At 45.2% G+C, this 242394-nt stretch overlaps 11 protein-coding genes, 1 non-coding gene and 1 pseudogene across 38 annotated transcripts; 8 read left to right on the top strand and 5 right to left on the bottom strand.

Moving 5' to 3' along the window:
* The first annotated feature begins 9661 nt into the window (after window positions 1–9661).
* Window positions 9662–15987, top strand: LOC128101213 (40S ribosomal protein S4-like; annotated as a pseudogene).
* Window positions 15988–16081: 94 nt separating this feature from the next.
* Window positions 16082–35809, top strand: Lkaaear1 (LKAAEAR motif containing 1). Its single transcript, XM_052724131.1, is given in 3 exon segments — window positions 16082–27095; window positions 33247–33312; window positions 33314–35809. Coding segments are annotated over 3 exon segments (780 nt in total). The 5' UTR covers window positions 16082–26897; the 3' UTR covers window positions 33830–35809.
* A 5073-nt stretch (window positions 35810–40882) lies between these two features.
* Window positions 40883–46554, top strand: Rgs19 (regulator of G protein signaling 19). 8 transcript variants are annotated; one of them, XM_052724130.1, is made up of 6 exons: window positions 40883–41014; window positions 43478–43583; window positions 43724–43845; window positions 45195–45269; window positions 45360–45594; window positions 45675–46554. In XM_052724130.1, exons 2-6 carry the CDS (start codon window positions 43554–43556, stop codon window positions 45864–45866), a joined length of 654 nt encoding a protein of 217 aa, XP_052580090.1. In that variant the 5' UTR covers window positions 40883–41014; window positions 43478–43553; the 3' UTR covers window positions 45867–46554. The 8 variants fall into 8 exon arrangements, with proteins under 8 accessions (XP_052580090.1, XP_052580084.1, XP_052580086.1 ...); XM_052724123.1 differs by lacking the exon at window positions 40883–41014 and adding an exon at window positions 41303–41531; XM_052724124.1 differs by lacking the exon at window positions 45195–45269 and having other exon boundaries at window positions 40914–41014; window positions 45329–45594.
* A 431-nt stretch (window positions 46555–46985) lies between these two features.
* On the bottom strand, window positions 46986–62443 carry Tcea2 (transcription elongation factor A2). 5 transcript variants are annotated; one of them, XM_052724113.1, is made up of 13 exons: window positions 61794–62443; window positions 55215–55371; window positions 54389–54698; window positions 54011–54168; window positions 52017–52079; window positions 51601–51706; window positions 50687–50777; window positions 49239–49369; window positions 48788–48844; window positions 48301–48455; window positions 48081–48227; window positions 47349–47420; window positions 46986–47222 (listed from the first exon to the last, which is right to left on the bottom strand). In XM_052724113.1, exons 1-13 carry the CDS (start codon window positions 61844–61846, stop codon window positions 47145–47147), a joined length of 1578 nt encoding a protein of 525 aa, XP_052580073.1. In that variant the 5' UTR covers window positions 61847–62443; the 3' UTR covers window positions 46986–47144. The 5 variants fall into 5 exon arrangements, 4 of the variants coding, with proteins under 4 accessions (XP_052580073.1, XP_052580074.1, XP_052580072.1 ...); XM_052724114.1 differs by having other exon boundaries at window positions 46986–47176; XM_052724112.1 differs by having other exon boundaries at window positions 46986–47420.
* A 129-nt stretch (window positions 62444–62572) lies between these two features.
* Sox18 (SRY-box transcription factor 18) lies at window positions 62573–66681 on the top strand. The gene is made up of 2 exons (XM_052724121.1): window positions 62573–63156; window positions 63345–66681. The coding sequence occupies exons 1-2, from the start codon at window positions 62817–62819 to the stop codon at window positions 64127–64129; spliced, it is 1125 nt and encodes a 374-aa protein (XP_052580081.1). The 5' UTR covers window positions 62573–62816; the 3' UTR covers window positions 64130–66681.
* Window positions 66682–71578: 4897 nt separating this feature from the next.
* Window positions 71579–71685, bottom strand: LOC128102806 (U6 spliceosomal RNA). The gene has a single exon (XR_008215553.1). It is a non-coding gene; the product is annotated as a U6 spliceosomal RNA (small nuclear RNA).
* Window positions 71686–74332: 2647 nt separating this feature from the next.
* Window positions 74333–78539, bottom strand: CUNH20orf204 (chromosome unknown C20orf204 homolog). Of its 3 annotated transcripts, none has more exons than XM_052725414.1 (3): window positions 75054–78531; window positions 74808–74960; window positions 74333–74629 (listed from the first exon to the last, which is right to left on the bottom strand). In XM_052725414.1, the coding sequence occupies exons 1-3, from the start codon at window positions 75327–75329 to the stop codon at window positions 74501–74503; spliced, it is 558 nt and encodes a 185-aa protein (XP_052581374.1). In that variant the 5' UTR covers window positions 75330–78531; the 3' UTR covers window positions 74333–74500. The 3 variants fall into 3 exon arrangements, 2 of the variants coding, with proteins under 2 accessions (XP_052581374.1, XP_052581375.1); XM_052725415.1 differs by having other exon boundaries at window positions 74333–74626; window positions 75054–78529; XR_008215255.1 differs by having other exon boundaries at window positions 74518–74960; window positions 76809–78539.
* Window positions 78540–79009: 470 nt separating this feature from the next.
* Prpf6 (pre-mRNA processing factor 6) lies at window positions 79010–168930 on the bottom strand. Its single transcript, XM_052726662.1, has 21 exons — window positions 168743–168930; window positions 166108–166276; window positions 154602–154720; window positions 143336–143414; window positions 142176–142352; window positions 141813–141968; window positions 132298–132392; window positions 131727–131883; window positions 130655–130817; window positions 119000–119118; window positions 118029–118247; window positions 96039–96161; window positions 89781–89902; window positions 88085–88223; window positions 86111–86230; window positions 85560–85736; window positions 84745–84878; window positions 83756–83847; window positions 81986–82100; window positions 79705–79831; window positions 79010–79263 (listed from the first exon to the last, which is right to left on the bottom strand). The coding sequence occupies exons 1-21, from the start codon at window positions 168811–168813 to the stop codon at window positions 79111–79113; spliced, it is 2826 nt and encodes a 941-aa protein (XP_052582622.1). The 5' UTR covers window positions 168814–168930; the 3' UTR covers window positions 79010–79110.
* A 1800-nt stretch (window positions 168931–170730) lies between these two features.
* Samd10 (sterile alpha motif domain containing 10) lies at window positions 170731–174926 on the top strand. Its single transcript, XM_052726683.1, has 5 exons — window positions 170731–170938; window positions 172420–172601; window positions 172686–172857; window positions 173211–173351; window positions 173509–174926. Exons 1-5 carry the CDS (start codon window positions 170848–170850, stop codon window positions 173529–173531), a joined length of 609 nt encoding a protein of 202 aa, XP_052582643.1. The 5' UTR covers window positions 170731–170847; the 3' UTR covers window positions 173532–174926.
* Window positions 174927–177533: 2607 nt separating this feature from the next.
* Window positions 177534–188128, top strand: Znf512b (zinc finger protein 512B). 8 transcript variants are annotated; one of them, XM_052726657.1, is made up of 17 exons: window positions 177653–177873; window positions 179326–179451; window positions 179704–179846; window positions 180132–180260; window positions 180354–180940; window positions 181039–181265; window positions 181365–181436; window positions 181524–181670; window positions 181805–181929; window positions 182024–182116; window positions 182257–182355; window positions 182434–182604; window positions 182936–183130; window positions 183384–183485; window positions 183826–183888; window positions 184437–184535; window positions 185109–188128. In XM_052726657.1, exons 2-17 carry the CDS (start codon window positions 179328–179330, stop codon window positions 185358–185360), a joined length of 2628 nt encoding a protein of 875 aa, XP_052582617.1. In that variant the 5' UTR covers window positions 177653–177873; window positions 179326–179327; the 3' UTR covers window positions 185361–188128. The 8 variants fall into 8 exon arrangements, with proteins under 8 accessions (XP_052582614.1, XP_052582613.1, XP_052582621.1 ...); XM_052726656.1 differs by having other exon boundaries at window positions 181524–181700; XM_052726654.1 differs by lacking the exon at window positions 177653–177873 and adding an exon at window positions 177534–177629 and having other exon boundaries at window positions 180132–180940; window positions 181524–181700.
* A 74-nt stretch (window positions 188129–188202) lies between these two features.
* On the top strand, window positions 188203–204190 carry Uckl1 (uridine-cytidine kinase 1 like 1). Of its 6 annotated transcripts, none has more exons than XM_052726664.1 (15): window positions 188206–188376; window positions 198249–198436; window positions 198525–198631; window positions 198719–198889; window positions 198969–199040; window positions 199812–200001; window positions 200085–200146; window positions 200752–200768; window positions 202775–202873; window positions 202974–203067; window positions 203168–203230; window positions 203315–203437; window positions 203546–203653; window positions 203726–203882; window positions 203962–204190. In XM_052726664.1, exons 1-15 carry the CDS (start codon window positions 188264–188266, stop codon window positions 204039–204041), a joined length of 1644 nt encoding a protein of 547 aa, XP_052582624.1. In that variant the 5' UTR covers window positions 188206–188263; the 3' UTR covers window positions 204042–204190. The 6 variants fall into 6 exon arrangements, with proteins under 6 accessions (XP_052582625.1, XP_052582624.1, XP_052582623.1 ...); XM_052726663.1 differs by having other exon boundaries at window positions 198246–198436; XM_052726666.1 differs by lacking the exon at window positions 188206–188376 and adding an exon at window positions 188389–188825 and having other exon boundaries at window positions 198246–198436.
* A 2011-nt stretch (window positions 204191–206201) lies between these two features.
* On the bottom strand, window positions 206202–239830 carry Dnajc5 (DnaJ heat shock protein family (Hsp40) member C5). 2 transcript variants are annotated; one of them, XR_008215481.1, is made up of 6 exons: window positions 239647–239830; window positions 212485–212602; window positions 211345–211558; window positions 210201–210372; window positions 210042–210116; window positions 209655–209767 (listed from the first exon to the last, which is right to left on the bottom strand). XR_008215481.1 is itself a non-coding variant. In XM_052726684.1 (5 exons), exons 2-5 carry the CDS (start codon window positions 212589–212591, stop codon window positions 209664–209666), a joined length of 597 nt encoding a protein of 198 aa, XP_052582644.1. In that variant the 5' UTR covers window positions 212592–212602; window positions 239647–239827; the 3' UTR covers window positions 206202–209663. The 2 variants fall into 2 exon arrangements, 1 of the variants encoding a protein (XP_052582644.1); XM_052726684.1 differs by lacking the exon at window positions 210042–210116 and having other exon boundaries at window positions 206202–209767; window positions 239647–239827.
* Window positions 224963–226575, top strand: LOC128102682 (40S ribosomal protein S15a-like). The gene has a single exon (XM_052726686.1). It carries the CDS (start codon window positions 225999–226001, stop codon window positions 226461–226463), a length of 465 nt encoding a protein of 154 aa, XP_052582646.1. The 5' UTR covers window positions 224963–225998; the 3' UTR covers window positions 226464–226575.
* Window positions 239831–242394: the final 2564 nt, after the last annotated feature.

Genomic DNA, 242394 nt, shown 5'->3' with positions numbered 1-242394 from the left:
CATAAGTCAAGGTCATGTAGGCTAGGGACCCTATGCTGGGTCTCTAGCCATCATCAAATCAAAGGGTTGTTTTTCCTGTCTGGGCTGAATGAGAGCCAGACCTCCCACATACAGCCAGACCCTGCTCCTTCTCCAAGGATGGGGACCTGGTTGCTAGGCAACTCACAGAAGTGTTGCTAGGATACCTGTCCAACCAGAAAAGGCCAAAGCAGACAGACGCCCCAGGACTCAGCATCCCAAGCTGTCTCCAAGGACTTGTCTCTGCAGCTGAGACTCAGAAACACATGGACACTCAAAGAAACACACAAGGACACATTCCTGCAAATTAACAGAACACATACAGAGATACACAGCCAGGCACAGTATAAACACAGAGACACAAGTGATATGTGCTCAGAGATGCACACAAAGGATCACATATTCAAACCTACAAGGTACATGCAGGCACAAAGAGAAAAATATAAAGAGAATATGAACAGGTAGGTACAGATTAAGGCACTTAGATATGCAGCACACAGGTATGCACTCTCTGTCTCTGTCCCTCTCTCTCTCTCTCTCTCTCTCTCTCTCTCTCTCTCTCTCTCTCTCTCTCTCTCTCTCTCTCTGTTTCTCTCTCTCTTCCTTCCTCCCTCCTTCTTTCCTCCCTCCTTCCTCCCATCCCAGACAAAGCTGGCACCCTGATCTCAAAAGTCTGAAGAGGTAGGAACTCAGACAGGCTGAAACTCCTGAAGCATCTTCTCCAAACAATCCCGGAGTTCTCAACCAAACTGTCTCTGTACCTCTACAGAGGCTCTTTTCCTAACAGCCTCCACCTGCCTTCTAGTCCAGGCTCCAGATTTGGAAAGAGGATGCTATAAGCATTGTAAGTGTAGGCAGAACAGAGCCACAGAATGTCCCTTCCTCTCATGGTCTTGGGTTGGCTCCTGTGTGCTTTGCCTTACCCCACTGCATGGATCTCACACCCAAACTAGCTTCAATCCTGCCTATTCTAAGGAGCCTTCCCTGCCACTGTCCTCAGTCCCAAGAGTCCTTGGCTCAGCTTCATGGCCTCAACTATGACTCAGCTACAATGCTGTCAGGTAAAACTGAGCTCTGGTCTCAGCATATATCTATAAGTGTGTACCAATAGAATGTAGCTCAGAGTCCACATGATCACATGTTGTCTCAGGTGGAAGAATAATTTGGTCATATGACAGATGAGGTAGCCAAAATGGGCACTGGTAGTACAGAGGAAATAGCTCTAGCATCTTGAGGCCAAACAGAAACTCATCAAGAATAAGTGGACTTTCTAGAAAGGAAGAAACAGGACAATACAGAACATAAGTGAGACAACAGGGTCAGCAAGAGATGTTGTTCAGCTTTCTATGGCCCCACACTGGAACACCAAAATGTCGTTGGTTGTTTTTCACTCTTACTCTTTTTGCTCTTTTTGGGGGGGTCTGCCCCCAGCTCCCAAATAAATCATACACAGAGGCTTATTCTTAATTTTAAATGCCCTGCCTTAGCTTGGCTTGATTCTAGCCAGTTTTTCTTAACTTAAATTGTCCCCATTTAGCTTTTGCCTCTGGGTGTAACACGAATTGCTAAACGGTCTTATTAATAAAAAAAAAACTGGAGCCAGATATTGGGGTGAATGCTGAAAGATCAGAGAAGCAGAACAAGCCACAGCCAACCTCACCTCGCCAACTCCTCAGCTGACCCTATTTCCTCAGACTGAAAGCCTCTGAGTCCTCACTCAGAAGGGAATATCAGCTGAACTGCTTAAAAGGATCTAGTTCCTGGTCCTCACGCCTTAAGAGCATGAGTTCCTGTTTCCTCACACCTTATATACCTTTCTGTGTCCTGCCATATTACTTCCTAGGATTAAAGGCGTGTGTCCTTCCCAAGCAAAGACATGAGATCTCAAGTGCTGGGATTAAAGGTGTGTGCTACCATTGCCTGACTTCTTTGTTTAGTATAGTGGCTGGCTTTTTCCTCTGATCCTCAGATAAGCTTTATTAGGGTGTACCGTATATTGGAAAACACAATATATCACCACATTTGGGTTTTTTCTTTTTCTTACTTCTGTATCTTACTTTCACTCTTATTCCATGGCTGCCTGGATGGCTAGATGGCTGGCCCCTAGCATCCTCCTAGATCCCTCTTGCTCTTCTTCTTCTCCTCCCAGATTTCTCCTTCTATTTCTTCTCTCTGCCTGCCAGCCCTGACTATCCTTTCTCCTGCCTCGATATTGGCTGTTCAGCTCTTTATTAGACTATCAGGTGTTTTAGACAGGCACAGTAACACAGCTTCACAGAGTTAAACAAATGCAACATAAAAGAATGCAACATTTGCATTATTAAACAAATGTTCCACAGAATAAACAAATGTAACACATCTTAAAATAATATTCTACAACAAGGGGATATATAACATAGAGTACTACTGACAACACAAACAACAGCATGACTCAAGTACACAGATCACTGTTGAAGCCACCAAGGGCTGTACATGGGTGTCAGAAGCACCAAGGCAAGGTCCAGAACATGACTGTGTAGTCCTGACTATTCTGAAATTCACTATATAGATATGGCAGGACATGGCAGCATGCAGGCAGACATGATGTTGGCTACATTTTGATGAGAAGGCAACAGGAAGTGGTCTCAGTGTCACACTGAGGGAAGCTTGAACAAAAGAGACCTCAAAGCCCACCCCCACAGTGACACACTTCCTCCAAGAATGTCATACATACTTCAACAAGGCCATACCTCCTAATAGTGCCACTCCTTTGGGGGACATTTTCTTTCAAACCACCACACTATCTTCACAGTGCCAAGCGTCAGCTGCTGTCCATGACCCATTCATGCCTTCAAAACCAGTTCTACCTTAGAGACTTAGACATTACCAAGTTCAGCATTTATTAGATGCAACCTTGGCTGCCTCTGGAACACAGCTTATGTGTGCTGACTCTGAAGAAAGACTTCCCAGAAGATTTTGCCTCAATAATAATGTTCTCTTCTTAAGCACAGCTGATTTTTCAACTCCAGCTGACCAGCATCAATTGTTCTAGTAAAGCAAAGGATTCATTTTAGTGATTCTTTGTTTATTTTCCCAAGACAGGATTTCTCTGTCTTAATTCAAAATACAGAACAGCCACAGTAGTCTTTAATGAACTCTCAAACTTCCTTCTGAAACTTCACAAGGCAGGCCCCTAATGTCTGCATTGCTCTCAACATTGGAACATCTTCCAAGCTTCCTACAAAACAGCCTGCACATTTCTGAGCGCTCAATGGCTTTTCTAGCCAAAATTCCAAAGTATTTACACAAACCTCCCAAAACAACATGGTCAGGTCTGTCACATCGATACTCCATTTCTGGTACTAATTATTGTCTTAGGGTTTCTATTGCTGTGATAAAGATCATGACCCAAAAAAGCAGCTTAGGAAGGAAAGTGTTTATTTCAGCTTACAGTTCCACATCACATCCCATCAATGAGGGAAGTCAGAACAGGAACTCCAACAGGGCAGGAACCTGGAGGCAGAAGCCATGGAAGACTGTTGGTTACTGGCTTGATCCTTACAGCTTGCTCAACTGCCTTCTTAGAGAACCCAGGACCAGCAGCCCACAGGTGGCCCTGCCCATATTGATCTGGGCCCTCCCACATCAGTCATCAAGCAAGAAAATGTACCAGACTTGCCCACAGGCTAATCGAGTAAGGACATTTTCTGAATTGAGGTTCCCTCCTCTCAGATGAGTCTAGCTTAAGTCAAGAGGACATAAAATTAGCCAAACAGAACAGATACCAAGTATTTACTTTATAAGGAGATAATGTTCTCTGAATAGGGTAGATGTTCCATGAAGGCCAAAGCATTAGTTAACTCTGAGAATGTTTTAGTATTCCTTATTTATTTAATAGGCCAAAGTTCATATATAGATTTAACTATTTGTCCACTAAAATGAGTTCAATAATCACAACTATAGGAATGCCCTCTCTGAATTACTATTCTATTGCTATTTCAAAATACTATGACTAAGACAACTACCAAAGAAAATGTTTAATTGGGCTTATGGTTTCAGAGGGTTAGAGTCCATGACGGCAGAGTAGAAGCATGGCAAGAGGAACAGCTGAGAATTCACTTTTTTGTTTGTTTTGCATTTTTTTTTCAAGACAAGGTTTCTCTGTGTAACAGCCCTGGCTGTCCTGGAATTCATTCTGTAGACCAGGCTGACCTTGAACTCACAGAGATCCACCTGCCTGTGCCTCCTGAGTGCTGGGATTAAAGGTGTGTGCCACCATGTCCGGCTGGAAATTCACTCTTGATTTTCAAGTAGGAGGAAGAAAGGGTACGTTGAGAATGGCATGAGTCTTTTGAAACTTTCCAGTGACACACTCCTCCAACAAGGACCAAGTATTCAAACATAGAAGCCTACGGAGGTCATTTTCATTCAAACCATCAATCCCTATGGGAATAATTCTTTTTTAAAAGATTTATTTTGCCAGATGGTGGTGGCAGTTATTTTTATTTATTTTTAATTTTGTGTACATGTTGGGGGTGGGTATGTACACATGAGTGCATGCACCCACAGAAGCCAGAAGCATCAGATCCTCCTGGAGCTGGACTTACAGGCAGTTGTCAGCCATTCAGTGTGGGTTCTGGGATCTGAACTCTGATCTTCTACAAGAGCATTACACATTCTTAACCACCGAGCCATCTCTCTAGCCTCCTAAGCCAGTGTTTGTTGTTGTCATTTGTTTTGGTAAAATTTACAAAGAATAGATTAATAGTATTAAAAACTTTTATTGTTGTAAACAGAGAATCCAGCATTAATTTTATCTCAGGGAATTGAAATTTTGCCTTGAAAATTTTTAATAACTTCATTCTTAACGAAGTTGTAGCCATGTCCAAATTCTTTAAGTTTAGTTCTCACAGTTATTCTACAACATACTTTAATCTTCTTTGTTCTTGTCTACTTTCATTTTAGAACAGTCTTTACCTTACCATTCAAAATCCTTTCGTATCCAAAGGCAGTGCTTCTCTTTAGTCTTCTTTTACTAAAAATACATTTCATACCTATAACCTTTATATCTCTTTTTCTTCACTTGATGATTCTTTAATGTCTTATTATAACTATTGTTATAATTATAAATTTAGAAACACCTTCTTTTCAATAAGATAATTATATTTCAAATTAAAACTAGAAGCTTTATCTAAAACACATCTTAACTATCTAACAGTTACAGATACAGATAAAACATATTAATAGTCTTGAGTTGGGGGAGTTACTTGACTGCTTGCTTTTTTTTTTTTTTTTTTTTTTTTTTTTTGGTTTTTTCGAGACAGGGTTTCTCTGTGTAGCTTTGCGCCTTTTCCTGGAACTCACTTGGTAGCCCAGGCTGGCCTCGAACTCACAGAGATCCGCCTGGCTCTGCCTCCCGAGTGCTGGGATTAAAGGCGTGCGCCACCACCGCCCGGCTGACTGCTTGCTTTAATACAGGATCTCACTATGTATCCATGGCTGACCAGGAATTGGCTATGTAGACTCAGTGATCTGTCTCTGCCTCTTGAATGCCGGGATTAAAGATGTGCACTATCACACCCAGCGTGTGTGTGTGTGTGTGTGTGTGTGTGTGTGTGTGTGTGTGTAATCCTCTGATGTGGGGAGGTGTGGGGACACAGAGGCCAGAGATGTCAGATCCCCTGGAACTGAAGTTACAGTTGAGTCCTCTGGAAGAGCAGTAAGTGCTCTGAATTGCTGAGCCATCTCTCCAGCCTCAATAGCCTTTAAGGTTTTAATTCTATTTTTTTTTATGTGTATGGGTGTTTTGCCTGTATGTCTGTACACTTCATGTGTACAGTGCCCTTGAATCCCATCAGATTCCACAGGACTGGAGTTACAACAAGTTATGAGCGGTCATGTGGGTGCAGAAAATTGAACCTAGGTTCTCTGGAAGCAGCCAGTGATTTTTAAGGGCAAAGACATCTCTCCAGAACTGCCTTGTGTTTTCTTAATATATTTTAATTAATTATTTATTAAAGATTTAAATCATAATAGCAGGCAATTTAAAATGGCTTTTATTAAAGAAAAAAATTTATTTCTCACTAGGGTTTATGAAGCATCAAAAAAGCAGAATAAAGTTTTGTCATTCTGACTTTACTCCTTTTGAATCAACTATTTATCTAGTAACTGTGTTAATCATTTAATAAGTATTTTACTGAAACTATCCTATCTTCCTTTTTTTTTTTTTTTTTAAGACAGAGTCTCTCTGTGTAGCCCTGACTATCCTGGAACTTACTATGTAGACCAGGCTAGCCTCAAACTCACAGAGATCTGCCTGCCTCTGCCTCCCAAGTGCTGGGATTAAAGGTGTGTATCCAACACATCCTGCCCAAAGTAGGTGTTTTTTTTCCATTCTATTTTTTTTTTCAAGAGGATGGTTTTTCTGTCCTTCTGAAGCTAACTCTTTGTCTGTTTGGTTCGTTGGTTGGTATTTTTGTTTTGTTTTGTTTTTTGAGACAGGGTGTGGTAGTTTGAATGTAATTGGTCCCCATAATATCATAGGGAGGGGCTATTAGGAGGTGTGGCTTTGTTGGAGTGAGTATGGCCTTAGTGGAGGAAATGTGTCACTGTGGGAGTGGGCTTTGAGGTTTCCTATGCTCAGGATACTGCTCCATATCTCAGGTGACTTCTTGTTAGCTGCAAGATGTAGGGCTCTCAGCTACTCCTCCAGCACCATATCTGCCTGCATGCCGCCATGCACCCTGCTATTATGATAATGGACTGAACCTCTGAAACTGTAAGAGAGCATCCCAATTAAATGTTCTCCTTATAAGAGTTGCCATGGTCATGGTGTCTCTTCACAACAACAAAAACCCTAACTAAGACAGAAGTTTGTACCAGGGAGTAGGGTATTTCTGTGATAGGCCTGACCACGTGTTTAGAAGAATTTGACTTTGGTACTTTGGGTTATGAGAGCAGTGGAATGCTTTAAGCAGTACTTAATGGACCACACTAGTAGAAGCATAGGAACAGAGGTGCGAAGAGTTATTTGAACTGTTAGGGGATCACTCAAGATGTTTCAGAGAAGAATTTTAGTATGTTGACTAGCGATTGTTCTTAGGATATTTTGGTGAAGAATGTGGCTTCTTTTTGCCCTTGTCCAAAGAGTCTGCCTGAGGCTAAAGTGAAGAGTTTTGGATTAATTCTGTTGTCAGAGGAAATCTCAAAACAGTCTAGTATAGATTTTGTCATGTGGTTATTAGTGGTCTCTCTAATGAAGATTTACAACAAAAAGGAGCAAGCTGAGCAGGGTAAATTAAAAAATGTAATTTTTGAGGAGAAAAAGAGCACGAGGAAGTGGAATTGAGCTAAGTCCGGTGTTCAAGAAGATAAGTGGATTAAGAAATTGAGTAAAAGGAGTGGTGACCTCAAGGCAAGATCCCACCCAGCTAAGTTTCCAACTTGTGAAAAGGAACTAAAGAAAAGATTAGAGCCAGGTGTGGTGGTGCATGCCTTTGATCCCAGTACTGGGAAGGTAGAGGCTGGCAGATCTCTGAGTTTGAGGGTAGCCTGGTCTAGAGATCCAGCTTCAGGACAGCCAAGCTTAGGCAGTGAAGGACAGAAAGCTGGTGAAGATGTAATTGAAGGCCATGTTCCAGCACCAGTGAACAGTAGAATTTGGCTGCTTCAGCCATGCATTTCTGGCAATAGAGTTAAGAGTAGAAGAAATGGGTTACATAATTTGCCTCTGTGCCTAAAGAAAGGTGCTGAGGCCAGGCATGTGTCAGGGGTGTCCCTGAATGGAAGCCTAGAGAGGCCATTTCATGAAGCTGTGAAGTTGAAACCTGGATTACCTTGGAGAACTGAAGATGTTAGAGATGCCAGAGTCATGGGATAGCTGCTGAGGAAAGTTGCTAATAGGAAGTGGAACCAACCCAAGAGAAAAAAGTATATTGCAATCAACAAAGCTAAACAGAATTGGAGATCTGAAGAGTGTTTTGACATCAGACATGAAGAGGCAGAGTCTGGAGTTTGCCCAGATGGTTTTCAGTTTTGCTTTGGTCCAGTATTTCCTCTCTATACTCCCTTTTCTGCATTTTGGAATGGTAATGTATATGCTGTGCCATTATATGTTGGAAGTATGTGATCTTTTTTATTTTGATTTTTACAGGTGATTACAATTAAGAGATTGCATGAATCTCAGAAGAGACTTTGAACTTTGGACTTTAAAACATTGTTGAGACTGTGATAGACTATGGAGACTTTTGAAATTGGACTAAATGCATTTTGCATTATGATATGGTTACAAGCTTATGGGGGCCAGGGAGTGGAATGTGGTAGTTTGAATATAATCGGGGGAATAATCTCATAGGGAGTGGCTATTAAGAGGTGTGACTTTGTTGGAGTGAGTATGGCCTTGTTGGAGGAAGTGCATCACTGTAGGAGCAGGCTTTGAGGTTTCCTATGCTCAGGATACTGCCCAGTGTCTCAGTTGACTTGCTGTTGCCTTCAAGATGTAGGACTCTCAGCTATACCTCCAGCACCACACCTGCCTGCCTGCCACCATGCTCCCCGGTATTATGATAGTGGACTGAACCTCTGAAACTGTAACTGAGCCCCCTCTAATTAAATGTTTTCCTTATAAGAGTTGCCATGGTCATGGTGTATCTTCACAGCAATGAAAGCCCTAAGACACAGGGTTTCTCTGTGTAGCCTTAGCTGTCCTGGAACTTGCTCTGTAGACTAGGCTGGCCTCAAACTCTCAAATATCCACCTGCCTCTGCCTCCCAAGGGCTGGGATTAAAGGCCTGCACAACCACCTGATTAATGAAGCCAACTCTTTACATGGGCTTTGATGGAGGTCATTGACCAGCAGTGTAAATCATGGTGGGGTATCCCAGCTTCAAGAGATCAATTCATGATCACCTTGCTGTGAAAGGCACAGCTCATGAAATCTCACACATTAATGCAACAATGAAGTTTGTTATAGAGCTTTGGAAGCAAAGCACATATATGTCAAAGAAAAATGATATTTGCTTTGGAAATGTCCCTGAAGGCAGCAGCTTCTAATATGTCCTGAATGTTGAACTTTTTAATATTTATTTATTTTTATTTTGTGTATATGAGTGTTTTGCCTGAATGTATGTAACATGCAAACTATACTTAGAAGGATAGACAGATGTGTACCTGGTGCCTAGGGAGACCAGGAAAAAATATCAGATCCCCTTGAACTGGAGTTACAGGTAGTTGTGAGTTGCCATTTTTGGTGCTGGAAACAAACCTGGGCCATCTACAAAAACAATAAGTGCCCTTAAACACTGGAGCCATCTATCTATCCCTCAGTGATGAACTTCTTAATGACTTTGTCCTTGGCACATACCAGGCACAGTTGATATGATGACTAGTTCCCCTGGCTGCAGCCCTTTTGGGCAACACTATTGTTGTTTCCTCCTCCTCCTCCTCCTCCTCCTCCTCCTCCTCCTCCTCCTCCTCCTTCCCTTTTCTCCTTCTCTGTCTTCTCCTCCTCCTCTCCTCTTCCTTCTTCTTTAGCAAACTTGCTTCTTCTTCTCCTCCTCCACCACCACCACCACCTCCTCCTCCTTCTCCTCCTCCACCCCCACCACCTCCTCCTCCTCCTCTCCTCCTTCTCCTTTCCCTCCTCCTCTTCCTCCTCCTCCTTCTCTTCTCCTCCTTTTTCTTCTTCTTTGTCATCTTGGAGCCAGAACCCAAAAAGCCATAAAGGTAAATTTTAATACCCAAGATTTTGTAGTTCTGATTTAGATTTATTATTCATCAGTTGAACTTAGACAGGCAACTTAATTATTTTTTCCAAAAGCATGAAAAAATTACTAATCCCAAATCTGCATTTTTTTGTATTTTTAATGTTATGACTCTTCTTAGAATAAGGTAGAAAATTAACATCTTAAAGACAGCATAACTTAATTCTTACATGTTAAAGACAGAGAGGCTAATATGATTGTTGATAAGGCTTAAGACTCAAATAGACACCCAGTAAAAGCATGAAGTAAAAATGCAAAGCTAGTCATACATACTTAGGCAATATCTGATTCCTATTTGAAGCTAGATAGCAGAGTAGGGAGCTGCCTTTACTGATGACAAGATGGAAATATCTTCCTCAATGTGACTTTAGGCCAAAGCTTTTTACTCTTTTAGTTTATAGTAAAGCTAAATTATATTTCCTATGCTTGCTGTGTATCTAAAGGAAAGAAAAAGGGAAGGAAATAAAAGACTGTAGATTCCTGAGTAACACATCATCTACCCACCTAATGTAATCCTATCTAGTGCAAGGTTTAAAAACACAGACACATACAGCAGTTGGGTTTTTAACCTCTCATGAAATGAAATGCATTGAGTCTAAATTCATCTATTTTGACCTTAAAAGTCATAGAAGTCAGCCTGGCAGTGGTGGTATATGCCTTTAATCCCAGCACTGGGGAGGCAGAGACAGGCAGATCTCTGAGTTCAAGGCCAGACTGGTCTACAGAGCCAGTTCCAGGACAGCCAAGGCTACACAGAGAGACCCTGTCTTGGAAAGAAAAAGTTATAGAAGTCATAGAAAAAAAGTTATAGAATTTTTCTCAGAGCATTGTAGAGGAAGAAACCAGCAGAGTTCCCCTTTTTTCTATGCTATTAGCTTTACTAAATGCAAAGAAGTAGGATGTGATTGCATACAATGTTGTGGAATATTCCTTTATGTGTGAAGATATGTCACTGTGATTGGTTTAATGAAAAGCTGAACAGCCAATAGCTAGGCAAGATATTAGGGACAGAGAGGATGCTGGGAAGAAAAAAGGAGATACCATGAGATGCAGAGCTAGCAGTATGGGCACTATGGAGATGAGGTATTAGAGCCACGAGGGAGAAAGTAAATTAATAATGGGTTAATTTAAGTTATAAGAGCTAGTTAGAAATAAGCCAAAGCTATCAGCTGAGCTTTCATAATTAATAAGTCTCTGTGTGGTTATTTGGGAGTTGGCTAGTGGGACAGAAAAATCTGCTTACAAGACCCTGTCTCAAAAACAAAACAAAATAATAATAATAAGAAAAATATGATATGATATGATGAAAGCAGAGAAGACAGGCAGGAAAGAAAGGGAACAAGCGCAGGCATGGTTCATGCTCCCAAGAGACATCACAGTTCCAAAACATTGGATACTGAATAAACAGACCTTCGTGTTTACTCCTCGTCCATCCACTGGTTCCCACAAGCTGAAAGAATCTCTACCTTTTATCATTTTCCTAAGGAACAGACTTATGTCCCTTGACAGGAGAGGAAGTAAAAAAATTTTGCCTAGTTTTCATTAAGATTGTTGGCAAAGTCAGGATTGATATAACGTACCATACTGGGTTCTTAGATGTCATGAGCATTGACAAGACTGGAGAGAACTTCTGTCTGATCTATGACACCAAGGGGCACTTTGCTGTTCATCATATTATACTTGAGGAGGCAAAGTGCAAGTTTTTCAAAGTAAGAAAGATCTTCGTGGGCACAAAAATAATTCCATATCTGGTGACCCATGATGTTCAAACCATTTGCTACCTTGACCCCCTCATCAAGTTGAATGATACCATTCAGTCTGATTTGGAGACAAGCAAGATAACTGACTTCATCAAATTTGACACTACTAGCCTGTGTGTGGTGACTGGGAATGCTAACTTGGGAAGAATTGGTGTTATCATCAACAGAGAGGAAGATCCAGGCCCTTTTGATGTGGTTCACATTGAGAGATGACAATGGTAACAACTTCGTCATTAGACTCTCCAGCATTTTTGTTACTGGTAAAGGTAACAAACTGTAGTGTTTTTGTTTGTTTGTTTTGTTTTTGTTTGGTTTTGTTTTTGGGGGGTTTTTTGTTTGTTTGTTTTGTTTCTCTGTGTAGCTTTGGAGCCTGTCCTGGAACTCACTTTGTAGACCAGGCTGGCCTCGAACTCACAGAGATCGACCTGCCTCTGCCTCCCGGAGTGCTGGGATTAAAGGCATGAACCACCACCGCCGGCTTGTAGTTGTTTTTTTAATAACTCTTTTGGCGCTTTACTCTTTGTGGGGCCCACCACCCAGGTCCTAAATAAATCACATGGAGGATTATTCTTTTTTATGAATATCCGGCCTTAGCTTGGCTGTTTCTAGCCAGCTTTTCTTAACTTAAATTATCCCATCTATCTTTTGCCTCTGGGTTTTTATCTTTCTCTATTTCTGTATACCTTTCTTTACTTCTTACTCTGTGGCTTGCTGTGTAGCTGGGTGGCTGGCCTCCGATGTCCTTCTCTCCTTTTTTTTCTTGCGCCTTGATCTCTCCTCCCAGATTTCTTCTCCTATTTATCCTCTCTGCCTGCCAGTCCCACTTTTCCTTTCTCATGCCTTGCTATTGGTCATTCAGCTTTTTATTAGACCAATCAGGTGTTTTAGACAGGCAAAGTAACACAGCTTCACAGAGTTAAACAAATGCAACTGTGGTGATATATTGTGTACCCTAATAAACTTGCCTGAAAAATCAGAGAACAGAGCCAGTCACTAGATTAGACATAGAGGTCAGGCAGTGGTGGCATACACCCTTATTCCTATCACTTGGGAGGCAGAGATCCATTTGGATCTCTGTGAGTTTAAGGCCACACTGGAAACAGAGCCAGGCAGTGGTGGCACACACCTTTAATCCCAGTACTGGGAAGCACACATGCCTTTAATCCCAGGAAGTAATATAGCAGGGCAGAGAACGGTATAAGGTGTGAGGAAACAGGAACTCACTCTTTTTAGACCAAGGATTTCATAGAGGTAAGAACAAGTGGCTGGCTGCTCTGCTTCTCTGATCTTTCAGCCTTCACCCTGATATCCGGCTCTGGTTTTTTATTCAAAGACCATCTAAAATTCAAACAACATCTGGCATCCAATGTGTGGGGTACTAATTCACAAAAAAGTCATTTGTCTGTGGCCTTGTAGGTCCCGGACCTACAGCTGGAGTCTCCACCCACATGGGCCAGAGTCCCTAACCCGCTGGCTAAGTTTTTGTTGTAGCCTCTCTGCAACAAACTCCATTAGTTTTTTTTGGGCCCCAAAAGCCATAGGAGTTAGCTGCTTTCTCAATTTCTTTGTGCAGACGACTGGCTCTTTGGCTTCTCTCCTGGTGGGTTGTGGGTTCTGCCTGGATTCCCCTCTTGGGCTGCTACCATACTAGATAGCTGCCTTGAAACCCACTCAGGCTTCTACTGTTCTATGCAGAAGCAGTCAGCCTAACATCTGAATTGTCATTATCAGCAGATTTGGTGAAACAGTTGGGAATTCTTAAAAGGAGAAATTAGTTAAAAAAAGAGTCCCCGTGCCACATGGCCCCCCCATTAAAAAATGGGAAACATTTTACAATGGAGGGAATTTGGTCTTTGATAATACAATTGACAGTCTGGAAATGGAACAACTAAATGAGAGGATAATTAACGTAGATGGAATTTATGTAATGTTAATTATAAATATTGTTTTGATTGTTTCTGTTTTATCATTTTAAAAAGTTGGTTAACATGAGTGCCAAGATAAAAATTTTAGAAAAACTTGTTAAAACAGATCATAGAGAAATTCAGACCCACACAGAGGAATTTAAAGGTGAGCCAATCTCAGCATCGCATTAGATAGTTACAGAAAAACAGCCTAAGGTTTTCAAACAGTCAACCTTAATCTATCCAGTAACCTTATAGGAACTGCCAAATGCTCAAGGCTGTGTAAGAGCTGACTGGACTCCTGTGAAAATGTTAGGTTTGAGGAGATTCAAAGAAGCTATAGTATTATATGGTATTCATTCCCTGTTTGTGAAGCAGATGCTAAACTCATGGTCAACTTATAATAGAATTATCCCTCAAGACTGGAGAGATTTGGTTACAGCTATCTTAGAAGCTGGTCCCCAGTTACAATGGATGATCTGGTGGAAGGATGAGGCTAAGACCATTGAACAACAATGAAGTAGGGCTAGAGGTATGGAAATCTCCCAAGATCAACTTCTTGGAGAGGGAGATTATGCTAATGTAGAAAGGCAATCTCTATATGATGACCACACCATGGCTTTATGCTGAATGTCAGCCTTGAATGCTTGGAACAGAATTGAAGAAGTAGGAAGGAAAATCGAGTCATTTACAAATGTTATACAGGGCCCAAAAGAAACCTTCACTGATTTCTTACAAAGGCTGTTTTCAGCATTAAATAGAATGATACCAAATTCAGAAGCCAGACAGATAATAATTGAATCTCGGGCTTTTGAAAATGCTAATGCACAATGCAAAGGGGTAATTATGGCTTGCAGCAATATACAAACCACAACTTATCAGGACAGATCAGTCACTGATAGTCTGGCACATTCACTAACAATACTTTAAGTTGAATCTCAGCATGAGCTTCCAAAATGATAGTGGTGAGGAGACAAGTGACATAACTCTATATTGTCTATATTGCCTCAGCTTTAGCAGCCTGAGGAGTTTCCCTAGACTTAGGGATCTTAACTAAGATCAAACCAGAAGCACTGGCTTTGACACTGAAAAGACTTTTAGGACTAATCAATATAATAAAGATATTTAAACATAAGCATAAGCAGGAGGGTTAAGAGAAAAAAAAGCTGCTCAAAGAGAAAACAGAGGGGCTGAGGAGATGGTTCAGGACTTAAGAGCATTTGCTGCTTTTGCAGAGGACCAGGTCCCAGCACACATGGCAAGCAGCTTATATCTGACTGCACCTTCAGCTCCAGGGATTCCAACACCCTCTTCTGGCATCCAGGGTTACCCAAATACATGTGGCATACAGAGAAAGACAGAGACAGAGAGAGCAACAGACAGACACAAAGAGATACAGAGACAGAGCAGGTAAGGAAGCATAATTTTTTAAAACTAAATAGAATATACTTCAGAGCAAGTTCCAGGACAGCCAAGGCTACACAGAGAAACCCTATCTTGAAACCCCCCCCCCAAAAAAAGAATATATTTTAAAATTTAAGAAGAGGGACAGAGAAAGAAAATATTTCTAAGAGTCAGTATGAGCTTTCAAAAGGAAAGTAGCTTTTACAAATGTGACTTTTTTAAGTTTGAGTGTTTTGCCTACATGTATGTCTGTGTACCCTGTGTGCCTGGTGCCCACAGAGGCCAAATGAGGGCATTGGATTCCCTAGAACTGGAATTGCAGACACTTTGAGCTGCCATGTGGATGCTGGGAACCAAACTTGAGTCTTCTAGAAAAGCAACCAGTGCTCTTAACCACTGAACCATCTCTCCAACCCCACAAATGGGATATTTTTTAAAGATTTATTTGTTGGTTTGTTTGTTTATTATGTACACAGTGTTCTGCCTGTATATATGTCTGAATGCCAGAAGAGGGCATCAGATCTCATTATAGATGGTTGTGAGCCACCATGTGGTTGCTGGGAATTGAACTCAGAACCTCTGAAAGAGCAGCCAGTGCTCTTAACCTCTGAGCCATCTCTCCAGCCCCCAAGTGGGATATTTTTAAGGTTTATTTTTAATTATGTGTATGTTTATATTTGTGTTTAGGTATGTATATGTGAGTACAGGTACTCTCAAAGTCAGAGGCATCAGATTTCACTAGAATTGGAGTTACAGGCAGTTGTAAATCACTCAACCTAGATGCTGGCAACCAAACTCAGTTCCTCATAAGAGAAGTTTATGATCTTAAACTCTCAGCCATCTCTCCAGTCCCCAGAATTTTTTTTATATTTTTATTTTTTTAGACAGGGTCTTACTATGTAGCAGTCCTGGAACTCACTATGTAGACCAGGCTGGCCTCAAACTCTGAGATCCACCTGCCTCTGCCTCCCAAGAGCTGGGATTAAAGGTGTGTGCCGCCACCTCCCAGCTGGGAATTTTTAATATAACATGAGATTCTTTTCTCTCTACCCATAATAATTTTTATGTAAATTTTGCCCTATTAGAAAACCAAGGAGGAAGAGGCAGGGTCAGAGAAGGGTAGATGACAGAAAGGAATTGTCCTCAGAACTTATCTTTAGTTTTGACATCACAACTAAAATTATTTTAAAAGTAATTCTTTTTTTTTTTTTTTTTTAAAGTTTTTCCGAGACAGGGTTTCTCTGCGTAGCTTTGCGCCTTTCCTGGATCTCTCTCAGTAGACCAGGTTGGCCTTGAACTCACAGAGATTCGCCTGACTCTGCCTCCTGAGTGCTGGGATTAAAGGCGTGCACCACCACTGCCCGGCTCTTTTTGTTTTTTTGAGACAAGGTCTCACTATGTAGCCTTGACTGGCCTAGAATTCCTATGTGGACCAGGAAGGCCTCAAACTCATACAGATCAGCCTGCCTTTGCCTTATAACATTTCCATTTAACTTAGATTAGTTTTTAGAGGTCCTATTAATTTTTGTATATTGCCAATTTTGTAATTTATTTTTATTTAATGATTTTTAAATTCCAATTAAGCACACTGTGTAGTGGATAGCTGTTCTGTCCATGACCTTGTAACACCACCCCTAGACATGTAGCAGGTAACTGTCCTACCTACCTATGACCTTGAAGTACCTGCTCTGTAGGCTGCACTCTCCTCTCACTTGTGGGCTGGATGGTGCGGACCATCTCAGTGGCAGAACAGTGTTGGACTGTACTTCGGCTTTCCAGGATCCAAAGTAAATCTCCCATGCTGTAGTAAGTTTCTCCCCACCCCCATAAATTCCTTCACCCTTTAAGCAGACTCCATGGATTTCTCGCATTATGTGGTGCCCAACGTGGGGCACAAACCCAGGACCCTGAGATTAAGAGTCTCATGCACTGACTGTCTAGGCTGCCAGCTGTCTCTGTCTATTCCTGCAGTTTTTCAGAAACTGCTTGTTTGCACTTCCTGTTTTCTCAGGAATATTATTTTCCTTCTCAGGTCTTTGATGGGGTTGAAGACTAGATAGTTACACTTACAATCCTCTCATGTATCTTAGCTAAGAACATTTCAGATAATAAAGTTAGATTCTTTAAGATAGAAGAGCTATTAGAGCAATCTCTGTGACATGTCATTTACCTATGTTCAGGACATTTCTGGATTTTAGCATGTGTCTCTTGTTTGATGTTGTTCTTGCTGGTTGTATTTCTATTTTTGTTTATGTTTATTACCTTTCCCCTCTCCTGGACAATACTTGAAAATCGTTCCTATTATATATAGTTTTGTATTTGGTTAGAACTTTCTTATTTAGACAAGAAGGAGAGATGTAGTGGATAGCTGTTCTGTCTATGACCTTGTAACACTGCCCCTAGAGATGTAGTAGGTAACTGTCCTACCTACCTATGACCTTGAAGTACCTGCCCCTGGGGCATAGCTTGAGGCTACCCTTAAGACCTGAGACACACGTAGGCTGCACTCTTCTCTCTCGTGGGCTGGATGGTGTGGACCATCTCAGCAGCAGAACAGCATTGGACTGTACCTCAGCTTTCCAGGACCCTATGATTTAAATTTCCAGCACTATAGTGAGTTTTCCCCCCAATATATTCCTTCACCCTTTAAGCAGACTCTGTGGATTTCTCGAATTAACACTGTCCATTTATGTTTTGTTTTGTTGTTAGGACTTCTAGTTAAGTGCACAAAATAAATTAAAGTTAGTTAGTATAAAGTCAGGTTGCCTTCTCTGTTGTTGTTAAGACAGAGTTTTAATATGTATGTAGCCTTGGCTGGGCTGGAACTTGCTATATAGATTAGGCTGGTCTCAAACTCACAGATATCTGCCTGCTTCTTTCTCTCCAGTGCTGAGATTAAAGGCATGTGCCACCACACTCAGATCACCCCCCTTCTTATTAATACTTGCACGTTCAATTAACATAATTATCAAACATAAAACCAGTAGGAGTACCAAACATGTTTTTCTTCAAACACTTCCTCCCTTCTTTAAATTGATATAGAAAGAGTGTCCAAGGAAAAGCAGACTGAATGCTAGCAAATTAACAGAGTTCTGAAAGCAAACCAGAAACTGAGCGGTTGAAAATCAAAATGCTTTCAAAGCAAACAAACACAATGGATAATGTAGACAGCGGTTCTCAACCTTCCTAATACTATGACTTTTGAATACATTTTCTTATGTTGTGGTGACCCCCAACCATAAAATTATTTCATTGCTACTTCATAACGGTAATTTTGGTAGTTATGAATCATACTGTAAAGATCTGGTATGCAACCCCAAGAAAGGGCTGTTCAACTGCTGACCTAGAGTGACTGGCAATTGCTAGCGGGGGGAGAGTCATTTTCTTCAGGGATGCAGCCCCTGATAGTAGCCAGTAGACAATGCTATACCCACACCCACATACTGGCAGCACTGAATGGACTCAGTGGGTTTAAAAAGAACTCAGGAGTTGTAGTGGCAGCGTGCACCTCTAATTCCAGCACTCAGGACCAAAATCTACCTAAAGAAATAATGTCAAATGGTTTGGACACAAAAATTTCCATGCTAGTTCCTGGCTCTAAGGCAGGTGACTTCTCCTATGAAAAGTGATTCACTCTTGGGATCCCACACTTGGGTACTATAACTGTATATGCAAAAACACAGCTCCCACCCCAAATGGGATAAGAGAGAGTTTATCCTGGAGCCAAATATGAGTGACCATGGCTCAGGAATACAGATTTGGGCTACCCCAAATTCCATGTTCCAACCAATAACAGTTTTGTGAAATTTTATAGTAACAGAACAAAAAAACCCATAAATCAAGGGACTTTTCAAATGAACTGGTAGAAACATCAGGTAGGCAGTTACAGCAAAGTAGGGAAAGTAGACCTCAGATGCTATCTGATGGCAGGCTTAGCCTTTGGGTCAGTGGAATCTAGTAGTCTGTTAATATTCTCCAAAAGGTTTCACCTGTTAGTCACAATGATGTTAGGCTAGACACAGGTGATCAGTAATGACTATTAAGAAGGCTAAAGATAGCCCATGAGAAATTGTAATTATGCTCTGTACCTGTAACACTCCAACCTCTCCACAATCATTGAAGTTCTCATCACTTAATACACCTAGCAGAAGGTTCACTGGAAGGTGTTATTCAAGAACTTTGGTTCACAGAGTTTTCCAACCCCGTAAACGCAGAGGAAACGTTATAGTGCCTTCTTATAGAACAGTATTTTCTCCTGCTCCCTGTGCGACCCGACCCCACCCCACCATGGGAACTGGCCAACCCCTCATCCTTATGTCTTCCTAGCATAGGTCCTGAGAGGCTGAGAAGGTCCAGGATTCAGTCTTAAAGAATGGATCCACAGTAACAGTGTATTTCCAATTGAGTATTGTGTTTCCAGGAAGTCTGCTTGGAAGAGGTGGCCCACTGGTGAGCCTCTCCCTAAGACCAGAATCTTCCTCCTCAAAAGCTCCATGTTGGTGTCAGAGTCCAGCACTAACCCCAAAGACCTGCACAGGAAAGAAGGGATCAGGAAGAGCCTAGGAGCATTGGAATGCAAATGCTTGAGGACTGGAAAAGGGTTCTGTTGGGAGCTATTTGATAATAAAGTCTTTAAAAAGAGAGTAAAGAAAGGGCTGGGAAGATAACTCAGTGGTTAGGAGCACTGACTGCTCTTCCAGAGGACCCAGGTTTAATTCCCACATGGCAGTTCGCAGCTGTCTGTAACTCCAGTTCCAGGTGGACCCAATACCCTCACCCAGACATAAATGCAGGCAAAACACCAGTGTATATTTTTTTAAAAAGAGAGAAAGTAAAGTAATACCAAAAAAAAAAAAAAAAAGCCACATAAGGATGGAAAATAGAACACAGGGAGTTTGAACCTTATTTGGTGCTTTGTTAATTTTGAATTTTTTGAATGCTAATGAACAGAAAATGACAGCTGCTGAGAAACACTGAATTGGGCAAGAACCTGCTGAATTAAACCAGCCCAGATACTTTAGGAATGCCTTAACTTTAAAATGGAAGTCAGGAAATGTATTGCTTTGGGAAAGAAGTTATGCTTTTGTTTCCACAGAAAACAAAAGGCTGTGGATTTGTTCTAGGTTAAAGACGAACAGATTTGATAGGGGGAGACTCCCTGAAAATACAAACTACAGACATAAAGAAATAAATCTAGAAAAACTAATAGACAGGTAACATATATTTTACCTGCTCAAACATAAACAAAAATCATCTTTGGCTGGCTTGTATACAACACACAGTCCATACTTGTATTAATGATATGTATGTTACCTTTGAAAGTTTGTGTGTGTGTGTGTGTGTGTTTTCAGAACAAGGGGACCAGACACCAATGAAAGGGGTAGTCCAGGTAATCTAGCCTCTCAGAATGCCTTTGCTGTAGTTTCCTCAGAGTTCTGCATACAAAACAGCTTCAAAGCTGCTGGCTGAGATGATCCAGCCTCACAGACTATTCTAGCCAGGACTGCAGATAAGCCCTGCACTTTCCCATTGCACAGATACTGGACAACAAATGCTATGGCTAGTCTTCCCAGGACTTGACCATTATCTCAGTTTCCTCTGAGTCCTCCAAAAGAGTTCATCACCCACAGACAATAGGAAGCAGTCTAGAGAACACAATGCCCACATTCCCAAGAGGTGGGGTGGGTAGTTTTTGGTCATTTGGTGGATTATGGATGTTTGTCATCATTTGGGGGGTTGGTTACAAGTTGTTATTGGTTATGGTCAGGAAAAAAGCTGAACAAAGATTAGATTCAGGGATCTATTTCTGAAGGGCAAAAGGGGGGATATAGTATAGAAATGATGGGATAAAAGGGTGGATTGTTGGGGGCTGGTGAGATAGCTCAGCAATTAAGAGCACTGACTGCTCTTCCAGAGGTCCTGAGTCAATTCCCAGCAACCACATAGTGGTGCATAACCATCTATAATGGGATCTGATGCCCTCTTCTGGAATAAAGGGGTACATGCAGATAGAGTACTCATATATATAAAATAAATAAATAAACCTTTTTTTTAAAAAAGGGTGGATTGTTGAGTCTACTTTTAAACAACCACTAGTCTCAAATATTTTACATTGGTATGGATTTTTGTATATTTATGTTTCTATTCTTGTTTAACATATTGTACCTATGCAAATCATTTAAAAATGTAATGTAAAGTTTTAGTACTTAAAAGCTATTTAGGAGCTGGGCGGTGGTGGCACACACCTTTAATCCCAACACTCAGGAGGCAGAAGCAGGCAGATCTCTGTGAGTTCAAGTCCAGCCTGGTCTATAGAACTAGTTACAGGGCACCTAAGGCTGTTACACAGAGAAATGCTGTCTCAAAAACAAAACAAAACAAAAAGCTATTTAGGACAAAAAGAAATACAGGTTAATAGTCATCTATAACAATCAAACTTATAGTCATGTTAAGTAAATTTTCAAGGTCAAACAGATATAAAATATCTATATTTTAGATAGATAGGTGATCTTCAAATACTTCAAAGACCTACAGAATATGGCATTTAAAATGTTTTAGTTGAAAGGCCCAGAGAAAATCTGAACATTAGCCCACCTATCCAGCTTCTTCTATCACTTGACCCTTGCCCTATATTCTCAGTCACAGGAAGAACAGTTGGTTAAAAATTAAGACAAGACCCAAGCTATGTTGAGTTGTGTTAAGATAACCACAGTCTTGCTTCTACAAACAACAAACCCCCTGTTTGTAGAAGGTTGTTTAGATGTTAAGCTTGTAGAAGGTTGTTTAGATGTTAAGATGTTATCACAAATTATACTACTAGCTGTAAAATGTTATCACAAGTTGTAAATTTCCAGAATATACAGTCAAATTGTAAACATTCTTTTTCTTATGTCAACCCTGGCCCCCTGACTTGTGGCTTTTGCTTTAAAAAGGACCCTGTGTTTGAGGTCACAGTCAGAGCCTGACCTGCCTCTGACCCTAACTAGTTAGAAGTTCTGGTACCTCATGGTGATGAAATAATTTGCTTCTGATTATCTGACTTCGGTGGTCTGATCCTCATTATTTGTGATACCCCAAGACTCAACATAATAACATAAGGCTTTTTATAACAATGAGACACATCTGCTCCTGGCAGCACCAATCTACTTCAGAGAAGAGGATCGACATCAAAGAACCTTCATATGGAGTTTGCTTTCTTTGGGGCAAAAGTTAGCCACTGGGTAAGAAACTGCCCTTGCCACGACTGCTGACAGATGCTGTCCAAAGTGGACAAGCAGGACACAAAAGAAGACAACTGCCAAACATTGCCAAGACAAGGTAGGACAGTCTTTCAAAATTCCTGCTTCACAGAAAAGTCTGTCAGATATTTTAGGCCCATAGGCCGAAGATGGATGCCCCAGTGTTACAGAAGAACCTTGGGTGACTATCCAGGCAGCCAGATGTCTCTGTCCTCTCTTAGTTTTGGACATTGCTTGCTCTGCACTTCTTGTTTACTCAGGTAATATTATATCCTTCTGGAATCTTTGATAGAATTGAAGACTAGATAGTTATAGTTTTCCTTAGTTGTGATAGAAGGTAACTTAGGCACAAAACTTTGGACTCACCAAGATAGGATTAATAATGGACTGTTTCTCTGAATTTGCCAAATGAAAATGGACTGAACATTGTAAATGTAATTCTTACTTAATAATTGTTCTTATTGTATATAGTTTTACTATGTTAGAATTAAAACCCTTTCCTTTTTATTTAAACATAAGAGGGAAATGTTGCAAGATATTTGATTATACTGTGTAAAGATGTCATTGTGATTGGTTTAATAAAAAGCTAAACAACCAATAGCTAGGCAGGAGATAGAACAGGGACTTCTGGACAGAGAGAGCTCTGGGAAGAAGAAAGGCAGAGTCATCAGCCAAGCTCAGAAGAAGCAAGATAGTCAGTACAGAGTAAAGGTTACCAAGTCATGTAAAAGAACATAGATATAGAAATGTGAGCCAGGCAGTGGTGGCGCACGCCTTTAATCCCAGCACTCGGGAGGCAGAGCCAGGCGGATCTCTGTGAGTTCGAGGCCAGCCTGGGCTACCAAGTGAGTTCCAGGAAAAGGCGCAAAGCTACACAGAGAAACCCTGTCTCGAAAAAACAAAAAAAAAAATGTGAGTTAAGTTATGAGAACTAGTTAGGAACAAGCATAATCTAAGGCCAAGCTTTCATAATAAATCTCCATGTCATTTGTGAGCTGGTGGCCCAAAGAAAAATCCATCTACAGGGATATTCATTCCACTCAGCTGTGGGGATGAGGAGGCAAGCTTGGGGACTGAATGATAAAGAGTCATAAGTGGACCTTCAACCAAGAGGCCAGGGCAAGCTTCCAAAAGCAGTGGGAACAGTTAATAACTTCCTGAAGAAAGTCCAGAAACTTAGCTGAGACTCACATTTCAGCCATAAAAGGCCCATATGCAAGTAACAGGGACCCACCTGTCAGCCAGGATGGACTACCTACAAATGAAAGATGGTCCACCAGAGGTACTCAGATTCCAAACTCCAAAAGCCATCACCTCTCCATGTAGAAATGAAAGTGAGACTTAAGCACAGGCACTGGCAATATCACACTCATTAACAGATTATGGACTTAATTTATGTGGAATGATCGCATGAACAAAGTGATTAATATGAGTAAATTATAGAATTAAGAAAAGAATTACACCAGGTGTGATGGTGCACACCTTTAATTTCAGCATTCAGGAGGCAGAGGCAGGCAGATCTCTGTAAGTTCAAGGCCAGGCTGGTCTACAGAGTGAGTTCCAGGACAGCTAGGGCTGTTACATGAGGCTTGAATTACATGAGGCTTTTCTTTCTGAGACTGGGGGACCTCACTTAATTTTACATTCAAGTCCATCGATTTTTCCCACAAATTCTGTGGGAATATTTGTGTACAGCTGTTTTTGTCTGCATATGTGGGAATTACATTTCTTTAAGATGAAGAGTATTCCATTTTATATATGTATATCAATTTTTCAATATCCATTCATCTGTTGATGCACAATTAGTTTGATTCCAATTCTTTGTTTGTTTGTTTGTGACAGGATTTCCCCATGTAATGGTCCTGGCTGTCCTTGAACTCACTTTGTAGACAAGGCTGGCCTCCATCTCACTGAGATCTGCCTGCCTCTGCCTCCCATGTGCTGGGATTAAAGATGTGAGCCACCACCACCACCCAATTCTTTAACATAGTCAATAAAGCAGCAATAAACATGGAAGTGCCAGTATCTCTATGGTAGGGATGGAGTTTTCTGCCCAGAGGGGAAATAGCCAAGTCATACAGCAGTTCTAATTTCAGTTTTTTAAGAAATCTCCAAACTGATTTCCACAATGTCTGCATTAACTTGCCTCTCACCAACACTGAATAAGAGTCCCTTTCTCTCCACATCCCCTCCGATATTTGTTGTCAGATAGCCATTCTGACTGGGGTGAAGTGGTATCTCAGAGCAGCTTTAATTTGCATTTCAATGATTACTAAGAATATTAAACACTTTCTAAGTAGTTATTAAACATTTGTGTTTCTTTAAAAAAAAAACTGTCTATTCAGTTCATTTGCCCATTTGTTGATTGATAGTTTTGTTTCTTTAGTGTTTAATTTCTGACCTTTGTTTGTTTTTGTTTTTGTTTTTGTTTTTTGACAGGGTTTTGTGTAGCTCTGGCTGTCCTAGAACTCTCTCTGTAGACCAGACTGGCCTTGGACTCAGAGACCAGCCTGACTCTGGTGGGATTAAAGACATGAGCCACCACAGCCCAGCTGTAATTGTTTATAAATTCTGGATATCAACCACTTGATTTTCTTCCACTCTGTGGGCTATTTGCTCTGCTGTTTTGATTTGTTTTTCCTCTTCTGTACAGAAACTTTGTGGGGCGGGGGGCGGGGGGCTGTTCAATACAGGGTTTTCTCTGTGTAATAGCTCTGGCTGTCCTAAAACTTGTTTTGTAGACCAGGCTGTCCTCAAACTCAGAGATCCACTTGCCTCTGCTTCCCGAATGCTGGGATTACAAAAGTGTACCACCACCACCTGACTAGTTTCATGTAGTCCCATCTGTTGATACTTAAGGTCAGTTCTTATGCGGTTGGTGTTCTATTTAAAAAGTTCTTGCCTACCCCAATATCTTGAAGGGTATTACCTATGTTTTCTTCTGAAAGTTTCCAGTTTTAGATTAAGGTCTCTAATCCATTTTAAATGGGCTTTTGTACAAGGTGCAAAACAACATATATTCACAGCATACAGAAAGATATCCCCCAGCACTTCCCCTTTTCTATCTAATCAAAAAGGAAGGTTTTAACTTTAATATAGTAAAATTGTATACAACAAACAGTTATCAAACAAGAACTATGAATATATGTTGTTCCCATTGGTTAATAAATAAACTGCTTTGGCCTATGGCAAGGCAGCTTAGAGGCAGGCAGGAAATCCAAGGAGAGAGACAGGAAAGGGAATGGTGGAGTCTGGGGAGACACCAGCTGCTACCAAAGGAGAAGTAACATGCCGGCAGACCGGTAAAGTCACAAGATACATGGCAAAACATACAGATTAATAGAAATCGGTTAATTTAAGATATAAGAGCTAGCTAGCAAAAGGCCTTCTGCTGTGGGATGGTCTGTATGTCAAATATGTTGCTGATTGGTCAATAAATAAATCACTGATTGGCCCGTGGCCAGGCAGGAAGTATAGGAGGGACAAGGAGGAGAATAGAGCTGGGAAGTGGAAGGCTGAGTCAGAGACACACTGCCAGCCGCCATGATGAGAAACAGCAATGTAAAGATGCCGGTAAGCCATGAGCCATGTGGCAAGGTATAGATTAATGGAAATGGATTAATTTAAGCTGTAAGAACAGTTAGCAAGAAGCCTGCCACGGCCATACAGTTTGTAACCAATATAAGTCTCTGTGTTTACTTGGTCGGGTCTGAGTGGCTATGGGACTGACGGGTGACAGAGATTTGTCCTGACTGTGGGCCAGTCAGGAAAACTCAAGCTACAGCCTTCCATAGGCCAGACAGTTTGTAAATAATATTAAGCCTCTGAATGATTATTTTATAAGTGGCTGCAGGACCTCGAGGCCATCGGACAGGAGAAAAACTTTCAGTTACACTCAAAGGGTCCATGGGAGAGGACCTAGGACAGGACACAAGACACACACGGCCCTAATCCCTGTACCTTAATACTTATGTAGTAGTGCACTATACTGCGGATTGGGAGGGTGGGGCTCCAGGTTGCTAAGCAACATAATCAACAAGCCCAGAGATTCAAAACTGAAGCGTGTTTTCCCACAGAAAAGGCAGAAAGTATGAGGGTGTGAGGACTTTGGGTGGGGAGGCCTGGATGCTGAGCTGGTAGGTGGGCAAGGGGTTAGACAAATTTAGAGGAGGACACTCAACCATGTCTATACCTCTCACCCACAGGAATTCAGGAGCTGCGGCTAGGTTGGGAATGGTTGCTAGGGTTGGCTTCCTTTCTCACTCTGAGCCGTTATTCCTTTGTCCGGCTTCCCTGGGTTCTGCTCCCCACATCTCTACCCTGGAGATAGGCCAGAACAGAGGCTGAGCTTCCCAGTGTACATATGTGCATCCTTACACAGATCCAAACACACATATACCTGCAATACCACACATTCACATACACATACAGATACATGTAGACACACTAACAGGGTGGGGTCCTCTGCCCTTTATAAAGGGGTCATGCCCTTAACCTTACCCCAACCAAAGACTAGGGATCGAGGCACAGGACCAGACCAATCTATGGAGCTCCAGAGTCAGGGGACGCCGAATGACCCATGACCATAGTGATGTGGGCTGTGGAGCACCAGCGGCATGCAGGACAGTCCATCTGGTGTTATACCCCTAAATTGGGTATACTCCTAAAACTGGAGAGGATTAGAAAGTCATACCCTACTGCAGATATGCACAGGGTCAGCTACCAGTTAGGGATCTGAGTTAAGTGGCTACAAGAAGTTTCACAGAAACACAGCTAGAGCCATAGCGTTCCCCCTAAGTAGCTGGATGTCCCCTTTCTTCCACAGACTGGAGCATGCCATCCCCGGGAGTAAAAGGTGCACGGGAGCGGGCCAAAAAGAGTGAACCAGGAGCTGGAGCTGGCAAGAAAGGCATGAAGGGCCCGTGGACTACAGAGCCTCCGAAGCCAGGCTGGGCTTTGACTCAGGAGAGGCTGGCGGCCATGCTCCCCAAACAACGCCACCGCCACCTGCTCTTTGGAGATCTGCTCGATATGGTGATATTTTATTTGTATTAAAATGTTATTTGTATGTTAATAAATAAAGTTGCCCGGGGGTCAGAGCTATTAGCAAGCCATAGGAAAGCAGGGCAGTGGTAGCGTACGCTTGTAATTCCAGCACTTAGTAGGCAGAGCTGGGTAAGTCTCTGTGTGTTCAGGGATACAGCCATTATTGGATACACATGCCTTTAATCTTAATACCAATCATGGAAAACCTGGAGGCCTATACAGACAGGCTGTGAGGAGGCGGTCATGTGGTTGGGTTTACAACCAATGAGAAGGCAGGACAGGAACTCTATATAAAGACTTTAACACAGGGGTAGCTCTGGTTCGGAGAGGTAGGACCACTGCAGGAGGAAGGGTAAGGTTTTGGCTCTTGGCTCTGACCTCTTGGCTTTCTTCTTTCCCATAGCAGAAGATGGCTCTTTTCCTCTGGCATGATACAGGGAGTTTGCATTTTCCTTTTAACAACATGCTTGAGTTTAAAGAAGGAGAGAGCCATTCTCCAACTCCAAAGTCAGCTTTAAATTTTAATTGAACTGGGACTATTAGAAGTTAAATAGTGTTAAATCTTTAAAGAAAAGCAGAAACAAACATTTAGGAAGACATAAAATTTTTTTAGATAACATACCCATACGCCATTTCATTCTGTTTCTTAGGATAGATGATTTGTTCCTTTTCTTCAGTTGTCTCATTTGTCCAGTGTTCTTCAAATTCCTTAACCTTCATTCTCCTAAAAGACAAAAACAAAAACCTTTCCCCAAGGTTTTTTGGGGATGTTCCTTTTTGACAAGTTATCTGATTAAATGAAAAGGCATGTGTTACTGGTGTAAGTTAGTTTAAATTGGATGTTTACGATAGTTGATGAACTATCACCTCCTCTAATTAAGAGGTCTCTCTTGTTCAAATCGAACCTTTATCAATTTTGATGGTACCCACAGCTTATCTTCTCCTGTAGAAATAAAAGCAAAACCTCGTCCCCAACGTAACACATACCCTGGTTTCCATTCTGAGGTCAGCACATCCTTAAAGTATATAGGTTGATTTAATTCTGTAGTTTTTTCTATTATCCAATGTCTCTCTGCAGCTGTTGTTCCTTTCTCATTGGCATTGAGAAAATTCAAAGTTAATAGAGCATTATGTAGTCTATTTCTGGGGGTTTTTGTTACTCCTTTTTGTTTATTTAGCATATCCTTTAGAGTTCTGTTTGATCTTTCTATAACTGCTTGACCTGTAGGATTATGTGGTATACCTGTAACATGGTTTATATTATAATAAGCAAAAAACTGTTTCATTTTAACAGAGACATATGATGGAGCATTATCAGTTTTGATTTGTGCAGGTATACCCATAATGGCCATAACTTCTAGCAAATGAGTGATTACAGAATCAGCTTTTTCAGAACTCAAAGCAGTTGCCCATTGAAATCCTGAATAAGTATCGATAGTGTGGTGTACATATTTCAGTTTTCCAAATTCTGCAAAGTGAAACACGTCCATCTGCCAGAATTCATTCCTCTGAGTACCCTTTGGGTTACATCCTGCTGGTAATGGTGTTTGATTGTAGAAGGAACAAGTAGGACATTTCTTTACTATTTCTTTGGCTTGTTGCCAGGTTATGGAAAAATCCTTTTTTAAACCTTTACTATTTACATGATGTTTTTTATGAAATTCTGAGGCCTCCAGCACATTTCCTATCAATAATTTATCAATCTCATCATTGCCTTGTGCTAGAGGGCCTGGCAGACCAGTATGGGATCGGATGTGAGTTATATATAAAGGATGACTCCGTTTTCTGATTGTATCTTGTAATTGAATAAATAATGAAGTTAATTCTGAAGCATCGTGGATAAATTCTGCAGTCTCAATATGTAATACTACTCTTTCAGCATACTGAGAGTCAGTTACTATATTGAGAGGTTCTGAAAAAGCCATTAATACCAACAGAATAGCATACAATTCTGATTTTTGAACTGAATTATAAGGACTTTGAACCACTTTACTTAAATTTTCTGATTTGTAACCTGCCTTTCCTTGTTTGTTGGCATCTGTATAAAATGTACGAACTCCAGATATGGGTTTTTTCCTCACAATTTGAGGCAAGATCCAATCAGCTCTCTTTATAAGATCAATTCTATTGCTTTTGGGATATTTGCTGTTAATTTCTCCCAAAAAATTACTACAAGCTTTTTGCCAAGCTTCATTTTCTATCCATAATTTTTCAATGTCCTCCTTAGTTAAAGGTACGACAATTTCTGCTGGGTCTATTCCTGCTAATTGACGAAGTCTCAATTTTCCTTTCCAAATCAAGTCAGAGATTTTTTCCACATAAGTTTTTAATTTTTTATTTGGTTTATTTGGTAAAAATATCCATTCCAATATAATATCTTCCCTTTGCATTAATATTCCTGTTGGGGAATGCCTAGAAGGTAAAATAACCAAAATGCAATCCAGCTTTGGATCAATACGATCTACGTGCCCTTCATGTACTTTCTTTTCTACCAAGGCCAATTCTTTCTCAGCTTCAGGTGATAATTCTCTTGGACTATTTAAGTCCTTATCACCTTCTAAGGTTTTAAACAAATTATTCAGTTCATCATTTTTTACCCCAACAATAGTTCTTAGATGAGAAATGTCTCCAAATAATCTTTGAAAGTCATTAAGAGTCTGTAGTCGATCTCTCCTAATTTGCACTTTTTGAGGTCTAATTTTTTGAAGTTCTATTTTATATCCTAAATAATTAATAGAATCTCCTCTTTGTACCTTTTCTAAAGCAATTTGTAATCCCCAGCAAGGCAAAATTTTCTTTACTTTTTCAAACATTCTTTCTAAAGTATCTGCATTTGAATCAGCTAATAAAATGTCATCCATATAATGATAAATTATAGATTTAGGAAATTTTTTACGTACCACTTCTAATGGCTGTTTTACAAAATATTGGCACAAAGTTGGGCTATTCAACATTCCCTGTGGGAGAACCCTCCATTGAAATCTTTTAACCGGTTGAGAATTATTATAAGTAGGCACTGTGAAAGCAAATCTTTCTCTGTCTTTTTCTTGTAAGGGTATTGAAAAGAAACAGTCTTTTAAATCAATAACTATGAGAGGCCAGCCTTTTGGTAACAGAGTAGGTAAAGGAATTCCAGATTGTAAAGAGCCCATTGGCTGAATTACTTTGTTAATTGCTCTAAGGTCTGTTACCATTCTCCATTTACCAGATTTTTTTTTTATAACAAATACAGGAGAATTCCAAGGGCTGGTTGATTCTTCAATATGATGAGCATTTAACTGTTCTTCCACCAGCTCTTGTAAAGCCTGGAGTTTCTCTGTTGTTAAAGGCCATTGCTGAACCCATACAGGCTTGTCTGTTGACCATTTTAAAGGTAGAGCTGTTAATGTTTTTGGAAGATTATCAGTTGTTGTGCCCTGTTCTTGTATGACATGGATGGCTGGTGAGCACTCATTAGAATAATATCTTTTAATATTTCTCTCAGAAACATGTACTAATTTATGATTTGTTTCTGAGATTGGAGGGATATTAATCTGAGTATTCCACTGTTGTAACAAGTCTCGACCCCACAGGTTCATAGCTATGTTAGCCATATATGGTTTTAATTTTCCTTTCTGTCCTTCTGGACCTATACATTCAAGCCATTTTACACTTTGTTTCACTCTAGATAATGTCCCAATTCCTAAGAGTTGAATGTTTACCTCCTGAAGAGGCCAAGTTGGATGCCAAAATTCTGGTGCAATTATGGTAATGTCAGCACCTGTGTCTACCAGACCAGACAACAAAACACCATTTATTTTTATTGTTAGTTTTGGTCTTTGTTCATTAATAGAAGTTTGCCAAAAAATTTTCTTTATGTTTTTTCCTGTATTTCCTATTTTCTCTGTTTCACCATCTCGACTAACATGATTTATTCCAATAGACATTTGGTTATTTAGTTGCTTTGAGTAGGGGTTTCCTCTACAACTGCAGGAAAGGTTTGAACTGGATTTACTGTGGGGGCCTGCCTGAGGCCCCTCTGGGAGTTTCCCGAAGCTCGAGGCAGAGGGTTACCCTGTCTGTCCCTTGTTGATCTACATTCGTTGGTCCAGTGTTTTCCCTTACCACACCTTCTGCATACTCCAGAAGGAAGGGGGCATTCTGTTGCCAGTGTTCCTTGAATAAACATTATTTCTAGGAATGATCTGTTTACAATCCCTTTTTCAAATGTCCTTGCTTTCCACATCCAAAACATCTAACATTGCTCAAACCTTTTGAAATTGCTTTTCCTACCCACATATCATCATGGTCATAAGCCTCTACATTAACTGTATCTCTAATCCAATCTTCCAAAGGTGCAGATCTTGCCTTTAACGGCCTAATTATTCTTTTGCACGCTGCATTTGCATTCTCAAAGGCTAAAGATTCAATTATTATCTGACTAGCCTCTGAATTCGGGACCATTTTTTTGTACTGCTGAAGTCAATCTTTGTAAGAAATCTGTGAAAGATTCTTTGGGGCCCTGTATAACCTTTGTAAATGACTCAGTTTTTTTTCCTGGTTCTTCAACTCTGTCCCATGCATTCAAAGCTGCCGTTTTACATAGAAGTAGGGTTTGGATATCATATGAACATTATGTTTGTACTGAAGCATATTGGCCTTCGCCAATAAGCTGATCCTGGCAGACTTGTATTCCGCTATCCCTCCATTGTCTTTCTATATTTTTAGCCTCATTACTGAACCACATTTTCCACTGGAGATTTTGTCCGGGTTCAAGAACAGCCTGTGCCAATTCCCGCCAGTCCTTTGGTATAATCCTATTACAAGTTGACCAGGTGTTTAACATTTGCTTTACATATGGGGAGTGCATGCCATAAGATGCTATTGCCTCCTTAAATCTTCGTAAGTCTAACATTTCAACTGGAACCCAAGTATTTTGTTCATTCTCTTCATCAGGTAGCTGCTGTACGGCTACTGGATAAATTAAGGGTGATTGTGTGAAAACTGGCTTTCTTTCTGTAACCTTACGATCCAATTTTGAAACAACTTCACTATTTATTTCTTCTGTCTGAATTTGAATTTCTCTATAATTCATTTTTACCGGTTTAAACAAGTTTTTCTAAGACTGTTATCCTGGCACTTAAGTTGACGATCTTTTTAAATAGTAAAATGAGGATAAGAAAAGTAATAAACTGAATAATTCGATCAATATTAATCTTTTCATATAGTTGTTCCATTGTCAGAGTGCCTAAAATTTCAAACAAAGCCCAATTTTCTTCCAATGTACACATAAAGCCCATTTTTTTTTTTAATGTAGAAAAAAATTCTCTTTTAAATAGATATGTTAATTGACTTACCAAGTCTGGGTAGAACAGTAGAATCCCAGGGAATTTCACAGCCACCTGGTGTTCGAGGTGTGAATCCAGCGAGAGAGAGAGAGAGAGAGAGAGAGAGAGAGAGAGAGAGAGAGAGAAAGTGTAGCCGCTTGAGCCAAGTCAAGCCTTGGCTTTACAGGCAGGGGCCCTGTTCAGCGGGGCAGGTCTGAATTGTTTGTAGCAGTTCCAGCTGCGGGTCAGTCAGGCCTGGGCCCAAGCTAGACAGCCGGGCCGCCCAGGCTGGAAACCGGACCTGCCGCCAAGCCAAGCCAATCGGTTTTTTAATGAATTCTTGTCACGTTGGGCGCCAAATGTAGATGTATCCAACCTTCCCATCAAACAATAAACACAGAACCAATGCAAAGAAGAAAGCCAAGAGGTCAGAGCCAAGAGCCAAAACCTTACCCTTCCTCCTGCAGTGGTCCTACCTCTCCGAACCAGAGCTACCCCTGTGTTAAAATCTTTATATAGAGTTCCTGTCCTGCCTTCTCATTGGTTGTAAACCCAACCACATGACCCGCCTCCTCACAGCCTGTCTGTATAGGCCTCCAGGTTTTCCATGATTGGTATTAAGATTAAAGGCATGTGTATCCAATAATGGCTGTATCCCTGAACACACAGAGACTTACCCAGCTCTGCCTACTAAGTGCTGGAATTACAAGCGTACGCTACCACTGCCCTGCTTTCCTATGGCTTGCTAATAGCTCTGACCCCCCGGGCAACTTTATTTATTAACATACAAATAACATTTTAATACAAATAAAATATCACCATAGCTCGACGACGCAGGCGCAGCCGCCTCCATCTTTCCACGCGAGTCAGTGGAGATACCCTACTGCATGCCCGACCCCACGTATCTGGACGCAGGCATTTGAACCACCAGCTGAGCGTCAGAATAGGCTTCTGGGCGTTCTCAAGGCCGCAGAAGCCCGCGGCCGAGTCCGGGCGCTGAGGTTGCGCTACACCCGAATGCGGGTATGCAAAGGGCCTACTGGGAGCGCCCCAGAGAAAGAGGGCCCACCCTGCTTGTGGGAGGAGGCAGACGGAGGGTTGCCTCTGGACAGCTCGCCAGGGTTGCTCAGTAAACTCGGTTCCCAGGCAGAGGAAATCGCTCTCCTGATCCAGAAGCAGGGCTCCGCACGCGCCGCCATCAGGCTAGAACTGTTCCTACCACCCCAACTGAAGCCCACGAAGATCCCCGATCCTCTGGGCCGTCAAGAGGTGCAAGCAAAACAGAAGACGGGTGGGAGTGGGTAATGGGCCCCGTGCCTCATCACACACTGACCCTAACCCCTTTCTCCCCAGCGGAGACGTGTTGAGACAATCCTGGAAGAGGCTGTGGATGGCAGCATCTTCCCACGATGACCCGCGACCTTGGCCTACAGAGACCCTGGATTAGAGCGGCTCCCCACCCCTCTCACATAAAGTTCTCTTCAGAGGGTGTTCGGGTCTTTTCCCTCTTTTGCTCCTGGGTTCCCAATGGGAAGGGCAAGCATGGATGCTGCCTCTCCCACAGTCACAGTCACAGACTTCAGGGTACAAGAGATGGGCTCTCCAAAGTAAGATGTCGGTGGGTGGATGTTAAAGGAACAGCTATGCCCCCAACCATCAACTCCCATCAGGCAATGGGTGCTGTTCAGGGCCATAGAGGTGAGTGTGTGTGTTGGGGCGGGGCAGGGGGGTTACTAATGTGGAAAAGGATAGGGATGAGCCTGCCTGTACACTCCCAGAAAGGGATGTCTCCAAAGTTAGGGTCATTCCATCTGAGGACTGGGGTGGCATCCTAGGAGAGAGAATGACTGCAAAGCCAAAGCTGGCCTTTGGAGAGTCCAGTCATGCCCAGAGGACCAACAGGTTGTGAATGGGGTCCTCCTCTCCAAGGTCCCTGGATGGTGGGACAAGACTCACCCACAGTCTCCCTTTCATCAGAAACAGCCTCCTGTGCCCACTCATCCACCAAACACGAGCACAAGAAGGAAGCCACCTATCCCGTTCTGACCACTAGACTCTGAAAACTCCTTGTTTCTGGGCAGCTCATCTTCCTCTTCTCCACAGCATGGGCTCTTTGCAGAACCTGTGGTCTTTTTGGCCCCTTGGTCCCTTGGCCTTGTCCTCCTTCCCAGCCTCCCTACCCAGCAGGCTGCCGAGGTGGAAACTATAGGGAGGTAGACAGCTCCCCGGCTCTGCATGGGAGCTCCGACTGGTTCTGCATGGAACAGAGAACAGAAAGGAGGGAGAAGAAATCGAAACTGTGGTCCAGAAGTGCCACGCCCACGACGGTGTCGCCCGCGTGACAAATGCCTTGGATGAGGTGGTTACGTGGGAAAGGGGGGCTCGTGGCCCTCGGGTCTATGCCCCCGGCGACCCCTTATCAATCTGCCCGAATCATGGTGCCAGGCTACACGGAACCACACAAAATCTGCTTGCAGAGGCTGGCTGGCACTCTGCCTTTTTCTCTTTGCAGCTGTGACTATTGCTGTTTCCTTGTGTATTAATTTCAGGGAGTTAGCTCTCAATGTTCCTGATGTGCCCCATAAAGAGTATAATGATTCCTCAAAAGTGGCCTCAATACCCCCACCTATAATTCAAGCTTTTAGGCAAACAGTTAAAGAGGGTCCTAGAAGTTTGGGGGAATTTATGAATGACTTAGAACAAAAAGAACTTATGACTCAGAGGGACAAAGAGTCTAGCGAGGAGAGATGAAAGTAAAAGTCCAGGAACTCATAAACAATCCACACGCGCAGCCAACAGCAGCTACAAGAAAGCAGTTACAGGAACTAGCCAGTCCTACAAGAATTATCAAGGGACAAATAGAGTTTCTCATCAAGGGTCGGTGGTGGCAACCCCCTAACTTTGATCCTAGATATAATAATTATTTGGAGCCATTGCCCTTTACGGGAGCTTATGATAAACATGGGAACCAATGGGTGAATCATAATAGTATGAAAACAGAATGGCATAAGTTACAGTTCATGGAAAGAATAGCTAGGTCCCAACCCCCCTGGTGCCTTCTCACCTGCAAGCAAAGGTTAAATATTTTCACACAAATGAAACCATGATTAGAACGATGGTGGGAAGGGTTTAATTGTGATACAAAACAAAGGTCTAATAACTACGTAGAAGGAAAAACTTCAGCTAGGGCCGTAATGTTCTCTGTCTGGATGAGGGACCACAAAAGAAAAAATAACACCTGTACTCATGAGATCTATTAATCATTCTGAAAAAATTATGTGACCACATTGTTAATTCTATGTCTATCGCCCCACTGGCCGATTGCCATGTTTCTTCAAATGATTGTATAAAAAACACTGCTTGATCTGAGTAAAATTACAACAGTTCACAGCATACTCTGATGTCTGTGTCTGTCTGTCATTCGCCAAATCCCACTTATCCTGAGTACCTTCAACCCGTTCTCCCTCGGTCTGATGTTCCTACTGAGACCCAGTCCGCGGCACAGAAGGATCTTACTGACTGATGGCCAGTTCCCAGGGCTTTGTTTCCTTAGCTGGTTTTCTCCCCCTGAACATGACCCTTCTCACTTTCTGGCCTATTGGTGCCCTGGGCCTTGATCCAAACCCAAATGGCAGCAATCACAAATCATCAGCAGCTCTCAGGAGGTGAGGAGGGGGGTTCAGGCAATGGGAAGGATGGCAGAGCAGGGAAATGGTAGGTTTGTGTGGGATGACTCATCCCTAACAGGCTTAAGGGCCAGCCAGCCCAAACCAGTAAAAAAAGATACTTTCTGAGAGCCAACCTGGGTCTGCCTAAGGGCCTTAGCAACAGCAGCTGAGACATAATCTGGAGATGACCTGTACCAATGATAGGCAGCCGTGTCACACCAGCAGATGCATATTCATCAGACCTTCCCCCAGGGTGGGGTGGGGGGTATATAATACTTGTCTCATCCTGAAAAAACTGAGCGGCTTGTTTCAACATTCTCCCAGAGTCTGTGTCATTGACTCTGCGCCTACTTGCCCCCCTTCCCCAAAGGGAACAGCAGCACAGGACCCTGTCACATCTGGTGCTGAAACCCGGGTCATCTGATGCTTGGCAACAGGGACTGTTTGTCTCCTTTTACTCATGTGCAGCACTGGTTGAGTACCACCTTGAGCGGTGTATTTCGGTGAGTAGGCCCCTGTACATTGCGTGCTTTCGGTCCCTTCAGCAGGTAAATGCTGGGACCCCCCACTTTCTTCTTTTGTCTTGTGAGTCTGTCTGCATGGTAGGGTGGCACATGCTTTTGTTCAGGCTTGCCTGGTGTTCCATATAAGGGCTGGACCCTCAGGAAACAGAGCCACAGTCACTGTTGTTTATCACACCTTCTAACACTATGGGAAATTTCCTCCCTCACCATAAAGAGGCCCCTACTGGAGCCCTCAAGTTCCTCCTAACCAGCCAGGGGCTCTGGGCTACAACATCAGAACTAGTAAGGTTTTGGATGGAGGCTGTGGAGCTTGCTCCATGGATCTCTTCAGAGAACATGTGGAAACCTGATCTTTGGATGAGAGTTCTGTTCCTGGCCAGAAAAAAAGGAAGTGGCCTCAGGAGTAACCCTCCAGTTGGTTTTTATGCCCATTTTGTTGGCTATGATCACTGGCCTAAAGTCCTCCTCTACTGAAGACGTCATTAAGGCCCACAATAAGCACTGCCAGGAGCAATGTAACACCAACTTATCTATCACCTTCATTCCATCCATGACTGATATTTCCTCTGCCTCTGCTGACAAGGAGATGGATGGAAATAGGCGTAAAGTAAAGGAAAGGGATGGAAAGAGAGAGGAAATGATTGCGGCAGTGCCCAAGCCTATACTGGCAGCCCCTATCTCTGCTCCCCTCATGTCTCAAGTGGCTACCCCCCACTGCAGTATCCACAGAGTGACTTTCCTGGATGTCTGCCTGCCGAGACAGCTGCTCTGTATACCTCACAGCCTATTCCACCTATGGTGCCGCATATGCCCACTATGGTGTTTTCAGTTAATGTGGACCCCAATGCTTCCAACCAGCCATGGATACCTACCCCTCTTGCAGACCTGTCTTTGGTCCCTAACGCTGCTAATGAGTCAGGTCCTGACTTGCCATATTTTGAGCAAGTCCTACAGAAATGAGCAATGCATTTACAGACTTATTATGACTGGTACCATTTGATGAAGGCTGTGTTGGAGCCTTTGGTCTTCCTTAACTGGTGAGCTGCCTATGATGATCAGGCCAAGGCTCAGGCTCATTTTAATATACAATATAACATCGATGTTTCTCGAGATGCTCATGGACCAAGAACCATAGGTTAACCCTGTCACACAAGCCCAAATTAGACAACACACCTATTTACTTGCCTCAGGAGACACCATTGCCCTTGGTGCGATGGAGGGATCCCATCACTCTTCAGTGGCACTACCTGCTCACCTATTAACCTGGGGGCGAAGGTATGCTTGCATTTTTTCCCCAGAATACCACCATGCCAATATGGATACCCTCAAGAGATGTGCATTGGGCAACAGACCAAGAGACATTGCTCAAAGAAGTTTCAGAGGGGTAATGTATGATTTGCCCCGCTATTGTGGCATTAGTAAAGGTCATGTCATCACTGGCATGTGACCCTAGATATCAAGCAATTGCCTCACCCCCTACAAGGTCACTAATGCATCACCAGAAAGACTTCGATTAGCACAATAAATATGACTAGGGTCCCATCCATGGTCCTTAAGACTGAATTTTTGACTAATCCTTCTCTTGTTCAAATATCTTCTGCAATAGGTTCACCAACAGAAGGCAGCCACAAAGGCGACCCTACAGGTTTTATTGGCTCTCAGACACCTAGAACAAAGTCCTCTGAGAGATAAGGCATGCATGGCTCACTGAGATACAGAAGGCTACTGCCTAAAGCCCACCACCTAGACAGCTCTCCAGGATTGATGCTCTTCGAGGGCTGGTAGTCAATGACAGGTACAAGCTTGTTTGGTAAGCAAAGCAAAGGCAGGCAGAGTCTATTATGCTGAGCTCTCCTGAGGTGGGGTCAACAAGATTAGGGCAATGCACCCTAGCTCCCACTGAGCATGTCCTATAAAATAATAAAGAGGGATGGATATGTGGGATGACTCATCCCTAACAGGCTTGAGGGCCAGCCAGCCCAAACCAGTAAAAAAAGATACTTTCTGAGAGCCAACCTGAGTCTGCCTAAGGGCCTTAGCAACAGCAGCTGAGACATGATCTAGAGATGACTTGTACCAATGATAGGCAGCCGTGTCACACCAGCAGATGCATATTCATCAGACCTTCTCCCAGGGTGGGGTGGGGGGTATATAATACTTGCCTCTTCCTGAATAAACTGAGCTGCTTCTTTTGACATTCTCCCAGAGTCTGTGTCATTGACTCTGCACCTACTTGGCCCCCTTCCCCAAAGGGAACAACAGTACAGGACCCTGCTACAGGTTTGGACATGGGTATGGATAGGGAAAAGGAGACAGTCTCTTCATCCAGGAATGATGGTCATACATACCCAGGTGTAGTCCTCTAATGACAGTCAATTATACCAGATGATAGTCAATGCTGGGTTCCTCTGGACAAGTTCCTTGTTGTCTAGACCCCAGGATTTGTTTCTTGGAGATTTGTTAAGTGCCTAGAAAAACTTCATCTATTTAGTAAAGTCATACCATTATTCCATCATTTTTCTGACCTTGCATTTCTTCATGGTGGTTACAGAGATACCTAAGATTGCTGCAGTGTCCCACACAGTGAGTAATTCATATAAGTACTTCAGAGCAGAGGGCTGAGAACAAAGACCAACATCCTGAGAAGGCCAGCTCAACGATGGCACAAGAGCTCTACACCAAGTATCAGACCAGCTTAAGCGTGCCACTTGATCTCCACATCAGTGAGGGATTAGGTTTACAGAGAGGGCTAAGGAAGGTGGCATAGGATCCCTTTGTCTGAAGAAAATCCTACAGGGATATAAAGCCTGTAGCACATGCACAATTAAGTGGGGCTTGTGTGCAGCTGGGGGTTCCTGCTCTGGAAAAGAGTATTTGGGGTTAAAGTTCCATCCCCACTGGCATCACTTGCTCAGTGCTCCTGATCTTCTTCCTGGATTTAGAGGCATTTTTTTGTGTGTGTGCTTAAGGAAAGATGCTAATTGAGTGGAGGGCAGATGTAAGGTGGTAGAGAACAAGTGAGTAGGCATGTAAAATGAACTGAAGGGAAGCATACTGACTTCTACCCACAGAGAGTTGCCCATATCAAATACTGCAGAACCAGCTTTGTTTTGTGGTCTTTACCTGGTATTGACCCATTTCTACTGGGCTCCCTGTTCTGAACAGTGTCCATCTCTCAGGATTATTATCTAAAGCAATTACTACTGTTCAGATGGGCTTCTTAGCCACTATCTTGCTTTGGAATCCATCATTTTGGCAGCCAAAGGGTTCTGTGGTCAATTCATCAAGCCCCACATGGCATTACAGGAAGCCTGGTAGTCTCAGGCTCTCAACTACTGTTCTCTCTTCACCCAGGCTCTCTGAGCATCATGGCAGCATCCTGCCCTCCTCACATCTCACCCCATCCCTTTTCTGTCTGTCTCCCCATCTAGTCCACTGCATTCAGCTCCAGGTTAGTCTGTCTGCCTCTGTCCCACTGCATGAAGAGCTCATGTGAAGTGTTTGCTTTGCATCTCTGACTTGGGTGGTAAGCTTATACAACCTGTGCAATTGAAAAGCATTTTTGTTAGCAAGACCTCAACACCTGAACTGGTCAGGCTGTGTTCCAGTGCTAAGAAGATCAGGAGCCACGCCGCCCAAGCAACCACATACACCCTACAGACCAAGTCTAAAGTAGGGTTGGGGTCCCTGGACACTGGGATGTGGAATAATGAGCTAATTCAAATCTACACCCAAACATAAGGAATCTGACGAGGTGGCCAAAGAGCAAGGCCATTTGTGGAAAAGGCTATCTTGGAGCAGTTGGAGGGGTCAACAGGGACTCAACCAGGCCCTAGAAACTTTCAGGGTAATTTGATATAAGAACCTGTATTCACAGTGCCCACCAAGCTGCAGTTCCTGAACCTCCCTTTCTCTGAGAAAGTTCCACAGCAGAGTAACAGACTTTTAACCTCGCATTACAGACCAGACTCAGAAATGCGAAGGGGTCAGCCAGACGGGGCAGTACCACAGGCCAGTCCTTCCCAAAGGCCTCTTCTTATCCAGACAAGCCAAGGAGCACACAGGGCTCAGCTCTGGTGCCCCTCAGCGCACTACCACCTAAAGGAAAGGCCGGGGAAAACCTAGCTAACCAGACGGAGCGCCGGCTCATTCCACTGTGTCTGTACGAGTCACCCCTCAGGGTCACCATGCCACGCTACCACGGGACGACACGCCAGCGCGGGTGGGGCGCGGGAGCGGGCGCGGGGCGGGGCACTGCGGGCGAGCAGGCGCTGGGGCTCGAGGAAGTCCCGGCCCCTCTCTTTGGGGAAGTACCGCGGAGGCGCCTGCGCACTGCGCCTGCGCCCCCTCCCCGGCGACCAGCAGGACTTCGGAGCGCGCGGGCGGTGTGACTCGGGGACTCGGCGGTGAGTGCGGTGCTGGACCGCGGACGGGCACCGGCGATGTAGATGCCGGCTCTGTTCCCGGACTTCAGTGACCGGTCCACGTGGACCTCGGTCGCGGTGGGACGGGAGCCCACTCCCTGCGCGTGGGGGAGGGAAAGCCGCAACAAGGTTCCCCTTTTTCTTTAGTGCAGAGCTTTGAGAAGTAATTGCTAAAGGTGGGGGCCGGAAGAACCCAGGTTTCCGTGTCTCCCGCCCGCTAGCCTAGTGGGGAGGGGCCAGACAAGACACCAGATCCACCACCTTACCCACCCTTCGAGTTGGGTCCTCTTGCCACTCGGGCCCGGAGAGCCTTAGGGGTGAATGTTGCGCCCCCCGGCCCCACCCGAGCGGGATTCTGTGCGCCTTCCGACCTCGCGAATACCCAGGAGTACATCGTCGGACTTAAGTCCCTGCTGCTTTAGAGCACGCCCCTTCGGCAGCCAGGGTGGGGCCCAGACCGAACCTGGCCCTCCCGCCCCCATCCGCCTTTAGGTCGCTGGTGAGTGGGGCGCCATGGCGAATTCCCTAAGAAAGGGGTGGGGGCGTCAGATACTGCGAGAGGGACCTCGAAGAAGAGACCAGCCCTCTAGATGACCCCACCGGCAGAAAGCAGGAACTGGGTGGGGGCCTACCGTCCCACAGGTGGGCTTGGGCAGCAGGGTTCGCCGTGGTGAGAGAGGTCTGGCCTGCCATGAAGGTACACGTAGGACAATGACAGTGTGGGATAGAAGGGGGAATGGAACCCCTGTTAGCCCCCTCCCAAAGGTTATGACTTTTTTTCTGGAATTGTCCCATTTTCTTTTCTTTTTTTTCTCTTTCTTTCTTTTTCTTTTTTTTTTGGACTGGGCGGGCTTGGAGGTTCTTTTTTCTTCTATGGAGCAACACGGCAGCCGTTCCCCAGGGAGCTTCTGTCCCCAGAGACCAGATTAACTGTATCTGGTCTCTCAGTATAGACTTGGGAGGCTACCGCCTGGGAGGCTTGGGGAGGGAATGGGCCCTCCAATATCCGGATGTGGGGCAGGAAAACCCTAATTCAGACTCTGGGCTCCCCTTCCCCAGAAAGAAGGGAGGCAATAGTCAAGAGCACCCTGGACGACATGGGTGGTCCCAACTGACCTTTGATGGTTGCAAGGAGGCAGGACCAGAGCCTGCAGCTGGGGAAAAGGGCAGGCACCTGTCTCTGCACCCACTGGACCCCAGCATCCACATCCCACACCCCAGGCTGTTCCCTGTCCAGTCAGCCGATTGGAGATGGAGCATCTGAGGGATGGTCTGCAGGGTGACGGTATGAAGGAGGACAACTCTGGAGAGCCTAGAGACCTCTAGTTACCACGCCCCTTCCTTTCTCTAGAAGCTCAACTCCAGGGAAGTACAGCTCAAGCTACTTCTGTGTCCTGGTTTGCATGCTGGGAGACTTGGGAACCCACCATCTCAGAAATCAAGTCCGGTGGTGAGGCTGCCCTCAGTGTACAGAGCTCAGGCAGAACAGGATTAGAGGGCCTCTGCTGGATGAGGGGCTACAGGAGGGTGAATTTCATGGAGAAAGTAATGTGAGCCCCAGGCTGATGAGAGGAAGGTGGAGAGAGCAGAAGTCTTAAAGTCTGGATGGCCTCTGCCAGGACAGAAATGAGCATAGGCTGGGGGCATTCAAAACTGCTGCCAAGGTGCTGATTGGATGTTTTCCTTCTGTGTCTCCTGGGGACACTGGAATTTGAAGTCAGCTTTCAGTGGCCTGAGAGGTTCCTAGAACCCCCTGTGAAAGTGTGGTCCAAACATCAAGAGTAATGACATGAAAACCCATTGAAGAGCCCAAGGCTCCAGCTAAGCAGCTGATCCTCCCACATTGCCACACCAAGCTTCCATAGCTAGCACTCCCTGTTTCTGCATCCTAGGGAGATAAAGGGAAACCAGGGTGGAAGCGGGAGTGTCTGAGGCAGCTGAGAACCAAAGAATCTTGTTACCTGAGTATACACCTCTTATCAATGCATAACCCGCCTCCCATTCCTCACTTTCAGGAAGTCTTGATCTGAGTCCCACTCAAGTACTCAATGCTTCAGACCTACCCTCTGCAGTCATCTGGGTAGCATCTCTACCCACCTCCCCAGAGGGAGGGAGTGGTCAGAATATCTGACCCCCTCCATACCAGCTTGTAGCTCCAGTCCCCTTGGGAGGGGCCAGGAGCCGGAAGCCAAGAAAGAGGAACCCAGGCTTCCGGCTTCTCAGGGACCGAGCAGATGGGGGTGTCTTGGAGCCCTTTGTGGGAGGCCCAACTGCAGTAGCCCCATCATTGAGTCGGGCACCTCTATATGGAGTAAGCACTCAGGCTTGGGGTAGAAGGCTGAGGCAGAGCTCTAACCAAGCTCCCTCTGAGGGACCTCTCCCTGAGGTTAGTGCAGAGGTTACAAGGTGGGCTCCGGTCAGTCAGAACTCCAACACTCTTCTCAGATCCACCAGGCTCCCAGGCTGCAGTGACGGTCCAGAGCTGGCACCACAGAACCTGGGCGACCCCCTCCACCCACCCATGCCCACCCCACATGAGGCTGAGAAACAGGTAGGCACTTCCCACTTCTAATTGGGTTCCTGAGGCCCGAGATAGCATAACCTTGGGGGCACAGCCAGTTGGGCAGGTGGGCAGAGACACAGGGTCCAGTGAATCTGGAGGGGGGATTGAGGCAACTCCCTCTTCCTCAGCACACAGGACCAGAGGAGGCGGACAGGCCCCCCTCGATGTCCAGCCATGATGCAGCTCCCTCAGGACCCCCCAGTCGCAATCCCTGCTGCTTATGCTGGTGCTGCTGCTGCAGCTGTTCCTGGTATGTGGACCTTGAGGGTGCAGCTTGCACTGGGAAGACCCCACGGCATTTGGGCAGGGGTACATGGTCAATGAGGCACCAAACAGGTATGTGGGCCTGGGGAGCAGCTCATAGGAGAGGTACAGAAACATACAGGGCTGGAATGGGGTGGCTTTTAGGGCTCAGACCCAGCCCTCCTTAGACCCTCCAGAGTCTTCCAAGAAACTACTTGTAGGCAGGTGCCCCTGCCACAGCATTGCCCTGTCCAGAGACTGCTGGGCCTTATTGGCTGGTAGTAGTGCCTAGATCCTCTAAGGGGCTTTATATGGCTCTTAAATTTTATGTGTTTGAGTGCCACATGCATATCTGGTACCTGAAGAGGCCAGAAGGTGTTGGAACTGGAGTTACAAATGGTTGAGAGCCAATGTGATGTAGGTCCTGAGAACCAAACCAAGGTCCTATGGAAGATCAGCAAATGCTCTTAAACACTGAGCAATCTCTCCAGCCCCTTTGTGTGGCTCTTAAAACCTGGTGTGCTGGGGGTATATTATATGCAAGAGCCAAGCAAGTGCCATGCATATGGTGTCTATGCACTCACCATATACCTGTTTATACCACTGAGAGCTGCCCAGACCCCTGATGTTGTGAAGTAGGGGACACATTTGAGAAGAGACTTGGATAAGGGAACAGCCTGCCCTGGGCAGAAAGGTATTTAAGGTTTGTGGGTGTTTGATGGTAGAAGTTTTCTCTACCTTAACAGCAATCTGGCCCTACATGGACTGAGGGATCTATTGAACAGGAAACCATCAAGGCCTGTATACAGGCAAGATTCAAGGAATGAAATGTGAATAGGTAGGGCTTGTTGGAAGCTTGAGCTGTATTGTTGCTGAGAAGTCAGGCCTGGTGGGAACTGAATTGTCTCCACACTTGTGGCAATGAGACATTCATTGTGCCAGCTGAGCATAGACTGACAGGGAGAAGTTTCCCTTGGAGCAGGGTTCACGATCTAGGTACAGACACATTGGAGGGGCTCTAACCCTACATTAGCTGATGAGTCATATTGCTGATATTAAGCCTGAAGTGTGGTTTTACAGTGGCCTGAGGAATGAGCTGGAACTAGGCTGAAGAGTATGGTTCTACCCAGCAGTCCAAAGAGAGGGAGGGATACCAGGAATCAGAGGAGTCTAAGTGCTGACTAGGAAAGAGGCCTCAATGGGGGAACAAGAGGATGTGAGGAAGGCTCACACTAGGAGCTTCCTTGCAACAGACTTACTGGTGCTAGGCACCCACATGCCAAAGCATACATGTAGCCACAGTGATGTGTAAAGAACCCAAGTACGTAAGGTAGTGCCACTTTCCTTTGCCTCTAGGAACCAAGAACGGCAGCGAGCTTGGCAGGCTTCTCGGGAAAGCAAGCTGCAACCCCTCCCCAGTTGTGAAGTTTGGTGAGTACAGCCACCATTGTGTATGCATGAATGTATGTGTACTTGTGTGCATGTCTCAGGTCTGACATGGTCCGGCCCTAATGCCTGCAGCACTCCACCAAGCCCTGAGGAAGTACAAAGCTGGGCACAGTCCTTTGACAAGTTGATGCATAGCCCCACGGGCCGCAGTGTGTTCCGGGCATTCCTGCGCACAGAATACAGTGAAGAGAACATGCTCTTCTGGCTGGCCTGTGAGGAATTGAAAGCAGAGGCCAACCAACATGTGGTGGATGAGAAGGCACGACTTATCTATGAGGACTACGTGTCCATCCTGTCCCCCAAGGAGGTGCGCCAGATGCAGGGATAAGTGGGGGTGGCCTGGGAAGGGCACCGCCCCACTCCCTGACCTTGGTGCCTGCCACACAGGTGAGCCTGGACTCCCGTGTGCGAGAAGGCATCAATAGGAAGATGCAGGAGCCATCGCCACACACATTTGATGATGCACAGCTGCAGATCTACACCCTCATGCACCGGGACTCCTATCCTCGCTTCCTCACCTCCCCCACCTACCGTTCTCTGCTACTCCAGGGGGCCCCACAGTCCTCCTCTGAGGCCTAGGTGCTTGCCACACACATATTCTACTCTATGGGCAGACTAGGGGCTAACCCTGCCCCATTTGGCTGGAAATAGACTCAGTCTCAGTGTCAACTGCAGTGTTCTGCTCTGCCCTAGCCTGCTCCAACTGGGGGTCTCCTAGATGGTGCCTCAGAGCCCCTAGTCATGTGCCCAGGAGATGTTCTCATAGAGAACAGCCTCTACGCCAACAGGTTTGTAGCAGAACTGTTTATTCCTCAGAACCAGATGTGGGACCTCAGAGTCAGGCTCAAATGAAGAGCCCATTTATATTTTATATGTTAATGAACTTTAAAATTGGAAATATGTCCTTATTGTACAAAAGAAAAAAGAAAGCTTTCACATTCATCTGTATTCTACCACATGCCAAAAACATGATATCGTATTCTTGACCTTTTTAAAACAAGTTTCTGTTTATCCCACAATTAGAGTAGGAGGTTAGAAAAGAGGGTCATCCATCTCTACCCTGTGCCCTGCCCAAGGTATGGCTCTCAGAACTGGCCTCAACTCTTGGGCTTGAGATGCAACTGGAGATGATCCCAAACCCTTGTATACTTGGTGAAATGTCTTCCCAGAGCCTGGTGGGGACAAAGCTGATGGCTTGGCCTCCTCAAAGTAGCTAGACACAATGTCGTCTTTGTCTTACGGGTCCAATAAAGCAAAGCACCCACTACTTTGATCCTCCAAGTTGCTGGGAGTTTGAGCAATTTGAAGCTAGAATTGACCTCAGCCCAGAGACCATCCTCTCCCATGTGGTGAGCAGAGTGAAAGACAAAGCAAAACATCCTGAAAGGGCACCAGGTCCTTGGGCTGCCATGTCTGGTGAGGATGGGTGAACACTGGGCAAAGTCCTGTTCTAACAAGTCCCATATGTCACCTGCCCACACAGCCAGCATGATGGCACACATATAAGCAGTACCACCAATGTCCTAGAATCACATGTACAAGTAATCTCTCTAAAAAACAGACATGCTCTTGCCTATATTACCCTATCACAGCTTAGCTCAAGTGTTGTCTGAGCCCAGGAAGGAGAGATGTCTAGGGTGATGGGAGGACAGGACCCAGCTGAAGCCTATGTAACTCCCACCAAGAGCAAGGCCAGAGGAAGGCAAAAGAAAACATTTAATAATGAGGGACAAAGGGCAGAAAGGTGCACACCAGGCAGGCAGGTTGGGACAGGGCATGCCACCTTCTGAGGATCTCCAGAGAAGCTGTGTCCACCAAGAACATTGCAGGAGGGGGCAATGCTGGCCATGGCCAGGACTACAACACATCAGTACAAGGGTTCAGCAGAACTGCAGGAAGGCAGGGAAATGTCTGACCAAGGCCCCACATGACCCCCTAGGGCAAAAATAAGACAGAGACTCCCAGGAAACTAGCTGGGTATAATGGGCCCTGGTTCCTACTTTGGGTCTGATATATGCTGAGACAGGACTGGAGGTGAGCATTCTGGGCCCACCCACCTACCTTCCAGCGGTTCCCACACTCGTTGCAGACAACATAAGTGGTCATGGGCTCATCGGAGCTGCGGGTCTGCACCTGTAGGGTGGGTGGCTGAATTCCTGATTTTGCTGCCCTAATCTGGACAGTACTGGTTTCATACCCCTTGATCTCTACTGATGACTTGATTTGAAATTTCCCAGTGACCTCAACCTTTTAGAACTAGGCCTATGGGCCTGAACAACTGGGCTCAGTAGAGTCCAGAATGTCAGATAAGTACAGAATTCCCAACAGGAGGGTCTATATAGTGAAAGGATCAGCAGAGATGCCAGTGGCCCTGGCCATCTGGGAGACCCAAGAGAAAACCTTATCTCACAGGGCCAGTTCTTATAAGTAGTGAGGACTGAGCTATCCTGCCCTCATGCATGCCCTATTACAGATGATGGCAGCTTCCACAAGCCCTGGAACAATCTACCAAAGAGACCATCTTAATTCACTCACCTCTTCCCAAGTACCCAATATCTCTTGGAGTACACATGGTCTCCCCGGAATACTTCAGCCTCCCCCTCCATAGCAAGGTCTGAAGGTCCCACAGCCAAACAGAATACTGCACTCCTGTCTCTCCATGCTGGGCAGGGCCAAGCCACCTAGCCCTGCCACAGAACCCCAGACCAGCAAAAATAGGGACATGGGTGGTATCCAAGAAGAGGATGGGTGTGCCCTGAGGTCCCAGCCAAGGAAGATAGAGTGGACCCCAACCTGCGTGTAGGTGCAGTTCTTCTTCCTGCACTTGCTGCAGGTGAACAGGTCGGTCTGTGTGCCACCTGTACGGGCCATCTGATGTTCACGGATGGCCTCCTTGGTCATGGCCTTGCGGATCTCCTTCAGCTCATCACTGGCCATCTCCTGATAAAGGGGCCAAGTGTTCAGTCTGCAGCTCTGCAGAAACATCCTGCCCAGCCCTTGCAGTGGGGCTCACCTCTGATGTCATCACAGCTATCTGCTGGGGTGTAATGGCACCACACAGCACATTCCGCCGCAGGCCAGGGTTCTTGGCATCTTTCAGGTTGGAGATTCGGCTCCGCACACGGTTCTTGTACTTCATGTCTGTATTTCCCACATCCAGGAAGATGCGTAAGGGTATTTAAGGACCCATCTGAGGTTTCTGAGCTCCATCCTCTCCTTGGAGTTATAGGAATGAGTCTACCCACTCAAGCCCTGTGGGGGAACTGAGGGGCTATAGTGTTGTACCTTCTCTAAACCCATTCCTGTTTGAAGCCCAGATCTACCTATGAAGTAGTCACAGCCCTTTACCTATCCATGGCCCAGGAAAGGTCAGGGGACCACCCCAAGAGAGCACTGGATAACCTACCAGTGGTGTCTAACAGCTACTGGAGAAGCACAACTCAGTGACCTACAGACTCTACCAGAAGCCTCTGACCCTGTATACACTGTACAAAGGATATACTCCTCGATCTGAGCTGACAGATGCTCACAGTCTACACCGACGGCCATGTGGTCATCTGCAAGAGGGAGCCCTCATTAGTTTCCCCCACTGGCTTTTTCCATCTGCCACGCCTCTGCTTGCACAGAGCCCTAGAAGCTAAATATGACACTTGCATTCCTGGGAGACAGTTCCCAAGATACGGGTATTCTGGTGACCCCAAAAAACCCAGCCTCCTCCCTAGGTCACAGTGGGCTAAAGAGAAGAGCTATGTGGCATTGATGGCACATGCCTTTTATCCCAGCACTTGGAAGGCAGAGACAGGTGGATCTCTGTGAGTCTGAGGCCTAGTCTACAAAGCAAGTTCCAGGACAGCCAGAGCTGTTGCACAGAGAAACCTCTAAAGCAGGCAGAGGCCCAGGCCACTCTGTGAATTTGGACAAGTGTCAAAATCCAGAGGTTGTAATACTCACGGTCCGTTTTCAGGGCCAAAGTCAGCATTTCACGGCATTTGTTTCGTACAGCATCACAGGTGATGGGCACTGGGGGAAATGTGGTGATCCTCGGAGTGGATGAAGTTCTAGGTGGGTCTGGCTTCTTGCAGCTAGAGAGACAAAGCCTGCTGGGCTCAGACTGAGCCTGTTAAGCTAAGTTGTGCTTCTCCAGTAGCTGTTGGACATCATTGGTGGGCTACCCAGTACCCTCTCTGGGTGGTTCCCGGACCTTTCCTGAGCCACAGGTGGTCCCCAGAAAAGCAAATGTGGATACTCTGCTGACCTCCAAAGCCCATTTGGTCTATCCTGACAGACACCCAGCTAGGCCCAGTGACTACATCCATCCTTAGTTCAGCCTAGAATGCTTATGTGCTCTGCCCTCCTTGTCAGAGAAGGGCATTGGCTAGAAGGTCCACGGTGAAGCACAGATCACTCCCCAAGTGGATGTCAGATCCTTCTTCAACAATCAGTGTCTAAGCAATGCTCCCTGGTCAAAAAGAACTGAGATATTCTTGCTAGCTCCAGAGTGTCTGCTTCCCAAGAAGCCTAGGACATGGGCCATGCTGTGAATGCCTCTCTGCTAATGGCAGAACCAAGCCGATACTTCTGGTTGCCTGGAGTAAAGATGAGGTGGGGGGTCACCCAAAGTCAAGTCTTAATGTCACAGGTTACCCCACACAACAGAAATGAAATTGGGCAAGGATCTCAGGTCTGGGTCCAGTAAAAGACTTGCCCAACAGTCATGCTATACCCACCAGGCCCTTTCCTCTGGAAATCGGCAGTCAGGTGGCTTTCTGGAGCAAAATCAACTGTACAAGCGTGCTAATGACCTCAGGACATAACACCATATCAGGACTGCTAGTCTGGAGTCCAGAGCATAGGCTGTTGTGGCCTGGGCCCAGCCTCTAGCCACTGCTACCATCTGATCAAAGCAGCTTCTCATCCATAGCCTGTAACTAGCAGTGCCCCTAGTCTCCATGGTAACAGGTCTGCCCTGACCATCTTTAAGGCAGAGGTGTGACAACACTTGAATGTGGAGATATGAGCTGTGCCCACCTATAGCTCCGGATAGCATTTGCATGAGGGATGCATTCACCAATCCTGCTGAGCAGCAAAAACATAGGGTCTAAGGAAGCAGGCAAGGGGGCCTAGGGCCAGGCCTGCTCCTGATGGGTAGCGACTCCTTACTGAAGGTCTCAGTGATGACATTGACAGCCAGGCAGACACAGGCAGACATCTTAGATGGGCAAGAAAGGAACTGAGCAGTGGGGCAGTATTCAGCACGAGGCTATAACTTATAAATGGTGCCCTGGAGAGGGCCTCTCCCTCAGGGCAATGCCCAGGCAAATAGACATCAGCCTTCTTTTCCCACTGAGGAAACTGAGGCAAGAGGCAGCAATGTATATACCTGCCTTCAGATATGCTACCTGAGATCCGTAGTCCCTGAGGCATCCTTTGAGGACGATGTGGGCAGAGGTGTGCCCCTCCCTTGATCCCTGGTCTTGCCATCAGAAACATCTGCCATTATCAGAAAATAGATGGTGTAGACTGGTCAGGAGCAGGCAGACAGGTGCCAGCCTGGCCTCAACCTGGCCATTATAACTACAGCTTAAAGTCATTAGACAAGCAAGGTGCCAGGAGGCCACCAGACCTTCCTCCCAGTACCCAGAAAGCATACCAGCCGCTTCGGGACCCACCCTCCTCAAGCCCCACTCAAGCAAGCTGCTGTGGGACTCTTTAGGTCGAACATGGCCAGAAAGCAAGCATATGCCTCATAAAAGGCTCCTTCTGAAAACACGGGCAGGGCCTTGCCCAAAACCTGAACTAGGGACCAGGAAAAACTTACACTGCTAGCCTCTTGATGGCCATGTGACTGTAAGGAGGGACCGATCCTGGGTTGTCTCACAGAGGTACAGACAGAGCCCAGGAATGGTTGCCTTCCTAATCAGTAGGAGCATCTCTGCAGCCTACTTGTCCACTGTCCCCACAAACAGCTGCTGTCTGCCTAGCTCACCTTTTGCATAGGTAGCGACCCCACCTCCTCCTTCTTCAGCTGGAGCATCCTGACCTGGACCTCCTTTTCTGTTGACCTCTCAAAGCTTGAAAACCTCCTTCCCAACATAACCCTTGTATCAATAGTCATGCCTCCCAGGCTATCCCCCTCCCTACCACAACAGATGACATCCATCTTCAATTATCCTCATCCACTTCCAGCCCAGGGATGGGTACTCTCTGGCCTGTTTTTTGTATCCCATAACCAGATAGCCTGAGTAAGAGCATCAGAGCCAGCACTCTATGCTGTGCTGAGCAACAAGAGTCACCCTTTACATTCTGATCGCACCCAAGAGCTTCTTCCAGGATTTGATGAGGGACTTGGCCAGCGCAATGAGCTCCTCGTCCGAGCTCTGCTTCCGTAGGGCATTGACAGACATTCCAACACGGGTGGACTGCAAGGCAAGTGTCCTGGGTCAGAGGTGGTAGGGGCCTGCTCCAGAGGCAGATCCTCACTAAGGACTCTTGGCTCCCAAAGAAAAGGGTTGGGAAATGGGCAGGGACAGAAAGACACCTCTCCCAATGGCTATGATCTCATTTGGAACCCAGAGCACCCCCCTCCCACCTCACTGATCACCAGAGAGAATCAGAAACCCTCTCCTTAGAGCAGTTGTTTATGCCAGCTAAACCTTGTGGGAATATATAAGGAGCCCTGCTAGATTGCTGTCTCTGGAACCATTTTAGACCAGGACCAGAAGAGCTTACCTGGAGCAGGTGTAATGTAACAGGCATGGCCTTCAGCTCCCGCAGCAAATCCATGGCTCCCTCCTGGAAGGAAAAAGTACTTTCATAAAGGACCTTAATGGACAAACACACATCTTCCTGATCATTTAGGGGACAATTTACATGTCAGAAAGGAAGCCACTCCTCTACCTTGAGAAGACCAGAGCACTGCACACATGGTCCTACATCACAACAGGGGCTTTTTACTGCCCCTGCACTAGGGCAGGAATAGAAGCAAACAGCTTAACAGTGCTCTCCTCAAAGATCAGGTGGTTTTTCACCCTGTATCTGTGGTGACCTCCAGACCTCATGGTAACCACACCAGGTCACTGAGCAAACTACTAGAGAAAAAAATGCCCCAGTTCCTGCTCAACATGGAAGAACACTCAGAGATATAACTCAAGTTCCTTAGTCTTAGTCCATCTATGCCGTGATGGTAGAGCAGCCTCTCCTCAAAGTGCCCATCCATCAGTGTAGCACTTCTGGATTTTTTTAACACACAATCCTGATTTTCTTCCTCTGCCCAAGCTCTATTCTTCGGTATCTACAGAAAGGCTGCACCTTGAAGGCAGGTTCCTCCTCTTCCTATCTTAAAAACCGCACTCTGCTTAAGACCGCTCTTCTCCCTAGCAATTCAAAGCTTTATTCAAGCACCTCTTCCTACAGTGAGACAGATTCTTACAACACCCAACACTGTTGTGCTTGCCGTCCTCCACGTTGCTACTATTAGCTCGTGTGTTTTTGCATGCCACAAAGAGGCAGAGAGAACCCACCCAACCATTCAAACCTTCCATACTAGAGGCAGTGGGAGGGTCTGGGGCTGACCTCCATTCTGGGTTACTTATCTGCTCAGACTGCAGCCCTGTTTCATGGCCCTAAAGCAGATCCTGCTCTTGGGACTGTACACCAATCAGCCCTGAGGTGACTTCCTGAGAAGACCTGATCCTTAGAGCCGGAGGCACTCATTCCCAACAGCTCTGTACTCCCACCCTGAAGGTCCAAACAAACCACCAGCTGCTCCAAGGAGCCTCTCAGGTTGCTGCAACATCCTGGAACCTCTGCCGTTTCCCTTCTCCTACTGTACAGTCCTGTCTGTGTCTCTACCAGTTCCCAAGTCCCTATAGAGTCCCACCCCATCTCCAAGTTCCAAGTTTGTCATTTGGATTTAATACCCTTAGAGGAAAAAAGCACCAGCAGGCCTCTGCAGCCTAGGTGATTGCGCAGTGGGGCTGTTTCAGGTGAAAAGGGGAACCTAACCCTCTTCCTGGCTTAGATCCCATCCCTCTACCCCTGACCAACAGGAACCCAGGGCAATCCTGCTTATCTCCAAAAGCTGTCCTGCAGCCCTCCACTTCAAGCACAGTCCTGGGGAGGCTGTACAGACTCATAACTCAGCCACCATCTGGGCTGCCCTGGGATTGGTGCCGCGGATGGGCGGGTCATACTTAGCCTTAAGGCCACCTCCTGGTCCCTTCCCACCCACGGAAGACAAGATGCAGGTGCCATCATCCCCTAAGGATGCTCCCGAGTGACCAGGGTCGGAAGGCAGGCTAGACTGCCAAGCCCACAGTGCCTCGGGGCAAGGCTAGGGACAGAGTCAGTCTACTAGGGTCTCAAGGACACAGGTTCATTTCGGAATCTCTACTGTCTACCTACACCGACTTGCTGCTGCCTGAGGCCTGAGGCCTAAGCGGGGGTGGGGGGGTTATTAGAGAAACCTGGTTCTGGAGGGTGGGGGTAGACATGGGAGACAACGGCTGGGCTAAGAACGCCCGCGACCACCGCTGGGCGATGGGGCAGTGGGCAGATCTCAAGTCAGCTTGGCGTCCAGTGCGAAGCGGCAGTCTCAGGACAAGGTAGAGGGCGGGCCTGGGGCAGGGGTCTCGACTGGTCTGAGTGTCATTCTCCCCGCGGGTGGGTTCAGCGGGTCTACGCGGAGCGGGGGCCCCAGGATCCTGGCGGCCCGCGCCCCTCACCGCGCTCTTCCTGGTCACCATCTTGTCCAGCCTCCGGGCGATCCGCGCAATCTCCTCCTCCTTGCCCATCACCACCTCGGTGGCAGCGGGTTGCGCCGGTTGCGCCGCCCGGCCCGACCTCGGCTGCCGCCGCCTAGATGCGCGGAACAAACCTCCGCCTGGCCGCCGCGTGCAACACAATTAAAAAAAAAAAAAAAAAAAAAAAAAAAGTCTCCGCCCCCGGGACCACAACTCCCAGACGACTGCGCGGCATGTGGCGCGCGGCCCGCTGGAAAAGGTAGTTCCTCCGTACGCCCGCGGAACGACCGCCTCACACGCACCCTACCCACCCCCACCCCCGAATGGCAGGGAGAGGGTGGAACTTGACGGGAGGAGTACCATCTGAGCCGCTTGTCCTGGCGGTGCATTTCTCCTTCGCTGGTCGAGTCCGGTCGCCTCCACTTCCTAGAAGGGGCGAGGCGTCGGGACCTCTCAGCTCAGCCCTACACCCTGCTGGACTTGACACCCTTGCATCGTTACCAAGCCAGGTTTGGGTCGTTCTTGCCTCTGCGCAGATGCGGCGCACACTGGGAGGTATAGCCCCTGGACTCTGAAAAGGCCTCTTGGGCAAGAAATCAGGCTCTGAAGTCAACCTAACAAGGTGAAAATCCCAGGTTCTGCTCGTTGCTCTACGTCTCAGTCTCCCAGCCTGTGAAGTGAGGATGACAGAGTGATCAGGATCATCCGATTCACATTAAACACTGAAAACAAGGCAAGGCAATCAGGTACCGCGGCAGTGCCTCAGAAACATCATAGCCATGCCCAGGGAAGGAAAAGAGGTACTTGGCTCCTCTTCTGTGCAGCAGATGGTAGCAGGTGTGCTGGTGCCAGAAGACAGTTATCTGAATTGTTGTACCCACAGTTTGCACCACGAGGCCAGGGTGCAAATGGAATTTACACATGGCCTGGGCTGCCCATTTAATCATTTATGACATCTTCACCATAAGAAAAAAGTACGGAATTTCTTGTAGGTAACAAAGCTTTTCCAGGGGTGCAGTGATGGATGAACACAGCTCTCCAGCTTCCACACCAACTCTGATTCTGCCTTTTACTGGCGTCTGGGCCCTTGCTCTAAGCCAAACCCAACCAAACAAGTTCTGGGAGAGGGAACCCTGTGTTTGAGCATTGAATTGGTACAGAGCTTGCAGTAAAGGAGCCACCTGACCTTCAACCATGTTGTGTTTGGTTGAAGGGGCTGTCCACGGTGGAGTCGTGGTCCCAGTGATGAGCAACAGCAGCCTGTAGGTGGCAGGAGCAACCCACAAACCTGCTCAGGCAATGCTCCTTCCAGAGGAAAGTCCAGTAGATCACCATCAGGGGAGCTATGATAACAAAAAAAGCCAGATAAAAGATGTGTTCATTCCTGAGGGGTCCTCACTTGTGGGGTTGGCACTGACCAGCCAGATATTTCCACATCCCAGCCTTAGAAAACTTCATTCACTGAGCTGGGGCTTAGCTCAGTTGGTAGTGTTTGCTTAGCATAGAAGCAGCCCTGGGTTCAATCAGAAGTACTACATAAAACCAGGCATCACAGGTACCAGCCTGGGAGGCAGAGGCAGGAAGATCAGAAATTCAAAGTCATCTTCAGATACATCTCCAGTTTGAGGGCAGCCTGGGCTACATGACTAAAACAAACAAACCAAAGCCCTAATCCCAGACCCTGCAGGAGCTCCAAATCCAACCTCTGGCCCTTGCTCAGAGAAGTCACTCCCACATCAGAACCTTCACCCCCACCCCCACCCCCACCCCCAGCCACACACCTTGCTGACTTTGGGAGTTTTCTCTTCAGTGAACCTCTCCACCAAACACTATCTGGACATCACCAGGTGTTCATTCCAACATGGTGTTGTCCTCTACTCTAGCCCTCTGAAGGTGATGGAGAGGGACACACTTGCCTACTTCTAGGAGATAGCCTTGCCTACCTTTCCATCCTATCTATCACTGGGGTCTTTCCCACGCCCCCAGAACACCCAGATGAGGCTCCTTCACAGGTCACCGTTTGGCTTTTGCACCCAGCCTTCCTGGGGTACACCCAATTTTCCTTAATAGCCTGTCCCTTCCTTAGTGGATCTCCAACCTCAGGAGCTCTCAATGAGCAACACAGCCCTATCTTAGGGCCCCTGGGATGGAGATATCCCAGCCTGAAGGTCTGAAAAGGGCAGACAATACCCTAATGAGGTGGGATCATGGGACATCCCCAGGGTCTGCCCCACCGGGCCAACTGCACCTTTGGCCCAAAGCCTGCCCTTCCCCCTTCCTCAGTTCAGGAAACAGCGGAAACTCAAGCCATTTATTTTTCTATTTGTGATCCCTACCCCACATCCCAGTCTGCCCAGAGCTGGCCCTGACCCCAGTGGTGGCCTGAATGCTTCCCCTCTGGCCAAGGCAGGGCGGTGGTGGGTGGGAAGACTCACACGGCCAAGCTCACACGGAGCCCCTTCTTTTCCCATCCTCACAGACCAGGAGGCATCCTAAGCCCCAGGAGGTCCTGCTCCGGCCTCCATATGGTCGTCCCTCCTCTGCACCAAGTTCTCAGTTCCTCCAGCCCATTTTGGGCTTGCAGGTCTCCACCATAGGGTTCCGTGGCTCTGTATCCATAGCCAGTCCCACCTCAGGCCTTCCATGGACACTGGCTTCTGTGATCAGACAGGGCAGTGACCAGTGACAGATAAGAGTCTCTGGTCATTTGGGGGTAGAAAGTGGAGCCTGGACATAGGGATATTGGCTTTGTGTAGATGCCAGCTCTCTGAGCCTCAGTATCCTAGTCTACAGAATGGGAAGAGCCATGGGCTCATGGAAATGTCTGTTTGGAAAGTCCCCCGACAGCCCACAGCCTGGCCAGGGTCCAGCTTTGCCCCCCCCACCACCACCACCAGAGGCAGGGCTAGGGAGGCAGGAGGCATCCCCCAGAGGCCAGTGAGGCCCTAGCTGCAGGCTTGCTCTAACAATGTGAATGTGCTTCCCCCACACAATTCCCAGAAATGCCGCCCCCCTGCCCTGCCAGCCCGCCAGCCTGGCGGCCACTCCGCCCTCCTACTCTAAGGAACCCCAGGCAGCCACAGGGTCAGAGGCAATGGATGAAGCATGGAGGTCTGACTCAGAGGCAGCAAACCTGTGGAATTCTAAGGCAGCCTGCCTGCTTGCCTGCCATCCTGCAGAGATCAGCCTGAACAAAGTCAGCCATAGCTAAGCCCCTGCAGGAACAAAGCTGTGCTGAGCCTGTGGGATGCCAAGTCACTGAAAACTCTTCTCCAGTCTCATTCAGAGGAAAAAGCAAGATCCTTCCAGGCTCCACTGGGCCTCTTGATCTTCAGTCCTTATGCTTCATCCCGGCCCTTCCATACACCTGCTCTTCCCCCCCCCCCCCCGCCCCCCGCCCCAGTGACTTTAAAACAGCTCCCCATCTGTGGAGCATGCTTTTTGTATGGTTTCTTCACATGTTTCTTTCAGTGTGGGCTCAAAACCCACTCATGAAAAAACAGGATGTAGATACTGACATAGCCCCTTCTCATACCTAGTACTTCCAATATGGGCTTATTTGTGGATTTATTGATTTTTAGCCTTTCCACACCAGAATGGAAACATCTCACAGCAAGGATTGGGGCTGTTTGTTCTTTTCCAGTTTCCCACCTCAGAAGACAGTCTAGTGCCAGCAGGGGCTTCAGTAAATTTAAAAAAAAATGAATTCTGTCTCTGAGCAAATGAGAGTGGAAGTCCCTAAACAGCCAGCTGGTTCTCCACCAAAGACATTTGTCACCAGCCAGGAAAAGAAGGAAGAGAGAGAGAGAGAGAGAGAGAGAGAGAGAGAGAGAGAGAGAGAAGAGAGAAGAGAGAAGAGAAGAAGGAAGGAAGGAAGGAAGGAAGGAAGGAAGGAAGGAAGGAAGGAAGGAAGGAAGGGAGAAAGCATGCAAAGCTGGGTGTGATGACTACACGTACAATTTCAAAACTCAGAAAACAGAAGCCAGCCTGAACTACATAGAGTTCCAGGGACACCTTAGTTAGCAACATTTTTCTTTGTTTGTCTGTTTGTTTTTCAAACAGGGTCTCTCTACACAGTCCTGGCTGTCCTGGAACTCATTGCAGGCCTTAAACTCACAGAGATCCACCTGCCTCTGCCTCTCAAGTGCTGGGATTTAAGGTGTGCGCCACCGTGCCTGGCCCAGTTAGCAACATTTTAAAATAGAAGAAAAATTACTAGAAGAGAGAGAGAAGAATGGGGAGGGAGGAAGAGGAAGAGGAGATGGATGTATTCTTTCTCTGCCCTAGTCTCCCTTTATCTCCAGCCCAACATGGCAGGGCATTCAGAATGGGTACTACCTCCCAGAAGCCTAAGAGACTCGAGTATGCCTGCAATTAGCCCACCTTAAAGGCAAAGGCCCACTCATGAAAACAGAGGCAGCAACATCCACAGACCCAGGTCATGCACCGAGCTGAGAATAAAAGCAACTATTTATGTAAAGACCCGCAGTTCTGAGGTGTGGGGGCGGGGCGAGGGTGAGGCCAACGGAATGGGCGAGAGCACCGGCCAGCAGGGGTTGGGGAAACTGGACAGAATGTCTGGCGCCTCCTCAGCCCAGTGGGTTCTTTCTGGCCTGAAGGCCAGCCTTCCTTCCTGAGCGGCTGTTTCCTGGCTCCGCCCTGTTGTCGCCACGGAAACCCATGAGTAGCCGGGCTCCCCAGCCAGGTTCCCATGGAGCCCCTGCAGAGCAGGAGCAGCAGTGCTGCTCAGAGGCTCATACATAGTAGGCGGCTGCATTGGAGGACCCAAGTTGGCCATGCAGCCCCCCTGAACCAGAACACTCCAAAATGTTGCACAGCAGCCCCAGCCTTCTCTCATACAACTCACCTGACAGCCCACCTAGCTCTCATCTAGTGACCCTAAAAAGTGGACAATGCCTGTGATAACACCCTGAGCACCCACATGCCCACCACAGTATAGTAACTGAAAACTCTGGAACATCCTTCAAAGGATGTCTGATCCCTGGCCCACCCACAGAACCCACTCTGTTGCATGTGGCTTACTCTCATATGTCCATAGCACTCTGGTCTGCCATTATCCATGGTGACCTTGCAGTAATAAGTTGCATTTGCTTCTCCCATCCCTACTGTTCCCACCCAGTCCTGCTGGCCAGAGGGCACAGAGTGGATGAGAGCCAAGCCATCTCTACACAACACCCTGACCATCATTCTTTTTGTTTGTTTGTTTGTTTACTTGTTGGCTTGCTTGCTTGTTTTTTGAGACAAGGTTTCTCTATGTAGCCTTGGCTGTCCTGGAACACTCTGTGGACCAGACTGTCCTCAAACAAACAGAGATCTGCCTGCCTCTGCCTCCCGAGTGCTAGAGTTAAAGGCGTGTGCCAACACCACCTGTTGAGCATCATTCTTTACCTAAAACAGCTAACACTGGTGCCCCTCCACTAGCCCAACACCCACTCATTCCAACACTCCCACTCCCACCATGCTATGATTGGGAACTGAACCTGTGAACTTTACCAAGAATCCAACATTTGAAAGTACTTCTACCCACTCATACACATAAGCTGAAGGATTTTTAGGCTAGGGCCTAGCTCATCTAAACCAGAACTATCCCTCTCTGTTCTAAGGCATCAGACTGCCAAAGGCTCTGACTCCAGGAGAGAAGTAAAGGTTGGTCCTAGCTTCATATTCCCCCAGCTCCAGCCACCAGAGACTGGGATGCCAGCAAGGTTTGGAGCCAAGAGTGGTATGTCAGAAGAAAGGTCTGAACTGGAAGGCTAGCTGCAAAAAAGACTCATCCACCTGGAGCTCTGTTGCCCTCAGACAGGGACCCCACCTCACCCTTTGGGAGTGGGAGGGCCCAAGCCCTAAAGGACTATGTAATTGGTCCCAGCCTCACTGCTGTACAGCAGCCAGAGCTGTCTGGTGGGAGCCTGGGAGGTCTGTGCCCAGGCAGTGCTTGGGAGGTCTCACCACCCCCAGGCAGAGCAGAGCCAAGCCAATCCCCCACTATAGGCACCAAGGGGAACTACCCAGCATCCTTTTCAGGCCTCACGGAAGCCTGGGGTCCAGAGAAGCTGAGGAAGGAGAGTAGGTGTAAGCAAGAAGGAAAGGGGAATAGGGTCCACTTGACACCCAGGCCAGCCCCATACTGGCAGAAAAGATTTGCCCTACCATTCCAACTTTCTAGGGGCTGGGGCTATAGACAATGGCCTTGCCATAGGTAAGTGCCCATCTAAGCCAAGCTAGACTGAAGTGGAGTTCCAATGCAGATTTTCCCTTCTCTCTTCTGCCAGATCTTCATCTAACAAAGAAGCCTTGGGGGGTCCCTTCTTAGGGTGCTGAGTACATGTTTTCCTGAGTAGAACTTCCAGTCCTCAACATCTGAGTTCCTATTCCCTTATAAGAGAGTCCATCATGTCTGACTCCCAAGGACTTGGGCAGTCTCTAGCACTAGGGTCTACCTCTCCCCATACCCTGGGAACTTGACAGAGGCACACATGTAGACCACACACAGACACACAGACATTCACATGGAATGTCCCTCTCCTAGCATAGCTGGCCACACCCACAGCAGCCCTGTACAGCCTTGGGGAGTCCCTCCAGCCCTGGGGCTCCAGGGTCAGGGCCACCCTGCTGGCAGACTGAAGCTACCTCCCCCATTGCCCCATCTGGAGGGAGGGTGGGAGCTGCCAGCACCACCACTGCCAAGAGTGGGCAGGGAGGGTAGCCTGACCCTACAGAGAAAAGAGGCACCCCACAGGCTCCTGCCCAGCCCAGCTCACAGGATATGACAGGCTGACATTTGAGCCACAACTTGCCTATGAGGAGGGTCATTGGCTGGTGCCAGGAGAGGTGGGTGCTAGAGGGCTAGGGAACAATGAGGTTATGCTGGGTACCCTGTTCAACATGAGGCTGATTCTGAGTTATCACAGAACTCCAAGTCCTCCTCAACATATGAGGCTGCAGCAAAAGAATCCGGGGATCCTTTCCCAGAGCCCTAGTGAACATCATCTCAAAATAGCTGTTGTCCTGGCTGAGTCAGGCTCTGGGGACTCTAACCTGTATCCACAGCTATGGAGTAAGGGTAATTTCTGACAAAAACTGATGGAAGTGAGGGAATATTAGGGTAGCTCTTGTCCTTTGCTTTGTTTGTTTGTGGTACTGGAGATGGAACTAGGACCTTTTGCATGCTGGGCAAGCACTCTACCACTGACCCATGCTCCCCCTCCCCCTCTAGTTCTTTGTGCCCATTCTCAAAACGAAAATCTTCACACAGCTCTTCATGTCCTCACTCACCATCCTCCTGTACCACCTGTTCAGTCTACCCACCCACCTAGACCTGCCAAAAGGGAGCTGATCATTGGCAAGGTCCTGTAAACATTTTCACCTTGGTGTCCACACCACTGCCTGCCTTCTGAGAAAGTACTGAGTTGCCCCAGTAGTCCCACCCTACTCAAAGTTCATGCCCCTGCAGCAGGTGCCGGACCTATAATGGACCCTTTATTACCATATCTACATGACAAAATATCAGGTCATAATATTCATCATCATTAGTCTGAGGGATTATAGGGAACTCTGGCATCTCCCCACGGCGAGAGTGCTCAGAAAGAAAGGGACTACTCAGGAACAGCACAGGGTGCTGTAGGACTCATAAGAACAGCCCCAGAAGCCACACAGACTCTCTCTCAATGCTCAAGGTGGGATATCCTGACATGATAGAGAAGGCTGCCGAGTGTCCAGGGTACATGTAAGTGGAGTTAGTCACCTGTCACAGACAGCTGTCAAGAACGTTGGCTTTTCCTCTATGAAGTTATACATGGCAATGGACAAGGGGCAACTCTCAGAAGAAAGCCGTTTCTAGAGGCCAGATCTCTTCCTGGTGGAGTGTTCGGAAAGATAGAAAAAGAAAATGAGTGAGGGCTCTTTTGGAAAACACCCAGTTTTCCTGTCTCACCTGCCCAGGCCCCTGTCTCTTCCTGAGACAGCTGTTTGGCCTGGGTAAGGAAACCAGCTTACAGTAGCCCACACACAGAAGCAGGGACTGGCTGTGTCCTGTGCCTACCAGTCTACCTTTTCCTTGTGGACCAGGTCCATGTTTTGCCTTGTCCCAGAATTTGGGTATGAGAGAGGGATAAAAAGGTCCACTTTTCCCCAGCCTCAGGGGCAGAACTTGGGAGAGGCATTCAAACTACCCAACTGAGCTCAGCATCTGGGAGGGTCAACCGACAGGAAGAGGCAAGAACACCTCCAAAATCCCATCCCCTTTCCCGAGGTGCACGATGAAAATGACCTCCCAAGAACTTGGTTCTAAAATAAATCTTCCTTCATCCAATCTAATGCCGCTGCCCTCTCCCCTCAATACTGCCCGGGGGTCTGTCTCTGTGGGTGGGGTGACAGCTCCACTCTGAAAACTGACAACTCTGGGGAACCCCTCCTTTTGAGCCTCAGCCCACACCAGCAGCCTCTGCTACTCGGGGGTCTCTTCTTCAGAGACAGTGCGCGCGGGGGGGGAGGGGGAGCGGTGCTTTGCGCTGGGGGGGCCTCGGCTGGATCCTGCCAGGAAGAAAAAAGGGAGCCACCGCAGAGGGGGCAGCCCCGCCCCGGCCCGCCCGCTCCGCTGCGGATTGGCCCGGTGTCTCTATATCTGGGATGCCTTCCTGGCACCAAGCTACCACATCCCCACTGTCTCCACCCGACGTCCGTCAGCCCTCCGAACTTGGCTTCGCAGTGCCCGCCACTGTCTTCTGCGCTCCCGCGCTGCGTTCCGCCCAGGCCTTGCCCAGCTGGAATGCAGAGATCGCCGCCCGGCTACGGCGCACAGGACGACCCGCCCTCCCGCCGCGACTGTGCATGGGCCCCGGGACTCGGGGCCGCTGCTGAGCCGCGCGGCCTCCCTGTCACCAACGTCTCGCCCGCCGAGCCCACCTCGCCGTCCAGCCTTCCGCGGAGCCCACCGCGCAGCCCCGAGTCAGGGCGCTATGGCTTCGGCCGCGGAGAGCGCCAAACCGCCGACGAGTTGCGCATCCGGCGGCCCATGAACGCTTTCATGGTGTGGGCGAAGGACGAGCGTAAGCGACTGGCGCAGCAAAACCCGGATCTGCACAACGCAGTACTGAGCAAGATGCTAGGTGAGAGTCGAGGGCACAGAGAAGGGCGGTGAGGGAGGGAACTTGGCGGGAGGGGGTGTCGGGATCTGGGGCTCCAGGGTCGGGCTCAGGATTCTATTCCATATTCGCGCCGAGCGCCCAGGGCGCATGCAGGGTTGGCAGGTCGTGCGCCCGACGGCGGTCCACTAACAGGCTCCCGCTGTCCACAGGCAAAGCATGGAAAGAGCTGAACACAGCGGAGAAGCGGCCCTTCGTGGAAGAGGCCGAACGGCTGCGTGTACAGCACTTGCGCGACCATCCCAACTACAAGTACCGTCCTCGCCGCAAAAAACAGGCGCGCAAGGCCCGGAGGCTGGAGCCCGGCCTCTTGCTCCCGGGCCTCGTGCAGCCGTCTGCGCCGCCCGAGCCCTTCCCTGCAGCTTCAGGCGCGGCCCGCACCTTCCGGGAGCTGCCCACGCTGGGCGCCGAGTTCGATGGCTTGGGGCTACCCACGCCCGAGCGCTCGCCTCTGGACGGCCTGGAGCCTGGCGAGGCCTCCTTTTTCCCACCGCCTTTGGCGCCCGAGGACTGCGCTGTGCGGGCTTTCCGGGCGCCCTATGCCCCCGAGCTGGCACGGGACCCGAGCTTCTGCTACGGGGCGCCCCTGGCTGAGGCGCTCAGGACCGCGCCGCCTGCCGCGCCGCTCGCGGGCCTCTACTACGGCACGCCAGGCCCATACCCCAGTCCTCTGTCACCACCACCTGAGGCCGCGCCTCTTGAGGGAACAGAGCAACTGGAGCCTACCGCCGACCTTTGGGCTGATGTGGACCTCACCGAATTCGACCAGTATCTCAACTGCGGCCGGACTCGACCGGATGCCACTACACTTCCCTACCACGTGGCGCTGGCCAAACTGGGTCCGCGTGCCATGTCCTGTCCAGAGGAGAGTAGCCTCATTTCTGCGCTGTCTGACGCCAGCAGCGCAGTCTATTACAGCGCCTGTATCTCAGGCTAGGCACTCTCCCTGCCCTTCAGCGCTTCAGCATGTGGCCAAGTGTCAGGACCCTGTCGCTCCCTTCCTTTCGCAGATGTATGTTAGACTATGCAGCAGCCTTTAGAGCTGGTGGCCTAAGGGTGCCACCTCTGTCATTCACATACCTCCTTTTGGGGGCTCCTGTGTGCTGGCCTTCCCTAGGGAGCCCAGGCCTGGATGTGCTAGCTGCCTCTGTCAGGGTTAAGTTTTTGAACCATCTAATTCTTTTCTGCTATGTATTTTCTAGAATGAGACTGTATTTTTTACTTTGCTTTTATATATATATATATATAACACACTATATTTAATTTTTAATTAAACTTTTTTCTTTCAAAGGGTTTCAGTGAGCACTAGCATCCATGCATAAGGAACAACAGTGTTTCCCATAAACATTGACCACAGAGATTACTTGACTTTTCCGATTAGCCACACAGCTGCCCTCTATCCTTCCAGTTGGGCTCTCAGATATCATCAGCTCCTAGCCTGGATTGCATTTTCCTTCTACAAGCCTAAGCACTGCCAAGGATAGCATTCTTCACTTGGGCAGAATTGCAGGTTTGTGCAGATACATTACTAGATCTCAAAAATATTTCCTAAGAGGGGCAGCACCATGCTATACTTGCTCTGCTCCCCCAGGGGGCCTGGCTCAGACATAAGTTTAGTGACCAAGGCAGTGCTCAAACCGTGTACCTTAAGCCTCCCAGCTCACTAGCCATGCTTGGGCTTCTTTCAGGAGGACTAGGGGCCTCTTTTCAGACCATCTCCTTTTCAAAGTCCCTTACTGGACAAACACATTCGTCCAGAGAGGAATGGAACAATCACCCTGGAGGTGGTCCCTGCACACGTACATAAATACTTCAAATCTAGTAAGTCTTCTTAGTCAGACGCTCCCACTCTTGGAGGAGAGGCCTGCCCTACCCTGCATTCCCATATATCCTGCAATATCGGCTGATTCCAAGATTCACCCACATGGAGTGTGAAATGCCTAGCATGACTATGAAGCTGTAACCATACGGCTTTCAATGAGGGTGGCCATTTGTGACTTACCAGCAACAAGCCTGGGGCTAGATGTTCATGTGGGTTCATGCACAGGTCCCAGCTTCCCAGAATGTTTGGGAAGGAGTACACAAGATGTGAGGATTTCTTAGGAGTATTTTGCATCTGAAGCAAGATGGTATCATCTCTACATTGACCAGTATGAATTACATTACCTCAAATAATGGTGTAAGGGGAGCTGCACTTGGGGTCTTATCCTCTATAATTAGCATACAGTGACAGAGGACAGAGATACATAAAAGGGACAAAGTCAGACAAGCTCCAAGCAGAGATAGAAGAGATAGGCCTGAGCAGTCCTGCTGCCTGAATCCATGGGAGCAGTCCCCAAGCGTTTATCTACTTGGAATGGGGCATTTTCCCATCAACCTATGGACATACCAAGAAGTACAGGACAGACAGCAGGCAGACCAAAGCAACATTCCTAGGTCCAGGGCACTTCCCTAGTTCTAGGCTCTATATTTTTATTCCTGCAGAGGACCCTCTTCCCTTGGTTAGTAGGGTGGAGGTCCAAAGGGTGCTGGTGTGGTCCCACTGTCTCTACAGAGAGAAGATAGAGCAGGATGTTCCCTAAACACCCTTTTTCCATCTGTCGGGAAGAAGGCTAGTAAGGGTCCAGTTTGGAGCAAGTTCAAATTTACAAGTTCCAAAGGGCAGAAAAATACCCCAGAGCAAGATCAGAAAGGGACATGAGTAGGATCATACCACCAAAGACAGCAGTGGATCAGTGCTGGGCTGGGCGGGGGAGGTTCCTATCATCCTACTTGAGGAGACCTTTCTCACTCCTCCAAGGATGAACCCCACCCTCCAAGGATGAACCCCACCCTCCAAGGATGAACCCCACCCTCCCAGGTAGAACCACAGACTAAGGCCATACTCCTAACTCCTCATCCTATCTCTCTCTTGCCCAAAAGGTCTAAGCTTCAATCATCTACCCTTTTCAGCCCTTAAACAGTCTGTCCCTAGAATAGCCTGGGTGACATGTGAAGTAATCCCCAGAGAAGAGGGTCTGAGAACAGGTAGGGGTCTCCTCAGGATATATAATCATCACTTCGAATATTCTTGAGGAAACCAGTGGTCGCACACCACACAAAGACTCCTGCCCCACAAGGTCAAGATGCGGCAGGCAGAGGGGTGAGCATGCCCACTTGAGGTCTCAACCTCCCCGCTCCCAACTCAGCTGCACTCTAGAAAACCTAATACTAGCTTCTGCTCTGCCCAGAATATGCCCCAACTTGAACTTGTTCCAAACAGGGTCTCACTTGCTTTCTGCTCTCACACTAAGAGGAAATGACTAGTTGCCACTAGGAAGCACTCTGCTTTATCCTACATGAAACCTTCAGTACACAGTTCAGTGGTTTGAGAATACTCACTCGAGTTGGGAAACATTACTACCATGTAACTTCAGAGCTTTTTCATCATCTCCATAAAAACCCATTACTTCCTTGCCCCTAAGAAACAATAAACTCTTTTCTATCTTATGAATTTGTCCATTATTATTATTACTATTATTACTATTGTTTGTTTTTTTGAGACAAGGTTTCTCTGTGTAACTCACTTTGTAGACCAGGCTGGCCTCGAACTCACAGAGATCCACCTGCCTCTGCCTTCTGGGTGCTGGGATTAAAGGTGTGTGCCACCACCCGCTAAACAAATCTTTTTAAGTAATTTAAAAATAGGCAAATTCAGCTGGGCACATGCCTTTAATCCCAGCACTCAGGAGGCAGAGGCAGGCAGCTCTCTGTGAGTTTGAGACTAGCCTGGTCTACAGAGAAATTTCTAGTACAGCTAAGGCTACACAGAGAAATCCCATCTCAAAAAAAAATCAAATCTTTTTTTAGTGTTTTGTCTGCATATATGTTTGTGTGCCACGTGCATGCAGTGCTGGTGAAGGCCAAAGAGGGCATCGGACCCGATGAAACTGTACTTAAAGACAGTACCACCATGTGGTCACTGGGAACTGTACCTGAGTCCTCTGCAGGAAGAGTGCTTGCCTGGTGGTGGTGGCTGATGGTGGAGGCCTTTAATCCCAACACTCAGGAGGCACAGGCAGGAGGATCTCTGTGAGTTCCAGGTCAGCCTGGTCTACAAAGAGCTACACAAAGAAAGAGCTTTATGGGGGGGGGGGGGGGAGAAAGAGGGAGAGAGAGGACAGACAGAAGGAGAAAGCGGAAAGAGAAGGGGGCGAAATTTTTTTTAATTTATTTTTTATGTGTATGGGTGTTTTGCTTACATGTTTGTCTGTATACTATATGCATGCTTGGTACCCTTGGAGACCAGAAGAGGGTGTTGGATCCCCTGGAACTAGTTACAGATGGTTGTAAGCTGCTATGTGGATGTTGGGAATAATTCTTCCATTAAAGAGTTATTTGTGTATGCTGTGTATGAGTGCATGCACACATATGTGCATATGTATGTGTGGGCTGGTATCCATGGAAACCAGAGGCATCAGATCCCCTTGGAGCTAAAGTTACAGGCAGTTGTAAGCTATTCAAAACGCATGGGTGCTGGGAACTGAACTCAGGTCCTCCGCAAGTGAAATATGCTCTCTTAATCATTGAGCCATTTCTCCAGCACAGAAATTTTTTTCCCCCGGAGCTGAGGACCGAACCCAGGGCCCTGTGCTTGCTAGGCAAGTGCTCTACCATCGAGTTAAATCCCCAACCCAAGGAATAATTTGTTTTGTTTTTGTTTCTCGAGACAGGGTTTCTCTGGTGTAGTTTTGGTGCCTGTCCTGGATCTCGCTCTGTAGACCAGGCTGGCCTCGAACTAACAGAGATCCACCTGCCTCTGCCTTCTGAGTGCTGGGATTAAAGGCACGAGTTACCACTGCCCGGCAGGAATAATTATTTTAAACAGAATTTTCCCTACTGTTAAGGCAGTGGATATCTAGCAAGTGAAGACCAGATCCAATGGGAAAAATGTATAAAACATATAAAAATAAAATCTAATCACAGGTTTTTAATGTTTTGTTTAAAAATAATAAAGCAAAGTCCTTGCTTTTCTAAACCAGTTACTTTTATTTATTTTTAATTTTGTGTACATGTTGGGGGTGGGTATGTACACATGAGTGCATGCACCCACAGAAGCCAGAAGCATCAGATCCTCCTGGAGCTGGACTTACAGGCAGTTGTCAGCCATTCAGTGTGGGTTCTGGGATCTGAACTCTGATCTTCTACAAGAGCATTACACATTCTTAACCACCGAGCCATCTCTCTAGCCTCCTAAGCCAGTGTTTGTTGTTGTCATTTGTTTTGGTAAAATTTACAAAGAATAGATTAATAGTATTAAAAACTTTTATTGTTGTAAACAGAGAATCCAGCATTAATTTTATCTCAGGGAATTGAAATTTTGCCTTGAAAATTTTTAATAACTTCATTCTTAACAAAGTTGTAGCCATGTCCAAATTCTTTAAGTTTAGTTCTCACAGTCATTCTACAACATACTTTAATCTTCTTTGTTCTTGTCTATTTTCATTTTAGAACAGTCTTTACCTTACCATTCAAAATCCTTTCGTATCCAAAGGCAGTGCTTCTCTTTAGTCTTCTTTTACTAAAAATACATTTCATACCTATAACCTTTATATCTCTTTTTCTTCACTTGATTCTTTTTTTTTTTTTTTTGGTTTTTCGAGACAGGGTTTCTCCATGTAGCTTTGCGCCTTTCCTGGAACTTACTCTGTAGCTTAGGCTGGCCTCGAACTCAGAGATCCGCCTACCTCTGCCTCCCGAGTGCTGGGATTAAAGGCGTGCGCCACCACCGCCCGGCCTTTTTTTTTTTTTTTTAAAAGATTTATTTATTTATTATGTATACAGTGTTCTGTTTGCATGTGTCCCTGCAGGCCAGAAGAGGGAGCCAGATCTCATTACAGATGGTTTTGAGCCACTATGTGGTTGCTGGGAATTGAACTCAGGACCTCTGAAGAACAGCCAGTGTTCTTAGCCTCTGAGCCATCTCTCTAGCCCCCACTTGATGATTCTTTAATGTCTTATTATAACTATTGTTATAATTACAAATTTAGAAAACACTTTCTTTTCAATAATTTCTTTTCAATAATTATATTTCAAATTAAAACTAGAAACTTTATCTAAAACACATCTTAACTATCTAACAGTTATAGATACAGGTCAAAGATAGTCTTTGGGGTGGGAGTGTTTGCTTGCTTGCTTTGAAACTATCCCTGACTGGCCTGAAACTGGCTATATAGACTAGGCAGTCTCAATCTCAGTGATCTATCTCTCCCTCCTGAGCACTGTGATTAAAGGTGTGCATCACCATGCCCAGCGTGTGTGTGTGTGTGTGTGTGTGTGTGTGTGTGTGTGTGTGTGTGTGTGTGTGTGTATGAATATATACCACATGTATGTGGGTGTCCACAGAGGCCAGACATGTCAGATCCCCTGGAACTGGAGTAACAGGCAGTTATGAGCCACCTAAAATGAGTATTTGGAATCAAACTTGAGTCCTTTGGAAGAGCAGTAAGTGCTCTTAACCACTGAACCAGCTCTCCAGCCCTCAGATTCACTTTTTGAGGTTTCAGTTATTTACAGGCCAACAAGACAAGTGAACACAATATAAAATTTCTTAAATTTATATTTCTAACGACAATGTCTGAACAACAGGTTAAGAACCACACACCCATGTGCTATAGCAGCTGCACCTGATTCTTTTTTTTCTTTTCAAATTTGTTTGTTTGTTTGTTTTCAGACAGTATCTCCCTGTCACCCTGGCTGTTTTGGAACATCCTGTATAGACCAAGTTGACCTCAAACTCACAAAGATCTGCCAGTGTCTGTCTCCCAAGTGATGGGATTAAGAGCATGTACCACCATGCCTGGCTCCAAACTAAGATTATGCAGGGTTTTGTCAACTACTACCAAGCCTACAAAACTTCTGCTCCAAGATTGGAAGGGAATTAACCAAGGAGAGAAGAGTGTTCATAGAGGGTAGTTGTCTCTGAGGATCTGGGAAAGGAAGGGCCTAAGTGCATACTAGGTCCATTTGGAAGAGCAGTAAGTGCTCTTCTGGTCTCTTGGCTCCTGCTCCCAGGGATCTTTCCCCAAGAACTCACAGGTTTCCCAGAACCCCAACTCATGGCTTCACTCCTTTTGGTTTTGGCTACCCACAGCTCCACTTTGTGCCCAACTCAGGCTCCCACTGTTGCCATAACCCTGGCCTCTATAACTTTACCCAATCTCCCAAGAATCTGCTCCCACTCTTCTACCTCACCCTGTATCTATGCCCTGCCCTCCATGACTTCATCCCCTCTCCTATAGCCCCCTTCCCTGTAACCCCACCCTCTGTCTCATGACCCCAGCCCCCACCACCTTGCCCAATCTCCCACACCCCTGTCTGCCCTCCAAAAAACAGGAAGTGTTGGGAGTCACAGCTCTGGGACTAAGTGCAGGAAACTGGGCTTATCTTGCTCTGCAGCCCTGACCCCTGGCCTTGTGCCGGGTAGGGGGCGCCAGGGGCAGTCCAAGGACAGAGCCTGCTCACCTGGTGAGCCCTGGCTGCCTCTCTCTTGAGCCACAAACTGTCACAACTGGACTGGTATGCAACAAGGCCTAGCTAGTGCTTCCCAGGGTACATCAGCCTGATGTCTCCTCCACAGACAGCAGCAGAAATATCAACTCAGCAAGGGACCCATGAGCTAGTACCCCAGGATGTCTCGCTTCCCCCACAACAGGCACTGCACTGCTGCCAAGGGCCTGACCTTCTCATTTCCACTCAAACAAGGACTCACTTCCCATAGCAGGTGTTACCTCTTTGCTGGTTATTCCAGATTCTAGTGGAGCAGGGTATGCTGTGTGTGTGTGCACGTGTTTTCTGTGTTTACAAAGCTAAGTCTTCCCAAGGAGGGGGCAGGATGGGGACTGTCCCTTTCCCCCACCCCCAGGGTCCTGAAGGCCTCTGGCAGGGACAATAGGCCTCAACACCTGCCTCACTCTTCTCCCCACCCCCACCCACTTCCCAGTAATATGTGCTTCCTGGAGTAGAGGGCCTTGTTTATTTCCAGTTAGCCACAGCTGAAGCAAGCAGCCTTCTTGCACACCTGCAGGTCTTGCAAGGGCCTAGTGCCCACAAGTCCACAAGGCCAGGTACTCTGCAGGTCTGGGAACAGATATTTCCTTCTCCTCCACAGCTGTGTCCATAGTGCTGCCCAAACCTTTTTAGGAACCCAGTTGTTTATTTGTTTTTATTTAATTTTTAGTTTAGTTTTGTTTAGCTGAACCTCCCTTTACATCTACTACAGGATTTCACAGTGCTGGTGTGATATCCACCAATGGACTGGCCTAAGAAAGATGAACTTGATCCAAGCCTGGGCCTACTCACTGTCTCCCATTCAAGGTTTGTGTGTGATACAGAGCTGTTAACTAGAGAAAATATGGAACGCTTCACGAATATGTGTGCCATCCTTGCACAGTGGTCATGCTAATCTTCTCTGTATCATTCCACTTTTAGCATATGTGCTGCCGAAGTGAGCCCAACTTCAGGAATGTAGCTGAGTTCAGAGCTCTGCATGCTTAGCTGTGGCTCTGTGCTCACAGGGCACAAAAAAAGACATGCCTATTCCTATTGCTCCCTTTACTCAGCTCTCCCACACTCCTAGGCTAGTGTGGTAGGTGGCAGGATAGGGAAGCACTGTCATAACACAGAAGAGGCTACAGCCCTCACTCTCTGCTGCATCATGGGAGGTGGAGCAGGGTTGTTAACACATAAGTAGCAAAGTCAAGATTAACTTTGGGATTTGCAAACCAAAGGACTAGCTTGTCATCCATAGCTGTTGCCCAAGTTCCAGATGTTCTTTCAAAGGCTCCTAGTCGTGGGAGGCCGTGGTACCCAGCCTCCCTTCAAAGCCTGACAGTCTGTCTTCCAGGATTACATATGGAGGCCTGGTTCCTGGGCTGCAGGAAATTGCACAGGCCTGGCCAGTGCCTTGGGGCGGGTGGGGGGTGGGGGGGTCCCATCTGTGATCCTCACAGTCCTTTCTTCTGTGCCAGAGCCCCACCTCCCTGCAAAGTCAAGCCCTGAAAAGGCTTGTGTGGGATAAGACAATACCAGTAGTCTCCAGCTCCATGTCTCAGCATCTCCAAGGTCTGTACTAGCTGCTCAGCAGAAAAGCAACTGTGGGACAGTATCTGTGCTGAGCTATGTTAGGTGTGTGCATGAGGAGGATATGCCCTGTCCTCAACTACAAAGAAGCCCTGGGAACCTCCATTTAGGTCCCTGGGCTAAGTGTAAAAGACCTAGGATCCTTCCACTCTGATCCTGAGGGCTCTGTACCTGTCCTTGTCCTGCAAGAGGACAGTCATTCTAGTGGGTTGATAACCACAGGCTGAGTTCCCAGGGCTCCTGCAGAGAGCCATGGGTGCAGAATTCGGGTGGTCTTTAAAAGTATAATCTGATACAGGGCTTAAGCATCAACATATATTCCCTGAAACTCTTGAGGCTTCTACTTCACCTCCAGTCCCAGGAGGCTGTGGTTTGTTTGATCTTTCCTCAGTTGAAGAGAAGAAATTGAGAATCAGGACACTCTGTTGCCTACCTCCCCAGCCTGATTGCTCTAAACAGTAGGACAGGACAGCAAAATGGGCAGTATTTGTGGGATGCTCACTGGGTCGCAAGTGATTTCCCAGTAGGATCTAAAGTTGGGACAAGTGTAAGTACAGAATGCTTTGCAAAATGGGTCCATGGGTATCTCCAAGGTGGGCTGTCCATACTGCCCTCTTTCAGCTCAGTGCCCAGACTGTTACTTTCTCCAGATCTCACTTGATCACTCTTTAATCAAGTACTGCTGCCCTATGGCTTATATTTCAACAAAATTGGACCTTTTTCTCTGCACTGGGACATTGGCTATACCCTAGCATGCCCAATAGAGCTCACCAATATAAGTCATCAGTTCAGGTCCATAGCCATCCACCTCTCTCCTCCATCGGTATTTCCTGGTACAAGATGACTACCCATTCAGGCCCTAGGGCCAGGATCTTGCAATGACCCAGGCTTCCCCTCATCCTCTCACACTAGCTGTCACACATACATACATACATACATACATACATACATACATACAGAGAGAATGAGAATCATTTTAGGCCTGGCTTTGCTGAAGGTCTGTGTACTTAGGCCCTCTCTGGCACACCCCCACCTTGTACTTTTCCATACTGCCTCCTACCCCATGGAGAACCAAAATGTCCTGTTTGTGCTCCAAGGTGGCTTGTAAGACCATTAGAAATCTGAATCATAGATTATTTAAATGCATACTGATATCTAGAAAGTTCCATTTCCCTTCTACACATCATACTCTGGGTCCAAATCTGATTCCAGTTCTTCTAGTACTTGACTGTGTAATTAAGGAAGGTCCTATATCCTCTCCATGTCTCAGCTTCCTCAACTGTGAGAAGAAACAAAAGGTCCCATTGGGCAGACCGCATGTGCACCAAGGAATAGAGGCACGAAGAACTTCTGGGCTATTTCTTGCTCTTGTACCTACCACTACCTTTTTGTTCTCTTGTTTGCCTGTCTGACAGACACAGAGCAAGGTATTCTTGAGGCTCTTAGGCTCCACATTCTATTATGAGGCAAGGAGCCTGGGGGGACATTGCTTCTTTTCTGTTCAGGGCTAGAATCATTGAAGAGCAGACACCTAGGCTTATGTAGGTACTGGGGCCAGTCTAGTTAGTTCAACAGACAAGTCTGGGGCAGTCTGTGAAGTTGTCCCCCACCCTACCCTGCCCATCCCCCAGGGGCAGCAGGAAATGGCCTGGTCTAGTTTGTGGCCAGGGCAGCAAGGTTGGCTTCCTCTAAGTCCTGTTTCCTTTATCCGGTTGTTTTGCTCTGAATCCACCAAGCTCAGCCTTCCCCTCCTCTCCATTTCCACCCTCTCCTCCGGTCCAGAGTTGGGCAGGACGGATGCATGACGTTTTAAAATCCCTAACCAGGTTGTGGGGTGGGGGCAGGGGGCTTCTCTGCCTTGGACACTACTTGAGGACAGGTCCAATGTCCCACCCACGCCCCCTGCTGTATGAGGCTGGGAACTACAACTACTGCCGTTGCTCAGGTGTGAGGTCCCAAGGAGGAAATCCCTGGGTGGTCCAGGGCCCATAACCAGTCAGGCAAAGGTAGAAGAATCAGGCCATATCACTAGCTCCATTTATTGGGGCCTCACTGGGTGTCATGAAGGAAGGTGCTCTCTTCTCCACATCCTGGGCCTTTGAGTGCAGGTAGTCTGAGCTGAGAGAGGGGGCACTGTCAAAACATGAACCAGTTTGCTTCCAGTCTTCTGTGAGAGGTAGGGGCAGTGCTAGAATTCTCTGGTGGTCATGGCACTCAGCGCAAAGAGCTTCTCCCAGCAGGTGGCGACAGTGTATAAGGCACGTAGCAGGAGCCGCCTCCGCTGCTGCACTGGACGCTTCTTGGGCTGCAGGATCTGCTAGTAGGGACCAGCTGTGAGTGAGTGCATACAGATCCTCACCCTTGCCCTTGTCTCAAAGCTCATGCTTAGCCCTGTAGGAAGCAGGTGGCAGCCAGGCCAACTGGCCCTACTTGAGCCCAAAGCCACAGGCCACTGGTGCTGAAGTCCTTTGGGAAGGGTGACTGAGGACACATACCCTGGTGGATGTCCGGCAGTGTCTGCGCATCACGGCCTTGGTGCGCACCGCCACTGTCCATGCCGCTTTCTCTAATGCATTGTGGGGAACTCCGGCCATGCTCCCAAGAAGGGTCTGACCCAGGGACTCGATAGACAGTAGGATGCTACGCTCCTGAGATGAAAAGGGAGGAAAGCCAGGACAGGGGGTGGGGGGGGGGACCTGAGGAGGGAACAGATAGGTCTAAGTGGGGGTACCTCCCCATACCTTCTGGGCATCACAGGAGGCCCCTGGTTGTCCCTGACCTCCACCAGCTCCAGTCAGGTTTTTCTGAACGAAGTGGTGGTGTCGGGACCCAGGCTCTGTATGCTGGGCTCCCAGCCCAGCCCACTGCATGGCAGCCTGCAAGTCCTGGAAGATGACAGCTTGGTAATGGCGGAGTACCTCCTGGACACTGCAGGACTGGGACCCGGCCCAGCCCAGAGCAGACACAAGAAATGCCAGCAGCAGTGGTAATACGTAGAGAGTGGGCTTGAGGGGCATCTGGAGAGGACATCAGGTTGGGGTTGAGAACCTAAGCCTACCAGCAGCACAAGGAGTGGCCCCACAGACACTTGGAGTCACCACAAAGGGTGCCCCATCATCTGTGAGATGATAGGATCGAAAATTTCATCAGACTCTGGGTATGGCTTATGATAAGCCCTGGCAGTCCTAGAGAAGGGAAAAGAGACTTAAATACCAAACAGTACCATGTTCTGTGAACATTTGTGGGGTATGTAGTGGGGCATGGTGAAGTACTTTCACTGAGCCCCTGAAGGACTAGGAAGGAGACAGAGAACAGGTACCACAGACAAGGGGTGGCACTATGGTCTACACTGGAAAGGCAGAAAAGTTAGCACCTAGAGTACAATGGATGTACAAGGGCTCACTGGCCTTGCACAGGGAGTGGATAGGGAGGGGTACAGCAAGAAGTGAGTACAGCCTCAGTACAGCCTCACCCCTGACCATGCTCAGACCCATACCTACCATTCATAGCCCATCCCCATCCCCTGACATTGGATGTTCTCTCTCACACATACATCTCATGCTCTTTGCGTGAGCAAGATGGGATCTGGGGGTAGAACCACTGTGCTCTCATGCAGTATGGGAACTCCAATCTCTCCCTCAAATAGTTCTGCTACAACCAGCCACAGGAACCAACCCCTACCCCCCAAGAAAACCAAAACAAACAACAACAACAAACCCAACTATGGCAGAAACACTGGCTCAGAGCTCCAAAACCCCCAATGGAAGGGGAAGGCTGGAGGGAAGGCCTAGAGACAGCAGAAGCAAAGCCTCAAGCAAAGCCTGCCAACAAACTTCCTCCCACCCCAAGTGGAAAGGACTGGTGCTGGGGGAAAAGCTCACACATTAGGAAGACAGCTAAGGTCCTCAGACCCCAGCTCCTCCAAATAGAGCAGTTTCCAAACCTGCCTCTAGGTCCCCAGCTTACTTGGGCTCAAAAATTAATCTTGTGAACCTAGCGAAACGACAGGACTCAGCTTCCCAGCCCTGGCACGAGAGCTGAACTGAGCATACCACAAACTCCCACACAGAAGTGGGTGGGGGGTAGGGGCTCCAGCCTGGGATACCAGCACCAATAACTGAAGAACAAATGTAGTAGCACTCTTGAAAAGTCTTGAAGGTCATTTGGAACAACATTTGGAAAGGGTGCCAAGAATTAACCCATCAAACCACATTAAGAATAAGAGCTAATTCAGCCAATGAGACTGCTAGAGGGGCATCCAGCACCAATATGGAACAGGTTGGCTGCCAGGGAGTCCCTAACAACTCAGGCTTAACCCAGCACGAGAGGAAAGGGTTCTGGGAAGTCCAGCAGCACCAACAATGGTCATTTTACTGGGTACCGTCACAAACATCTGGGGTTTCTATGAGGCATAGGGAAAGTGTCTCCCCTGGGTTGTGGCCATGCACAGATTCTTGGCCCAGGCCAGCCCCCTCCCCCAGGCCCCAACTGCTTACCATAGGCCTCTCAAGGTCTGGCCTTCCCTTATTCCCCTCTAGCAGGCCACACACATGATCCTGGGTCCTCTGGGTCTTTGGGTTGCCAATGAAGTAATCAATTGGCAGTCACACCAGGTCCTCTATCGGCTGATGGGGCCTCCCTGGTGAGAGCTGGGGGGGCAGGTGGAGAGGCGTTTGAAGTTGGCTCCTCCAGCTATGAAGGGAGGGAGCCACACGGGAGGGAAGGAAAGTCCAGTAAGTCAGCCCTGCCCCTAACCCCTCCCCACCCTCTCCTCCAGTCACTTCAATTAACTTGATCCTGGAGCACAGCAGCTGCCTGTTTGCAGCAGATCCAGGGCTGCTCTGGGTCTTGGATTGAGTCTCCAGCCCCATGGAGACCCCGCGCTCTGCCTCAATGGGCAGAGAGCATAGTCTCTCCTGATAGGTGGGCCAGCCACCAGTCCCCAATCCATATCCAGACAGACCCTGTCTCAGCAGGTCTGGAACTTGGGACTTCCCAGACTTCTACTGCTGGCCCCACTTCATCCCTCCAGACCTTGGGTTATCCAGGAATAGGAGGCCCAGTCCCAGGGTTGATGTTTTGCTCTAGCACAAGTTAATCTCCTGCTAAGCAAAGCTCAACTTCCAGCTGAAGAAAAGCAATAATGGTGTGGGCTGGTGAGATGGCCCAGCAGGTTAAGGTACTTGTTGCCAAGTCTTGACAACCTGAGTTTGGTCCCAGGGGCCAATATAATATAAGTTGTCCTCTGACCTCCACAAGTATGCTGTGGCATATGTTCACCCAATAAATAATGTGATACATAAGGAGTTGCTGAGGTGGTCAACAACAACAAAAAAAAACACCTCCATTTCCACAGAGAGGAAAAATAACTAGGATATTACAGGCTCACCAAACTTTTCCACAGCCTTACAGGAAACCTTATCCAGGTATACTCTTCTGTAACTGGCCCACTGCACTCAGTTTAAGAGACAGGAACAGTCAAAAGGAGCAGAAACTACCAACAGCCTGGTGCTGTAGTCAAGTCCTTTCCCTTTCCATCTGTAATGGAACCACTGGGTATGGTCCCTCATCATAGGGGAACCCCACGGATTTTCTCTATGGAAATATCCAAAGGAGTTCTAGATATTCCTCAGGACAGGAGCAGGAAGTACTTCTCCAAGCCAGCACCTAAGTGACCTGTCAAGTATCAACCAATCAGCAAGTCTTCCTCCTGTCCTCTTGACTATTAAGGTTCCTAGAGCCACAGGAAAAGTGAGCTAATACCTTCCAAGGCAAGCAAAGATGCCTGCTGAGCTTTTTTGTTTGTTTTTACTTCAGATGCCTACAGAACAATGGGGGCTTTCTATAAGCCTTTCAATCTTTTACAGCTCGGTTCCCATGTGACCTTCAGCCTCTTGTATCATAGACCTGTGACAGAACCCCCATTCTATATATATAGCCTGTACTCCCAAGACCTTCTTCATAAAATCTTCGCAAGCCCTTGGTACCCCGACTATGCTTCTTTCTGGAGCATACAAGCACTTGCAGGAGGCTACATTCAAACCAGACTGGTCTTGACCACCACTCAAGGGAATAGGAGCCAAAGACAAAACAGGAAGGAAAGAAGGAAAGAAAGGAAAGAAAGGAAAGAAAGGAAGAAAGAAAGAAAGAAAGGAAGGAAGGAAGGAAGGAAGGAAGGAAGGAAGGAAGGAAGGAAGGAAGGAAGAAAGAAAGGAAGAAAGGAAGAAAGAAAGAAAGAAAAGAAAGAAAGAAAGGAAGGAAGGAAGGAAGGAAGGAAGGAAGGAAGGAAGGAAGGAAGGAAGGAAGGAAGGAAGAAGAAGAAAGAAAGAAAGAAAGAAAGAAAGAAAGAAAGAAAGAAAGAAAGAAAGAAAGAAAGAAAGGAAGGAAGGAAGAAAGAAAGGAAGAAAGGAAGAAAGGAAGGAAGGAAGGAAGAAAGGAAGAAAGGAAGAAAGGAAGAAAGGAAGAAAGAAAGAAAGGAAGAAAGAAAGAAAGAAGAAAGAAGAAAGGAAGGAAGAAAGGAAGGAAGGAAGGAAGGAAGAAAGAGAAAGAGAGGAAGAGAGGAAGGGAGGAAGGGAGGAAGGGAGGAAGGGAGGAAGGGAGGAAGGAAGGAAGGAAGGAAGGAAGGAAGGAAGGAAGGAAGGAAGGAAGGAAGGAAGGAAAGAGAGAGAGAGAGAAAAAAGACACCCTAACCCCAACGTAACTCTATAAAAATCTTTAATGAATGAAAAATACACAGTGTAGGCTTTGTGTTCATTGTCCATGTGCTGCCCCAAAGTGCCCTGTCCTCCACCGCAGCGATCAGAAGGTGTTTTTAATACGGGCAGCTACCAGCACTAGTATTTCCCCAATCTTTCTCTGCCAGTTGGTGATATCCTTGGACACAGCACACCACAGCTCTCCATGCCGGGGCTCTGCATTCTCACAGCGCTTCCTCACCTCTTCCTGTTGCTCCTGGGGAGACCAAAGGGTACTGTAGGTAGGGTTTCTTGTTAGGTACACCCCTGAACCTTGCCTGTCCCCTTGCAGATCTGGCCCCGGCAGATTTCAAGCCATCCCCTCCTCTTGGGAACATGGCATCCAAGTCAGTGAGTGCATCTATGTGTTGACCTGTGTCAGACTCCCTACCTCTGGATCCCACAAGTTGCCAGGTGCACCATCTCTGAACTAGGAACTTCCTGGATTCAACATGGTCTGGCTACTACTTCCAGGACACCCTGGACACCCTTGCCTTATGAGCATGGCTCTAACAAACCTCAACTGGGAATGGGCTGCTGGTCCTGGCCACTTCCTAATTCCCTTCCCCATGGGCTGGATGGAGCTTTCTATTGTCTCAGAAGTAGCTAGAGAACAGGCAGAATATTACTGCTCACTGGTATTCTAGTGTAGCCTCACCTCAGTGCCATGCTGAAGTTCAAATTTGTAGAAGAAGGCCCAGGCATCTCCCAGATCTGAGTCAATCATCACAGTGCGATGGAACCACTCCCGTGCCTTGGTGATCTTTCGTTCACTCCAGAACAGCCTGTTATGGGACAAGTACTTAGAGCAAGGGGCATAAGATAGTGCCCTGCTGGGCTTGGGAGTCATCAGCTCTATCTTGCTCCTGGTGAGACCAGCAAGCCTAGGCATGTGTTACATACAGGTCTGAGTCATGGTGCAAGGATACCTGGAGGTCGTTTCCAGATCCTTCACTGACCCCCACTGCTTTTTATAACATTTACACCACACACATAAAGCAAGATTTTTAACTACTTCTACTTCTTCTACTTCTTCTTCTTCTTCTTCTTCTTCTTCTTCTTCTTCTTCTTCTTCTTCTTCTTCTTTTTTTTCTGGTTTTTCAAGACAGGGTTTCTCTGCGTAACAGTCCTGGCTGTCCTGGAACTCACTTTGTAGAGCAAGCTGGCCTAGAACTCACTGAGATCCACCTGCCTCTGCCTCCCAAGTGTTGGGATTAAAGGCATGTGCTACCACCTCCTGGCTAAGATCTTAACTTCTTAAAACTATCACACCCCCCCCCCCGCCCCCCGATCAAATACAGTATGAAACTAACTCTGACAAACATTAAAGCTGATTATAAAAACCAGAAATTTCAGACTGCTCCTCAATAACATACCAACCCTGGACTATGCCGCTTTGTCTAGCCCCTTGTAGAAACAGAAGCAAACACAAAGATAGGTTTCCAAAGGTCAGCTCTGGGGACCTGAGCCCACTGGAGTTGCAGCTCCATGGCACTCAGACCACAGCACATATGACTGTTGTACCTGATACTCACACATGAAAAGCAGGCTGAAGAGAAGCCATGCAGGAAGCCAAGAAACTGGACTGTTAGAAACCAACTTAGAAGTGGGTGCTGTGGTAGCACATGCCTTTAATCTCAGCACTTGGAAGGCAGAGGCAGGCAGATCCTGAATTCAAGGGTAGCCTAGTCTACACACAGAGAGAGAGAGTTCTAGGACAACCAGGGCTAAAAAGAAAAACCCTATCTCGAGAAACCAAAATTAAGAAAGGAAGGAAAGGAAATGAAGGACAGGAACCAACTTAGGGTCTCCATGGGCACTCTCCCCAACTGGTAGTTAGTGTAGGATAGCAGGATGAACAATGGGAAAGATGGTATCGCATGCTGTGGGAACACTTTGGCAGGCCCAGGACTTGGGCTGTATTCACCCTCCCTCCCTTAGTGTGGCAGCTGGTGCATAGCTAACCCTTTCCACTGCAGGCAGCTGTTTGGATCGTTCTCAGGTACCAAATGGAGTAATTTCATGCTGATAACTTGATTGTTTTTTAAGCCATGTAGTGCTCTTAATTGCTTGGTGTTAGATAAACTGTGATTTAAAGAGCATAAACTCAAGATAGTGGGCACATGGATCATCGGCTTTGGAACAGCAAGGAGTGACTTATTGACTTTAACCAAAGCCTTTTGTGAGGTTTATGGCTGCTCTGTCTGAGGGCATACAGAATTTACTCTGGGAAAAGGAAGCCCAGGGTAGGAAGCCTGGGCCTAATGCCTCCCTCATCTCTAGGGCCACAGGTGCCCAGGTAGCAATGTGAAGGCAGGCTGCACCAGACCCTGAGCACTCAATGCCACTCAAACAGAACCAAACTGGTTCTAAGGCTCTGCCTCCATCACCACCAACAGTGGCACAATCCTGTGCTGGGAGGTGATAAGAGATCACTTGATGACATTGTAGATGACCCATGGCTAATAACTCCTACACTCCAAGACAATGGATTACAGTCAGGGTTACTCCCAGGACCAGCTGAAAGGGTCTGAGTTCTGCAACACAATCAAAGTAAAAACTTGGTTGAAGCCCCTTCAAAGGGGCTTTGCTTAATACTTAAATTCTGGGTGGATCAATATCAACAAATCTGTCCAGCATGTATGCCAGGACCCATTTGGTACTGAAACAAAGAGAACAGCCCCATCAGAAGCCTGGGGCTGAGAAAAAGCCAAAAAACCCAGGAGGCCTGAGAAAAGGGGGGTAACCAGACAGATGTCTAGACAGTACCTCAAGGCCTCTACCAACAGAATGCTGCCCAGAAGACTAAAGCAGGAGTTCTGGCAGCTGAGGCCCAAGCCTCTCATCCTGCAGACAAAGTCAGCATAGCCAGGCAAAGATACGGGCAAAAGGACACCAGGACACCAAGGATAAGCAACCACAAAAGAACTACTACTCACTTAGCCACAGCTAAAAGCACATGGGGATCATGTTCACATTTCTTCAGGGCATCCACACTCTTGGTCTTTCTCTGGGGCCTTGCCTCAAGGAAGACAGCTTCAGACCACAGGATACCTGAAATTCAGAAGCAAAAATCTGCCCTCACTTTTGGCTTCAGAAATGCACCCTCTCCCTCAGGCTGCCCCAGAAGAGTGTACTGAAGGCAACCACAAGGGCCTCAAGTATCTACCTACAAAGTAACCTCCTGAATTACAGCAGCCTTGCCAGAACAGACTAGACAGTGTTCTGGATGATAGCTGCAACTTTTCATTCTTACCAAGTCAGCAAGCAGGCAACGGACAATGGTAATCTGAAAGCGCTATCACATACTGCTGTTAAAAATAGACAATAGCAGCTGGGCGGCGGTGGCGCACGCCTTTAATCCCAGCACTCAGGAGGCAGAGCCAGGTGGATCTCTGTGAGTTCCGAGGCCAGCCTGGTCTACAGAGCGAGATCCAGGACAGGCACCAAAACTACACAGAGAAACTCTGTCTTGAAAAACCAAAAAAAAGCCGGGGGCGGTGGTGGCGCACGCCTTTAATCCCAGCACTCGGGAGGCAGAGGCAGGAGGATCTCTGTGAGTTCGAGGCCAGCCTGGTCTACAAAGTGAGTTCCAGGAAAGGCACAAAACTACAGAGAAACCCTGTCTCGAAAAACAAAAAAAAAAACAAAACAAACAAAAACCAAAAAAAAAAAAAAAAAGATAATAGCCTCCAGGACAGTAGGGTTACACAGAGAATTCCTGCCTCAAAATAAATAAATAAATAAAAATAAACAAACAAACAAAAGGACAATAACCAGGCATGTAACACATGCCTGTAATCCCAGAATTTGAGAAGCCAAGAGCTGAGGCAGAATGATCATGATTTAGAAGCCAACTTTAAGCTACAAAGAGTCTAGCAAAAACAAACAAAAAAACTACCACTACTAGCATCACAACAAAAAACCTCAGCCAGGCATGATAACACAGGCTTGTAATCTTAACACCTGGAAGGTGGAATCAGAAGAGAAAAGGAACTCATCAAGGCCAGCCTTACTGCACAGTGAGTCTGAGACTATAATGGGCTACATAAAACCCTGCCCCCTGCAAAAAAAAAAAAAGCATCAAATACCTAGTGTAACTTTAATTCAGTTCTGTATAATAACATAAAATACTACAAACGCTAAGAGAAGAGATTCCTGAGTAGTAGGTTAGAGGGACTCTCTATTTCCTCCTCTTAAACTTCAAATTTTTTCAAGTGACATATACATTTCTTTATTATTATTATTATTATTTATTTGGGTTTTTTTTTGCTTTTTTTTTTTTTTAAAAAGAGACAGGGTTTCTCTCTGTATTCCTGGCTGTCCTGAAACTCGCTTTGTAGATGGGGCTGGCCTCAAACAGAGATACACCTGCCTTTGCCTCCTGAGTGCTGGGATTAAAGGCATGCACCACTACCACCCAGCTATGTTTCTTATATATGGCACGTAAGTAAATAATAAAAGTTCAAACTTGGCCAAAAAAAAAAAAAAAAAGAAAGAAAGAAAAAAGAAATGATAGTGCTTTATAACATGAAATCAAACTCTCCCATCCTGAGACTGAGGATTTAGTCTGAAGTCCTTTGTAACCAAATCAGTGAAGCTAGACTAAAATGGGACACACAGATTGTGTCTTAAAGGAGTCTTTAGGAGTCAGTCAATCTCATCCCACAGACTGCCTCTAGCTATATCAGACAACCAGAAGCCCTTACCAGAATTGGGGCACTCCTGCAGTGCCTTGGCCATGAGTGTGTTGGCAATGTTCTTCAGCCCTGCACGGTACTCCAGCCGCACTGACTCCAACCTAGGAAGACAGACCCAGGGATGTCCCAGCCCCACCTATCATAGCACAACCAACTACTCCAGTTGGCCTTCTGCCAGAGACCCTTTTAAAAGTCTTTTAAAATTTTTACTTTATTATTGTTGTCATGCATGTGTACATGTGCCACCACACACATGTGGAAGACAGAGGACCACTTTTGGAAACTGCTCCCACCACTGCTCCCAGTGGGTTCCATAGATTGCCAGGCTTGCTCAGCAAGCACTCTTTCCACTGAACCTCTTGCCAGCAAAGGAAGGCTCTTGTCTCTTGGAAAGTGGTTGGAAATCCATACTGTTCAGATATAAGAGCATTGGTATCCACAGCCTGGTACTAAGGCAGCAGCCCCATCTGAGATTCCAGACCCCATAGGCTCCAAATATAAGTGAAGACATCAAAATAAACCCAGACCATACTGGATCATCACATGAGAGGCACCTAAGAACTACCTCCTCAGCAGTGTCCTCTCATTCCAGCCTAACCCCTAGCTAGACTCTGCATCCATTACCTGTAATGCAACGTGGTCCAAGCTAGCATAACTCACTACCCTCTTGTTTCAACCTCCCAGGTAACTAGGATTGCAGGTGCACACCACCAAACTCTGCTGCCTCTGGCAAGTTTCTTCATGTTCCTCAAGGTCTTGCCTATGGTACCTCTTCTATAGTCCACTTTTTCAGTTTCATTCCCTGACATCTTAAGAGCCCTTCACCAGAAGCCCACTCACCATCTAGATAGACCCAGCTCTCCCAAGGAAGGGACTGTGACGCCTCATAGAAGCTGTCACTTACTGTTGTGCCCCCAGCAGCCTGGGCTAAAATGAAGAAGGAGCTGAGAGAGGACAGGCTCTAAAGGGGGGAGCTGAGCCAATTACCAAGGACTCACCATAGCCCAGGATTCTTTGGGTTTTTTAGACGAGACTTCTCTAAAATGGCCCGAGCACGAGTTAGCTGCCCAATCTTTTCCTCTAGCCGGGAGAGTAAGAGCCACAGTGGTGTGGAGTGAGGACATTTCTTCAGCTGTGACCAAAAAAATAGAGCAAAATAAGAGCTCAGAAAGCATCCACAAAATTGTGAGAATTGTAGTCAGCTTCCAAGAACACTTCAAGGCTGTTAGGCATGTACTTCAAACTCTCCATGTGGGTTTACAGACATGGCTCTGTAGTGTGCACATGCAAACAGGTGTGTAGCAGTTTACTCTAGTTGTATTGTGCACATGTACACAAAGGATGTCTGTAGGACTTTGTGTGTGTCATGCACATGTGTATACAGGATGTGCACTTGTGCATACACAAGCATACATTGAGTGTACATTATACTACTTTTGATGTACCAAACCCCATATATTCCAAACATATGGTATGCAGCTTTGTACAAAGAAAAAGATAGTACCCGTAGCAAAAGGAAGGACAAAGGTTCAGTCCAAAGCACAAAGTCCTATCACAGACCACTGGCCCTACACTTCTTTCAGAGGTGTGGGAAATTGACCAATGTCATGCTGCTGAGTTCCCTGAGACATCTTTTCCTTTCCCCCCAGACAGAGTTTCTCTGTGCAGCCCCGGCTCTCCTGGAACAACTCACTCTGTAGACCAGGCTGGACTAGAACTCACAGAGATCCGCCTGCCTCTGCCTCCTGAGTAATGGGATTAAAGGTGTGTGCCACCATCTCCTGGCCCCTGAGACATCTTGACAGAGGCTCACCCCCTGATTATAGGCCTCCCGTGCCTTCTCCATCAGTTCCCCCTGCTCTTCAATTTGCCCCTTCATCATCCACAGCTTGGGGAAGTCTTCATAGTGCCTCAGAGCCTCCTCACACAGTTCCTGGGCAGCAGTGATGTTCCCCAACACCCACTCCAGCTTCACAGACTTCATAAACACCTGCAAAGTAGACAAGCACCGTCACACAGAATACTTCCACCATTTATTTGGATGCCAACTACCTTCATACCATACACATCTGTCCTGTGCCTCATAAGCTGTTGTATGTAGCTCTTTTGTGTATACGAAAGGAATGCTTTTGTCTGTACACCAGGCTGGCCTTGAACTTACAGAGATCCACCTGCCCCTGCCTCCCAAATGCTGGGACTAAAGGTATATGCCACCACCGCCCAGCTAAAGAAATGTATTTTAAAGCCCAATAACAGGACTGGACTGTCGCATGGGCTGTCCTACTCATCTCACTCCTTCCCAAAGCCATGTATGAGCCAAGAGGCACCCTGCCAACCCCGCCCCACCCACCAGTCACCACTCACACGGGCAGTGGGTGCGCTGCTCCGTGCCTTGGCCAGCAGCCTCCGGGCTCGCTCATATTCATTGTTCTCTGACTCCAGCTTCACAGCCGCCAGCCAGATCTCTTCGCTGTTGGGATTGGCCTGAAGAACAAGCACAGCTGCATCAAAAAGGCTCAGCACAGAAGTGACCAGGGCTAGATCACACTTAATCAAGAACAGGCAGTCTGAGAACTGAGCTGGGCCTCATACTGATGCAGGACTAGTACGTTCCTGCACAAGCAAGGGGATGTGCACCCCATCCAGGACCCGAGCTTACCTGGGAGGAAAAAAAGAAAAAAGAAAACCACATCTGTTTTACTCTTGTACAGATGAAGCCTCCACGGCACTGAAGTGACGATGCTGGTGTTGCAGAGCTGCCCTCTCTAGGGTCCGTCCAAATTCTGCATGGCCTCTCAGACTGAGTGGATCACTCCTGTCTTTGTGTCAGGACCTGCTATATCTAACTTCATCCCTTCCCCTCAGCTAGTCATACCAGTATGCCCATGTGGTCAGGGTAGATCAACGTGCAGATAATGAAGTATTAAGGGCTCCCACAGGCATGGACCAATCTACACAAACTCAGAGCCCAGGGGACTAAAAGTAGTGCCCTCAAAACTTGTACCCACCCTCCTTAGAGACTTCTGCAACATGGCCATGGTGTCTATAGTTATGGGAAAAGAACCACCTTAGAATTCTGACACACAACTAGAGGAGAAAACTGTATGTGGAAAAGACATCAAACATCCTGCACAGCACTATCACCTATTCCTGCAGTCTCTCCAGGTAACAGCTAGAGCAAAATACTGACCCAAGTTAGCTCTTCTGGTGTTTACTCACAACAGACAAACTTTTTTTTTTTTAAGGATTTATTTATTTATTATGTATACAGTGTTCTGTCTGCATGTATGCCTGTAGGCCAGAAGAGGGCACCATATCTCATTACAGGAGGTTGTGAGCCACCATGTGGTTGCTGGGAATTGAACTCAGGATGTCTGGAAGAACAGCCAGTGCTCTTAACCACCGAGCCATCTCTCCAGCCCACAACAAACAAACTTTACTGCTACCCTAGGTTATGATACCAGACTGATATATATAACACTACAACTTATCAAAAAAAATTTAACATGTTATCATAAACTATAAGGATTATTTTTTTGTGGTGAAAATATGTTTTAGATGTTACATGGGGGTTAGGGAGATGGCTCAGCGGGTAAAATGCTTGCTGGGCACCGACATAAAAGTCAGGCAATTCATGTCCGTAACTCCGGTACTAGAGGGTGTAGACAGATGAATTCTCAAGACTAACTGGTATCCAGTTGAATCAAAATGGTGAGCTCTAAGCTCCAGTTCATTGAAAGATCCTGTCCTTAAAAAAAAAAAAAAAAAAAAAAAAAAAAAAATAGGGTGAGGCACCACTCAGGAGGCAGAGGCAAGGGGATCTCTGTGAGTTCGAGATCAGCCAGTCTATAGAGTGAGATACAGGATGGCCAGGATACAGAGAAACCCTGTCTGGGGGGGTAGGGGGAAAGTGGGAAGTGATATAGGAAGACACCCTAGGTTGACCTCAGGCTTACACACATGCACTTCTGACCATCACTACCACACATACATACTATATGTATTATAACAGCTAGGCCTAGTTAGGCCAGGTAAGTGTAGCTGTTTTAATAGGGCTCCACTCTCACAAAGGTACTAAAGCACCCAGGCAGCTTACATCATGGTCTTGTACTCTGGAATACCTGCCCCATAGTCATACGAAGGAGAAGGGACTAAGAGGTCAATGTTGCTGGTTAGGATGTTCCTCATGCTTTGGCCCCATAGACGAGGCCACCTACAGAATCCAGTGTCTCTAGACTAGACCATGGCAGTATGCACAGGATAATTTCTAAGGCCACAGTAGCACCATAGCTGAGTTTGTGTTCATGTTCCCTCCCAGCACAGGCATCCTTCACCTACCTGGAAGGCCAGGGCCAAGATGCTCCTTGCTGCAGGCACATCCCCTGCCAGCCACTTGGATTTGGCACCCATGAGCCACAGCACCTCTGCCTTGGGGCAGTGGGCCACAGCCCTTTGCAGGAGTGCTTCCAGAGACTCCCTGCAAGATAAAGGCCGCAGTCACTAGGTCAGGGCCATAAACAGGGCACACAGCCATCGGGATGCTGAAAAGACAGTTACCACTCCAAAGTTCGGCACTATTAATGATTTACAAGATTTTACGATGGGGAGAGTGTGGGGAAATCTTTCTTTCCCATAAAGAATCTAAAATCAACTACTGAAGAGGGCTCTATAAAGCAAAGCATTGTTTAAACAGCAGAGCCTTTTATAGCCATGTATCCTGGGGGCAGTGATAACATGGCAGTCTGGTGACAGTGAAGGCCCTTTTATCTTGAAGCACAGAGGACCCTGGATTCGTTGATAAAGATTAAGGTCCCTGGCACCCAACCCTGCCCCACTCAAAAAAAGGTCTTACTGAGAGTGATTTTAGGACACTACTGAGTAAGAATACTTGTCAGCCTTGGATACTGTGTATGAAATCTCTGGATTATCTATGGTCCACCATCTCTTGGTCACACCACCTTCACTGATGAACCCTATGGGCCTCATGTGTTCAGTAGCAAGTCAAAGAACACACAAAACCATATCACACAGAAAGTGCCTACAGAAGCAACACCATGTTCCCATGTTCCCCAGAGACCTGGGCCCAAGTATTGATGACTTTCTTCATCAGCCTGGAAGCTAGCAGCAAAGAAAAATATAGGTTAGTAGGAGGAAACTAACCATTGAAATACTTGAGTGGATAGCAGTTTACATCTAAGCTATGAGTTATGAGGTTTCAACCCATACTGACATGATAGAATCCCATGCAAGTCAGCACTTAAGACTGTACCAAGTGACATTCTACAAGCTGGGCCATCAGGATTGTTTTAGAAAGTCCTCAAGTTCCCTAAGGAGTTAACTCTGAAATACCAAGCCAGCTGGCAGGGTAAGAAGAGGCCCTGTAGAAACTAACATTAACTAACACCAGAAAAGAAACAAGAGCTCAAAGTCCCAGCTGCAACGCTGGTGAAACCGGCAAGGTCTGTGCCCACCCAACCTTGGCAAGAGCTGAGGACCCAGAAGAGAATGACACAGGGTGCTCAGGGACATGAGCCCAATACCCTAGGGAGCTACACATTTAAAACAAGAAACTACAATGCCTAATTTAATCAGCATTTACAGCCAATAAGGCAGACTCAAAGGTTTTTCCAATTAAAGAGTACAATTAAAGAAAATTGTCAGGGACCTCCTTCTGTGTACAAAACCCAGCCAAACCCCAGAAAGTCAGTGCAGCTTAAATGAAAAACAGACTGCATGGGCCCTGACATTGTACCGCCCACTGCTGAAGACGGTGCCCAAGCACTAACAGCCTGCATTAGACACTCCTAGACCCATGGGGCACTAGTAACAGACAGACTTCCTTGATGCCTTGGTTTCTCAACTATAAAATAGTGACAATCTATCATAGAAGGGCTATAAAGAATGAGGTAGTTTCAGAGTCTCAAGGGCCACAAAAGTGTCTACTTTCATTGCAACCTGCTCATGATCACAGAGGGACAGACCCCTATCTTCAGTCCAGCACCACGCAGATAGGAAGTAGAAGCTGACCACATACCTGGTACCATGGTTCTTCTCAAAGTACGCAGCTCGTAACCACACACTCTTCTTGCTGGGGAAGACTTGCAGGGCGTAGGCATAGATGGCCCGTGCACACTCCAGGGCACTGTGAGCCACACACTAGAGCAGGAAGACACTGTGAGGAAGGCAGTTTAGGACTGCACAGGGCAGATAATACTTTTTCAAGCCTCTTGCAATCTAAGTAATGACATCTGGTAATAAATGTGCTGTGGCACTGATATAATTAAACTATAATCTAAGACAAGGACACCTGAGAATGGGGATACAAATGCTAAAAAAAAAAGTCCAGAAGGCACCCATCTGGCCCCCTGGCTTGCAAGAAGAGCTGGTAAGAGGAGTACCAGTTTTTACTTGCAACATAACAAATGCACACAAATATGCACATATGTAGGGCTAGAGCTAAGGCAATTGTGTGTGTGTGTGTGTGTGTGTGTGTGTGTGTGTGTGTGTGTGTGTGTGTGTGTGTGATCACAAGCTGCTTTTTAATTAGGAGTGCTATGTATTTTCCATTAAAAGGATTAAGCCATTCAAAACCTATGCCAGACAAATCAACCCAAAGAGGATGAGAAGCCTACCCATCTAGTAGAACACAGCAGACACCATTAGGCTCTGCTTCCTTTAAGTTTCCGTACCCCCATCTCATCCTCCAATACCAGGGACTGAATCCAAGGCCAGGGTCTTGTAATGACAAACAAGCATTCTACCATTGAGCTACATTCTTCACCCTTTTCTATTTGTTATTTTGCAACAGTCTCACTCAGTTCCCAGACTGGCCTTGAATCCACAGTCTTGTCTTAGCTTTCTGAACAGCTGTGGTTACAGCCTGTACCATCAGCCTGGGTCCTCTAGGGTTTTGTTTGTTTGCCTGTTTGTTTGTTGTTTTTATATTCAAGTGATTTTAGGGGTTGGAAAGATGACTCAGTGGTTAAGAGCACTTGCTATTCTTACAGAGGATCCAAGTTTGGTTCCCAGCACAACAAATCAGGTTGTTCACCCATAACTCCAGCTCCAGGGGATATGACACCCTCTTCTGGCCTCTATAGATATCTTCAGACACATGGCACATGTACACATACACATATACACATGCACAAAAATAAAAATAAGTCTTTAAAAAAACAAACAAACAAACATTCATTTACATAAAGTGATAGGCAGGGGCTGGAGAAATGGCTCAGCAGTTAAAAGCACTGGTTGCTCCTCCAGAAGACCCAACAGTTTGACTGTCAGCACCCACATGGTGACTTACAACAGTCATCTGTAACTCCAGTCCCATGGGATCTAGCACTCACTTCTGGCCTCCTTGAGCACTGAACACACACAATGTACAGACATACATGCAAGCAAAATATCCATACGCATAAAATAAAACAAAAAAGAAAGAAAAAGTGACAGGTAATGGACCAGCAAGATGGCTCAGTGGGTTAAAGCACTTAGCACCAAGTCTGACAAGTTGAGTACAATTTCCAGGACTCACACAGTAGAAAGAATGAATCAGGTCTCATGCAAGTTTGTCTTCTGACTTTTGCATATATGCTGCAGCATGTGTACATGTGTGCGCACATGTGCATGCACACACACACGTTCAAAAAATTTTTTAGTGATAGATAATATCAAGTAACAAAGCCAGTCACCAAATGCAATGACAACTCCAATGAGAGATAGTTTAACTGATCTTCATGGTGACCATGAGACCCAACAACAAACTGGACAGGTTCAGACACTTGTTTTTAGGTTCATAGACAACTAAGGTCTCCCCCTCTGGAAGAAATCACTTTTTTCTATGTTCTGCAGACAGCACTCAGGAGGCAGAGGCAGGTAGATCTCTGAATTTGAGGCCAGCCTGATCTACAGAGCAAATTCCAGGACAGCCAGGGCTATACAGAGAACCCTATCTTAAAAAAACAAACAAACAAACAAACAACAAAAAAGGGGTATGAATCTGGGAACAAGTTAATGTAATATCCACTAGGGACAAACTATTACAACTATAAATGACAAAACTGCCCAAGTGGAGCTGGATGTGGTGGCATACACCTTTAATCCCAGTACTTAGGAGGCTGAGGCAGGAGAAGCTCTGTGAGTTTGAGGCCAGCCTGGTCTACACAGTGAGCTCCAAGTGAGAAAGACCTACACAGTAAAATTCTCTTAAAAAAAAAAAAAAGCCCAGGTGGAGCTGTCCTCACAGCTATATATACACCATAGGGAAGTTATCTGGTCATCCAAAACCCCTCCAATGGTCAGATATCTTCATAGACAGAGATGCCAATGGGCCTGTGAGTGTCCAAGACCCACAATATATGTTGAAACAGGTGTAGAAGGTACAGAGGTATGCCAAGATTTTGATCAGACCCAATCCTTGGCATGACTCTGGCTCAACCACCAGAGAAATCAAGAAGGGCCTTTTCTTAGGTGTTATATCCTGACTAGGAGTATCTAGAGGGGTCAGACTCTAGACAGGACAAACCTGGTCTATACTCTTCTGTGTGGCTGCTGGCCAAAGCAATGAGTTCAGTTGCAACGATTTTTAGAACCTCTATTGCTTTAACTGCCTATAGTATCAAGTAATAGTGCCCAGGGCCCGCAGTAGGAAGGAACACTAGGAGAGCACCCCATGTTTTAAGCACAATAGAAACATTGCTTCTCATTCCTGCATGAAAAAGAAAAACAGCTATGGTTACTGAGCAAATGCGGTTAAGTGACAATAAACAATGAGAAAAGCTGGGCATGACAGTACATGCCTGGAATCCCAGCACTCCAGAAGCAGAGAGAGGTAAGAGGATTCTGAGTTCAGGTCAACCTAGGCTATATCAAAAAGCAAACAAAGAAAAGAAAGGAAGAATGAAAAAACTAAAATCATTCTTGGACTTCTCACATTTTTGTTATCTTCAGAGTGGTGTCTAATAAAGGATCCAAATTTATTAAAAGCAATAAAGGAGAGAGATGCAAAGCATGTCATTCTGTGTTCAGAATAAAGAAGTTGTCACAACCAAGTGTTAGGTTCTTTTAGATACAAGGGAATTTTCACTCAATACAGAGAACATGTGTTTACTGTTCTCTCTATATGTATATATTTTATATACATATTTTAGTATTGCAAGTTGAATGTGATATTTTGTGTGTGCTAGGCATATGCTCTACCACTGAGTGATACTTCCAGCCCCAACATAATGAAACCCTTTTGACCTACCTCTAGACTCAAAGAGTAAAGCTTGCATTAGCATACATAAGGCCATCCATAGGCTGCAAAGCCAGTACCTGAGTTTTTTGTCATAATGCATATACTAGTCTCAAGAGATTCACACAGAGACAGCACAACTAAAAGATGAATCATTGTTCTACCCAGAGGAAAAGGAACAGGAATGTTCTTCATTACTAGGCAGTATCAACTCACAAAATGTTTTTTAAAGGGCTGGGGATATAGGTCCATAGTACAGCATTCACCTAACATGTACTAGGCTCTGGGTCTAATTCTTGGTACCAAAAATAATATGTAAACTAAAAACATCTGAGCTGAACAGAAGGCTGAGGCAAGAGGATCACAAGTTTGAGACCAGCCTAGGCTACACAGCAAGATCTTTTCTTAGAAAACCAAAAGCAAAGACTGGGGATATATATAGCTTGGGTAGAATGCTTCCTGGTCTGCCATTTATAAGGTCTTGAGTTCAATCTCTAGCACCACATAAACCAGGCATATTGGTCCACACCTAAACTTCTCGTACTTGGAAGGTGAAGGTAATAGGATCACCCTCAGGTACCCAAGAAGTGTAAGGCTTGTCCACAAGAGGTGTTATCTCAAAAAAAAATAAAAGCAGGGCCCAAAGAAATGGCTCAGCAGCTAGAAGCACTGGCTGCCTTTCCAGAGGACTCAGCACAACCTTCTGTAACTCCAGTTCCGGGGATCTGATGCCCTCTTCTGGCCTCTGTAAGTACCAGATACACATGTGGTGCACATGAAGCCAAACCACTCATACACATAAATAAATAATAATGTTTTAAAAAGCCAAAAACCAAATCAAAACAGAAAACCACCACTTGGCATATACCATAGAAACAACCATTTCAGTGAAAAACATTGTTCATTACTTTGGCTCAGAGGATCTTATCTGTAAACTGCACTTGGGAGACTAAGGAAGGATTGTTGTTCGTTTGAGGTCAGCCTATGCTGTATAGTAAGACTGCCTTTAAATAAATAAATAAATAACCAAAGAAATAAAAAAATTATGAGCAAACAACAAGAACAACAAAACCAACCATTATTAACAGACCCTCGAACTAGTAAGTTGATTTTTGGGAGAATACCAGCATAATTTCAAAATGCTTTCTCAAAAATGCTTGCTAATCACAAAGGAAACAACAGTAAGAATACAATAAAGTCCTAACAGCTGCTACCTGGGACAGCTAGTCAGAGTGAACAAGTGTTGGGGAATATTATTTCAAGGTGTGTTACTTTTGTTTTTGTTGCATTTGTTTAACTCTGTGAAGCTGTGTTACTGTGCCTGTCTAAGACACCTGATGGTCTAATAAAGAACTGGCCAATAGGAAGGCAGGAGAAAGGATAGGCAGGGCTGGCAGGCAGAGAGAATATATAGAGGGAGAAATCTGAGCGAAGGGAAAGGAGGAGCCAGAGAAGGAGGAGGACTCCAGGGTTCAGCCATCCAGCGACACAACCAGCAACCGAGTAAGAGTAAGATTTACAGAGTAAGAGAATGGAAAAAGCCCAGAGGCAAAAGGTACACAGGGCTAATTTAAAATTTAAAGTTAAGTAAATAAGCCAAGCTAAGGCTGGTCATTCATAAATAAGAATAAGCCTCCACGTGTGATTTATTTGGGAGCTGGGCAATGCCCCCCCCAACACATAAGAGTAAAATACCAATAACAACAAACAAAAACAAAAACAAAAAAAATCTGTACCTCTGTAGAACATATCACGATCAGAACTCAACAGGTATATATATTTGTGTATGAAGGAAGATCTGACACCTTACACTGCCAAAGACAAACCTCAACCAAGCCACAAGCAAATATAACAGACAGCCAGGTCAAAATGTAGTCTGTAAAACCGCTGGCCTCTAGTACTCAAAAATTCAGACTTAGGTAGGAGATAATGGCTTAATGGTAGAGCACTTGCCCATCATGCCCAGGCCCCTGGTTCCACCCTAGCACCACATAACCAACCAACCAACCAAATAAATAATAATAAGATTCATGAAACAAAGACAGACTTAAGCCCTGTTAAGGCACCTCTCAAGTTGACCTGAGGCTATGATCCTGCAAGCATCTAAAGAGAATATGGTTTTGTTCTTGTTGTTACTGTTTAATTTTACTACTACAACACCCAGGGCCAACTCAGAGGGTAAATAAGAGTGTCTACTGCCAGGGCCTAATGACCTGAATTTGATCCCCAGGGTCTGCAATGATGGAAGGAGAGAACTGACTTCTACAGCTGGTTCTGTGGCTTCTACTTTTCATGCAATAGGATGCATATACCCACACACATACACAAACACAAAATAGATTTTAAAAAAATCTTTTTTTGGAGACAGAGTTTCTCTATGTAGCCCTGGCTGTCCTGAACTCACTCTGTAGAACAGTCTGGCCTTGAATTCAAGACCCACCTGCCTCTACCTTCTGAGTGCTGAGATTAAAGGTGTGCACCCCGTTTTAATATCTTAAACATGTTTATCAACCTAGCCCCTATGGTTTTACCTTTGGAAAACTATTCTGAGGAAATAATCTCAAAGAGGGAGCAACTCTATGCAAAATGTTCCTGAAATGAAGTATGTAGTGGGAACTAGGAAGTGGGAGAAAACCTGATGCCCTGAAGGTTCTCTGCCACCTAGCTAAGAAAGTTGTAACACAGCTACACACAGCTGCCAGCAGGCACACCTCTGTGATAGCTACTTTCTCCATCTAGTAAGCACTCAAACTTAAACTCAGGTTTGTAGAAGTCTGCTACCCTTATGACTGCAACTCCATCTAAAATAAGTGTATTAGAGCTAGATGTAATGCATGCTCCTGTAATCCCAGAAACGAGGAGGCTAAGGCAGGAAGATCTCCAGTCTAAAGTCAGTGAGGCCCTGTCTCAGAAACAGACAAAAATGAAAATAAAATCAAGCACATCAGAAAGATTTTCAAGGAGACAGAAGAGAAGGGGAAGATACGGAAAGCAGCCGACTCATGTAGGCACCACTCCTGGCAAGGCCACAGACTGGGAGCAGGCAGGTAAGCTTACACTGTCGGCATCTTCCATCCAGGTATGCTTGCGGTCCTCCTCCTCAATCCCGATACCAATTACTGCACGCATGACTGCCTGGCAAGTGGCCACACTCCCTGCCCTGTCACACTCTTCAGCATCCTAAAAGAGAAAACACAGACATTTTGTTTGGATTTTTTAGTTAGAGCTGTAAAGTGACTGCTCTTCCTGAACGGTGATTAATAAAGAACCTACTGTCTCGGGCATATAGCCTGGCAACCCTAAACAGGATATCTGCCACGTTGTTCTGTTCATTGATGCTTCTGTCCTAACTACCCTGCATTTACACCCTCAATTAAAACTGTGACTGAATGAAACCACATTTATTCATACAATATATTTTAAGCAAGATCCTGCTGCATATAGAGGTTATATTAAGCTGTTACACTAATGAACATCTAAAAATTCTAGTTTTGCAACATTCCTGGGTATCTGAAATTATTTTATTTCAAAATAAAAAGGCAAGTGTGGTGGTACACACTTGTAATACCAGCTACTTGTAAGGCAGAAGCAGAAAGACCATGGTTCAAAGGTAGCCTGAAACACTGAGTAAGACTTTGTCTCAAAATTAATGAAAAGGGGACTGGAGATAATATAATAGTCCAGTGATACAGCACTTGCCTAGAGTACTCAAGGCTCTGGGTTCAATCCCTGAAACTGTGGGAAGAATTAAGTGGGTAGAGGGGCTGGTGAGACAGTAAAGAGCAAAGGCATTTGCTATGAAAGCTTGATAACCTGAATTTAATCCCTAGGAGGAGAGAGCCAACTCCAAAAAGTTGTCTTCTGATTTATACACTCACACTGTAGCATGTGCACCTACACACACTAAAAATAAGACTGTAGCAAGGCACAGTGGCACATGCCTTACACTAAAGAAACTCTGAAAGGAGTGGAAATAAAAAACAGGTTCAAAAGTATTTGTACTCTTAGGACTAGAACTCAATTTAAATTAGCAAAAAGAGGAATACTCTGACCTAGACAAGAAGAAGGACTGGTGGGACCCCTAGCTGCAAAGGAGATTGGATAAAAACTTGGGGGGCAGGTCACAGCAGATGACCAATCACAGGAGCAATCCACTGGGCAGGCCAACATGTAGGAAGGTACTTCCAATTTTAGGAAAGCAGATTTGAGACACATAGAGAAAAGCCATATCCATATCCAAATCCTGTCCCCCCCTCCCCATGCCAAAAAAAAGAAAGTTCTACATTATGAGACACAAGAATGTGTTACTAAAAGCTGGGGATAGGTCGGGCAGTAGTGGTGCACACCTTTAGTCCTAGAACTTGGGAGGCAGAGGCAGGCAAATCTCTGAGTTTGAGGCCAGTCTGGACTACAGAGAGAATTCCAGGACAGCCAGAGCTACATAAAAATCCCTGTCTCTAAAAACAAAAACAAAAATCCTGTACATCAATTAGGAAACAAACAACTGATCCAACAGACAAATGTTGCAAAGAGCATTTGCAGTATATCTACTACAAATTTAAACATCTGATAAGAAACTCTGGGGGGGGAGACATCCCACCCCCACTTTTCCCCAGAGTACTCTTGAGCAGGAGCTCGAAATATTAGATAGAAAGATAGCTAGAAAGAGACAGAAAACACAGGATAGCTTCGGGACGGCCTGGATCCGAATCCATCAGGCCCTGGCTGTTTCTGCCAAAGGGCTTTTAAAGGAATGCCAAGGGGTGGAGCAAAAGACCTCCACCAGCACAGCCAAGTGCAGACCATCCCAGACACCTGGTGACCATGCACGTGGTCAAGTCATCCCCTAATGCAGCCCTGCTATGTAAAGAAAGCTCAGATCTCACTAGGAAACCTCTGTGGACCCCAACAAAACTCTAAGCTATTCTTGTCTGTAAGATTCTAAACTGTTTTCTGTGCCATTTTTAGATGAGCAGCAGCAAGTGGGCTGATTCACATGCTTTTTAAAGGAGGGCATGGATTATACAAAGCTGAGGACTACACACTGACCTCTACAGAAGGCAACTTTACTTCCTTCATCAAAACAATGTATGCACCAGAAATCCACTTTCCGGAACTCATCTTACAATAATATTCCCATGTATGCAAAACTATGTATGTACCAGGATACTTTTGAAGCAAATGGAAAAGCTACTAATAAGCCATCCACAGCAACATGTGCAGGGCACACATACCAATGAGATGGTCAAGGCACACTGCAGGCTCTGACCTAGGGGAACAAGATAAGAAATGAGCAAGCAAGGAAGGATAAAAACTTTATCCCTTTCTGAAGCACTTAGGACCCTTCAGGCATCAGAAAAGCATCTGAGATCAGAGCCAAGGTCAGAGATCTTAAATGAAGACACACTGGTATGTATGTTGGAAAGGACAGCAGTTAGTAATGTAACAATGGGGTGATCACCCCAAACCCAGGGTCTGTAATCCATAGTGAGGGTACAGGTATCTAGCCTACAAAGCAAGAAGGCTCTGGGAATTCTAAGTGGGCATGCTGAGACTAAAGGTGATACTACGTGCTGGGGAAGGACAGATAATCTATCCAAGACAGTAATATAGTCGCTCAGTTTTCATAGAGGTGGACCTAGACTATGTGCAAAGATAAACGCAATCCCTTTGTGCATGGGTATGAAAGGAGTCAGCAACAACTCCTGAGGAATGAACTGGGTGTTGCCCAAAAGTTGAAATGAGGAATATGTCAGTTTTGTAGGTGTTTTGAAACCACTAGGTAGTAGTGCCATCACATGTGCCAGGGATAGAGCAGCACATATGCTCTCAGGGTTGTGGAAAGAGCCCATGGCTCCTGGCACCTAAACAACATTCCAATCAATGGGTAATCACAGAGAAGTCTAGGAAAAGGGCTAAGAACAAAAACTGTCAGCAATTATTTAGAAAAGAAAACCACGGGCAAAAAGGATGGTTTAGTGGTTAAGAGCACTGGCTACTCTCTTCCAGAGGATCCAGGTTCAACTCCCAGTACCCACGTGGTGGCTCTTTTTTGTTTGTTTTTTGTTTTTCGAGACAGGGTTCTTTGTAGACCAGGCTGGCCTCAAACTCACAGAGATCCACCTGCCTCTGCCTCCCAAGTGCTGGGATTAAAGACATGTGCCACCACATGGTGGCTCTTAACTGTGTAACTCCAGTCCCAAAGATTCAGATGCCCTCTTCTGGCTCCATGTCAGCACTTGTTACACATACATGCAGGTAAAACATTCATACACATAAATAAAATAAGTAGAAAAAGAAAACCAGCAAATGGGGTAGAGGAAAGGGAATCAAAACAAGGAAAATGAAAGAGTATATGGTTGTTAGGAAATTGAGACCCCTAGACTTGATGAGGCAAAGGTCTTAAGAAACATTTCTAAGGATTCTGGTAGAGTGCTGGGATCAAAGCTTCAGCTGAGTGGATTCTAAAAAATAACAGTGAGAAAATGGAAAAGATAAGAGTTGAACGCTATAACATATACAAGTCCTTAGAGATCATTTGTAACACTGTAGGATCTAAACAAATGGTGACTGTTAAAGATTCAGCATATCTGAATGTAAAAACAACACAAAAATGATGTATATTCAGTCTCTTAATCACATTCCAGTAAAAGCAAGTAGAAGACAGGCTGAGAAAAGCATAAAACAACATAATCTGAGCTCATGCCAAATTTCTCTACACTTCAGCAACAGCCTCAACCTGCCTCCCTGATGGAGTCTGTAAGAAGGTAGACTGAGCCAGGCATGGTGGCACACGCTTTTAATTCCAGTACTCTACAGGCAGAGACAGTAGGATCTCTGTGAGTTTGAAGCTTAGTCTACATACCAAGTTCCAGAACAGCCAGAGCTATGTAGAGAAACTTTGCCTCAAAAAACCAAAAAGGTGGGGCTGGAGAGATGGCTCAGAGGTTAAGAGCGCTGCTTGCTCTTCCGAAGGTCCTGGGTTCAATTCCCAGCAACCATGTGATGGCTCACAACCATCTGTAATGAGATCTGGTGCCCTCTTCTGGCCTGCAGGGGTACATGCAGACAGAACACTGTATACATAATAAATAAATAAATCTTAAAAAAAAAAAACAAAACCAAAAAGGTGCCAGGCGGTGATGGTGCACCTGGCACTCAGGAGGCAGAGATCTCTATGAGTTCAAAGCCAGCCTGGACTACAGAGCAAGTTCCAGGACAGCCAGGGCTACACAGAGAAACTCGGTCTTGAAAAGGACCCCTTCCCCCTCAAAAAGGTAGACTCAGTACCAGGGTGCAGGTATCTCTTACAGCATTTGTCTTGAACAAATGGAAAACAGGCTACCAGAGCAAGTAGGACTCACCACAGGCCAAAGAACTGTACCCAGATAGGAACACTGTAGATATATATATCTCTCTCCTGGCTGACACCAGGGCTTTCTGTGAGGACATCAGGCTCTTAAAAGCTAGAAAACACTGGCACTGCTAACCAGAACTTTTCTTCAAATATCCAGGTACCTTTTACACAAAATAAATATAAAAACTTGGCACTGTAACAACATGAAGACTACACAGGAAAATCAAGAGGTGCCACTTAGTATTCTAGATCATTGTGGGAAGCAAGGGGTCTATGGGTGTAGAGATAGTAGAGATGCCAAGGAGACTGAACAGACAAGGACATTAAAATAATATTATAACTATAGTCAAAGACTGGGAAGTAGGTCAGTAGTAGAGTTGCCTAGATGCACACACAGGACTAAGTAGAATAGAAGATGCAACACAGAAACAGAACCCCAGATGCACCTTGTGTGGAGTTCCTAGGAGTCTTAACTGAACCTGGTAAGGGTGAAGCCAATGAAAACAATCAGCTGGAATAACCCTGTAAGTAACTAGATAAGAAATAAAACACCAGACAACCCGGAAACCCCTAATAGTTATAAACACAGGGCAAAAGGCACAGAGGAATTCTGCCCAGCAGAACACTGCTTGGGGCCTAGGTGAGGTGATGCATGCATTTAGGAAGGCAGAGGCAGGTGACTCTGTGAATTTGAGGTCAGCCTGGTCTATACAGCAAGTTCCAGGACAGCCAGATCCACACAGTAAAAAGACCCTGCCTCAAAACAAAACCAAAGAATATTGCTTGGGTCTTTCGGGCCTTTTGATGCAGAAAAGCAAAATCCAAAGGATCAGGTGTATCCATATGACTTGGCTGCATTCCAACAGTAAGTTCTAGAATACTTACAGTTAGCACCCAAAAAGGTAAAATTCACAGTGTATGGTGATAAGCCAGGCATGCAAATAGGGAAAAAAAAATCTATAAAAAGTGACACAGATGAGAGAACCAGCAGACAAAGACATTAAAACAATTATTCTATCTACAGTCAAAGACTGGGAAGTAGATCAGTAGCAGAGAGTTACCTAGATGCCAAATCTGGGATTTGATCCTAGCACTGTGAATAAATGAACAAATAATAATATTCCATATGTTTAAAAGTTGGAGACATGAGGGAGCTGGAGAGATGGCTAGAGGTTAAGAGGACAGAGTTCAGTTCCCAGAACCACCTGTAACTCCAACTCCAGGAGATCCGATGCCCTCTTCTGTAGGCACTCATGTAGGTACGCACACACACACAAAAATAAAATATAAAGTAAGACACATAAGGGAAAGGACCAAAACTAAATTTCTAGAAATGAATACTAAAAAATCTGAGGTGAAAAATGTACTAGGCGAAATAAATAGCAAGTTAGTTCAAAATAAGATAAAGCAAAAGTAACTACCCAAAATGAAACATGGAAAAAAGAAAACTTAACAAATGAAAAGTGTAAGTGGGCTAGCTATCTGAGAAAAAGATGAGACACTTCCCTAAGATCAGGAACCCAAAATTAGAAGTTAGTTCTCATACCACTACCACTCGACTAGTGCTAGAGTTTCTACTCGGGGCAATTAAACAAGAAATAATAAATACCTTGGAAGAAAGACAAAACTATATTTGCAAATGACATGATTTTGTATGGAGAAAACTCCAAGGAATCAATTAAAAACTATTAGAATATAAGGAGGTCAACAAAAACACAAAATCAATTTTTCAACAATGTTAAAGTAACAAAATTAAATCCACTTGTAACAGCATCAAAAATGATAATAAAATAAAATAAGCTGGATTCTAGTGGTACAGGTTTGTCATCCTAGCTCCCTAGGAGTCTGAGACAGGAGGACTGCCAACCTCAAGGTCAGCTTGAGCCACTTAATAAGACTCTATCTCAATATCATAAATACAGAAAGGCTGAGGGGAAAGATCAGCCCTGGGCTCAATCCCTAATGCTATGAGGAAGGAAAAAGAAAAGTTGGGTGTGATGGCACATGCCTTTAATTCTAGCATTTGGAGGCAGAAACAGATGCCATATAGTGAGTTCCAGGCCATCCAGGGTGTCACACTGTGAGATAAGACACATACCATAAGACAAGATGTTGTTTCCAAAAAAAAAAAAAAAAATGTAAAGAACCAAATGTGTGGTGGTGTATACTGACAATTGTACCAGCAGGGAGGTAGAGACAGGGAATCCAGAGTGCAAGGTCAGCTAGGAGCCATGACAAGTTCTTTAGAATATAAAGCGGGGTGGGGGGTGGGGGGGGTGGGGGGGTGGTCAGGAAATAGTTCAGCAGGTAAAATGCTTGTCTTTTTTTTTTTTTTAAAGATTTTATTTACGTACTGTGTACACAGTATTCTGCCTGTATGTGTCCCTGCAGGCCAGAAGAGGGCACCAGATCTCATTACAGGTGATTGTGAACCACCATGTGGGTGCTGGGAATTGAACTCAGGACCTCTGGAAGAGCAGTTGGTGCTCTTAACCACTGAGCCATCTCTCCAGCCCTAAAATGCTTGTTGAACAAGCAGGAGAACCTGAGTTTGGATCCCCAGCATCGACATAAAAGGCTGGGTTTGAGAGCATACACCTGTAACCCCAGGACTTTGAGAAGAAACAGGTAGCTCCTAGGGGCTCACTGGCCAGCCAGTCTAGCCAAAACTACAAGCTCCTATTGCAGGATATTTGTTTGCACTGACACTCTGAGACTATCAATAAAGTTTAACCTTGAATCAGGGAGCAGAGTTAGTGGCTAGTAGACTAGAATTAGCCATAGAGGTTTTGGAGGACTCAGGATACATATAGGGAGACACAGTAAGTAGTAGGAGGGGCTTATAAAGATTTGTGGGCCCTTTTGGATTGAGGAAGGAGAGAGAGGAGGTCACAGGTTGCTTCACCACCACTTCTCTGATCAATCAGGTTCTTATCCCAATATTTGACTCCCAGGTTTTTATTAATAATAGAAAAATTTAGATAAACTCATCATCTGGTGCCCAGTGTGAGGCATGAGAATACAAGGCAGTCGCTAGCCACCAGCGTTGCAGCTACCTGAGTCACAGTGCCATAACCTCCCACCCGGAGGGTTTCTCATGCCCTTGCTTCCACTTTTCAGGCGGCTCGCTCCCTCTCCCCACGGGTTTCGGGCTAAAGCCCTTCCATGGGCCTCAACACTCATTTGCACTGCTCAGGCTTCTGCTGCTGCTGCTGCCACCGCTACCACTGCACACCCTCAGCCCCCAACTACATGCGAGCAGCTATAGGTATCCTCAGCACGGCCCATGCACCACAGTGGCAGCCCAGTGTGACCCCGACGCCCACCATGGGCTGCCTAGACACTCCGACCCCCCCCCCCCCCCCCCCGTCCCCGTGGGAGGCCATAAAAGCTTCCTAGTGAGATTAGGGGATGGCTTGACCATGGGCATGGTCACCAGGTGTCTGGGATGGCCTGCACTTGGCTGTGCTCAGGGGAGGTCTTTTGCTCCACCCCTTGGCATTCCTTAAAAGCCACAGAGACAGAAGGGGCTAATGGGTTTTGACCCAGGCCCTCCAGAGCTATCCTGTGTTTCTGTCTCTCTCCTCTATATTTCTACCTAAATCTCTTATCCCTCACTCCTCAAGAGTCCCTGGGGTAAATAAATGTGGAAGCTGGTCTCCCACACCCCCGCCCCACAGCTGAGTGCCCCCACAGCAGCTGGCTACCCCTCATCTATGCTGTCACCTTATTGCTGCTATGGACAAACTAAAAAGTCATCAGATCTGGTGAGACACCTAGAAATTCTTAAGGAGGGAATTAGGTTACACAGTTACACACACATACCCCTTTCCCACATTAAAAATGGGGAATATTATGACGCAGGGAGTTAGGACACTGTATAGTTCCACAATAGATGGTTTAAAAATGAGAAAAATTAAAGGGATAACAAACTTAGCTAGAATTGACATAATGTCGATTATAATTATTATCAATTTGGTAATAATTTATCCTTAAAAGTGGTTTGATATCTGTGCCAAATATAAAAAATTGGTAAGATACAAACTTTAAAAAGACCTACTAATAAAACTAAAAAAAAATATTCACACACAGAGGAATCTAGAACAAAACCTACCACACCATTACTTGATGAAACTGAAGAAAAGCAGCCCAAAGTTATCAAAAACCCAAACTTAATTTCTCCAGTTACCATACAAAACGACCACCAGATGACAGACACTCCCAAAGCTATACAAAAGTTAACTAAAATCCCGTAAAAATGTTAGATTTAAGCAGACTGAAGGAAACAGTTGTTTCATATTCACCCTACCTAAAACAGATGTTAAATTCATGGGCAACTCAGAATCATCCCCCTAGAACTAGAAAGATTTAGCTACAACAATATTAGAAGTCGGTCCTCATTTACCATGAAACACACAGTAAAAAGTGAAAGCTAGAGTCATAGAACAGATAGAGGTATTGATATGTTCCCAGACTAGCTTCTCGGTAAAGGCCAATATGGAAATTTACAAAGACAGTTTGAATTTGATGATCACACCTTGGCCGTATGTCAAATAACAACAGCTTTGAATGCTTGGGGACAAGGTTAAAGAATCAGGAAAGACGACTGAGTTATTTACTAAAATTATACAAGGCGGAAAAAAAAAAAAAAAAGCCTTCAGACTTTTTGCAAAGATTAACTTCAGCTGTAAATAAAATATCAGATCCAAAAGTTAGACAAAGATTAAATCTTTGGCTTTTAAAATGCTAATTCAGAATTCAAAAGGGTGAATAGCTTTGTTTGTTTGTTTGTGGTTTTTTGGTTTTTCAAGACAGGGTTTCTCTGTGTAGCTTTAGCACCTTTCCTGGAACTCACTCTGTAGCCCAGGCTGGCCTCAAACTCACAGAGATCTGCCTGGCTCTGCCTCCCGAGTGCTGTGATTAAAGGCGTGCGCCACCACTGCCTGGCTGGTGAATAAACCTTTAAAGGCAGGATCAGCACCAGTAGATGAATGGATTAGAAATACAGCTGATATTGGATCTCACTCCTATGACATTACTTTGATAGGGAAAGAGATTTCTAAAAATTTTAAGAAAAATCAAAAGATAACCAGACTGCAACCCACAGCTCTAGGGAAACTAGCAAGCAAGGAGAACCCTAGAAGGGACACTTGGATCACCCAGCAAAGGAGAAATAGATGAGATCTACATGAGCAAACTGGGGGTGGGTTGGGGTAATGGAGGGCAAGAGATGGGGGATGAGAACATAGGGGAATGGGAGTTTCGAGCTGGAACAGGGACAGAATGGAAGAGCAAGGAAAGAGATACCATGATAAATGAAGACATCATGGGAATAGAGAGAAACAGAGTGCTAGGGAGGTTCTCAGGAATCCACAAGGATGACCCCACCATAGAGTACTGCCAATAGTTGAGAGGGTACCTAAACTGGTCTACTCTGATAATCAGATGGGTGAGTACCCTAACTGTCATCATAGAGCCTTCACCCAGTGACTGATGGAAGCAGATGCAGAGATCCATGGCTGGGTGCCAGGCTGAGCTCCAGGAGTCCAATTGATGAGGGAGAGGAGGAATTCTATGAGCAAAGGACATGGGGATCATGATGGGAAAACGTACAGAGATGGCCAGCCAAACTAGTGGAAATGCATGAACTGTGGACTAATAGCTGTAAAGCCCCCATGGGAATGGACTAGGCCCTCTGGATAGGCGAGACAGTTATTTAGCTTGAACTGTTTAGGGGGCCCCCAGGCAGTGGGATCAGGATCCATCCCTGGTGCATGAGCCAGCTTTTTGGAGCCCAATGCCCATGATGGGACACCTTTCACAGTCTTGGTGCAGGGAGGAGGGGCTTGGACCTGCCTCAACTGAATGGACCAGGCTCTGACGACTACCCATGGGAGACCTTGCCTTGGAGGAGGTGGGTTGGGCAGAAAGGCTGGGGGGGGGGGGGGGCGGGAGGAGGGAGGAGAGGGGGAATCTGTGGTTGGTATGTAAAATGAATAGAAAATTTAATAAGATAAATTAAGAAAAGAAAAACCAAAAGGTCAAATGTTTTAACTGTGATAAATAAGGTCATCTAAAAAGAAACTGTAGGTAACATGTTCCTAAAAACAATGTTTTTTTCTAGAGATAATCCAAACTGAAGGCCCTAGCCTTCTGGAGTATACAAAAGGGGTAACAAAGGCCTACATTTGGACTACTAAAAGCAGATCAACAAGAAACAGGCAAGGTAACCCTTTGCCAAAGGGAAATGCCTTAGGGGGCCTCTCACAGGCCCCAATATCAAATTTGGTTCAATCATTTCCTATAGGCATTGAAAAAACTCATCCACAGAGCAATTAAAAGACTTAATGACTGTTGTTAAAAACCACATGCTCTGGATGACAAAACAGTTCAACAGATAAAGAAAATTTTCAGGAGAGTATATAAAAATTCTTCCACAAGGAATGTTAAACAGCCCCACCTTGTGTCAGTATTTTGTAAAACAGCCATTAGAAAAAATTCATAAACAGTTTCCTCAATCTATAATTTACCATTATATGGATGATATCTTAGTAGCTGATTCAGACACAGATACCTTAGAAAAAATATTTGAAGAAGTAAAAAAAAAAAAATTGTCTTGTTGGCAATTACAAATTGCTCCTGAAAAAAATACAAAGAGGAAATTCTATTAATTACCTAGGATATAAGATAGGTTTACAGAAAATTCAAACATAGAAAGTACAAATCAGGAGAGATCAATTACGACCTCAATGATTTTCAAAAACTGCTGGCAGATACTAACTGGCTATAGCCCACAATAGGATTAACAACTCAAGAACTAAGTAATTTATTTCAAGCCTTACAAGGTGATAAGGACTTACAAACTCCAAAAAAATTATCAGTTGAGGCTGATAGAGAATTGGCTTTGGTAGAAAAGAAATTACAGGATGCACATGTGGATTAGTTGGATCCAGAGCTTGATTGTGTTCTGGTTATTTTATGTTCTACTCATTCTCCTACGGGCATTCTTTTTTTTTTGGGGGGGGGGCGGTTTCGAGACAGGGTTTCTCTGTGTAGTTTTGGTGCCTGTCCTGGATCTCGCTCTGTAGACCAGGCTGGCCTCAGACTCACAGAGATCTGCCTGCCTCTGCCTCCAGAGTGCCGCCACCACCGCCTGACCCTCCTACAGGAATTCTTTTTTTTTTTTTTTTTTTTTTTTTTAAGATTTATTTATTATATATACAGTATTCTGCCTGCAGGCCAGAAGAGGGCACCAGATCTCATTATAGGTGGTTGTGAGCTACCATGTGGTTGCTGGGGATTGAATTCATGACCTCTGGAAGAGCAGATGGTGCTCTTAACCTCTGAGCCATCTCTCCAGCCCTCCTACAGGAATTCTTATGCAGAGAGAAATTAAGCAAAGGAGATTAGATTCAGGGATCTTGTTCTGAAAACAAAAAGGGGGAGGATATAGGAATGACAGGATAAAAGGATAGATTATTGAATCTACTTTTAAACTAAAAAACAAAAAACTACTAGTCTCAAATATTGTACATTGGTATGGATTTTTTAATATTAATGTAAATTTAAGATTATTTGTGGCCATGTTAGGTATGTTTTCGAGGTCAAACAGATATATTTTAGATAGGTAGATGGTTTTCAAACACTTCAGAGACCGACGGATTATGGCATTTAAGATATTTTAATAACATAAGGCTTTTCATGGCAGTGAGACATGTCTGCTTCTGGCAGTACCAATCTACTTCAGAGAAGATGATGGGCATCAAAGAACCTCCATATGGAGTCTGCTTTCATTGTGGCAAAATTAGCCACTGGGCAAGAATCTGCCCTTACATCAACTACTGACAGTAATGCTGTCCAAATTAGACAAGCAGGACACAAAAGGCAGCAACTGCCGAACTCTGCCAAGACAAGGTAGGACAATCCTTCAAAATTCCTGCTTCACAGAAATGTCTGTCAGATATTCTAGGCCTATAGGCCAAAGAAGGAAACCCTAACATTGCAGAGGAACCTTGGGTGACTGTCCATGCAGTAAGCTGTTTCTGTTGTTTCTACAGTTTTGGAAATTGTTTGTTCTGTACTTCCTGTTTACTCAGGTAATATATCCTTCTCAGGTCTCTGATGGGGTTAAAGACTAGATAGATAGTTATAGTTACAGTTTTCCTAGTTACCAAACTCAGAAAAAAACTTCACAAAAGAGATGTAAAGTGTGTAAGGTTGAGAGATATAAAAGCTTAAGTTGTTTATCTTTAAAAAAAATGTATTAAGGTCTAAAAAGGTATTTCTAGGTTGGAAATACAAGTTATGATAGAAAGTGAATTAATTAGGTACAAAACTTTGAACTCACCAAGATAGGATAAATAATAGGAGTATTTTCTCCAAATCTGCCAAATACAAATGGACTGGACATTATGAATGTAATTCTTACTTGGTAATTGTTCTTACTGTATATAGTTTTACTTTTTAATTTTTTAAAAAATTAATTAATGACTTAAATTACACTCATGATCTTCATTAATTATACTCATGACATTAATTACATTTGTGGTATTCATTGATTACATTCACAGTATTCATTCAATGATTATTTTTATGATATTCATTAATTACATTAATTGTACTGATTTATTACATTCATGATATTATGTCCTGATACTACTGTTCATTTATGGGACTTTTCCATCACTCAAAACAGAGGTTTTGTACTTAGGAAATCATTGTTCTATATTTTCTTCTTCATCTTGAGATAACAACTAATCTTTCTTTCTCTATAAATTTGTATATTCTATATATTTCATGTAATACAATTCTATAGCATTTGTCCTTTTTTTAATGTAAAAACATTTTATGTACAACTGCAGGAGAAATAATACACAGATAGCTTGAACATAGAAACAGGTTATCAGCACTCGGGAGGCAGAGGCAGGAGGATCTCTGTGAGTTCGAGGCCAGCCTGGTCTACAGAGCTAGTCCGGGACAGCTACAGAGAAAACCCTGTCTCAAAAAAAAAAAAAAACAAAAAAACAAAAAAAAAAAAAAGAAAAAGAAAAAGAAAAAGAAAAGAAACAGGCTATAATTCAAAAGTCCAGGGTTATTTTAAACAGTAAAATACTTTCTCTGTAGAAAATAGTAAAAATAATAACATTTCCCAATAAGCCCTTTTAAGCCAAATGATAGCTGAATTATACATATAAATATTGATTAGATTCTGGGATACAGAAGAAACCAATCTTCATCTGTTCAGAGCTATGTTTTACTTAAGTTGTGTAAGTGAAATTCCTATTCATCTTCCCCTTCACTGTTTGATTTACGGAAGACATTTTTCTATAGGCTAATTCATAATCTAAAAAAATTTTAGCCTCCCCTCCAGAAAGTATGGCCAGCATTTTCTTTCATCAGCTTGATACAGTACAAATTCTTATCCTGATAGTGAAATGTTTCACTAAAGCTTGCCCAGTGATTGGGCAAAACCAAAACTTATTATAAGCCACAGTCATCCTAGGGTCACCCCTGCTAGGTAGTCTCCCTGGATCTGTGAGAGTTTTACTTTTTTAAAGTTAAAATCTTTCCTTTTTATCTAAGCAATACTTGGTAATTGTTCTTACTGTATATAGTTTTATGTGTTAGAGTTAAAACCTTTCCTTTTTATTTAGACAAAAAGGGGCAAACGTTGTGGGATATGTTTGCACTAACACTTTGAGACTGTTAATAAAGTTTAACCTTGAATCATGAAGTGGAGTTAGAGACTAGCTGACCAGAATTAGCCACAGAGGTTTTGGAGGACCCAGAATACATATAGAGAGACACAGGAAGTAGTAAGGAGGGGCTTAGAAAGATTTGCAGGCCCTTTTGGATTAAGGATTGAGAAAGGAGGTCAATGGTCACTTTTCCACCACTTCTCTGATCAGCCAGGTTCTTATCCCAATATTTGACTCCCAAGTTTTTACTCATAATAGAAAAATTTAGATAAACTCATCAAGCTCCAGATCAGTGACTGTGGTGGTCTGAATGAGGATGGCCCCCCACAGGCTCATATTTGAATGCTTGGTTTCCAGTTGGTACAACTATGTGGAAAGGATTAGGAGGTGTGGTTTTGTTGGAGGAGGTGTGTCACTGGGGGCAGGCTTTGAGATTTCAAAAGCCCATATCATTCCCAGTTAGCTTGCTCTCTGCCTCATGTTTATGGATCAGATATAAGCTTTTAGCTACTGTTCCAGTGTCATGGCTGCCTGCCTGTGGCCATGCTCCCCACCATGATGGTCATAGATGCACTCTCTGAAACTGTAAGTCCCCACTACTTTCTTCTATAAGTTGCCTTGGTCGTGGTGCTTTGTCACAGCAGTAAAAAAGTAAGACAGTGAGAGACTGTCTGGTAAAAATTCAATGTGAAGAGCAATAGAGGAAAACATTCTAATGTTATTCTCTGGTTTCCACAAGTGCCCACACAGGTTTATACATCCACACACATGTATACATCAGATGCTACTGTTGTGGAACAATCTTTTTGTACATTGTGAAGATGTGTTGCTCTCATTAGTTTAATAAAGAGCTAAATGACCAATTGCTACACAGGAAGAGGTTAGGTGGTGTTGTAGAATATTAAAGATGTATTACAGTTGTTTATGCTGTGGAATATTTGTTTAATGATGCAATGATGTGCTGCATTCTTTTATGTTGCATTTGTAAAGCTGTGTTGCTTTGTCTGTCTAATAAAGATTAGATTGGTCTAATAAAGAGCTGAACAGCCAATAGCAAGGCAGGAGAAAGGATAGGTGGGGCTGGCAGGCAGAGAGAATAAATAGGAGAAGAAATCTGGAGAGAAAGGATCAAGGAGCAAGAAAAGAAAGGGCCAGCCACCCAGCTACACAGCGAGTAAGCAGTAAAGAAAGATATATAGGATAAAGATAAAAGCTCAGAGGCAAAAGGTAAACCAAATAATTTAAGAAAAGCTGGCTAGAAACTAAGGCCAGGCATTCATATTCCAGTGCATTTATTTGGGAGCTGGGTGGTGGCCCCCAAAGAACAAAGAGTCAAAAGAGCCAAAAGAGTAAAAACAACCAACAACAAGGTGAGACTTGCAAACAGGGAGAGAGCTCGCTGGGATGAAGCAGAGTGGAGTCACCAGCCGAACACAGAGGAAGCAATATATGTACAAGATGAGGTAACAATCCATGAGCCATGTGGCAGCAAGTAAATTAATAGAAATGGGTTAATTTAAGTTAGAAGAGCTAGTTAGAAACAAGCCTAAGCTAACGGCCAAGCATTTATAATTAATAATACGTCTCAGTGTGGTTACTAGGAGCTGGATGGGGGTCAGAAAAGTCCACCTACATACTACACCAAATGAAAAAAGATTACAGTAGGAAATAGGGTTGTAGTTTGTGGGATGGCTAACCACCAACCCCACAGTTCCCCAGAGTTTTCTTGAGTGAGAGCAACAAGAAATATTATATAGAAGGATGTAAACAGATAGAAAATACAGGATAGCCTCAAGAGGGCCTGGAACCTATTCAAATGAGCCCTGACTGTCTCTGCCCTAGGGTATTTATAGAAATGCCAAGGGGTGGAGCAAAAGACACCCCTCCCCCCCAGCACAGCCAAGTGTAGACCATCTCAGACACCTGCACTTGGGCCCACGGTCCAATCATCCCCTCTATGCAGACCTGCTGGGTAAAGCCACTAGGAACCTGAAAATGGGCTCCCACGGTAGTTCAATGTAGAATGTTTGCCTAGTATACAAAGGAAGTGAATCTAGGCCTCACACTTCCTAAAGATGCATATAGACCAATGGAATAGAACTGAGTTCACGAATACATCTTCAACATTTATCATCAATTGATTCTCCATAAGGGTGCCAAGACCACTCAATGGAGCAAGAATAATCACTAACTATCAGGATTTGGATCAGTGGTTATGAGCATGTATTGCTCTTCCAGGGTCATGTTCAATTCCCAGCAACATTAGGTAGCTCACAGCCACCTATAACTCCAGGTACAGGAGACCCAATGTTTGGCCTCTGTGAGCACCTACACTCATATCACATACCCACTGTAGGGTTTAAAATGAAAATGGCCCCCATAGGTTCATATACTTGAATACTTGGTCTCCAGTTGGTGGATGATTGGGAAAAATTAGGATGTATGGCCTTTTTGGAAAAGGTGTGTCACTGGAAGCAAAGTTGAGGTTTCAAAAGCCTCCTGTCATCCTCAGTATACTCTCAATGTTTCCTGCTTATAGACTGGGATGTGACCTCTCAGCTGTCCCCTCCTCCATCATTCCTCCTGCCATGCTCCCCACCATGATAGTGATAGACTTCTATTTCCCTGGAACTTAAGCCCCAATTAAACACTTCCTTCTCTAAGTTGTCTTGGTATATTTTATACATGACAAAAATAAAATGATCATTAAAAATACTTCCCCTAGGGCTGGAGAGATAGCTCAGCGGTTAAGAGTTCAATTCCCAGCAACCACATGGTGGCTTACAACCATCCGTAATGAGATCTGGTGCCCTCTTCTGGCCTGTATACATAATAAATAAATCTTTAAAAAAAAAAAAATATATATATATATATACTTCCCCTAACCTCTAAGTAATCATTTTTTTCTCTACAAATTTCCTTTTCTATTTTACCTCTAATTTTTTGAGAAAAAAAATTCTTTGGGCTTTTCAAGGTAGGGTTTCTTTGTGTAACTCTGGCTGTCCTGAAACTCACTCTGAAGACCAGGCTGGCCTTGAACAGAGAGATACATCTGCTTGTCTCCCAAGTGCTGTGATTAAAGGCACTCACCACCACTGAAAATGTATACCAATGGCTGGAAAATTTATACCAATAGAATCATATAATATATGGTCTTGTAGCTGGGCATGGCGGTACATAGTTTTAATGCTAGACTCAGGAAGCAGAGACAAACAGATCTCTAAATTCAAGAACTGGCTGGTCTACATAGCAAATTCCAGGCTAGACAGGGTTACAGAGTGAGATCCTATCTAAATAAACAAACAACTGCTTTTTGCTTAGACTGTTTCAAGGTTCATCCATCACAATGCCAATAGTCCTAGCACTCAGGAGGCTGAGGCAGAAGAATCTTGAGTTCCAGGACAGCCTGGGCTATATAGCAAGTTCTATACTGGCCTGGGCCATATAGACCCTATCTTTAAAAACAAGAATCTAAGTCCTATGATCTCTAGAGTTTCTGACTTTAATATTTAGTTCTATGGTTCCTTTTGAGTCCTTGTATATAGTTTCAAATAGGGCTCACCTATATTCTACAGGGCACATAGCTCAGTGGTAGAGTACTTTCCTAACATATATGAGGCCTGGATTCAATCTCCAACATCACACACAGATAAAGATGAATTTTATAGTATTTCCTGTGTATATGTAATACTGGAGATTCAACTCTGGGGCTCACACACTAGATAAATGTAAAATAGGCTTTATCCCCAGTCCTATAACATTATTTATAATTTAATAAACTATCAAAATTAAATTCTAGGACTGGTGAAATGGCTGAGTGGGTAAAGATACATGCCACCACCAAGCCTGACAACCTGAGTTCAATCCCCAAGACTCACATGGTAGAATCAGAGAGCCAACTCTCACAGCTATCCTCTGACATCCACATGTACACTTCGGGCACACCCATAATAAATACAATTAAAAAAGAAACTCTAATTTTAAAATTAATAGTACATCAAGGTTCTGTGAACAATGCCTCCCTTCAACAGGGGAAGTGATATCCGAAGACACAGTGAACAAAAATTTTCCAAAGAAGCCTACTGAGGAGCTGCGGAGATGGCAAGGGGGTAAGAATGTTGGGTAAGTATGAGGACCTGAGTTCAAATTCCTTCCAAGCACCCACATAAAAAGCTGGGCATGACCAGGTGTGAAAGTGCACGCCTTTAATCTCAACACTCCAGAGGCAGAGGCAGGCAGTTCTCTGAGTTCAAGGCCAGTCTAGTCTACAGAGTGAGTTCCAGGACAGTCAGAACTACACAGAGAAACCCTGTCTAAAAAAGCACACTCCCCACCCCCCACCCCCGCATGCTAGAGCAGGGAAACTCAATGTCTTCTTCCAGCATCTAAGTGTGTCAAACATATAAATCTGTAACACACACACACACACACACACACACACACACACACACACACACACAACAACAACAAAAACAAAAGAAGTAAACTCCAAACATAGGAAACATTATACCAAGGCTTATCACTAAAATCAATGATGACAATGGACACATGCATTTAATCCCAGTACTAGGGAGGCAGAGGCAGGCAGATCTGTGAATGAATCTACACAGTGAGCTACAGGCCAAGCAGGGCTGCATAATGAGACCTTATCTCAAAACAAATAAGGCAAAGAAATAACACTAATGTTAACAACAATAATAATAAAAGGCTGGAAAGATGGCTCCGTAATTAAGAGCATTGACTGTTCTTCCAGAGGACCCAGATTCAATTCCCAGCAACCACATGGCAGCCCACAACTGTCTATAACTCTAGGTCCAGGGTATCTGATGTCTTCTTCTGGATCTGATGCATTAGGCATGTATATGATGCACAGACATACATGAAAGCATACTTATACACATAAAGCAATAAAATATTTAAAAATTTTAAAAAAAGCAAAACAAAGGAAAAAAAATGATGAAAAACAAAACAACTGCCAGAGGTTCCGTGGCACATGTCTGCAATCCCAGCACTGTTGCAGGATATTTGATCACACTGTGAGCCCCGAGATTGCGTTATTTACTGGAAAAAACTGTTTTTAGTTGTTGTGTGGCTCAGCCCTAATCCAAGAACTTTCTGCTTATTTGTAAAGAAGATTAAATTAAGTCAACAACAGGTAAAGGGCAAGCAGCCAGTTGACAAGAAGTGAAGAAGAAAAAAAAACGAGAGAGTAAGAGGGAGGCAGGAACACGGAGAGAAAGATGCACAGGAAGTAGAAGGGAAGGACACTGAGTTGGAGGAGCTTTGTTTGAGACAGCATAGGAGAGGTCTTTTCTGTGACATCAGTGGAGAAGGAAGATCAGCTAGGTGCTTTCTCTAACTCTTTGAGCTAACAGGCTTTCACCCCAGCATCTGGCTCCAGAATCTTTATTGGTAAAATCAAACAACTGAGATTTTGATAAAAACAAAACAGTACTTAAGAAGCTGAGGCAGGAAGATTGAGTGTTGAAGGCCAGCTAGGGGTGTACAGTAAACTCTTTGCCAGATTTTTTTTTTTTTAAAGACAACAGTATTGACAGAGTAATGCAGATGTGAGAAGGCAGTGGTATGTGTATATTGGAAGTACTAGAAGAAAACAGCATCAACCTAGGATTTTATATCCAGCAAACATATATCTGTAATCTCATCACTACTATACCCAAAGAGGAGGCAAAGAGGAGACAATCTTCAAAAAGTTCAAAGGCTAGCTGCCCTAGAGTACACAGTGCAGGGGCAAACAATGAGACCTTTCCAAGGTCAAAGGTAAGGGCTGTCACCCAAGCACTGTCAGTGCACATGCGCGCACACACACACATACACACACACACACGTGCGCGTGTGCATACATTTCTTTTCTTTTCTTTTTTTTTTTTTTTTTGTTGTTTTCAAGATAGGGTTTCTCTGTGTAGTTTTGGTGCCTGTCCTAGATCTCGCTCTGTAGACCAGGCTGGCCTTGCTTGACCTCACAGAGATCCACCTGGGTTTGCCTCCCAAGTGCTGGGATTAAAGGCATGTGCCACCACCGCCCAGCACGCACACATTTCTTTATAAGACAGACAGAAAGAAAATCGAAATTTAAAAAAAATTTTTTTTGAGAAAAGGTCTTACTAGGTAGCCCTGGCTGGCCTAGAACTCACTATGTAGGGTAAACTGGCCTAAACCAGGTACTCTTGCTTCCTAAACCACCATGCCTGGTGAAATAAAGGTTTTCTAGTCACAAAAAAGCTTAAAAAGGTAGCAAATGGACAGACACACACACACACACACACACACACACACACACACCCAGTTATAGAAAATCTTCAAGGTAGAAGGGGAAACACAGATATTAGAAATCTCAAACACAGTGGTCAACAGATTAACAAAAATAGCAACACAGTTTAATAAACAAAAGACATGAGAGGCTGGACCCAGGAAGTCACATTTTGTTTCCTAGTGTGCTGGCAAGTTTTACAACAACTTGACCAAGCTAAAGTCATCTGGGAGGAGGGAACTTCAGTTAAGAAAATGCTTCTAGCCTGGTGGTGATGGTGGTGCACACCTTTAATCCCAGCACTTGGGAGGCAGAGGCAGGTAGATCTCTGTGAGCAAGTTCCAGGAAAGTTAGAACTGTTACGTAGAGAAACTTTGTCTTAGAAAACCAAAGAAAGAAAGGAAGGAAAGAAAGAAAGGAAGGAAAAGAAGGGAGGGAGGGAGGGAGGGAAGGAAAGAAAAGAAAAGAAAAAAGAAAAGAAAAGAAAAGAAAAGAAAAGAAAAGAAAAGAAAAGAAAAGAAAAGAAAAGAAAAGAAAAGAAAAGGTTTCTAGCTGGGCAGTGGTGGTGGTACACGCTTTTAATCCCAGCACTTGAGAGGCGGAAGCAGGTGGATCTCTGTGAGTTCGAGGCCAGCCTGGTCTACAGAGTGAGATCCAGGACAGCCAGGGCTTCACAGAAAAACCCTGTCTCAGAAAAGAAGAAGCAAAAAAGAAAGAAAAAGAAAAAAAAAATGCCTCCGTAAGATTGGGTTGTAGGCAGGCCTGTAAGGCATTTTCTTAATTAGTGATTGATAGGGGAAGACCCAGCCCAGTCATCCCTGGACTGGTGGTTCTGGGTTCTATAAGAAAGCAGGCTGAGCAAATCATAAGGAGCAAGACAATAAGCAACCCAGAAACCCTTCATGGACTTGGCATCAGCTCCTGCCTTATCTGAGTTCCTGTCCTGACTTCTTTTGATGATGAACAATGATATGGAAGTGTAAATTAAATAAATCCTTCCTCCAAGTTCTTTTGATCATGGTGTTTTATCACAGCAATAGTAACTCTTAAGACAACTAGCAAAAAAATGCTAGTCATCTATATCTGCATTCACCCCAGGACAACTCAGGGTATTGGGTCCATCAAAAGTGACAGCATATGAAGCAAAGTCACAACAATCCTGTTTCTTCTACCAGTGTGGGGACGCTCCAGTGACACCCTATATCTTATGTGAGACCTCAACACACAAAAATCATCTGTAGGAGAGGGAGAGATGGTCAGTGGTTAAGAACTGACTCCTCTTAGCCAGGTGGTGGTGGCGCACGCCTTTAATCCCAGCATATAGAAGGCAGAGGCAGTAGGATCTCTGTGAGTTCGAGGCCAGCCTGGGCTACAGGGTGAGTTCCAGGAAAAGTTCCAAAGCTAAACAGAGAAACCCTGTCTCAAAAAAAAGGAACCGGCTCTTCTTTCAGAGGATCTGATTTCATTTCCCAGCACCTACACAGCAGCTTATCTAGCTCCTCTTTTGGAGCACAGATATTCATGCAGTCAAACATACATATACATAAATGAAAAAAATTATATTTACTTATCACTCATTCAAGACAGAGCCCTGCCACATAGCCTACTCAGGCTGTCCTTAAACTTGCAATCCTCCTGCCTTAGCTTCCTGAGTGCTGGTACATGTATGCAACACCAAAGCCTAACTGACTCTGTATTTAGAACACTGAGCAACAGCTTGCCTGTATCCACTGTTCCCGGTTGATCTCCACACCATTGGCCCGCAGGGAGGTGATGGCTCGGTCAATGATCTTCTCCACCATCTGAGTGTTCCCATTGGCCTCCTCAAGCTTGGCAGCTGTGATCCAGATGTGCCGGTCTGTAGGAATGTTCTCACGTGCTTTATTTAAGACCTTGCGAGCATTTTCATAAGTTTCCAGCCTTGCCAAAGCAAGCCAAAGCTACACAAAAAAGACATAAGAAAAAAAGGAGAAGTGTGTTGAACACTGGTGGCACCAAGTGGTATCTTCCAGGCTGGATGGCAAGCCAGTGTCACTGACCTTCAGCACTTCTACAAAGTGCTTTGTGAAAGTTCCCAAGCTTAAACAGAACCTATGATCATTCTCAGGAGCCCTTTTCACTACACCAACTGTTCAGTTATGCTTCTGACACTGGTTATCACAAAAGGTTGACAGGACTCTTTTTTTGGGGGGATGGGGAGTGGGCACACATTCACATTGAAACTAAAATAGTCTGTACATTTTAAGGGTGGAATGTTGTAGTCAGTAGTTTGGGGGCATAAGAATTCCAGAGGGCTAAGCATCATCACACAACTGTCTGTGAACACATCCTGCTCACCTTTTACCCTAGCACCTTCCATCAAGTCTGGCACAGTGCTTAGAACCTCTGATTAAGAGTCCTAGCATTTAATTCCACACTCGGGAGGCAGAGGCATGTGGATCTCTGTGAGTACGAGGCCAGCTTTGGTCTACAGAGCGAGTTCCAGGACAGGCTCCAAAGCTACACAGAGAAACCCTGACTAACTGAAGCCACCTGTTACCTTACTTAGCAGCTATTGTAGAATACCATTCTGGGTTTCACAAGGCCCTCTAATGCCAGGAATGGTAGCTTAAGTAAGCAGCATACATATAGCAGTCTCAGGCACTGGACTTGGCTTACAATGGGGTGGTGGGTCTGAGCCTGGCAGACTCACCTCCACGCTGGTGGGACAGCACTCCACTGCTCGGCTCAACATGATTCTAGCATCTTCAGGCTCTTCGAGCTCAACGGCTGCTTTCCACAATCGAACAGAGTTTGGAACATGCTCAAGGGCTGAGAAAGATCAAATAACAAGAGATTTGTGTCAGAAGGACACTGCCAGTTGGGTAAGATAAGCCCCCCCCCCAGTGATAATCAAGGGCTACAAACATGCCCATTTTGTGGGTCCTTTCATGTTGTGGTAGACAGAAAGAAAGGAACAGTCAAAGGTCACTGAAGTTGTATCAGTAGGACTTGTCACATCAATAATACTATATGGCTCTACTGAAATTTGAGAATAAGATGAACTAGTCTTAAAGAAGTCAGAACAACTGCAAGAGAACAGGCCATATAAGGGGAATGACAAGTTATCTAGGTTGAAGGCAATGTTACATGGGTTACAGAGGCATGTACTCATTAAGGCATCAATCAAACTGTATACCTAAAATCCATATATAGTTTACTAAAAATATATTCTAAATGGCCAGTGTCAAAAAGACCTCCTGATTATGTTTTCCCTTAAGAATACCTGAAACTTCAAAAAAGAAGAAAAAGTCATAAGCAAACTTGGAAGGGACTCCTACAGAACAATGATGGGATACTCTGTAGAGTACTAGAATCTATGAATGTGTGCATATATATGTTTTATCATTAGATAACTGAGACTCATTCATTGGCCAGATGCATCACAGGTAGTATTGACACTCCACAGAGACAGTCCAGGTTCTTGGCAGGTTGGCAGTTTCACCATATTCCCAGAATATAAATGTGACTTAAACTTGTGAATGACTTATTTCTGTAGTCTGCAAGTTTTTGGTGTGTGAGCTTACTCCTGCAAGCCCCAGGACCTCATACACCCTCAAACTTGACTGTATAACCAACAATGTCTATATGTAGTCAAGGATTGCTGTGGGATGGTCTGTATGTCAGATTGCTCTGATTGGTCAATAAATAAAACACTAATTGGCCAGTGGCCAGGCAGGAAGTATAGGCGGGACTAACAGAGAGAAGAACAGAGAAAACAGGAAGGCGGAGGGAGTCACTGCCAGCCGCCACCATGACAAGCCGCATGTGAAGACGCTGGTAAGCCACGAGCCACGTGGCAAGGTATAGATTTATGGAAAAGGATTAATTTAAGCTATAAGAACAGTTAGCAAGAAGCCTGCCACGGCCATACAGTTTGTAAGCAATATAAGTCTCTGTGTTTACTTGGTTGGGTCTGAGCGGCTGTGGGACTGGCGGGTGACAGAGATTTGTCCTGACTGTGGGCCAGGCAGGAAAACTCTAGCTACCTTAAACTCCTGATCCTCTTGTCTCTATCTTTCACAGGACGTGTCCCCATACCCTAATTATTTCTACAATTTTCTATTAGTTTTCATGTAGTGGTTGAATGTGGGAAACTGAAACTCAAGTGAAACTGTGGATGAAGGAGACCACTAAAAAAACTACAATGTAGCTCATGGATAAAGCATTTGCTTGGCATATTTGAAACCTTGGAATCAACACCAGTATCACCACCACCCCCACCCCCACCCCACCCACAAATGTGTTCAAACATATATGAGCCAGGTACAGTGATGAACACCCATAGACCTAGCTACTTGCGAAGCTGAGACAGGAAGATTCTAGATTAAACCAAATAACAGAATTGAGGTTAACCTGGCTAAGTGAGACAATGCCTCTTTAAAAAAAATTTAAAATGTTAAAAGTTGGAGATGGCTGTAGCTCAGTAGCAAAGTACTTGACTAACACATATGAGATCCTGGATTTAATACCTAGCATTATGAAAAAAAATCAGTCTTAAGTAAATAAATCTCATTAATGCTGGAGAGCAGCTTGTTATTCTGGAAGCAGGAAAAAAAACATAATAAATCAAGCACTTACTGAAAATCAGAGTAACTAAATTTTGATATAAGAAAGTTCTCCTTAGAATAATACTGGTAAGAACAACAGAAAGAGTAACAGAATTGTAACACCACAAATATCACTCCCAATGATTGGGGGTGGGGGGCACCTACTTCTGCTCCAAATACAATTCCACAAAGGCCCTTCAGCCACTGCTGAATCTCACCTTACAATGGAGAGCAGAGAGAGCACGCGCGTTCAGCTCTCTCTCCTCTCTCTCTCTCTCTCTCTCTCTCTCTCTCTCTCTCTCTCTCTCTCTCACACACACACACACACACACACACACACACACACACACAAAGAAAAAAGAAAAAAGCTGGTCATGGTGGTATATAACTTTAATCCTAGCACTTGAGAGACAGAGGGGATCTCTCTGACTTCAAGGCCAACCTGGTCTATAACGAAATTACCAGGGCTATGTAGTGAGACTCTGTCTCAAAAAGCAAATATCAAGGGCTGGAAAATGGCTCAGTAGTTAAGAGCACTTGCTGCTCTTGCAGAGGATACAGATTCAGTTCAAAGCACCTACATGGTGGCTCACAACTGTCTGTTAACTCCAGTTCTAGGGGCATCTGATGCTCTCCTCTGGCTTCTGAGGATACTGCATGCATGTGGCACATATACATACAGTAAAATAAAAGTAAATAAATAAAAAATAAATCTTTGGGGCTAGAAAGATGGCTCAGTGATTAAGAGCACTGACTTCAGGGGATGGAGAGATGGCTTAGAGGTTAAGCGTACTTGTCCCTTGCTGGGCTCCTTTAATCTCAGCATTCGGGAGGCAGAGGCAGGTGGAGAACAGGGAGTTCGAGTTCCAGGAAAAGTGTGGAGCTACACAGAGAAACGCTGTCTCGAAAAACAAAAACAAAACAAACAAACAAACAAAAAAGAGTACTGAGTACTTGTCCTACTTCCAGAGATCTTGGGTTCAATTCCCAGCATTGGTATGGTGGCTCACAATCATTTGTAATTCCAGTTTCAGGGGATCCAACTCCCTCTTATAGCCTCCAAAGGCACCAGGCATACATGTGGTACATAAACACACATGCAGGTTAAACACCTATACACATAAAATAAAAATGAGTAAAGAGCATTGACTGCTCTTTGACAGGACTGGGTTTTGATTCCCAGCACCCACATGGCAGCTGGACAACCTTCTCTAACTCCAGCCCCAGGGGATCATCCTCTTCTGGCCTCTGTGGGCACCAGGCATACACATGATACAGAGACATACATGTGGGCAAAACACTCATACACATATTTTTTTAATTTTTAAAAACAAAACAAAAAAATCCCACTTGATTCTAACAGAGCCTCTAGATATACCTTCCAATTATAAAAGAACTTAGGAAACAGAGGACTTCATGACTACAGTGCATGGAACCTAAACAGAATTAACCTACCTCCTTCAAGAACCTTAATGATAAAATAACCAAATGGCAACATATCAAACTCTGTTTAACCTTAATGTACACTGACCGTGCATGCATATACAGATATGTATATATGGTATGCTGAAATGACAACTGAGAAAACTATATGTGAACACTACAGACCTCTAACAGTTACAGTGAAGACACTATTGTTAAATAATTATTTCTTTAGATGTGGCAGGGAAACAAGAAACAAAAAAACAAAAAGCCACCTGTGTCCACAATGCCAGTAGAGTGGTGCTCCTGTAATCTCAGCACTCAGAAGGTAGAGACAAAAGGATTACCTTAAGTACAAGGCTACTCTGAGCTATACAGTAAGTTCCAGGCCAGCTAGGGATACACAGTGAGACCCTGTCTCAATGAGCCACAAAAGTGCTGCTTAACAGGTAAAGGTACCTGCCACCAAGCCTGAAAACTTGAGTTCAATCCCTGGGATGGATAATTAAGAGAGAATCAACTCCTGCAAGTTGTCCTCTCTAACCTCCACATGTACAGTGTGGTACACACACATACACACACACACACACACACACACACACACACACACACACACACACACACACAATATAATTTTCTAAGGACACAAATAGAAAGAAAAAAGGGAAAAAATGTCTGTACATTTAAAGAAACATGTTAAGTACAGAATGAAGGAGTCAGTCAGTGGTGATGCACACTTATAATCCCAGCACTTGGGAGGCAGAGACAGGCAGATCTCTGAGTTGAAGGCTAACTTGGTCTACAAGGCAAGTTCCAGGAAGGCCAGGGGTATGTCTTTTTTTTTTTTTTTTTTTTTTTTTTTTGGTTTTTCGAGACAGGGTTTCTCTGTGTAGCTTTGCGCCTTTCCTGGGACTCACTTGGTAGCCCAGGCTGGCCTCGAACTCACAGAGATCCGCCTGGCTCTGCCTCCCGAGTGCTGGGATTAAAGGCGTGCGCCACCACCGCCCGGCACAGGGTATGTCTTAAAAGACAAACAAACAAACAAAACAAAAAACAGCATGAGAAGCATGGGATTGCTTTACAGGGGTTGAAAGTGGGTGGAGATAGTAGCTATACCTGTTGAAGCAGAAGCTGAAATGAGCAATATATATCATCTGTCTTTCCTGAACACTTGGAAATTAGCATTAACAAACAAGCTACAGGAGCTAGCAAGATGGCTCAGTGGGTAAGTGTGTGTCCCACCAATCCTAAAAACCTGAGTTCGATTCCAAGGACTCACAAGGTAGAAAGAAAGAACCAACTCCTGCAATTTGTCTTCTGATCTCCAAATGCATGCCATCATACCACCATGTAGTGGGTACCTGTTCCACCTATGGCCTTGAGGTACTAGCCTCTGGGGCATGGCCTCTGCACTAGCTGAAGACCTGAGGGACACATACATACATACATAAGCCTTCTGTTCTCTCCCTGATGGGCTTGGACAGTGGGGACTGACTCAGACGGCAGAAGCAGTATGGGACCAGCCATCAGCCTTCCAGGACTCTGTGATGGATTTGCCTTATCCTGATTAGTGAGTTGTTCTCCTCAATATAATTTTTTAATAAATAGTTTTTTAATAAATAGTTCCTTTATCAATAATCTGTGGATTATCTACAATATCTAGTGCCTAACATGGGGCTCAAACCCATGACCCTGAGATTAAGAGTCTCATTTCTCTACTGACTGAGCTAGCTAGGCCATGACATGGAGAGGGCACAGCGGCTCAAAAATATCTTTAAGAAGGACCATGTCAATCTGTACCACTCTGAGTCCCTACAACAGAACCTGCTCCATGGCTATGCTTTCTCTCAAGATGAAAACGGCATCGTCTCACAGTCTTAAGTGATTAGAGCCTATGGTATCACGAAACAGATGAATGGTGATAAGGCGGCCTAAGCAGCAGGCCCTGCTATGTCTCTGAAGAGAGCTGTCACAATCTAAGGTCATCACTGCAATCTGCTGACCAATCCCAGTATGGTCCATGGGGAGAAAAAATGGATCCGAGCTCATCTCACAGATGGACTTCATGGACTAAGCACTATTTGACTACTGTAACACCATATCCCTGAGATGTTCTCAAGTACCTGCTAACACTTTGTAAACCGATATTGAAAATGACCTTGTGTCTTGCCTGAGTGCTTTCTCAAAAATGGTCAGTGTTCATAAGCCGTCCCTCTGAGGCTGTAACTATCAGTTCATTGGCTATCAGTTCACCAGTCAATCAACCATTAAAAAAAAAAAACAACTCTGAAATGGTGTTAAGGGAAGGACTCTTATTATCCAGACTTAGATTTCAGGAAATGTTGAAACAAACCAGCCTGGCTAGCTCAGTCAGTAAACCACTATCTCTCTCTCCTCTCTCTCTCCCTCTCCCTTTCTCCCCCCGCAACTCTCTTCCTCTCCCTCCTCTCTCTCTCTCTCTCTCTCTCTCTCTCTCTCTCTCTCTCTCTCACACACACACACACACACACACACACACACACACAAATTAAAAAAATAAATAAATGTAAAAAAAAACCTAAAAAACAGAACTCAAGCTGCATTCAAGAAGTAATTACTCGAAGGAAGGACCTACTGAGCAGGCTATGAGAGTGAAAAGAAATCATGGAAAAGAAAATAGCAACTGCTCTGTGCAGCTGGCAGGATGAATGTTAACAAAGCACACTGCATGGCTTTGCCACACTTCAGCTCATCCTCAAAAAAACTTGGAATAACTTTAGGGAAGGGAGACAACACAGGAGAGCTGTAACATCATGCAGCCCGGGGGCTACCAAGCTTGTTTTGAGCATCAGGATCCTTTCTTCAGACCCTGGTTCACCAAAAAGCAAAAAACAGAGCAGATGACCCAGAGATCTGTAGGATGAGGGTACAGGGGCCTCAGGTACTTGGCAACTAGGTCAAAACCAAGCCTCTAGTCAGCCTCCTATGGGGTTGATGATGACTGCTTGGAACTGACAAAATAGAATAAAACTCTACTCTTGAGACACTACAGTGATTCCCAAACAGTCTCCATAGGATCTGATTTCCTGTAAGCACACAGGTCAACTTTGCTGAAAATAGACCCAAGGATTGATGCTGTAGAACATGCAGACCCAAAAAACTCACATGAAATTGGCACAAGGTATACTATCTGGGGGAGCTACACAAAACCAGTGTGGCCTGTTGAGTAGCTCAGCCTACTCAACAGTGGCAGAATTACCCTCCTGTGTGTGAGGGCTTTGTTCCCCTAGCAGGGCAAACAGACTCTGTAATTTTTTTTTCCTTCTCATAGAGCCAAGCAGGACCAGCTGCTCCATTGCATACAGACCAAACCTTTGGTGGACATCACTATGCTGACTAGAACTTGTAAGCAGGAGCATCACATACTTGAGATATACAGGCCAGAAAAATGGAAGACATTCCTTACAAACCCAAAGGGCCCACCCTTGGGGGAATCTTACAGGGTCCCACAGTCTGGGGCACATTGGAACTTCCCTTCCATGACGAAACCAATGAAACAAGAACCAAAAGGGTGTATATGAATATACATCAATTTATTAATGAGTGCTATGGGAAAACAGACTCACAGATACAGGATAAGGTAGATTTAGTTGCAGAAGTCCTTCTGTTTTGCCCGTCTGGTCTCTGATCATGGGGAGAAGCATGCAAGAGTGAGAGAGAGAGAGCTCCACACCTCCCCATTGGGCCAGATACTCCAAGGTCATTGGCAAAGTGAATTTCCACAACAAACCAATGCTGCTCTTATAGTACCTACTGGAAGTTAATATCTAATCTCAGCACCTGGACTCCCAGGGGCACCCTCCTGCCTGCTAGGTTTTGCTGCATGGTAAAATCTAAAGGAACATACAACTCAGCATCAGGTCTAGGTTCTTCTGACCCCAGAAATCCAACACCACCAAAACAAAGTGTGCCAATCCTCAGGAAGGCTTTCAGACTGTACTAGCCCAACCTTACAGAAGAAAGCTGTGCTCTTCTGCCATATCTGCTCTCCTACTGAGGAAGATGATCCCCGCAGTGAACCAGCACCAGCTAAGACCTCAAACAGCCTGCTTCTCCATGAACTGACCATTACCTAACCATGCCTCAAGAGGAGGCAGATACAGTGGCTTCATCAAGTTGGAAATAGCATAGAAAAGATGGAGTGGAGCAAAGGCAGGTAGAGCATAGATACCAGTAAGCCACAGGCAGAAACTTCCCACAACTAGAGGCTAATGACTTGCCTGCTACCCTAAGAGCACATTCACGGCTCTAGAAAAGCCTTAGGACCACAGGACTGATAAGGAAAAAGCCTTGACCTAAGATTAAATTCACTTGAGTTAACTGATAATCAGAAAATAAAGAAACACATATTCATGCAGGACAGGCCTTCTATTCCTCACTTTAGTCCACACAGTGGCCTGGCAGAATAGGTAGATATTTCCCAAGCTCTTAAGAGTACCAAAAGACGCCGGGCGGTGGTGGCACACGCCTTTAATCCCAGCACTCGGGAGGCAGAGACAGGAGATCTCTGTGAGTTCGAGGCCAGCCTGGGCTACAGAGTGAGTTCCAGGAAAGGTGCAAAGCTACACAGAGAAACCCTGTCTTGAAAAACTAAAAAAAAAAAAAGTACCAAAGGCCTCAACCTTCCATGAAGCATCACCATATGTATATACAAACTTATACAGCAGAACACATGGGTCTCTAAATGTGCAGTACTGTCTGAGCAGATCTCAAAGGCTTTATGTCCTACTTTTACTTTTCCAAACCTTGCCATCAAGAGGCCTAATCCAAAGGCAGAACAATTCAATCAAGTTGTGAGAGCAACCCTGACTCCCATGGGACAATCAAGTTGCCACTATACTCTGGGGAGACCATTTTATAGGTCAGAGGGTCTTGAGTCTTAATTTAGTGCTTTTATTTGCAAGTATAAAGCTAATAAGAGAGCCTGGTATGATACCACATACCTGTATGCAGAACCTAGAAGGCAAAAACAAAAAGATCATGCATTTGAGACCAGCTTTGGCTACATGTCCCTGCCTTAAAACATAAGTTAATGAGACTATAGTCAAAAGAAGCAAAACCACCAGCTGGAGATCCAGTCCTTAAAGGGTCTAGGTCACTGAATCACTCATCCAGGTAAAGAGCTTATCCTAGATACCTGCACAACAGAGAGAAAAAAAAAATCCTATCTCCAGTATGGGACACAGTTAGCATTTGCTCTCTGTGTACACATAGTAGCAGTGGTAGTGATGGTACTATTTCTTCCTGTACCTTTGTGCACCTCAAAATTCCATTTCTGGAACACAGGCTACCTGGGTGGGACTATACTTACAGAGTCACCAACCTGACACAAGAAGAGTAGGATCATGCTGGGTAGTAGTGGTACAGGCCTTTAATCCCAGCACTTGGAAGGCAGAGGTAGGCGAATCTCTGTGAGTTGAGGCCAGCCTGGTCTACAGAGTGAGTTCCAAGACAGCCAAGGCTGCACAGACCATGTCTTGAAAAAAGAAAAAAGAAAGAAAGGAAGGGCAGGATCCCCAGGGTCCACTCAATTGGTACTACTGGTAGCCAATAAGTGTTGAATCCAACTCACAGCACAGGCAGCCCAAGGAGCCAAACACAAGCCTAAAAATGCTGAGCACTGACATAGCTAAAAGGAAGACAAGTCTATCCAGCAGATGGACTCTCCCTGTGGCCACGGATCCTGAAGAGAGAAAACTGGTACCCTGAGTCCGTGCTCTCAGACATGTTAGGGATGACCACTGGAGACTGCTATACTTTAAAGGCCAAAGCATTTAGTGCCAATGTCAAAAAATAACTCCCATTTTCAAATGTCCATGTTAATAGCAAAGTGACAAAGTACTCTAAGTACATAGTCAAATTATTATAAGGAAAGCTGAGAGCAAACAGCCTGAGCTCTCCAGGGTGTTCTAGTCACTGGAGACACCACCTAACCTGCAGGCTTACAGACAAATCACCTCCCTAGTCATGAGATCCCTTTTCCCTTCTACAGCAAAGATACTGAAGACCTCAGAGGTCAAGCCCTAAGTCACTCTGCTTCCTCTGGTTTCAGAACAGCACTAAAATTTCATTTCTCTAAACAAGAAAGAGGCTGTCAGTTCTGTCCAAAAGTGACCCACAACTTCTAGAAATATAACCTGTCAAGCCCCAGGAAGCCTAAGGCACTGGAGGAAGTAACTGCTATCTCCATCTGAAAGCCAGGATCTTCCAGCAGCACCTGTCTTCCAAGTGCTTACCAACTACTCAGTGCAGCAGCTCCAGGCTCTGCCCCAGACACCCAGAAAAATGCTGTTTCTAGAAACTCTCTAAGGGAAGGACAGGTCAGGCCTAGAATCAGGAAGCAATAGCAATCATCTTAGCATTATCTCTGCTGGAGAACAAAGCAGGAGGCCTCTCCCTGACAGACCTGAAGAGCCTTAGAAATAATACCTCCACCCTGCACAGCCGGGCTACCACCTCCATGATCACACTCCCCAGAATCCAAGTCAACCGGAAATGAACCCCAGACAATGTGGTGGTGAACAGGGAGTGGCCACAAAAACACTCAAGACCATTTATCACACTGTGGCAGGGGGGTTTAAGCAGTGCTTCCCTAAATTAGTAATGCCAATTAGCCAAAGCTCAGGGTGCCTTTCATTAAAGAACTATTTTCTGGGCTGAAAGAAGTAAAGTACTGATTCCTATTATATAAATCAAGACAGGTGCTAACTTTCTGCTCCTATTTGCATTATAAGGGACTGGTTCTGAGCATTGAATGGGTAGTTGACCTACATGCAGAAAACCTGATCTGGCAGAGAAAACACATCAGGCATGCAAGATCACCTGATTAGAGGAACCAGAGAGCAGCCACGCTGGCTAGTAACAAACACAGGTAACAAAGCAAGGAGAACCTGTGTTCAACTCAAGAGCCCACAGCCTTATCAGCCTATGACACTTAGCTTATACACTCTGTCTCTACTCAAACACATACTGAAAAAGAAGAGTGGAAAGCTCTTGCTATAAATGCTTTGACTCTACAAACAGACCTGACTGAGTCAGACCAGGGTGCTCATGCCAAATATACCACCTGCACAATTTTTTGCACAGCACCCCTCTGGCCAGCTTCTGTTCTGAAGCCATGTTCAAAAGCAACACTTACAACAAGATCTGGTACAGAAAACAACAACACCTTTATGAATTATAGTAACAAACAATACACAAACTGCCTATAAATGCTCTATCTTCTTTGAGATAACTCAAACAGTGCTTGCTACTCTTCCCGAGGACCCAAGTTCAGTTCCCAGTATCCCTGTAAGGTGGCTCTCAACTGCATAGAACTCCAGCTCCAGGGGATCTGATGCCCTTTTCTGGCCTCTGGGGACTCTTGTATACATATGTGCATATATGTGTGTGTGTGTGTGTGTGTGTGTGTGTGTGTGTGTGTGTGTGTGTGTGTGTGTATATATATATATGCATATATGTATATATATATACCTACATACACAAATACATACACACACACACACACACACACACACACACACACACACACACATAAATACTTTTTTTTTTTTTTGGTTTCTGATACAGGGTTTCTCTGTGTAGCCCTGACTGTCCTGGAACTTGCTCTGTAGACCAGACCAGGCTAGCCTCAAACTCAGAGATCCACCTGTCTCTGCCTCCTGAATGCTGGGATTAAAGCATGTGCCACCACTGCCTGGAAATCTTTAAAATCTTTAAAAAACAAAACAAAACTGTGTTTTAGTTGACCATGAATGGATAGCATGTATTACTACTGCCTTACAGGTGTTGTGAGGTGCAGTCCAATCAGTGCAAGAAGAAATTCAATGACCACATACTCAGGTGTGACCATCAGTGAGCTCAGACTTACACCAATGGGTATACTACCCTGTAGACACACCTTAGATCATGTCAAAGGGCCTGGCTGAGTACACTTCTTCCTATAGCCATCTTATCTAGCCTCCAGAGCCACGGCAGCAGGCTGGAACCCAAGCTGTCCCTGTATTATGAATAAGGAAAACTGGGAGGACAATGACTCACATACTACAGAAAGGTAGGGATGTGGCCTCCAATCAGTGTGAGAACTCCCCTACTAGAGTCACCCTTACAGAAGGGTCAAGGGCAGAGGCAACCAGCCCAGGAAAAAGGCCTAGACAACATCACCAGCTTCTTAACTACTCTCACAAAAAGCCTGAGCAAAGGAGGAGCAAAGCTGCTCTCCAAGAAAACAAAACACCAGAAAGCAAGAGAAACACATTCAAGGTACAGTCAGAGGGAGTATCCCCAAGGGAGCTTACCTTTCCGAAGAACACGCTTCTTTGCTCGAATGTCTGTTTCTAGCTCTGCTGCTCTAATGTAAATCCTAACAGACTGTGGGAGATGACGGACAGCTTGTGCCACCACAGCCTTGGCTGTGTCCCCAGGCTGTAACCTGGCTGCTTCTAGCCAGACATCTTCACTCTGGAGCAAAAAAAAAAAAAGCAGGGGGCAGTAAGAACAGCCTGGAAACCACAAGGGAGAAGTGGGTACCTCTGGGGCCTCCAGATTCTATAAGAATCAACTCGGCCATAAAATACATACATATGAGAGTTCACCTTGTAATGACAAAGCTCAGAAATGTGGCTACCATGTCGAAATGAAAGACACATATAATCCTTCACAAACAAAAAGAATACAATTTACTGTAGGCAAAGTCTATGGAAAAAACAAAGACCCTATGTCTGCCTGGGAAGTTCAGTTTTATGCCTAAAGTTCAGAGAATTCCACAGAGGGTTTCTTTTACTATCAGAAATATCTAGTCCACACAGAGCATATGACATTGAGTTGGTTTCATAGTATTTTTTAAAATTGTCTAATCATCCCACCTCCCAAAACACAAATGCTAGAATATACTAAGAGCTAGCACTAACCTGTAAGTCTTTTTTTCCCCTATTTACTTATTATTTTATGTATATGGGTGTTTTGCCTGCATGCATATCTAGAAGAGAGCATCAGATCTCCTGGAACTGGAGTTATAGACAGTTGTGAACTGCCATGTGGCTTCTGGAAACCAAACTCAGGTCCTCTAGAAGAGCAGCCAGTGCTTTTCGACTGCTAAGCAATCTCTCCTGCTTCAACCTCAAGGTTTTTTTTATTATGTGGCCTGACAAGCTGCCCACTTCATCACTTTCAGTGAAGCTTACCCGCCATTATAATGGTGGGTCAGTCTCTGCTTCATACAAAAGCAAGCAAGAAACTCCTTTCCCTCTACTTAAAACCTTGCTCTAGCTCCATTTCTCCAGTATAGGTACCGTGCCTAGCAGAACACAGAGGATTTTCTGGGAGCCAGAAATCATGTAGGTGTCAAGAGAAATGTGCTATAGGCTTCACCTTGGGACACATTTCTGTCCCTTTCATAATAAGGTTCCGAGCCACTTGTAGCTTTCCAGTGACTTCTTCCAGGCGAGCTGATGCAATCCAAGCTGGTGGGTGATGAGGGTTTGTTTCTCGAACAGATTTGAGAAGTAGCCGTGCCTTCTTAATGTCACTGTAAGAATGAGAAGCCACAAAACATTAGGCCACACTACCAGAGATGTGACAAGAGCCAGGGAGAAGGCACTCCCTCAGACACAAGGCATAAATTGCTAAGGACAACATGCTGAAGACACAAAATCCAAAACAGCTCTGTGGGGACACTGAGCAAACAAACTACGACCTGAATTTCCAGACAAGAAACATGAGACAATTAGTACAGCTGCTTTCTAGTGTATCACAAGCATTACCTTAAGATATTATTTGTAAATATTTAACACACACAGTAAATGGATATAAATATATTTCTACATTTCTCAGAACATCCATGTCATATTTTGACTGTATGTTTAAAAAAAAAATCAAACTCCACAACAGACTAGGCAATTAGAGTTCCCATTTCAACTCACCAATTCTACAACATACTCACTTTATATCCCCTCCGTGGGTTGGAATCATAGAATTTAGATCTGTCAGATAGCCTTTGGGGTCCACAACAGTTTGCCCACTCACTGAGTCAGATACCTGTGAGATAGGTAAAGGTAAGAATCAACTAGACAGGACCAGTGATGTCTAAAACAAAGAATTCCTTACCAAGGACCCTGGAGACCCTCTCAACAAATCTATCCAAGAATAAGTAGTCAGGAGGAAAACCACCTTATTGTAACTCAGACAACAGTTGGTGATTAGGAAAGTACATTCTACAGGGAAAGTGTAGAAATCTTCCACAAGGATTAATATTTGGGGTGGGGGATAGGGTTGAAGGAGAATGGTTCCCACAGGCTCATGTGTGAATGAATACTTGGTCCCCAGTCAGTGAAACTATTTGGAAAGGATTAGGGGGTATGGTCTTGTTGGAAGGCCACTGGAGGTGGGTTTTGAGGTTTCAAAAGACTTGTGCCAGCCAGACGGTGGTGGTGCACACCTTTAATCTCAGCACTTGGAAGGCAGAGGCAGGTAGATCTCTGTGAGTTCAAGGCCAGCCTGGTCTACAGAGTAAGTTCCAAGACAGCCAAAGCTACATAACAGAGAAACCCTGTCTCGAAAAACCAAACAAACAAAAAAACAAACTTGCGCCAGTCTCAGTACACCTCTCTCTGCATGTGGTTGTGGATTAAGAGTTGAGCTCTCAACTGTCCCTTCACTCCACCATCATGGACTCTTAACACTCTTGTGGAATATTACTTTAACTAGGCAAAGATGTGTTACATTTGTTTATGCTGCATTTGATTATGTAAAGATGTGTTGCTATTTCACCTTGCCTGCCTAAGGCACCTGACTGGTCTAATAAAAACGCTGAATGACCAATAACTAGGCAGAAGAAGGTCAGGTGGGACTGGCAGGCAGAAAGAATATGTAGGAGGAGAAATCTAGGCTTGAGAGAGGAGGAGAGAATGAGGGAGAAAGAGAGGGACAGGCCTGGGTCCAGAAGCCAGCAAGAGAGACATGGAGGAAACAACAAAATAAGATATACAGAATGAAAGAAAGATAAAAGGCCCTGAGGCAAATGTAGATAAACAGATAAAAACAAAGCTAAGATAAGGCCAAGCTTTCATAACGAATAATGTCTCCACATCATGATTTGGGAGCTGGTTGGTGACCCAAAAGAATGTCTGTTACAAACTCTGAAACCACAAGCCAAATTAAATGCTTTCTTTTGTAGGTTGCCTTGGCCATGATGTTTTAGCACACCAACAGAAAAGTAACCAAGACACAAAGAGATCCCAAAATCCCAGGAAAAAAACTCAAGTAGACATAGAAAAAAAAAATGTCTTTCCAATGTTGTGGAATAATCTTTTTATACACTGTAAAGCTGTGTTTTTACCAAAGCGCCTTGTGATTGGTTTAATAAAGAGCAGAATGGGATAGCTAGGCAGGAAAATAGGTTAGGCAGGACTTCTGGGGACAGAGAGGTCTCAGGAGAAGAAAGGCGGAATCACCAGCCAGATGCAGAGGAAGCAGGATAGGCAGTACAGAGTAAAGGTAATCGAGCCACATAAAAGAACATAGACTAAAAGATATGGGTTAATTTAAATTATAAGAACTATTTAGGAACAAGCATAAGCTAAGGCCAATAATTAATAATAAGTCTTCGTGTAGTTTTTTTCTGAGCTGTTGGCCCAAAGAAAAATCCATCTACATTCCAAGACTGACTTGAACCAAGACACTCATAAAGTAAAAGATTGGTAATTTCAATTTTTATTTTTTAATTTCAATACAGCAGTTCATTCTACTATTATAATTGTGAGTGTTTAAACTGTCATAAGCCAGGTCTGATAGCACATGCCTATAATCCCAGCTACTACTTAGACGGCTAAGGCAGAAAGAACCAAAGTTCAAGGTCTACCTAGCTACATAGTGACTTCAAGGCCAGCCAACACAACTTACTGATATTAATTCCAAAATTAAAAACTAAAAATTAGTCAGGCATGGTGGCACATGCCTTTAATCCCAGCACTCTGGAGGCAGAGGTAGGTGGATCTCTAAGTTTGAGAGGTCAGCCTGGTCTACAAAGTGAGTTCCAGGACAGCCAGGACAACCTTGTCTAAAAACAACAACAAAAACCACAACCTAGAAACAGCCAGCATGGGCATACACCTGTAAAACCAGCACTCAGGAGGCTGTGGTATATTTTGATTGCATTCTGATGCTCCCGAGACTGCCATTAAAGTGTGCTTTGAATCAGAGGGCAGAGGTAGGTGACCAAAATTAGCCATAGAGATTTTGGAAAACCAAGGACACAGGAAGTAGTAGGATGGGGCTCAGAGACATTTCGGCCTTTTGGATCAAGGAACAAGGAGAAAGAGAGAGGAGATAGGGGTCACTAGTTGCTTCTGTACTGCTTTTCTGGTCATTCAGGTTCTTACCCCAATATCTGACTCCTAAGTTTTTATTGAGCACTGGTCTACATATCCAGTAGATCAGTCAAGTAGTAAGACCCTGACTTTTTACAAAAAAAAAAAAAAAAAAGTAAAAAAAGGCCTTTTGTGATTTTTTTTTTTTTTGAGATTTTGTGAGATGGATCATCGTAAGCACAAGGGCCAAAATTAAAATCCCCAGCATTCATGTTAAAATTGTATATATATATATGTATACACACACACACACACACACACACACACACACATGTGTACCTATTTACCTATTACCCCATTACCATTATAGGTAATGTGTACCTATAACCCCAGCATTGGCAGGGATCTTGGGAGTTCACTGGCCAACCAGTCTATTGAAAACAGCGAGTTTCAGATTCAACTGAGAGACCTCTTCAGGTGTTAGGTGATAGAGCAGGACAACTAACATCTTCTTCTGGTTTCCTACTCTAGCTGTACCAGTATGTGGCACATGTAGACATACACACACAGACACACAAAGTTGGGTAGCTCAGGAGTAAAATACTTGCCCAACTAACATATATATGCATGGCCCTGGGTTTGATCTCTAGTACTGAAAGAAAAAACAAACAAAACAAAACAAAAACCTATGACAAGCAACAATAAAAATATAAATAAATATAATTTTATTTTTTAAATGGGCAGGGTCAAGGATTAGTTTGGCAGGAAAATGTTTGCCTAGTATATAGAAAGCATGGGTTTAATCCTTAGCACCAGAAAAAAAGGGAAAGCAGGACACTGTGGCTCATGCCTCTAATAATTAACACTTAAAGGCTAATGCAAGATGACCATGAGTTCAAGACCACCTGTACTACACAGCCCAAAGCCAGTCTGGGCTAACAGCCAATGAGACCTATCTCAAAAAAAAGAGGGAGGCAGGCGGTGGTGGCGCATTCCTTTAATCCCAGCACTGGGGAGGTAGAGGCATGCAGATCTCTGAGTTCAAGGCCAGGTGGGTCTACAAATGAGTTCCAGCACAGTCAGGGCTACACAGAGAAACCCTGTCTCAAAAAACAAAATCAAAAAACAAAGAGGGGTATGGCAACAAATGTATCTCAAACAGTAGAGTACTTGCCTACCACAAACATAACTCTGGGTTTGATCCCTAGCATTATATAAACCAAGATATAATCTCAGTACTGAAGAGACTCAGACAGGAGGATCCAAAATTCAGGGTCATCCTGCACTACACAGTGAGTTCTGAACTACCCTCAACTACATGAAACCCTGTTTCAAAAGAACAAAAAACAAGAGGGCTGGAGAGATATCTCAGTAGTTAGGAGCATTTGTTACTCTCGCAGAGGACCAAGGTTTGGTTCCTAGCAACCACATGGTTACTCATAACCATCTCCAAACTCCAGTTCCAGGGGATCCAATGCCCTCTTCTAAATTTGAACAGTACAAGGCACACACATGTTGCACATACAAACATGCAAGGAAAAACACTCATAGACATAAAATAAAATTTTAAAAAATAAAAAGGACAAAAACTAAGCAAACAAAAGAGCAAGCATCTTGAATCTATGTTTCTAAATATCAAATACATAAAAGGATGATTAACATTACTAATCATTAGGAATATACAAATAAAATTACAACTTCACACCCATTAGAATGGCTATTTTGGGAACCAGGGGAGATGGTTCAATTGGTAAAGTGTTTGCCATGAGAGCATGAGGACCTGAACACCCACATGAAAGTTGGGCACAGTAGTACCTGCTTTTAAATCCAGTGCTCACACATAAAATGGAAACAAATCTTAAAAATAAAAAAAGGTCGGGACAGGGCTGCCTTAGTTGTGGTAGGAAAGGCAAGTATATGTATTCTCTCCAACGACCTGGGGCGGTCCACAAAACCAAAGAGAAAGGGACAAGGCTTGCTTTGGGCTAAGAGGTGCAGGACCTTTCCTCACCCAATGCAAGGTGGAAAAACAATGACTTTTTTTAGTTTTTTAAAAGACAAGATCTCATACTATAACCCAAGTTGGACTCAGACTCAAGGTGATGCTCCTGCCTCAGCTTCCTGAGTACTGAGATTTTATAGGTATATTTCCACACTGTACAACACTCTTAAGAAAAGACGGGCTGCCAGGCAGTGGTGGCGCACGCCTTTAATCCCAGCATTCAGGAGGCAGAGCCAAGCAGATCTTTTTGAGTTCGAGGCCAGCCTGGTCTACAGAGTGAGATCCAGGACAGGCATCAAAACTACACAGAGGAACTTGTGTTTCTTTTTTCTAGTAACTGGGCATGGTGCTACACACCTACAATCCCAGCACTTCAAAGATAGTGGTAGGAAGGATCAAAAATTCAAGGCCATCCTTGGCTACATAGCAAGTATGAAATCAGCTAGGTCACATGAGACTGTCTTCCTCTCCTCCAAAACCCCAGGCATGATAGCTTATATCTGTAATTCCAGCACATGGGAGGCAAAGGCAAGGAAATACTACAAGTTCAAGGCTAACCTGGTTTACATAGTTTCAGGCCAGCCAATTACATGTTGGATCCTGTCTCAAAATAAAACAACAATAATACCCTGAAGAATATATGCAGGACCATTCTATTTTGTATAGTCCTAGCTTCTGTATTACTTGCCAATCAGAAATATTAAATCCTACCTTTAAAAAAAAGAACAAATAAAGTAAGAGACTAGAGGAAGGCACCCAGTGCTGACCTCTGGCCTCCATACATGAGTACATTAACATATGCACTATGCACAAACCCACATAAATATGTATATACATCACACACATTCATGTACACACACATTTACACATGCACATGCACACACACAAAGAGAATGGCTATTTTCAAAGGAAAACAAAATAAATGTTGAACTGGAAGAGACAGCTCAACAGTTAAAAGTACTTTCTTCTCTTCCAGAAGGTCCAAGTTCAGTCCCCAGAACTAGATGGTGGTGATGGCTGCATAATAGCGGGAAAGTACTTAAATTGATAAACATGCACATAAAAATGGTTAAAATGTCCAGGATGATAATATTCTATCTGTAGTACTAACAGGCAGGAGGATCACTTAAGGCAGAAGTATGAGGCCAGCTTGGGCAATGTAGTCATAGTAAGACCTTGTCTCAGATATAAACACACACACAAAAAGTTTAAAATGGTAAATTCTGGTGCTGGGGTATAGCTCAATAGTATACTACTTATCTAACATGCTTGACACTCTGGGTTCTACCCCTAACAATTATTTTTTAAAAAGATAGCGAGGTAAATAAAAAAGATAAAGCCACATAGAGGCATGTGCCTTTAATTTCAGTACTTCCGAGGCAGAAACAGGTGAATCTGTGAATTAGAGGCCAGCCTGGTCTACATAGTGAGACCCTGTCACAGAAAATAAATAAAATAAAAATTAAAAAAAGACACACACACACACACACACACACACACACACTTTAACATGAAATATTACCATGGCACATGTTTTTCTTTTGTTTTTTGTTCTTTTTTTTTAAATACACTTAGCTGGGGTTATAGCTCAGGAGTAGAACACCTGCCTAATACAATGAAGGCCCTGGGTTCTATCCCTAGCACCACAAAAAAGGAAAAGAGGAAAAGAAATAGAGAAACATTAATTGCTTCTCGTGATCCTCCTGCCTCCGCCTCCTTCAGCAAATCTTACCGGCGTGCGCCACCACAACCGGCATTAATTGCTTCTCAATGCTCTTACAAGAAAATATTAATTCTACAACAGCTAAGAGAAAAAAAGAACAAACCAAAGGTAACAAAGTGACACTGATATTAAATACAAAACAGGGAAATAAACTGCCACAATAAAGGTGTTTCTCAGACCCTGAGAGATTCATGGTATTTAACTGTACCACAACTAAATCATTAACTGGGAGCTGAAGAGATGACTCAGCAGTTAAAGAATGCTGTGGGATGTCTTTCTGTATACTGTGAATATGTGTTGCTACCACTGATTAATAAATAAAGCTGCTTTGTCTTATGGCAAGGCAGGATAAGAGCCAGACGGGAAATCTAAGCAGAGATACAGGTAGAAGTCAGATCAGACACCATCCAGCTGCCAGGGTAGCAAAATGTAATAGAACATAGGTAAAGACACGAGACACATGGCAATACATAGATTAATAGAAATGGGTTAATTTAAGATATAATAGCTAGCTAGCAATAAGCCTGAGCCATAGACCAAACAGTTTGCAATTAATATTAAGCCTCTGAGGATTATTTTATAAGCAGCTGCAGGATTGCAGGACTGAGTGGGACAGAGAAAAGGCTCTGACTACAGGCTGCTCTTCCAGAGGACCCAGATTTTTTTTTTTTTTTTTAAGGTTTATTTTATTATGTATACAGCATATATGACTGCAGGCCAGAAGAGGGCACCAGATCTCATTACAGATGGTTGTGAGCCACCATGTGGTTGCTGGGAATTGAACTCAAGACCTCCAGAAGAAGAGTCAGTGCTCTTAACCTCTGAGACATCTCTCCAGCCCCCAGGACCCAGATTTTTGACTCGCAGCATCCACATGATGGCTCATCTGTAACTCTGGTTCCAGGGAATCCAGTGCGCTCTTCTGGCTTCTATAGACACTGCACATACACAGTATACAAGACATACAATGCAGGCAAAACACTCATACATTTAAAATAAAAATAAACAAATCTTTAGAAAAAAAATTGACCAACTAGAAGCCCACTGGGTTCAGAGATGGAGAGTATGCTTTAGACAGACAGAGTGACGAAGAGGATCCAGCAGTGCTAGGTGCCAGAGATATCACGTCATCCAGTAGGCCCAGGATAGGAGTGTACAATGAGAAAGGGAATATGATATGCAGAAAAAAAATCCACTTCAAAGGCTTTACAGAAATACTGACTTAAATGTGCCACACAGAAGCCTATGAATTCAAAACATAGAGTTAAAAAAAAGAGAGAAAAAAAGAAAAGAAAAAGAAAGAAAGAAAAAACAACTCAGAAGTTCTCCAAAGATCAACTACTGAGACCAGGCATGGTATCATTCAACTGTGATCCCAGCATATAAGAGGCTGAACCAGGAGGATAGTGAGTTTGAGAACAAACTTGGGAAGAAAAGACAGGATCACTGTGAGTTCAACACCAGCCTAGTTACACAGAAAGTTCCAGACCAGCCTAAGCTACACAGCAAAACACTGTCAAAAGAAAGAAAGAAAGAAAGAAAGAAAAAGAAAGAAAGAAAGAAAGAAAGAAAGAAAGAAAGAAAGAAAGAAAGAAAGAAAGAAAGAAAGAAAAAGAGAAAATGACAAGGAAATAAAGGGTGGGGGGACAGGAGATACAGCTCAGTCATACAATGTTTACCTAGCATATAATAAGTCTCATCTCTAATACCACACACAAAAGAAGATTAAATCATGCTGCATATAAACTACTCTCCATTTTACAAGGTAAAGGAGACATACACATGTTAACAAAAAAAAGTGAAATTTTTTAAAAATCAATAAGCTACTGGGATTTTTGTTTTTGTTTTGTTTTGAGACAGGGTTTCTCTGTGTAACAGCCCTGGCTATCCTAGAACTTGCTTTGTAGACCAGGCTGTTATCAAACTCACAGAGATTCACCTGTGTCTGCCTCCCAAGTGCTGAGATTAAAGGTGTACACCACCATGCCCTGTGGTGATATATTGTGTAATCTAATAAACTTGCCTGAGGATCAGAGGACAGAGCCAGCCATTAGATTAGACATAGAGGTCAGGTAATGATGGCACAGACCTTTAATCCCAGCGCTTGAGATCTCATGCCTTTGCCTGGGAAGAACACATGCTTTTAATCCCGGTAAGTAATATGACAGGGCAGAGAAAGGTATATAAGGCCTGAGGAAATAGGAGCTCACTCTCTTTAGGCTGAAGATTTCATAGAGGTAAGAACTAGTGGCTGGCTGCTCTGCTTCTCTGATCTTTCAGCTTTCACCCTGATGTCAGCTTTCACCCTGATATCTGGCTGTGGTGGTATTGTGTTCCCCAAAATATTGTGCACCCTAATAAACTTATCTGGGGTCAGAGAAGAGAACAGCCACAATATTAAACATAGAGGATAGGCAGTGGTAGCACACGCCTTTAATCCTAGCATTCCAGAGGCAGAAATCCCTCTGGATCTCTGTGAGTTCAAGGCCACATTGGAAACGGCCAGGCATGGTGACTCACCCTTTAATCCCAGAAAGTGAGCCTTTAATCCCAAGGAGTGATAGCAGAAAACAGAAAGATATATAAGGTGTGAGGACCAGAAACTAGAAGCTTTTGGCTGGTTAAGTTTTCAGGCTTCTAGCAGCAGTTCAGCTGAGACCCATTCGGATGAGGGCTCAGAGGCTTCCAGTCTGAGGAAACAGGATCAGCTGAGGAACTGGCAAGGTGAGGTAGCTGTGGCTTCTTCTGCTTCTCTGATTTTCCAGCATTCACCCCAATACCTGGCTCCAGATTTGTTTTCATTAAAAAGAACTTTTAAGATTCCTGCTACATCTGGCTCTGGGTTTTTTTTTTATTAAAAGACCATCTAAGATTTGAACAACAATGCCCAGCTACTATTAGTTTTTTATTGTAAAATATTTGCTATTATAAATTTTAAAAATGCAGTTACAAAGGGTTTAGCTCAGTGGTAGAGCACTTGCCTAGCAAGTGTAGGAGCCTGGATTCATTCCCAGTGCTTAAAAAAGGACATTAAACTTTACTAATAGAGCATATGAAATTTGTTGGGAGTGCACTCATCCCCTAGGATGGCCTCATACCTCAAACTAGCATGTCACACAGGGCTGGCCCTTTATTTGTTGTGCTGAGTGTACATGCCCTGTAGAGAGACACAAATACTCACCTGTAGACAGAATCTTACCCACTTTATGACAAGGGCAGAGTATCATTTTATGACAAACGTAAGAAATAAACTTTACACATTTCCGTTTTTAATTTGTTGAGTGTTTTGTTTATGCTGGGGATCAAACTAAGGGCCTTGCATATGCTAGGCAAGTGATCTACCAACTGAGTTACATTCCCCAAATTTGTTGCTTTCTCCCCCTTTCAGTACCATCTATAAGAAAATACGCATGACAAATTCTCACCTGGCTAAGCCTCATGTCCATCAGGGTATTTCTTGCTTGGCCAATCTTCCTCATGTCCAGCTCCCCTGTACCAGGTGTCATCAGCCCTGGTGTCATTCCACCAGGGTACGGAGTGTTCAGGCCACCTGGATAGGGTGTGTTCAGACCTCCAAATTGCTAGGAGGAGGATAAAACACTGGTTTGCACTGTCATGCTGAAGATCCCCACCTCCTCTAAACACTGGCCTCTATTCCCCATACCCTAATAGGTACGCTATTCAGACTCTTGCCACAGCACAGCTACAGAAGCACTCAACATTCACCCTTCTCACCACACCTTTATCCAGACTAAAGAAGCCTCATTTGCCTCTGTTCAGATACTCACAGTTTGTCGAGGATCCACAGAAGTGTGGTTCTCTCCAGTCTGTAAATGTTTGGCAAAGAAACTGTCAGGAACAGGGGTCAGCTTCTCATAGCGTGGATTCCGTTGACGTTTGTTTCTGGCATCGCCAACCTCTGGGATGCTCAGCCACTCTTCTTCTGTGACCTCTGCCAACTTCCTCTGGAAATATGCAGATCCCAAATGTTAGTCATCTACATTTGCCCTACTCAAGCCTCTGGCCTACTGTGCCTTAGAAAGGACTGATGCAGAAATGGTTTCCCATTTAAAAAAAAAAAAAAGGAGGGGCTGGAGAGATAGCTCAGCAGTTAGGAGCACTGGCTGCTTTTCCAGAGGACCTGGATTCAATTCCCAGCACCCACAAAGCAGCTCACAACTATCTGTAACTCCAGTTCCAGGAGATCTAACACACTTACACAGACATACATGTAGGCAAAACACCAATGCACAAAAAAATTAAGAAGAATTTTTATGTATTTATTATTTACTATATGTGTGTACATGCATGTGAGCATGCACACATACAAGAATAAATGCCAAGATTTGGTTCTTGCTTTCCACCACCTGGGACTTGGAAATCAAATTCAGGCTGTTAGGCTTGATGGCAAGTGCCTTTACCTGCTGAGCCATCCTGATAATCCCGGTTTTCCATTTTATTTAGAGAAATCAATTCACTTGGGTTTGTACTATTTTACTAAAATGTAAATTATAAGGTCAAAGTTCAATAGGCAGCTTAAAAAGCATATGCCTAAACGGAGAGAAATTTAATAAAAAACTGTATTTCCAAAGAGCATTGGCTGCTCTTCCAGAGGTCCTGAGTTCAATTCCCAGCAACCATATGGTGGCTCATAATCATCTCTAGTGGGATCTGATGCCCTCCTCTAGCACAAAGGCATACATGAAGATAGAGCACTTATACATAAAATAAATAAATCTTTAAAAAAAAAGGTAGAAGAAAATATTTTTTCCTTTGTTTTTTTAGAACATAGGACAGAAGATCAAATATACTGAAGCACAAACCTCCCCTAAGCAATTAATCTTCTAAACTAAGTAAACAGCAGTAAGTAAAGGTTCAAGTACTACAGCAGAGTAGTCTACTGCTTAGATGAGGGCCTGAGAACCAGTATGCCAACCCATCTGCTCACCTTGAGATCTGAAAATTGCTGCTGAATTTTGGGACGCTCCATTCGGTATTTCTCAATCTCTTCTTTCTCCCTTTGCTCTCTAGAAAATAAAATATGTGCCTGCATTACAAGTATTAGATGTGGGGCTGGAGAGATGGCTCAGCAGTTAAGAGCACTGACTGTTCTTCCAGAGGACCCTGGTTCAATTCCCAGCACCCACATAGCAGCTCACAACTACCTGTAACTCCAGTTCCAGGGCACCCTGACACCCTCACACAGACATACATGCAGGCAAAAAACCAATGCACATAAAATAAATAGAAATTTTAAAAAAGAGATATTAGATGTAGGGTTTGGAGAAATAGTAGATATAAGCTTATAGCACTTCTTCTTAAAGAGAAGGCAGGTTTATTTCCCAGGCCCCACATGGTGGCTCACAGCTATCCACAACTCCAGTTCTAAGGGATCCAATGCCCTTTTCTGGCATCCATGGGCACTAGGCATGCACTTAGTATACATACAGACATGCAGGCAAAACAGTCATATATACAAAATGAATAAGTTCTAAAAAATAAAATTCATTAAAAAAAGAAAATTGGATGTCCATTGCAAAATGAAGTTGGTTTGTTGTCTATCTTAATTAAACAACCAAAAACAATTCCACACATTTAACAGTTAACTAGAATATATTTTAGGCAACTGTAGATATAATCACAAATCTAATCATTCAATTATTTATCAAATAAAAACAGTAAATCAGATATCTTACTTTCATAGACGTTCCTTAAGCGATATGTTTACATCAAAATAAATCCATTATAGTCAGGTATGACGTCACACACCTTTAATCTCAACAATGGGAGGCAGCGATAGGCAAAGCTCAGAGTTCAAGGCCAGCCTGGTCTATGTATCTATGTGGTGAGTGAGTTCCAGGACAGCCAGGGCTATGTAGAGACCCTGTCTCCCCACCCCCACCCCTGACCCCCCCCACTCCCCCATCCCCCATTACCTACCCCCCACACCCTCTGCAAAAAAAAGAAAGAAAATCCATTATAAGGAAAAACATATTTTATTCCCCTAAACTGCACATCTATCAACACTTCAACACTGCACCTTGTGGTGTCAGTTGTGATGGTCCAGCCTAACTCCACCTTAAGGATTGAAGCCACTTTGTTATAAGATCACAAGTTCATTTGTTTGCTGCAAAATTCAAGCTGACCATGTTTTAACCTGTTTCTGGAATTTGACATGCTGTTCTCCACTCTGTGGAGTTTGACTCACACCTTGAATATACCCTGATGTTCTGCCAAATAAGTATAAAATGTTCAGCCAAGTTCCTATGTAACCAAAATTCCTCTGGAAATCCCCCAACCCGTGAAAACCACTTACTCTTGCAGTTTTTGGACTATAAAAACACTATCCTTTCCTGTGTTCTATGCTGTATTTTCAAACCCTACTTTAGGGAGATAGGCTTGTCTGACAGAAAATAAAGCTTCCCTTTTAATTTAACCAAATAATAGGGGTAATTGGTCTTTACTCTCATGTGGTGGGATTAACAGTTGTTTCCTCCCATTGATTACATGGCTGACAAGAAGCTATAGCAACACTATCACTGTTCAACAACTCAAGAGACTATTGTTCAGTTGTAACCTCCAGCTCACTCTTGCTTGATCCAGAAAGTCTCATTCCTGTCTCTCTCTCCAAACCACACCCTCTCAGCAAATCCCTGAACAAAGGGAAGGCACCAAAAAGCCCAGTTCTGAATTCTTGGAGGCTATGATACCTCCTCCCCTGAAGTTGCCAGCAGCCCAAGTTCCCACCTAAGCATTCCAGCTTTTGACCATACGTAGACACAAGCCCAGCTTGTGGCATCACCCCTCACCTACAGGCTATATAAGCTCCCTGCTTTAGTTCAGGTATGTGACTCTCCAGCCCCATCGGGCTGGAGGACTCACCCGGGAGTTGCTTTGCTCAAATAAACCTGTTCCTTTTCTTTTTCAATTCAGCTTGATCTGGCTGTGTCAGCAGAGAAACCTATTATCAGGTACAGAAATTAACTATTTTATCAGTATCACTAAGCTCTGGAAAAAGTCAAAATCCAAAGTACATTTTTTTTCCTTTTTGTTGTTGTTGTTTGTTTTTGTTTTTCAAGACATGATTTCTCTGTGTAGTCAGCTCTGGCTGTCCTAGAACTCCCTCTGTGGACAAAGTTGGCCAAGAGTCCACCTGCCTCTGCCTCCCAAGCACTGGGATTAAAAATGTGTACCTAAAACTTCAGGCAGTTCCTTGTATTCAAGCACAATAAGCAAAGTTAATCACCTAGTCAAAATGATTGTATTTTATCCACAGGAGAAATTTAATTCTGAAGACTTAGTTTTTGCAAATACAATAACTCAAACATTAATTTTGGAAGGTAAAGTTATAAAACACGTTATATTCCAAACTACACAGTTACCAATATTGTCCTCTAAATCTATTGATTAGCAATTTACTTGTCTTGGCAACCAAGCAAGTCAATTTCAATCATTTTCCTGTTGGCTTAAAGATATTTTCCTTAATAAAATGTATTTCAATTAAAAAAAAAATGTGTACCACTATGCTGGGCTCAAAGTATGGTTTCTACTAGGTACATGGAACATGTTTTTAATCCCAGCACATGGGATACAGAAGCAGGAAAATCTCTGAGTTCAAGGCCAGCTTAGGCTACACAGCAAGTTCCAGGAAGCTTGCACTAGAGTGAGACCTTGTCTTAAAAACAAAACCAAACAAACAAAGCAACGTAAGTATGCTTTGCAGTATCCTGTGTTCACTTCCCATAAACTTTCCCAAAATTAGAACACAGAATTCAGAAAGTTGGCACATTAAAGTGATATACTAAGAGAACATAAACACGAGATTTGCCACATTAGAGTTCAAAGCAAGATGTCACCTTGAAGCCCTACAAAACAAATACAAGAGCCTTGCATCTCAAATAGGACACTCAAGTTCCAAGCTCAACCAACATGGCACCAAGTGCCCACCACAGTGACCAACTCAACTTGTTCCCTACAGGCCCTTATAGTTTGCTTTACCCACCAATCTAGTGTGACCTACCCCATTTCACAATAGAGACATGGGGCATGAACTTCCAAACCACTATCTCTAACTCACAAGATCTAGATTTTTCACTTGCCACCTATTTCCAAATTATTTAACAGAGAGAGATTAAGAATTACTCTTACTGCCCATTTCAAGATTAGATAACCCTAGGGCTAAAGAGATGTCTCAGAGGCTAAGTGCACTAGCTGGTCTTGCAAAGGACTTGGGTTCAGTTCCCAGTAATGAGGTGGTATTGTGTTCCTCAAAATATTGTGCACCCTAATAAACTTATCTGGGGTCAGAGACAGAGCAGCCACAATATTAAACATAGAAGTTAGGCAGTGGTAGCACACGCCTTTAATCCTAGCATTCCAGAGGCAGAAATCCATGTGTTCAAGGATACAGCCAAGCATGGTGACTCACGCCTTTAATCCCAGAAAGCGAGCCTTTAATTCCAGGGAGTGATGGTAGAAAGCAGAAAGGTATATAAGGCGTGAGGACCAGGAACTAGAAGCATTTGGCCTGGTTAAGCATTTGGCTGGATAAGCTTTCAGGCTTCTAGCAGCACAGTTCAGCTGAGAGCCATTCGGATATGAGGACACAGAGGCTTCCAGTCTGAGGAAACAAGATCAGCTGAGAAGTTGGCCAGGTGAGGTTAGCTGTGGCTTGTTCTGGTTCTCTGATCTTCCAGTTCACCCCAATACCTGGCTCAGGTTTGATTTTATTAATATGACTCTTTAAGATTCATGCAACACAGTATCCATATGGCCACTCACAACCATTTATAACTCCAGTTTCAGAGGATCCAACATGCTCTTCTGGCCTCTATGGTGCACATATGTTGTGGAATAATCTTTATGTACACCATGAAGATGTGTCACTCTGATTGGTTTAATAAAAAGCTGAACAGCCAATAGCTAGGCAGGATTTCTGGGCAGGGAGGACACTTGGGAAGAAGGCAGAAATGCCAGGAGACACAGAGCAAGCATGATGGGCAGTACAGAGATGAGGTAATAAAGCCATGAGGCAGAAAGTAAATTAATAGAAATGAGTTATTTAAGTTATTTAAGGCAGTTAGAAACAAGCCTAAGCTATCAGCCCAGCTTTCATAATTAATAATAAGTCTCCATGTCATTATTGGGGTACCAACAAAAAGTCTGACTACAAATGGCATCCAACGGGCACATATTTCCACATAAGACCTGAAAAAGCTTTAGAAAAGGTTCCAAACACACAAAAATGGAGGAAAACAAGGCTTCCTCATCCCACAGTCTCTCACACAGGCCGAGGCCAACTGCCTGTAGCTTGAGCCACCAGTGCACCATGAGCTAAGTAAGCTGCATGGCAGCTTAAGGTTTTGCTCATGCAGACAGAAAAGGTTATAGATACACAATAAAGCAGGTTAGATGGAAAAAACCTCTAACAGGTTACAATGTGTTTAACAATGGCATAGACTTAAGGGGGGAAAAAAGGATATATACAGTCATTAAAAAATTTAAAAAAAAAAAGTCTTTAAAGAAAGTAATAAAAAAAAAAGAGTAAGTCACATAAAGATGGGAAATATAACATGGGGAGTTTGGACCTTATTTGGTGCTTTGTTAATTTTGAATTTTTTGAATGCTAATGAACAGATGATAGCTGCTGAGAGACATTGGATTGTGGAAGGGACTGCTGAATTAAACCAAGCTATATACTTTAGGAATACCTTAACTTTAAAATGGAAGTCAAAAAATGCATTACATTGGAGAAGAGGTTATGCTTTTGCTTCCATGGGAAACGAAAGGCTGTGGATTCCCTCCAGGTTAATAGAGATCAGATTTTACCAGGGGAGACTTCCTGAGTATCCTGGCTACTGACATGGAGGAAGAAGCCAAGAAAGACTACAGGATAGGTGATGTGTAAGCTGATCTCTCGGCATGGGAACAGCTCGAAGATGAAATGAGACATGATAAACCTTGTTGGCTCCAGAGTCCTCATGACTTATTATTATATGCCATCCTTTCATATGTCATAAAGATTTATATTACAGTTTGGTTATGTAATCCAAACGGACTTACCAAGTTGACAGATGCCTCTTACCTGCTCAAACATAGGACAAAACACTCATCTTTAACTGTGTACGCCACACATTCCATGTGTGTTAATGCAGATATGTATGTTATCTTTAAAAATTTGTGTGTTTTCAGAGCAAGGGGAACAGACACCAATGAAAACAGATGGTCCAGGTGATCCAGCCTCACAGAGTGCCTCTGCTGCAGTTCCCTCGTTGTTCTACATCCAGAACAGCTTTAAGGCTGTTGGAAGATGGTCCCGCCTCATAGACTAATCTAGTCAGACTTCAGATAAGCCCTACATTTTCCCATCACACCAAGACTAGGCAACATCTAACTCTCCCAGGATTTGACCATTATCTTAGCAGGAAGCAGTCTAAAAAACATGACATTCACATTCCCAAGAGGTGGGGTGGGTGGTTTTTGGTCATTCCATGGGTTATGGATGTTTGTCATCATTTAGGGGGTTGGTTATAAGTTGTTAGTGGTCATGGTCAGAAAAAAAGCTGAACAAAGAAGATTAGACTCAGGGATCTCTTTTGAAGGGAAAAAGGGGAGATATAGTATAGAACTGATGGGATAGGGGTTGGGGATTTAGCTCAGTGGTAGAGCACTTGCCTAGCAAGCGCAAGGCCCTGGGTTCGGTCCTCAGCTCCGGGAGGTGGGGTGGGGGTGGGGAATGATGGGATAAAAGGGTGGGTTGTTGAGTCTACTTTTGAACAACCACCAGTCTCAAATATTTTACACTGATATGGACTTTTGTATATTGATACAAATTCAAGGTTATTTTTGTTATACTGTATTTTATGTTTATATTTCTTGTTTAAAGTATCATACCTATGCAGTTCATTAAAAAATGTAATGTAAAGTTTTAGTCCTTGAAAGGTATTTAGGATAATAAAGAAATACAGGTTAATAGTCATCTATAACAATCAAACTTATAGTTATGTTAGGTATGTTTTCAGGGTCATACAGAGATATATTTTAGATAGATAGGTGATCTCAAACACTTCAAAGACCTACAGAATATGGCATTTAAAATGTTATAACTTAATGCTTTTCATGACAGTGAGACATGACAGTACCAATCTACTTAAAAAAAAAAAGTTGATGGACATCATCAAAGAACCTCCATATGGAGTTTGCTCCCTCCCTCCCCCAGACAGGGTTTCTCTGTGTCGTTTTGGTGCCTATCCTGGATCTCGCTCTGTAGACCAGTCTGTCCTCGAACTCACAGAGATCTCCCTGCCTCTGCCTCCCAAGTGCTGGGATTAAAGGCAAGAGCCACTGTCACCCAGCCACCCAGCCACCCAGCCACCCAGCCACCCAGCCAGAGTTTGCTTTCTTTTTTTTTTTAAGATTTATTTACTTATTATGTATACAGTGTTCTGTCTGCACATATCCCTGCAGGCCAGAAGAGGGCACCAGATCTCATTACAGATGGTTGTGAGCCACCATGTGGTTGCTGGGAATTGAACTCAGGACCTTTGGAAGAACAAGCAGTGTTCTTAACCACTGAGCCATCTCTCCAGCCCCCAGAGTTTGCTTTCTTTATGGCAAAAGCTAGTCACTGGGCAAAAAAACTGTCCTTGCCTCAATTGCTGATAGTATACTGTCCAAATTGGACAAGCAAGACACAAAAGAAAGCGTCTGCCAAACTTTGACAAGACAAAATAGGACAGTCCTTCAAAATTCCTGCTTCACAGAAAAGTATATCAGATATTCTGGGCCTGAAGCTTGAAGACAGATGCCCCAACACTGCAGAGGAAACTAGGGGGACTGTCCAGGAAGACAGCTGTTTCTGTCATTTCTATAGTTTTGGAAGTTGTTTGCTTTGCACTTCCTGTTTACTCAAGTAATATTTTATCCTTTTTGGGTCTCTGATGGAGACTGAAGACTAAATAGTTATAGTTTTACAGTTTTCCTTGTTACCAAATTGAGAAAAAAACGTAGATAACAGATGTAAAGTTTATAAAGTTGAGAGACAGGAAAGCTTAAATTGTTTATCTAAAAAAATGTTTTGAGGTCTAAAGAAATAGTTTTAAGATGGTAATACAAGTTATAATAGAAAATGGTTTAAGTATCAAACTTTAAATTCATCAAGATAAAATAGATAATAGAGTATTTTTTCTGAATATGCCAAAAACAAATGGACTGTACATTATGAATGTAACCCTTACTTGATAATTGTTCTTATTGTGTACAGTTTTACTATGTTAGAGTTAAAACCTTTCCTTTTTATTTAGACAAAAAGGGGGAAATGTTGTGGAATAATCTTTTTGTACACTGTGAAGACATGTCACTGATTGGTTTAAAAAAAGCTGAACAGCCAATAGCTAGGCAGGATTTCTGGGCAGGGAGGATGCTGGGAAGCAGGCAGAGAAGCCAGGAGATACAGAGCAAGCAGAAAGAAGATAAGGTAATAAAGCCACAAGGCAGAATGAAAATTAATAGAAATGGGTTAAGTTATAAGAGCTAGTTACAAACAAGTCTAAGCGAGAAGAGGTGGCACACGCCTTTAATCCCAGCACTCAGGAGGCAGAGCCAGAGCCTGTTGGATCTCTGTGAATTTGAGGCCAGCCTGGCCTACAGAGTGAGATCCAGGACAGGCACCAAAACAACAGAGAGAAACCCTATCCCCCCACCAAAAAAAAAAAAAAAAGAAAAAAGAAACAAGCCTAAGCTATCTAGCTTTCATAATTAATAATAAGTCTCTGTGTCGGCTACTAGGGAGCCGACAGTTGTAGGCAGAGTTTTCTTGTCACATAGCCGTTCTCAAATAAACACACTGAGGCTTATATTAATTATAAATGCTCGGCCAACAGCTCAGGCTTATTACTAACTAGCTCTTACATTTTAAGTTAACCCATATTCCTTATTTACACTCTGCCACATGGCAGTACCTTTATTAACATGGCATGTTCAGTTCCTGCTCCCTCTGGCTAGCAACTCTTCTGACTCCACCCTTCTTCATCCCAGCATCCTTAGTTTGGTCGCCCCACCTATACTTCCGGCCTGGCTATCAGCCAATCAGTATTTTATTAAACTAATCTGATTGACAAATCTTCACAGTATACAAAAGAATTATTCCACAGCAGATGGTCCCTACAAAAAATCCAACTACACACATACATCTATGCAGGTGAAACATTCATATAAATAAAAATAAATAAATAAATAAATAAATAAATATTGAAGATGGCAACCCTAAGATGAGCATGACAGTACAGGCCTGGTGTGGGATATACTGTATGTCAAATCTGTTGCTCTGATTGGTCAATAAATAAAACACTGATTGGCCAGTGGCCAGGCAGGAAGTATAGGTGGGACTAACAGAGAGGAGAACTGAGAGAACAGGAAGGCGGAAGGAGACACTGCCAGCCGCCACCATGACAAGCAGCATTTGAAGACGCCGGTAAGCCACGAGCCATGTGGCAAGGTATAGATTTATAGAAATGGAATAATTTAAGATACAAGAACAGTTAACAAGAAGCCTGAGCCATTAGACCAAACAGTTTAAATAATATAAGCATCTGTGTGTTTATTTTATAAGTGGGCTCTGGGACTGGCGGGGCTTGGCGGGAGCTGAAGAGAAATTCTCCAGCTACACAGGCCTACAAATCTGATAATGAAGAAAGGTAAGGAAAGAGATTTCCATGAATTCAAGGTCAACCTGAGCTACATAATGAAACATCACCTCAAAAACCAAAAAGGAAAAGGAGAGGACTGAGAAATTAATTGGTGGTTAAGAGGTAATACTGCTCTGAAGAGGACCTGAGTTCAGTTCCCAACACCCACATTGAATAGCTCATAACTTCCTGTAACTTGTGTCTCTGGCCTCCAAGGGTGTATACATATACACACACACAATTTAAAATCCTTAATCCCAGGACTCAGGAAGAAGAGGTAAGAAGATATCTGTGGTCTGAAGGCAGAGTCTGGTCTACACACTAAGTTCCAAGACAGTGATGGCTATGTATACAGAATCAGTCTCAAAAAAACAAAATAACAGCTGGAGAGATGGCTCAGCGGTTAAGAACACTGGCTGTTCTTCCAGAGGTCCTGAGTTCAATTCCCAGCAACCATATAGTGGCTCACAACCACCTGTAATGAGATCTGGTGCCCTCTTCTGGCCTGCAAGGACACGTGCAGGCAGAACACTGTATACATAATAAATAAATAAATCTTATAAATAGATAGATAGATAGATTAAAATAAGAGATAGCTAGAGAAATGGCTCAGTGTTTAAGAGCACTGGATGCTCTTCAACGGATTCCATTCCCAGCACCCACATGGCAATTCACAACCATCTGCAACTCAAATTCCAGGGGGATCTAATGCCTTCTTTTGGCCTTCAAGGGTACCACCCACACATATATTGCATAGATATACATGCAGGCAAAACACTCATATAGGTAAAAATAATGCAAGTACCAAAAAAAAAAAAAAAAATGGCTGGGGAGTGATGGCCCACGCCTTTAATCCCAGCACTTGGGAGGCAGAGCAGGTGGATCTCTGTAAATTGAGGCCAGCCTGGTCTACACAGTGAGTTCCAGGACAGGCTCCAAAGCTACACAGAGAAGCTCTATCTTGGGCGAAAAAAAAATGCAAGTTTTAGAAAAATTTTCAAAAGCTTAATTTAATAATAATTTTTAAAAAAAAAGAGCAGGGCAATGATGGCATATACCCTTAATCCCAGCACTTAGGAGGCAGAAGCAGGCAGATCTGTGTTCTACAGAGAAACCTTGTCTAGAAAAATTTTAAAAAAAAAGAGAGACAGAGAGAGAGAGACTGAGAGAGAGGGAAGGAGGGAGAGAGGGAAAGAAGGAAGGAAGGACAAAGGAAGGAAAGAAAAAGAAAAAAAGGCTAGGCGGGTGGTGGTAGTACACGCCTTTAATCCCAGAACTCAGGAGGCAGAGGCAGGCGGATCTCTGTGAGTTTGAGGCCAGCCTGATCTACAGAGTGAGATCCAGGACAGGCACCAAAACACCTGTCTTGAAAAAAAAAAAAGATCCTAGGTTTCCAAAGAACAAAATAAAAAACCTGTACTATGGTGATATTTTATTTGTACTGAAATGTGATTTTATTTCTATGTTAATAAAGAAAGTTGCCTTTAATCCCAGCTCTTGGGAGGCAGAGCTAGGTGGATCTCTGTGTGTTCAAGGATACAGCCAGCATGGAGACACACGCCTTTAATCTCAATACCAAGCACAGAAGACCTGGAGGTCTGGACAGACGGGCAGTGACGAGGAGGTCATGTGGTTGGGTTTACAACCAATGAGAAGGCAGAATAGAAAGTCAATAAAAAGCACAAACACGCCGGGCAGTGGTGGCACACGCCTTTAATCCCAGCACTCGGGAGGCAGAGCCAGGCGGATCTCTGTGAGTTCGAGGCCAGCCTGGACTACCAAGTGAGTTCCAGGAAAGGCGCAAAGCTACACAGAGAAACCCTGTCTCGAAAAACCAAAAAAAAAAAAAAAAGCACAAACACAAAGTAGGTCTCTTTCGGAGAGGTAGGACAACAGTGACAGTGAAGGGTAAGGTTTTTAGCTCTTAGCTATTGCTCTGACCTCTTGGCTTTCATCTCTGTATTGGCTCTGTGTTTCTTATTTAATAAGACAGTTACATCTACACTGTACCTTTAGTACCAGCATTTGGGAGACCAAGGCAGGTGGATCTCTGAGTTCAAGATCAGCCTGATCTACATAGAGTTCCAGTACATCCAGAGCTACACAGCAAGACCTTGTCCCAGAAAAAAAAAAACAAAAACAAAAAAAAAAAAACACAACTCAGGTTTAATCCTCTGCATCCTCCCCCAAAAAAGGCAACCCTACTGGACATGGTGGTACAATACTAAGGAGGCAGAAGCAGAAGCAGACAGATCTCTGTGAGTTCTAGGCCAGCCAAGCTTAAGTAACCCTAATCATAGTCAAAGTATTACCCCAAATTCTGCTGCTTTTGTGGCAGCTTCTAAGCCTTAAGACTATTCTGTATATACCCAACCTTTACGCAGGTACAGCTGTTACAGATCAAGGTCCAAGTAGCCTCTGAAGTCAAGTAGACATACAGACTATTTTTGCAACTTTCCTCCTAGCCCAAAATAAAACACAACAAAAAGAAATTTATTTTGTCTGAAAGCACAGTATGAAATAACATACCTTCTTTCTTTTCTTCTTTCATCCATCCTTTTATCCAGAGCTGCATAAATAGCATCTGCTTCCTCATCATCTTTCTCATAGGGCCCACTCGAGAAGAGGCTCCCCGCATAGCCATTAAACTAAGAACCAAACAATACATATAAAGGGTCAGCTTTCCCACCAACACAGAAAGCAGAACACTCATATCCATAAAATAAAAATTACTAAATCTTTAAAAAAAAAAAAAAAAAAACAGCATGGTCTATAGAGTGAGTTCCAGAACAGTCAAGGCTACACAACGCTGTGGCGAAAACCAAAACAACAACAAAGTCAACTTGGGGAAGAAAGGGTTTATTTGACATACAATCCAGGTTACAGACCATCACTGCAGTAAAATCATGGAGGGAGAGGCTTTGAGGGAGTTGATCACACACATCCAGTCAAGGGCAGAAAATAAACACACCCTCACTTGCTTCTACACAGCTAGTTTTCTTCACCCTTACACAATTCAGGGCTCAGCCCATGGAATGGTGCCACCTACATTCAGGGTGTGTTTTCCACCTTGATCAATAATCAAGACAAACCCCAATAGACATTCCCACAGGTCAGCCTGATTCTGATAATTTCTTTATTGAGACTCTCTTCCCAGGTAATTCTAGATTATGTCAACTGACAGTTAAAATTAACCAGCACACTAAGAAGACAAAATACATCGGGAAATCCTGGACCAGGTTCATGACAGAGTCATTTATAGAAACACTGTAAAATTGAAATAAAATCTGTAGCTTAGTTAATAATATAGTGTCAATAGATTAAAAGGTTTCTATAATTACTAAAATTGTATAAGATGAGACAAAATGGAGAGAGTATATAAGAACTTTTTTTTTTTTTTCTGAGACAGGGTCTCACTACATAGCTCTGGCTGGCCTGGAACTTGCTATGCAGAACAGGCTAGTCTTGAATCCACATAGGTCCAGCTGCCTTTACCTCCCAAGTGCTGGAATTAAAGGCATGGGCCACTATGCCTAGTAATTCCTTTAATTTATTCTAAATATTTTATTTATTTTAAGACAGGCTCTCACTATTCATCCCTGACTGGCCTGAAATACTTTAGGCAGACCAGGCTAGCCTCCAACTCACAGAGATCCACCTGCCCCTGCTGCGTAAGTACTGGGATTAAGGGCATGCATCACAACTGCTTTATTTTATTTTTATCTACATGTGTGTGCACACGCATGTGTATATGTGTGTACTCAAGCACTTTTGTGTGTGTGTGTGCACACTCGTACACTTACGTATTTGTAGGCCTACATGTTCAGACAACCACAGAGGTCAGAAGACGACATTGGATCTCCTGGAAATGGAGTTACAAATAGTGTGAACAGCCTGATGTTGGTGCTGGGAACTGAACTAAAGTCCTTCAGACGAGCATCAAGTACTCTTAACCACCGAACCATTTCTCCAGCCCCTTTTCTAATATTTTAGGGATACTATTTTTCCAAGTTTCTCCAAGTTTAAAATTATTTCAAAATTAACATTCTACAAAACGTTTTTTCTCAAAGGAAAGATGTTCCTTAGACATGCTTTAAAAACTCTTGAAAGGGGCTGGAGAGAAGGCTCAGTGGTTAAGAGCACTGGCTGTTCTTCCAGAGGTCCTGAGTTCAATTCCCAGCAACCACATGGTAGCTCACAACCGCCTGTAATGAGATCTAGTGCCCTCTTCTGACCTGCAGGCATACATGCAGACAGAACACTGTATTAATAAATAAATAAATCTTTTAAAAAAAAACAAAAACTCTTGAAAGACCTCAGTTGACTGTACCAAGCAACAAGGAAGTTCAACAATGAAGTTAAGTCAGCATCAGCACTATCACTAAAAAACATCCAGGAAAAACACCAACATGTAGTGTTCTGAACCTACAAGTGTATCTCCTTACAGAAAGAGACAAAAGTAGTACCTAGTTCTTTGTGTTTTTACTGTTCTCTCTCTCATATACTGCTAAAGACGGAAAATGAACCTGAGTTACCCTCCTATGGTAGCTCGTCGGCTCCTTCCTGTGGAAATTAAAGGTAAGGTTCATCCCATCAAGAACTTTACCTTTCAATTAAGAACACAGCTAAGCCAGCAATACATTCTATAGCATTCTTTTTATTTCTTATTTTCTATTATTTAATTTGCATTTCTGTCTTATGATGGTTTTGTTTTTATTTGTATATTCCCCAGTTAGATTGCCCATGAGGCCACAAGAAAGAATAAACCTTGCTATTTATAGTTAAGCAAGAGAGAAAGAGAAAACAAATACACTACAAAATCAACAAAATGACAGGAATCCATACATACCATTCTATAAGAACTCTGAATTTTTTTTTTTGTTTTTTGTTTTGTTTTTGCTTTTTTGAGACCGTCTCTCTGTATAGCCTTGACTGTTCTAGAACTCGCTCTGTCGACCAGGTAAGCCTAGAACTCACAGAGATCGGCCTGCCTCTGCCTCCTGAGTGCTGGAATTAAAGGTGTGTCCCACCACCACACAGCAAGAACTCTGAATAGTAATGTTCTCAATTTCCAGATTGTAGGAAAAAGGGGCTGGCTAAAGAAACCCACCCTGACCCTAGAGCCCAGGACTAGGGAAAGATGGCTCAGATCAGGGCAGAAAGAAACACGGTTTGTTTGGCAAAGGCAGATCAGAGCCATCTCTGCCCCTGGCCAACTGACTTGTGAAACCAACCAATCACAGAGCAGGATAGTAGAACCCTGGGCCCCGGGTTGACTCCACCCCCAAAACATCCTGTGTAAACCTCCCTGCCTAGTTAGTTAGAAAAAAAAAAAGGTGTTCTCTCCACCATGGTAGAGGCAGCTACTCTCCTGGACTCCTCCTTCCCAAATAAATGTTTCTCAAAAGAGTTTTGGGTGTGAAGATCTTCATTCACTAGCCAGAGAAGATCCTTGCCGAGACGTCCCGCAGTGGAGAAAACAAGGGAGAGGTGAAAGAGCAGAGCAAGGAGAAGCTGAACAGAAGATCTTTGCTGAGACTTCCCTCCGTGGATAGAGCAAGCTAAGCTTTTCTCCGTAGAGAGCCAGAGGAAATTGCTACATTTCTACAGGGGTTTCCCCTTTTGCAGAGTGAAGCAAAAGAAGCAACATTTTAGATGGAAGAAGCAGAGCTCTGCTAGGAAGCCCCCTTAAGGGTGGGCTAAGCAAAGCTCAGCTGTGGCTGCTCTCTAGGAGAGGAGCAGGATTGCTATATCCTGCGGGGAGACCATCCCCCATCACACCAGGTATACCTTGACTTTCCCAAAGAGTCAGGATGCCCTTCCCTGCAGAAGCAGTTCCAGGCCTGACTCTCTCGAGAAGTCAGAAAAATTTCCCTTCCAGGGTTGGGCTGCTTCTTTGCAGTTCCAGCAGTCAGAGCTGTGCTAAACAGCTAGAGGTGTCAGGGACACCTTCAAGGAAGAGCTGTTGTTCTGAGCAGCTCAAGGTGAGGTGTCCAGGATACCTCGCCCTCCAGGGTTAAACTGTCTCTTTTGCAGCTCCAGCCATCAGAGCTGTCCTAAGCAGCTCAAGGTATTGCCTGACTCCCCAGGTAGTCGGGACACCTTTCCCAGAGTTGCAAAACTCACATTTGGGTGCCAAAACCTGGGACCAAACCCAGAGTTGTTGCAACCAATTTACTTACATTTTTGGTGCCGAAACACAGGATACCAAACCCACAGAGTTCCAAAAACCATGTTTTGCAACCAATTTACCTATATTTTTGGTGCTGAAATCTGGGACACCAAACCCAGAGTTGCAAAACTCATCAGCACATGACACAGATCAGCACCCACATCAAGCAGCTTACAACTGTCTCTAACTCCAGAGGGCTTCAATACCAACTTCTGGCTTCCACAGGCACTTGTACCAATGCTCATCACAATTTAAATAAAATAGGGGTTGGAGAGATGGAGAGGTAAGAGTGTATACTTCTCTTGCAGAGGACCGGAGTTTGGAGTTTGAGTCCCAGCACCCAAATCAGGCAGCTCACAACTGCCTGTACCTCCAGTTCCAGGAAATCCAATATATACCCATACACTGACACATACATACACAGAATTAAAAATAGTAAGTGCTGTGGGATGTTCTGTGTGGCAAATGTGTTGCTCTGATTGGTTGGTAAATAAAACACTAATTGGCCAGTAGTCAGGCAGGAGGAATTGTGGGCGGGACAAGGAGGAAAATAAAGCTGGGAAATGGAAGGCTGAGTCAGAGACACTGCCAGCCGCCACGATGACAAACAGCATGTGAAGATGCCGGTAAGCCACGAGCCACATGGCAAGGTATAGATTTATAGAAATGGATTAATTTAAGCTGTAAGAACAGTTAGCAAGAAGCCTGCCACGGCCATATAGTTTGTAAGCAATATAGGTCTCTGTGTTTACTTGGTTGGGTCTGAGCGGCTGTGGGACTGGCAGGTGAGAGAGACTTGTCCTGACTGTGGGCCAGGCAGGAAAACTCTAGCTACAAGTAAGTAAAATATACATTTAATAAACAGATTCATAGACAAAAGTTACATGGGAATCTTGATTAAATGCAGAAAAGGCTTTTTCTTTTTTAACAAAATCTAACACCCCTTCATGTTAAAAGTCAAAATGAAACTTGGAATAGAAGGAACATCTCAACAAAAGCTATATACGACAAACTGAAAGGCCCCAGCATACTTGCTTAGCCTAACGCCATTTTGAGCAAGGCCTGAAAAGTACGGGGAAAGTTCAGTTAGAGGACATGGGCACAGGAACAAACAGGGTATCTGCGGTCGGCCACCTGGCCCCAGAACAGGGAACTAAAAGGTCAGAAAAACAACTTGTACCCTAGATAAGAGCCAAGTCAGCAGGCATGTCGAGCTTGGGGAAAAACCACGAGCTGTCCTGAGTTTGAACCTGGCCTCATACGAATCGTCCAATCAGAACCCTGTAAACCATGCTTCTTGCTTCTGTACCCGCCCTTCTGCTGCCCGACCCTATAAAAACCCTCCACTCCAGCCCGTCGGCGCGCCAGTCTCTTCAGCCTCTGGAGTGACTGTGTCGCCCTGGGTACCCGTGTTCCTGAATAAAGCCTCTTGCTGTTTGCATCTGACTTGTGGTCTCGGTGTGATCTCTGGGCGAGAGTCTCTCCAGAGGGAAGACTACCTTCGGGGGTCTTTCAAAACCTGTAACAACTATATTAAACTGGGGAAAACTCAAAAGCATTTCCACTGGAATCAAGAACAAACACTCATATTCAATATAAAATACAAGAAGTCTTTACTATAGTAGTAAGAAAGTAAAGGGAATACAAATAGGAAAGGAAGAAATATCTCTATTTACAGATGATATGCTTCTATATATAAGAGGCCCTGAGGACTCCACGAGAAAACTATTAGAATTTTACAGTACAAAAATTAACATACAAAACTCAGTTGTCTTCCTACATAACAATGAAACAAACAAGGAAACAATCCCATTCACAATAGCCTACACACACACACACACACACACACGAATAATCTAATCAAGGATTAGATTAAAGCTCTCTATAGTGAAAACTTTAAAACACTAAAGAAAAAACTAAGGACACTAGAAGATGGAAAGACTTCCTATGCTCATGGATTGGAAACATTGTGAAAATGCTATTGTATCAAAAAGCAATCTAAGCATTCAATGCAGCCCTAATCAAAATTCCAGTGACAGCTGAAGAGATGGCTCAGCAGTTAACAGCACTTACTGCTCTTCCAAAGGACCCAAGTTCAGTTCCCAGCACGCACATCAGTTTGCTGCTCTTGCAGAGGAAGACCTGGGTTCTGTTCCTAGTACCCATGTTCAGCAGCTCACAACTACCTGTAACTCCAGCTCCAGAGGATCAGACACCCTCTTCTGGCCTTCCTTTGGCACATGCACACAAGTTGCAAACAAACATGCATAGACACATGTGGTGATATTGTGTTCCCCAATATATTGTGCACCCTAATAAACTTATCTGGGGTCAGAGAACAGAACAGCCACTAGGCAGACACTGAGGCCAGAAAATGGTGGTATACATACCTTTAATCCTATCACTTGGGAGGCAGAGATCTGTGTGGATCCCTGTGAATTCAAGGCCACACTAGGAACAGAGCCAGGTGTGGTGGCACACACCTTCAATCCCACCACTTGAGATCTCATGTCTTGCTTGGGAAAGATACACTCTTTAATCCCAGGAAGTGATGGCAGGAAGCAGAAAGGTATATAAGGCATGAGGACCAGGAACTAGAGGTCTTTTTAAGCTTTTAAGCTTTTGAGCAGCATTACAACTGAAATCCATTCAGATGAGGACTCAGAGGCTTTCAGTCTGAGGAAACAAGATCAGCTGAGAAGTTGGCAAGGTGAGGTTGGATGTGGCTTGTTCTGTTCCTCGGATCTTTCAGCGTTCACCTCAATACCTGGCTCTGGGTTTGTTTTTATTAATGAAACCTTTTAAGATTCTTGCTACAGACATCATACACACACACACACACACACACACACACACACACACACACACACACACACAAATAAGGAAACTCTTTAAAAAAAAAAAAATAGAGAGCCAGGTGGTGGTGGCGCATGCCTTTAATCCCAGCACTCGGGAGGCAGAGGCAGGCGGATCTCTGTGAGTTGAAGCCTGCCTGGGATACATAGTGAGTTGCAGGACAGGCACAAAGCTACACAGAGAAACCCTGTCTCGAAAACCAAAAAAAAAAACATATAGAAACAATAGTGCCCTGATAGCCAAAACAAACCTAAATGAAAAGAACAATGCTGGAGGTATCACCATACTTGATTCCAAGTAATACTACAAAGCCATAATGATAAAAACAGCATTGTACTGGCACACAGACACCTAGATCAATAGAATGGAAGACCCAGATACAAGGCCACACTATAGATACATGATTTCTTGACAAAGATGCCAAAACACGCACTGTGCAAAGGACATCTTGAACAAATATTACTAGAAGAACCGGATTTCTCCATGTAGAAGAATGAAACTAAATCCTTATCTTTCAGCCTGCAAAAAAAATCTACTCTAAATGGATCAAGAACCTTAATACATGGCCTGAAATTCTCATGTTGCTAAAGGAAAATGTATATTTTAATATATAGGCATAAGTAAGGATTTTCTGACTAGTACTCCATTTGCTCAGGAATTAAGGCCAATAATCAACAAATGGGACCTCCTGAAATTAAAAAGCTTTTATATAGAAAAAAAAAACTGTCAATCAAATGAAGAGACTGCTGTGGAACAATCTTTTGGTAGACTTTAAATGTGTATCACCGTTACTGGTTAATAAAGAGCTGACTGGCCAATAGTTAGGCAGAAAAAAAGTTAGGTGGGGCTTACAGTAAAAGAAGGTAAATGGGCTGGAGAGATGGCTTGGAGGTTAAAAGCATGGGCTGCTCTTCCAGAGGTCCTGAGTTCAATCCCCAGCAACCACATGGTGGCTCACAACCATCTATAATGAGGTCTGGTGCCCTCTTCTGGCCTGCGAGTATACATGCAGGCAGAACACTGTATACATAATAAATAAATTTAAAAAAAAAAAAAAAAAAAAAGAAGGTAGAGTTGCCAGGAGATGTAGAGGAAGCTGGAGGTGAACATGCCATACTGAGATAAGGTACCGAGCCACGTGGCAGAACACCAATAAAAATATGGGTTAATTTAAGGTGTAAGAGCTAGTCAGTAACAAGCCTAAGCTATTGACCAAGCATTTATAATTAATAATAAGTCTCTGTGTGGTTATTTTGGAGTGGCTAGCAGACAGAACTAACTGGTGGTCCCGACAGAAAAACTCCATCTACAAGAGACAGCCTATAGAGAGGCATCTACAAGAGATAGCCTACAGAGAGGAAGAATATACAAACAAATTCAAGAAACTAAACATCAAGAAAACTCTGGGCAGTGGTGGCGCACGTCTTTAATCCTAGCACTCGGGAGGCAGAGCCATGCGGATCTCTGTGAGTTCAAGGCCAGTCTGGTCTACAGAGCAAGATCCAGGACAGGCACCAAAACTACATGGAAAAATCCTGTCTCAAAAAACCAAAGAGAGAGAAAGAAAAAGAGAGAGAGAGAGAGAGAGAGAGAGAGAGAGAGAGAGAGAGAGAGAGAGATGGCTCAGGGGTTAAGAGCACTGGCTGCTCTTCCAAAGGTCCTGAGTTCAATTCCCAGCAACCACATGGCGGCTGACAACCATCAGTAATGAGATCTGATGCCCTCTTTTAGTCTGCAGGCATACATGCAGGCAGAATACTGCACATATAATTAATAAATAAATTTAAAAAAAAAAGGAAGAAAAAAAGAAACCCTGAAGAAAGGCCAGGAGAGGTTATTGTGAAAGTATATCCTCAGTTGCAGTGGAGATCCCAAGATATTGGGATTGAAGATGCCAGGAGAGATGACCACCAAGGATAGTGGCATGTGTGATGTACAGCCAGCCTGAGCTAACTAGACAAGCTATGTGTGCCACACATGGCAAAACTGGAGAAGTAGAACTGCCCAAGCCTTTTGGAGCCTAGAAGATCATGAGTGATTTTAGATGATTTTAGATACTCAAGTACAGGGGGTATACACTATTGGGTTTTTGTTTTACTTTAATCTGATTGTAACTATGTCCTAGTTCTTCCTTCTTGGAATTAAAAAAAAAATACAAAACTTGTTTCTGATTTTACAGAACCCACAATTAAAGAGTCATTGAACTTAGAAAGTGTCAGGATTTTTTTAAAGATTGTGGGACTTTCAAAGTTGTATTTGTATGTGTAAAGTATTTAAATACAATGTGAAAGTGGAGCACAGGGAATATTAGAAGTTAAAAGATTTAATTGGGAATATGGGTGTGAGGGAAAGGGAGAGGGGGCAGATTAACCAAAAAGTAAAGGTATATGAAAAACTTTTATGGAAACCCACTACTTTGTAAGCTAATTAAACACCATAATTTTTGTTTATTTTTTTTGAGACAGGGTTTCTCTGTGTAACCCTGAATGTCATGGAACTCGCTCTGTAGACCAGGCTGGCCTTGAACTCAGAGATCCGCCTGCCTTTGCCTCCCAAGTGCTGGGATTAAAGGTGTGTGCCACTACCTCCTGGTAAGATCATAATTTTTTAAAAAGGAGCTTGAATATAGGTATAAACATGGATAGACATGGGTCATTAACTAAAAATCTCTGTGGTCATACATTGTGTACCCTAATAAAATTGGCCTGAAGATCAGAGAACAGAACAAGCCACTAGATTAAACATAGATGCCAGGCAGTTGTGACACACACCTTTAATCCTAGCACTGGGAGGCAAAGATCCATCTGGATCTCTGTGAGTTCAAAGCTACCCTGGATTATATGAGATTGATTCAGTCTAAGAGAAAAACAGAGCCAGGCAGTCGTGGCACACACCTTTAATCCCAGCACTTGAGATCTCATGCCTCTGCAACCAGTATTTGGTAAGCACATACCCCTTTAATCCCAGCACTAGGAACGAAGTAATGTGGCTGGGTGGAGAAAGGTATATAAGACGTGAGGAGACAGGAACTAAAGCCCTTTTCAGCTAAAGCTTTTTTTCGGCTGGACCCCTTTACAGCTGAAGACTCAGAGACATTCAGTCAGAGGATTCGTAGAGTTGGCCAGGTGAGAAGTAGCTGTGGCTTTTTCCTTTGTCTCTCTGATCTTACAGCATTTACCCCAATATCTGGCTCCAGGGTTTGTTGTTTGTTTGTTTTTCGAGACAGGGTTTCTCTGTGTAGCTTTGCACCTTTCCTGGAACTCACTCCGTAGCCCAGGCTGGCCTTGAACTCACAGAGATCCACCTGGCTCTGCCTCCTGAGTGCTGGGATTAAAGGCGTGTGCCACCACCACCTGGCAGCCCAGAGTCTTTTATTATAAGACCATTTTAAAATTTGAGCAACAAATCTCGGTACCAGATACGGGAAAGCCCCCAAAGGCCCCCAAAACAACACAAGCTATTGCCACTGCTCTTGGTTGTCAACCATAACAAGATGGTAAGACCCTACTGCTGAAGATACAATACCACAACACACTTTAGTTGCAGGACATAGAAATTCCAGTCAAGCTGGAATTGATCTGAAACTTCCTTCCTGCTGGCTAGATTTCATAGTGCTGGAACATGTTGCTTTCCAGGCCACTGAGGGAAAAATATCATTAATGACATTACCCAGCAGTTAACTTTGAAAGCTAAAGCTCCAATATAGACCCTTTAAGCAAGATGTACCCATGGATGCAATAGAGGCATGAAATGTACAGGGCTACCCAAATGCTTGAGGTCTGCTCCACTGGAATAAATTCATGCCTGGGTCTGTAAACCTACACAAAATCCTATGGCTTGGGAGGTCACAGGCCCTAGGAAGAACCTACTTCTGTTGTTTTGCTAATAGGTATGTTGTCAAACTGCCTTCTACTTATGTTTATACCCATGGATCAGGGCTACTCTCAATCTTTACTAGAAAAATCTTTCTGTAGTGACTAACAGTTAATGAAGAAAGTAACAAATGGTCAAAGTGCTTAAAAAAAAAATTGCAGCAAGTGCTCATTCTTAAATTGAACATCTATACCATTCCCCTTGAGTAAGAGCAGGGGTGGGGAGGAGTGCTGGGAAATGCCATCTTCTGGATGTGACATGGCCACTGCACCTACTGCTACCTGCACAAGATAAAGCTAACAAGATCACCCAATCTTCCAACAGGCAGCACTAATTCGACTCAGTAAGTTACCAAAAAAATAACATAAAATGGGAAGGCGATCTGTTAGGAAGTACTAGAATTGGGGTAGATCTGGAGTAGCTATGATCAAAATACATTGTATACACTTGTGAAGTTGTGAAATAATAAAAGATTTTTTCCTTTAAAAATTAAAAATATTTTTAGGCATTAGAGAGAGAGATCAGCAGTTAAGAATATATACTGCCGCTGGGCATGGTGGAGCATGGCTTTAATCTCAGAACTAGGGAGGCAGAAGCAGGTAGATCTCTATAAGTTCAAGGCCAACCTGCTCTACAAAGCGAGTTCCAGGACAGCTAGAAATCTGTGTAACAGAGAAACCCTGCCTTGAGAAACAAAACAAAACAACAACAACAACAACAAAACACACCACACACACACACACACACACACACACACACACATACACTGCTCTTTCAGAGGACCCTAATTCAGTTCCTAGCACCTGGGTCAGAAGGCTCACAACCACCTCTAACTACATCTCCAGGGGAAATCCAATGCCTTTGGCCACCTCAGGCACATGCAATCATGTACACAGACATTCTCATACACATAACTTAAAAATAATGAAAATAGCGAGGAGATGGTAGCGCATGCTCTAATCCTAGCTCTTGGGAGGCAGAAGCAGGTGGATCTCTGAGTTCAAGACCAGCCTGGTCTACAGAGCTAGTTTAGGACAGTCAAGGCTACACAAAGAAACCCTATCTCAAAAAACCAAAAAAGAAAAAAGGAAAAGAAAATTAATCTTTAAAAAGCCATTTTAAAAAAAAAATCACCTCATCATAGTTGGTATCATTCAGATCCTCATCATCATCATCAGCAGCCTGATTTTTCTTCATCTGGTCCCCCACAGTTCTCTTCCCTGGTGGGGCATGACGATCATCCACAGGATCATTTGCATCCCGGGCAGGCCCAATGTCTGATCGGGTGGTGAAGCCAGTGGCACTGAAGGAAGACCAAAGACATCATTATTTGAGTGACCCTGATCCTATGTTCTTTTCTGATCATCATTTAGTAACATTACTTCTCATACTTCTGGGAACCTCCAAAGATTCTAGTACTTCATCTATTACTGGTCTTCTTTGTTTGCTGAACCTTTTAACCTACAATGAGTAGGTCAGAGAGAGTTTTTCTCCACCCCGAGGAGTCCCCATTTTTCCTCCACATCACTGTCAGGCCTTCAGAAGTCCCTCCTCCTCCAGTTCTGGTCTCACATTTTCAATTGTCTGTTGAGCATGAACTCTCCACTTTCAACCAGGACCAAACTGATTTCCTCCTGTATGTACTCAGCAGCTGTTCCAGGATGATAAGTCATTAACAGCCATTCCATAAGAGACACTATACAATCATCTTTGTCTCCCTTGAGTTCTCTTCATCTTGTCTGTCCCCAAATACTACTGACAAATTGCTCCTCAAGACCACAATTCCTGCCACAGCTGGAAATCCATTTATTATCCCTGCCTCCAACCTACTCCTACTTCAACCCACAATCTGCCAAGTGATTCTTTTCAAAAATGTAGCTCAGCCAGGCAGTGGTAGCATATACCTTTAATACCAGCATTCGAAAGGCAGAGGCAGGCGGATCTCTGTGAGCTCAAGGCCAGCTTGATCTACAGAACAAGTTCCAGGGCAGCCAGGAGTACACAAAGAAACCTTGTCTCAAAAAACCAAAATCAAACAAACATAAAAGAAAAAAAGTAACTCATAAACTATGAGAGCTCTATCCTAAGCTAAGGTCCCCATAGCTTCCAGCTCCATTCTTCTTGCAGCAAATCCCTCTATTCTGGATTCCTTTCTTTTCTGGCCTCACTGGAATTGATCTTTTTCTTTTGCATTTATGTTTACTTATGTGTATGTGTGTGAAGCCGTGTGCTTATACACACCACATGCATGCATGTGCCTGTGGAGATCAGAAGATACCAGAGCCCCTGGAACTAAAAGCACCTGATGTGGGTGCTAGAAATGAAACTCAAGTCCTCTACAAAAGCAGTAAGTGCTCCTAATTGCTAAGCTATCTCTCTACTCCATTTTGTCTTTTTTAAAGCGGTTGGGCAAGGTGCTGGACTCAAACTCAGGGTTGTGGCAGGGTACACTCAGCTACACCTCCAGCTGCCCTTTTACACTGTTTGTTTATTTATGTATTTAGTGTGTGCGACCTGACACATGTGTAGAGGTCAGAAGACAACCAGAAGAGGTCAGAGACTCAGTTTTCCTCTTCTACCACATGGATTCTGGGGATCAAACACAGACTTGACAGAGCCTTTACCCACCAAGCCACCTCGACAGTCCCCTACTTGCCTTTTTATGTGTCTACACCAAATCCCACTTTCTGTTTGTTTGTTTGTTTGTTTTTTGAGACAGAGTTTCTCTGTATAGTCTTGGCTATCCTGGAACTTGCTCTGTAGACCAGGCTGGCCTGCCTGAGTCCTGGGATTAAAGGCATGGGCCATCACTGCCTGGCACAAACTCCACTTTTCTTTACTTCTCCCAAATCTGACATTTCAAAATCCCTCTTTGCTACACTGCTGAATATCTCTTGACTTCTATTCTCCTTTGTATGTTATTTATACAAACAGAAAACCTCTTCTAGTAAATTCAGGTCATCTGACAATGGGTACGAATGCCCCCCTTCTAGAGAGACTTATGTCTAATCAAATGCATAAAGAAGTAGGACAAATACTATTTATTTACCCAACACCTTATGGTTGGCAGGCATAGGCCATCCCTGTCCAGAGGGTTGAGCATTTTAAAAGGTGACCTACGGTCACACATCCTAGAAGGAAAAGATGCTTAAGGGAATAAAGGAGTAGCATACTCCCACTATACACATCAGACTCAACTGCTCGTTACATCCGATTTGCTTATGCATATTACTTCAGACACCAAAACACTGAGGCTCAAACCACTGTGTAATCCCCGATTCATATCATATGATCTGATTCATATCAGGGTGGCAGTCAGGCCACATGTACCCGCTTATTCTGACAAAAAAAAGCCCCTGTGTCTGACAGGCATTATGCCAAATTACATAGTGCCTCCCGGACTATGTGGTGGTGAACATTAATCTTGTTTTTGTTTTGAGACAAGGTTTCTTTAAGTAACCCTGGCTGTCCTGGAACTTGCTATGTAGCCCTGGCTGTCTTGAGATTCGCTACGTAGATCAGGCTGGTCTCTAACTCAAAGATACTAAGGCCTCTGCTGTACCCCCACCACCGCGCCCCGCCTCAATGATGGGTTTAGAGACCTGCGCCACTACCCCCAGGCACTTTTGTTTTGTTTTGTTTTGTTTCGAGACGCGGTCTCTCTACGTAGCCCTAGGGGTCACTAGCATCGTTCTCAACTAGGCCTGGAGCGAGCTGCGTTCCAGGGTACTAGAACCCATCCTGGTACAAGTTTCGCCTACTACCTTACCCCCGACCCAGCCCGGGTACGTAGCCGAGCGGCGCGGGCATGCCCAGGAACGGCTTCTTCTTCTTGTTCATGGCAGTGTTGTTGGCCGAGGCAGACAAATGTAGAGGAACAGGTACGCTGCAGAAGGCGCAAAATCCTCCCGGTGTCGCAGCTGGAAGATATGCAGCTACTACGTCGCCTGCGCCCCGGAAGTAGAGAGTGACGTCGCGAAAAGCGCCGCCCACCCAGATCCTCGGGCGGAAGTCAAAGATGTGGGTTTGCAAAGCGTTTCCGCCGGCGGCTGCTTGGTGGGTGTGCCGTGAGAAGATGAGCACGCGTGCGCGCCCGCAAACCACTAACCATTAACGCAGCGGGCCGCGCAGGCGGGGCTAAGGGTCATACGTTCTGTTGCTGTGCCAGGAACAATTCGCAGCCTAAGCCCAGCAGGCTTTTTCAGAAGCGTCCCGGTGCAGGCATGGCCGCGAGCCTGCCCTAGCCTTAGAAGACTGATTCAGCGAACGTGACCAAGACTTCCGACTTGCCTAGCAGTACTGTGTGGCCACAGACAGTCGAGACTGCGTGCACCCTGCAACAGCTGCTCTGCGCGCTCAGTGTTCAGAGCCCGGACCTTCCCCCTTCCGCGACCCGTGCGCCTTCTGACAAGTGCTAGGACCTGCGTCACAAGCTTGGGAATGATTGTGTGCCCAGTGGCTTGAGTGGACGCGCACCACTGTACTCTACACGGATATTTTCTGCCTGTATGCAGCTCTACCTGCAAAACAATGCCAGTCCCACCTGTTGGGTAATAATAGCCTCAGGTCATGAGTCAGGCTGTACTGGGCAATAACCCTAAGCTGTAAAGAATTGCTTAGCCCCAGGGATTGTGGGCTCTACCTGCAGAAACAAGATGCCAGGGGTATGGAAAACAACCCTGCTCCCAGTTAAATCACAAAAATAGCTGTAACTTCTTGGTAGCTACTAAGTGTGTGTGTGTGTCCCAGCCCCTCTATATGCACTCCCCTTTCAACCGGTGAAAAGGTTGGGGTTGCTCAGTGTTTCAATAAAGCAGTCTCAACCTGTTGAGATAAAGTCTGCCTCTCTACCTCACTTTTCTTACACCACCTACACGTGGGGAGAGCACCAGGCTCTAGGACAGACAGGAAAAACTGCAAGTTGCTGCGGCCTATACTCTGTGCTGGACCAGGCAACCAGACTTGTGTGTCCAATGCCTTTCCGTGGGGTATTGAAGCAAACAACCATTCTGGGCTCTCCAGACAAGGTTTTAGGGAGGAACAGGATTGAGTCTGAACACCGAACCCTTGGGAACTGATCTTGATTCAGTGGCTCAACAGAGAGGCCTAGTACTGCCTGGAGTTCAAAGCATAGTGGCCTGCAGGCAAGTGTCAGCTAGTGTCTCTGGGAAGTGGGTCTGAGCTAAGAGAATGCTCCAGTAAAGAATGAGCAAGTGGGACTGGAGATACAGCTCAGTGATTAAGAGTACTTCTCATTTTTTTTGCAGAGGACACAGGTTCACCCACATGGCAGTTCACAGTTGACCCTAACCCCAGTGCCAGAGGATCCGATGTCCGCTTCTGGGCACCAGGTACGAGAATGGTGTACAGATGTATGCATTCGAGCAAAACATTCATAAAATTTAAAAAGGGGATGAATAAGTTAGTACACACGGGTATTTGGGAGAGATTGATCCGGCCCTTGGCTGGACAGGGTAAGTAAAAGGCCACAGGTGTGATTAGGACCCCCACCACTACCACACCGAGGGAATCGACAGTTCCTCGCTTGCCAACTGCAAAGACCCTCCAGTACGTTGCAGGAGAGGCTGGTCCGCAGAGTCGCACCCAGGTGCGCAAGGACGCCTTTTGCCCTGGCGGACACCCTTAGCATACGCAGCCCCGCGCGCCGCCGATACACCTCCGAGCTCCCGGAGCGCGCCTTGCGCCCAGGGCTGGGCGGCAGGTGCTTTGCCGCGCAGACTCCCGGGCCGCGGGGACCGGCTTGGGCTCGGCTGGCTCCGGCGGGTGGGGACGCGGTGCGCGTTGCCCATCGGCCGCACTGGCCCCCTGGTACGCCGCGAGGGGCGTGTACCCAACCGCGCACTGGCGGGCTCCATGTTCACCGAGCTGAGGTCAAAGCTGAGCCCCCCGCGAGCTCGCGCCGGGGCTGTGCGTACAGGCTTCGGGGAGCGCCCGGATGTGGACGGTGAGCTGGGATGGACCTAGGAGCCGGAATATCGTGGGCGGTGGGGTAGGAGCGGGAGGAGTACGGGGGCCCAAGGAGAGTACTGGGGCTGGACTCAGAGGGTTTCCGGGGGCGGCCACCGAGGAGAAGTCTTTGTCCAGTATTACGGGGCAGGAAGGCTGGAAGGAGGACGGCCGTCAGTCTCAGGCCTTGGCTTGAGGTGGGGATGACTGGCAGAAGCTTCTTCACCAAGCTGACACCACACTCTGATCACCCTTTACTTCACACAGGGAAAATCCTCCCCAAGCCCTTACGTTGGGGCCGAGGCATATAATTCAGAGGTTTGGGTTGGGAAAGACAGACCCTGGCCCAGTGCCCAGAGGAAATAGGCGGGGCCTGGGCAGCCCTAGCAGGTGCAACTGGCTAGAGCTAAGATGTTGGACTGGTTTCCCCCTTATGAGGTGCATCCTAGCCCTAGTCCAGGGAAGGCCCTGCAAAGCTCTCAGACTACAGTGCCTATTCCCTGGACCTTGCTCCTCACATAGAGTCAGTCTTACAGTACTACAGGCTACCTCTGAGTGGTGGCCACACACTTCTTAAGCCCACCTTCTTTCTTCTTTGGCTTGCAGGCACACATAGAGTCATCTGTCCGTATGCAGTGCTTATGGGTGCTTTCTATGCACCAAGACCTGGGCAAGCCTTAGAATTCCAGACATTGGTTGTCCCCAGACTCATGTCAGCAGTAATTCCCGTAAATGACTCTAAAACTAACTTAACAAGTGCAATGAATTAGTGGGGGAAGAAGGTCCCCAGTACATCTGTGCTGACCAGTCCATTCCTACCTGACACCCTATTCACATTGGTTGTTCTGAGGTAGGCCCTGCAGAAGCCACACAGAAGGGAAATAAAGCATGTGTCCGGAACGTTCCTGTTGTCAGCTTCCCTAAAGTTCAATTTTTTTTTTTTTTTTTTTTGGTCTTTTGAGACAGGGTTTCTCTGTGTAACTTTGGAGCCTGTCGTAGAATTTGCTTTGTAGACCAGGCTGGCCTCGAACTCACAGAGATTCACTTGCCTCTGCCTCCTGAGTGCTGAGATTAAAGGCATGTGCCACCACTGCCTGGCCAAGTTCAAACTTTTTGTCAATGAGTCATACTTAGTGACTGTTGAAGACGTAGATGTGTGTATACACTCTGGTCTTGAATGACATGTGGGAGGCTTATGTGCTAGCCCAAGGCAAGGGCAAAGCAAGTCAAGGCAGCCCTAAAGACAGCTCCCCTGACCTGACTATAGGGAGGTGCATCCTCCAATCTAAGCACACTTGGGGGTAGAGTGTGAGCCATCAGCTGATAAAGGCATGTCTACTTTATCTTCCGAAAGAAGTCTTCAAGATAACTCTTGCAAATTACCCACTCCTTGGTAGAAAAAAGATTTACTTGTCAGGAAGTGGTTCACAAGGGAGGAGCCTGCCCCTAACCACTCTGACTAGGAATCCCTGCATACAGCCACTGCCCATTTCAGCTTCTGCCAGACCCTCCTAGAGCACACAGTGTCAGCTGAGAACATACCCTGCCACCTGCCTCGGACACCAGGCACCAGCCTCACCTGGCATGACTCCCGTAGCCAGAGGGCATCCAGCAGCAGGCCAGTCAAGCTCCTTCAGCAGCCAGGCTCAGAGACCCCCCAGGTACCTACCTACCCTGCCTAATCTTAGCCCTTGCCTTCAATTTTTATTACCTTCATTCTACTGACCTCACCTCCCTACCTGCAGGCTCGGCTGTACTCTGATCACTATGGCTTGTACCACACAAGCCCTTCACTGGGTGGCCTGACAAGGCCCGTGGTCTTGTGGAGCCAGCAGGATGTTTGCAAGTGGCTCAAGAAGCATTGTCCTCACAACTACCTCGTCTATGTCGAGGCCTTCTCCCAGCATGCCATCACTGGTATGGTGGGTCATGGGTTAGGGAGGACCAGGATGCTCAAGAGAGCCTCCACCTCACTCAGTCAGCCTTGTCTTCACTTGTATCCTCCGAGTGAGCCTCCTTTCTGTACCTCTGCTGTTTGTGTCTCTCCCTCTCTGCCTCTCCCAGTCTCTCTGCTCTGTCTTTTGATGTTTCTTTGATTTGCCTCTATCTTTTGATCAATCTTGTCTTTCTCTGCCTTTCTCCCTTTAAAAATCCCTGAATATCTTGCTCTACTTTCTTAGTCTTTGGTGGGTTGTTTGTTTGTTTTTGGAGAGTCTTATTATGTGGCCTATCTACTTTGCCTCACTGCCTTCTTCCTTCTCTCTCCCTAGGCCGAGCCCTGCTTCGACTGAATGCAGATAAGCTGCAGAGAATGGGGTTGACCCAAGAGGCCCAGAGGCAGGAGGTGCTGCAGCAGGTGCTCCACCTGCAGGTGCGCGAGGAGGGGCGGAGCCTGCAGCTGCTCAGCCAAGGTTAGTAGCAGGGACCTAGAGTACCGGGTTAGGGGAAGGGACTAGGCTGAGGGTGTAAGATGACTATTCTGACCATAGAAGAATGGCTGGGGGCATTTGGTAAGGACCGTCCTGGGGTGTGCCAAAAATCCAACTCTCCCTCCTATCTGTCCTACAGCTTCCTTCGGAAACATGTCCTAGCTGCTGCCTAGACTTGGACCCCAGACCCCAACACTGTGACCAGAGCCCACAGCCAAGGATGAGGCAGAGCTGGCCCTACAGCCCCTTTGGATCCTAGTGACTAAATCTAGCCCAGTGAACAGGGAGGGGCAGGACTGCCACCTCCAGGTTCCTCTGGAGAGGCACTATAGGTTCTGCCCTGTGGCTGGGTGGGTGGTCGCTGCCTGCCTGAAGACCCTTCTTCTGGGATCGAAGCCCAGGTCCACCCCCTGGTGCTGCTGGCAGCGAACAGGGCAGCTGCCTGGAGTGAGAGTGGGGTTTGAATGTCCCCAGACTCCCAGGGAGTCTGTTTATTTATGCTCCCTCCAACATGTGACCATCCCCCATCTTCTGAGTCATGAGTCCCTCCTTAAGTCTTTTAATTCTGTTTTCCCCAGGCACATCCAGGTCAGCTACACATCGGGACAAGCTTGCTTGGCTCTCTTTCTGGTGTATCCCTTCCCTAACCCTCTCAGAGTACAGCAGGTTCAACCTGTTGTCCACAGTGATGGTCATCAGCCCAGCTAGGTATCATGCCATGTGCTTCACTCAGTGATTATGAAACTTCAGTTTACCCTATCCACCACGAGATCTGAAGTTGGAAGGGGTCCAAGATGCTCAAGCTCCAAAGCCAGTGTGTGGCGGGACACAGACTCCGGTGCCACACAGGTGACCCATGCACAGCCCACCAGTTCAGCAATGTTCCCAACCTTACCTTTGAAGAAGTCTTGCTCTTAAGCATCTTCCCTATTCCCTGGCTCTTAGAGACCATCTTGAAGAAACGTGTGTGTGTGTGTGTGTGTGTGTGTGTGTGTGTGTGTGTGTGTGTGTGTGTACACCTCTGCGGCTCTCCCAAGAAAATCTGTATTTATAATTTTTCCAAGAAAATGATGTAGGGCTGTTCCTCTCATGTGTCACCAGATACCTGAACAACCCTCCCTTGGGTATTTGGGGGCTGGTGCTGCCAGGAAGGACAGTGAGGAGCCCCTGGCAGCTCACTTGCACTCTGCCCTCTACTAACTTTCCCAGGGACTCTAAAATCTCAGGGACAGTTGAGGCTCAGCCTCCAGTCCCCTCTGCGTGCCAGAAGCTGGCCTCAATTCAAGGTTGCTCATTACAATTAATTTAGGCCACTGACCTGGCATCTCCCATCCTGTATGCCCTCCACCCATGGAAGGACCACCTTGTTGTGTCTGCCTGCCTTTAGAATCCCCCAGTCCTTGTTCCTGCAACCAGAGGGCTCTCTCTGCCTCCTTTCTCTCTCCTCTGTCATTTCTACCCTATGCTCCTGTCCTGTCTTCCTTGGTTTTTGGTCACTTTTTTATACTATGACCAGAAAAAAAAAAAATCAGAAATAAATCTGGTTCTCAAATGCCACCAGTGTCGGATCTCTGAGGAGCAAAGGGGTTTCTAGAACAATGCCTACAGGTAGAACCACTAGAGGGCAGTAGTGTTGCATTCTGGAGATGCTACTTGGTAACTCCAGGACACCGTGGCAAACAAGATATCTTAGGTAGAGATCCTGAGGATGTTACCCCAGTTGGGACACAACAGCCCTGACATACTCAGAACAACAGCTTGGTACATGGAATGAGGATCTCTGGAGCTGCTCTAACAATGGATTCCTTTGGTTCATGGTCTGGGAGTGTAGCTTAATAATATTGAACACGGTTTGTGGCCCAGAGCTAGGTTTGATCCTCAGCACAGAGACAGAAACAGAGGTCCTCTAAAAGTAGAGAAGAATCCTTAACTATTTTACTTGCTAGTGGCCAGTGTATTCCTGGGCTCAAGGCTACATCACTAATCTATTTCTGTGATCATTCTCTTCTGGCTCTTACATATCTCCTTTATATTTAGAGTCCACTTGGGTGATCCAGATAGATCTCAAGAACTTCAGTCATATCTACAAAGACCTTTTTTTCCAAATAAAATATCATTGCAGGTTCAGGAATTTATCTGTTGGGGCTCACTTTTCAGCCAGGCCCTGACATACATAGCTCATGAAGCACATACCCTGAACATAGCAATCAGAAATACAAATAGGAACACAGGGCCATAAGCCACAAACACAGTGATACCACAACACACAGACATGCCTGAATACATACTAACACACTTGCATATTTGACCAGACACAATGATACCTACAAAGATATATAACAACATCCCCATATGCACAGATATAATTACCCAAGCACATAAATACTAATGCATGCCGGGCGGTGGTGGCGCATGCCTTTAATCCCAGCACTCGGGAGGCAGAGCCGGGCGGATCTCTGTGAGTTCTTGGCCAGCCTGGGCTACAGAGTGAGTTCCAGGAAAGGCTCAAAGCTACACAGAGAAACCCTGTCTCGAAAAACCAAAATAAATAAATAAATACTAATGCACAATCCCCCACCACTAAGACAAATACACAAGACATGGTGTACTACATGGTGCACATAAGCACACTGCTTTGCAAAATGACGACACCTAGACACACACAAAAGCCAGTTGCAAGGAGGTGGGACTAGAGAGATGACACAGTGGTTAAGAGCACTTGCTGCTCTTGTAGAGTTGAGTTCCCAGCACCCACTTCAGGCAGCTCACAACTGCTGTAACTCCAGCTTCAGAGTATCTGATGCCCTCTTCTGGACTCTATGCACACACACACACACACACACACACACACACACACACACACACACACGTTTAAAAACTCAGCCCTTTTAAATCCTGACACATAGTTACACATGGATGTGCATAACCTGAATATATCATACACATCCTACACACCCTGACATCTAGTTACCTGAGTACTGACACACAGGCAAGCATCAATCTTACCTAGAACAGGACATGCAGGTATGCCATTGTGATGCCTACACATGTGTGCCACCTGACACACATGGTCACTTAGACACACACCAACCTGTGGGCACTGGCATATTACACTTGTGAACACTCAGATTTATATAGGGAAAGCTGATGACCTTGAGTGTACCTCAGTTTGCACACTGCCCCCCGCCAACATTCTGGTGTTACACACCCTGGTGGAATGGCAAGAGGTGTCAAGCACCTTTAATCCCAGCATGTGGGAGGCAGAAGCAGGTAGCTCTCTGAGTTTGATGCCAGCCTTGTCTACAAAGTGAGTCCCAGGCTAGCCAGAGGCTACACAGTGAGACCCTGTTTCAGAAAACAGAGAGGGGCCCAGGATGACAGTGGTTTCCAAATGAAAGCCCAATTTTCTTCTCTTCCCTCACGAATGCTTAGCTCCTCACTAGGAGATGGAGGCTGTGGACAATCCCTGGGCCTCCTGTGGAGCTCCAAGCTCTTCAACTCTGCCTCCTTACCAGTCAGCTTCTCCTCCCCAGTCTGCCAAAAGAGAATTTATTCCTCTCTGCTTCATTTATTCCCAAATCCTGTGGGTTGGGACATCATTACCCCCAGATCTGACACTAGCAGCCCAGGCTCTGGGCCAGAGAAGCTAGGTACTGGCCATTGGTCTAGGACCACTGTTCATAATGATGGGAGTTGATCCAATAGTAATTCCAATAAAGCCCAATAGTCTTACAGTGTCTAGATTGACTAAGGTGGCCACAGGGACAGTTAGAGGCTGGGGCACGCCCTGACTGTCAGTCTATGATAGGAGGTCCTATAACGGCAGCCTTCCTTCATAGGATCTACTTCAGCAAGCGCAACCAGTCAGGTTGCTTAATCTGTGAGACAGGATTTGGGGTCGTGTCCAGAGTTCCTGACATGCCTCAGTTTACTGGACTGTCCACAAAGCGACTCCTGCCCTAGGCACGCGTGACAGGCCTGGAGATAAGTACCACCAAGGATACTGATTTCACAGCCTCAAGGAGCAGGCAGGCCCCACCGGCCCCTTCCCCGCAGCGGCTGCCGCGCGAATACCGCGAGAGTTCGCCCCCTCCCCCCCCCCGCAGTAAAACTGTCAAAGGTGGGAGGGGCGGGAGCGCGCATGTGCGCAGCACGGCGCGCAGTGTGCGCCGCCCGGACCCCGCGCCCCGCGCCCCGCGCCCCGGCCCGGCCCCGGCTCCGGCTCCGGCCTGGCCCGGCCGCACTCGTTGGGCGCTACAGGTAAGCGCCGGCCTTGCTCGCCCTACCGCGGCCCCGGCGCCATCCCGCGCCCCGCACCAGCTGTGTGCCCAGCCTGCCTCCCCGCCGCGCCCGGACCCGCGCCGCGCCCCGCTCCCCGCGCCGGCGCTGTCCTCCCGCCTCCTCCTTCTCCAGAAAAAGTCGCCATTTTGGTTCACTGCCTTCGCCCCCCCGCGGTCGGCGCTTCCGGGCCAGGCTGCAGCCCGTGTCCGGCCTCAGGTGACAGGTGGGTGGCCACGGGCCTTCAGGTGCTCCTCTTGGCAGCGCTCGCCACACCAGGCGAGTAGCCTGAGTCCGCGGCGGCGCCCTCTTCCCTGGAGGCTACAAGCGAGATCCTGGGGACCCCAGGTCGTGGAGGGATTTTCCTCCTACTCTGGCGACCGTGCTTTACCCCTAACTCTGATCTCTGCCCAGGCACTGGAAAGGGTGTAGCAGGCCCTTTACGCGTGGCCTCTAATGTTATCAGGATTCTGGATGACTCGTTTCCTTCTGAAGCTACAAAGCGAGGACACCCAGAGAACTTTGGTTGATTTAAGACCCTCCCTCCCCTAGGCCCAGGTTGGGGTGTTGCCCTTGGCAGTGGACAGTGACTGTCCTGACCTCTAACCTGAGTGCTCCTGGATAGAGCAGCCCCTACACATCCCCTCTGATTGGAGTTGATCAAAAACTGTCAAGCTCACCGGCTTGAACCTTGCTCTTTGGTACCGCCCCCTTCTGTGGTTTTGGGCGCCTCTGAGAGGCCTCTACATGGCTGTGCTCAGAGCCCCCCTCAGTTTTCAGGGTATGAGATGTCCCAAGCAGAACAGGTCCCTGGAGCCCTCACCCCCCGCCCCCAGTATGCTCTGTGGCTTCAGCCTGGCAGGCTCTGGAGCTTGGGCCAGTATTGGCCATAACTTGTTTAGCTGAAGTGGGTTCCTAGGCAAGGGACCAAGAAGTTGAGAATAGCAAAAATGGTGGCCTGCCAGCCTGTGGTGGCCCAGGGACTGAACCAGTGCTTCCATCTGAGTGGAGGACCCTGGCTACCCAGAAGGCTGAGAAGACAGGCAGGTAGGATGGCTCAGCAAGCATGGGGACCAAAATGGAGTTCCAGGGGGTCTTAACTTTGCCCACAAGAGATGGATGCATGTGGTGAGGAAGTGGACCTTCAACACCCACATTGACTTTCTTCTGTGTCCATACAGAGGTCGTCAAGGGTGCCCATCTGGGTAAGTTAGTATCACATGATATCTGGATGGGCAGGGGCCAGGGACCTGAGGAGAAGGTGTCCCTGAGGCATTATGGTATGGCTGCCTTTGAGCCAGCAACCATTACTGTCGTTAATTGTCCCCCAAGAGGGATATTGTCAATCTCCTTCCTATTGCATAGGCCTTTTCTGAACACAGGCTCCACCTAATCCTTTGCACACTGTGGTACTATGTGTCTAGATGAGGGTGAGGTGAGTGTGTCAAATGTAGCAAGAGTTTCAACTCTTTCCACACTGTTCATGCCTTCTGGGTTATTTGGAGAGACCTTGTCTGTGCAAACCCCCTTCCCTGAGTTAGAAGTCCCCATTACTTTTTGATGTGATAGATAAAGGAGGCCAGGGCTAGAGAGGCCTATTGTGGGCCTCTAGGATAGCCCCAGTGAAAGTCCTGGGTTGGGCCCATTCAGTTCATAGATCTGTGCACTTGCTCTATAGAGATGACTGAATCCTTCTGTGTTGGAGGAGGCCGCCGGCTTCAAGGGTCCAGCAAAAGTGGATCTGGAAAGGGTGGCAGCCGGAAGGAGGTCCAGCTTCCCATGTTGCAGGACCCACCAAAGCTGGGTGAGGAGCTAGATTAGAAATCAATTCTAGAAGATACAGATAGCCAGTAGTAGAGTAGGCTACTTTTTTGGGTATCCTGAGGACCTTCATGGGGTGGAGATTATTAGACAGCCTGAGGCTTAGGCTTTTGTCTTAGGTTACCTATAGCCTGGGCCTTGGTATGGGTAAAGCAAGACTTGGTCTGGGCTTGCTGCCCCTTGGGGGTTGGTGATGTTATGCAGCCACTGAGCCTTGCTGTCTCCTGTGCTGCAGGTATGCCAGTGGTCCACAGTGGACATACAGTCCCTAGCCAGGCCTCACTCTGCTTTGACCCCGGAAACACTGCCAGTGACAGGACAGAAGGGAAGAAAAAAGGGAGGCCGAAAGCTGAGAACCAAGCTCTCCGAGATATTCCTGTGAGCTCCCTTGGGGGGATGAGGAGCTCATACTGTTCAGCCCGTGAAGGCCACAGCCCTTCCCTTCCCTGCCCTCTACACATCCTGTGCCAGCTTGTTTCAGCATGTGGCCTAGGGCCCTCACATCTGTTATAAGGTCCCAGTGGGTTATGTTGGTAGTCCACAGCATAGGTCTGCAGCGTGGCTTGAATTCGTGCTCTGCTCTTGAGATTAAAGGGTTTGGTTTCGGGGAGCTTTGAGTCTGGGTAGCTGCAGGTCAGCAGCTTGGCCTTTTTCTCTGTCCAGCTCTCCCTGATGAACCAGTGGAAAGATGAATTCAAGGCACACTCAAGGGTGAAGTGTCCAAACTCAGGGTGCTGGCTAGAGTTCCCCAGCATCTACGGGCTCAAATACCACTATCAGCGGTGCCAAGGGGTAAGGGGCTGCGGGTCGGGGAAGAGGAGGCCTGGGAGTGCATCTGGGCAGAGGCCCCCGGGGCCCCATCCCACACCTACCCTCCCTGCCCAGGGTGCTATCTCAGATAGGCTGGCCTTCCCTTGCCCCTTCTGCGAGGCCGCATTCACCTCCAAGACCCAGCTGGAGAAGCACCGGATTTGGAATCACATGGACCATCCCCTGCCTGCCCCTAAGCCTGGCCCAGTCAGCCGACCGGTCACCATCCACCGGCCTGTTGGGGTCAGCAAGCCCATCGGAGTGAGCAAACCTGTTACTGTTGGCAAACCAGTGGGCGTCAGCAAACCCATTGGCATCAGTAAGCCAGTCACAGTCAGCAGGCCTATGCCAGTCACCAAGCCTGTCACAGTCAGTAGGCCCATGCCAGTCTCTAGGCCTGTGCCAGTCACCAAGCCCATCCCAATCACCAAACCTGTGCCACTCACCAAACACATGCCGGTCACCAAGCTTGTGACAGTTACAAAACCTGTGCCACTCACCAAGCCAGTACCAGTCAGCAGGCCCATTGTGGTCAGCAAGCCAGTGCCGGTCAGCAGGCCCATTGCCATCAGCAGACACACACCACCCTGCAAAATGGTATTGCTGACCAAATCTGAGAACAAAACACCTCGTGCTACAGGCAAGAACAGCAATAAGAAAAGGTACAGGAAGTCATTTGGGGTGGTAAGTTGTCAGATGTGCCTGGGGGGTGAGAGGGCCACTGGGTTCACCTGGACCTTACCTTACCTGCCACTTGCAGGGCTGCAGACAGTTTGGACACCTGTCCCATCCTGCCCAAGCAGACAAGGCCAGAGAATGGAGAGTATGGCCCATCCACCATGGGTCAGAGTGTGACTTTCCAGCTGGGAACAGATCCCAGCAACAGCTCCCTACTGCCAGGAAGCAGGCCTTTAATGGGTAAAGAGTCACTTCAGCCTGCAGACCCAACATCCCAGCCAGAGGAGGACCCCGAGCGCACAAAGCACAGTAAGATAAGAGCACTGGGAGATTGGCCATGGTGGGCTCTGGCCTTTAAATGGTTATGTGACCAGAATCTTGGCACTCATTTTCTCTCCCCTGAGTCAGGAAGGAAACAGAAAACACCCAAGAAATTCACAGGGGAGCAGCCATCTATCTCAGGGACCTTTGGGCTCAAAGGTAAGACCCCAGCTAGTTGGAGACCTCTGGGACTAAGTATGTCAGTATTTAGCCCATACGTCTTATCCACATTATCCTTATCCTCAGGCCTGGCCAAAGCTGAGGACAAGGCCCGAGTTCATCGCTCCAAGAAACAAGAAGGATCAGGCTCTGAGGAAGTGCGGAAGAAGGTGCTGGCCACCCCTGTCACGGTCAGCAAGGAGGCACCAGCTCCTGTGGCCCACCCAGCCCCAGGTGGGGGCTGCCTGGCAGGACCCAGGACAGGTCTCCATGGTGGGCTGGATCCTGTAGCAAAGGCATGGGGGCTGCCCCTGGAGTCCAGGGCATTCAGGAGCCCCATAAGCCTGAGGCCTGGCCCTGCCTCACAGGTGGCCCTGAGGAGCAGTGGCAGCGAGCCATCCATGAACGGGGGGAGGCTGTCTGCCCCACCTGCAATGTGGTTACCCGGAAGACCCTCGTGGGGCTCAAAAAACACATGGAAGTATGTCATAAGGTAAGCCTCCTGCCCCCACCCCTACCCCCCAAGGTACTGGGAGGGAAGATCCCCTGACTTTGATGGGTTTCTCATAGTTAGGCCATGTCTACAGTTGCAGGAAGCACTCAAATGCCAGCACTGCCGGAAACAGTTCAAGTCCAAGGCTGGTCTCAATTACCACACCATGGCTGAACACAGTGCCAAGGTATGCTGCCTGACCCCCAGCTCCCTCTCTAGCCCTGACTGCTGACCTCTCATTCCACTACTGCTCCTCTATGCTTGGTTTTGGATCTGTGGCCCTAAACTCCTGACTGGCATCAGGTCTGAGGCTTGCTCTGTCTTCAGCCCACTGATGCTGAGGCCTCTGAAGGGGGAGAACAGGAGGAGCGAGAGAGGCTTCGAAAGGTGCTGAAGCAGATGGGACGCCTACGTTGCCCCCAGGAGGTCTGTGTTGAGACATGTGGGGGAGTTCAGGACTTGGGCTGGATGATTGCTGACCTGGTCTCTGACCTGGATCCCCAGGGCTGCGGAGCCGCCTTCTCCAGCCTCATGGGTTATCAGTATCACCAGCGGCGCTGTGGGAAGCCAGCATGTGAGGTAGACAGTCCCTCCTTCCCCTGTACCCACTGTGGCAAGACTTACCGATCCAAGGCTGGCCATGACTATCATGTGCGTTCAGAGCATACAGCCCCGGTGAGTGGCCTATAATCTACCATGTCCTTCCTCTAATGGCCTGTGTTGTGTCCTGCATGTATTTGTGAGTTCATGTGCTCCCTGATAGGTGTAATCCCTGCCTTTAGTGATCCTAAGTCTTGTGTGTCCCAAGAGGAAGGATGGGAGCCTGGTGCACTGGTGTCTTGTTTTTCTTGTGTCTATATCTCCCACCACTTGCATGCATCTTGGGTCCCCCAATACCTGCAGAGACCACAAATGGCCTAGAACTCATGCCAACTCTAACTCCTAGTCTCTGGATGTCTTCCTTCTCCGTGGCTTATACTGGCCTCTGTGTGTCCTTGCTACCTAGCCCCCTGAGGAGCCCACAGACAAAATCCCTGAGGCTGAGGACCTGCTTGGAGTAGAGCGGACCCCAAGTGGTCGCATCCGTCGCACATCGGCCCAGGTTGCCGTGTTCCATCTACAGGAGATTGCAGAGGATGAGCTGGCCCGTGACTGGACCAAACGGCGCATGAAGGATGACCTTGTGCCTGAGACTGCACGGGTGAGTGGCCCACCTAAGGGATGGGCAAGATCTTGGCCCTTGGTCATTCCCTAATTGCTCCCCCGACTTCTTGGTCTCTGACCAGGACAGGCCTCATTTGATTCCCCTGTGGCAGCCATGTTCTTGTGATCTTGGCCATCTACTAACCCCATCTGTGAAGGGGTAATGAGCCTGCTGCAGAAGCACATGCATTGTGTCAAAGCAGCATGTGCCTCAGCCTGAAGTTTACCTGGTGCTGTGCCCGGCTTTGCAGCTCAACTACACTCGGCCAGGCCTCCCTACACTTAACCCTCAGCTGCTGGAGGCATGGAAGAATGAAGTCAAGGAGAAAGGCCATGTGAACTGTCCCAATGATGTAAGCTGGGACTGGCATATAGTGGGAGTGGGGTGTTGGGGCTCTAGGATAGAAGGCTTGGGTTTGGCCATTCAGGTAACAGTAGAGGTTAAGACAGTGAGTGTCCTATTGGGAAGTAACCATCTTTAATGTAGCCAGCCTATCTTTGACCCTGAGTTCCTATAGATACCATATCAACAAAGGGACTTCAACCTGGGGACCTGTCTACCCACTCTGCCCAAATCCAGGCCTCTGGGGACCTGCCCTCAGAGAAGCCCCAGAGTGCTCTGGGGTTGAGGGTGGGGTGCCCCTTGTATGGGGTTGTGGGAGGGCTTCCTCCACAGCTGTCTCCTGCCTGCAGTGCTGTGAAGCCATCTACTCCAGTGTGTCCGGCCTCAAGGCCCATCTTGCCAGCTGCAGCAAGGTCAGTTCTGGGATTATCCCCATGGCTAGGTGGGGCACTGGGCACTCCCAGCTCTCTCTTGCCAAGGGTTTACCTGTATAGGTGTAAGACCCCTACCCTGTCCACTGCATATAATCTCACAGACTAGTAGGTACTCAACAGGTGGCCCAGAATCCTTCTCTGTTCCCTACACTAGTCGTTTGGTTCCAAATCATACCCTGGAGTCTCCTTATCTTATGTAATATAAGTGTTCATCCTGACCTGAGCAGAGGGCGCACTTGGCTTGAGATGAGGACATTCATCAAAAGACTATGACCTATCCCTACAGCACCTGCCTCATCCTACCCTTCTCTTATTTCCTACTCCTATAGCAGGGATGGCTTAATAATTCTATTGCAGGGTAGTGTTTCAGTCCCTAAACCCACCATTGACACACATCCTAGAAGACAGTGCAGCTTCTTTCTGGCTGACCCCAGCCCTAACCTTTTAGCAGCAGGATAAGGGCTTGGACCAGATGTGGGTGCTTTGAATCTTCCGAAGGTTGGGTACTGGACCACTGTGCATTGCAGGGGGACCACCTGGTTGGGAAGTACCGCTGCCTGCTATGTCCCAAAGAGTTCAGCTCTGAGAGCGGTGTCAAGTATCACATCCTTAAGACCCATGCAGAGGTATGAAAGTTATCTTCTGGGCTTACAGACCTGGAGACTGGCCTTAGGGATGGGTGGTGGAGAACAGGTGGTTCAGATGGTGTACACTGAAAAATCTGGTGTTATCTTCTCAAAATACAGTTCATATCTCCTGAAGTGTCAAGAGCATGGGGTGATGCATCTTGAAGAAAAAAGAATAGTCTGGGGTTCCCCAGCTTGGTACCCAGCCACTGAGTGGAGCCTACCGAGGCAGGGGAAACCCTGACTTCAGCCACTTCCTAGCAGTTGCATGCCCGACCAAAAAATAGTTTAGGTGGGTTGGAAAAATGTGTCAGTGGTTAAGAGTACTTCCTGCTCTTCCAGAGGATCTGAGTTTGTTTCCCAACAACCATGTCAAGAGGCTCACAACTGTCCATAGCTCCGGCTCCCTGGCCTTGGCCTCCATAGGCACCTGCACTCACATGCACATACCCACCTGCAGACACACACACCAAAAAAAAACAATAAAAGTTAAAAAAAAAATTTAACGAAAAAGTTATGTCTGTAGCTTTGGATCAAGGTCCCCAGTCTTGATTGCAAGTTTTCTCTCCCTAGAATTGGTTCCGGACCTCAGCTGACCCACCTCCCAAACACAAGAGCCAGAACTCCTTGATGCCTAGGAAAGAGAAGAAGAAAAGTCTGTCAGGAGGAAAGAAGCGGGGCCGTAAGCCCAAGGAACGGTCCTCTGAGGAGCCAGCATCTAAGCTGCCACCTAACAGGGATGACTGGCCCCCAGGAGGCAGAGACAAGGGGGCCCGAGGCTCTACTGGGAAGAAGGCTGGAACTGGGAAGGCACCTGAAAAGTGAGCCTAGTGGGCAGGGCCTAGCCACCATGCCCAACTTTGTCCAGATTAGGGGAGCCAGTTTCAGACCTGTCCTCCACCTCCACACACACACACCCATCTGTCCAGAGGGTTGGCAAACCACTCTGATCTCCCTGAAAGTGGTCCTTCCCCTGTTTAGGCTGCCTCACGTGGCTAGGTGGGGCTCCCCAGGAGTGCCAGGGGCAGCAGCAAAAGTGCAATAGGCTGGGGCCCCAGCCATCCCTACAAGGACATTCTTGGACCTGGCAAAATCTAGAGCTTTGGTGCCATGGGGCATGAAGTGTGCTTGAACAGCCAAATGGCCCCTATCTCCACCTCCCTCTGGCCCAGTAGGGTCCTCACTCTGACTCCCTCAAGGCTCAGACATTCCTGGTGACCCATAATCGTGGGCTGATGAGGCACCTGAGCAGCCTGGCTGCCATCACTTAGGCCTCACCTCCACCCAACACTGGATCTCCAGTAACTCCCAGCTACCTCCCAGGACAGACCCTGTCTAGCTACTGCCATGCTGCCCTGACAGCCACCCACCCATCTGTCCTCTTGCATCCACTTATGACCCCCTTGCTTCTGTTTTCTACCTCTCTGGGCCTACTCCCCTCCTCTGTCATTTCTGCTGTGTTTCAGGCCTCACCCTACTGACAGGTGTGGTCATGGTCGAATATGTAGCCTTTCAGGCAAGGAAAGAATTCTGTGTGTTCTACCTTCAGGGAGGCCCAGACCCATAGCTACCAACCTGAGAGCAAAGGACTAGAATGTTCCACCTCCAGCCTTTAGTTTCTGATCTTGTTGGCACCCTGAGGCATGCCTCCCTGGGGCCACAGCCATGTGAAGCAGAGGCTGGCCAGAAGGAGCCTCTAGCCCAGGAGTAGCGCCTATGAGAGACTGCTTATGTCTACCATGCTAGGTGGGCCCATAAGCCAAGTTCCGTGGAAGCTCTCTTTTTTTCCCCCTGCTTTAACTGCTCTCAGTATCTAGTGGCAGTCAGTCATTGATACAGAAACTAAGGGATAGTGAAAGATGGGGTCTCAGCCAGTGTAGTGGCTCTAGGCTGGGTCCCACCCCTTTAGGGGCCCTGAGGATAACAGGGTCTGCAGGTTGTGCAAGGCCTGGAAGAGAGATCTGGCCTCCTTCCTGGTTCTACTTTCTAACCCTACCCACCACTCTGTGAGCCATACCGGAAGAAGGCTGGAGGGGAAGAGAACAGGCTTTTTCCAGTGTGGGTAGGGGTGGACTTGAGTCCTCTGCTTCTGATCCTGGACGATGTGAATTTTGATATTTGCCTGTGTGTGTCTCCTGGATGTTGTTGATGGCAGTCTTGTTGCTGTGACAAGTAGCAACCTTTTTTAAAATTCTGGGTTTTTTTTTTTGTTTTTCTTTTTTATACAAAACTCAACAATTTTATGTTTTGGTGCTAAGGGTTACCTGGTGCCGAAGGTAGAGCTGGGCTGTAGTACTGACTGGCACCTGCCCCCTAACCTCAGGGGGAGGAGTTCCAAGGAGATTTGGGATGGAGTCTTTTATACACTCCTATCTAGGAAGGCTCTGACTCTAGGCAACCCTGGCTTGATATGCTGGGGGTATTGAATGGACTCTTCAATTCCTACACACCTTTGACATGATCAGAGGGTGGCCACAGAGGTGGGTAAAATCCAGTGTCAAAGGTCAAAGGGTAGGCTGGGGGTTTTGTTTGGTGGTGTGCAATTGCAGAAGGGAATGGGGCCCAAGTGCACTTTCACAACACCTCTGTGGGGTGTGACCATCCACCTCAGCCTCTCAGGTACTTGGCACTTGTAGGAAGAAGTAGGACCTGGGTTTTGCTGGGGGTTGAGTTTCCAGGACATGCCTCAAAACCTTGATATGGGACTTGGGGTTCTGGTCACTTGATGTTTAGCACTTTAACTCCTTTGTCTTTGAGGTGGGTGTGGGGGCAGCTATTAAAGGCGGCAGTTGGATAGGTACCAGCTGGTGGTGGCTGGTAAGGGGTTTTGGCAAGCTAGTCTGTAAAACTCTCTTCTAAGGTAGTAAGGCCCTCCCTGGGCAGGGTTCATCAGTCTGCCCACCTTCCTACTCTGGCCCAAGGGTGACCACCAGCCTACACAGACCCTCAGAGGGACCATCATTGGCAGATCTCCAGGAGGTGGTGGGCTTGGACTTAGAGGCCCAAACAAACCCTGGGTCCTTGGCAAAATGCAAAAGTCAGGGTCTCTACAGATCTACCTCTGGCTCAGCGCTTGCCCTGCCCTAAAAAACAGAAAAGTGCCAAGGGCAGACATTTCATGCAGAACCAGGGTGCACTTTATGTTCCTGCACAGGCAGATATTGGTGCCTCCTGGGGGCTTTGGGGCCTTCCTGTCCCTATAGTGGTTCTGAGGGGAGAGTCATTCCTGCGTTCCCCTGTTGGGTAGAACCCAGGCCCTTTGCCCTGGAGGCCTGGTTTCCCAGGTCACCCCTCATACCTGACTGCAGCGCCTCCTAAACTTTGGGTTCCTTGGTTTGGTTTTAATACAGTTCTCATTACACAAGTGCATTTCTGGCTATCACTTGTAACCATAGATATACATGCATATATATTCTATCTACAAAGTGTTTTATTTGCAAGATGTTTTTGAGGTGAGCTTGGGTCCTGCCCGCCTTGTGTTCATCTGTCCCCATCCTCATACCCTGGCCCAGAGTGGTGCGGTGGTGGGCCGTCAATTGTATGTATTAAAATTACTGTATCAAATAAATGTTTATTGATTTTTTTTTTTCCAAGGGCTTTTGTGCGGCTGAGTTTGTGTTGAGGCGCAGGCCCTTCCTTAGGCTTGCCGCATGGCCTTGTGGGGCTCGTAGTCCGCAGCGTGCCAGACTCCCGGCGCGCCTCCCTGGCCTCAGCCAGGTTCGGACGCCATGGCTGCGCCGCCGGCCTCCGCAGACGCTGCCCCTTCGCCCCTACAATCCACTGTGGCCCCAGACGTGCCCGGCCGCTCGGCCGAGCAGAATGAGACTGCGTGTGAGGACCGGTAGGCACGGGCCTGGATAAGGCAGGGGCCGCGCTCGCCTCCTGGGAGGGGTCAGCGCACGGCTTGCGTCCCTCCCTAAAGCCCGGGTGGCTTTGCGGCATCTCTGCAAATGGGCCGCTCGGTCTCCACAGCCGCATAGATCCTGGACAGGTTTCAGCGGTTCTCCGGAGCTTTGGGGCCTCCTGGGCCATGTGTCGGCAATCCCCTGCCAGGGAGAGGGAGGTGACAGGTGGCCTTGAGGGCCCCAGCAGATGGAAGGCGGAACTGGCCCAAGCTCTTAGCTTTTGGAGGCACAGAAAATGGAAACCTGTTTGACCTGTGTGGCCTGGGTTTCTGTCCCTGGTGGCTCTAGGCTCCCAGGTGGGTGGTGGACGTGCTCGACCTTCTGAGTTCGTCGAATTTGATCTCACCAGCTCCTACCTACCTGGCGGCCAGTGGTAACTGTGAAGGTAGGATCAGGTGGTGATCTCCAACTGCCCGAGAATTTGGGGGCCCTTTCCAGCCTTTCAGGAGCATGGAGAGGGCTCGGCCTGATCATCACGCGTAGCAACTCCGGGCCACGGCCGCCAGGGGGCGGTGACCGTGCTTGGAACTGCATGTGGCACCTATTCTGGTCTGATTGCACCAGTTGAAAGCCAAATGTCTTCCAGCTCTACGGACCTCAGAGCACAGCTTGGGGAACTGTGAGCCTGGACGACTTTGGGACGGCAGGTGCTGGAGGTGGATGAGGCAAATCCAGGCTAGTTCACACACTCCAAGGCATTCTAACTGGAAGCCTGAAAAACTTGGTTGGGTCTAACAAGGCTGAGTTTGTGACGCTTTCTGGTTCAGAATGTCTTGATATAACCAGAAGCAAAGAGGTCATGGCCGGCCACATACTTCCGAAGGTTCCTGAGGAAACCACCCTGAGAAGATAGACTGCCTTAGTGCCTCAGGCACTGGCAGCAAGCAGTAGGAGAGGGAGTCACTGATAGACCTCTTCATGTCCAGTGTGAGGTTTCTCCTATTGCTTTTCCCAGCACCTGTCCCCATATCTGCCGGCCCTCGAGGCTTTTTCCTTGGAGTCTCCTGACCTTAACTGGTACAACCAGTGGCTTTCATGTCAATATGCAAAATGGATATTAGGCTGAGATTATAGAAGTGGAGAGAAGCTAATGGTGCCCACCCAGAGGCTTGGGATCCAGTTGGAGGTGTGTGAGTGAAGGAGTTACAGTGTGGCAAATGGGCCATGGAAGCCTTTAATCTCCCATTCCTGTGTCTACCTTGTGAACATGATCTTGGTGACTACCTCTGAACCATCCCCTGCCTCTTGCAGGTCTTCCATAGAAGCATCAGGAGGAGTAGCTTGACTGTAGGTCTAACAACGGCCGAGGGACCTTGATACCTTTCTTAGTCCTTTGGTGGTCCAAGTGATGACCCTTCCTCTCTTCAGACCCTGCTGTAGACATTTGATTCTGTCTTCTCTGACACAGGGGAATGCAAATTATAGGGCAGCTCTTCTTCCATGATTTTTATCTTATGTAGGTTCCTTATCAATAAGGCACCTGCTTAGGTCCTCAGTGACCCCTATTTCCTTGATAAGGATAAGGTCTGCAGCAACTCCCTGGTGAGTGATTGCATCTGAGCTATAGCTGACAGAGTTTTCACCTAGTGGATAGGCAGGGGGAAATGAAAGTAACAGCTCCCATCACCACCTACCTCATACAACCCTGAGACCTAAAATGGAAGCCTGAAAGAGGAAACTTCAGGGGCCGGAGTTATTTATTGGCCAGGTAGCCTGATAAATCCTAGGTTAAGGTGAAGTTTAGGGTTCAGGGTCTGATATTCTAGGGCCAAGTTTAGTGAATCAGTCGGTGGAGCAGCCCTATATGTTGACAAACCTGGAATCAGGCCTTCCCTTTCTGAGACCAGCACAGTGTTAGCTTCCCACAGACCTGATAGAGCACTCAAAGAACATGTTAGGATCCCTCTGTTGTGATCAGCCAGCCAAACTTGTACACTGATTCCCTAGGACCTCTTGACTCTGCATCTCTGCCCAGAACAACTTTAGCCTCCCAGAGCAATCCTAGGGCATATCCAGCCAACCACCTGAGTGAGGAGGCAGAGGGACAAACTCTATAAACACATACACACGTACATGTAGACATAGACTCTTCTTGCTCCAGGTATCTAGTAGGGATGTAGACACAGCCATAAATTACCTAGTGAGAAGAGCTGCCTCCAAGGTGCTCCCAGAGTAGCTCCTGTTCAGGTGTGTGAAATCCACTTGGAAGCTTCCTTTTTCCCAATCACCTGCCAGACTGTCTTCATGCTGGAGGCCAGCCACATAGAATGAGGTTGCCATAAGGCCAACCCACCCCTGGAAGAGAATCCCAAGGCCAGCAGAACCTCTCTGATTAGATCTTAAGTCAGTAAAGGAATTTCAGTTGAGACTGGGACCAAACCTTCCCTTTCTCTCTATGCTGTGGGCAGGGAGGTGAGTGTGTCCCCTGCTGACTGATGAGGCCTGGGTAGCCATAGGACTTACTGGAGCCTCTGTAAGGTGGGGGTAGGACAGTTATTCTTGGATGTGTTAGGGTAGAGTTTCAGATTTGTTTATCTTTGTAGGAGGCACCTTGGGGCCAGGGGAGAGGCACCCAGCTCATCACTGACATTCAGATCATCTGGCCTAGAGGGGTCCTCAGATTTCCTTGTCTTGCTGTGTATGCATTTGGGGCACAACTGTATTTCTTCCAGGAAATTTTGGGAAAGGTACTAAAGTACAGTGGTCCTCAGCAAGTCCAGGCTAATGAGCATACTGGCTGACACTGAAATATTCTTCACAACAACTGGCCTGGGGATTGTGCAGGCCAGAGTTAGTACTATTAATATCTGGTGCATGAGCCCTAACTGGGTGATCCTCTTATACATGTGGCCTTGGCCTCTGAGACTAGCATTGTATTCCCTTAGTGCAGTAGGGCTCCTGGGGCCATCTAGCTGCTGTGCCCCACCCCCTATATATAGTAAGCTACTACTGCCAGCCTAGGGGTCCAACCCTGCCTAGCTCTTCTATGCTGCCCACAGGAGTGATTCCATCCATGGAGGATCAGTTCAGGTGGCCAGAAATCCCAAGCTGTCCTCGGGGACAACACTAGTTCTAAGAGGTAGTGATAATCTAACTGCTAGCACCTAGACCACGTATACCTGGGTCATCTCACTGTCCAGGGATACCCACCTCTGAACCTTCTGTACCTACCTGCATCCTTGGCAATGAGCAGCCCCCCAGCTTACCCTGGCATCAGGATCTCAGGGTGCTGGACTCTTGGAGCAGAAGGCAGGTGAGTTGCAGCAGAGTCCCTGCTGAGGAGAACCCCACTTCCCAATGATACTGACCACTCCTGACTTGTGTGTGATGCGTGTCCATGGATATCTCTGAAAACAAACAAGCTGGCAGGTGCTCCTGGGAGCCAAACAATGCTCAGGGCTGCAGATGTGGCTGGCTTGGGATGGTAGGTTATGGTAATGTCTCTTAACTCTGTTTGTACAAATGAACTTTTGTTATTGAGGCCAGAAGCCCCTTTGTCTGTCTGTGGATAAGAGATGAAGTATTTTGTGCTACTTTTCCATCAAGAGGCACCTTTTGTGAAAAATGGGGTGATGCCATATCTCTGGCTCCAGGAGACAGCTATTAACTTTGAGGAGGACAAGGGGTGCTGGGCTTGGTACAGACACAGCATGAGGTGGATTTCTGGCAACGTTCTCCCTGATCTACTTGCAACTGTGCACTCTTCCCATCAGCAGCACAAGCCTTGGAAGGGATCTTCACCAAGGTGGAGAAGAGTGGCTGATGGGGAACTTGGGGAAAATTCCCCCAAGGAAACTGGTACTGCAAGAATCAGGGGGATCAGGAAAACAGCCCCAGCCTGTTGCCTCCTTTGTCCAATTTCTGTCTGAGTGTGTCATGGCTTTGTGTGTACTTGTGTTTACCAATGGTGGCCAGGGCACAGCCTACAGGCAGGCTTTATCAGGTTGTTTGGCCCTCTTGCAAGTCAGATGTTCTGCATTGGAGTAGTTTCCTCCCAAAAGCTGAGGGCAGCTCCCTGGGGAAAGTGGAGGAAGCCTGGTGGGAAGACAGAGAACCTGAATTTGTTTTTTGTTTATTGTGGCCTCCCAGAGCTACACTGTGTACTGTGGTCATGCTGCCTCTAGGGACCAAGGCAAGACCCAGTCTGGAACTCTGGGGAGTCTCTGCTCTTTCCTCTAGCTGGGGCCCCCCAACTCTTGCCCACTGGAAAGGACAGCCCAGTGGATAAGCTTCACAGATCCATTTGTTTACTGTGGATGGATTAGTATACTCAGGTGAGCAACCAGTTACCCTCTGTCTGGGGACCTGGGGATCTCATTGTTTGTGTTTATAGTTGTTGCCTCCCTTTTTGACTGAGCCGTTCAGGCAGGCCTGAGTTGGGATGCCGGTGATACCCCTTCAGTAAGCTCATCATTTCTTGACCTGTGTCCCTCACATGCTATCTGTCCCTAAGATCCTTGACTGGCAGACTCAGTTCTCAGTATTCAGCTGTGTTGTTTATGCCTAGCCTCATGCTCTCAACTCCTGCACTTGTCTCCAGTGCAGTGGAGTTAAGGCTGAACTTTTAACAGACTGACTAATTATTCCCTATGCTCGTTCTCTGAGCTCTGGTAAGGTACAGAAACAAGCAGGCCTATTGTCTTTGTCCCCAAGGATGAATGCAATGTGTTTTGCTGGTTGGATGCAAATGGGCTCTTTTCATGATGCTCACTTGTATCTATGTTGTCCTGTACCTTTCAGAGCTGCCAGTATGAGCAGTTACATGTTGAGTTTCTACCCATTCTTTCCACTGCCTGTCCTCTAACTCATGTGCATACAGCCACAATCTTTCTGGTTCTAGGAAGCATTATCCAGCTGAGAACATCATTGTTCTCAAACTGGGCTATCCCAGAGGTAGAAAGAAGTTTGCCTCGAGCCACATCAGCCCCATGAAGCATCATACTGAGAGTTGTGAGGCAGCAGTAATAGAAATTACCAGACAAACCCATCTTCCGTTTTGATGAGAGAGCTTGTACTTGTAAATCATTCAAATGTGACAAAAGTCCCTGTCTCAAATTGTGGTCTCCAGGGAAATGCTGATTATTATACTGACATATTTGCTTTCAGGGTTTCTGAGTACACACCTTTCTTACAGACATTGGCGTGTATGTGCATTTGGGTGAGCATGTTTTGGGGGTATAATGAGGATCAGGCCCCGTACTTGTTTATTAAGCTATGTCCTCAGTCCCTAAGTGAGCGTCCTTCATCTATTGGCTTTTATGTAAACTGAACCTTTTTTCATTATAGTATACTTTTTTTACCCAAGAGTGCCCTAGGGATACTTGTTCTGATCTGGACCTGCCAGTCTTCCTCATTCACCTCAGGCTTACCTGGTATTCCATCCAGCATTCTTTCTCTTGCAGTACTCCAAACTATACCAGCCACTGTATGAGGCATCCCACAAGGAGCTAGCCTGACCCGTCCATCTGCCATTTCTATAGGCAGCCCTCTTACCCATCAGACACTATCCTGTATCTTCAATATCCACAGGTCAATTTGACCCCACATGGGTGAGCCATAGCATGCCAGGCTAAGCCACTGACCTGAGAGCTTCTTGGGTAGTTTGAAAGCTGAGGCTGGGATCATATGACCTACACAGATTTCCTTTTAGACGGTGTGTAGCAGGAATCTTAGGAGGTCTTATTAATAAAATCAAACCTGAGGCCAGTTATTGGGGTGAACACTGGAAGATCAGAGAGATCAAAACAAGCCACAGCTAACCTCACCTGACCAACTTCTCAGCTGATCTTGTTTCCTCAGACTGGAAGCCTCTGTGTCTTCATCCAGAATGAATCTCAGCTGAACTGCTGCTAGAAGCCTGAAAGCTTAACCAGCCAAATGCTTCTAGTTTCTGGTCCTCACACCTTATATACCTTTCTGCTTTCTACCACCACTCCCTGGGATTAAAGGCTCGCTTTCTGGGATTAAAGGAGTGTGTCACCATGCCTGGCCGTTTCCAGTGTGGCCTTGAACTCACAGAGATCCAGAGGGATTTCTACCTCTGGAATGCTAGGATTAAAGGTGTGAGTGCCACCATTTTCTAGCCTTTGTATCTAGTGGCTGTTCTGTCTCTGACCCCAGATAAGTTTATTAGGGTGCACAATATTTTGGGGAACACAATACCACCACAACGGTGGCCAGAAAATGCCTCTGTTAAGTGTATGTCTCATTCTCTTAGCACCTTTTAAAATTAATTTTTTGACGTTTGTTTTTATTTTATGTGCATTAGTGTCTCACCTGCATGTGTGTCTGTGTGAGGGTGTCAGATCCCCTGGAACTGAAGTTACAGTGTTGCGAGCAGCCAAGTGGTTGCTGGGAATTTCACCTGGGTCCTCTGGAAGAACAGTCAGTGCTCTTAACTGCTGAGCCATCTCTTTAACCCTTTCTTAGTACTTTTGCATCAGGCTGTACCTCAGAACAAATGGCAAGTATTAGGGAGGGGATGCAGCACATGGAGCCTCTGTAGAAGCTGCTTGTCTTAGGGTTTCTATTGCTGTGGAGAGACATCATGACCACAGCAACTCTTTTTTGTTGTTGTTTGTTTGTTTTTGTTTTTGTTTTGAGACAGGGTTTCTCTGTGTAGCTTTGGGCCTGTCCTGGATCTCGCTCTGTAGACCAGGCTGGCCTTAAACTCACAGAGATCCACCTGCCTCTGCCTCCCAAGTGCTGGGATTAAAGGCATGCGCCATCACTGTCCGGCATAGCAACTCTTATAAAGGGAAACATTTAATTGGGGCTTGCTTACAGTTCAGAGGTTTAATCCATTATTGTCATGGCAGGAAGCATGGAGGCATGCAGGCAGACATGGTGCTGGAGAAGTAGCTGAGAGTTCTACATCTGGATCCACAGGCAGCAGGAAGAGACAGTGAGCCATTAGGCCTGGTTTGAGCTTCTGAAACCTCAAAGCCTACCTCCAGTGACATACTTTCTTCAACATGGCTACATCTCCTATTAGTACCACTCCCTATGGGCCTATGGGGGCCATTGTAGCTAAAGTTTTCCTGCCTGGCCCACAGTCAGGGCAAATCTCTCTCACCCGCCAGTCCCAAGCCGCTCAAACCCGATCAAGTAAACACAGAGACTTATTTTGATTACAAACTGTATGGCCGTGGCAGGCTTCTTGCTAACTGTTCTTACAGCTTAAATTAATCCATTTCCATTAATCTATACCTTTCCACATGGCTCATGGCTTACCGGCATCTTTATACGTTGTTTCTCATCATGGCGGCTGGCAGTGTCTCTCTGACTCAGCCTTCCACTTCCCAGCTCTATTCTCCTCCTTGTCCCGCCTATACTTCCTGCCTGGCCACGGGCCAATCAGTGATTTATTTATTGACCAATCAGCAGCACATTTGACATACAGACCATCCCACAGCACCTCCCCTTTTCTTTTCTTAAAAAGGAAGGTTTTAACCTTTACACATCTCCAAAGTCAGCTTGGTATATTTGGGAATTTGGGCGTAGCTTCTCTTACTACTTCCTGCTGGAGGGGGGCGCTGTATCTTATGGGGACACAAAGAATATTTTAGGGTTATGGAGTAGTCCATGAGGGTGTATCGTCTGAGCCAGTTGCCTTGAAACGGTTCTGGATGTTGGATCATCTGGGCCATGGTGTCATCAGAGACCTTTCAGGTGGTCTTGGCTGGTCAAACCTGATGTGTCTTAATCTGGAACAAATCCATAGCCTCTGGCTTTCTGTGGAAACAAAAGCAGAGCCTCCTTTCCAAAGCAACATATCCTTACATCCAAATTTTAAAGTCAAGGTACCTTTAAAATATACATTTTGGCATAACTCAACAGCTTTTGTAATCAAATGTTTTTCTGCAGTTAAAAATCCCAAAGACAACACAATCCAGATTCTCTGTGTGAAACTCATCTTCACGTGGCTTATTTTTTATATTAATTTTACTGTCTCTTTAAAGACTTTATTTTTTAAAACTATGTATTTGTTTCTATACTGTATATATCACCTTTTTTTGTCTCTTTTAAGCCTACGTATATTTTACACACATTTTAAACTATTACATCTGAATCTGTCTTATTGTGAATCTGTTGCTTTAAGCTGCAGCAGCTGTGGCTGCTGGCTCCGCCCACCTCAGCTTCCCAACATGGCGGCGGTATGCTTACCGCCAGCTCTGGGAGCTATCGTGGGTCTATGCTTTTATCCAAGCAGCATGTAGCCCAGAAACCTCTTTTTTTGTTTTGTACTAGCAAAGACTAAATCCACCAAGCAGCTTAATGTGCCACTTGCAGAGGCCTCATTCCCGCCATACTGCAGGTCGAGCATGCACGCACGCTAGGAACCTGCCAGTAGCTCAAACCGGCAGGCTGCCGCTAACTTGAAAGAGACAACTAGGAACTGTTTTTAGCTCCGTTTTAGAATCTTTTTTCTCAGTTTTTAGGTGGAAACTCTTGCCACCACGTTGGACGCCATTTGTAGCTGAAGTTTTCCTGCCTGGCCCACAGTCAGGGCAAATCTCTCTCACCCGCCAGTCCCAAGCCGCTCAAACCCGATCAAGTAAACACAGAGACTTATTTTGATTACAAACTGTATGGCCGTGGCAGGCTTCTTGCTAACTGTTCTTACAGCTTAAATTAATCCATTTCCATTAATCTATACCTTGCCACATGGCTCATGGCTTACCGGCATCTTTACACGTTGTTTCTCATCATGGCGGCTGGCAGTGTCTCTCTGACTCAGCCTTCCACTTCCCAGCTCTATTCTCCTCCTTGTCCCGCCTATACTTCCTGCCTGGCCACGGGCCAATCAGTGATTTATTTATTGACCAATCAGCAGCACATTTGACATACAGACCATCCCACAGCAGGCCATTTTTATTCAGACCACCACACTGCTCATTCTCAGATGTGAAGGCCATGGCTAGTAATGACACCCCTTTAGGAATGCAGAACAACTGCTGTATCAGCAGGGTTCTGATTGCCCACCTAGCATGAGTGTACACAGTTACACAGATCTACTCTGACCTTCTTTGGGTTACATTTCCCTCTTGCACCCTCTGTTAGTCTCTCCTCTATCTTGGGTCACCTTCTCAAACCACCACCACACACATACAGGTGGCATTTACAGGCTGTTGGAGGTGTCTGGCTTGGGAACACGGAAGGAGTCATACTGAGAAGTGGGTTCTTCATAGGCCTTCTAGCCTCCCTTCCTACTTTCTTTCCTACATTTCTTTTTTTAATTTTTTTTTTATTTTACATACCATCCCCCAGTTCCACCTCCCTACCATTCTCACACCCCCCATATCCCCCCTCTTTCCTACATTTCTTGACAAGGTGCCAGACCAGGGAGTCCCCCAGAACATATATCTTGCCACTGGCATGTGGCCAGTACATTGCATTCTCACCTCCCAGGGCAACAGCCATCCTGCAGAACAGCAGTGGCTGGAGTACCCAAAGAATATGCTGTGTTGGGGAGAGGGGCACAGTCCTTAATGGGATCTTCCTTATCCTTGAATATTCATTCCCTGGGAATGAAGCCCTACCCACTACAGTCCACAGAGGAGTAGGATTGTAGCGCTGAGATTGTGTATACCCTCCTATGTCCTCTTGCCACTAATTGCTGTCCCTTGTCCTTGCTGTGTGAGTAGTCTAAGATCTTGTGCTCCCATTTACTCCATGGACCAGCTAGCTATAGGTATGTTTCTTGGGCACACGCTCCCCAGTTGAGCCCATACTGTGTCCTACTTGGGCATGACCAGGGAGGTTGACAACTGTTGATTGAGGCTTAGCACATTCCTCTTCACAGCAGCAATGCAGGGTCCTTGGACAGACTTCTCCCACCAGTGGGTACCGGGCGCTCACCCCGGAAGCGCACCACCAGCCAGTGCAAGTCAGAGCCACCCCTGCTTCGTACAAGCAAACGTACCATCTACACAGCCGGGCGTCCACCATGGTACAATGAACATGGCACACAGTCCAAGGAGGCCTTTGCCATTGGTAATAGCAGTGTGGGAAGGCACCTTGGGGATCAGGCTGCATGGTCAGCCCAGCTGCAACTAACTGCAAGGTAACCTTCCACACACAGGTTTGGGAGGTGGCAGTGCATCTGGGAAGACCACTGTAGCCAGAATGATCATTGAAGCACTAGATGTGCCTTGGGTGGTCCTGCTGTCCATGGATTCCTTCTATAAGGTAAGGCCCTGTTCATCTCCCTCCTTGTGACCCTTTTGCCCCTGAAAATGTAGGCCTGTGGTCACTGGGCTTCATCATGCCCCCTAGGTTCTGACACAGCAGCAGCAGGAACAGGCTGCCTGCAACAATTTCAACTTTGACCACCCTGATGCCTTCGACTTTGATCTCATCATTTCCACCCTCAAGAAACTAAAGCAGGGCAGGAGCGTCCAAGTACCCATCTATGACTTCACCACTCATAGCCGGAAAAAGGACTGGGTAGGCCCATGGTCTTAGGACCCTGGAAGGGGCTGCAGGGGCCTGAGCTGAACATTGAAACTCCCTGGTTCCTTTGCAGAAAACACTATATGGTGCAAATGTCATCATCTTTGAGGGTATTATGGCCTTTGCTGACAAGACACTGCTGGAGGTGAGAGTTTGCTGGGAGTACACACTCCACAGGTGTCCCCTTAAACACAATTCCTTTGAACACCCTGCCTCCATGCTTTGTGCTCTCTGAGAAGACTACTCTATCAGGCACTTCTAGATGAGCCCCACCTGGTGTATTCTAGACAGCTGTTCTGTACCATTAGCTAACTGACTACTTGAGTGGAGTGTGGCTTCTGGGAACAGTAGTTTCCTCTCCTATCTGTTGAGAGCTGTACTTCTGTTTCCCCTGCTCTTGATATTCTTCCTTGTTGAGGAACAAACAAGGACTTAAAGTCAGTGAGTTTGAGGGAATTTGCTGCAAGGCCTCCACAATATACCAGAGTGTGACCCTGGCCCAGGCCAAGAGGACTCTTACCATGTCATTACCTTATCATGGCAGCCCTGATCCCCACATAGCTCCTTCAGGGATCACCTATCACATGCTGACTGGAGGAGGCCACACTCTGAGCTCACAAAGCCCTACTCTTCCAGTGTTCATCGGAGGTCTGAGTGAAGTCATATGTACATCACGCTGCCAAGTCAGCCTGACTTGTCAGTTGTCTCCATTCTGTACCCCATACCCACAATGCGTCCCAACACACTTCCTATGAATGCACCCTACATGCACTAATGATTAGGCCAATGAGTGTCCTGTGGGCAGCTGGCCCCAATGACATGTTGCCACTCTGGCTCTGTGGATCCTGGCTTCTATTTAATGGTGCCACTGGTGGCTGCCTTAGCCCTGTGAAACTGGATTGTTGTTCCCACCCAGCTCCTAGACATGAAGATCTTTGTAGACACAGACTCTGATATCCGACTGGTACGGCGGCTACGCCGGGACATCAGTGAGCGAGGCCGGGACATTGAGGGTGTCATTAAGCAGTACAACAAGTTTGTCAAGCCTGCCTTTGATCAGTACATCCAGCCCACCATGCGCCTGGCAGATATTGTGGTGCCCAGAGGTGAGCTTGTCAGCCTTGTCTTCCAGCCAGTGGGGCAGAAGGGCTAGCAACTTCTGAGTTATCCTCTCTTTCTCCCCCTCCAGGGAGCGGGAATACAGTAGCCATTGACCTGATTGTGCAGCATGTCCACAGCCAGCTGGAAGAGGTTAGTCAGCCAGATAGCACTCAAAGTCCCTGTCTGTCTGTTGTCCCCACGCAGCAGCCTGCGCATCCAACCCCACACATCCACTGTCCCCTGCAGGTACTGACTCAAGTGTTCTGAGCCTACTTCCTAACCTTATTTAAATGGCCCAGCCCTCTAGGATAGGCAAGGGGACTTGACCATTCATGGAAGGGTGCACTCCTCTCCCTCCCAACCCCGAGAGTAACAGGGTGATCCACTATCCACTAGTCTAGGATTGTGGATTTCAGCATTGAGTCCCCCATCTTCCCTTTCTGAGTGGGTCACTCTACAAGTGATATTTTCCCACTATAGGTCCCAAATTAGGCGGTTTATGGCTGGGCTGTGGTGTTTGGCTACAGTCCTGCCTAGGCACTACTACTACAGCCCAGAGCCACAGGTCCCAACCCAGCTTGTCCCCACTTTAGAGGTCCTTAGAAGCTTGCCTCCTCTTGCAGTTTGCAGACCCTGAGCTATTTCCACATGGGCTGTGGAGTATCTGTCACTGGGGGTTGGGGGTAGCCTGGCTGCTTGCCCTGGTCACTGATGCATCACCCGTTCCCTTGTGTCTCCCTGTATTGCTGCCACAGCGTGAACTCAGCGTCAGGTAAGACTCCACAACTCTGCACAGATGGAGGCATTTCCAACATCTACATAGAGCTCCGGGTCAGCTGTCACCTAGCCAAGCAGACAGTCCATATCACAGGGGTAGAGTGGTGCAATTTTCCTGCTATTCCCCTACTGGCAGATAAGAACACTAAGGTACAGAGAAATTAAGGAATTTTCCGAGGAGTTTTTGTTTATTTGGTTTTGTTTTGTTTTTCTCTCAAGACAAGTTTCTCTGTGTAGTCCTAGAACTTGATCTATAGACCAGGCTGGGCTCAAACTCAGAAATCTGCCTGCTTCTGCCTCAGGAATGCTGGGATTAAAGTCACGTGCCACCACCGCCTGGCCTTTCCCAGGGTTATGTTTTACCTGTGCTGGCCAAATGTTCAGAGGCTCTTTCCTCATGCAGCCTATGTTGGGGTCCAGCCACAGAGAACACAGCTGTCCTCCTGGACTAGCGCTGCAATGCACGGTCCACACTGACATGTTCCTGCAATCATAAACCCTGGGTCTGCATCTAGGCTACTATATCTTATAAAGTGAACCATCCCATGGGCCATAGGCTCAGTTGAATCTCCCTGAGGAGTGGGGAGTAAGGGCTTGGCTCTGCCTTCTCCACCCAGGCCCTGCCTTGTCCTAGCTTAGTCTTCAAACTGCAGTACAACACAGACAGAAGGAGGCGATGCTGGCGTTGCAACAGAAGCTGGGATAGGCTGTTAAAACCATTATCATCCATGGCTGATCAAAGCCCAGGCAAGAGCCATAGGTAGCACCAGGGACCTGCCCTTCTTCCAGGCTTTCCTCAGAGTTGGGAAGATCCAGTTGAGCCACTGTGGGAATCCTCATGGCCCCCCTGGACACCTTTAGGAGTTCTGAGCCAGTGTTGGAAATGCCTCCAGGGCTATCTAAATAGCCCAGCTTCCTGTCCTTGCATGAGTCTCCGCTTGGCCTCACCAAGACCAGGGTGCCATGGACCTGTGCCAGGGCCCTTATAAAGCCTCAATTCTGAGAAAAATCTCCAGGCACAGCCAGCTCCACTTTCCATTTTCTGGTCAGCCAAGGAAGTGGTGGCTGACCCACTTGGTCTTCAACTCCAGCAAGTTACTGGTGAACAGGAGGGAAAAAAGTCTGGGTGTAGGTGGTGCTCCACCCTCAGGCACCAAGGGTGTCAGTGCCAAGACAGCTGCCAGCCTCCTGCCTCAAGTCTTTAGCCAGCTGGTAGCTACAGGGCACCTTCTGTAGGGACTTGGCTGCTCTCCCCACTAAGTGTTCTTCTCTCTGTTCTTTTCCTCTTCGTAAACCTGTTTCCTGCCTTGTTCCCTCCCTGAACACGCTCTTCACCTGTCGAGCAGAGGAAGCTGCGTTGGGATATGTGAGCAGAGCAAGCTCTGAGTGTGCTGTGCTGTGTGCTGCCCCACACCCTGCACTGCTCCTGCACTTTTTGCTTCAGTGACCCCTCCTTCCACGATCACTGTTTGTACCTTCCCCCTAACCAGCCCTCCCTCCTGCCTCTCACAAGTCCTTGGTCCTCCCCTCTCCAGGCTTGGGTTTTGAATGGGTAGCCTTTGGCACTGAGCCCTCCTTGCTTTGCCCTCCCTCCTGAGAGGGGCTACACATTACCTGGGGTATGGGTCTGAGTGGAGCTTGACCCTACAGCTTACATTCTCCCAGGAGAAGTTGGGAACAAGCTGTCCATTTGGAGGCTGAGATCTGTTCCCACAGTAAGCTCCCTTGTTACCTATGTCTGACCTCTTTATCTGAGCCTAGGAAGGGACCCTCATGCCTCAGCCCCTCAGCATCCTCCTCACTGAGACTGTGTTCAGTGTTCAGAATTGAGCATTCTCACTTTTGCCTGGCATTTTAGGTGACAAGTCATCTTTCATGGGTAGACAGTCAGCAGACAGCTTCCACCCCGCACGTGCCCCTGCCCCCATGGTGATGTTCAGATGTCCTCTGGGGCAGAAAGGGACTTTTGGATAAGATATGCCAATCAATTTGTATCTCTAGGGCCGCTTTGGCCTCAGCTCACCAGTGCCATCCCCTTCCCCAGACGTTGAGTGTCCTCAAGAGTACACCACAGGTACGGGGCATGCACACCATCATCAGGTAAGGGCCCACCTATGGAGTGCTATACCCCCAATTCTGCTCCACTCCACCCCCAGGTTCTGGCCCATCCCTTTCTAAAGTCTGTTTATTCCAACATCAGGGACAAGGAGACCAGCCGGGATGAATTCATTTTCTACTCCAAAAGATTGATGCGGCTGCTTATTGAACATGCACTGTCCTTCCTACCCTTCCAGGTGTGGGTTTGTGGGAGAAGGGGTAGGTGTCTTGCCATCCTGGGCTTATGATGCGGGGCTCAGCTCTGGCTGCTCATAGATACCCCAACTCACTATGCAGGACTGCACTGTACAGACCCCACAGGGGCAAGACTACGTGGGAAAGTGCTATGCTGGAAAGCAGGTGAGATGGCAATAGCTGCTGGGGTAGGAGGCTATAGGTTGGAGGCATCCAGCTTGCAGCTTACTCACCCCTCCCTTTCCTTAGATCACCGGAGTGTCCATTCTTCGTGCAGGGGAAACCATGGAGCCTGCACTGCGTGCTGTGTGTAAGGATGTGCGCATCGGCACTATCCTCATCCAGACCAACCAGCTCACAGGGGAGCCTGAGGTGTCCAGCCAGGGAGAGCTGGGGGTCACAGTGATGCCCAGCCTATGAGGAGAGTGGGGGGCTCAGAAGCCTGATGTGGGGGCCCTCTAACCTTACTATCAATTATAGCTCCACTACCTGAGACTTCCCAAGGACATTAGTGATGACCATGTGATCCTGATGGACTGCACAGTATCCACAGGTGCTGCAGCCATGATGGCTGTACGTGTACTGCTGGTAAGTGTGCCTGGGTGGGCTGCAGGTAGGTTCCCTCGGTGTTGGAACTTATCCTGTCCCCATGCTGCACAGGACCATGATGTGCCAGAGGACAAGATCTTCTTGCTATCCCTGCTCATGGCAGAGATGGGTGTGCACTCTGTGGCCTATGCATTCCCACGTGTAAGAATCATCACCACAGCTGTGGACAAGCGTGTCAATGACCTTTTCCGTATCATCCCAGGCATTGGTGAGGCTGTCATAGTCCAGGGGCATGGCTGATGACCTAGGAGGACCCAGTCACACAAGGGTCCCATTTCTTTTTGCAGGGAATTTTGGTGATCGCTACTTTGGGACAGATGCAGTTCCTGACGGCAGTGATGAGGAAGAGACAGCCTCTGTGGGCTAGTTCCCAGTCTGAGCTACTCTTATTTCTATCAAGCCTCCTGTCTCCTGGTCTGGGATTGCAGAAACAACACATTAACTTATTTGAATTTAAAATGTTATCAGACATTCAGTTTACACATTTTATAAATCAATAAAGCTTTAGAAAATGAAGGTGTGGCAGAATGTATCCTGGGTGGGCTCAGCTGAGGCAGTCTCCAAGGTGTGTGTAGTGGTTTGAATAGGTATGGCCCCCATAGACTCATGTGTTTGAATCCTTGGCCCATAGGGAGTGGCAATAGTAGGTGTGGCCTTGTTGGAGGAAGTGTCACTGTAAGGGTGAGCTTTGAGGTCTCACATACTCAAGCTACGCCCAGTACACAGTCTCCTCCTACTGCTAGCAGAACAAGATGTAGAACTCTCAGCTTCTTCTCCAGCACCATGTCTGCCTGTGTGCTGCCATGCTTCTCACCATGATGATAATGGACTAAATCTCTGAACTGTAAGCAAGCCCCAATGAAATGCTTTCCTTTTTAAAAATTGCCGTGGTCATGGTGTCTCTTCACAGCCAATAGAAACCCTAAGACAGAAGTTGAGAATGAGGTGAAGGGTCCAGCTCTATCCAGCAGGACAAGGTATTCTCCTCCCTGTATTCCTTACAATTGAAAACTTATTCATTCATTGCCTGATGAAGATAAGGAAGTGGGGCCTCCAAATGAACCATACAGCCCCGTGCCCACCTGATCTGGACCTGTGCACAGACAGGGCTACCTAGGGTTCTGAGAGGAGGCAACCCTTGTGACCACTTCCTCCCAACCACATTGATACTACCAAAGGATCCATAAAAAGCTGGTATGTGGGCAGCTATGACAAGGACTGAGCCATGGAAGAAGACCCAGCTCCAAGATGGTCGGAGCCTCAGGTTTTCAGAACCAAAGTCTCATGTCCAGCCCTGCCTTGCTGCTACTAGACTCTAGAGGGTAAGAGAAGCTTCTCTGGAAACTGCCAGGCATCTTGCTCCTGTCATGTTGATTCTATCCCAATGAGGTGACAGACATATGCATAGGGACAACTATTGGATATGAGCTGTGGGTCTCTGAACTGTGACGGGTAGGCTGGGAACCTAAAATAGGTTCCCTCAAACCCTATTTAAGCTTGGCTTGTGCCTTTTTCCTGCTTGTCATGGAAAAACTATGAGAAGCTGGGTAGGGACCAGGTCCTTCCTAGAAGGGTTCTACCCAAGTCCAACCAGGATGACTGGTTCCCAAGAACAAATCAAACCAATACACATATATGTACAAAATCCAGCTGCCTTAGCAGAGTTGAAGGACTAACAGGTTCTTCATTCTGGACAAGGCATTTAGAAATGAGGTGTCAGAACTGAGGGGAGGGGTGTTCACAGCTTGACCAGGAAAGAGGAAATGAGGCCTCATTCCATAGGGGACCCAGCAGGGGCCAACATCAGGTGCCATTTCAGTGCCAAATTCACAAACAGAATTAGGCAGGAATCACTAATAAGACACACATGGTCTGCAATGAAAACATTTGTTTGACAACAGCTATCTTTATTTTAGGTCAACATTTAGACAGGTCACCATGCGGAACCACCACAGCTTTCAGTTTGGCCCTTGGAAAGTACACCAAAGTCATTCAGCCTGGGCTGACAGCAGCTTGTACTCTGCTGTATACAGATTTCAGTAGCGGGTAAAACTAGTACAGGCTTTCCATGCACTTGCATTCAGCTCTTAAAAATTGTCTTTAAGTAAAAAAATTTTCCCCCAACTTAGCATGAGACACTTCCCTAGAAAACTACCAGCAGCACAGCCTATGGGGCACTTGACTGGGGCCCTTTCTTGGCCACAGAAAACCCCTGCCTGGGCTATCCTTTACATGGTTACTGATTTTAACAGGTGCTCATTAATTTTAGTGTTTCAAGAGAGGAAAGCTTCTAGTCATGTCCTATACCTCATATATTTGACGGTCGATGAGCTTGGCATGGTCCCCAGGGATATATTTGGTATAGTCACCCTTGTGCCCAACATACATACCTGAAGCCAAATGCTGGCCAGGGTCTATGCAGTGCATTCAGGTACATGTACCTATATGTATACAATAAGCTTAGGGTTTCCTTTTGTGTTTTGCCAAGAGATCCTACCCCTGCCCAACACTCCAAGAAACCACAGGCTATTTTGGAGCCGACTTTTATTGTACTTGTTGCTTTGCCACCAAACAGCAGCATGACAGGCCTGCTGCGTGATATATACATATACACATATGTACACACACCAACACACACCATAGCCCACACTCACAGCATGTGACAACACATACCGTGCTTGTGAGGATAGTAAAGATGTAGCTTTTGTTATTTTCATAGGAGGATAACTCAACCAAAATAAAAGGAACAGGTCAGTGCTGGGACACATGGGTTCACAGCTCAAAACACAGGGAAAAGAATGAGATCAGTCATGTTTTATACTGTCCACAGCTATCCCTCAATAAAAGGTGCACTGAAAGCCACAGGAAGATGGTCATGGCCCACCAGTTCTCTGTACCACAGCACCTAGACCCTCCAGGGACAGCTTGAATGTTTGGGTCACCATCTCTGGAGACTACCAGATGCAACAATGGCAGCTCCTTTGCACAAGGTTCACCTGGAATAAAAGCCATGGGTCAGCAGGACAGTGGGCATTGATGTTAGTAAAACCTGGCATCTGAACATCTGAGAAGAGACTGGCTTTATGATTCCGTAACAAATCCAGCAACCAACAACTTGGGAAAGTTTCCTGCTAACCACAGTAAGCACTGATTTCTTTTTCTAACAGGTCCCCATTGGGTGCTGGCTATGATAATGAACATCAGAAGACTAGGAAGGGTTATAAACATTGCACAGAATTATCTAAAGTAATTTAAAAATACAGTCAAAAGGAAGACAAGGAAAGACCACATCATTGGGCACAAACAGAAATCTACACTCTAGTCTTGGTGAGATGGGTCTCCAGGATCTCTCCCAAATACTTTCTGTAGGTCAGAAGTGATCAGTTTCTGGTCCTGAAGGGGTATCCACTGCTCTCGACGAACTTCCATGCACAGACTCCAGCACTCCCTTGGCAAAACACCACAACACCATCTACATTGCCTACCAGTATAGGAGTTTAGGGAGTGTGTGTGTGTGTGTGTGTGTGTGTGTGTGTGTGTGTGTATTCATATTTAATAGTATTTGGTCAGGAATAGTCAGGCTGATTCTGAGACTCACCAGTTATGCTTAGGTCAGGGCAAATGAAATCAAGGAGAACTTAGATCAACACAGTAAAACCCTGCAGGGAGTCTGTGTGAAGGGATAGGTCAGGGAGTTAACTGGCCTTGGCAATCACTATTATCACCTTGAAATTGTTCTACATATTGATGGTTTCAAGTTCAACATGATTTATTTAGCTTTACAAATTCCAAAAGACACTAGGTTCAACTTCTGTGCTCTCACCCTACAGCACCACAAGTCCCAGTTCAGGACCTGGCTCACTAGGATGTAAGGGAAAGGGCCACAGAGGTACATGCAGGAGGGATGTGCTTCCAGATTGCAGCTCTCTACTCATTACCTACAACTCTGAACCTGGTTACTGGTCATTATGTTAAAAGGGCACCAAGATTAATGTACTGGGACCAGCACCCCAGATGCCCAGTGGCCTTGCTTCTTCTTTTGTTGCAACAATTGGCCCAGCAATGAATTTCTCATTCTTCTACTAGATTTGTTTGAGTCGGAGTCTTACTGTGTAAAGCCTAGACTGGCCTACAACTCAATGTCCTTCTACCTCAGCCTCCCTAGTGCTGGGATTATAGGCATGTCCCACTACATCTAGCCACAGGTCCAATGTTTACAAATTATTTCTAACGTAGTATGTTAGTGAAAATCCCTAAGATCCTTTAAAGAACAAAACAAACTAACAAACCCATGGAAGGATCTTGAAGCCAGCTTCTGGCTCATGGAGTTCTCCTGTAGGGTCAGTTGGGAACCCTGGCATCAATGTCTCCCAGGATCTGGATAGGTACCCTCAATCACTGCCAGCTTTGTCCTCACAATGCTGCCTCTTCTTGCAACTTCCTGTCAACCTGATCTGGTCCCTGAAGGCCCTGGTGAACTGGGGCCAGGTGGACAGGGTGGGCTTCGGAAACACATGGTGGTTTGTCTGAGCCACTGAGTCACCACATGAGCTTTCTCCTTCTTCATCTGTACTGGAAATGCAGGTAGTCAGCAGCAGCCAGCAGGAAGGTTCTGGAGGAACCAGGCTCATTGAAGTCTGGTGCAGCTAATCCAGCTAACTGTAAAAGGGTAGTGTGGTTCAAAATCCCTGGTAACCACATTTTTCAATTCCACCCACCACGGTACCCTGTGACCAAGACTGGAATACTGACTGGAGGTTCACAAAGGAATTCTGTAGCCTGCAGCTGGCATCCCAGGTCGAGTGACTGTCACCATAGCTTCCCTAGAAGCCAACCCTTTTGAGTCAGAGGTACCAGGGTCCAGTCACCTACTCCAGGAACCCAACACTCCAGCTCTGCCAGAGGCATTCATGATGACAGGTGGAAGCGGAGGCAAGTGGGGTGGATGGAGTTCTGGCAAGCACAGGGAGGAGGTTCTGGATCCTGGGTACTCAAACTCTTTATAAGCAGCTACATGCCACCCACAACTGGACTCAAAGACTTTCTGACTATTACTAAGTGGCAGGTGCTACCATTTGTGGTTCTTAAAGTCCAAAAAAAAAAAAAAAAAAGATTAAAAAGGTTGGCTTGAAGGAATGTGGAAGATGACCCAGGAATGAGGGAAGGAGGCTGTGGCCCCGTCAATCCAGCTTTTGACCTGGAAAGGTGCAGAACAGAGACAAATGATTTCCCATACACCAGCAAGGGACATGCCTCCAATGATAAGATCTCAGTCCACAAGGCCAGGAGACCCAAGATAGAGATACTACACAGAGTGTGCTCCCACTTTCAGAAGGGGCATACCTGCACTCTCCATAGCAGATCTAACACAGGAAAACTGTCACGAGGCCGAGTGAGATGATGCAGAGACCCTATGAAAGCTTCCCAACACGAACATCGTGCAAACGACTGATGCTGGTGGTGCCTGGGAGGATGGGGCCCAGCTCCCTCCTTTGCAGGTCAAATCAGAACCCTGTCTGCAGCCTTGAGGATGAGATCAGAGCCATGGACTAGACCATGTCACAGGACACAGGCCAACAAGGAGATGTAGCTCCAGGTGCCTACCTTACTCCTGTAAGCACAAGGAGACAGCTGAACCTCACTGGACCCACTTGGCTGAAAACCCAAGAAAGCACTACCATCCAGTTAATTCAGCCCAGCTGTAGCACATCCACAACACAGACATTGAACATAACCCATACATGCTATTAAAAAAAGGATAAAACATAAGAAGACCGTAGCTACACTGCTTTAAATACTGCATGCTACGCACTTCGTCGTGTATCAAGGATTGACAGATGGTTGGGCTTAGAGGAGGTGGGAGGGGCCCTGACCAGCCACAGCAGGTCAGGTTGACGGCTGCCTCCCCATCTCAGTGACTACAGTTCATGATTCTAAGGTTGCAGTGGCCAGGTGCCGATTCATCCTCTAATCACAGCCTCTCCTGAATTTAGTTGAACCCGTCGGTGTGGTAGCTGGGGTGGGAGTCAGCCGTCAGCTGGGTGGTCTCTGTGGCGGATGCTGGCTGTATGACGATCGGTGTGTCTGTAGCCTCTGAAAAGTAAGTAAGTAGCCTCATCGCACAAGGGCAGCAGCCGTATTGTGTGCCCATTGACATGGTCCTTGCATCACACCATTCGGCCACCTGGACAGACACTCAGGGGAGAGGCTACTTGCTGACCTCCACCCAACACACTTTCCTCAGTGGTCTCAGGTCACACCAGCCCCCGGCCCTCCCCACCTGCCTGTCACCCTCCCCACCTTTGGTCCCTCAGATCTACGGCTACCACAGTTCACGGGCAGGAACAGCTCCCTGCACCTGCTTTACCTCAAGTGTCCACGTTCACACCTCAACAGTCCCAGATGCCACCACAAACACTCTCGGCACAGTGTCAGTGCCCTCCTGTTTGACAAGACAGTTGACACCGTTCAGGGCCAGTGCTGGCTCCACCCCACACACTCACAAGGTCCTGGGGTGGGCACTTACCCCTCTCATCAGACTGCAGCTGTGCCTCCAGGTCTTCAGGCGATACGTAGAATTCCGTCTCTTCACCCTCAGGTGCCTTGGGCTTGCACTTCCCACAGCAGCAGTTAAAGCAACAGCACAAACAGCAGCAGCAGTAGCAGCAGGTGAGGAGGCCACAGACAACGAACAGGGCCTGGGAAAGAGAATATTAGCACTGTACAGCCTCAAGGGCCCTTAGGCCATAACACAAGAACCTCCCTAGAGAAGACAGGACAAGAGCTGCAGAATGTACAGCTAATGCTAAGGGTATTTTTCAGAAGGGTGAAGGCAGAAAAAATAGAATAAAGTAATTTGTAAAGATGGGATTGAGCACAGGCTGCCATGAGATTCTATTGAGTTTGCCTGCCTTTCTGAACTCTGAAAGGTTTAACTTTCCCATTTTGTTCTCTTCTATTTCTTTTGTATTCAGATGTTGGCCAGTGCCTAAGTATGCTTTCTCTGGTACTTTGGGCTTCGTTATTCTTTCTCTGAAGTCTCACTCCCAACTTTCTGCAATGCAGCTGTCTGCTGGTCTGCAATGTAGCTGACCTCCATGTCTAACTCAAATGGCATGGCTCTCTCCCTCTTAAATTTCCACCTATAAATCTATAATGGATTTCTCTCTAAAACTATAAAGATTGAGGACTAACCAGTAAAAGCCAAAATCAGGCTTCCTATACCTAAGGGCTATGGGATAGATCATTCTGACTTTGTATATGGCTGACAGATGAGAAAAGCAAAAATTAAAATAAATTAAAAAAATAAAACAAACTATGTAGGTCAAGCATTTCTAAAGTGAGATTTTAAGTCTCCCCGATAACAAAATGCCTGCCCACACCATGATGAAAGAATTGTTTCCTATCTCAATCTTTTTAATAACTTGGCACCATGCATCAGAGAAAAACTATGTTAATGCAAAATGGTTCTGCTCCATGTACACTGTGCACTATGCCTGCCATGAATGGGCCAGCATGCCAGTTGTACAGTATATAGAGAACAGCTCCAGGCCAGAAACCATGTCAAGAGAAAGGAGGCACAGATCTTTCAGTGTCTGTAGTCCTACTGGGCACTAGAATTTTCAATGTCTTCAGTGTGGCAGCTCACACTGACAGCGGCCCATCCTCACCTTGGCCCACCAGCTGGAGAGTACGAAGTAGGTGTTGACGTTCTCCTCCCCAAATTGCTCGGCCACATAGAGCCCCAGCGAGCCGTACTTGTCATAAATGTTTCTTTTCGTGGCATCTGTCAGGATGGCGTGGGCGTTGTTAATCTCCTTAAACTTGTCTGCAGCTTCTGGGTTATCAGGGTTCTTGTCAGGGTGATATTTCAGGGCCAGCTTCCTGTAACCAAAACCATTTCCTGGCTCTACCTTGGTCTTGCATTTCACATTCATCCATCAGAGTCCAGGGAAAGAGATGCTTACCCATTCAATTTTCAATTTTCCAGAGATCTGGCTCACCAGAGTGAAAAAGTCTCTGTAATTGTTTTAGGGCAACCTTCCCCGCCACTGGGATACATGCACATGGGAGAGTCCTGAGGTACTAAGGGCAGGGCACAGCTTATAGCACAATGACTCCTGCTAACTTTCAAAGGGAAATCCTACTGTCAACCCCCCGTGTCCAGCCAGCTAACTGCATATCTGACTAATAAGGTGATGGCAGAAGTGCATAACAATGACATTCTAGTACAACACAAGTAGAGGAGCACAGGAGTATCTGAGGTAGAGCCCCCGCCCCCTTTCTAGGTTACTGTATATCATATTGTACTTAAAAGCTACATTCTTCAAGTCCATTCAGTCATGAAAGGACAAAAAAGACCTCATCACTGTGTTAAGTACAACATTCAGCACTATAAAGGTTCTGTCTATGCCCAGGGTACAGACCCTGACCCTATGGTCTGGGGACAGTTGGCAATATCTTCCAAGTGTGTTTACTTTTTTGCCACTAGAGAACATCAGTGTAACAGGGTTTTGTTTGTTTGAGAAAGGGCCTCTCTAAATAGCTCTGGTTGTCCTGGAACTCAATATGTAGACCAGGCTGGCCTCAAAACACAGATACCCTTTTGCCTCTGCTTCCCAAGTGCTAAGATTAAAGGCATGCACCACCACGCATGGCCAGTGTAAGTTTTAAGTCTTAGGATTAAACTATACATGTGAGGATGAAATGAAACTGTTAAAAGAGTCTGCCAAGAAAAGTCATGGTTCTTAGTAAAATATACAAGAAATCAGATGAGGATTTATGTTTTTCCTTGGAACACAGCTGCTTACCGATAGGACTTTTTAATGTCATCCGAGGTTGCATTCTTGTCCAGCCCAAGAACATGATATAGTGATTCCCCGGAGGTAGATAGTGAGCGCTGCCTCTGGTCAGCCATGTTAGATTAATCTACAAGAGAAGATAAAGGAAAATACGGAGAAAAATTCAAAACCTAGGCCAGCAAGATGCTCAGTGGATAAGGGCACTGCTGTCATGCCAGACAAGTTAAATTTGAGTTCCCAAACTCAAATGATAAAAGAGGAAAATAGCTCCTAATAGTTATCTTCTGACCTCCTAAGTGTGCTGTGGTATATGTGTCCCCCTTCCACCCCAAAAATAAATATGTGGGACAGGTTTCTGAAAACTGAATATGTATTAAATATTGTAATCCCTAGAGCAAAATGCAAAGAGAGGCTGGGGCTACATACTGCTCAGTGGCAGATGACTTGCCTAGTGTGCACATGAGGCGACAATCAAAACCCCAAGCATACCCACACCCACACCTACACACAGCGCACAGAGGTATATAGCTACAAAGTTTAAAGAAAAAAGCAAAAAAATCATGTTAGATGTGGTAGAACATGCCTGTAACCCCAGCTTTTTGGAAGGATAAGGCAAAAGGGTCTAGTTCAAGGCCAGTCCCATCCCCCTGTCTTTAAAAACCCACAACAAAACCTTAAAGAAGCCAGGTGGTGGTGGAGCATGCCTTTAATCCTAGCATTAGGGAGGCAGAGCCAGGAGGATCTCTGTGAGTTCAAGACTAGCCTGGTTTACAGATCGAGTTCCAAGAAAGGCTCCGAAGGTACACAGAGAAACCCTGTCTCGAAAAACAAACAAAACAAAAAAACCCTTAAAGAAACTGAAGGAAATAATAAAATATGAACAAAAGAGCAAGGAGGAGTGGATGGGGAGGGGGTAGATGGGAGGGAGGAACGGGAGGAGAGGAGGGAGGGGAAACTATGGTCGTCGGTATGTAAAATAAATGAAAAAAAAAGTTAATAAAAATGGAAAAAAGCCAAATTAGGGAAAAAAAAAGAATTGATCATGATAAAACATTTAACTAGCTTTTCAGAAGAACTCTTAACAGATGCTCACAGGGAAACCTGGAACCCAGGCCTCTGTGATGGATAAGGAAACTGGACCCTGCAACTTAAAATACATATGTAGAAGTTACTTGGCAAAATGACCCCTGTATCTGTTCTCAATTTCAGAAGTTTGAATGTTTTTTTTTTTTTGTTTTTTTTTTTTGTGTGTGTGTGTGTGGTTTTTTTTGTTTTTGTTTTTTTGAGACATGGTTTCTCTGTGTAGCCCTGGCTGTCCTGGAACTCTGAGATCCACCTGCCTTTGCATCCCAAGTACTGGGATTAAAGACATGCACCACCACGGCCCAACTAAACAATGTTTTTTGCCATGTAATAAATCCTCAGAATACTGATTAAGAATCATCTATATCCATGTTTCCTGAACTGCCATTCTTGAGATTCCAAATAAAGTCCTTTTTACTTACTTTCGCAGTGTCTGGGTTTAAACTGACTGACAAAGCAGAAAGCAATAGAACAGAAACAGAAAATTTAAAAAGCCAAGGTTTGATGCCTATTATTTTTTTAAACATTTGTGTATGTGTGTGTTCACATGCACAGGCACGTGCCATAACACATGTGAAAGGGTCAGAGACCAACTTTTGGAAGTTCATTCTCTTCTTCCACCAAGGGATCAAACTCAGGTCAACAAGCTTGGGGATATAATTCAGTAGGAAAGAGCGTGCCTGCATGCATGAGACTGGGTTTGATCCTTGGTTCCTGAAGCCAGTCTGAACAGGCAAAAGACCAATTTGTGATTTACTATCAGGCTTATTGTAATGAAGCTTTCATTAAAAACTTAAAAAGACTGGCCCAGAGAGACTGCAGACTAGATGGTGAGAATATGAGGTGGCTCCCAGGAAGGTGAATAAGAAAATACTGAAGGGACACAAGTGTCTGTGCTTGGAACCAATCAGAAGCTTGCTCTATACATTAAAATATTTTTATTTTTAATTATGTATGTGTGCATCTATGTGTAGGTAAGTGCACAGAGTACAGACAGATGCCTGTGGAGGCTAGACAGAGGCAGTGGATCCCTTAAAGCTGGAATAACAGATGGTTGTTAGCCACCCCACAGGGATGCTGGGAACTCAACTTGGGTCCTCTGCAAGAGCAGTACAAACTCAACTACTGAGCTTTTTCTCCAGCCCAATATTATCCATCTTTTAATATAACCCCTTATTTGTAATCTCCAAATTATCTATTTGGAGGCACCAGACTGAGACTACCTATAATCCCTGAAATCAGCAAGTGGGGACAAGAAGATTAAGGGTTCAAGATTAGGATGTATATAAGATTGTCTCAAAAGCCCTCTCATTTCAAGGCTGAACAAAGCAACTCATTAGGAGGAAAAGAGTCTCAAGAGCATGCAAAAGAGTCAGAGATACACCCATTCCCACTGTTAGGAACCTCACAAAAATACCAAGCTAACAGCCATAACATACACCACAAGACCTGGTGTCGACCCATGCGTGCCGTGCCTTGTGCTTGTCGTTTCAGTCTGGGAGCCCACTGGAGCCCTGGTTAGTTGATTCAGTGAGCCATGTTCTCCTGGTGTTCTCCATCCCCTCTGACTCCTACAAGTCTTTCCACCCCCTCTTCCTCAGGGTTCCCTAATCTCCAAGAGGAGGGACCCAACGGAGATCTCCAATTTAGACTCCTCAGAATAATGTCTGGCTGTGGGTCTCTGCACCCACTCCCATTTGCTACTGGAGGAAGCCTCTCTGACAACAACTGGACAAGGCATCAATCTATGAGTATATCAGAATATCATTAGGAAACACTTCATTGATTTTTTTTTTTCAGTCTGTTTGGTTCTACCCTATGTCTCTGTGTTATCCAGTTTCCAGGTCAAGTTAAACCAAATACTGATTGGCCATTCCCCAAGTTCTATGCCACCATGGCCCCAGGACATTTTGTAGGCAGGACAGGTTGTAGGGGAAGGTTCTAGTGGTTGGGTTGGTGGCCAGGTTTCTTTTTATAGCCTGCAAAGTACCTTCTCACACAGAAGAGAATGTAAGAGTGAAGGCTCAAAGCCCACATCAGCCTCACCTCTCTATATTCAATGTGCTGTGTGGAAGTTGTCCTTGGCAATGGGGCTTTGCTTCCAGTTTTCAGAGAGTGACCTTCTGTCCTAGCATCAGCCAGGGTTGTTTAGAGATCTCCACTGGACTTCTTCAGTCAACAACCCAAACAAATGTAACCCCAGTCCCACCACTGGAAAAAAGATGGCCAGTTTACACTCTGTATCCTCCAGTTTATCCTCTGTAGTCCTCTCTAGTATCATCTTCATAGATCTTAGGAAGTGTTGCAGAACACTCCTTTACACTGTGTGAAGATGTGTCATTACGACTGGCTTAATAAAGAGTTGAATAGCTAGGCAGGAAGAGGTTAGGCAGGACTTCTGGGGACAGGAAGGACTCAAAAAAAAGAGCAGAGAAAGCAGCATGAGTACTATGGAGAGATGAGGTAACAAGTCACGCAACAGAACACAGATTAAGATAAATGGGTTAATTTTAGTTACAAGAGCTAGTAGGACAAACCAAAGCTAAGGCCAAGTTTTCATAATTAATAAGTCTCTGTGTCATTATTTGGGAGCTGGCAGTACAAAGAAAGACTTGCTACAAGACTAGGTTTCCACACCACCCTCCAAGCGTCCCCCAATTCCAGCTGTCCCTCCCACTCCCACTCCAAGTCCACCTATAGAATCTATTCTATTTCCCCTTCCCAAGGAGATCCATACTTCACCCTATAGCCATCCTCTTTACCTGTCTGGGTCTGTGGATTATAGCTTGGTTATCATTTACCTAACAGTTAATATCCACTTATAAGTGATATATACCATATTTGTCTTTCTGGGTCTGGGCTACCTTACTAGGATTTTTTTCTAGTTGCATCCGTTTGCCTGCAAATTTCATGATGCCCCCCCACACCACCCCCAAACCACCACTCCACTGTGTAAATGTATCTCATTTTCTTATCCAGTCTTCAGTTGAAGGACATCTAGATTGTTTCCAGTTTCTGGCAGTTGAGTCCTTGTGGTAGGACGGAGTGTTGTTTGGGTATATGCCCAAGAATGATATAGATGGTCTTGAGGTAGATCAATTCCCAATTTTCTAAGGAAATGCCATATTGATTTCCATAGTGGCCGTATAAGTTTGCACTCCCACCAACAATGGAGGAGTGTTCCCCTTGTACCACACCCTTACCAGCACTGGCTGTCACTTGTATTGTTGATCTTAGCTATTCTGACAGGTGTGTAAGATAGAATCTGAAATGTAGTTTTTTTTGGGTTTTTTTTTTTGGCTTTTTGAGACAGGGTTTCTCTGTAGCTTTGGAGCCTGTCCTGGAACTCACTCTGTAGACCAGGCTGTCCTTGAACTCACAGAGATCTGCCTGCCTCTGCTTCCCCGAGTGCTGGGATTAAAGGTGTGCGCGGCGGCGGCCACCACCACCACCACCACCGCCGCCGCCGCCGCCGCCGCCGCCGCCACCACCCAGACTGAAATGTAGTTTTGATTTGCATTTCCTTGAAGGCTAAGAATTTTTTTTTTTTTTTTTTGGTTTTTTTGAGACAGGGTTTCTCTGTGTAGCTTTGCGCCTTTTCCTGGATCTCGCTCTGTAGACCAGGCTGGCCTCGAACTCACAAAGATCCACCTGCCTCTGCCTCCCAAGTGCTGGGATTAAAGGCGTGCGCCACCACCGCCCGGCTTTTTTTTTTTTTTTTTTTAGATTTATTTATTTATTATGTATGCAGTGTTCTGTTTGCATGTATCCCTGCAGGCCAGAAGAGGGCGCCAGATCTCATTACAGATGGTTGTGAGCCACCATATGGGTGCTGGGAATTGAACTCGGGACCTCTGGAAGAACAGTCAGTGTTCTTAACCTCTGAGCCATCTCCCCAGCCCCGAAGGCTAAGAATATTAAACATTTCTTTTTAAGTGTTTCTCAGCCATTTGCGATTCTTCTATTGAGAATTCTATCTAGAGCTGTACTCCATTTTAATTGGATTATTTGATTTTTTTAATATCTAGTTTCTTGAGTTCTTTATACATTTTGGATATTAGACCTTTATCAGATGTAAAGTTTATAAAAATCTTCTCTCATTCTGCAGGCTCCCTCTTTGTCTGAATGATGGTGCCTGTTGCCTTATAGAAGCTTTTGAGTGTCATGAGGTCCCATTAATTATTGATCTTAGTGCCTGCACTATTGGTGTTATGGTCACAAAGTTGTCTCCTGTGCCAATGAATTCAAGGCTGCTCCCCACTTTCTCTATCAGGTTCAGTATGTCTGGTTTGTTTGTCTTTAAAATAGGGTTTCTTTGTGTAGCCCTGGCTGTTCTGGAACTCGCTCTGTAGACCAGGCTAGCCTTGAATTCAGAGATTTGCCTGCCTTTGCTAGCACGTCTAGTTTTATAGTGAGATCTTTGATCCACTTGGACTTGAGTTTTAGTTGAAGATACTTTTTTTTCTCTTTCTTTTGGGTTTTCAAGAGATGCTTTATTTTTTTCCAATCTGTATTTCTGGCTTCTTAGGTCCATTTGCTTGGAATATCTTCTTTCAACCCTTTATCCTGAGGTAATGTCTATCCTTGATGTTGAGGAATATTTTATTTTCTCCATTTATGGTGACTGAAAAGTTCTGCTGGGTATAGTAATCTGGGCTGGCATTTCTTGTCTCTTAAGAGTCTGCAGCATATCTAAGCCTTTCTGGCTTTTAGAGTCTCCACTGAGAAGCAGGTGTAATTCTAATAGGTCTGCCTTTATGTTATTTGAGCCTTTTTCCTTTGCAGCTTTTAATATTTCTTTTTCTTTGTGCAATTTCATGTTTTATTATGTGGTGACGGGACTTTCTTTTTCAATCTTCTCTATTTGGTGTTCTGGATGCTTCTTGTACCTTTATAGGCATTTCCTTCTTTAGGTTAGGAAAATTTTCATCTATGATTTTGTTGAAAATATTTTCTGGGCCTTTGAGCTAGTATTCTTCTCCTTCCTCTATTACTATTATTTGTAGGTTTGGTCTTTCATAGTGTCCCACATTTCCTGGATGTTTTGTGCCAGGAATATTTTATATTTAACATTTTCTTGTACCAATGTATCCATTTCTTGTATGGTATCTTGAATTTCTGAGATTCTCTCTTCTATCTCTTATATTATGTTGGTGAAGACTTCTGCCTTTGTAGTTCCTGTTTGCATTCCTAAATTTTTCATACCAAGGATTCCTCAGTTTGTGTTCTCTTTATTGTTTCTATTTCCATTTTTAGGTCTTGAATAGTTTTGTTTCCTTCAACTGTTTTGTGTTTTCTTGGCTTTCTTTAAGGGATTTATTCATTACCTCCAATGGTTTGTGTTTTCCTGGATTTCTTTAAGGTCCTCTATCATCCTCATAGGTCTTTTTCTTGTGCTTCAACTATATTGGAATATTCAGGACCTGCTGTGGTAGGATAGCTGGGGTCTGGTGGAGACATACTCCCTGGCTGATATTGTGTTCTTATGCGCATGTAGGCATTTGGGTCTGAGGTGATTATAGGTCTAGGTACTGATTTCTGGATTTGTCTTGGTTGGGTGGGAATTTTGTTCCTTGGTTTCTGTTTCCTCTCTAGAATTTCAGAGTGTTGCTTAGCTGCTATATTCATAGAGGAATGCTTGATGGTGTTGGAAGCTGGTCTTCTGGCAGGTGTTGCCTGCAGACAAGTATGGGGCATCCACCAGAGTTGGGGGTTAGGTCACAACAATGAGATAGAAAGGGACAGGCAGGGAGGGATGGTCTATAGGAGCTGAGGGGAATGGTGGGGGTGGCGCATGCACGCAAGAGACACCCTGCAACTGGTGTTCTGCTGTAGTGCTAGAGGCAACCCTGAGAATTGAGTCTGGGGTAACAGACAGAGTGAGTGGGGGAAGGTCTGTGGACACACTACCTGAGCCACTTTTTCTGACAAAGGTTTTTGTTCTTAGAAGCAATAAAAAAGTAACCAATATAGCAGAGTTTATGGGGATACTGACTTAGAGCTTGTTGGCTAAAAAGCAAAAGAAAACAAAAGGCTTGCGTGTGTCAGTGCTGGGAGCTGAGCCCTTCATTTATGATATCAAAACTAAGTCCATGCAGACACAGAATGGGGTTCCAGGATACCTAGCTGGTGTCTCCTAAAGCACTAGCTGCTTACTTGCGGTGTGTGGTCTTTTGTCATCCCCCGCCCCCCCAAAAAGGGTCTCACTATGTAGTCCTAGGAGGCCTGGAACTCGACATATGGACTAGATAGACTTCAAACTCAAGAGATCAGCCTGCCTTTAATCTCAGGAATTAAAGGTGGATGCCACCAGGCCAGCTTCTAAGTGTTTTTTTTTTTTTTTTTCCTTTTTCTTTTTTTCCTGACATCCTCAGACAGACTGATGAAGAACAAAAGAGAAGACAGCAAGATCAGGAAAGAGTTCATTGCAGGGGGTATAAGAGGCCACTGATCAACTTCCTGCCAAGAAATCACAAACGCCAATAAATGGAAAAATGGAATTGACTGAAATTGACAAAGGGTAAGACAAAAAAAATTCTAAATAGCTTTATGTGTTAATAAAATTCAATTTGTAATGAAATCTTGTCAAAGGATGAAATTATGATGTCAAAACCGCTGAGTAATACTCCATTATGTAAACCTACCACATTTTCTTTATCTATTCTTCACTTGAGGGACATCTAGGTTGTTTCCATGTAACACGAATTTCTAAACCGTCTTTAATAAAAAACCCAGGCCCAGATATTAGGGTAAATGTTTAAAGATCAGAGACACAAAGGGACATATCACCCCTTACCTCTAGGGCTCCTCAGGCAGAAAAGTCTCTAGCTGAAAGGGATGCTTCTGCCAAAAAGCTTCCTCAGTTGAATGCCTTTAGTACTTGTCTCCTCACGCCTTACATACCTTTCTCTGCCCACCATATCATTTCCTTCTTAGTGCTAGGATTAAAGGCATGTGACTTCCCAAGCAAAGGCATGAGATCTCAAGTGCTAGGATTAAAGGTGTGTGCCACCACTGTCTGGACTCTATGTTTAATCTAGTGGCTTCTTCTGTCCTCTGATCTTCAGGCAAAGTTTATTAGGGTACACAATAATCTATCACCATATTTCCACTTTCTGGCTATTATGAATAAAGCTATGAACATAGTTGAGCAGGTATCCTTGTGGTATAGAGCATCCTTTGGTTATATGCCCAGGAGTGGTATAGCTGGGTCAAGGTAGATCAATTCCCAATTTTCTGAGAAACCACCATATTGATTTCCATAGTGGCTATACAAGTTTGCACTCCTACCAGCAATGGAGAAGTGTTCTACTCCATATCCTCAACAGCATGAGCTGTCACTCATGTTTTAGATCTTAGCCATTCTGACAGATGTGAGATGGAATCTCAGAAAATCGTTTTGATTTGCATTTCCCTGAAGCCAGCTAAGGATGCTGAACATTTCTTAACATGATTCTCAGCCATTTGAGATTCCTCTGCTGAGAATTCTGTTTAGTTCTCTACCCCATTTGTTTAAAAAATGTATGTATTTATTTTATGTATGAGTGCTCTGTCTGCATGTACACCTTTAAGCCAGAGGAGGGCATCAGATCCCACTAGAGAAGGTTGTAAGCCACCATGTGGTTGCTGGGAATTGAACTCGGGACTTCTGGAGGAGCAGCCAGTGCTCTTAACTGCTGAGCCATCTCTCCAGCCCCCTCTACCCGATTTTTTAATTGGATTATTTGGTTTGTTGATGTCTAGTTTGAGTTCTTTACATATTTTGGATATCAGTCCTCTGTCAGATGTAGGGTTGGTGAAGATCTTTTCCCATTCTGTAGGTTACCATTTTGTCCTTTTAATGGTGCCCTTTGCCTTACAGAAGTTTTTCAGTCCCATTTATTAATTGTCCTGTAGTTTGGTGTTCTTGTGGGTTTCCTAACAGTGGGAGCAGGGGCTTTCTCTGATTCTGTTGCCTGCTTTGGGGACCCTTATCTCCTACCAGATTGCCTCATCTTAACAGGAGAGGAGGTGCCTAGTCTCAATGCAACTTGCTATACCATGATTGGTTGATATCCGTGGAGGCTTGCCCTTTTCTCAAAAGAAACTGAAGAGGAGGAGTGGATGGGTGGAGGGAAAAGGGGAGGTAGAGGGAGAGGGACTGAGAGGAAAGGGGGGAGGGGAAACTACGGTTTGGATGTAAAAAGAAATAAACAACAACAAAATGATGAAATTATTTAAATATTTAAATTAGCTTTATTTTCAATTCTAGAATCGAGCAAAACTATAAAATGGAATAAAAGTTCCAAAGATGGTATAGCCCAAGCTAATTTTGTACTCAGAATCCACCTGCTTTAGCCTCTAGAGTGTTGGGATATGCCACCACACCTATGGGACAACAGTTTTATAATAAAGGACCCAAAAGAAGCAAAAACAAAGGGGAAAAAGCATAGGAAAATTAGTTACTAGTGGATATCAGGTCATTAAGATCATCTCTGTGTTAAGAACTGTTACAGTCTAAGACTACTGTCATTTTTTGATATTCCTTCCTCTCTTCCACTGTCCTCCACTCATTTCTTCCTTCTTGGTGCTAGGATTGAATTCCTGAACCAAGCGTGTTTAGTATATACAAAGTGCCCTGGTTATCTGAGTCAAGCCAAAGCAGCCAGTCTCAGTGGGCATAATTCAAAATAAAACCAGGACAAATAGTACTATCCACCCACTAGAAAGGCTTAGCCATTTGCTCATTGTGAAACAACTGGGCTAGTTTTTTGAGAAATGTGCCAGTTAGCAACATGAGAACATCACAGATGCAAACTCAGGTCATTAGACCTGTAGTGCCATAAACCTCTCTCTACCTGCTAAGCCATCTTGCTGGCCCTACATAGGAATAAACTGTAAGACAACAATAAAAAATATAGCCTAAAAAATGTATGAGCCAGTAGCAGCCAATTACTGCTATTATCAAGTATTAGGTACTGAATACAATTGTGTGTGTTCCATGTTCTTGTGAGAGAAGTGTGGTAAATTTATTTACACCAACATCATCACAAATTCAAGATATGTGTTTTACTGTGATACTTGAATGACCACAACTTCACAAATTCCAATTCCAATATTTTATAGGACCAACTAAACACATAGGACTTCCTAATGGAAGAGTTGATTTTTTTTTTCTTTTGGGGTAAATGGGCTATATCAATTGCTGGTAAAAAAAAAAAAAAATGCAACCAGTATGAATTTCTACATATGTTGTCCCTGTTTGGAGGCATGATTTAAAAACAAAACAAAAAATCATCTGAGTACATGTTTAGGTCAAAGGACAACTTTCAAAAATTGATCCTCTCCTCCTACCACATGGATCCTGGGAATCAAACTCAAGATTGTCATTGGCAAGTGTCTTTACTCACTGAGCCATCTAGCTGGCTTTATTGCATAGAAAAATGAAAATTACACCAAAAAACTGTCAGGAGTGATAAATGACTTGAAACTTTTAGACACAAAAATCTATATTAATAAAAAAAATCAGTAGAACTTTTATACATTAATAACAAAGTAGGTAACTTAATTAAAAAAAATAGGCCTTGGGTTCAATTCCCAGTACCATGAACAAATGGAAACAAGGCTGTAAATGATTTACATAGAAGAAAGAAACTAAAGAGGACACACATAAACATGGAAAAAAAACACATTATGTTCATGGATTGGAAAAATTAGTATTTAAAAGTCCATAACTACCCAAAGTAATCTACAGAATCAATGCAATCCCAAAAGCAGTCATCATAGAAACAGAAAAAAGCAATTCTAAATTCACATGGAATTAAAGAAGACCCTGAATAACCAAAGCAATCTTAAGCAGAACGAACAAACCTACAAGTACCACATTATCTAATCTCAAAACAAACTACTAGTGGGGTGGTGGTGGCCTTTAATCCCAGCACTCAGAAGGCAGAGGCAGGACTCAGCTCCAGGCCAGCTTGGTCTACAAAGAGAAACCCTGTCTCAAAAATCAAAAACCAAACAAAAACCAACCAACCAACCCAAACCCCACAAAGCCAGAGTAACCAAAATAGCAACATACTGGCTTTTATAAAAATCAACACAAAGAAAGAACCATGGAACAAATAGAAAGGATAGAAATAAATCTATACATCACACTGGTTTTGACAAAAAACGTTTATTTGGCTTAGTTTCAGGGAATACAGTATATCATGACCAGGAGAGTGTGGCAGTGGGCAGTGGGGCATGAGGTGGCCAGTCACACTGTAATAAGGAAGCAGAAAGATAAATACTGATGTACAGCTTTCTCCCTTGCACTCAGTCTGAAAACCCAACCTAATGTGCTATCAACATTCAGGTATACCTTCCCTTCTCTAATTAAACCTTTCTGCAAACAATCTCAAAGATATATCCAGAAGTGTGCTTCCATGGTGACTCTAAATCCAGAAAGCTGTCAATGAAGAGTAACTACTGAAGTTATCAAAAACATACTGGAGAAATGGCAGTCCTCAAAATCTATGCTAGGAATGTAAATATATAGAAGAATCCCTATTCTCTCACCACGTACAAAAATCAATTCAAAACATCAAATATAAGGTCTATAATTAAGAAACTAGCAGAAGGTCTGGGGAGATAGCTAAATGAGTGAAGTGCTTGCTGTCTAAACATGAGCTGAGTTGAGATCTTCAGCAACCATATAAAAATTAGTTCAGCAGCACACAATTCAGCACTGGAAAGTGGAGATGGATCCTGGCACCTTACCCAGCAGTCAGTCTAGTCAAACAGTAGCTTCAGTGAGAGACCCATTCTCAAAAAATGAGGTGAAGAAACAATTGAATAGGACATCCCAACATCAACCTTTGGTCTCCACATGTTTCTGCAAAGAGTGTGTGCACACACAACTAGTATAAGAAAACACACAAGGAAACCCTTTTAAGCAATAGTAATCTGTATAAACAATCGTTTTTGATTAAACATCAAAAGCAAAAGCAAAAATAAATGGCCAGGTGTGGTGGCAAATGCCTTTGATCCCAGCACTCATGAAACAGTGAGTTCCAGGCCACCCAAGACTACACAGTAAGATCCTATCTCAAAAACAAACAAATAAACAAAACTCAAACAGATTTTTATAAAACTAAGCTGTTTGTGCACAGCAAAGGAAATCAACTTAATGAAAAGAACACTTAGAGGATGTAGAAAATATCTGCAAATTAGCCGGGCGGTGGTGGCGCACGCCTTTAATCCCAGCACTCGGGAGGCAGAGCCAGGCGGATCTCTGTGAGTTCGAGGCCAGCCTGGGCTACCAAGTGAGTTCTAGGAAAAGGCGCAAAGCTACACAGAGAAACCCTGTCTCGAAAAACCAAAAAAAAAAAAAGAAAAAAGAAAAGAAAAAGAAAATATCTGCAAATTATTCAAAGAAAGAATATAGCTAGCTGCAGATGAATTTTTAAACAGTCTTATTAAATAAGAAACACTGAGCCAAATACAGGGGTGAAAGCTGTAGAGATTAGAGAAATAGGAATAGCCACCAGCTAACCTTAGCTCACCACGCTGCTGTAGCTTCCCCAAGAGAACGCGGTTCTTCCTGTCTAACCTGCACTTTTATTGCCTTGCTGTTCTGCCTTCTCATTGGCTCTTAGCCCAGCCACCTCACTTCCTCGTCACTGCCTGTCTGTACAGACCTCCAGGTCTCTATGGTTGGTACTGGGATTAAAGGCATATCACCAGCTTGGCCGTGTCCTTGAACACACAGAGCCTGCCACGTGATCGGATGAAGGGCGTGTGCTACCCCGCCTGACTTTTGTTTATGGCTGGCTATATCCTCTGATCTCCAGACAAACTTTATTAACATACAAATAAAATATCACCACAGCTAGCATGATAGATGCCTTTAATTCCAGCTCAACAGTTAAGAGCACATAATGCTCTTGCTGAGGACCAAGTTCCGTTTCTTGGTACAGAAGTCTAATTGTGATGACAGGCTGTTAAAAGACCTAGGAAGGGAGGATTACCATAAAAAGGACAGAAAACAGAGCCAAGGATGTACATGTTACTTTTTTGTTGTTGTGACAAAATGTCCAACAAGAGCAATTTATGGAAGGAAAGATTTATTTTGACTCACAGTTTAAAAGTACAGTCCATCATTTTTTGGAAATGATAGTGTCAGGAGCAAGAAGCAGTTAGCCACATTGCATTCATAGTCAGAAAGCAGAGAGTGCAAAAGACTGGTACTTGGGTGTCCAGCTTGCTTTCTTCTTTTTATTCAGTCTGGGATCATAGCCTATTGAATGGCTCTGCCTCACTCTTAGGGTAGGTCTTCCCATCTTAATAAACTCAACCTAAAAACCACTCCCTTATATACATGACCAGAGATCTGTCTCCTAAATGATTCTAGATCCTATCTAGTTGACAATCAGTACTAACCTCATCACAGAGAGGAAAGGAGGGCATGTTAAGTGTTGATGGAATATGACAAAGTGACTTCACATAAAGATGCAAAGGACCTCTTTCCGCCACCTTTCCGTGCCGGCACCATGGTGCATATGAATGTCCTGGCTGATGCTCTCAAGAGCATCAACAATGCTGAGAAGAGAGGCAAACGTCAGATCCTCATCAGGCCCTGCTCCAAAGTCATCGTTAGGTTCCTAACTGTGATGATGAAGCATGGTTACTTTGGTGAGTTTGAAACCATCGACGACCACAGAGCTGGGAAAATCGTTGTAAACCTCACAGGCAGGTTGAACAAGTGTGGGGTGATAAGCCCTAGATTTGATGTGCAACTCAAAGACCTAGAAAAATGGCAGAACAATCTGCTCCCATCCCATCAGTTTGGCTTCATTGTACTGACAACCTCAGCTGGCATCATGGACCATGAAGAAGCAAGACGAAAACACACAGGAGGAAAAATCCTGGGATTCTTTTTCTAGAGATGTAAAACACATTAATAAAAAGCTTCCATGGACTAAAAAAAAAAAAGATGCAAAGGAAACAACAAACTACATGAAGTGTGACGGTCATACAGCACAGAGTGGACAAGCAGATTACTACTGCTCTACCTTATGCACATTCAGCCCAAATTGTAGAAGAAAAGCTTTGCTAAAAATGAAATCACTAGCCAGGTGGTAGTGGCGCATGCCTTTGATCCCAGCACTGGGGAGGCAGAGGCAGGTGGATCTTTGTGAGTTCAAGGCCAGCTTGGTCCACAGAGTGAGATCCAGAACAGCCAGGGCTATACAGAGAAACCCTGTCTGGAAAAAAACAAAATAACACTAATGAAAGTCAGATGCCAATGGGAGTGTGAGGGAGCCAATAACTTAGAACACAGTAAAACCAGCCTATTTCAGCTTTGCAGTGGTAGAGCATACCTTTAATCCCAGCACTTGGGAGGCAGAGGCAGGCCTCTATGAGTTCGAGGCCAGTCTGGTCTACAGAGCTAGTTTCAGGGCTACACAGAGAAATACTGTCTCAACGTCCCCCAAACAATAACAAAAACAACAACAAACAAACAAATAAAACAAAGCCACCCAGCAAGTAACATGTGCTTTGTGCTTGGTCACAAAATTAAGAACCTACCTGTCTACATGGAAACAAGAATCATTCCCTAAGGCATGGGATCTGGGCTATATAAAAGAAAAAAATGAACTGAATACCAGCATGCATTAATTCATGCTCTCTACTCTTAAATGTGCACAAAATGTGACTAGCTGCTTTAAGTTCCTACCACCATGATTTCCAAAAAATGATGGACAGTAACCTCAAATTGTGTGCTAAATAAAACCCTTCTCTCTTAAGTTGCTTTTGCTTGGGTATTTTATCACAGCAACAGAAAACAAAACTAAGATGTACACCATTCAAATCTTTAACTACAAATAACATATACACCTATAAAAGTACTTATGACTATTAACATGGTAGTATATATACTGTAATCTCAGTCCTGAAGAGATGCTAAAGCTGTAGAATTCCAAATTCAAGGTCAATCTATACTACATAGCAAAACTCTGCCTCAAAATACAAGAAAACATAGCAAACTAAAAATTCTACTAGAACAGTGTAGACTACTACATCTATTTAAACATTCTGGGACACATGTTCAGAATACTGCAAATGCTGCCTTTACTCTTGTTCATTCTGGGATGTTGTCAACTGAATGATCCAATCACCCTGATCACGGTCTAGTTCCCACTGCATAAGAGACTTAATTACCAAAAGGTCAGATCCCAAAACATTCTGAAGCTTAAGACACACAATACATAAGTTGGAATTCTTAAAATACTATAGATGACACAGAGTGTTTTAATGAAATACATTCTGAGACATAACTGATAGAAGTGGCAACAGTGTTCTGCTCTTATACCCTAGCCTGAGGCTGCTCTTGGGAGAAATTCATGTTGGATAAACAGCTGGCCAGTATATTCCACCTGAGGACGATCTGTTTTGGATATCTTTCTGTATGCTGTGAATATGTGTTGCTCTGATTGGTTGATAAATAAAGCCATTTGGCCTATGGCAAGACAGCTTAGAGGCAGGCAGGAAATCCAAACAGATAGGAAGAGAAAGGAGAGGCAAGGCAGACGTTGCAAGCTGCCGCCAGGAAAAACAAGATGTAAAGGTATTGGTAAGCCACAAGCCATGTGGCAAAGTATAGATTTATAGAAATGGGTTAATTTAAGATAAGAGCTAGCTAACAAGAGGCCTGCCATAGACCATACAGTTTGCAAGTAATATAAGCCTCTGTGTGTTTAATTGGGTTCCAGTGGCTGCAGGACAGGGTGGGACACAGGAAAACTTCCAGCTATAACTATCTTAAAGTAGCAAGTGAACATGCATTCAGAGTGACTACCTCCCTGCCACTATTGTCAGAAACCGAGTAATCATATCAAATCCAGCATGTAACCTAGAATCAGACACAACAACTGAAACATGACAAACTGAAAGACACATCAAATTTCAAAGGAGGTAAGTATTAAGACACACCATACTCCAAACAGACATGCTGAAATTGAGTTGTAACCAATTAAGTAAGCTGTTTTGCGTGCCACACTTTCTCGTCTATATATAAATATCACATGCCTAGTTGCTGGGTGGAGTTCTCTGCACCATTACCGGTTCAGAGAATCATTTCTTTGCTCAAAATCAGGCCGGGCGGTGGTGGCGCACGCCTTTAATCCCAGCACTCGGGAGGCAGAGCCAGGTGGATCTCTGTGAATTCGAGGCTAGCCTGGTCTACAGAGCTAGTTCAGGACAGGCTCCAAAGCTACAGAGAAACCCTGTCTCGAAAAACCAAAAAAAAAAAAAAAAAAAAAAGTCAATTCAAACTAGTTTGTCTATGGTTTTGTTTTAATGGTTTAGTGTCAGGAGTAGGGTTTCAAGTAAATTTCCCAAGTGGACATTCCTCTAACAGCACCCCACTCCTCTCTGTCCCAGCACTGACTAGCCAAGTAAAGGTACCTACCAAGATCACTGTGTCCATGACTGTCCAAAAGCAAGTGGAGTCATGGGTAAGTTTCCTCTTTGAATGAAGCAACACAAATTTGTGTCGAGCTCATTAAGTTAATTTAAGTCATTTTTTTACTGAATTGCATCAGATATTAAATAGTACACAACTAGAGCCCTCAGGTATATGCCTTTAAAAAGGGATTCCTCCATTGCTGGGCTTGGGGACCATACCTGTAATCCTAATACTTGGGAGAATGAGGCAGGATGATCAAGAATTCTAGGCTAACTTGGCTATATAGTGAGAGCCTGTCTAACCAACCCCTCCCCGCAATACAAAGACTGAGTCTAAGTTTCCCAGCATGGAGATGGGTGGATAAAGTTGAAACCGAGGGAAACCAACACAAACAACAAATTCTCAGGCATAGCCAAACAAACAAACAAAGATAAATATTTGCCTCCAGTTTTTTACTGCACAGAGACTAAAGATAGCTAGGACAACTAGCAAATATGTTATGCTCTGTGCCACACTGACAGATTTTACTAGAAGAAAACACCTGCTTCCAGTTGGGATTCATAGATTTGACAAACTACAGACTGATGATATGTCAGGCCATTTATAACTGCTGCCTTCTTTGTGTTTACTGGAAACTAAGTTCCTTAAGGGATAAAAGGGTAAGATTTCTAATAGATGCAACAATAATCAGAGAAATGATGAGGGAAATTCCACATTCAAATATAAAAGGAAAGTAAAATACACTTTTGGTAATGAAAAGCAAGAGGGTACAAGAATGTACTGTTTAAAGAAAAGGTAATTTGGGGGCTAGGGAGAAGATGGCTCATCAGTAAAAAGCACTTGTAAGACACAAGCTCTATTTCCAGCACTCACAAGGCAGCTCACAAGTGCTGATAACTACAGTTCCAGAGAATGTGATGCCCTCCTTCTGGCCTCTGAAGGCACAAAGCATGCATGTGGTACGGGCAAAACACCGTTACCAAAAAAAAATAAAATTTATTTAAAGAAAAAATAATTTTGCCCCAAAATACAATGGCTGGTAATTTTAAATTGAAAAGGGAAAATGAATACAATAAAACCACCATATGAATGGCAAAGTTGTAGGAGATTTGTAGAAGATAAATTTTAAAAAGATATGCTAATTGCTAAGACTAGAAGAGAATTGTTTGAGTTTTCCATAAAATTCAGTACTGTTATTAAAAACATGTGGATTCAGGACTGAAGAGTCAGCTCAGAGGTTAACAGCTTGTACTGCTCTTACAGAGAACCATGGTTCAGTTTCAACTACCCACATAGTGGCTCACAACCATCAATGATTCCAGTTCAAGGAGATCCAACACCCTTTTCCGAGACACACAGCACACATACATGCACACAGGCAAAAACACTGATAAACATAAAATCAAATCTAAAAAGATTTTACCATGAGGTGCTTTTTTTTTTAGTCTTTAATGATGTCTTTAAATGAATAATGACTATTCACAGTGACTTTCGATCTGCTTTGATTAATGTTAATAAATTCTTGGGTTTTTTAACTTCTCAAAATGATTCTATCTAGGCCTTGCTATATAGCCCAAGCTGGTCTCAAACATTCAATTCTTCCATTGCAGCCTTTTGCATGTTGGGGTTGTAGGCATGTGCCACACATCCAACTTCAAAATCAAATTTTAAATTAAGTCTTTTTATTGCTCTTCAACTAACTTTAGAATTTCCCAGGTGGACCCTTAGAACATCTTAAAAAGATACTTCTTATTAAAAAGAGCTATTATATAGGGCATGGTGGTAACACTTGTAATCCCAGCAATGGATGGTAGAGGCAGCAAGACTAAGAATACAAGGCCAGTCTGGGCTATAACAGACCCCGTTTAAAAAAATGATATTAAACTCTCTTTGTACCAGACAAAGACCATTAGAGAAGACTAACTGAAAATAAAAACAAAACCAAACAACAACAAAAATCCACAACTGGTCAAAATTGCAAAGAACAAATAACTGATCATGGGGTATCCAGACCAGCTGATAAACCTACAACACAACTCCTGAACCTAACACACAGAGAACATCTTGGAAAAGGGAGCAGAAAGATTGCAAGAGACAGAGAATCAGAAATCTGTTGTGTGAGTGTATCTCTTAGAAAGGACAGGTAACCTTCTTCACCCATGATACCTCAACAATATGGCTGCCTTAACAAATACAACACTAATAGACATGCTAACATAGAAGAAGGAGATCTCATGGGGCTCCATCTCTAGACAAAAAACTACAGGCAACTAAGGAATGTTGAGACAGGGAGAAATAATCTTCCCCTGGGATGAGCTGCCTTAACTGGTTATCCAATACTATGTGGTCAGGCCTGAAATCACATACATACAAGTAACACTAAACAGACTGATATATATATATATATATACACACACACACACACACACACACACACACACACACACACACACAACCTATATATTTTGTTTTGTTTCTTAAAGATTTATTTATTTATTTATTTATTTATTTATTTATTTATTTATTTATTTATTTATTTATTATATATGCAGTGTTGTTTGCATGTATCCCTGCAGGCCAGAAGAGGGAGCCAGATCTCATTACAGATGGTTGTGAGCCACCATGTGGGTGCTGGGAATTGAACTCAAGACCTCTGGAAGAACAGCCAGTGCTCTTAACCTCTGAGCCATCTCTCAAGCCCTATATTTTTTATATATGTGTGTAACAACAATTAAAGAAAAAGAGGCCACAAATTCAAGAGGGAACTGCAGACGAATTTCTAAGTGGTCTTATTAAATAAAGAACACAGAGACAAATATAGGAGTGAAAGCCTTAGGATCAGGAAAATAGTGAGAGCCACCAACCACTTTACCTCACCAGCTCTGTAGCTTCCAAAACTGTGAGCTACTTCCTGTCTAACCTGCACCTTTATTGCCTTGCTTTTCTGCCCTCTCATTGGCTCTTAGCACAGATGCCTCGCTTCCTTGTCATTGCCTGTCTGTATAGACCTCAAGGTCTCTATGGTTGGTATTGGGATTAAAGGCGCCTGTCAACACGCTTGGCTCTGTTCCCTAGTATGACCTTGAATACACAGAGACCCTGCCTGCCAAGTGATCTGATTAAGGGCGTGTGCTATCACTGCCTGACTTTTGTGTTAATGGCTTGCTATTTCCTCTGATGTCTAGGCAAACTTATTTATTAACATACAAATAAAATATCACCACATTTCCCCTTTTCTGTCTAATAAAAATAAAAAATAAGCCGGGCGGTGGTGGCGCACGCCTTTAATCCCAGCACTCGGGAGGCAGAGCCAGGCGGATCTCTGTGAGTTCGAGGCCAGCCTGGGCTACCAAGTGAGTTCTAGGAAAAGGCGCAAAGCTACACAGAGAAACCCTGTCCCGAAAAACCAAAAAAAAAAAAAAAAATAAAAGTTGTAACTAGGGCTGGAGAGATGGCTCAGAGGTTAAGAGCACTGACTGCTCTTACAGAGGTCCTGAGTTCAATTCCCAGCAACCACATGGTGGCTCACAGCCACCTAATGAGATCTGGCGCCCTCTTCTGGTCATACATGCTGTATACATAATAAATAAATAAATCTTTAAAAAAAAAAAAAAAAAAGTTGTAACTAATATAAGAAAAACTATATACAATAAGTACAATAACATATACAAGCAATAAAAACATCAACAATGTCTAATCCATTTGCATTTGACAAATTCAGAGAAAATATTCCATTATCTATTCTATTTTGGTGAGTCCAAAATATACCTAATTCACTTTCTTTTTTTTTTTTTTTTTTTTGGTTTTTTGAGACAGGGTTTCCTCTGTGTAGCTTTGGAGCCTGTCCTGGAACTCACTCTGTAGCCCAGGCTGGCCTCGAACTCACAGAGATCCACCTCCCTCTGCCTCCCAGAGTGCTGGGATTAAAGGCGTGAGCCACCACCCGCCCGGACTAATTCACTTTCTATCCTAACTTGTATTACCAACAGAAAACTATCTTATGATGTCTTTCAAACTTACAAATTTTATATCTCCTTAGTGAGTTTCTTTTTTGAATTTCTTTTTTTTTTTTGGTTTTTCGAGACAGGGTTTCTCTGTGTAGCTTTGCGCCTCTCCTGGAACTCACTTGGTAGCCCAGGCTGGCCTCGAACTCACAGAGATCCGCCTGGCTCTGCCTCCCGAGTGCTGGGATTAAAGGCGTGCGCCACCACCGCCCGGCCCCTTTTTTGAATTTCTTAACAAGGAAAACTGTAACTACAACTATCTAATCTTCAACTCCCTCAGAGAAGGAAATAACCACATTTTCTTATTCATTGTATCATTAGTGTAACGAACCAATATCAGATTTTAATTGTGCCATTTTAATAAGCTTTGACATCTAAAGATGGTTGTATATACCATAGTACTCTGTCGAACTATAACATGTTATTTCACTTTTAAGGACATTCATGGAAAGGATTGCATGTTTTTTACTTTGAAAACATAACAGTAGGGAGCTGTCTACAAGTCATGCAGGGAGCTCCATGGATTCAGCTTCTTAGTTATCACCCCGGTAGGGTAGCCTTTCCAGTGACATAGCTGCCTTTGTGTTAGCCATGATTTTAATGTTCTTTGTGGAAAGAGGAGCATCAGCTTGGAGCTTCTGAGAAAGAGATAGTAACCTCTTTTCACCTAAGAGGTTACTCTGTCTTGATGGGATGCTGAAAATGTGACTAATCTCTTGCTACCAGTTTGGAAGCAAAACTAACACATAACATAAGACAAATCAAGAGAAAGTGAGATGATCCTAATATACCACCTTTGAGGCCAATTTCACCTTTGCAACTGTGATTTACACAATAAATGTCCTCTACTATATAACTGATTTCTCACTATCCAGCCCAGGCTGGTTTTGAACTCACAATCTTTGTGCTTCAGCCTCCCAAATCCTTAGACTACAGAATGGTAATGCTGCTTAGTTTGGCCATATAACCTAATAATCTAATTTAGAGGTCTGAGGAAGGATAAAAGGATTATCCTATTTACAGACAAAAATACTCATTCAGGGTGATTTTGTTTCTTTGTCTTTTTTTTTTTGTTTGTTTGTTTTTTGTTTTGTTTTGTTTTTTGAGACAGGATTTCTTTTGTAGCTCTGGCTGTCCTGGAACTCACTCTGTAAATCAGACCAGACTAGCCTTAAAGTCACAGAGATTCGCCTGCCTCTGCCTCCCAAGTGCTGGGAGTAAAAGCATGCACTACCACACCACGCTTAGGATGATTTAATTAAAAAAATAAATAAAAATAAAAACATACCAATGGATAGGATAAGAATTTCCATAAAATTACTAAAATGGTTTGTATAAAACACTTGGCTTGTCAAACTCACAACTCTAATACAATAAAGACCACAGATGATAAATTTCTGACACCTGCTAGGAATCCATGCCACCTTCAGCACATGTCTTCTGGTTCTACAAAAGCTTTCCCATGCAGGGAGGGCAAAGCTGTAAGAGTAGCTAAAAGGTTTTAAGAAAATTTATTTCCCTTATGAGGCATACCTAAACAAATCTCAAGGGTGCTTATTGGGTTGGACAAAAGGCAAAAAAGAGTTATACAAGGCACTACAAACATAAAGGAGAAAAGACACAAATATCAGGAGAGAGTAAAACTTGGTAGTATGTGAAAAATGTTTAAATTCTAACAAAATTTGTCTAAGAAAAACTACAATAATATGCACTCCTATTTAACAGAGAAACTCAACAGGCCTGCTAATTCCTTCCTATAATAAGAGAAAATAAAGGTAGGCAACAGCACCTTCTCCTCTACAGAACTCAGGCCACCCTCCACCTCACCTTCACTCAGAAGAGGATCAGTCACATGAGGAGCACGCCTTCTTAGACCTCTAGGCCTTTGACTTAGAACCTGTCCCTTAAGGTTGACTCATATCAACATTACCATGAAATACCTGATTCTGTTCTTCACTGGATCACATTCAACTCTACTCGATGAAAAGAGCAACCATCTAAGGCAGATTTCTAAGATGGCCATACTTCTTTCCCAAGTTAGCCTGAATGGGACACACCTGATAACCATCACCCAGCAAATCCTCATTCCAATCCTCTGACTCACCAGGACTGTAACCGTATAGCTAATAGGCAAGCATTCCTTAGAACACATAAAAGAACTCTACATATTTCATCCTCTAACACCATGGGGGGGGGGGTGTGTGTGCAAGTTTAATGTTTAGCAACTAAACTGGCAATAAAGTCACCAACAACTCATGATAATGAGTAACATTCACTTACACAGATTCAAGGAACATTCATTGATCATTCATAATACATCAAAAAATCTAAGAATATTACTTGGGTTTAAAATGTCTAAAAATAGCCAAGGATAGAGAGGTGAGATACACACCTGTAATTCTAACACTCGGGAGGCAGAGGCAGGCCTACACAGAGAAACCCTGTCTCAAAAAACCTCCCCAACCACCAAAATTAAAAAAAAAAAAAAAAAAAAAAAAGTTGTCAGACGGTGGTGGCACACACCCTTAATCCCAGCACTCGGGTGGCAGATCCAGGAGGATCTCTGTGAGTTCGAGGTCAGCCTGGTCTACAGAGCAAGAGCCACAACAGGCACCAAAACTACACAGAGAAACCCTGTCTGGAAAAACAAAAACAAAAAGGTCTAGAAATAAATGACAAAATTCTCTGCCACAAACTAAATGTCATTTGTAAAAAAATGTACAGTAATTCTGGAATGAAATAAAACTGCATACAGAACAATAGAGAGGAAACTGATCATGGAAGAATTTTCAGTGATCTCTCTCAAACCTGGCCTCACTCTATTTCTTTATTTAAAGAATGAGATAATTTCATTTCTATAATCTGTAATTCTGATATAAAATATCAATGTGGAACTCAAAAAATCTGAAGCAATTATTTGTAAGAACTTATACTGGGGCTTGGAATGGGCTCTGCAAGCATGAAGTCATATTTGAATCCCAGGATCCACTTTAAAAGTCTGGCATAGTTTTTTGTACCTGTAACCCCAGCACTGGGAGCAGAATCAAGAAGATACTATAAACTCACTAGCCAGACAACTGAGGGAGTTTCTGGGTCATTGGAAGGCCCTGACTCAAGGTAATATATAATATCCACAGAAAAAGACACCCAATATTCTGTTCTGGTCTCTGTACTTTGCACACAGGAGGGTACACACATTCAAGTGTATGTGTACCAAAATCACATACCTACACAACCCACATACCAAATTTAACACACACTTTTCATTAATTAATATACTCAAAGTTAATACAAAGTGTCAGAAGGTTGTTGGGTAATCTAATCCTTAAATCTTCCTGTTTAGTTGCCAGTTAACAGACTAGCTGCTAATCCTTGTCAGGGTTGCCTTCATCTGAGGTAGGCCTGGCACAGCAGCTCAGGCTCCTTGATTAAGGATGTTTTAGGGATAGGTATTTTCACAAAATAAGGCTATCACCATTTTTAGAATTTTTGTCACCTCTATTTAGGAAGCCATCAGGAAAATATCCTTCTTATCCTTCCTTTGCTTCAACAGTTGGCAGGTGAGGTGAGAACCATCTCCCTCATTTTATAGAGGACAGAGTCTCAGAAGCAGAAGGAACCCTAGTGGTGTGAGCTCTAGCCTTGTCCTCTTTCAAGAAGGATAATCTAGCACGTTCTGCTGATGCACAGAAGAGGGAGGAAGGACAGCAAAGAGTAGGAAGTTTGCCTGACAAAAGGCCATTGGCCTTGAATGAATCACGAAGATTCTATAGTAGAAGAATAATAAGCCTCATTATAAGAATGCAACTTTTTACTTTTTCTTTGAGGTGTAGAGCTCAAATCCAGGGCCTTGGCATATGCTTGACAACCACTCTCCTCTGATCTGCACCCTCAGCCCTGAGTGCTACAATTTTAAATGCTTAATAACTTCCAGGAGCCATCACAGGAACACCAGAGTTCTCACATCTAGGACTGATGTTTATGCATCATTTCCATACAAAAAGCTCCTGATCAGATCCCTAAAATCTAATGAGTTTGTTTCCTTACAAGAAAAATACTGTGTTCATTTGCTGATAGTTTGCCCACAGTATTACAGGCTTCAAATACCACACTTCATGCTTACCTCACTCTGCGCTTTCAGAAGCTAACTCCTAAAATCCCACCTTATCACAAGCCCCAGTTTCACTGCATTTTAGTTATTTATTCAACAAACACCCGTGAGCATCATGCACCTGGGCTCTAAAGACACAACTCTGGCAGAAGATGGGATACTGTAAGCTATGGTTGGTCAACAAACAGAAGAATCTGGCTTAGAGAATTAAGTCCAATTGAAGTTTCAAGTCTGATTTATTAAGTTACATCTTGAGCATAGCAGGTTGCCAGGGTGGGTCTACAACTGTATCCAGAAGCATCACGCTCTCCAAAATGCTCCTGGGTAAAAGTGGGTAGAACTGTGCAGCATGCATCCAACACTGAACCACACACTAACAGAACTGTTCTCAAGAATACAGGAAAATCTAGATAGTCTAAGCTTAGATGGGCAGGAGGCAAAGGCCTTAGAAAGGACTCCGGAGTCCTTCAGTCACAAAGAAGTCTCCTGGGTTGTCATAGCACCCCAAGTAATAATTAGCTTCCAGCTGAGGGCATCAGGAGCAGCTCACTCTTATGCAAGGTATGGTGGTGAATGCCTATGATTCAAGCCCTTTGCCAGGCTGTAGCAGGAGGATCACAAGTTGCAGGTTAGCTTGAGCTATATAACAAGATCCTGTTTACAAAAACAAAACACTTCTTCAAAAGAAATCAGATGACTTCATCTCACTGTTACCTCAAGTCCCAAGAGACAAGTAACCAAAGACAAAATTTCTAAGCGCTTTTTAACTTTTTAACCAGTGACTTTTAAAAAGCTTTTAACTTTCAAATAATCACTGATCAAAAGTTGCAAAGAGATTTACAGAGAAGTCCTAATTAATACCTTTCTAAATTAAATGACTGTACTTCTGTCAATGGGCAGGGCAAAGTCGGTGGGTCTGTTCTTAAGAATACAAGGTTCACTGTCTACCTCCCAGGAACCCAGTGCCTCTGAAGTGTTCAGTTCTCACTGACTTACTTCCTAGTGAGAAAGGCCATAGCCCAGCTGCTACTAAGTCTATTTGCATTCATTCAATACTTTACTGGGCACATACCATGTGACTATTCTAACAAAACAAAACCTTACCTAGAAAAAATGTTAAATACGTTAACACATTAAGCAAGAGTCAAGTGCTGTGTGAAAATTAAGCAAGGAAAGAAGAAAAATGGGAAGTAGAGAGCTGAAATTATAAGTAGTAGAATCTAAGAATGTCTCACAGAACAGGAATAAGTGAATGTTCAAGAAAGAATCTAGGACTGAGCAGTTAAATTTGTTCATAGACTAGCAAGGAGGCTTCTAGGGCAAGGAGAGTGTGAAGCAGGGAGCTTAAACTTTCCAAGGACTGATGGGGCCATCTCTTCCCAAAAGGGTCTGCATTCAGAGCTCACATGACTCCACACTTGGGGTCCACACAGACAAGGCCAACCTAAGTATGAACACACTGATAAAGGCCAGGCAGTGGTGACACATGCCTTTAGTGCTAGCAGGAGGCAGAGGCAGGCAGATCTCTGTGAGTTCAAGGCCAGCTTGGTCTACAGAGTGAGTTCCAGGACAGCCAAGGCTACACAGAGAAACCCTGTCTCAAAAAACGAGAAACATACAAACAAACAAACAAAGAGTAAAGAAAACACTGATACAGGTAAGAGGGTCCTAACATATTAGGTTAGAAACTGTCCAGAAGCACTTAAGTCCTGGCTTTTAATGTCACCCAACAGATCGCTCTTTTCTTTAAAAAAGCAAATAAATGAACAAAATTATCTTACAACCATTAGAGTATTGCCTTTAGGTAACCATGACAATAGACAGGTCAATATAGTCTTCCTGATATCAAATAGTGCTTTGGTTTTTTTAAACAGACAAATCACTAGCAATTCAGTTATGGTGCCTAAAAGGATGATCAGCTGTATGTCCAACAAACGGCGACCCAATTTTCCCTAAGTCCAATCTGAAAACGAAGCTACTTTTGCATTCTTTTTCCGAAGACGCACTTAAAGAATTCGGAGAAATCATCTCCTAAGCACAAGGAAAAACAAGTTTTTAATCCAGCCACATAACACAAGTTGGAGCCTAAACGGATGAGTCCCTAATAACTCTCCCTAACAGCAGTATACAAAAGCGCCTCTTAAAATATCGTTCTGAAGCATATAAAATGTTTATTTACAGGTAAATGCTTTTGGAATTTACAACTATAAGACAATTTTCCGCGCCCCAGGCTGTGAACAAGCCTCGGAGCCTTCACTGCCCGCCTCCCTACACCAGAGTTTCTGCGTCCCGGGTGCCGCGGAGGCGGCCGCGCGTGCGGACCCGGGTTGGCCCGGAAAGCCTCGTCCCCGCGCCTCCCCACCATGCGCAAGGTCGAGCGGGGCCTAGCGGTGCCCAGAGCCCAGCCCGACTGAAGGCCGGCCGCCATTTCCGGCTGTGGGCAGCCTTTACCTCGTTCTGCGGCACCCTCGCCCCGCTCCCCTCCCCTTCAACCGGCTCCCGCGGCTCCACCTAATTTGAGGGCCATCCGGCAGTGAGCTCACCTGTCGGCCCGCCCGCCTGTCCACCGGTTCCGCGGCTCCGCTCTCCGTACCGCGGCGCTGCTGGGCAGCCGGCCGTCCTACAGCTCGGCCTGAGGATCCGGGGCGGCGACAGTGGTAGCAGCGGCAGAGGACGGCGGAAGCAGCACCGGCGACAGCGAGAACGCGCACGCTCACGAACTGGCACTCGCGCCCCCGGAAGGACCAGTGCTCGGCGGGTCAGAGCGGGATGCGCAAGCGCCCAGAGCGCTACACAATGGCTCCGCCCACGGGCGGAGCCAACGCGGCAGTATTGCGCGGAGGCTCGGGAGCTGCGGTAGAATTGGAAGGCGGTGGACTAGTGGACCGAATTCTACCGGAGGATCTATGGGACGAGTTAAAGTGGTGGACGAAACCTGCAGCTACTAAGCCGAACGCCACCGCCGCCAAGCAAGGACAGAGCCTAGGCGTGAGGGCCGAGCCATCACCTCTGGACAAGAGGTGACTCAAATGCCCTGGAAAGCAGACAAGCAACACTCCACTGAGTAAATGCGCCCTTGTCTTGCGGTTGAGTTTGCTCAGTGCTTCACTTAAGCCTCAAAAAATTTACTAATCCTTACCAAAATCTAGAGAGGGAGATGGCGGGGAGAGGGAGACCTTCATCTTCATCTCTAGCCATTGCTGTGGAACGTTTTTGTTCATCTCTGGAGACCACCCAGAAAGAACTTCTTTCCTGCTTGCCTCTCCAATCACTGAAAAACTAACCGCCATTACTTAGCGATCCTCTAGGAATCACCTGCAATCATGTGCTGGGACGGATAAGGACTTTCCTTCCCACTCTCCCGTACAATTCTTGTCCATCTGTTCATTTACTAAGGAGAAACCTGGTCACCCTTGCCTATTACCTCTTGTATTAATTCTACCATTTAACTGGGCGTGGTGGCGCACACCTTTAGTTCCAGCAGTCAAGGGACAGAGGCAGAGGCAGGTGGATCTCTGAGTTTGAGGCCAGCCTGGTCTAGGTCTACAAAGCAAGTTACAGGGCAGCCAGAGCTATTACACAGAGAACCCTGTCTCAAAAAATAAAAAGTAACCCCACCATTTCAAGTGCTACTGTGTTTTTAGGCAGATACCCAGAGCTACCAAAACTGTCTTTGTGGCCAGTGCTCCTACACTTTCACTTTCATCCTTGCCTACTGACCATTTTTTATTATGTTTTTTTTTAGAGTATAATTAAATCATTTCCCCCTTCCCCTCTCCAACCCTCTCATGATACAATACACACACTCTTTCTGTTTCAAATTCATGGCCTTTTTCTTTGTTGTTACATATGTAATTCCGAGATGTATGAATACAACCTTTTCAGTCTGTTGTGTATATATACACAACATACATACTTGGATGTATATGTTTTCAAGGCCGACCATTTGGTATGGGATAGCCAATTGCTGTGCTCTTTCCTCAGGAAGATTGTTTCTCCAGCTCTCAGAATTCCACAGTTGCCTGTATTTCTTTGTTTAGGACTGAGGCCTTGTGGGCTTTTTCCCTTACACATTAGCATGTCTGCTGATGTTGTCCTTGTTCATGTCACAGTTAGGCAGCCATGTTGGTTAGACTTCATGGATCTAGCTTCTCTGACATTTCTAGGAGACACCATCTTAAAGCAAACTTCCTGTTCTTCCAGTTCTTCCACTCTTTCCTTCCCCTCTTCCACAATGATCCCTGAACCTTAAGTGCAGGAGTTGTGTTGTAGATATATCAGTTGGGACTGGACTCTACAACTCTGCATTTTGATCAGTTGCGGGTTTTCTGTAATGACCTCCATCTGTTGGAAAGAGGTTTCCTTGATGAAGGGTGAAAACTACACATATCTGTGGGTATAAGGATAAATATTTAGGATGTAATTAGGGATTATGCTGGTTTAGTAAAGTGATCCATGACTTCACTAGCCCCAGATAGTTGGCTAGGTTTCCAGTATCAGGCATGATTTCCCTCTTGCTGAGCAGGCCTTAAGTCCAACTAGAAACCTGTCAGTTATGACCAAGGTATGGGTGCAACTAATATGACCATAAATCAGCTGTCAAAAATAAAGCAAATATCACTCAAGGCCTCCCATAATGCACTTAGTAAAATCCAACCTTTTCCAGCAGAGTCTGTTCACCTCATCCAATTAGATGTCTTCTCCTTTCATCTTACACCTTTCTGCACTCTGGCTGAATTTGAATTGACACATGTTCCAGGCTCAGACTGTCAGCAGCAGATAGCTCAGGAAACTCAGTAAATTGCACAACATCAATCAAGTAACAAAAAGGGCTTATGAAAATCAATAGCAGAAAGACCATTTATCTATTGACTCAAAAGAAGGAAAGGCTGGGTGGTGGCGGCGGCGGCAGTGGCGCACGCCTTTAATCCCAGCACTGGGGAGGCAGAGCCAGGTGGATCTTCATGAGTTCGAGGCCGGCCTGGGCTACAGAGTGAGTTCCAGAAAAGGCTCCAAAGCTACACAGAGAAACACTGTCTCAAAAAAAAAGGAGAGAGAGAGAAGGAAAGCCGGGTACAATAACACATGCCTGTCATCCTAGTAGCGACAGAAGGCTCTTGAATTTGAGGTAGGGGTGATATAATGATCATTTGAGAGGGAAAACATGAGTGAAAAGATTCCACAATTGGAAAAAATAGCAAAATGGACCTGGAACCAACTGAAGACTGAAGCTATAAAGCTGTCTACGTTGGGAACTGTAAGAAAATTAGTCAGGCCTTAAGTGAATCCCT

This window comes from Peromyscus californicus, unplaced genomic scaffold (genome assembly GCF_007827085.1).
Source record: "Peromyscus californicus insignis strain IS unplaced genomic scaffold, ASM782708v3 Scaffold_7__1_contigs__length_154581171, whole genome shotgun sequence".
In the NCBI taxonomy this organism is placed as follows: domain Eukaryota; kingdom Metazoa; phylum Chordata; class Mammalia; order Rodentia; family Cricetidae; genus Peromyscus; species Peromyscus californicus.
This window is presented reverse-complemented; position numbering and strand designations above follow the sequence as displayed.

Bases quoted from the DNA above. Each gene is read 5' to 3' on its own strand.
- LOC128102682 (XM_052726686.1), top strand. From the start codon at position 225,999: ATGGAATATGACAAAGTGACTTCACATAAAGATGCAAAGGACCTCTTT.
- Uckl1 (XM_052726663.1), top strand. From the start codon at position 188,264: ATGGCTGCGCCGCCGGCCTCCGCAGACGCTGCCCCTTCGCCCCTACAA. The intron at 188,377-198,245 runs GTAGGCACGGGC...TCCTCTTCACAG, and splicing joins GAGACTGCGTGTGAGGACCG to CAGCAATGCAGGGTCCTTGG. The intron at 198,437-198,524 runs GTAATAGCAGTG...TTCCACACACAG, and splicing joins CAAGGAGGCCTTTGCCATTG to GTTTGGGAGGTGGCAGTGCA.
- Samd10 (XM_052726683.1), top strand. From the start codon at position 170,848: ATGTTCACCGAGCTGAGGTCAAAGCTGAGCCCCCCGCGAGCTCGCGCC. The intron at 172,602-172,685 runs GTACCTACCTAC...CCCTACCTGCAG, and splicing joins CAGGCTCAGAGACCCCCCAG to GCTCGGCTGTACTCTGATCA. The intron at 172,858-173,210 runs GTATGGTGGGTC...CTCTCTCCCTAG, and splicing joins CTCCCAGCATGCCATCACTG to GCCGAGCCCTGCTTCGACTG.
- Rgs19 (XM_052724130.1), top strand. From the start codon at position 43,554: ATGCCCACCCCACATGAGGCTGAGAAACAG. The intron at 43,846-45,194 runs GTATGTGGACCT...CTTTGCCTCTAG, and splicing joins TGCTGCTGCAGCTGTTCCTG to GAACCAAGAACGGCAGCGAG. The intron at 45,595-45,674 runs GTGCGCCAGATG...CCTGCCACACAG, and splicing joins CCATCCTGTCCCCCAAGGAG to GTGAGCCTGGACTCCCGTGT.
- Prpf6 (XM_052726662.1), bottom strand. From the start codon at position 168,813: ATGAACAAGAAGAAGAAGCCGTTCCTGGGCATGCCCGCGCCGCTCGGC. The intron at 96,162-118,028 runs GCAAGCTGTTGC...TTTCTCTTTTAG, and splicing joins ACCGGGAACAGTGGATACAG to GATGCTGAAGAGTGTGACAG. The intron at 86,231-88,084 runs GTAGGTGAAGGA...CTTGTTCTTCAG, and splicing joins TCTTGGCCCTGGCCTTCCAG to GCCAATCCCAACAGCGAAGA.
- CUNH20orf204 (XM_052725414.1), bottom strand. From the start codon at position 75,329: ATGCCCCTCAAGCCCACTCTCTACGTATTACCACTGCTGCTGGCATTT. The intron at 74,961-75,053 runs GTATGGGGAGGT...TTTTCATCTCAG, and splicing joins CCTCCTGTGATGCCCAGAAG to GAGCGTAGCATCCTACTGTC. The intron at 74,630-74,807 runs GTATGTGTCCTC...GGTCCCTACTAG, and splicing joins ACTGCCGGACATCCACCAGG to CAGATCCTGCAGCCCAAGAA.
- Dnajc5 (XM_052726684.1), bottom strand. From the start codon at position 212,591: ATGGCTGACCAGAGGCAGCGCTCACTATCTACCTCCGGGGAATCACTA. The intron at 211,559-212,484 runs GTAAGCAGCTGT...TTTTGGTTACAG, and splicing joins GACATTAAAAAGTCCTATCG to GAAGCTGGCCCTGAAATATC. The intron at 210,373-211,344 runs GTGAGGATGGGC...TCTCTTTCCCAG, and splicing joins TCTCCAGCTGGTGGGCCAAG to GCCCTGTTCGTTGTCTGTGG.
- Znf512b (XM_052726654.1), top strand. From the start codon at position 179,328: ATGACTGAATCCTTCTGTGTTGGAGGAGGCCGCCGGCTTCAAGGGTCC. The intron at 181,930-182,023 runs GTAAGCCTCCTG...CCATGTCTACAG, and splicing joins ACATGGAAGTATGTCATAAG to TTGCAGGAAGCACTCAAATG. The intron at 182,356-182,433 runs GTCTGTGTTGAG...CTGGATCCCCAG, and splicing joins GCCTACGTTGCCCCCAGGAG to GGCTGCGGAGCCGCCTTCTC.
- Tcea2 (XM_052724111.1), bottom strand. From the start codon at position 61,846: ATGTATAACTTCATAGAGGAAAAGCCAACGTTCTTGACAGCTGTCTGT. The intron at 50,778-51,600 runs GTGCGATCAGAA...TGATAATGGCAG, and splicing joins ATCCTGGAAGAAGCTCTTGG to ATGTTTCTGATGGCAAGACC. The intron at 48,845-49,238 runs GTGAGTATTACA...TCCCTCTTGCAG, and splicing joins TTTGGCCCTGAAAACGGACC to ATGACCACATGGCCGTCGGT.
- Sox18 (XM_052724121.1), top strand. From the start codon at position 62,817: ATGCAGAGATCGCCGCCCGGCTACGGCGCACAGGACGACCCGCCCTCC. The intron at 63,157-63,344 runs GTGAGAGTCGAG...CGCTGTCCACAG, and splicing joins AGTACTGAGCAAGATGCTAG to GCAAAGCATGGAAAGAGCTG.